Source organism: Mixophyes fleayi, chromosome 1, assembly GCF_038048845.1.
Source record: "Mixophyes fleayi isolate aMixFle1 chromosome 1, aMixFle1.hap1, whole genome shotgun sequence".
Classification (NCBI taxonomy): domain Eukaryota; kingdom Metazoa; phylum Chordata; class Amphibia; order Anura; family Limnodynastidae; genus Mixophyes; species Mixophyes fleayi.
The window spans coordinates 243,453,638-243,741,995 of NC_134402.1; the positions used below are offsets into that span (position 1 = coordinate 243,453,638).

The 288,358-nt window shown below is 41.3% G+C and overlaps 3 protein-coding genes across 9 annotated transcripts in view; 2 read left to right on the forward strand and 1 right to left on the reverse strand.

Moving 5' to 3' along the window:
• Positions 1-17,773: 17,773 nt before the first annotated feature.
• On the forward strand, positions 17,774-167,578 carry DOCK8 (dedicator of cytokinesis 8). Of its 6 annotated transcripts, none has more exons than XM_075208617.1 (48): positions 17,774-18,402; positions 39,108-39,210; positions 45,177-45,352; positions 50,707-50,778; positions 57,797-57,917; positions 61,812-62,024; positions 62,640-62,725; positions 70,772-70,838; positions 71,106-71,255; positions 71,501-71,581; positions 77,916-78,075; positions 78,757-78,893; positions 79,665-79,752; positions 81,358-81,520; positions 93,709-93,826; positions 94,992-95,062; positions 95,249-95,387; positions 95,473-95,574; positions 98,247-98,342; positions 99,200-99,434; positions 100,247-100,411; positions 102,841-103,001; positions 103,587-103,682; positions 104,400-104,495; positions 115,054-115,203; positions 116,196-116,309; positions 120,480-120,632; positions 122,470-122,609; positions 123,976-124,145; positions 127,344-127,483; positions 128,001-128,183; positions 129,215-129,344; positions 130,571-130,661; positions 131,139-131,235; positions 132,150-132,284; positions 133,051-133,203; positions 133,745-133,903; positions 140,806-140,906; positions 142,244-142,436; positions 143,252-143,395; positions 145,121-145,252; positions 146,851-146,985; positions 148,484-148,573; positions 150,152-150,388; positions 151,221-151,364; positions 152,156-152,262; positions 162,790-162,955; positions 165,095-167,578. In XM_075208617.1, exons 1-48 carry the CDS (start codon positions 18,350-18,352, stop codon positions 165,107-165,109), a joined length of 6,228 nt encoding a protein of 2,075 aa, XP_075064718.1. In that variant the 5' UTR covers positions 17,774-18,349; the 3' UTR covers positions 165,110-167,578. The 6 variants fall into 6 exon arrangements, with proteins under 6 accessions (XP_075064718.1, XP_075064697.1, XP_075064707.1 ...); XM_075208596.1 differs by having other exon boundaries at positions 17,776-18,402; positions 127,350-127,483; positions 162,790-162,960; XM_075208606.1 differs by having other exon boundaries at positions 17,776-18,402; positions 127,350-127,483; positions 130,574-130,661; positions 162,790-162,960.
• Positions 83,547-88,503, reverse strand: LOC142107683 (angiopoietin-related protein 3-like). The gene is made up of 4 exons (XM_075191258.1): positions 87,823-88,503; positions 87,084-87,194; positions 85,434-85,530; positions 83,547-84,921 (listed from the first exon to the last, which is right to left on the reverse strand). Exons 1-3 carry the CDS (start codon positions 88,267-88,269, stop codon positions 85,462-85,464), a joined length of 627 nt encoding a protein of 208 aa, XP_075047359.1. The 5' UTR covers positions 88,270-88,503; the 3' UTR covers positions 83,547-84,921; positions 85,434-85,461.
• Positions 167,579-212,327: 44,749 nt separating the features above from the next.
• The window catches only part of KANK1 (KN motif and ankyrin repeat domains 1), a 175,771-nt gene continuing 99,740 nt past the window's right edge, over positions 212,328-288,358 (forward strand). Inside the window, exon 1 of one of the 2 annotated variants that reach the window (XM_075208741.1) lies at positions 212,328-212,534. The gene's annotated coding sequence lies outside the window, so the exon portion shown is untranslated. Of the gene's footprint in view, positions 212,535-254,279; positions 254,379-288,358 lie in introns of those variants that run through there. The other variant, XM_075208767.1, reaches the window with a different exon arrangement.

The window sequence follows — 288,358 nt, forward strand, 5'->3', positions numbered from 1 at the left end:
GAGACCTCAAAAGTCGCCGGTGCACATCCCTACGACCGTTACAGGAAACTGAAAGACAAATATTGTTTATACATTAAATTGGTATATGCATGTAATGTTATACTCACTACTTTACATTTTGTTTTCATTAAACAGCCTGCTGTCCTATCTGAAGCAGTAACCTCTGATGTGGCAGAGCAAAATTATCCACCTATGCATGCCAGCCAGCTGACACTAGACAGCCAGGAACTCACTATGTACCTACACAGCCTACACAGCCACAGGTGGGGAAAAGGAGGCAAAAAAAAGGTACGCGATCTTAAACAAAGTGACTAACAGAAAAGACGGTAGAGTGTGCAAACCACTTGATGGCGCAAAAAACTTGACAAGACGATTTGATCTGCTCGGAGCAACGCTTGCAAGAAAGTGAGAGGTGCTAGCAGACCAATACACATATGGATGGAACGGTTGGGGTGTGACATCATTTGTAGGGCAGCCAGGGAAGATCTGGCACGAGACACTGTTTTAACAATATCCAACCACACACAGGAGCAAGGACATTTCAGACAGACACCATCATATACATTTCAGCCAGTCCACATGCAACATCCCATTATGGGAGGACAATCTGTCCACCCGCAACCCTACATTACTTCCACACCTCTGGGCATAAGTATGCCACAGTATACAGGGAGTCCATCCCCAGTGGAAAGTAGTGACATTTTGCACTATGAACAGCTTTGAACCCCTTAATTGATTTAATTGTATTGCACATTTTTTATATAATCTGTACACTTTCTATTTAAATAAAATAATATTTTTTTTTACAAATACAGAATTTCTTTCACCAACCTTCATATACTGTCCATGCAGAACTTGAACTAAATCATCACATGTCTCAGTAATGATCAAACCAAGAGCTTGAGGTGAAATTGCTGAGCTGTATTTGAGATCTGCCAGTGTCCTTCCACTAATCCCAGAGTAGCAATTAGTCTCTGCTCTGCAGATATGGGTCTCCTTAAACTGGTGTCCCCTTCTGGATGAGGAGGGTGGCAAGTTGGAGCAGTTCCTGGGATGTGGGTTCATTCATCCTCAGGAAATTCCTGAAGTCATCTGGATTGTTCTCATGTATCTCTTGCAGCAAGGGCATAGGAGAGAATGAGTCTCTCTTCTGGAACCACTCTTTGGTCCAACAAGACCGTTTCTTTCTCCTGCTATATTGAGTGGCAAAAGACCACGAGCCTGCTGTAGTTCAACAGTATCCTTCATATTAAAAAAAAATCATTTATGTGCAGTAGCAAGCGAACGAACGTACACTATGTGAGGGCGGCACTCCCAAGAAACGCCTCGGAGGGTCCCTTGAAACGAGAGGAAAGGTTCTCACCTGATCCCGAGGGTCGCTATGGACGGGGCCCGTCCAGGGGTGCAGACTTCGGCGACGTCACGGCCCCCTGTAAATTGAGAGGAACAGAGGCACGAATACCATGGGGGAAGGAAGGGGCTGTCCGGAATGTCGCCCCGGAACCGAGGGTTGCTCAGCCCCGCTTGGCGACTCCCCATTTTATTCTGGCCAAGCCACGCGGCTACAAGAGTTCGGGGTAGAGAACGTTCTCGCCCGAACTCCCTACTCCCCACTGGGGAGGGCCACCCGACCGTAGGAACAAGACTCACTCTGCCGGCAGTGCGTCGCAGGGTATCACAGTCCCAACCCGGAACCGTCAGTATCCGGCCGGCGTGCGGGCGGACTCCGTCTTACCCCCCGAGACACCGTCTACTCTGGGACCGCCAGGCAACCTTGCCGGAGCCCAGACCAGACACCCCAATGGAGCCGAGGACGACCGTGACAGACACCGTAACTCACAGGGGCAGGGCTGCACTGCCCCAGTGGAACCGCGGAACGCCCTGACTGCCCCCGACACTCAGAAGGGCTGTGTTGCATTACTCCAAAGGCGCTGAGGGAAATCCTGATCTCCCTCAGCCCACGAAGGAGGCGTGCCACATCGCCGCCCAAGGGCCCGTCCTACTTCGAGTCTACACGGAGGGGGAAAGGGAAGGGGGTTAACAGTACTTACCGGCTTGGGAGACCCTACGCAGTCCGTCTCCCTGGAGTGGTACGAGACTCGCCCCAATTGCCCCTTCCAGGCCATACGCACGGCCAGGAGACGAGTCAAGCGCCACCCCGCGATCAATCCCGACACACCGCCTTCCGTCCCCTACAGAAAGAACACAACACCCTCCTACAACCCACAGACAACCCACGGACGGAGGCACCACCTACTTCACCGTGCCCTCCCGAACCCAACAGTGTACAATTCCCCAACACAACAATACAATATCAATGCAGTGTACAATTCCCCCAACACAACAATACAATATCAAAGCACACTAACAGGTACCCCACGTGCAAGGTCCTACGTACACTATCGAAAGGAGTGTACTGAGCAAAGGGGGGGAGGGGGGGAGCAAGCTCCTACTTCCTAAGGCCTGAGGGGATCTAGGGCCTAGTGCCCTGATGGGGAGCCCAGCTCCTACCTTAGATGGCATAAGGCCTGCGGGGACCTAGTGTCTAGAAGGGGACACGCAGCTTAGCGATATTCCCCTACTGCGGGTTACCTAGTTGGAGGGCAGATCTAATGCCTGAAGGGAGAAAGCCTTGGGCCCGGGTGAAGAGAGAGTGATAGAATGTGGGCGTGGGCCCGAAAGAGGTGGTCCCCACTGGGATCTTACCTGGTCTTGATCCTCCACCCGCGACGTCCGCGTAGCTCGTCTTCGGTCCTCCTAGCGCTGGCCGCCCAGACTCACTGCTCGCCATATCCGCTGCTGCTGCTGCTGCTGATGGTCCTCCGGATGGCTCTCTACTTACCCCTGCTGCTGCTCCTTCTCGCTCTCCTCTCCTGGATCCTGTCCACTCTAGCTCCGTTGACCACCGCACTGCCCTCCCACCACGTGGGCGCTTCCTATCTGTCGCCCACCGATTACGTCATCCCGGCCGGGAGCCGTGATTGGCTCGCGGCCAGGAGCTGCGATTGGCTGCTGACCGTTCCAACCGGGCTCCGTGTCCACATTTCCCCCCATATTTCCCATTGCAGTCCCTGCAATGACGGCTTGGGACCAATCGAAGTGCGGATCGGCGAACCGTGGAGCCGGAACGCCTCGATTGCTCCTCTGGGACTGCAGATGTGCCTGGTAGTCATCCGGAGTCGGAGGAACGGGGCGCTCCCGGTCCGGCCACGTGGGCGAACCGAGGGTAGGGGTTTGTGGGGTTGCCGACCCCCACCTTCCGCTGCCGGTCGTCTTCGAGAAGCCGGGCAGTTTCTTTTCGCTGTTAAGAGAATGGGTGGCGCTATCCTGGTCTGGTTCCGTCTGAGGACCGCGGACGGGGGTTTGTGGGGTTGTCACCTACCACTCTCCGCTTCCGGTTGCTTCCGCGAAGCCGCCCGGACTTTTATCCCGGTGGGAAACTGGCGAGGCTGGTCGGGGTACCTCCACCCACCCCTCCTCGGTTTCGCCCCCTGGGGGTGGTGCGGGCCCCAGGACTTCCGGGACCTCTGCTGGGGCCTCGTTGAACAGGCAGGGCCTCAGCTTGTCTCGGTGTAGTATTTTCGTGTGTCCGGGTACCGAAGTGGACTCGACCTCGTAGGCGGGGCTTTCCGGGCTCAACCGCCGTCGGACTACATAGGGGGCGGTCTCCCATCTCTCTTGTAGCTTGTCTGCCGGTTTAGACACGTGGACAATGACGCGCTGCCCTTCTGCGAAGTCCGAGGGTGCCTTTCGCTGTGCGCCGTCATGGATCTTGGCTTCGATGTTTTGTTTGGCGAGGCTGCATGCGATCTTCAGCCGCCGTCGTTGCTCCATGACCCAGTCAGGGCATGTCCATTGCTGCTCTTCCATGGGCCCTAGAGCCAGCTCTAGCATGTCTTTCCCCGGCCGGCCAAACATTAAGAAATATGGGGTGTACCCTGTGGTGCTATGCACCCGGTTGTTGTAAGCCCACGTCAGGTCTTGCACCGCCGCTGGCCAGTGGGTCCGCTGCTCCTTCTTGAGTGTTCGCAGCATCTGGATTAGGGTCCGGTTGAAGCGTTCGCATCCCCCATTCCCTTGTGGGTGATAGGGGGTGGTCCGTGACTTGCGTATCCCGTATACTTCGCATAAGCCTTGCATGATGCGCCCTTGGAAGCAGGCACCCTGGTCGGAGTGGATTCGCTCTGGGCAGCCGTATTTCCTGATGAAGTCTTCTACGATGGCTCTGACGGCGGCTTCAGCCGTCTGGTCCCTGGTGGGCGTCACAATGGTAAACTTGGTAAAATGATCGGTCATGACCAATGCGTACTGATGCCCGCGGTTGGACTCTCCGATCGCCATGTAGTCTACCATGAGGAGCTCTAAGGGCCGTCCTGATACGATGGTGTGGACGGGCACCCGCTGCTGTGTGGGTTTGGTCACTCCGCACCTCCGGCACTCGCGGCAGACGCGTTCCACTAACGTTTGTAACCCTGGCCAGTAGAACTGTTGCTTTAGCCATTGGGTTGTTTTCAGGGCCCCCAGATGGGCGCCTTGGGCATGAGCCTCCTCGGCCAGGCGCTGAGCGGACTCTGCCGGCACCACAATCTGCCACACTGGCCGTAGCTCGTGTTCCAAGTAGGCGCGGCGTCGCAACACGCTTTCATGCACTGCCAGTTGGTCCCAATGCACCATGAGTTTCTGCTCGCTCGCGGGCAGGCGCTCTCTCTCTGCTTTCGCGGGCCAGTGTCCCTGCTGGCACCACTGTAGTACCTGGCGTATACCGGTGTCCCTCTGTTGTTCCGCGGCCCAGTCCGGCATCTGGTTTGCGAGAAGGGTGGTGCACACTCTGGCGTCTAGCGGCGTCTCTGGGATCACTTTGTGAAACCGGGTGAAGTTTGGGATTTCAACTTCTTCTTCTTCCTCGTCCTTGGAGTGGGTTGTCGTGGCAACAGGGAACCGAGAGAGTGCGTCGGCGTTGCTATTATTCCGGCCGGGGCGATAGCGGAAGCTATAAGAGACCTTGGCTAATCGGGCGCGCCACCGTTGTTCTAAGGCTCCTAATCTGGCCGAGTCCAGGTGCACCAGTGCACTGTTGTCGGTGACCACCTCCACTTCCGCGGCCGTTAAGTACTCTGCAAATTTTTCGATCATGGCCCACACGACTGCCAGAAACTCCAGTTTGAAAGAGCTGTAATTGGCAGGGTTCTGTTCCGAGTCGTGCAAGGTCCGGCTGGCATAGGCGATCACGCGCTCCTTACCCTCCTGTACCTGGGTGTCACGGGCACTAGGAGTCTTTGCCCAGGATATCACCAGATGATGTTCTTACCAGAGTAATATAGCTGGTACTATGGTCCTCTGGTAGCAGGGTGACAACGGAACAGGAGAATCAGCAGATGGTGAGAGAATGCTCAAGGAAAGTCTATGACTAGCAGCAACTGGTAATGACTTAGATGTATGAACACGAGGAACCAGATGGACAAGTAAACGTGAGGAGAGTCAGTGGTCTGCGTACAGCAAGTTGTACCACTGCTATAGTGAGGAGGAATGTCCAGGAGTAGAGAGGAGGTAGTGAAAGTCAGTGGTCTGCGTATAGCAAGTTGTACCACTGTCTATAGTGAAGGAATGGGTTCCAGGTGCAAGTAGGTAACGGGGAAGTCAGTGGTCTGCGTACAGCAAGTTGTACCACTGCTTATGTGAGAGGATACTTGAAACTGGTGCCAATGGGAAACAGGAGTCAGTGGTCTGCATTCAGCAAATTGTACCACTGCTATATATATGTGAGGAGGGGCACGAGGAGATGAATGGAATACAGAGGATACACGGGCGGCACACGGAACTTGATCCCACGATGATAACCACAATACAGTAATAACTGACAAGCGCTGCTTGAAGTATGCAAAGTCACTATAGAGATCCAGGTAATAGGAAACAAAGTCAATAGTAACAATAGCTTCAGTAGATGGAAGACTCCGGAGATGAACACAACACAGTCCAGACGGATATGCAACACAATAGCAAAGTCAATGGAAAGTATGCATATCGCGGTTCAGGAGAGCAGGCTGTCAAGGAGAAGTGCAGGGATACCTGAACGGCTGAACACCGGCAGGAGGAGAGACCACTGGAGGATGAAAGCAATAATCAGGTTGGTGCAGTGCACGAAAGGTAACCGGGAATCAAAGGAGCAATACTCAGGAAGCAGTAGTAAGTAAAACTGGAAACATGATAAACACGAGAGAGTTGAGGCTGTCTGGTATCCGGCAGTAGTAGCGGAGGCAGCGGAGGGGAGACACGCTGAACACAGGAGAGTAGAGGCGGTCTGGAATCCGGCAGCAGTAGCAGATAGGAATCAGTGGAGAGCTGACACAATGAACACAGGAGAGTTGAGACGGTCTGGAACCCGGCAGTAGTAACGGAGGCAGCGGAGAGCAGACATGCTGAACACAGGAGAGTTGAGGCGGTCTGGAATCCGGCAGCAGTAGCAGATAGGAATCAGCTGAGTGCAGACACGATGAACACAGGAGAGTTGAAGTGGTCTGGAAACCACAATCGTAGTAGACAGGAATCAGCTGGAGATGAATACACGAGGAAACACAGGAACACCTTCAGAGGCTCATGGGGAATGAGACTCCAAGATCAGGCAACTAGGTAATGATCACAGGTGGTTTAAATAGGGAGGGTTGCCTGATCATCCAATTAATTAAAAGCAACAGGTACTGAAGGTTTCATAAGGGCTGCACATGCGCAGACCCTCAGGATGGCGGACGGCCACGGTTCCTGAACACAGGAGAAATGGCACTCACAGTCCGGTGAGTGACACTGGGCTAGTACCGCTCCCAGCCCTTGGTGGCTGCCATCGGTGTACAGGATGGTTGAAGTCGGCGTATGCTAACACTGGGGCGCGGGTAAGTTCCTCTTTCAGCTGGGCGAAAGCAGCCTCGTGGGGGGCCTTCCACGCCTCCACCCGGGACTTGGGTCCCGCGGAGCTTCCTCGGAGCAAGTCAAACAATGGCCCGGCTATCTTGGAGAATCCCTTGATGAACCGGTGGTAATACCCGACTAGGCCCAGAAACGCCCGAAGCTTCGTGTTGGTCGTTGGGGTCGGCCAATTGGTCACGGCGGTTACCTTGTCCTGGGTGGGGCGCACTCCGTCCCGTGACACCACATGGCCCAGGTACTCCAGCTGATCCTTCAGCAGATGGCACTTCCTCGGCTTGAGTTTCAGCCCAAACCGTTCCAACTGTTGGAACACCAGGTCTAGGCGGGCTAAGTGTTCCTTCATGGTGGATGCGAATACGAAGATGTCGTCCAGGTAGATTAACAGGGCTTCAAAATTCAGATCCCCTAGGCAGCGCTCCATGAGTCGTTGGAAGGTGGTGGGTGCGTTGGTCAATCCAAACGGCATCCAGCGAAATTCGAATAGCCCCATGGGTGTAATAAACGCAGTCTTTGCCCGGTCCTTCTCGGCCACGGGTACCTGCCAATAGCCACTCGCCAGGTGTAGCGTAGAAAAGTATTTGGCCTGGCCCAGCGCCGCGAGCGATTCCTCAATGCGTGGTAATGGGTGTCACGGGCACTAGGAGTCTTTACCCAGGTATCACCAGATGATAGACTTACCAGAGCAGTATAGGTGGTAATATGGTACTCTGGTAGCGGGGTGATCACGGAACAGGAGACAGCAGATGATAAGAGAATGCTCGAGGAAAGTCTATGACTAGCAGCACTGGTAATTGGTAGATAACTGTACACGAGGAAGTGGATGGACAAGGAAACGTGAGGGTAGTCAGTGGTCTGCGTATAGCAAGTTGTACCACTGCTATAGTGAGGAGGAATGTCCAGGAGTAACGAGGAGGTGATGAGAGTCAGCGGTCTGCGTATAGCAAGTTGTACCGCTGTCTGGGTGAAGGAATGGAATCCAGGTGAAGGTATCCGGGGAGTCAGTGGTCTGCGTTAGCAAGTTGTACCACTGCTATGTGAAAGGATACTGGAAACTGGTGACTCAGAAAACAGGGAACAGTGGTCTGCCTCTAGCAAGTTGTACCACTGAAATATATAAGTGAGGAGGAGCACGGGGAGATAAATGCAATGCAGAGTATACACGGGCACACTGAACTTGATCCCACGATGATATGCACACAATAATAATAACTGAGCAGCACTGCACAAATATACAAAGTCACGAGAACTATCCAGGCTAAACGGTAACACAGTCAAATGATAGCAATAGTCTCAGTGGATAGGAAACTCCGGAGGAGAACAACTCAGTCCAGCTAGATATGCAATACACCAGCACAGTCAATGAGAAGTATGCATACCGAGGTTCAGGAGAGCAGGCTGTCAGAGAGAGGTGCAGGGATACCTGAACGGCTGGAGGCCGGCAGGATGCGAAGTCCCAGGAGGGTGGAAGCGGTAACCAAGTAGGTGCAGCGCACGCTAGGTAGACCAGCAAGGATGTACACAATACTCAGGAAGCAGTAGTATATAGAACTGAACACCTGGAGAACACGGGAGAGTTGAGGCGGTCTAGCTGAGATGAAAGCAGCGGAGTGTTGATCCGATGCAGACAGGCGAGTTGACACAAGCAGGAACGCTGTAGAAGCCCGGAGACAGCGGATCGGCTGGCTGCAGACACGATGAGTACTGGAGGGTTGCGATGAGCAGGACACTGCAGATACACGGAGGCAGCGGATAGGAATCAGCTGGTGCAGTCATGATGAAACACGGGAGAGTTGAGGTGAGCAGTATACTGTAGAAGCACGGAGGCAGCGGATAGGAATCAGCTGGTGCAGTCTCTCCTCATAGAAGGCCACCAGTAACTTCGAGAGAGGATCTCAAAGGTCTTGCGTTCACCAGAGTGTCCAGAAAAATGAGAAGAGTGAAACCACGAAAGGATTTTCTTCCTAAGAGCAGGAGGCACGAGAGTTTTCCCAAATGGTAGCACCTTAGTGGAAGAAGCAGCCAGAGAAACACATTTGGGATCTAATATAGGGTGGTTGGGACCATCTTCAACGTCTGAGGACGTCACAAAGGCTCGAGATAGAGCGTCTGCTTTTTTATTCTTTGCAGCTGGTTTGAAGGTTATGATTAACTCAAAACGAGAAAAGAAAAGAGACCATCTTGCTTGACGAGGATTCAAACATTGAGCAGACTGTAGATATGACAAATTCTTATGATCCGTGAAAATTGTCACAGGATGACGAGCTCCCTCCAACAAGTATCTCCACTCCTCTTATGCTACTTTAATAGCCAGCAACTCCTTGTCCCCGATGGTGTAATTCTTCTTCGCAGGCAGAAGACCCCGAGAGTAAAAGGCACAAGGATGGAATTTTTGCTGCTCCGATCTTTGGGAGAGAATGGCTCCTAAACCAACATTAGAGGCATCTACCTCTAGGAAGAAGGGAAGCGTCACATCAGGCTGTCGAAGCATGGGAGCAGAGGAGAAGGACTCTTTAAGAAACTGAAAGGCTTGAAGAGCCTCAGATGACCATTGCTTAGTATTGGCCCCTTTACGAGTCAGGGCCACAATAGGGGATGCAATCGAAGAGAAATCTTGAATGAAGCGTCTATAGTAATTGGCAAAACCTAAAAAACGCTGAATGACACGAAGAGTAGTTGGCTGAGGCCAATGTAACACAGCATTCACCTTTTCTGTATCCATTTGCATACCAACTACGGAGATGAAACACGGGAGTTGAAGTGGTTTGGAAACCACAAACGAACAACAGGAATCAGCAGGAGCTGAATACACGAGGAAACATAGGAACACCTTCAGAGGCTCATGGGGAATGAGACTCCAAGATCAGGCAACGAGGTATTGACCACAGGTGCTTTAAATAGGGAGTGTTGCCTGATCAGCCAATTAACTAAAAGGAACATGTACTGAAGGGTTGAAAGGGCTGCACATGCGCAGACCCTCAGGATGGTGGACGGCCACGGTTCCTAAACACACGAGAAGTAGCACTCACAGTTCGGTGAGTGACAATGGGTATGCATCCCGCACGGTGCAGTGATTAGGCTACCGATAGTCCACACAGAACCAAACGGTGCCATCTTTCTTCCGCACCAGAACGATTGGAGCCGCCCAGGGACTACGGCTCTCGGTTACCACCCCGTTGTCCAACATCTAACGCAGCATGGTCTTGACTTCCTGGTACAGCTTCGGGGGTATTTGGCGGTAACGTTCCCTCTCCGGCACGGCCGGGCCCGTATGGATCTCGTGTTCCATTTGATCCGTTAGCCCGAAATCATCCTCGTGTCGGGAGAAAACCCGCTGTCTCCTCCACAGCATCTCTTCCAGTTGTTGGATTTCGTTCACATCCATGCTCTCACGGATTATTCGTCCATTCCAGGTGGAGGTGGGTTGTTCCGGGGGGGCTACTTGGACTACCATGGTCCAAGGTTTCCGGGGGTCTGGGGACAAGGAAACGTCTTGAGTGGTTTCCACCTCTTCCCCGGCGGTTAGGTGGATCAGGGCCAGCAGGGTGTTGGGCAGAATTTTCTGCGGCTGGTCGCCCATATTGCAGAAGCGAACGGGGACTCGTCCCTCCCGTACCCTGGCCAGCGCGCGGCCAACCATGGGCGTCCTCTGGTTGCTCTCCTCCGCCTCGCTCGAGGCTACAGGTTCGAGAAGCACCTCCCAGCCTTCTAGCCTCTGCTTGGTCCCTACCCTCATCCCCAACAAGAGCTCCTGCCGAGGGGGAACGACCACCTCCTAGCGATAGTTAGTGCGGATGGATCCAAGGGGAGCGGGGCGGCCTTTGGGGGGTGCTGCGACTCGCAGGCGGGTCACCTGCTGTAGTGCCTGTTGGACAGGTCGTTGGACCCCCAGTTTCTTCCAGTAAGCAGGACCCTTCTCAGACCACAGCGCATGATCCAATCCTCGGAGGATGTTCATTCCCAGAATCACGGGACCATGTCGTAGTTCCGGGCTGTCTATGACCATGATGCCCTGTTTTCCCAACGGGTGCCCGTAGAGTTCCACCTCCATCCACACGACCCAGACCACAGGGATGGGTAGGTTATTGGCGGCCGTGAGATGAATCCAGTCCCCCGTCTGGGCCTGTTGCAGATGCTGATAGTGTTTTTGGAAACAGGCTGCCGTCATCGTGGTTACCTGGGATCCGGTGTCTAATAGACACCGCTGGTTGTGACCCTGAAAGCGAGCCACAACTACGGGACACTCTCCTACCAATTCTGCCGAATTGACAATCAGCCGCTCTGGGTCGGCTTCCCTTGCGGTGGGTCCCATTACCGCAAGGGTTTCTAATTTAAAGCCGGCCTGGGTGCGTCGTTGGGGCAATTACGGGCCAGATGTCCGACTCGCCCACATTGCCAACACCGGGGCCCGTCCGATGGACGTCGCTGTGGGGCGTCCCTGGGTCCATTTCGTGTGTACTCTCTGTCTCCGTGGCCGGACGGCCTTCCCTCGATCTGCTTCTGCATCCGTCCCATGTCTTCCTTCATCTGTAGAATTACGTCCGTCAGGTCTCGGATGCATCCTTCCCAGGGCGCGGCGGTCACTGGGATGGGCACGTGGGCCTGCTGCACCGCATCGGTGCTCGAGCCGCCGCGTGTATTGCCGTCCCGGGCGATGGCCATGGTTTGTGCTTGATGGAAGGACATGCTAGGCAATAATTCCAATCGGTCCTGCATATAGGTTCTAAGATGCTCACTACGTAGGCCGTTGATAAATTGGTCTCGTAGTACGGTATCTGTTTCTCCCAAAACTTTAGTGTTCTTTTTCTTCAAATTCGCCAGCAGGCCTTGGAGGGCTATAGCGAATTTGGGAACAGTCTCATCCTCTCGCTGAAATCGTGTGAAGAACCATTTGCGCAGGGTCGCGATTGTAGATTTGTCTCCGTACACGTCGCGTAAGACCCTCAAAACATCCGCCAAAGTCTTCTGCTGCTCCGGCTCGCATAGAAGCGCGGCTTGGCGGGCATCCCCCTCTAGGGTGAGCACCACCACCTCCGTCTGCATATCTGGGGGCACGCCATATAGTCGGACGGCCATTCGTAGTTGCCCCTCCCATTCGGCAAACGTTATATTTTCACCATCGAACTTCGGTACGTGGGAGAGAGCTGCCCCTATCACTACAACTCTGGAGCACTCCGCCGGCTCCCATACGTGTTCCAAGTCGTGTGTGGCGTCTCCCGAAAGAATCGGCGGGCTTCCTTCGCTCGCCACCCTTCCAGACGGGCGATCCTCTTGGGCGGTGTTGTCGCCCTCGTTTTCCATAGTTACCTGTCAGGATCCTGCCGACTACGCCAAAATGTGAGGGCGGCACTCCCGAGGAACACCTCGGAGGGTCCCTTGAAACGAGAGGAAAGGTTCTCACCTGATCCCGAGGGTCGCTATGGGCGGGGCCCGTCCAGGGGTGCAGACTTCGGCGATGTCACGGTCCCCTGTAAGGTGAGAGGAACAGAGGCACGAATACCACGGGGGAAGGAAGGGGCTGTCCGGAATGTCGCCCCGGAACCGAGGGTTGCTCAGCCCCGCTTGGCGACTCCCCTTTTTATTCTGGCCAAGCCACGCGGCTACAAGAGTTCGGGGTAGAGAACGTTCTCGCCCGAACTCCCTACTCCCCACTGGGGAGGGCCACCCGACCGTAGGAACAAGACTCACTCTGCCGGCAGTGTGCCGCGGGGTATGACAGTCCCCACCCGGAACCGTCAGTATACAGCCGGCGTGCGGGCGGACTCCGTCTTACCCCCCGAGACACCGTCTACTCTGGGACCGCCAGGCAACCTTGCCGGAGCCCAGACCAGACACCCCAATGGAGCCGTGGACGACCGTGACAGACACCGGAACTCACAGGGGCAGGGCTGCACTGCCCCAGTGGAACCGCGGAACGCCCTGACCGCCCCCGACACTCAGAAGGGCTGTGTTGCACTACTCCAAAGGCGCTGAGGGAAATCCTGATCTCCCTCAGCCCACGAAGGAGCCGTGCCACACCGCCGCCCAAGGGCCCGTCCTACTTCGAGTCTACACGGAGGGGGAAAGGGAAGGGGGTAAACAGTACTTACCGGCTTGGCAGACCCTACGCAGTCCGTCTCCCTGGAGTGGTACGAGACTCGCCCCAATTGCCCCTCAATCCCGACACACTGCCTTCCGTCCCCTACGGAAAGAACACAACACCCTCCTACAACCCACGGGCCGGTGCACGGACGGAGGCACCACCTACTTCACCGTGCCCTCCCGAACCTAACAGTGTACAATTCCCCCAACACAACAATACAATATCAATGCAGTGTACAATTCCCCCAACACAACAATACAATATCAAAGCACACTAACAGGTACCCCACGTGGAAGGTCCTACGTACACTACCGAAAGGAGTGTACTGAGCAAAGGGGGGGGGAGCAAGCTCCTACTTCCTAAGGCCTGAGGGGATCTAGGGCCTAGTGCCCTGAGGGGGAGCCCAGCTCCTACCTTTGAAGGCCTAAGGCCTGCGGGGACCTAGGGCCTAGAAGGGAACACGCAGCTTAGCGATATTCCCCTACTGCGGGTTACCTAGTTGGAGGGCAGACCTAATGCCCGAAGGGAGAAGGCCTTGGGCCCGGGTGAAGAGAGAGTGATAGAATGCGGGTGTGGGCCCGGAAGAGGTGGTCCCCACTGGGATCTTACCTGGTCTTGATCCTCCACCCGCGACGTCCGCGTAGCTTCTCTTCGGTCCTCCTAGCGCTGGCCACCCGGACTCACTGCTCGCGATATCCGCTGCTGCTGCTGCTGCTGATGGTCCTCCGGATGGCTCTCTACTTACCCCTGCTGCTGCGGCTGCTCCTTCTCGCTCTCCTCTCCTGGATCCTGTCCACTCTAGCTCCGCTGACCACCGCACTGCCCTCCCACCACGTGGGTGTTTCCTATCTGTCTCGGCGGGTCGCCCGCCGATGACGTCATCCCGGCCGGGAGCCGTGATTGGCTCGCGGCCGGGAGCTGCGATTGGCTGCTGGCCGTTCCATCCGGCCGCCGTGTTTACACTATACACAAAGATGTGTTACAGAATGAATGGCAATGACGAATTCCCTGTTCCTGAATATGAGTTTGTGGGAGTTTTTGCCGGTGATATTCAGCCTCTTATTTAAATTTATTTGGCATATCGCTGCAGGAAGGCTATACATCATTTCAGTGTGTACGGAATCACAATGATTTGAAATGACGTTATTCCTTACAAAAATAGCTGTCCAGTCTGTCGGGTCATGCAAAAATCTTCTAAAATGTGTATAGTGTGTATGCATGAAACGACTGACCGATCCGGCCTTCAGTCGTAGGTACAATCATTGTAGTGTGTACTCAGTGATAGACAACTTGTCAGACAAACAAAGCTGCACATTACCCTTAATCTCAGTGATAAGTTAAAACAATACATTTAATCAAATACAGAGACACCTATCCTTAATAACATATCAGCAGGCACTTTAAACAAGCGGTACAAGCTATAACAAACAAATCTGTCAATAAAGCAGGAAGGAGCTAGGGACCATCATTAGTCTACCTCACCCTATGTGAATGAAAGCTACCTACTGACTGGTTGCTGTGGGTTACTGTCCATTTGCAGTTTGTTAGTAAATGATCCCCACTTGTGATTACTAACATTACTATTAACAGTACAACTACATACAAAATCATTAAAGCACACTCAAATATAGCAACTTAGTTTATACACAGCTGTACAACTTATTCCACCTAGACGCATATAACTCTAATTTGTTAATATACATTAAATGCTGTTTAATGTCAAACACTATAACAGTTGTATCAATCTGCTAACACAGCTAGAGATCACACACGGGAGTGGACTGTCCCTCTGACTTGGATATCTGCAGTGGGAATAAGCCGGCGACCCTGATACCAACAAGGGGATTGTATTTCTACATGCACATATTTAAAGTGATTGGCTTAAGAGTCCACCCTCATCTATGTGGATATATTCTCCTCCTGGGGATCAATGTCAATTTTGTTCTTGGTTTTGTTTTTAATGTTTTAATAAATGTGTAAACGATAATGCACTATTAGTGGCATTTTTTCCCCTATGTATGGAGCCAGCAGATCCTAAAAGGGAGTTTGAAGCCCTACTTTTAAGAAGATGGAGTGTCTTTGATATACAGAGCTGTATCGCATCTTATACCTCGTGAGTGCATTCACAAACGGGAGTGGAAGATTTTCACGTGGTGGTAACTTATAAGTTTGATCATTCACTGTATTAAGTGAAGATTTTTTTTGGAACAGTTTAATGAGATTTACTATAGAGTACAGTGTTGCACTATGATGGTTTTTTGTTTGTTTCATTTTTATACCTATGAAAAGTGGAAGGAAGTTTGGAAAGAGTTATTTACTACGGATATCGTTTGGATTTTTTTGCCATTCACAAACTGAATTTTATATGGACTTTATGAGATTTGTATTCCACTGATTTTGATTTAGCTTTTTTGTTTATTGATTATTTTGTCATATTTTATTTTTCACATTGATTGATAAGGATTTGAGATCGGCAGCACCATCTTTGTTTTCAATTTTTTTTGTATACACCAAAACATTATGTTTGCATCCCAGTCCCACTGAGTTAAACTACTTCTAATGGGAAGGAGCCCTTTCTGTGTGGAGATTGTATGTTCTTCCCATCTTTGCGTGGATTTCCTCCTGGTGCTACATACATACTGGGAGGTTAATTGGCTATTGAAAAACTTGTCTAGTTTGTATGTGTTAGAGAATTTAGATTGTAAGCTCCAATGGGATGGGGACTGATGTGAATGACTTCATATATTCTGTACAGCGCTGTGTAATATGATTGATATAGATGATAATAAATAATAATAAATAAGGTAGAAATATTGAATTAATTCTGCATGGTCTTTATTATTTTTTCTTCCATTTAACTTTGGAACTGTGGATGTGGTCCATGCTTTGACCTGCATCAGTGCAAAGCAGTGGTGAGTGTACTTGATCATATGCAAGTGCATCAAGACCTTTTTTCCTGGTTATCTTATATGCATTTGTGCCATCTTTTCAGTTCCTCATATCTGTTAAAAAATACATTCCTTTTTTTTTTGCTGTATTTATTTGTATTAGTATTTGTTTCTAAGTAGTTTTTTACAATTTGGTATGTTAGGGTGCTCTTATTGGAGGATGATGACATCACCATTATATCTTGTGACACTTGTTCCAGGAAGATAGTTCATTTCCACCTATAGGATATTGCGTTGTTAATGCAATAAAACAACATGATAACACATTTTGGAGTGTTTTTGTCATTTACATCTTTCAAGATAGTACCTAGGACATAAATGTTACCAGTTTCATTTTTCAAATCATCCTGCAAAAAAAGCCATATTTTCAACACATGTTTTAAGTTTGTATTTTCCTAAATATGTAAAGCATGCACTAGGGTTTTTATTTGAACTATAGTGGCTTAGCACTATTACTCTTGCTTTTGCAATAGTATTGCTTGTTTACTGAAATGGTTTTGTTCTTTGAACACTGTGTTTTATCATTGCACAGAAGACAAATTTCTATATTACTTTTTGGCCTCCTGTTCAAGTTACTTAAAACAGATTTTTCCTGATTTCTTCATAAGAACTACACCTCTGTGCCACATTAGTGTTTCAGTTAACTGTGGAAAGCAAGGGGACATTTAGGGGTATATTTATCAAGTTGCAGCTGTGAAAAGTGGAGATGTTGCCTATAACAACCAATCAGATTCTAGTTATCATTTATTTAGTACATTCTACAAAATAACAGCTATAATCTGATTGGTTGCTATAGGCAACATCTCCACCTGCAGCTTGATAAATTTACCCCCTAATAGGTTTTATTTAAATTGCCATATTTGTCAAGTAAATATTTAATTCCATCAAATGTTATGGCTGTATAGCAGGTTAAGGGATGTTTTCTATGTAAAATGGGCATTTGGTTTGGTGGATCAGTGGTGTGGTTGGATATAATAAATTGGTCAGTATTGGTCAATTGTCCAATAACGTGTAAGAACTGCAACTGGTAGAGCCATAATTCCAGGCAGTATAAAACATGAAGAGGAGGATGTGGGTTTAGATAAAATATAATACTTTTTTCTTAAAGTATAAAACGTATTAAAATAATGCTAAATAAAACATCTATTGGCCAGCTTTGCACGTCTGTGCCATAATTGGTTAACTATACCATAACAAAATGTACTAGTTTACACCTGAATGTTAAAACAGCAGCAGAACTGCACTATTATAAATAAAGTAACATTTTTAGAGCAGCTTCCTGTATAATCTTTACTTATGCTGTATAAATGTAGCTAAACCTTCTTGAAATTGCAAAGGTCTGGTAAAAAAAACTTGTATCAACATACAAGTATTTGCTGCCAAGACACCAAAGGTATTTTTAGAGGTTTTTTTCTTGATGAATGCACACTACACACCCAGGAAGACAGGGAAGCAAAGATAAAACTAATCTGGTAACACAGCAGAGTACAGTCAGATATTTTCCAAACCACCTTGGTATTTAAGAAACTTGTGTGGCAACTAGTCGTGTACCAGTCCATCCTGGTCACTCATTATACAGTGAAAGTTCAAGAACTTAAAGTACAAATGATTTCTTTAATGATTACCTCCCTGTCTGACTCTGTATATATATACACACATATATATATGTTAACTATGAATAACATTTTGCAGAAGTTTATCCCTCTTTAGGTTATTGCAAAAAAAAAGCAGAAGTAACATTTAACACATGGTATGAGTGGTGTGGTGGGGTGATTTAACTCTTCTATTGCCAGGTGATTCATAAACATAAAAAGGGGATTAATTTAACAGTGCTTTAGCAAGCTACACCCACAAAATGAACTGTATAGTGTAAACTAATAAATTCACCCAGGAATGGGAAATGAGCATGTTCAAAGAGAACTTGGAGCTACTTAACCTTCTATCAGCTCTGGGGTCACATTTCAGCAAGATTATACTTAACAAGGCTGCGTGAAAACAGTCAATTCTGCGATTTGCAACGTGGGACAGTGAAGAAAAAGGACAACTTTCATTTTTTTATGAGGCACGCATTATGATGTTTACTAAGAGCTGCTGACATCTGCGGATATCTTTTATTCTACTGGTCGAAAAACTCGGAAATAAGTTTACATTAACATTTTAATGGAACTCGTTCTGTTTACTACCTGGTCAGAAAGTGGAGATTACAATCAAAGGACTGTACTTAGAAGACAAGTTGACAGGAGTTGAGCGTTTTCATTGCATTGGTCGCAAGCAGGCAGGGTGGCAGCGGTCAGGGAGGGGAAGTGCGGAAGTATAAAGTGACAGCTCTCTGACAGTGCTTGGGGCATGAAGGAGCTCGGTGTGCCAACTGCCCCGATCGTGCCACACTCACAGCAGACACACCATGGCATCACTGTCCAGCGCAGAAAGAAGGGCATTTGCTCTCAAACTAAACCGGTAAGTACAGAACGAGATATATGCTGTTCGTGCCGTTGCTTCCGCTTTAGCAGCATTTATTGATTACTTATAAGTGTATTTTCACTGCAAGGGACAAAGAACGAGTTCATGCCATGTTATCATCAGTATACTTGTGTACTGTAGTTTGGTAGTAACTGAGAGTTGTATGTATGGCTACATTTTGCTGTCACAGCTTGTATGGACACACATAGTTAATACATTACTGATCTGCAGTGCCTTGTACTCAAAATCTCAACAGTTTTTTTTAAGTAGCCTCAGGGCACAAGGCTGAGGAATGAAGACAAGTCACAGCTACACTGAGGGATACGCAGTAATGTTATTTTGATAAATTGTTTACTTAGAATATGAGTAGAATACTTTGGCATATCACTAGAATTGAAAAATGAAAATTTTTTTACAATTGCACATCACACTAAAAAAATGTGTTTTTCCGCTAGTTCATAACTAAGTCATAATACATATGGTTGCTAATTACATTCTGCATGATTCTGAGTGATACACTGAGTTAGAATTGATTACATGCTGTTGCATATGTGATGTGCAAAGAAGACAACAGCAGTTGTGAAAGCACTTGGTTCTTGTTGTAATACACTCTGTATATTTCCACACTTTCCATTTCCTGTCTATTTTTGTTTGTTTCAGACATTGGTAACATTATCAGTAGTTGTTCTTTAAACGCTATTTAATAGTAACATATTTATTATGACTATTTACTTTGACAGCAACACTTACCCGATTCTCATAACCATCCCTGGTAAATCATTCAAGAACAGAAGATATAATACTTCTCATATAGGGGCTGATGCACAGTAGGTCGCAAAATGGGCATAAATTTATTTTTTTTAAAAACGCACACACAAATAATGTATTTCAGCCCATATACAGAACCACACACATATCAAGATATATCCAGCTCTGTATTGGCAACATATTCGCCTGGGTTAGGTCAATCGTACGCATTTGGCTTTGTCATACTAACCACTGTTGCTGGCCATTTTTTTGTCATAAGTGGTGTTCAAGGGACATACAAGTCATCTCTCTGTGGTAGGGATTGAGAACAAATGTCAGACTGGCGTACTGTTTTACCATGCATATTTTGTGCCAGTGATGGGAGATAGTGTGGCTTTTTCCCAAACTGTTTGTGATTTCAAATATAGGGCCTGTTTAAAATTTGAATGTAAGTAAGTCTAGCTGCAGGCCGCTCAAATCTGCTTTGTTTCGGTGCACAGGCGCAGTAAAACAAAGCATATTTCTGAGGACCACGTAACTTCCACTTGTGGCCCTCTACACCTGGAGAGGCAAAAAAGAGGCGTTCAATAACAAGCTACATTTAGTAAGGGCATGACGTAAATGTAGTATGCCACCTGCAGACATGGCCTATTTAGGCCACTAGATACACCACTGCTAAACCTTGATGTAAAATAGGTTTAAATTAATTTAAAACATTTTTTAAATAAATGAAAAACACATTGTGGGCCACCTTCTCTTGTCATGAAAACAGGCAAAGCCTTGTCAGCACAGGGCTCATAAAAAAGTTACTGCCCCTCTTTCCCAAAAGCAAACCAGTCCTGGCTGAATAGCGCAGGAGATCATCCTGGCACCCCTGGGGGCGGTGGGTACCAGGGTAATAGTGAAATATCTGAAATTGTACTCTTTGTGAAACTAGGAGTCTCAGCACAGTTATTGGCTACATTTGCATGCTGGCGCTTGTAGACCTTTAAGCACCAGCATACCCATTGCTGCCAGAGCATGCTGGAGCTTATGGATAATGGAACTACAAGCATTATCATGCCCTTATATCCATGGCCTGCTGGAACATGTAGTTTCACAAAGTACCTAATAGTATTCAATATTAACAAACACACAGACACCAAACTTTATGTAATTTAAATTGAAATACCCAAATCTCTTGTTTATCACATTATTAGTCACCTAAATCCATAAGGAATCTTCTTTCTTCTCTCCTGTTTTTCGACCAATCAAGGTCAATTAAGTTCATTCATTCACAGACCTGTTTTTACTCTCAGGTTTTTAAGAAAATGTTTTTAGTTTTGTGAAACTTTATGTTCTAGTGGGCCATGTCTCCCAGAGTATGCTGGCGCTTGTAGTTTCACACTCCAGCATGCAATGGCTGCCAGGCATTGGTAGCACATGTAGTTCCACAAAAGTACTTATGCTTTTCTAATATTTTACTGTTACCCTGTCACCCCACCACTGTGGTACCAGGAGGAGTCTCAGCAAGGTGCTGATTTGCCTCGGGAAGATGCACCAAGTAATCAATTAACAGCCACTGTATCCAGGTTTAGGAACCTACACTTTCCCAAATTTGAGGATGGTATTGGGGACATTGATGATCATTTGCATGTGTTTGAGATGATCTGCAGACTTCATGATTTGCTAAAGAGGGTCTGTGAAATATCTCTTCACACTGGACTATGTACACTGGGCTTCACTATGATGTCATAATTGGGCTCTCCTAAAATGTTATCCTATAACCTAGGAAGGCATACAGAAAAAGTTCCAGTCACAGGCAACCACATCCCTCATGAAAAGCTTCCAATAAGGGTTTGAACAAGGTACTGGTGGGAAACATTCTTCAAAGGAAGCAAAGTACTAGAACACGAGGACATGCACTGAAACTGGAGAGAAGTAGGTTCAGAGGAAATTTGAAGAAAAATTACTTCACAGAAAGGGTAGTGGATAAGTGGAATAGACTCCCATCAGAGGTGGTAGATGCTAATACAGTAGAGCAGTTTAAACATGCTTGGGATAGACAAAAGAATATCCTTCTAAAGAATAAAGGATCAAATAAGGTTTGAGGTTACTATAGGTTAATAAAACAATGGGCAGACTGGCCAAGCGGTTCTTATCTGCCGTCACATTCTATGTTTCTATAATCAGCTGCAGCAATTCATGGTGAAATACATGGATGGAGACCTGGGAAGGGGAAATAGACCAATGGCCAATAGCTCCGGTCTGATAGCAGTCAGCATCAAAGGACAGTACAAGCCCTTCTATTACTTATAGCCCCCACTCCCCGCCCAAGCAAGTATTCACATACTCAGGTGCAAGCTACTGCTCCATTCAATGCCTGCTAGTTATCAGAGACCAACGGACTCCCAGGCAGATAGAGAGTGCTATGACTTTGCAAAAAATGGAATCCTGAGGATGTGTCCAACAGCCAAGCACACCAGATTCCTGCTAGCAAAATTTGTCTGGGATTGTGGATTGCTTGTATGATTATTGGAGGGGAAGAAACATAATGCCACTTCAGGTAATGCAATGGAGAGTAGCAATTAAGTCAGCAATCCAGTGCAGCGTGTCACTTTTGTGAATGTGATAGAGACAAAATATGTGGACTCGCTTGCAGCCAGTCCTGGTACACCTGTGAAGAGAAGGACTGAGAGACACTGGAGCCTAAATTACTAGGGTAAGCCTCCTTTTTATAGACCCTACTGCTGTATTGTAAGGTCACACCACCGGCAAGAAGTATCCATGGGTAGGTATTTCTCGATTGGGGAGTGAGCAAGAGGTCAGGAATATTGCAGTCATTGATGGCCTCCAAACAGATGTGGAAATGATCTTGGATGAGGGATGTGGAGTCAAGTGGTAGGGTCTTAAGGAGGAACCTTCACACTGACACAAGCTGTAACACCCGCCAGACCCTTACCTCTGAAGAGACAATGTTCTCAAGGCAGTACAGGGAGTGTCTTTTGCTCTTAGTCCAGTTTTGTTGGATGGCCAGGGTATGCTCCTGTCCCTAGTAGAGAGACAGCTTCTGCAATTAGTAGTGAAGAGCACAGACATAACTACAATATCAGTTACTAACCCCACATGACTGATCCTTGTAATGTCAGGGTGATAGAACCCCCAATATAATGCCCTGAGCTAGACGAGAATGAGGGCTACAGGAGAGAGTTCTGGGAAGCTCAGCTTCCTGATCCATCTTTGTAAGGCTGGTACACAGGTTAGTCAGCAAGGTAGAAAGGGATATACCTTTCTGGGAGCATATCCAACTATGCTATAAGGCTTTCAGGAGCAAATATCAGTTACCCACAAAATCCCTCTCACCAGACACCAAGGCAGACACCATACATTGAATCTTAGACACAGAACAGTTTGTGGGATGGAAATGGCTCCTCTGTAAGCTCTGTGATGCTGGCCAGCAGTTTGGAGCCCCAATGCTCTAGCTTCCCTTTAGTAACTTTTTTCAGTGCTATGGACCCAGTTAGTGCCCTGCCCATTCCCTGTAGATTGGGAAAAAAGATAAATCAAAACTGTGGTGGATTACGCCACCTGGTACCCTCTGTCTGCGATAACTACAGAAGAGGTTGCATCTTGTTGCGAGTGTTTAGTGGTATAGGGTTCCTCAATGAGATCCTAACTGATCAAGGAACACACAAGTGAACTGCTCCATTGTCTCCAGTCCATGAGTCCATTGTCTTTGTAATGAGACAGCTCAGTACTATCACTTACTGCCCACCTATTAATGTACTGTGCAAGCATGTCAGTGGGACTCTGAAACAGATGATATGGGCATTTGTGACATCAGAAGGGGAAGACTCTGCCTGCCACACTTCCCGTTTGCTTATTGGGAGGAACCACAGGAATCTCCTGGTTTCTTAACCCATGAGTTGCTAAATTGCAGTAGATTCTTGAACTCCTACACATATTCCTGTAGTTTTGGGAGGGAAAGCTGGCGACACAAAATACTTTCCTTTTGAAATATTTAATGTGGCCCAGAGACCAGTTAGCGTGGCTCAGAGACCAGTTAACGTGGCTCATGGGGCTAGTGAAGCCCAACCTACTTGAAAAACCAAGTAGAAGAATTGGTACAATCAGGATGTCTGAACCAGAATTTTTAGGAAAGCTGCCTTAGCCAGACCATACATGGTATCAAAACACCTGAGTGACACCAAATATGTAGTATTATGTAAAAGATATGGCAGGCAGCAATGCGCCTACCCTACAAACATGCTCATGGCATACCAGGATTGTGCAAAGCTGGTTGCAGCAGTTTTCTGCTTACCAATGTAGGAACCATGACCCACTCCCTGGCCACCTCACAAATGCCAAAGGTAAAGGTGGTATAGAAGTGGTTTGTGTATGCAAACTACTCAGAGGGGGCAGCTGGAGTCAAAGCCGCCATCTTCTGAGGAGTTGTTCAGTATGAAACGTCCTTGGTATTGTAGCATGTACAAACTGGTGAGCATAGGACAATTAGGTAACCAACTCACCTGGTCTCATAGAGGCTGGGAGGTGTATACACAGGGAGCTACAGGAGATGCTGGAGTTAGGTGTTACCCAGTTACCATCACTCTGTTGGTCCCCAAAAATGACAAATCAACCTAGTTTTGTGTAGACCACTGCTTGAATGATGTAACTGCATCTACCTTGTATTGATGCACTGTTGATGAGTTAGTAGTATCCCAGTATTTCCACCTTTGAGTAAAGGTTGTTGGCAGATGTCACTTTCCCTGGAGGCTCAAAATATAATCAGTATTTACCTAATTTAGCTTGCATGAGTTTGAAGTCACTCAGTTAGGGAGGAGAGCGTTTTGGCAGGGCCGTAACTAGGGCTGTGCGACAGGGGCGACCGCCCAGGGCACAATGCTGAAGGGGGGCGCAATTTAGGAATATTTTAGGTTAATTTGATTAAAATTGTGGGCAAGGGGGGTGGCATTTGTTTTTCTCTCCCAGGGCGCTAGAAATCTAAGTTACAGCTCTGCGTTTTGGCACCTATTAAACCCGCTTGAGGGGTTCACAGAGCTCCCCCAGATTAACAGCTCACACTTTAATACCTTTCTACATTGAGTCCAACATTTCTGAGTCATCACAATGCCATCTAGCTAGCAATCCTGAGCCACAGTAAGCAGTCAGGAAGGATTGAGCTACAGCATCCAGCAAAGAGGTACTGCAGCATCTACATATTGCCCAAGATGTGTGAATGATTCAAGGTGCCAGAGAAAGAGCCTATTGGTAGGAGAAATTTCCCTCATACAACTGTGGATGCCACATTGATATGCAGTTAATATATTTGGTCACTGGCTGGCTTGGCCAAGAGGTTCTAGTAGGAGTAGTCAGTGATGACTGAAAACAAGAGAAGCCAAAAAAAACATGGTGAAAACGAGTGCCATATAGAGGCCAAGACGTAACACTGATAAATTGTAAACAGACATTTTGTTGAAATATTACCAATTTAAAAACAAAGTACATCATTGTGGAATGTATTTACCTTTCATAATTAAAATATAGTAAAAAAATGAAATTATAATTTGTTGCCAAGATCCACCTGCTGAATAAAACGGGTTGTCTTTAAGACTATTTTGTTCATACACTATTGCTGGGAAATCAATTAAAAAGTATTACAACAAATAGGGCTAAACAGTAAATGTTGTCTTATTCAAAGTACTCTTCATATAAGGTCACACAGATAAACATAATTATAGTGTTAAATAATTTCAGTTATCAAATGTAGCTTTATCCTTATATCTCTGTTAACACAGATACTGCTTCCTGTGTGTGTTTGTCCACTTGTGCTTGTTACAAACAGAAGAGAGGAAATGTAGTGCATTATTTGTTGCAAATGCATCAGACTCAGAAAACATCAAAGAATAAATGCTCATAAAATTCCATCATGTGTCAGAGCACAGCAGTGTATGTATACCTACCACCCATTGATGCTGATATCACCTAAATGGTTGAGAAGTAACGTGCTCACAATGGCTTTCTGTGTCACTGGAGGTGTGTAGTTGATGTCACAATGGGCAGTGGTCAACATGTTTCAGACTGACTGGTCTGCAATAATTTAAAAATTTATATTTCCATGACCACCTTGTAGCATTAATTTTCTGAACACGTCTATCCTGACATATCAACAAGTAATACAGTTTAGTTAATTAATATAAATGAATACAACATACAGACTTAAAGATTTTTCTAGAACTTATACAAAATGTATGTTTTTGTATTTAGATAAAATTACATTTTCTGTATGTGAAACATTGGGCCTGATTCATTAAGGAACTTAGGTAAGAATTTGAGTAAGTTTTCTTACTTTGGTTTTCTGGACAAAACCATGTTGCAATGCAAGGGGTGTAAATTAGTTTATTATTTTGTGTGCTACATGAAAAAACAGCCAGTATTTAACTTATGTCCAAAATAGAAAACTAATTTTCACCCCTTGAATTTTAACATGCTTTTGTCCAGGAGACTTAAGTACAAAATTTCTTGCCTAAGTTCCTTAATGAATCAGGCCCTTTGAGTTTAAATGCAATGTTCCTTATTACCCTGCCTTTCCACTGTACATTTGTTCATAAGTTGAGTTTCCTTCCCCTTATCAGAAACAGCAAAAACAAACTACTGTATACTATATTGACTGAAGACAATTGTCATGGTGTATCAAGACAGGTCACCATCTCAATAGAATCCAGCCCATGGCAGTTATTGATAAAAATGCATACATGACCTGTACAGAGTATCGAGGTGGTACGTTCAGTCAGCTAACAGTGCAGTACAACAGTGGTGCAAAAGGAAGTATATCACAGCACACATCTGTCCATCATATCTTTGTCATACAAGGAGCATGGAAACTCACCCAAATCCCACATTCTGCATGTCTTCATAGTACCAGTTACACATCTGCCAATGAGCTTTTTTTTTTTAGCAAAGCTAGGAAAGTCCAGGAGTGGGTCCAGGAGCATGACATTGATTTAAGATTAATGTATTGCCCCTCCCGCCCCCAATTTAACGGATCTCAACCCAGTCAAGCATCTCTGGGATGAGATGGGACAAGCTATTTTGATCTACTGCTGACTAATTTGCAACAACTATGGGGCATATGCCAAGGATGAAACAAAATTTATAAAACATATTATATAATTAGTAAAGTCTTGCATATAAAACCCAAGTGTTACCTAAAAAAAAGTATATAGATACTAAAATGAAATTAATTACAAAGCAGAAAGTGACCTGCTTCACTGTTTGACTTTCAAGTTATATCATCATAATTATCATAGTTTAATTGTAAGGCACCGCAAAACAATCAGTTACAAATCATGCAAAATACAATGCACGTAAAAGCAGAACAAATACAGACAAGGTTGATGAAGGTGGGCACTTCTCATGAGAGCTTAGATTGCAATATTGTGACAGTAAGCGCTAGTGTGACTCAGAGTTGACATGGTACTGGAACCGGTAGAACATAAGTCTCACTCACATGCTATTTTTCACTGTTAACTTCCAAATGGAATATGTTGACAAATGGCTGCTGTTATAGGTATCACAGATAAAAAGAAAAGAAATACTGCATGGACTCCATTCAAGTACCACATGACAGCGGCTGTACAACCCAACATGTATCATCGTTTTTGGTTAAATTCACCAACAGCTTTATTCATTCTATCAGAATGTTTAGAATGTTTAAGAATCAAATGATAGAACAAACAGACAGATTTGTATTAATTGTGCTGTTACATTGAGCTCTTGTCTGCTGCAAGATATTTCTTATATTTCCTATTGACTTAGTTACTTAGTTGTCATGGTAACACAGGTACCGACATGAGTTTTGCTATTTCACACCCTCTACCACCTGAGATGTGTAATGTTCAAATGAGTGATTCAGTCAGAAATGCACTTGTGTGCTGCAAATAGTGACATGCAGAAAATGATAATACATATTTTGAAGGTTTGTTGTCCTGGATTTATCTCTCTTGTTCAGAGTAGGCTAATTAAAAACAATCACTTCCTGCACAATATATATATATATATATATATATATATATATATATATATATATATATAACATATTTATGGAATGGAGTGGACGCTGATGAAGATATCCGCATACAGAAGGAGATCCAGCACCTCTCCCATACTACAATTGCTAAACAGCAGCTTTTAATATTTTCACCCTACTGGTCCTTCCCTCCCTAAACTGCTTTCCCAAGCAGCAACATTCTATTGGGCCTTGGCAATTGCCTTCTCAACCTACATTACCAGGTTATTACCCAGCTTCTGTTGCAGTCAAACTACCTTTGCTTTTGGCCCAGGCCCGCCAACTATTTAATTTGGCATAAGCAATCCTCAAAAGGGAAAATATTCCTATCAGATGCAGAACTATTATGGCCAGTTTACTGCATCTACCTGCAGCCTGCAAACACTATGAAGATGTACTAGCTCCACACCCAGTTAATCTTTTATAATCATTTAAACAAGGAGATCCTCCTACAAGAGCAATGCAAACAGAACTTATTTTGCTGATCTTGTGGGTAGGTAAAGATGGCCTGATTGTGGGAGTTATATTCTCATTTTTAAATTACAATCTCAGGTTCTTTGCAAAAACTATCGCAAATCGCTTAGCCTCTTTAAAAATTCCATTTAGACAAAGTGATGTTTTTTTCTTGTAAACATTTCTCATAAAATACTTGTAAAGTTAGCAGTATATGCCTGTTCTCTCGAACCTCCCAAGAGCCAGGCATGTTGTTTTGAGTACATAAAATTGACTTTACATTTCAAGCTCTATGAGAATTTGAACTTCCTTCTTTATGAATGGAATCACTAAGATTTATTCTGACCAAATTACCCAAATCTCATTCATGGGGGCAGATTCAATTAGTCTAGGATTAACACAGTGTTAGTAGTATTAGCTTTAATACAGTAATTTTAACCCGGATTTTTACTTGCAGCCCTGAGAGATGCAAGCAAAAATCAACTTTAAAATTACCATACTACCGGTAATACTGTGCACTTTTACCGTACTAACAGTAAGTGCGCAGGCTAACGCGTCTGAATTGAATTGGCCCCATGTAGTCCACTTAGATACTTCCCAAACTAACAGTAGGCTTAATTACACATGACAAGCCCTTATTCTCCCTGTTCTTTGCCTTGTCCCTTAACCCATTGTGAACTTTATCAAGCATCATCCGTACATTAGATGAGTGATGGTGGGACGAACAATGTGATTATTTTCATGATTTCCTCTTAAATATAACTCCCGAAACTACAGATTTTCAGGTGATATCAGGATATAAGATCTATTGCTGAAATTATTGAAAGTGCTCATTCTCTTCCAAGAGGGTAGAGTTCCTTGAGCTAAAGTGTAAGTTTTGCTTGCTGACTGAGGCTTTCATCTACATGGTTCTCTAGTTGATACTGCACCATAACGTAACTAAATTATATCCTTTTGGTCTTTTGACATGAGAACATGGCAAAAGTACAGTCTCTTAGGGGCATATTCAGTTAGTCGGGATGTTACATCGCCGCGGTTTGTCTTCACGACTGTTCCGGAGGCACTCTGCGGCTAATTGAATATGGCACTTGATGTGATAGGATTGCTGCAGCCAAGATGACATTGTTGCCAACAATCCCACTGTCAGGATTCCCAATATGAATTCCACAGTAGTTATACTTGAAACAAAAGTGTCTTTACTATAAACAGAGATTACACAGGTAAAACTGAGTGCAGTCAATGGTTAAATAGCAAGCACAAATCCATAGGAGTAGCAGGTACAGGACAGCTGAATTACCAGGTTAGCTGGGAAGCATGAGACAAGTCACAAATAGGATGACTGCAGGCACAGGATATTAGGATAGCCATGTTTATGTTTAGCTACTGGAGCAGGAAATACTGATGTCCAGGTATAGTAGATGAGGTGCAGGTACAAGGAGACTGGATTACCAGATTTAGCCACTGGAGCAGGAAATACTGGTTGATCCACAATCTTGTCTTGACAAAGAATATTTTATATTCGAAATGCGTTGGGTAATTAGGAAGACTCGCTTCAGGACTACCCCAGGATTCACTGTTGCTGTTTGGGAGCAGACGGACATCGGGTAAACCCACTCCTATTCTCATTCGATATGCTATCTGAATCTTTTATTGGGGTACGCTCCTAGAAGCACATCAGAATTTGTGTATTGTTTTAATAATTTTAAATAAAATGGTATTATGCTATGATCTTTTTTCTGCATATATATCCTACATCGTTGGAGTTCTTTGTGGAAGATAATCTTGGATTCACCACCAGATGGGTTTTGATGTGCTGTGCCTAAAGAAAGTATCTTGTAAGCTCTCACCCTGCGGGGATCCCGTCACGTGGTTATTTACATCAGTTGGCCACATAGATCACAATTGGAAGAGGGACTAATCATCTAAAGGCACTTTAGACACCTATCCATCTGTTGGGACTATACTGCTCTATGTGTGTATTATTTTATGTGTTACAGCTATCCACGGATGCTGGCATTCCATTGTATGTGATCCCTCTAGCGCCGTGAGTTACACTTTTCTGTTATATATTGTCTATTTAGGGAGTTGGTGGCTCCTTTTGTGTAGCTCGGGCTGCTGTTTGGAGATACATTAGCGCTCATTCTTGACCTTTGTATTTACAAACAGGACCAGAACACAAGAGTTTCACAGAAACCAGCAGCAGTGATAAATGATGAACTGGCCCAGTTTGCTGGAACAGGCAGTCTTATAAAGGCCAGACACAGGTGAATAGGATCCAATTCCAATGAAGAGAGGTTAAACCCTTGCAGGTAGGATCTGGAATAAGCACAGCAGCATCCACAGGAAAGATGCTGTACTGCAGCTGGAAGCAGACCACAAAACCCTCTTTCATAGTCTTCCAGGTTGCTTTCCTGGAGATGTGGCAAAGAATTTAGAGAGAAACCTAATGTTATTAATTTGGAATCCAAGAGGACCCTCAATGAAACAAGATATTCTTACCAAACCTAGCTCTCAGAGGCACCTAGCTATACCAAATATCGATCAGATATGTGGCTAGCAAGTTAAATGAAGTACTCTCAATCCTTTATTTGCTATTGAGAATTATTTCCTTTAACCTTTTCACTTCAGAAACTTCTTTTCTATCCCAGGGTCACAGCAAGAGTTTTCCTCTTCTCATCTAACATCACGGCATCTCTTATCCTTCTAGAATACGCATGCACTGAAACACAAGATTATGAACCCAGGAACTTCTTATAGAGTGCTCTTTAGTTTTAGATTAGAACTGAACACCTTTCTGTTTAAATCATGGATTTTGTCTGACCTAATTTACACCCACCAATTCCTCTCTGGGAGAAATTCTTCTCTTGAGGCCCCACATCTTCTAGACCCTGTGTTCAGAAGTAGTAAGAATTTATGTTCCAGCTGGTAGTCTACATGGATAGCTGGGATAGGAATTTGGATTTTTATTTTTGTCAATTGAAACCTGAGAGAAAATCTCTGAGAAGATTGGAGAAATCTCCATATGTCTGACCACCCAATGAAGAAATATATAAAAAATATGAGATGATACCTGATACTGTCACACTAAACATGGCTCTTGCTCTTCCCATCCAGTCCTGGACTGTACTTAAGCCATGGGGTCCCACCCCACATGTAAGCCTTGACTACATGTCAAACACATTCTCTTCCTGTTCGCTTTCCATCTTTACCTCATGTTTCCTCCTAGTGCTCTAATTTATTTGGCTTCTCCTAAATTGTGTATGTTTGTATATGTATAGTAGGGAATTATATTCTAAGCTTCTCTGGGGCATAGACTTATGTGAGTTAGTAAACAATTATGTGTCTGATTGGAAAGCAATGCATAATATGTTGTCACATCAACTTTCCTGGGAGATCTTTAAATTCTGTTTTTCTTTCTACCTGACCCCATTTACTTCTTCATTCACTTTACCTAATGTAATCTGGTCTATTCAGATGGTTCAATGTCTAATGCTGGGTACACACTACAGTGCTTTCAGCGGATTATCAGGCCAATCAAACGATAAACAACCGTTCGGTTTGATATCACATTAGTGTGTACACTGCAACGATGAATGATTATCGTTCCAAAACACATCGTATCGTTTCAATTGATTTTTAAACAGGACTAAAAATGTTGTTCAAAGATGAAACAATGTAGTTCCAATTCTGCAGTGTGTATGCACTCACAACCGGCAGTGTCCATAGATCTCTATGGAGTGTGCGGAGTCTTTTCAGCCAATGTTTATGACAGATGAAGAGCACAGATCTGAAGGTAAATTGTGTAAAATGTGTTTAGTGTGTACACATGAATTGGCATGCTGATCTGGACTTTTTTTTTTTTTTTAAGTGTTGGTAAAACTGTTAAGGATATCACATCGGGAAAAATTTTGTATAGTGTGTACCCAGCCTAACTGAGCTACTCTTGTTTCCTTGTGACAGTTTGCTAACATCATAATGTTACTGTACAACATTCAAACCTATTTTACTTTTAAAACCCTAATCAAATGTAAAAATAATGTATAGGCACTGGTCAAAGTGGAAATTTAGAAGTGACGGTATGAAAAATCTAATGGGAATGTAAGTGAAGGGAATTTGATAGTTTTACAATGAAGGCAGTAGGAGAAGTGGCAGCATGGCTAACCACAGTATACACCCCTGCGTTGATCACTGTGTATAGGCTAATAAAATTATATGCTTATATAGGTTTAATTATACTATATACTGTAAGATTGCTAATTTGTATCTAATAATCTTTCGTAGCTATATATTATTTTTTTCATAGCAGTTTTTTTGCTTGGTAAAGAAAGATGAATCGAAAGCCTACAACATATGAACGAGCTACCAGCAGGTGGCACCAATACTTTATGGAACTAGCATACCAAACCAAAGTCAAACAGGGTTAATATATCTTGCTCTTTCAAATACAGTTTTGCTTTTAATACCAGCATGATACGTTGCATTTAAACTCCATGAGACATATCATTGTTTATTGTTTTGCTGTCTGCACAAGCTGTTTCAGTCTAACAGGCAAAAAATGTGGTGGGCAGACAAAAGCGATAGCACCTTTTTATTTGGCCCTGGGGCCTAGAGGAATACTCATTCTGTGTGAAATTCACTTATTACTGCATGAGATTAAGACATATATGTCATGCAGAATATTTGATTTTTTTTTAGGGGAAACACATTTGATTTAATCTTTGGTGTCAGGGGAACTAAATGGGGTTCAATGTTAGATCACTTGTAATAGTGAACTGTTTTTGAGGGGAATGGAGGCATTGATTACTCCCCTAGATTCTCCGGTAATCTATTACGGCACATCCCAGTGATACATTTCAGGTTGATGATTTGTAGTGATTGAGAGCCCGGTAGGAAAATCAAACACTCCCAGACACTTCACCAGGAATGGAAGCCAAGAGTAATAGTCCACCATTTTTAGGACACTTATCTTCATACTTTTACAATATAATGTATTCTTAGGACCTATATAGTCCTTTGGTGTTTCTGAATTCATTAATAAAATACTTTTTTTTATATTATTACAAAAACAATTGTTGCAGCATCAACATGTTTATATAGGGTACTATAGCCTTTGCATACTTTCACCAGGGGAGGGCAGGTGCAGAGAACATGTGGCGGTACAAACTGCATAATTTATTCCCCAAACACCCTGCGGCTAAAATTCCACGCTCGAGTCATCAAGCTGCAGGGCTTAGGGTCAAAATGTCATTGAGGCCCCTGCCCCTCCCACTTCACCAAGAAGTTGGTGGGATCCAGGAGATAGGCCTGCTTTGCTATGGATTCAAGAGAATGATCCAAAATTCAGGAGTTTTCATTCTGGGACATTCCGTGAGAGTAGGCAAGTATGAGCCTAAGCCATTATGACAAGAATAAAAATGTTTAAGAGCAGGGTGTCCCATTTTCTGAAATTAGAACAGGTGATTATGAGAAAAAAATGAAAGTAATTTAAAAGAGAAATAATTACAAGCACTCCTCATTTGTCAAATATTAAGTATTATCTTGGGCAAATCTCCCTGATCGCAGATTACACAAAATCCCTGCATCTGGCCTTGGTACCCTACACTTGTTACATCTCTGAATACCTTGCTACTGTCCTTCTCTTTTCCCAAGCTAATATTCCTTTCTCATGTGCCCTCTGCATTGCTTGGTCAGTGTCCTATAAATGTATTGTACATTGTTTTATGTCTGCTGCCTTATTTTATAGTAAGCTATATTTTCTCCATACACCTAGTCATGGTGGCTACAAAGAATGCTACTTGATCCTTTTGTCTCCACAGTGCAGATATAAAAATCTGTCACCTCCCCATCACTCATTTTCCTCCTTGGAACCTCCTTTATTCACTTTACTTTACCTGTGGCTCTTTGGGGGGGAGGGGGTATTTACAGCTCTATGCCACTCATCCTTGATGATTTCTTTGTATGGCTTACTTCCTTTCTTTTAATGAACCTCTGTCACAACTTGAGATTTTAGCATTCTTTTATTAAATATCTATTACTACCAACATCATTACATTATCTTCCTGTAGTCTGACTTACATTTTCTTGTCTCTGTACAGTTTTCAGTTTCTCAAACTTTCGATTTCAATCCTTCTAAGTAACCATAAGTTCTCCTATTCTACCTTCACTCCTCAAACAGATACTCACCTATAGATACCTGAAGAATATAGAGATATAGGGCCTGAGCCATTAAGGGATGCATACTGAGCGCATGTGCCCCTTCATCATCGCCATGCCTTATGATCACACTGCGCCCTCCATGCTGCTTTTGCCCCCTTCACCTGGCTCCCCTTCATCACACTATACTATGCTGCCCCCCCCTTTTTCAATCCCACTGTGCCATGCCTCCCCCCCTTTTGAACCCCACTGTGCCATGCTGCCCCTGTCTTTTAACCCCTCTGTGCCATGCTGACCCCTGTTTTTTAACCCCTATGTGTCATGCTGACCCCTGTTTTTTAACCCCTTTGTGCCATGCTGACCCCTGTTTTTTAACCCCACTGTGCCATGCTGAACCCTGTTTTTTAACCCCTCTGTGCCATGCTGACCCCTGTTTTTTAACCCCTCTGTGCCATGCTGACCCCTGTTTTTTAACCCCTCTGTGCCGTGCTGACCCATTTTTTAACCCCTCTGTGCCATGCTGACCCCTGTTTTTTAACCCCTCTGTGCCATCCTGAACCCTGTTTTTTAACCCCTATGTGTCATGCTGACCCCTGTTTTTTAACCTCTTTGTGCCATGCTGACCCCTGTTTTTTAACCCCACTGTGCCATGCTGAACCCTGTTTTTTAACCCCTCTGTGCCATGCTGACCCCTGTTTTTTAACCCCTCTGTGCCATGCTGACCCCTGTTTTTTAACCCCTCTGTGCCATGCTGACCCATTTTTTAACCCCTCTGTGCCATGCTGACCCCTGTTTTTTAACCCCTCTGTGCCATCCTGAACCCTGTTTTTTAACCCCTCTGTGCCATGCTGACCCATTTTTTAACCCTTCTGTGCCATGCTGACCCCTGTTTTTTAACCCCTCTGTGCCATCCTGAACCCTGTTTTTTAACCCCTATGTGTCATGCTGACCCCTGTTTTTTAACCTCTTTGTGCCATGCTGACCCCTGTTTTTTAACCCCACTGTGCCATGCTGAACCCTGTTTTTTAACCCCTCTGTGCCATGCTGACCCCTGTTTTTTGACCCCTCTGTGCCATGCTGACCCCTGTTTTTTAACCCCTCTGTGCCATGCTGACCCATTTTTTAACCCCTCTGTGCCATGCTGACCCCTGTTTTTTAACCCCTCTGTGCCATGCTGACCCCTGTTTTTTAACCCCTCTGTGCCATGCTGACCCCTGTTTTTTAACCTCACTGTGCCATGCTGACCCGTTTTTTAACCCCTCTGTGCCATGCTGACCCCTGTTTTTTAACCCCTCTGTGCCATGCTGACCCCTGTTTTTTAACCCCTCTGTGCCATGCTGACCCATTTTTAACCCCTCTGTGCCATGCTGACCACTGTTTATTAACCCCTATGTGCCATCCTGACCCCTGTTTTTTAACCCCACTGTGCCATGCTGACCCCTGTTTTTTAACCCCTTTGTGCCATGCTGACCCCTGTTTTTTAACCCCACTGTGCCATGCTGAACCCTGTTTTTTAACCCCTCTGTGCCATGCTGACCCCTGTTTTTTAACCCCTCTGTGCCATGCTGACCCCTGTTTTTTAACCCCTCTGTGCCGTGCTGACCCATTTTTTAACCCCTCTGTGCCATGCTGACCCCTGTTTTTTAACCCCTCTGTGCCATCCTGAACCCTGTTTTTTAACCCCTATGTGTCATGCTGACCCCTGTTTTTAAACCTCTTTGTGCCATGCTGACCCCTGTTTTTTAACCCCACTGTGCCATGCTGAACCCTGTTTTTTAACCCCTCTGTGCCATGCTGACCCCTGTTTTTTAACCCCTCTGTGCCATGCTGACCCATTTTTTAACCCCTCTGTGCCATGCTGACCCCTGTTTTTTAACCCCTCTGTGCCATCCTGAACCCTGTTTTTTAACCCCTCTGTGCCATGCTGACCCATTTTTTAACCCCTCTGTGCCATGCTGACCCCTGTTTTTTAACCCCTCTGTGCCATCCTGAACCCTGTTTTTTAACCCCTATGTGTCATGCTGACCCCTGTTTTTTAACCTCTTTGTGCCATGCTGACCCCTGCTTTTTAACCCCACTGTGCCATGCTGAACCCTGTTTTTTAACCCCTCTGTGCCATGCTGACCCCTGTTTTTTGACCCCTCTGTGCCATGCTGGCCCCTGTTTTTTAACCCCTCTGTGCCATGCTGACCCATTTTTTAACCCCTCTGTGCCATGCTGACCCCTGTTTTTTAACCCCTCTGTGCCGTCCTGAACCCTGTTTTTTAACCCCTCTGTGCCATGCTGACCCCTGTTTTTTAACCTCACTGTGCCATGCTGACCCGTTTTTTAACCCCTCTGTGCCATGCTGACCCCTGTTTTTTAACCCCTCTGTGCCATGCTGACCCCTGTTTTTTAACCCCTCTGTGCCATGCTGACCCATTTTTAACCCCTCTGTGCCATGCTGACCCCTGTTTATTAACCCCTATGTGCCATCCTGACCCCTGTTTTTTAACCCCACTGTGCCATGCTGACCCCTGTTTTTTAACCCCTCTGTGCCATGCTGACCCCTTTTTTAAGCCCTCTTTGCCATGCTGACCCGTTTTTTAACCCCACTGTGCCACGATGACCCCTGTTTTTTAACCCCTTTGTGCCATGCTGACCCCTGTTTTTTAACCCCACTGTGCCATGCTGACCCATTTTTTAACCCCTCTGTGCCATGCTGACCCCTGTTTTTTAACCCCTCTGGGCCATGCTGACCTGTTTTTTAACCCCTCTGTGCCATGCTGACCCGTTTTTTAACCCCTCTGTGCCATGCTGACCACTGTTTTTTAACCCCACTGGGCCATGCTGACCCCTGTTTTTTAACCCCTCTGTACCATGCTGACCCCTGTATTTTAACCCCTCTGTACCCCCTGTACCCCCCCCCCCGTTTTCCTCCCATCACTTACCTTTTCTTCTCTCTTCTCTCTTGGTCCTCTCTGCTGCTCTGTGCTCCATTGCTACAGACTGACTGAATGCTGGGCGTGACATGGAGCACAGAGCAGCAGAAAGGAGGGACGCCGGCGCCGCGATCAGGTGAGTATGGTTTTGTTTTTTTTAAACTAACCTGCTCCCCCCACCAATGACCGACCCCCCCCCCCACCCCCGCCGCAAAAAAATAATAATTTCGTTTTGAATAAAAATAAAAATAATTAAAAAAAAACATTGCGCAAGGGCCCAGGCCGGGCTCCCTGACATGCCCGGGCCCGGGTAATTAGTACCCACCCCCCCCCCCCCTCTCGGCGGCCCTGCATACAATACTGTCTCAGGACTTAGACTAGACCTGGTGCAAGAGATACGGCAGAAAAACAAGAAACTTTCACACATGCGGAACTTCATTCCGACGTGGCTGCATTTGCTTGAGTCTGGCACACCCACGTTGTGCATCGAGTACGGGCACACGCTCCTTCCCCGCCCCGTTCACTCCCCGAAATCGTAGGCCGTTGTAACTGTCATTTGCATTGCGTTGCTTTCATTGACGGCCGAGTGTCCTCGTTCTAGGCATGCGCATTGCGTACGATACGCACAAAAAACAGCGATACGTCCCTTAATGACTCAGGCCCATACAGTATATCTCTTCTATAATCTAGTATTTCCTCTTGATCATGCCCTGATGTGGCTAGTTCACTGTACAACACATCTCAATCTTTCCTTAACAATCTTGCTACATTCCACCACACAGGTCCCCAAAAAATCGGAGTGAACTTGGGGGAATATTCAATTGTTAGTGAGTCCCCCACCCCCGCCGTGTTAAAAAAAAAAGTTTGTGCCGGCAATAGCGACCGTTTTGAGTTAGCGCAGCAGGAACACTCGTGCAATTCAATTGAAAAAGAGGGAACGCTGCCCCAGCGCTTTAAAAATTGTGTTTTTGCGAGATTTTAGGGGAGTGAAGGGGAGTTTTAACGCTGTCATGTATAACACAATTAAAAGGTTTTGCATACATTTCCGTACATTAGATTGCATTACACATTGATACACATTGATAATATCTACATTACAGTACTTTCTTTTAGCATATTTTTTTTATTGAACTATTTTTTACCATACAATCATCTATACCATGTCAAAACACATTACTACATACTTCATATTTGTACAAAAAACATACATAAATCTAATTAATTAGTGATTTTATTTTTTCTTTTTTTTAATGTTTTTTTTATTTCAATATTTTTTCATAAGAAAATCAAGTTACACAAGTTAGGCATTAGTGATAAACATAAGTTTAACCTTTTTTTTCAACATTTTTGCATGATTTCACATACTTTTCAGAGGTTTTTTGTTTTTAACACACCTCAAGGAGGTGCGAGATAAAACACCATATTTGCCTGTTTTACCCGCCGTGTTAAAAAAACAATTGAATAGCTTATAACGTGACTGCCTCTCGCACACCCTATACTTTCAATTGACCTTCTACTGGAGCGCGTTTCATGAAAAAAAAACGTAGCGTTAAAAATGGAATTGAGTTGCAGGGAAAGTTAACCCGCTCGAAAAACAGAGTTAAAATGACTCAAGAAAACCAACTCGCTGACAATTGAATTCCCCCATCGGTGTCTCCACAGTGCTTTTGGGCATTGTTGCTAAGAATCACATTCTAACACAGAAGTTTCGGTTACAATCCCACAGCTCAATATATTTACAACTCTTTCAAGGCCAAGATTGATTCAATACGAAATTACATCTCTTCACCACTAATATGAACCTATTGATGTCTCCATCCATTCTCACCATATTACCTGCTTTCATTTTTCCACAATGTCAGCTACAGACCACAGGTTGCAGACAGTGCATCGTCAGCACTGACTGACAACTGCAAAATGTGATGATCTGCCACCATACAAGTGTTGTCTGTAGCTGGTAATTTAATGGGTACTTTTTTTTAAAGAATGTTCATTTAACTAGTAAGTAGTGGCTTACTAAACTTGTGTTGCTATGTTTAAATTAGTGTTTTGTAAAATGGTGTCAGGTTGGGTTGTCATTGTGTGCCAATGGTTCTTCACATCTAAGCCAAATGTACCCTTCACGGATTTGAAGGTAAGGGACAGGTACTGTACTTGCAAGGAATGCAAAGGGACGTAGCTTATGAGAGCTTTTGCATTAGATTAGGGAACATTAAGTAGACAAATTCTCAAGTGTGAACTGCTGTAACGTTTTCATGGCTGAGTTTTGTAGGGCCAGTTGAGAGCCTTTTTCAGCAATGTTAGGTTATCATGTTGCTAGATTCACACTTTATTGACTCAATACATTGTTTGATTGCAAACTTTCTTTGTGTATTTTTAAGGTATTCTTCAGCAGAAATACGGAAACATGTCACTCTTCACAGTACCTCTGGGTTTTTACATCAGCGTAGTCTGAGTACACCTACATCATCTACCCTCCAGCTAGTGAGTATTGCAATTTTAATGAACAAATTTGTAAATGATATGTACATGTAATAAAATGTAATGATATCCGTTATTACTATTTACAATTTATTCCTAAATATAGTCATCATTTTAAATAATTAATACTTAATAAATGAATGCTACAAGCAAAGCATTTTGCTAATACAGTGTGCTGTGTGTGTCCAGTATTTATACTGGTATTTGTGCACCGATAATACATTTTAATTTGAGTGCCGGCTTTTGTTCTCTTCTTATCCTTGGGGTTGTATCGAAGAAGCCACTTGGTTCAAAAATGTGAACAGGAACTCTTCCCCCTCTATACCCTTCCACCAATGGCCAGCCAGTAGACTGGAGTACAGTGCTTTTTCTCTGAGCTGATAAAGGCAGTAGTAAAAATTCTTTAATTTAATTTATTTTATAAGAAAGCATGCCATTTATCCTGGGGAATGGTCTCTCCACAAAGAGGTCTTCAACCAAATCATGTAGAATTATAGCCAGAGGACCATATGATGGCGTCTCAGCTAAATGACAAGGTGGATCACTAATGTGAGAGAGATAGTGATCCAAAGGTGTTTATAGTGGAAACCATGTGTCACTCACCGGACTGTGAGTGCTACTTCTCGTGTGTTTAGGAACCGTGGCCGTCCACCATCCTGAGGGTCTGCGCATGTGCAGCCCTTTCAAACCTTCAGTACATGTTCCTTTTAGTTAATTGGCTGATCAGGCAACACTCCCTATTTAAAGCACCTGAGGTCAATACCTCGTTGCCTGATCTTGGAGTCTCATTCCCCATGAGCCTCTGAAGGTGTTCCTGTGTTTCCTCGTGTATTCAGCTCCTGCTGATTCCTGTTGTTCGTTTGTGGTTTCCAAACCACTTCAACTCCCGTGTTTCATCGTGACTGCACCAGCTGATTCCTATCCGCTGCCTCCGTGCTTCTACAGTTTCCAGACCACTTCAACTCTCCTGTGTTTCATCGTTACTGCACCAGCTGATTCCTATCCGCTGCCTCCGTGCTTCTACAGTTTCCAGACCACTTCAACTCTCCCGTGTTTCATCGTTACTGCACCAGCTGATTCCTATCCGCTGCCTCCGTGTATCTACAGTATCCTGCTCACTTCAACTCTCCCGTGTTTCATCGTGACTGCTCCAGCTGATTCCTATCCGCTGCCTCCGTGTATCTACAGTATCCTGCTCACTTCAACTCTCCCGTGTTTCATCGTGACTGCTCCAGCTGATTCCTATCCGCTGCCTCCGTGTATCTACAGTATCCTGCTCACTTCAACTCTCCCGTGTTTCATCGTGACTGCTCCAGCTGATTCCTATCCGCTGCCTCCGTGTATCTGCAGTGTCCTGCTCATCGCAACCCTCCAGTACTCCTCGTGTCTGCAGCCAGCTGATCCGCTCTCCGTGCTTCTACAGTGTCTCCGCTTGTGTCAACTCGCCTGTCTGCATTGGATCAACGCTCCGCTGCTTTCATCTCGGCTAGACCATCTCTACTCTTCAGTGTTCTCCAGGTGTCCAGTTCTATATACTACTGCTTCCTGAGTATTGTTTCCATCCCTGCTGGTCTACCTACCTGTGCGCTGCACCTACTTGATTACCGCTTCCACCCTCCTGGGACTTCGTATCCTGCCGGCCTTCAGCCGTTCAGGTATCCCTGCACTTCTGTCTGACAGCCTGCTCTCCTGAACCACGGTATGCATACTTCTCATTGACTGTGCTGGTGTATTGCATATCTTGCTGGACTGAGTTGTTCTCCTCTGGAGTTTCCTATCCGCTGAGACTATTGCCATCATTTGACTGTGTTACCTTTAGCCTGGATAGTTCTTGTGACTTTGTATAATTGTGCAGTGCTGTTCAGTTATTACTATTTTGTGCATATCATCGTGGGATCAGTTCAGTGTGCCCGTGTATTCTCTGCATTGCATTTACCTCCCCGTGCTCCTCCTCACAGATATATTTCAGTGGTACAACTTGCTAGAGGCAGACCACTGTTCCCTGTTTCCTGAGTCACCAGTTTCCTGTATCCTTTCACATAGCAGTGGTACAACTTGCTAACGCAGACCACTGACTTCCCGGATACCTTCACCTAGACAGCGGTACCACTTGCTAGACGCAGACCGCTGACTCTCATCACCTCCTCGTTACTTCTGGACATTCCTCCTCACTATAGTAGTGGTACAACTTGCTATCCACAGACCACTGACTACCCTCACGTTTCCTTGTCCATCCAGTTCCTCGTGTACAATTAGCTATATATTACCAGTGCTGCTAGTCATAGACTTTCCACGAGCATTCTCTTACCATCTGCTGTCTCCTGTTCCGTTATCACCCCGCTACCAGAGTACCATATTACCACCTATACTGCTCTAGTAAGTCCATCATCTGGTGATACCTGGGTAAAGACTCCTAGTGCCCGTGACACCATGATTGTCCCATGGAAATATTGGTTAGTGAATCTCTTTCACCGATAGCTGCACTGCCTTGGGTACTCAAGCAGGTCAAGAAAGAGGGTGCACCAGTAATCCTTGTAGTACCTGACTGGCTGAGAAGATCATGGTATGTTGACATATTATGCATGGCAGCAGAACCATTGGGAAGGCTTCCTCAGAGAAAATACCTTCTAAATCATGGACCTTTCTGCCAACAAGACATAGGTCAGTGGGCTTAACAGTGAAGTTGTTGAGGCCATGATCCTTAGATCTAAGCGTCCATCTAAGAAGGTTAATTAGACTGTGATCAGGTCCAGATAACCAATTCCCGCAAAAAAGTTTCCATAGAGAGTGGAAAATTTACAAAACTCGGTGTGAGCGTAAAGGAGTACACACTTCTTCTTTTAACTTGGCACAACTTTTGTCCTTCTTACAAGATGGTCTGGACAGTAACCTGAGTTTGGCATCTCTTAAGGTCCAGGTTTCAGCCCTCTATGTCTTCTTCCATCGACCTAAATTTGGTCCTCTCTGTGCTATAGCGACTCTCATTTGAGCCTTTAGAATCAATTAGTTGCAAGTTCCTTAGCTGTAAAGAGTCGTTCTGAAGAGCTATTGCTTTGGCAAGATGGTTGTCTGAATTGGCTGTCCTATCTTGCAGGCCACCATTCATGTCTTTTTTCACAATGACAAAGCTGTCAGGTGGTGTCAGAATTTAATCTGAACCAAGATTTTGTCATCCATGTGTTACGAGCCGCGGCGGTGCTCAGCCACCGTGACTCTCTCACCTGCGTCCCGGCCGTCGCTATGACGACCAAGATGTCACTTACGGGTCTCGTCCCGGTCGTTGCCTAGGCAACAATCGGGACGCTGTAGTAGGTAGCGCCACGTCCTGGCATTAGGTGCAGCCGGGCGCATGCGCAATTGTTTCAGGTGCCATCTATAAGCAGCCCCTGTGGCTGATTTCATTGCCTGCTCCATTGGCCAGTATCTGTATATAAGGCAGGGAGGGCTTAGCCTCCTTGCAGGGTTTTAGTTCCTGTTCTCAGTGCTGTGTACTTGCCTGCTCCTGTGCCTTGTATCTATTTCTAGTTTGGATTTCCTGTGTATGACCCTTTGGTTTATGCAACGCACCTGCTGTCTTCCAGGATCTAATTAATGATGTCATACGAGAGTTCTTGGGACATTTTGTCGTGGTATACCTGAATGACATGCTAATCTATTCTTCATCCGTGGACCAACACTGCCTTCACATGAAATAAGTCCTTTCTATATAAATATATGGTACCAGCTGCATGGCAATAAGGCCATGCTCGTTATATCCCACATTATAGGTATATCCCACATTATATATGGTACCAGCTGCATGGCAATAAGCCTGCGCTCGGTGTGGCCCATATTGTATATGGTACCAGCTGCGTGGCAATATAATTGCCCATATATCTATACAAAACAAAAAGACAGTTGTTGTTAGTGCTTTTCCTTAACACTGCATATCTGTGGGTGTCTAGCAAAATGAAAACATGAGGTATTAGTTCATATTTTGATCAAAACATTTAAGCCTGCATCACAGTGTCAAAGACACCTCATTATATGCAGGTCCTACACTGACCTATATGCTTTAAACACCATTAAAATACAGTTAAAACAAAATGCACTCACCTTTGAACTTGGCTGGTCTGAGACAATGAGGTGTATATTATATATTAAATGTTTCTTGCCTATGTAGGGGCTAGAATTTTTGGGTGCAAACTTACAAATAAAACACAGATTGTTTAAAATAGATGCAGACACTTCAAAGAGGAGGGTGTAGTCAATCATACTGAATTTAAAACAAAGACAAGGTTTGGATTAAATATATACGTTTCTGCATAAAGATGCATATATCAAACCCAATGAGGGACAGTTTGGCAGGAAAGAGTAAAGGGTTTTCAGTCCAAAAAAAGGACTTTTGGAACATACATACATACATACTATCTTATCTGCATACAAATTTATATTAGATCTGTAATATTTAGGGAGGGGGGTGGGAGTTAGAGAGACTTGTGAGGCTGAAAACAATGAAAGTATTCCAATGTAACAGTATCGCCAAAAGACGCAGAGAGTAAGTAGAGCAACATCTTTTTTAGCATCTATGTTACCTCCTTATCCTGTCTCTTCCTTCTAGAAGTAAAAATGAGTGTCAGTCTTCTTTTTAAACCTCTTGTCATTTTAGTCACTTCCTCAAACAGATACTGTAGCCAGAGGTTTGTTTCCTTTCTCTGCTGGCTTGTGGTATTTTTCAAACCAGCATTTCGCATTACAATATTAAAATCTGTTTCCTGAAGCAGCCATTTTGAAAGATACCCGATGCAGATTCGTATCACTTTAAGCTGCTTCTCAGAGAGGTATGTCTGCATTTCAGGTGGATAGAATGGGTCACTTAACAAAGTTTACTTTGTGACATCATGATAGGAGCTATCATTCTTTTGCTATATATATATATATATATATTACAGTGTTCAATATAAGTTTGTGTATGCTGTTCCCTTAAAATAGACTAAATTTGCAGTATTTTGTGTATGGCTTTTATTTCATTCTTTTACTATTTATTTGCTTATTATTTTATTGTGTATGCTTTTTATTTCATTCTTTTATTGGGTTTGCTTTTTATTTCATACTAATCACATTGCTTATAGGTATACATTAAAGGAGATATTTGTTTTATTCAGGAAAATAAATGCAAGTGATTTGTCAATTCACATTGAAAAGTGGGTAAGATCAATAAAATATGGTACTATATATGTTGATATACACTGTATGTATCATTAACAAGAATAAGAATTATTTTTAGATTATGCATGTAAATAAGTGTTGGGAAACCTTACACTCTTCAGGGGTTGCTAGGGCTATCCATAAATCTTCAAAGGGACGCATATTTCTATTAATATCAGTTAAAACAATACATTTAAAAAAAAAAAAAAGAGACACCTGTCTGCAATAACATATTAATGTAAGATAAACATGTGTCACAGGCTATAAGAAACAAATGTGACCACAAATCAGGAAGGAGTGGGGGGCTGCAGGTGAAGGTTAGGGGGGCCCCATGCAGCCCAATTGAAACCTGTTGCCCTTCACTGATGTAGAACTTTTTAAATCACTCGCCCCTGGGAATTTGTGTCCTTGATATTGACCCTATTTTTAGAAACTGATCAAATGCCCAATACATTTTTTTCTTCTCTGTATGGTTATGTTTATCTTAGTATCTGTTTTCAACCTCTACGTTATATATTTTATGAAGAGGAGCATTTAAGAATACAGTAAACAAACACATACATAAAACTGAATTTTGAAAATGTTCATTATATATGGAATGTATGGAATATATTTGGAAATAGATGCCAACTTCAGGCATTTTTTTGCTTCTTAAGTTGAATTTCTGTGCGCTTTGTCTTTTGTGTACCATTAGAGTGTACCATTAGTGTCCGGATGTAATTTCATGAACACAGATATTATCATCCGATGGGCTAAAACATAACTGACTTTTATTTCTGCAGCCTCCATTTTATGACGTAGTAGATCCAGTAGATCTTGAAAACTTTCTAATGACACATCTCAATAGCCACAATCATGAACTTTTTCAAGAGCTTGGTGATTTCCCGGATGATGATCTGGATCTTGTGTACAAACCCATAGAATATAGAACATTGCAGCCATCAGTGCCTGAAGAAGGGTACGTACATTTATATTATTGCAAAAAAACTTTTTATTGTCTCTCTAATCTCTGGGTAAAAAAAATACAGTAGTCTAGAGGAATGATGGGCAACTTGACACACTTCAAGGGCTGCATATGTGCCACTGTAAACTTCAAAAGGCATGTATATTACCTTTAATCACAGTAGAAACCAATACACTTCAGCAAAGAAAGAGAGATCTTTTTCTACAATACGGCCCACATGCTTCAGATCCCACTCCATTCAGACTACTGCCATATGTCCCACACACCCCAACTTGCTCTATCCACCCCTCACTGGGAGTCACTGCTTACTACTAATTAGCAACTAATGATAACTAATAAATACCACCCTTGAGGTAGAAGGGGGATCTCATGGTGCTAACTGCACTTATTCTCCTCCTCTTTCCCCAATTTCATGTCCTGCAGTGTGCAGTCACATGATGTGAAAAACGGCTGCTCCCATCATGCTGTGCTGTAAGAGACTCTATGCATAGCCACTGCCCCAGCTCTTACTTATTCAATAGCAGTCAGAGCGAGGACATAAAGCTGGAAGGATTTGGTGGGCCGTTGGTGAAGTCTCATGTATGTGCAGACAAGGGCTGACTGACAAATTTTAGCCTGGGGTGCAAGAGTTGGCTCAGAAACCTATTAGGAACATTTTAAAGGAAGCCAGGTAGTCCAGTTATCCAGCAAAAGATAGCCCACCATGGAACCTGCCCCCCAGCACAGCCAGCCGCTGTCTGCAGATTATATTATTTTATATTATTTTCCATTATTTTGAATTGCGCCTGTTACTTTCTCAGCTGTTGCTAAGAGATAGCTGCCAGGATGATATTTCTCAAAGTACTTTAGTGTATTTTTTGTTAGCCAAAGAAATTGCAAAGGAGATAACAAAAAAATGATGCTGTAACATACATTACTGATGGGATGGTTTACGCAGGACTGCCAAGAGGAATTCAGGGCCCCGGTACAACAACTTCATGGGGCCCCCCTTATAGTTGAAAATGTAAAAAAAAGTCCTAGTGGGTGTGTTCATACAATTGGGGGTGTGGCTATGCATCATTGGGCGTGGCTACCAGATGAGAAGCGCTAGGCCACCCTCCTACAGAAAAAATCTGCATTGTTGTGTACACCATTGAACAGTCACCGAAAATTGGGATTGTCCCACTAGAATCACAACATTTCACAGCCTCTCCTGCTCTCCTACCTGTTCTTGTCACTTTCACCACCTGTGGCTGCTGGTTTCTTTAGATGCGGCTTGTCTGGATCCTGAAATGTTGGGGGCCTTATTTGGAAAATAAATGGGTACATTTAGAAAATTACAACCAGCCCCAGCATTAAATCAATAGCACCCACGATTAATAATTACTCCTTTCTCCAGCCCCAACATTAAAATAATAGTATTCACATTTAATAAATAAACCTATTTCCCTCCCTCCAAACAGCCCCATCAATAAATTAATAGTATTTACATTTCAGAAATATACCTATTTCCTGCCATTAAATAATTCATAGGCACATTTAATAAAGAGACCTCATTCTCCCCAAACTCACCCCCACATTCAATAGCCCTCAAACCACTCCATCTTAAATTAATAGTTCCCACTACTAAATTGCCCCACCATCACCTCACAAACAAAATTGCACCCATTAATTAGCCACCACCTACCTCACACTACATTGCCACAAGCCCCCTGTGCCATCACACACACATAACTGTGCCCTCCATGCTGCCTTTCCCCTCTTCACCTGGCCCCCATCATCACACTGTGCCATGCTGCTCTCACCTCTCCTTCATCACACCATGCCATGCTGCTCCCCCGACTTCATCACACTGTGCTATCCTGCCCCCCTCCTCTCCTTCATCACTGTGTCATACTGTTCCCCCCTTCATCACTGTGCCATGCTGCTCCCCCCCCCCTCTCCTTCATCACTGTTCCATCCTGCCCCCCTCTCTTTCATCACTGTGCCATGCTGCCCCCCTCTCCATCACTGTGCCATCCTTCCCCCCCTCTCCATCACTGTGCCATCCTGCCCCCCCTCTCCATCACTGTGCCATCCTGTCCCCCCCCCTCTCCATCACTGTGCCATGCTGCCCACCCGCCCCCTCTCCTTCGTCACTCGGTGCCTTTTTGCTGACCCCCTTTTTTCCTCATACTGTGCCTTTCTCTCCCCCCCTTTTTCATCATACTGTGCCTCTCGCCCCCCCTTTTTCATCATACTGTACCTCTCTTCCCCCCTTTTTCATCATACTGTGCCTCTCTCCTCCCTTTTTCATCATACTGTGCCTCTCTCCCCCCTTTTTCCTCATAATGTGCCTCTCTCCCACTTTTTCCTCATACTACTCCCTTTGCCTCCGTTCTTTTACCTCCCTTTGTATTAGCCTCTGTCATCTCTCTTCTTTTCTTGTCTTCTGTCTTCTCTCTTCTTGCTTCTTTCTTGGTCCTCTCTGCGCCGCTCCTCACTGAATGTCGGGCGTGACTTGATGATGTCACGCCCGAAATTCAGTGTGAACGGAGCAGAGAGGAAGGGGGAGGGACGCCGGCGCCGCAGTCACGTGAGTATATATATTTTTTACAATTTTCTTAACTACCCTGCTTCCCCCACCAACAAAGGCCCCCCTCCACTGCAAAAAAAACCCGAAAAGAAAAAGAAATTAGGTTTAAAAAATGCAAAAAACCTTGAAAAAACAAACATAGACAGTGAGGGCCCTGGCATGCCTGGGCCGTGGTAATTTGCACCCTTCCCCCTCCCTCTCGGCGGCCCTGGGTTTACACAGTGAACAGGGATGTGGGGTGGACTCTTTACTCTTTTCAGTAATCAGAACTATTCTGACATATATGATTTTGTGGTTCAGCCTTCACTACAACATGCTAAAATATTTTTGGGAGATTTTAAGAAGTTGTAGGACCAAAAATAAGCAGGTATTAAAGGTAGTTTACTTCCTGGAAAATGAGCAGAGCGACAGAGTGTGTGCTATTTGTCTGTGTTGTGCTATTTGTCTGCTTAATGCATACATGGTACGCAACTTCTTTTTCCTTTGAGATGTTCTCCAGTGAAAACACTGTGCTACCCTTTGTGGGTTGTGGGCCAAGATGCAAATGCCCATACCAGGATAAGTAACATACAGGACTTTGAACACCACTTTAGTATCAGCCCCTCATTTATTTTATAAATAAGTCATGAGAGTATGGGGTGTGGACAATCGGGGCAGGACTATGCCCTGGTACTCTGACCAAAACTTAAATTTTACCATAGTTCAGTCCCCAACTGCACACCACCTATGTAATGTCATTACACATAAATGATTTAGCCCTAACTGCACCCATAGTTTAAAGTTTATATCATGTAAATCATAAATTAATATATAAAATTAATTACAATAAAACACTGTTGTGCAAAGTCAATAGAGTGTCACCCTGCTCAATACTAGGAGAGGCTGGGTAGCTCTCACTATAACAGCTATGTCTGGAATGAAACTTCTGGGAGAGAGGGGGTTCAAACACAAGTCCTCCCTCCTAGAGCCAACCAGGCCATGCTGAAATGCACCGGGCCTCTTCTTGTAACCCATGGAGCCCCAATGGCACTATGGGCCTGATACAGAGTTGAATGTACGCTTGTTTGCGTAGTGCAAAAAAATGCTGCAAGCATCTGAAGAGGCGTGATTGGGGAGGGTAGAGATTTTCTAATGTAGGCCAAGTACAGTAAGGGCGTGTTCACGGAATTGCTAGCCAATGCAGACATAAATATGCCTTTTACAGCTGTATTATTTACACCAGCCTGGGGGCTGGTGCAAATACACGCTGCTGCGGCTGCTGATGACCATTGCCAGCAATAGCTTACCTCTTCTGATTGGCTGATTGTGATTTTACCTGGGCGCTTTCTTCATTGACCGTGCATATATTATAGGATTTTTTGTGCCCATTTAGAAACAAAAATGATTTTGTTACTATTATGCGTACGCAAGAAGGAAGATTATATCTGTTGTATTTATATTAATCAAATGCCCTTTTCCCTATGAAAACAAATATTTAGCTTACGGTCTGGTTCATATATGTGAGTGTAAGTACGTCTGCAGTAAAACCTGGCACATATGCTACAGATGCAGAGTTTCAAATGCGTCTCAAATGCGCTATTTTTGCGTGCACATTTATAGCCCGTACTTTATGCCCAAGCTACATTCAGCTCTGTATCAGGCCCTTTATGTTCCACTTAGCCCTGTTTGTGCATGCTGAAACTTGTGGAACTACAAGCACCAGCCTGCCAATGGCCACCGTGGATGCACTAGTTAAAAAAGAAGATATCCCAAAAACCCTCTTTACCAATTGCTGCTGCTTTCCGAGATCTCTGCTAAACAACATTGTTTGCATTTGACCGGAAAAGTCAGATCCTTCTCAATCATTCACAAGCGGTTTCCCATGTGAAAGGAGCAGCTACAATTGTCTAATAGGGTTTTTTATTATATTTCCAATTTGACTACGTAATAGATGAAGACTCCTATTGGACTATTTTCCAAAAAGATTTAGGAGTTTCATAAGTGGTGAAAGAGGGGTTCTGTCCTCTCTGTGATCCTGTGCTGTCCCTACAACTAACCTGCACAGCATCATAAAATGATCATTTATGTCATGTGGCAAAAGTCAATAGCAATGGGAGGGAGAGTACTGCAAAAAATATATTATTGTACATAACATTTATCATCAAACGTTTGTAGACACACAAATATACAGCAAGGAATTATACTGGCTTAAAGAAAACACATACAGGTTTTAATATTTGTAACAGGTATAATGCTTATGAATATCAAATATATACAATTTTAATGCCCATTTCAATATTTAGAGTACAGCTTATAACGCTAACTAGACTATTTCTACATTTCATACGGAGAAAGGATTTATGCATAATGCAAAATGTCATTATTATATCCTGTTTTGTCATTTGGAAAACATGTTCATATCAATTTTGAAAATCTCATTAATACTTAGCCTATTTGTATGTTTGTTTTAGTGTATATGTGTCACTATTAGAAAGGGTTGGGTTGGGAGTTGCTAAGCCCTCTTTATCCATACATCCATGTCTGTCCCTTTTGTACAGAAAAATGTTCTACTCTTGCAAAGACATTCCTCATTTCAACCAACTTAATCAAGATTCAACTTGTTAATGTTCTGTGTAGACACAGCAGATGTTTTATAAAAGAATGTACTTACAAGTCCATTGCCTGCTTAATGCAAGAAATAACCTGGAAATATAATGTGATATAAAAGCATATAAGTAGATATTAAAAAAAGTTTGCCTTGTTCTTGTTCTAGTCATCTAATGTCAAATTGAGTTTTCATGTTTTATTTTGTCAGGGCTGAGCTGGATCAACATGCCAGAGATTGTATTGAGACATATTTACGACCTTGGTTGATTGTCAACAGAAAGTAAGTATACATAGATGTAGGCAGGGCCGGACTGGGACTAAAAATCAGCCCTGGCATTTAAAGCACACGGGCCCACCTCTGTTGATGAGCAGGAAAAAAAACATGTGCCACAGCGCATTTGGTGCGCCGCCAATGGCGTGGCTACATTATGTTGAGGGCGTGGTCAAAATGGTGCATTGATACATACATTATAATAAAACATTACATTTATCAGGCCCTCCCCATCCACATTACGTCACCCCCCCAGACACATTTTGACACCCCTAGCCCACTGTATTTATCTATGCTTCTAATGCTGCTGACATTCCTGTTGAGTGAGCAGGGAAGCTCTTAGTCTCACGAGATTAATAAAGCTCATGCAACTTAGAGCTCCTCGGCTTGCTCTGCAGGCTGTGTCCTGCCCTGGACTGGGAGCACAGATTCCTCCTGCTGACCAGAACTGGATTAAGGCTCGGGGGGCCCGGGTACTTAAGTCAGGGGGGCTCCTATGATGTAATTTGGCTATCAGACACATTTTTGAAAAATACACAGGCAATACTGTGTGCACTACTGTTAGGTGCACGCAGTTCTGCCTTAACAAGCAGTACAGTGTGAAGCAGGACATATCTCCCAACTGTCCTTGTAGTCAGACCAAATCCTGACTAAGCGGGACAGTCACCCACCAAATTCAGAACAGTTGGCAGACTGTCCTGGTCTCTCCTACCTGTCTTGTCATTGTCACCACCTGTGGCTGCTGGTGTCTTTAGATCAGTTGCTGCTTGTCTGGATCCTGGAATGTTGGATGCCCTATTTAAAAAAAAAATTGAGTACATGAAATTTAGCCCCGGTGTTAAATCAATATAGCATCCATGTTTTAAAATTAGGCCTCACTCCTGCCCCAACATTAAAATACTAGTATTCACATTTGATAAATACATCAATTTCTCTCCAACTAGCCCTGACATTAAATAGTATTCCAATTTAATAAATAAAACTATTTACCTCTCTCCAAACAACTCCAGCAAGAAATTAAATAGCATTTACGTTTAATAAATATATCCATTTCCCACAACCCCCCCAGGCATTAACTCATAATCACATTTAATAAATAGACCTCATTTTTCCCAAACAGCCCCACATTCAATTAATAGCTCCCAAACCACCCCAGCATTAAATTAAAAATCCAATCACTCCATCTTAAATTGTTAGGCCCCATTATTAAATAGCCCCACCATCATCTCACAAAAAAAATAGCACCCAATAATTAGCCCCTACCTGCAATTCACCATTAGATTAATAGCCTACCTCCCACATTATATTAAGACCCTCCCCCCTCACACATTATAGTCATACACCGGCCCCCACACACATACAGTAGTCATACCCTGTCACACACATACACACTCTATAGTCATACCCTGTCACACACAAAACATACTATAGTTACACTGTAACACACACATTCTAGTCATACACTGGCCCACACACACACACACTTTAGTCATACACTGGCCCACACACACACACACTTTAGTCATACACTGGCCCAAACACACACATACTATAGATCCCCTGTTGCACACATACTATAGATCCCCTTTCGCACACAAAACCTACCATAGATCCCCTGTCACACACACAAAACCTGTCATAGATCCCCTGTCACACTCACAAAACCTGTCATAGATCCCCTGTCACACTCACAAAACCTGTCATAGATCCCCTGTCACACTCACAAAACCTGTCATAGATCCGCTGTCACACTCACAAAACCTGTCATAGATCCGCTGTCACACTCACAAAACCTGTCATAGATCCCCTGTCACACTCACAAAACCTGTCATAGATCCGCTGTCACACTCACAAAACCTGTCATAGATCCCCTGTCACACTCACAAAACCTGTCATAGATCCCCTGTCACACTCACAAAACCTGTCATAGATCCGCTGTCACACTCACAAAACCTGTCATAGATCCGCTGTCACACTCACAAAACCTGTCATAGATCCCCTGTCACACTCACAAAACCTGTCATAGATCCGCTGTCACACTCACAAAACCTGTCATAGATCCCCTGTCACACTCACAAAACCTGTCATAGATCCCCTGTCACACTCACAAAACCTGTCATAGATCCGCTGTCACACTCACAAAACCTGTCATAGATCCGCTGTCACACTCACAAAACCTGTCATAGATCCCCTGTCACACTCACAAAACCTGTCATAGATCCGCTGTCACACTCACAAAACCTGTCATAGATCCCCTGTCACACTCACAAAACCTGTCATAGATCCCCTGTCACACTCACAAAACCTGTCATAGATCCCCTGTCACACTCACAAAACCTGTCATAGATCCCCTGTCACACTCACAAAACCTGTCATAGATCCCCTGTCACACTCACAAAATCTGTCATAGATCCCCTGTCACACTCACAAAATCTGTCATAGATCCCCTGTCACACTCACAAAACCTTTCATAGATCCCCTGTACACAAACTACCCCCCCTTACCTTGTGCGCTCCGCGGCGCGCTCTGTAGTGTCTTCTATCACATGGGACGGCACTTATCACATGGTGCACGTCCCATGTGACAGTCTTCGGCAGATCCATTCATTTCATCGGAGGGGAGGAGGGGACGCGCGGCAATCAGTAAGTGTAGTGCTGGCCCCATTGCTCAGCGCACAGACTGTCATGCCGAATTCCGGCATGACAGTCTGTGCGCTGAGCAATGGGGCCGGCCAGCTAGCAAACGGCCCATCTGACCATCGGCCCTTCTGGCATTTGCCAGAAGTGCCAGATGGCCAGTCCGGCCCTGGATGTAGGTGTCCAAAGCATATATTTTGGCATGGTCTGCATGAATGGGATCAGTACAAGCGCTCTGGGCCATACATATTTACAAACAACAGGTGTAAGGGGGTAGGATGCTAGGTAAGGGCTAGGTAAGAAATACACTGGGTGTGCCACTAGGCTCCTTCTAACATGTTTCCATGTTTCAGGATATTTCAGACACACAGATGTTATGTGTATTCAAGCCATGTCCATGTACCAAACAGTACTATATATATGTAATAGCACATATGCATAGAAGCTATACTCTTCTTGCATAAAAGTGTTTTAGTAAATCGAATGTAATTGTGTTATTGTCTTGGTTTTGCTCATTTCCAGACATGTGTACTGTTTTCAATTCCATATTTCTCTTTCATCCAATTGGAGAACACTGGAGACCTTGGGGTATTGAGGCTCAGCCAGGGCACTTTAAATCTCTACATTGAAACTCTTTATTCTCTTACTTTAATGAATTCATTTATTAACCCTTTAAATGTGTGGCAGTTCAGCAGCACCTACACTGCACTAGCTGTAAGATGCATGAGGCTGGGTGAGGAGGTACCGTTGCAGTATCCTCCTTTTCCTATGAGGGATGGCCTCTGGGGGAGCTTGTCACTGCCACCACATGTAGTACCCGGTGTTCTCGTGCTGCCGCACCATCAGGGAGAGAGGAAAAGGGGTTCTGACGCCACTGTTGATATTTTGATATGGTATTTTTTTTACAGAGTTATAAATTGCAGTGCCTTCAGCAGCCTTCAATTGTCATGTTAATAGGCAACTACAGTTTGCAGTGTAAAACATAAGTAAATTATAGCTAGGTTAGTTATAGAGTTTCTCGTAGTTAAAAATCATTGACTTCCATTCTGAACTGTTACACGTTTGATATACTGATGTAAAACAATGATATGTAAGTAACTGTAAATGCAAGTTAAAGAAAGTAAAGAAATGAAATAAAGCACAATTACAATAGTAAAAGAAGAAGAAAAGAAAAGAAGAATAACTCACGGACACTTCCTCTATAAGAGGAAAGTATAAATTAGAACACAGGAAGTAGATAAAGATGAAGAGAATCAAAGTAGGTGCATGAGATAACGTTCTAGGTACAATACAGAGACTGTTTTAAGGTAACTAAGAATCTTGATGAACCCTTGACAAACTCTAGTTCTTTCCTGCTTACCCCTAGTGCACACCCACCAACCAATAGGCAATATAAAACTACTGTGATGTTATACCAGGCAAGCTGGGATGAAAAGAATAGTAGAGAAGTAAACTATGGACCTGATTTAGAGTCAGACGCAAGTCCATCTAATCAGTGCAAATAGCACTTTTAGCCAAGGATCAGCATCATTTTGCATTCAGTCTTAGATGGATCTACCTCTTGCACCTCTCTGCACTTAGAGAGGTGGAACAGGGAAGGTAGTGGGCAAGCCTAGCAATGTAAAGGCGTGTTCACGCACTTTACATGCTATGCTAAGTTGAAAGCAGCCACAAATAGGTCTTTAGGAGTTTTGCGGGCGCTTTCTGCTGGTGCAACAGACCTTGCAGTATTAAAAAAAAGATTTAAAAAAATGATTAAATAAAAAAAAAAATATCTACACCCCCTCCCGACCAGCTTAACCAAACATAGTGTTGTTTGGGGTGGGGCACAATTTTTTTTTTCTTTTTACAATAATTTTTTTATCCATTAATCTGCTTTACAGGACCGCTGTGACTGATCTTCTTCAGTGTATTATGCACACCAGCCCATAAGGCAGATGAAGAGGTGCGTTTGTGCAATTTGCATATTATTCTGAGTTGCACTGATCTAAAGATCTGTGTGACTTGGAATACTGTCTATGTGACTTGGAATACTGTCTAAATTACTGGATGCAATTTACACTTACGAGTTAAGTGTAATTCCCGTCCGACTCTAAATCAGGCCCTATATATTTATTATAGTTATAATATATTTATATTGCAACCAGCTTGGCTCTTGATGTACTTAAGCAGTCTATAAATTAATCTGACGCCTCTATTTATGCTGCTAATATGCACTTAATGTCCAACACAAGTTTTTTACAGGGTTAGTGTTGCAGGCTCCGTTTGTCTGTCAGTGAACTAGTGTAATATTATGCTCTTTAGTGTTATGAGCGGTGTCGTTTCTGCCCCTGTTGGTCCAGCGTCCTGGCAGCCTCCTGTGGCTGATTAGACTCCCTGGCTGTCTCTCCTGAATGGGAAACACTAGTATTTAAGGCAGTGAGGGCATAGCCTCCCTGTCGGTTAAAGCATCCTATGCCCTGCATCTGTTGTTCACCTGCTCTGAGATTATCCTTGTTATTTCTGTGAATACTCTGCTAAACTTCTGTTGGACCTCTGTTGTGGCTCTCTGCCTGTTTCCGGACCTTGCTTGTGTTTCTGATTGCCCTGACCTTTGGCTTGTACCTTGGACCTCCCAGCTCTCTGCCAACCCTGATCCTTCGGCCTGTTTCTGACCTCTCTGCCTGCTGGGGACCCCGGACTGCCACTGACTATCCGCTTCTATCTTGGCTACCACTTCCTATTCAGCACCTGCGGTATTGCATATAAGCTTCCACTATGCAAGAGCTTAAGACCTGGGGTTAGATTTACTAAATAAAAGGTTTGAAAAAGTGGATATGTTGCCTATAGCAACCCATCAGATTCTAGTTGTCATTTATTTAGTACATTCTACAAAATGACAACTAGAATATGATTAGTTACTATAGGCAACATCTCCACTTTCTGAAACTTGCAGTTTAGTAAATATACCCCGTGGGATTATCCAAGTACCTGTGATAACATAAAGCTCTACAGGAAAGGTTACTGCTATAGGCAAAGACCTCTGTCTCCTGGTCTGCAAACTTATATCAATAGCCCTAACATTTAGGAGATATTGCCATGCTCCTACTTATGGAGCACTTTGAGCCATGGATCTGTGTTATATTTGCTATATTTCTTGGAGTTATTTATCATTTGTGAACATAATTTCTTATTCATCCTGTTATTGATTCTGCTACTCCACCCGTGACCATGATTTTCAATTTCGATACCATAACTATGTTTGAAAGATTACTCCAAATTAGATGGTGTCCACTTGCTCCTGCCTATGTAACTATTCTTTGAGTTCCGCAATACTATTTTTAAACTAGAAAATGATATAACACATTTTATATAATGTTTGTCTAGGGTACCAAACCTCAGACTATAAGTCTCATTTGTGAACCCCATATAAATCCACACCTGCACTGCTTCTTTATTTGTACAAATGCACAAATTTGTCCACTGAGCACATTTCAAGGTACCACTAATTTCAATGTTTTCATTTTCATTTTTTTGTCTAAAATACTTCTCAGTTTAGTCTCATTCATAGCTTGAATTAATCATGAGAGTGAGGGGAAATTAGGACTGCCAGTATTTTCTTTCACTTGTTTTTGTGTTTCAACAGTTTTATGAATTTAGTCACCTACAAATATTCTTTACTGTAAAAGTAAACATGGAAGGTGCAAAATGGATCCTATTGAAAGCACATGGACCTATGTCTACTATCTGTGTCTATCAGGAGCAGAGCCAATTAAATCCCCATTGGACCCTAGGCAAACAACTGGTTTGGGCCACCTTCCCTCCTACGTTTAAAAAACCCCAAAACACTAAAATGGATTAGAGTAATCTAGGCCCCTCAGTTTCCACAGAGATCTAGGCTCTGCTTAGGAGACATGGAAGAATGAAGAACAAATGGGGAATGGGGGTTGTGGACTACTCAGAAAACAGGGAACCTGCCCCTAGATGTACAATTTCCATCACTGTACTTAATTTACATGATTTTGTGGCAAAAAAAACAAAATCTCATTTTAACATGTGGATCCACTCAGCAAGGGACGACCTCAAACTTTTCCTATCAGAAAATGCAAACGTTTGTATCCCTGCAGGGGCCATCACCTTGTCATGTAATCCTTGCACTTATCTGTAGCACCGCAAGACTACCGTAAGCACATAATGTCACATAACAGTATCTGCATTGTGCTTTTGCAATTTTCCACATTTGTAAATGAGCATCACTGTTTGCTTATTTCTTGGTTATAATGCATGTACCTTTCTACTTTTCTTTTATAAATGTATTTAGATTTTAATATTTTGGTTTATAAAGAGCAATATGTTAGAGCAATATATGTGTTTTTTAAACACCATTAAAAAATTTTTTTTGTCTCTTTTAGGAATCAAGAAAACTCTGGCACAAGCAATTTTAGCAGAAGTGGGTCTAGAAAGGACTTCCAGAAAACTCTTCAGAAACAGATATTTGAGTCTGATGAAACAGAGTCCAGACAAGATGAACAGGTATCTTTCCATGAACAGTATTTTATGCATGTTCTAGTGGCAAACCACTCAGAGTTCCAAACTGAGTGAACTCTGCATATCTTAAGCTATGTACACACTACACAGTTTTCATCCAATAATCAGCTAAATCAGCCGACATACGACCGCTCGTTCAAAAGTCGGGTCAGTGAGCGCAGTGACACGATGGTCGAAAGTCTGCCCAAATGGACGATTGTCGCCTCATTTGGTTGGTCGTACCGTTTAATATTTTCGTTCCAATCTCGTTTCCGTTGTGTAGTGTGTATAAACTTCCGACCGATCCACAACAGTGAGTACGAAATTACAGTCATTGCTCACGACAACATGGTTGTAAAAAGTCGCTAAAGGGACGTCCGCTCTTCCCTTTATCGTCCTAAACAAGGCTAGTGTGTATGCAGTCCATGGACCGAGCGATCGGACCATCGATCGCATGTAAAATTGCTTGGCATAAAAAGTTGGTTGAAATTTCTGTAGTGTGTACCTAGCTTTAGTTATACTCACCCTTGTTCTTCATTCAGCGTCCCCTTTTGTGGGGACATTGAATGAAAAACTGCTGTTCTGCTGTCCCTGCCGCTTCCATTACTTTGTATAGTGGAGTCTGTATAGTGGAGTCGGCGGGTAGATGAGTCATCTGATCACGGGATGATGATGTAACTCCCAGTCTCTGATAGTCAGGGATTGCGATGCTGCAGTGATGATACCAGCCTATCAGTGACATTTTCTCAAAATACTCCATGGTAGGTAAGTTTCCTTCTAGTTTAGGTAGAAATAGGATCAAAAATAAAATGACACCTCCAGACAGTATATAAGGCAGATCCTCCTCTTTGAATTTATTAATATTTATTTCCGGCACAATTTGCAAAGGTATTTTTTCTTTTTTTCTTTTTTAAGATCCACTCTTCCCCTGCTTCTTTGAGTAACCTTCCAAGCTCTCTCTGAAAACTATAAACATATCGAACATGGGTGGAAAAGTGATCTGCCATTGAGTATTTTGAGGAAAAGGAATTAATAATAACTATAACTCTTTGTTTTTTCCTCCATGGCAACCATCACAATGGGATGTACCCAATCAATATACTATGCTGGGCTGCAAAAGAACAGATCAGACATGTATTTTGCATAATGGAGAACTTATTTAGTAGCTGTTTGAACAACATATACAGTACATTGACGATAAGGCATCCAGATGATAATGACTAGCAATGGTATGGATAGATATCCATCTAGCTGCTTTGCAAAGTTCTGTTGCTGAAGCCTGAGCCTTTCTTTCCCAAGATGTTGCTGCCGCTTGTGTGTAGTGTCTCAGTATCTCTGGCACTTTACTTCCATTCCTCTTGCATGTCAGTGTAATTCCTTCTGTGGTCCATCTGAAAGTGGTATAATTAGAAGAAGCACACCCTTTCTATGGTCCTGTAGGAAGCACAGACATGTGTTCCATTCTTCTAAAGCCTTCTGTCCTGGATAAATTTATGGATATGGCTGTAACCAAGTCCAATGAGTGCAGTTTTCTTTTTATCAACATTTTGTGGACAAAAAGATGGCAGTACGACCCCCTGATTAATGTATAATGTAGATGCTACTTTTGGCAGAAACATTTTTTCGGCTCTTAAGCACTATCTGCGTATATATTCTGAAAGGGTTCCTTTCAACACAGTCTTACTAGTCCTCCATCTACGAGCAGAAGTAACCGACAATATGACCACCTCCATTAGTGTCATATATCTCAGAGAAACCTCTTGTAGTAGTTCAGAAGAATCAGACATCAGAGTGTTAAAAACAAAGCTGAGGTCCCACAGAGCCACAAAGGACCTGGCAGAGGGACGGATCCTCTTAACTGCTTGGAAAAAAATAATAATCATTTCCTCTGACGTATTTTGCCATCTAAATAGATACCTGGTGCTAAAACTTGTACTTTGAGCAAAGATTTGTCAAGACCCTTGCTGAATCCGTCCTGCAGGAAGTCAAGGATCTTTGGAAGAGTCACTGCAGTTGGATTGTATTTAGACCCACACCACATCATAAACCTTTTCCAAACTCTGTGATTGGTCAATGGCTCCGATACTTCCTGTCTGAGAAGCTCCTGCTCAATCTCCATGCCATCAAAGTTAGTTGTTCTGGATTTGGAACCTGCGATTAATGAAGGCCACTAGCGTCATGTTGTCTGTGGTATAGCACTTTTAATTGAAGATGAAAGTGCTGACTTGCATTCCACAATGCTCTCACTTCCAAGACATTTACGTGACTTTTTTCATGTTTAGTTACCACGTCCCTTGTGCAGTTTGTTCCAGAAGATGGACTCCCAAGCCTATGATGCTGGAAGCCTTCTTGAGTATTACCCACTCTTGCTCCAAAAGTGACACTCCTCTTGCCTTCAACTTTGCCACCAGCTGAGACTCCTTTGTGATTCTTCACAGTTTGATGGTATGATTCAGATAGAACTGATTGTGGTCCCACTGAGTCAGTAGTTCCAGGTGGATACTCCACATGTGCCACCTTGCCCACTAAATTGTAGAGAAAAAAACATTTCTAACAAGATAGTTGATGTGCAAGGGATAGGATCTTGATTCACCTTTCTTCTGATAGAGACACCTTGTTTTGTAAGGTATTTATCAGGACCCTCAGAAGCTTGTTGTGATGGGATAAGATGGCTTTTTGTCCTGCTCATCTTCTTGCATAAACAATATCACTTGAGCTGTCTTACACTTGACAATGTGCTCTGTGCCGTTGGCCATGAGGATAAAAATTCCATGAAAATGTGTTTTGCAAGGACAAACCGGTTGAGTCTATTTAAGTCCCTAACAGGCTCTTGACAAATTTCTGACAAGGAAGAGTCTGGTATAAATACCTGGGCCCTCTTGACCTGCGCCTTTCTTAAAGTTTTTAGACTGTTGTTAAGGCTTCCAACTCCACTGAGGCTGATGGATTTGTGGATCAGACAACAAATTTTTTTTTGGATCTCTTTCTTGTAACCATTCCTTACAATGTCCAAAAAGCATTCGTCTGTGACAGAGTGGGTCCATTTCCGCACATTGTGTGATTCTGCCCCGTGAAGTACATCTAGTTCATATGGAACTTGCTGGCTATCTAGCAGCCTATATAGTCATGCAGGGATGCAGACTGTTAGTGGTAGCTTAGGCCATTGGCTAATAACAATTAGCATGTAAAGCATGTTTATGAGCTCATAAATGCATGTTTTTGGTTCTAGTTAAGGAATGTGAAACAAATACTTGTGACAACTTTTTAAAGTGTGAACCTCAAAAGGAAAAATGTCCCAAAGGGGAATCTGTAGACTGCACGCTTGTTCTGTTGCACAGCCTGCATATGAATAATAACTGAGACTGTTTAACACTTCAGAAGGTTTTGCAGCTATCTATAACAGGTAACTTCCTTGTTCTATAGTCAGGCTACATTGTTTCCTACAAAGTCCCACATGTTGAAGGCAGTTACAATGATATCATGTTCAATAATTAAATGTGGAAAGTATGTGACATAAAAGTTCTGGACCGAGAGTCATCGTTATAACTGTTGAATCTAATTATAAAGATTTAATACAAATATTAGATATAGCGAATTGTTTTTAAGCTATGAAAAGTGATGCTTATTTCCAGGTATCAATATATTTCAGCAAAAACACTGACAAATTCTAGGAATGTTTTCTTATTATTCACTGTGCATCTAACATGTTAATGCTGCACTGTCAAACAACCCTTTCTCCATGTTCTTTTGCTGGATCAGTGAATGGGCAATTGGCATAGCTGAAAAAATGGTAAGCTTAAGAGAATTAAATATATATCTTTGCCACCCTGTAATCATCTTGATAATTCACCATACATTTCTGTCTCTATATTGCCAGTAATGTGCTTTGTACTTTTTTAGGCTGAAGCAGGTGTTATTGCGGGGTTATCTGGTGAATCTGGAAAAACTACTCTCACTTCCTGTGACTTTGACTTGCGAGGATTAAATCCAGAAAGTCGTTTGAAGAACCTTCTCCAGCTTACCAATGTGGAGGAACTGGAGAGGCAATGCGAGGAAGGTCGCAAAGTCAACAGACAAGCAGAGTTTTTTGCACTCAGCCCTCCAATGGATGAGGTATTGTTATATTTCTTACTTAGTAGTTTTGTGCAAAGTCTACCAAGCTGCAAAACCAACCTTTTTTCATATTTAAGAGCATTTGGTCATTTCTGAGCTAGAACTGATAAAACAGCTGGTCTAGAATACCTAAGATAGCACTTTCAAATGTAATTTAATTTAAAGTACAGTTATCAATTATTGGAGACAGCTAGTTTGTGGTATGCAACAATAGTCATGAGAATACAGTCTGTCAATGCACAAGGAGGCAATGACATCACTGAGAACAAATATTAATAAGGCATTGGCTCATAATGAATTCATAGGCTGCAATCGCAAGAGTATTGGCTCAACTCATTAAATGGTTACATCTTATTCTTATATCATACATTGTTATGTTATCATTGTTTTTATGGTGATGTTTGCTGGTATGAATAAAAATTTTATACAATTATTAAAATATGTAACAAAGTGTTACTTTTAGCTATTACTACTAGTAGATGGTAAACTCAAAATAGCACTTTTTTGTTACAGAGATACATAGCCATGTGAATGTTTGCAGATACAAGTGCTTTCTGTATTTTTTTATATTTCCAATGTGACTTGGATATAATCTGTCACTATATTCTCTTTCAGGAAGATACTGTTGAAATCCGTCCTTTACCAGATTGTCCAAAGGAACACATGGGATACAGGATTATGGTCAAGCTACATACTTTAAAGTACAGTATTGCAATATTATGCCCTTTAATATCATAGATCCCCTTTCCTGTGGGTGCAGTGCCAGTTGTACAGAGGTCTGCCCAGCTCTTCCCGGAAGATGCATAATTTTGCAACCCTTGCAGACATCACCTTCTTGAGATATATGCCTTTCCTGTACATGCATCCACCACTTTTGAATGAAGATGTAAAGTTGCAGTGCAGAAAGCTATGGGTGGTAGATATCTGGAACTACAGTGATGCCAGGAAAATAACATGACTGGAGATGGATCCCATATACATTTTCTGATTTACAGTAGTTAAACTGATTTCCTATGAAAATCATCTGTAAACAAATTATCTCACACATTCTCTTTATCGGCCCCCTGTATCTCTCCCTCACTCCCTCTCTTTTATTTTCTTTCTGCCCCCCAGCATCTCTCTTTTTCTATGTATGGGTCTGACGTAGAGTTGGACGCAATTTACACTTAGATCGTACCACAAGTACCAGCATGCCCTGGCACCCACCTGTAGTGCATCAGGGGAAAATGTAAATAAAACACAGACAAAGGTGTAAAAACTAGATTATTTCAATTAAAAACACCCCAAAACACCCCTCATTCAACCTCTTTATTTCTCACCTAGATCCAGGCTCTTCATCTGTAATAAATCCAGGGATCCTGGGCTTGGCAAGATAAAAACCCTCACAAGCGATGTAATACTAGCTCCCATCAACAATGAGCTCTTAGCATCAGTTCAATCATATATATAACATGGGGATTAACGACGACTTGAATTCAGGCCGTGGGGAAATTGACTTAGGGCAGGTTTGACATTGCAGCACGTGGAGCTGGGTTTCCCTACTAAAGTGCCACCAGCCCAGGCTGGCAAAGCCTAATGCTTGTAATAGTAAATTCTGGTGGACCCCACGCCTTTTGTCACGCATATTTTGCTTGTAGCAGCATAGGCTGACAGCACAAGTGGTTAGTGAAGCTGTTTGGGTGGGGGGCTCTCTGTTTTTTTGTTTCATTTATTATTTTTTTACTACAGCAATAGCCATCATCATCAACTCAGATGTTGCACCATGAGAAAGAACTAGAGATGGTCACTGACCCCCGTGTTTTGGTTTTGGATTCGGTTTTGGATCTGGATTACCGTCGTGTTTTGGTTTTGGTTTTGGTTTTGCAAAACCTCCATTGCGTGTTTTGGTTTTGGTTTTGGTTTTGTTTGGTTTTGTTTTGCTATTTTTTGGGAAAATCCATGTTTTTGGGCCTAAATTAACCCAATTTAGTGCTCCAACTGTTTTAGAGACAAGTAATCTAATTGTTGAGGTAATAAATCATCCCAAAAAACAGTTTAATTCTTCGTTGGTAGGCCTATTCTACACACAAAACAGATTGTCTTCCTCTCCATCTATGCATATTGGCAATGCAGCCATCGTCTTTGAATGTATATTACACCCTACACTTATAGTTAAATATGTAAAGAAATGGAAAAAGCCAGTTTGGTTTCTGTCTCTCAAGGCCCCCCTCCACTTGTATAAAATACCAAAAAATTCAGCCATTATAGACTGTACAATATTAATTGACATGGAGAAAGCCAGTTTGGTTTCTGTCTCTCAAGGCCCCCCTCCACTTGTATAAAATACCCAAAAATTCAGCCATTATAGACTGTACAATATTAATTGACATGGAGAAAGCCAGTTTGGTTTCTGTCTCTCTAGGCCCCCCTCCACTTGTATAAAATACTAAAAAATTCAGCCATTATAGACTGTACAATATTAATTGACATGGAGAAAGCCAGTTTGGTTTCTGTCTCTCTAGGCCCCCCTCCACTTGTATAAAATACTAAAAAATTCAGCCATTATAGACTGTACAATATTAATTGACATGGAGAAAGCCAGTTTGGTTTCTGTCTCTCTAGGCCCCCCTCCACTTGTATAAAATACTAAAAAATTCAGCCATTATAGACTGTACAATATTAATTGACATGGAGAAAGCCAGTTTGGTTTCTGTCTCTCTAGGCCCCCCTCCACTTGTATAAAATACTAAAAAATTCAGCCATTATAGACTGTACAATATTAATTGACATGGAGAAAGACAGTTTGGTTTCTGTCTCTCTAGGCCCCCCTCCACTTGTATAAAATACTAAAAAATTCAGCCATTATAGACTGTACAATATTAATTGACATGGAGAAAGCCAGTTTGGTTTCTGTCTCTCTAGGCCCCCCTCCACTTGTATAAAATACTAAAAAATTCAGCCATTATAGACTGTACAATATTATGAAAAATGGACAAAGCCAGTTTAGGGTCACTCTGTCTATGACACCCTACCCTTAAGGATAAATTGCCCTAACAGCAGCCTTTCAAGATGGTATGTGATATGGAAATGCCACAAGTCCCTTTCCTCTTTGGGGGTAGATTGCACCCTACACTTACATAGAAAGTTTTAAAAAGATGTTATCGGCATCATCTTCAGCTTCATCCTCACCCTCATCAGTGTTATCGTCATCATCACAGACTATCAATTCATCGCCGCTTGAATCCGCCATTAGAGAACAGTCAGTGCTTGCATGTCTTGGATGGTGAAGGCCTTCCTCGTGGAAGATGTAGTTCATTTTTATAAACATCATTTTCTCCACATTTTTGGGAAGTAACCTTCTACGGCGATCACTGACTAAGTTCCCTGCTGTGCTGAACACTCGTTCAGAGTACACACTGGAGGGTGGGCAGCTTAGGTATTGCAAAGCAAGTTTGTACATGGGTTTCCAAATAGCTTGCTTTTCTTCCCAGTAAGGAAAGGGACTGTCTGACATTTCCATATCAACTACCTCTTGAAAGTAATCCTCCACCATCCTTTGCATGTTTATACTCATATTGGATGGACTTATGGGCAAAGTGACACTTTTTTTTGAAAAATCCTTCAAACCAGCCCAGATGTTAAATTGTTCTCGTCTGCCCCCTGTGTCTTCCCTGCTTCTTTTTTGGAAATTTAATTTTTTACGAGCAACAGCTTGAGAAAGTGAAGGAGGACACGTCGTCAAGCCGAGGCCCAGTTCAGCGGCCAACTTGCTGAGCAATAGCTCCTTGCAAAAGTTCACATCTCGCTCATTTACAAGTAAAGACTCAATGTAGGTTTTAAACCTTGGATCAAGCACAGTGGCCAAAACGTACTGATCCGAGTTCAAGATCTTAATAACTCGAGGATCATTGTGAAGCGAATTAAGTACTTGATCGACAAGGCCAACATACTTTGCTGAATTGCTTGCTTTCAGCTCCTCCTTCATTTTCTCAAGCTGCTTTTCCAATAGTCTAATTAAAGGAATGACTTGGCTCAAACTAGCAGAGTCTGCACTGACCTCACATGTCACAACTTCAAATGGTTTCAGCACCTTGCACAGCACTGAAAGGATTCCCCACTGTGCAAGAGTGAAATACATCCCCCCTCCTTTCCCAATGTCATGACTTGTGCAATATGCTTGGATGGCTTTGCGCTGTTCCTCCATCCTCTGAAGCATGTACAGGGTGGAATTCCACCGAGTTACCACCTCTTGCTTAAGTTGGTGGCAGGGCAAGTTAAACTGCTCTTGGAGCTGCTGTAATCTCCTACATGCTGTGGCTGAATGCCTGAAATGGCCTGAAATTTTACGGGCCACCGAAAGCATCTCCTGCACCTCACGGTTGTTTCGTAGGAAGCTCTGCACCACCAAGTTGATGGTGTGAGCAAAACAGGGAATATGTTGGAAATCACCCAGCTGTAATGCTCGCACTATATTGTTGGCGTTATCTGAAATGACATACCCTGGGGAGAGTCCGAGTGGTATAAGCCATGCATCAATCACATCTCTCAGTTTGCGTAACAAATTGTCAGCCGTATGCCTGTTAGTGAAGCCGGTGATACAAAGAGTGGCCTGCCTGTGACAAATGTTACGTAGTGGTGTACATGCTGCTGCTGTTCCTGCTGGTGAAGGTGAATGACCAACCCAGTGGGCTGTCACAGTCATATAGTCTTTGGTTTGGCCACTTCCACTTGTCCACATATCTGTGGTTAAGTGAACAGTGGGCAGAATGGCATTTTTCAGCGCAATCTCTACATTTTTACACACTTTTTGGTATAGTTGTGGAATAGCTTTACGGGAGAAATGGTGTCGCGATGGAATTCTGTAACGCGGACACAAAACCTCAATTAACTGTGAAAAACCAGCTGCGTTTATGGTGGAGATTGGACGCAGATCTAACACTAACATTGCAGCCATGGCGTCTGTGATTCGCTTGGCGACTGGGTGACTGCTGTCATATTTGCTTCCCCTCGCAAAGGATTGTTTCACAGTTAATTGCTGAAATGTAGGACTGCTCATTTTATTCACCTGCCTCTGGGATGACGATTCACCCCCAGCAGCAGCAACAGCAGCAGCAGGACTAACGCTTTCTTCAGAGGAATCAATAATAGTGCCGGAGTCATCCAGCCTTAAGTGGGATGCCGGGCTAACTCCGAGCGCTACTGAGGATATTGATGAGGATGGTGTGGTGGGTGTATTTTGTGGCCGTCGGTATGTCGGTGAGCGGAGGGTCTTAGCTGATGAGGGAGTGCTTGTATTCTTTTGGGAAGAACTTTCAGCTTTTCCCAACACTTTGCCATGAACTCTCGTTAAATGGCGTAACATAGACGAGGTTCCAAGATGGTTAAGGTCCCTCCCTCGACTGACTGTGGCTTCACATACACTACAAATGGCTATACAATTGTTGTCTGGATTTGGGTAGAAATAATTCCACACATAAGAAGTGGATTTTTTTGTTTTATGCCCAGGCATGACAATGGCCTTTTTCTTGTCACGTGCCAGAACTGCTGCCACTGGTGCAGGACTTACACAAACAACCTCATCCTCATCAACATCCTCATTAGCGCCCTCGTCGCCTACACAAATCTCCCCCTCATCCTCTTCTAATTCCAAAGTGGCATCCTCAATTTGGGTATCACCGGCTACACTCGGGCTATTAAGGCACACATCAGCAGAATGCTCACGATTAGACATCCCACTGTTGGATGGACTCTCCACAGGGATTGTTGTCATTTGTGAATCAGAGCAAATATTCTCCTGTAATGCCTCACTGGTATCTTGCAGCTCAGCTTTGACGCGTAACAGTAGTTGTGCACCAATTGTAGGCTGGGTAACTTTTTGGGATCTGCCACTAATAGCCAAAGGTGAAGGCCTCATTCTCTCTTTGCCACTGCGTGTGTAGAATGGCATGCTTGCAATTTTTTTTTTATCGTCACTTAACTTTTGCTCAGTTACACTTCGTTTTCGCTTCAATACAGTAAATTTTTTTTTGGTTTTTGTTTTTTGCACTAATTTGAAAACACTCTGTTGTTTGACATCGCCTTGGCCAGATGACGTACTGGGAACACTAACATCAGGACTGGTGACAGAACCTGGTTGCTCATTTAGATCATATGTGGACTGCTTTGAATCCATTGCGTAGATACTGCTGACAGATATGACTTTTGACAGCCAGAAATATTAATGCACAATTAGGGAGGACACCCCAAAAACACAGAGGAGTGCTAAAATTTATTGAGTAGATACTGCTGACAGATATGACTTTTGACAGCCAGAAATATTAATGCACAATTAGAGAGGACACCCCAAAAACACTGAGGAGTGCTTAAAATTATTGAGTAGATACTGCTGACAGATATGACTTTTGACAGCCAGAAATATTAATGCACAATTAGAGAGGACACCCCAAAAACACTGAGGAGTGCTAACATTTATTGAGTAGATACTGCTGACAGATATGACTTTTGACAGCCAGAAATATTAATGCACAATTAGGGAGGACACCCCAAAAACACAGAGGAGTGCTAAAATTTATTGAGTAGATACTGCTGACAGATATGACTTTTGACAGCCAGAAATATTAATGCACAATTAGAGAGGACACCCCAAAAACACTGAGGAGTGCTTAAAATTATTGAGTAGATACTGCTGACAGATATGACTTTTGACAGCCAGAAATATTAATGCACAATTAGGGAGGACACCCCAAAAACACAGAGGAGTGCTAAAATTTATTGAGTAGATACTGCTGACAGATATGACTTTTGACAGCCAGAAATATTAATGCACAATTAGAGAGGACACCCCAAAAACACTGAGGAGTGCTTAAAATTATTGAGTAGATACTGCTGACAGATATGACTTTTGACAGCCAGAAATATTAATGCACAATTAGAGAGGACACCCCAAAAACACTGAGGAGTGCTTAAAATTATTGAGTAGATACTGCTGACAGATATGACTTTTGACAGCCAGAAATATTAATGCACAATTAGAGAGGACACCCCAAAAACACTGAGGAGTGCTAACATTTATTGAGTAGATACTGCTGACAGATATGACTTTTGACAGCCAGAAATATTAATGCACAATTATGGGGGACAACCCAAAAGCGCTGGGGAGTGCCAAATATGAAGAAAAAATAATAAACCTCTATCCTCCTCTCTGCACTAGCGATTTTGGTTAGAGCAATTGCAAGAACAATATTGTATTCTTTCTCTGTCCCTGCTCTAATTAGCCTATGACTACACCCTGCTCTCTCCCTCTGTCAAATGGCGATGGATTGCTGTGGAGGCGTGTATTTATAAAGTTGAAGTATCGCGAGAACCGAGTCCCGAGATCCGACGACGTCACAATGACGTTCGGCCTCGATTTGGATTCGGAATTGGCGGGAGAGTACCGAGCTGCTCAGCTCGGTACTCGGATACCCAAAGTTCGGGTGGGTTCGGTTCTCGGAGAACCGGACCCGCCCATCTCTAGAAAGAACCCACAATTGATATGTCTCCTAGAGACATATTTGTGTCTACCTCCCACTGAGCATAGCACGTAAAGAGCTAGGGTCACCCACACTACCTCCCCTGTTCCGACTCTACATGAGGCCCTATATACAGTATATAAACTCTCTTTATCACTCTCTTTATCTCGCCTTCTCTCTCTGAGAAATACTTCTGTTATGTTTCACACTTGTTAATAAAATGAATCATAAATTAGTCATATATTAATGTCTCATTCCAGAACAGAACAAATGATTTTCCCCAAAGCAAACTATGTATCTATAACTATATATAATTAATGAAATTTAATTGTACATTAGTTTCCTCAATGATTAATTTAAACTGGAAGTGTGCACTTTTCTACCGCAACCTAGTGCTCCAGGTGGACCGAAGCTTCTCAGTGACACCAGCGCGTCTGTGTGGGGAAGGATTTTGTTTTTTCACAGGACCACTGTATTTTCTATCAGCGCTTCAATTTACTTCTTTTTTCATTTTCTTTAATTTTACTACTGCTCTAAAAGTACCACCTAACTGCCATGCTTTTAAAATACAAAAAAGAGGGCTATTTACTACCATTGCTGAAATAAATATGCACTAGCCTAGAGGGATAAATCTGCAACTAGCTTTTTTTATGTCTAGTGCAGGTTATGTTGGATTTTCACAGGCCACTGCTGCCATTTAACATAAACGCTGTATGTCAGGATCAGTGTCTGAAATTAGCCATAAACGTAGGTGGCCAAATTGGACAAGAACCTACTTTTTGGCACAAAGAAAGGACAGTTTCGAAGAGGCCTGTTATTCAATTTGCGCACACGGGCCTATCATATTTGCCGACATGCCTGATAATGAACCAATAAATTTCAATTGGGTTATTTTCAGGCACAAGGATATTTTGGGTCTCACAACTTGTGTAATCGGGCCAGTTGCCTAATATTAGTGCCATTATAATAACCTTTGTGGCCAGCTTTAAACATTGAAAGCCAATGTGACATTTGTTGCTATGCATGTGCACCTTTAAGAATTATTAGTAAAAGCCCTTGCATACCTTTTATTGCTCTAACACTGTTTCATAAGACATGGCAAAACACTGCAATATGTTTTTATGCATTTATGCCAATGTAATACATATCTATGTTTACTACATATTTATTGCCCACTTTGTACTTTGGAAAGTGTTGTCTTTGTAATATAGAGTATACATTACTAAAAGGACTTTCCTCTTCCTCTTTTATGAACAGATTTGACATTGACATTGAGCCACTATTTGCGAGTATTGCACTATATGATTCTAAAGAAAGAAAAAAGGTAACAAAATGTCATTCTCTGGAATAGTGTACGTGCTAAAATGTTCTGCATAGCAATGTTGTTTACACACAATACAGGCATATCCTGAATTGCTTCATGGATTTACTATGGTTTACTTTACTAACAACATAGAATCAGTTTTTGCATTTCTGTTGTGTGACACAACGCCTTTCAGTGATTTAAATAGCTAAAAAGAGACATTTAAGATGTGTTATAGAGCACACTTTTTATGCAATTAGAATGCTGCTTCTTTTTTTTTTTTACTAGATCTCAGAGAATTTTCATTGCGATTTAAACTCAGATGTGTTCAAGCAATATCTGCGGGCTCATACACCCAGCGTGGCCCCTTCCAGCCAAGCAAGGACTGCATTGTTCTCCATTACCTATCCTTCTCAAGATATCTTCCTAGTTATTAAGGTAAGCATAGTGCACGTCTGTGTGTCTTCAATTCTACAGTGATTCAGCCTGGAGGATCCATAAGGTGTATTGAATTCAGTGAGATGTTGCCAGATGGCAAAAGATGTGGCTTAAGTTCTGGAGTAATCTTCAACTGAAAAGTGGCTCTAAAATAAAAATGACACATTTATGCAGTTAGAATAATATTGGCAGCATTTATTCTGGTGTTTTTTTACAGAATTTTAACAGATTGTTTTTTCTTACAGATTGAAAAAGTTCTACAGCAAGGAGAGATCTCGGAGTGTTCTGAACCATACATGGTGTTAAAAGAGAGCGATGGGGGAAAAGTATGTTACCCAAACTGTGTGTGTATATATATATATATATATATATATATATATATTCTTTCTTTCTTATGGCTCTGTTCTTTGATGGTTCACCTCCAACCGCTTCTTCTCTGTGCCCACTTCTGGCTTCTCCCCATCCCCCCCCATAGGACTCTGTTCTTGGCCCCCTTGACTACCTCACCCTCTCTCATTTGTGCTCCTCTTGCCCTCGATCCCCTCCACTGACACACCCTTGTGCCTGTTGTCTGTTTGCCCTTCCTCTGTGTTCTAAGTTCTCACGAGCAGGACGCTCAACCCTCCTGTCTCTATACCTATTACTTCTGTTCCAGCTACACTGATACTTGAAATGCTTGGAGCTCTTCTAGTCTTGGTAGTATTTGTTTACTGTTCTGTGCTGTATACCCTGTTTGGTCTACTGTTTGTAATCTGTATGGCGCTGCGGAAATCTTGTGGAGCCTTATAAATAAAGCATAATAATAATACAATACACACAACTGGTTGCACTCACATATTGTCTTCACACAGAGTTTAGTCCTCATTCCAGCTGGACCAATTAGAAGCCTATGACAGCTTTAATATTGACTGATGACGCTTCTGTCCTACAGCCACACACACTTTCCCCACCGTCAGCTATAAACATTATTCTGCTACCATATGTATCAGTGGTTTTTAACATTTAGATTGTAAGCTCACCTGGGCAACCGGAAGTGTACGCAGCCAAGCATTGAGGTGATGTTCATCAGCACTTTGCACAGAATTAAATCTGCCCCATAGATTTGGGAAAGCTACAGTTATAAAATTAATTGCAACTTTAACTATTGAAGTGCTTACTGGTTTAAAATGCCTGCAACTATTTATTTTCTTGGAACAAGCCAGTGATGAGTGTCCTGTATGATATTTGAGATAATATATCCTTTATTGTAAATTAGAAACTGTATTAGAAGTCACAGAGGAGTTCTTCGAACATGTTTTATAGTGTAGTTGAATAAAGAATCAGCACACTATCACAATGTCATTACTAAATGCAATCGGTGGTAAAGGATATCCCGATGCTTGGGATACCGATATCTATTATACCTACAAAAATAAACTGAACACTTCAATAACGACATAATTAAAATGTACACTTACCTTAACCCTGACGGCAGAGATTACCGAAACCACTGCTATGCAACTGCTGCTAAGTGCGTAGATGCTGGATGCCGGCGCTTCATTCTGACATCACCGAAGACAGCGACATCTTCATTTAAAGTGATAAGTTAATGTTAGGGTTAGGGTTAGGTATAGGGTTATGGTTAGGCATTGGGTTATGGTTAGGCATAGGGTTAGTGTTATGGTGCTGATCGTCGGTAACTTACGTGACGTCAGAATGAAGCGCTGGCATCCATCAGCTTTGCCTTTGCCAGCAGTCGCATAGCAGTGGTTTCGATAAGCTCCGCCATCGGGGTTAAGGTAAGTGTACATTTTAATTATGTCATTTTTGAAGCGGCAGGTTTTTTTTGGTAGGTATAGTGGGTGTCGGTATCTCAAGCATTGGGATATCGTACCCAACCCAATGCAATAAACACTGAAATCTGCTGATATTGTTATAATGTACTGGTTCTTTATTCAGCTAAGTTGTTTGGAATGTTTGGAGCCACCACGGACCATGCACTCCTATAAGTATATTTGAGGAGTGCCGGCTGAATTATACTATGACATAATTCTATGGTGACTTCACAGGTTACAGCAGTGAGTGAATTATTCCTTATAATATACAATTTTTCCTAAACTAATTGTGGTTTACAATCTACAGCTATTTAAAACAAACCCATAGCAACCAGCAGTCATGATTAGCTATTGGTCTAGTACTGAACTATTTTATTAAGAACAGGACTAGGGGGCTAAACGCTCAATTTTAACAATTGTATATATGCACAGAGCGGTTCATTAATACTCTTAGGCACCACAGCCTTTCTGGCAAATGCCAGAGTTACCAATTGCCACTCTAGGCCTGAAGATGGTATATTTGAAATGCATTATAAAGATTATTAGAAAACATATATAGATCATTGAACTATGTAACCTAAAATCATCATCATCATCATCATCATCATTTATTTATATAGCGCCAACATATTCCGTAGCGCTTTACAATTGGGGACAAACGTAATAAACTAATAAACAAACTGGGTAAAACAGACAAAGAGGTGAGAAGGCCCTGCTCGCAAGCTTACAATCTATGGGACAATGGATGCTGCATTATCATTATCATCATCATCTACATTTATTTATATAGCGCCAGCAAATTCCATAACGCTTTACAATTGGGAACAAACATTGATAAAATAATACTGGGTAATACATACAGACAGAGAGGTAAGAGAACCCTGCTCGCAAGCTTACAATCTATAGGACAATGGGAGTTAGAAACACAAGGGCATGTGCTACATCATATTGCACAATGGACCAGCTAGAACGCAAAGGTAAAAGTACTGAGTGGGCTGTGTGTGTTGCAATGTTGGTCAGAGGGTTGTTGTCTTGCGTTAGCTGTGTAGAGGATGGTAATAGGGTAATCTAGGGAAATTAAGATGGTGGTTGAGGAATATCATAACCTTGTCTGAAGAGATGGGTTTTCAGTGAACGCTTAAAGGTTTGAAGACTAGAGGAAAGTCTTATTGTGCGTGGGAGGGAATTCCACAAAGTGGGTGCGGCCCGGAAAAAATCCTGTAACCGAGAATGGGAGGATGTGATGAGAGTGGAGGAGAGACATAGATCTTGTGCAGAACGGAGGTGACGAGTGGGGAGATATTTTGAGATAAGTGAGGAGATGTATGTCGGTGCAATTTTGTTGATGGACTTGTATGTTAGTAGAAGAATTTTATATTGGATTCGTTGAAATACAGACAGCCAATGTAGAGACTGACAGAGTGGCTCAGCAGAGGAAAAACGGTTAGTAAGGAAAATCAATCTAGCCGCTGCATGCAAAATAGATTGTAGGGGTTCAAGTCTGACTTTGGGAAGACCAGTAAGGAGGGAATTGCAATAGTCGATGCAGGAGATGATGAGTGCATGAATTAATGTTTTTGCGGTGTCTTGTGTCAGATATGTGCGTATTCTGGAAATGTTCTTTAGGTGTATGTAACATGATTTAAATATAGAGTTGATGTGGGGAATAAATGACAGTTGTGAATCAAGGATTACACCTAGGCAACGAACCTTCGGGGTGGGATTTATGGTCATGTTATCAACAGAAATTGAAATGTCAGGCAGGAAGCTTCTATTTTTGGGTGGGAATATTATTAATTCAGTTTTTGAAAGATTGAGTTTGAGTTGGCGAGAAGACATCCAAGATGAAATGGCAGAAAGACAGTCAGTAACGCGAGACAACACAGATGGTGAAAGATCAGGAGAGGATAGATAGATTTGTGTATCATCCGCATAGAGATGATACTGAAATCCAAAGGAGCTTATTAGTTTTCCAAGAGAAGTGGTGTAGATAGAGAATAGCAGAGGACCTAGGACTGAGCCTTGTGGTGCTCCAACTGATAACGGAAGCGGAGCAGAGGTGGATCCAGAGAAATTAACACTGAAAGAGCGATTAGATAGGTAGGATGAGAACCAGGATAGGACAGTGCCTTCAAGACCTAGGGATTGTAGTGTTTGTATGAGGAGAGAGTGGTCAACAGTGTCAAATGCAGCAGAGAGATCCAGGAGAATTAGAAGAGTGTAATGGTTGTTATTTTTTGCTGTGATCAAATCATTGACAACCTTGGTCAGAGCAGTCTCTGTGGAGTGTTGAGAGCGAAAGCCTGACTGAAGAGGATCCAATAGGTTGTTTGCTGTAAGAAATTGTGTGAGGCGAGTGTAGGCAATTCTCTCGAGAAGCTTGGAGGGGCATGGGAGCTGGGAGATGGGGCGGTAATTTACGAGAGAGTTAGGGTCAGAATTCTGTTTCTTTAAAATGGGAGTAATCACTGCATGCTTGAATAGTGATGGAAAAATACCAGTAGAAAGAGAGAGATTACAGATTTTAGTTAGAGGGGGAATGAGAACAGGAGACAGGGACATACCAATTTGTGAGGGAATGGGATCAAGAGGACAGGAGGTAGAGTAGGAAGATGAGAAGAGAGTAGAAACTTCCTCTTCATTTGTGGGATCAAATGAAGAGAGAGTGTCAGAGGGTGCTACAAAGGAATTTAGCCGATTGCCTGTCAAGGGAGATGATACCATTTCAAGCCTGATCCTTGAAATAGGAAGCAAGATCCTGTGCACTGATGTTAGTTGGAGGATTTGGGGCAGGAGGATTCAGAAGAGAGTTAAATGTGTTAAAGAGGCGTTTGGGGTTAGAAGCCTGAGCATAGATGAGAGATCGGAAGTATGCTTGTTTAGCAGTGTCCAGAGCATTTCTATAGGAGTGGTAGATATCAGTATATGTTATGAAATCATTAGAGGCACAAGATTTACGGCAGTGACGTTCTGCTTTACGAGAAAGTTTTTGTGTTACTTTAGTGTGCCTTGGTTGGCAACGAATTCTACACGAAGTATGTAGTGTCACTGGAGCCACTTGATCCAGGGCAGTTGCTAGGGTTTGATGAAAATGGGGTACTGCCCGATCAGGGGAGGAGAATGTAGAAATTGGGGAGAAAAGGTGTTGGAGAGAGGTGAAAAACTGTTGAAAATCGATAGAGTTGAAATTCCTGTAGTTGTGAGGAGGCTTGGAAGAGTTTGAAACTAGGGAGAGTAAAGAACTGGGGGTGAGCGAGTAGCTAATAAGGTGATGATCCGAGAGGGGGAAAGGAGTGTTTAGGAAATGAGAAACTGAGCATAGTCTAGAGAAAACAAGATCAAGACAGTGGCCATCCTGATGAGTAGCGGATTCAATCCATTGGGAGAGGTCAAGTGAGGAGGTTAGAGAGAGTAGTTTGGAAGCAGCATAGGAACGTGGATTAGAAATAGGGATGTTGAAATCACCCATGATGATGGTGGGGATATCAGTAGATAAGAAGTGAGGGAGCCATGCAGAGAAGTGTTCAAGAAATTGTTGGTGTGGACCAGGGGAGCGATAGATGACAGCAACACGCATAGAGAATGGGTTAAAAATCCTAACAACATGTACTTCAAAAGATGTGAACGTGAGTGATGGGACACTTGGTAGAACTGTGAACGTGCACTGTGAGGAGAGAAGTAGTCCAACCCCCCCTCCTTGTCTGCCTTGAGGTTGTTTGAGAGGAAGAGATCATGAATGGAGGTAAGTTTGTTACAAACAGAACGTGCATTCCAAAGGGCACATTTAAAGGACTTTGGAAGAGAGGGGAGACAGGAGATGCGTTTAAGGTTTGCTGGATTTCTGTAGTGTTCAGATATAAGCGTATTGGAGAATTGAGGGGGACCTGGATTAGGTAATATATCACCAGCTAATAGAAGCAGGGATGAAGAAAGGTAGGTAAGATGATTGTAAGATGTGTGTTTTTTTTAGTTTCTTGTGGCATGGTGCGGCTGTTAAAGTTATTGAATTTAAATAAGAAAACAGTTCATAAGTGTTCACTAGAGGTGAGTGAAGTAATGAAGGGGCAATGTGGACAGAGGTGTGTGTTGCAGGATGGGTGAGAGATGATATAGTCCTAAAGATAATGCCATGAAAAGAGAGAAAGAAAAATATTTTGGCAAGCATTGGGATTTATGAGTCAAATAGCAAAAATGAGGGAATTAAGGAATTACCTAATTGCAATGTCCAGTGTAATCAGATAAGTAGTGCAGAGCTATGCTGCAGCAAATGTAGTTTATCCATGGATGTCTGGATAGTATAGAGTAATGATGTGGGAGTCATGTGGAGGAATGGGTGGAAGTGTTGAAAGGAGAGTAATAAAGAGCAGGTGATTGAATAGCTGAGTTTTTGCAGAGTCATGAGAGAGGAGAGTGGTTCAAAATCAGTATCAATTCTTCCTACTTGTGATGGCAGACAAAGCATTAAGTAGAACTGAGAGCACAGTGATAAGATAGGGGACTGAAATAACTATAGCATGGGTAGGGAGTGGTTGAGCAAGTAGTACAGCAGGCTGATTAAACATAGTGGATTTTGCAGTGAAAACAAACTGACAGATAAAACAAACTTTCATGAAATGCGAAGAAAATAAGATCAGAGTCCAAAACAGTCCTCATGCTGCATGGAGCTTGTAGCCAGGGTGAGTTGAAGACATCAGAGGTAGAATATGGAGTTTCAAAAGAATACTGACTGTAGTCCTTGTGTAGCCGAGTTAATAGGCAGAATGGTCTTCTCCTGTTTCCTCCTGTTTAACTCCGGTATAACTCCGAGTAAAGAATACATTTTGGTTGTTTTAAAACTTTATTGCAGACCAAAGAAAAAATAGAAAAGCTTAAAGGTCAGACGGAAAACTTTTGTCAGCGCTTGGGAAAATATCGGATGCCGTTTGCTTGGGTACCAATCAGTCTCCTAAATTGCATTAATGTTATGACACTGGAAAGAGAAACTCCTGAATCAGATAATGGGAACGGTATGTTTTATCACACTTCTACTCTATGTATGTGATAACGTGCAACATGCACACATTGATATATATATATATATATATATATATATATATATATATATATATTCCAACATATAACTGCATACACAGTCTTTAAAACATAATCTGGCACGTACAGTAGTCAATATATTACTGTCATAATTGTACACTTCTACCCTGTGTTCTATTTGCTTAGAAATAAACCCTTATGTCAGGGATGCACATAGATTTTATTTTCTTAACATTTTTTCAGCGTATCCCTTGTATTATTTGTAATAACAATTGTCAGATTATTAATTTACTTCCCTCTTTGGGGATCTGTAGAGCATTACCCATTCTATGTAACCCTTGTTAACAACATACTGGTGCATATGAACTTCTCATATACTGAAAACAGGATAAGCCCCAACCCTGGATTGTTTCCAACTACATCTACAGTTCTTGAGGGGAATTCCTGTGATTAGTTTTATTTGCATCTGCTGGAAAAAAAATGGTGAAATGTTTATGTACACTGCAAGATTTCCAGTTACTTCAGTATTTCACGCAACATCACAATTGGGGTATTACCAGTTCTGGTTCTAAAGTTTTGTTTGTTCAATATAGTTCATATACAGTGTACTTATCATAAAAACAACTTGCTTCAGATACGTATTTTTACTTTAAAAGGTAAGACCGCAGCTGGTGAGAGGAGATCCTCATTGGGCCCAGCAAGGAGATTTTCTGATCGAGTAAACTCAGTGGATGAAGGCTCAGCATCACCATTCAAGCCAACAACAATTACACAAAACATTTTCTTTAAGCAGGTGAATGACCTATCCCTCTATATTTACAGTGACATAAGGACTAGTTCATTATATGATTGTAAAGAGGTCCTATATAGCACTTTATTCTGAACTAAAGTACTGATCAGGGCTCCCATGTCAACTCCTGAAGGAAAGGACTATTAGATACTGTATTAGCTTGCATGAGTAACTTGCAAACCTAATATCTGACTAGTTGCTGCACAATACATCTGCTAGTAATTAAACTTGTATGATGGTGAGAAGTGTATCTGGAAGTGTTGCTATGGTATAACCACCAGGGGGTAAATTTATCAAGCTGCGAGTTTGAAAAAGTGGAGATGTTGTCTATAGCAACCATTCAGATTCTAGCTGTCATTTTGTAGAATGTACTAAATAAATGATAACTAGAATCTGGTTGCTATAGGCAACATCTCCACTTTTTCAAACCCCCCAGCTTAATAAATTTACCCCCTGGGGTTCAGGGTATGCTACCAGACCTATTAGAAACACCCTCCTCCCTATACTTTTATATATAGCTTTATGATAACATTTGAATTTGTTCTGCGTTACTGCAACCAAAATATATATAAAGCATATATAAAGCATAAAATGTTACAAATACAAGTTATTCTAGCAGACCATTTTCACTCCCTTACAATTAAAAGTTCATACAATGCTCAAAACTATAATTTCTGGATATATTTAGTATTTAGAGATATAAAAGTAAAGGATACATATAACTGTCAGTGTAGGTCTGTTTGTCAGCATGTAACGTCTGCTTGTTTTCCTCAGGAAGGGGACAAACTAAGTGATGAAGACTTATTCAAGCACTTAGCAGATTATAAGAGATCCTTGCAAAGACGGACAAAATGTATACCAGGTGAGGGCAGCAGTGCTGTACAGCTGTATACCAGAGTTGACGGTGAGCCTGGTGATTATGATCTCATTAAAAAAGCGTCCAGTATTTTCCATAGCTCTGCCCTGTTAGTGAGTAATATGTGAACTCAGGGAATGATTATGATGTGTTCCATTGAGATGCTGTAAAATCAGTGGAAGCATGAGATTGTTTTGTTGTTTGTTAGGGAGTTGTTTGTTAAATCACCTTTGCTGAATAGTATTAATGTGTCTGCTTGCTCCACCTACTGTTATGACATAATTTATTTTAAATGGGCTTTACAAAGACTAGCAACAAGAATTTAAAAAGAAGTTAATATGCTGTCTTCAAACCTAATTCTTTACCGGGTTTGCTTTAATTCATATGTATTTACATTAGCTGACAAATCACACAGGTATTGCGATAAGCCGCATGCAGTTTGCATCTTTTAAATCCGTCACACAACAGATGCAATTTTATACACACTGCAAATTAATAAATACTGCGGTTTATACTGCATCTGATTGATGGCGGTTTCAAGTATTGTACAATAAACTGCACTTTGATGTCCTGTCTGGTTTCTATAAAATGTGTGTTTGGTTTCTGGGTTGAAGCTACCAACTGTACCTATATCTCTAAATGAAATAACAATATAGCTTATTTGCCATTTTATTTTTTACCAATAATTTACTTATGCAATTGAAAATGTCTTAAATGGCCACCAAAAGGACAGTTTTTCAAACTGTGCTGCAAGATCTTCCAACTGGTAAGGTTTTTATTACCCTTTCATAGGGAAATAAATCAAATTGGTCCCACAATCGACATCATTATCATACAGAAATTCTTACTGCATTATCTGTAGGGGTCCTTAAGGAGTTTGGGGAGCTCATATCTATAAAACAAGGGGTTCAAGAAAAAATGAGAGGTTCACAAACCTAATCAGGCACAAATCAGGTGCAAGCACTATAGTTGTGCTGTCCAGCAGTGTCAGTATTTCATATTATTACTGATCACTATTATATGTTTTTTAGTGAATGTTAGTCAGTTTACTAAATGTTGGGAAGACACATTAAAAAAACTTTCAGAAAACCTTCAACCAAGTTATTTTTATTATAATAATTATTATTATTATTATTATTATTATTATTAATAATAATAATAATAATAATAATAATAATATAATTTATTTTAAAGGCATCACAGTGCTTCACGGAACCAGACAGTGAGCCAAAGCAGAACATACATATATCAGGGTTGTATAAGGTAGACAAAATAACAAATTACAATTAAAAAAAATTGCCATGAAATTCACGTAGATGTACATAGCATCAAGGTCACATTTATACAAGTGTTGTATCTGTTTTATCACAGTTTTTCTTCTAAAAGGAGCACACGCAACAATGGTCCCTAGGACTTCGACATTTTTGCTGGCCTTTTTTCTGTTCCATTCAAAACTCTATGGAGGAAAAATCTTAAACAAACCATTTATCTTTATTAGGCTGCAAAATAAAATATTTGTAAATGGCATTTGTTATACTTCCACATAAGTTAAAGTATGTGCTTTCTTGCTTGCAAACGTTGGCACTGATCTACTCTCTTCTTGAACATAAGGTTTGCTGAAACTTGAAATCTCCCCGGCATGTGATGGGCTAAGCGGGTGTCTTACTCCTGAGTTGCTTTCAGTAAAGCCTTTTCCTGAAGGTCGAACCCGTCCAATTAAGGAGGTCCTTGAATTTCCTGTTAAAGAAGTTTATGTTCCCCATACCATCTACAGGTAAGAGCCAGACCCATGAGCCACCAAAGTTTGCTTGTAGCAAATAAGTTTTGCATAGTGCTTTAATTAAAAATGTGGTTGTACTAATATACTAGTGTTGGGTAAAGCTGAATATGTTCACTTAGCCTTAGAGAAATGCTCTGCTTGTCCCGAGGAGCCGTGAAGATGAAAGGAGAACATATTATGAATGTTTGACTGAAAAATTAACTGTATGCCCAAGTGAAAAAAATATCACCAAGGCAGGAAACAACTATATGGCTTATCTGATAAATCTGTGTGTCCATATGTACCCAAAAAATGAGCCACACTCAGTAGTAGAGTGACAGCACTCCACTCAATTAACACCATACACAGGTCACCCAAAAAACTCAGATACAAGGAACACAGGCATGATCTCAGTTGTGAGATGAGGGTGTCTTAAAAATGATGGCTTAAGCAATTAAAATACAACACACAATGTTTTCACTGCTAGTTTTATGAAAAGAAACACAGCAGTGTTTTGAACATTTTTATTTAAAATTTAAATGTTTCACCCTCATGAAATGTAACTTTTCCTGATAATTTCCTAAGAACTGATCATTTGACTCTCTTCCCCTTAAGTCATAACACTTTATGGCTTATGTAAAGAGAAATCAGTGTTGTCTTTATTGTGATAGTCACAATCAAAGTATGAAGTATTGCATATTACCTCTATATTGTGCCCAAGGCATATGCTAAGAATGTGCAAATTCTAGCTGTCATTTTGTAGATGGTACTAAATAAATGAAAGCTAGAATCTGATTGGTTGCTATAGGCAACATCCCCACTTTTTCAAACCCGCAGCTTAGTAAATCTGGCCCTAAGACTCTAGTAGGGGTGCAGAATGAGTTGTGTGATATCACAATAGAGTAAAAATGCCTTTTGCATTACCCTGTGATATCTTATATGTGCTCAAGCATTACACAAATCCAAAAAACATAGCCAAACATTGTCCCTGTAAGCCATAGCCAAAGTGTTGAAATGAAAATTTCAGCATCCAAAATTAAATATTAAAATAGCAAATGTGACATATGTAATATAGATATAGGTTTGTGGTTTGGTGGAGAATGTCTGTATAGTAAGTTTACCATTATAATGTGGCTGTGATATTTCACTCTTTGAGGTACCATTACTGCTGAGCTCTCATCTCCCACCACTGGGAGTCATTCCTGAGCATCTGGCAAGTTACACAACTGGTTATCATATTTGTCATGCTACATTGCACAGCACACCTTTAGGGAAACTTCAGCCAGGTCACCTTATACATTACTACAGAGGAAGTTGATTGGTTCCTTGAAGCTGGAGTTTCAGGATTAGATGACTATAGTCTGCACTGTTTTGTTATGTCAGATAATCAGTAGGAAAGTTGTAGAGTTGTGCAGGATATATAGTATAATTTACCATCTACCTGGAAATTTAACGTATATGTCCTTTGTGTAAATTTTTTAACGTAGTTGAAAGAAAAAGACCCATAGGGCTAGATTTACTAAGCTGCGGGTTTGAAAAAGTGGGGATGTTGCCTATAACAACCAATCAGATTCTAGCTTTCATTTATTTAGTGCTTTCTACAAAATGACAGCTAGAATCTGATTGGTTGCTATAGACAACATCCCCACTTTTTCAAACCCGCAGCTTAGTAAATCTAGCCCATAGTGTCCTAATATTTTTGCTTAGATACGCTCTCTAAAAAAGGGCTTCTAAGATTACCCAACTATGGAGGAGTGGGGTGGGTGCTGCATGGGGACAAAAGTTGCTGCACCTACCTCCATCAACAGGTCATTGGTCTGATGTCAGCAGATTAGGATCGTACCACAAGACTTTGTACAATACTGCTGGTGTTAGCCTGATGGTGTGTGGGGGGGGGAACCATACAAGGGCAGTACAAAATGTGAACATTTATTCTAGCATTCTATTACCATATATATTATACTTATAGTCCTAGAAATTCTCTCTGTGGAATATATCACTTGTTAGGAGCAGAGGCGTAGATAGAATGTATTTTTCAGACCATTTCCGGACTGAAGAGAATTATTCACTGTAGACCAAAAGTATTTCTCTTCATAATTGTTTATTGTTACTTGGAGCTCTGCTTTGTCTGCATGATAGTGATCTGTTGAATGAGAACTAAATGTATTGAAGAGCAAGATAAAACGTGCACTCAGCGTTGTGAACTTCGCCCTACTTGGCAGCAAGTGTATTACTCCTAATCCACACACACTATTTGCTTGGTGCTTAAAAGGGCTATACGTGTGACTCAAATACAAATATTCCTATCAGAAATAAATGCATTTTACACTTCATTCTTAAAAATGTGAACATTAAATATACATATTTTATGGCCTTCTAATATCTTACATCTACTATCTATCTATTTTTATGTCTTGAGTTCCCCAGTGAAGGATTTCACAGTACAATTGTTGGATTAATCAGTGTTACTGAATGGGAAATCCACTTTGTTCAACCTTATCAACATTGAGGAAATTCTGCTATAAACTGTAATAGGTTTATAATGATTATATATCTGGGAAGCTCTGTAAAACAAGTCACATACATTATATTCCAAAACATTCAATCCAATTATTTTTATCAAATTGTCAACAAGTGTGTGGGTGACAATTGTGCTTGAAGCCAATGAAATGCGGATTGGCCCAAATTGACTGATAATCCAATTATTTTTGGGATAAATTTTTCATTCCAAATGGATCAGATTGATGCTGAATAAAGTGTGTGTATTGTAAGCCTGCAATTAAAGTTCAACAATACAAACTGTTCTTCTTTGTACTGGCACTGATAATCTAATTATAGCATTGTGCGTGTGGTCATCTTAAATGACATACTATTGTGTGTACCACTATTCTGGCTTGTTACATTTGTAGTACTTTAATAAGGTTGTTGTTTTTAAAAAAATCATTGTAAAGCCAGCTTCAGCAAGCATCAGCATCCACTATTGTCAATTCCCTGTCTTGTGAGCTGTCATATGCCTATAATTGGTAACTTCAATGGGGATTTTTACAACAAATTGAGGGTACATGTATTCTGCATAGTGCTCCTATTAATCCTGTGTCCCTGAGGTTACATATATCCACCGACATGGTTTTTCTCCCGTATACCTGCTTACACTGAGCCTACTTAACTTGAATTAGAGGAGAAGCACCATAGAATGATGGCCAGATGTTTAACTAAAACATGCAGAGAAAAGAGGACACTGATGTTTCATGTATTGAACTATTGCTGGACAGTTGTGTATCTTCAATGCAGTAAGTCAGAGGGAAATAAATTGCACCTCACGTCTTCAGGATTTACTAACAGTCTGTCCACTTAAATTAAGAAAAATAGTGATTCTTTTCATGTCACTGAAAGGATGTACTTTCTTCAGGTTTATGCTGATGAAAGAAAACAAAAACAGATATCAGATTATGTCTACAAACATCCAGAAATGTAATTCATGTAAGTGGTACATCACTTGATAGCTATGTGCTAGAAAGAAATAGCAAATAGGCCAATAATCTCTGCTGGATTTCACAAGTCTACAAACTTCCTTTCTTGAAAGCTGTATATGAATGTTGTATTGGAATGTGGAAGTGGAAAAAAATCACAATAAGCAAATCCATCAGTTGTATTAATTGTTACCATTTAAAGGCATTGGGTTGCCACTTATAGCCAATGCAGCACAAGTTCCCCAGAAACATCTAAAGAGGGACTTGGCATCTCCGATTATCCCCAGTTTATACCTGATTACCCTTAGTCCCTGTCACACACACTAAATGCCATTGACATAGGAGATAGCTTCCAGATATGAGAACTAGCTATTGCCAATAAATTTAATTCAATGTATATAACACTGCTTAAACCAAATAACTCCACTACTCAAGGGTATATATTAAGGACTACTTACTGTGGCAGGTATATCCACCTGATTCCATTCAAGCCTTACTTTTCTCCCGAGCACCTAGAATGTGTCTCTTTTTGTCCTTCATATTTCTTGAGTTGGCCTGTATTATAATTTAAAAGGTAGTGAGTATATACAGCATGTGCAGTCAGCATGTATAGCTGTCATTTCTATTTTCCAAATCACAATTTATATGAGCACCTTAACAAAAAATCCAAGCATGCTTTTCCAGCCAGTAACCTAAAACACTCCGCTTATAGATACACCAGTATATTTCTTTGTCACGATGTGTCATCATTCTGAAACTATAGCTATGTCGTTCTGTGTTTATTTTGACACACTGGCATTTAGGTATGGAAAAGATAGCAAAACACAGAGGAAAGTAATTGTTACACTCTAGTAAAAGGATATTTTGTTGATTTAAAAATGTATATGAAAACTTTACTTTGTTTAGCATTGACTATGTACCAATTGAACAATAAGGGGCTCATGTAGAGTTGGACACATTTGCTCCTTGAACGTAAGCAGGAAAAGTAGCACAACATCATTGGGCATTTTCCGGGTGTTCGGCGATGCTATGCGTCATCCCGTGGCCCCCATGCTGATTTTCTGACCAGGCGCTGGGGCTTGCACATGCACGTTGAAGCTCTGCTTGGGCTTCTCTGCACAGGCTCTTAGATGACTACTTAGTTCAGGTAGTGGTGGAACTACAGCCATTGACGGGTGTGCAGCAATTACGGGCCACTCCTCACCTTCAAGCCCCATTGTTGCTGCACCCCTCTGCAATGCTGGAAGCTCCATCAATGGACACAAACATGGAGAATCGCATTTATGTGCATATGCTCAGCTCTGCAGCTCTAGCATACGTGCCAGTTTACCCATAGGAATAGCATATAGCGTAGAGATGTGGCTTGGCAGTGTTAGTAGTAAATGCTAAATTCATATTACCCTATCTGAGCAAAATTAATTGTCACATACACAAGAGAGAATAATGTATTGACAGTATTATTAATAAATGCAAAAGTTGCATTTACCTTATAAAATATTATTAAATACCAAATACAAATTAAATAAAATACAAACGTGTTGTTTTCCCTTTAAAAATCAAATGGGAATGGACGTTCCTGCCTTAGTCCAAATTTAAATATCAATTTGAATAGATAATTACGACTTCATATAATATAGTAGCCTCACTAATGTATTACGTACTATTGAAGGAGGAGGGTGGGGGGTCTTTTATTAAATGAAAAAGTCCAAAGAGGTTAGCTAGTGCTACCGATTATTGTCATCATCATGCGTTTCGTTGCACCAGCCTTCCAACACCCAAAAGTGAAAAGCCTCTTGACAAAGGTATATGCGTCTGTTTACAGGTCTACCTCAGTAGCAATTATGTGAAAGCGTCCTTACTGATTTTGTCCTGTGCTTGCCCGCCCTTTCACCTCTCCAGGCTTAAGGTATCGTACGTCTATCATGTGACCAAAACTGTATGCTGACATAATTGTGGTATACATGTGCAATATGGAAATGCGTAGGCCAGGTCTACATGAGACCCTAACACCTTACCAGACATTTAAAGTCATATGTTAGAATAGCTCCCCTTTCATGATAGATTGCAAACACATTATTCATTGGTACATTTCAACATTATTTAATTACCTTCCTCAGTAATCTTTTAATTTTTTCTTCTTGAGCATTGATCTGGTCTTCATGACTGTCCACTATTTCTTGAAGAGCATCAATTTTTATGTTTTGCCTTTCAATAGATGACTGTGAAATGAAAGACTAATTATAAAAGTGACATTTGAAATGATAAACGTATGTTACTAAAAAGAAATACAATCACTCTATGAATCTCAGGAGTTGATGGAAAATGTAACCCATTTATATGTAGCTTATCATTTAGTTTCTTGCCTATGACTATCACTTTAAAAAAAATACAACAAAAGACAAATATGATGTGTAGTACCCTAGTGATACACATAGGTGGCAGTATTTTTTATCATTGGCTATACATCTAAACATCTAAATGGCAACTAGCTGCACATATAAGTATTTATCTACCGTCTACAGTGTCTGCAGACTACAACAATTTAATACAGTATTTATATAAAGAAAAAAAATATATACATTTCAATTAAATTTTCTGGTGCATCCTTTTTAAGTGATGCAAGGTATATTATAGAACAATGTGGAATTAAATAAATTTTGCAAATAACCGAGAGGACAACACATATTGTTATCAAAGGTTATTGTAAATATTAAAAACGTCCCAATGAATCAAGCCACAGTGTATCAATATAGGAGGAATGTTACCTTGTGATATAAAAGGGTCTTTTGGTGAAAGTGGTGATTAGATTGCTACCAGAATATCAGATATGTTGAGACTCTATCTCACCTCATCTCTTGTGTCCAAAGCTGTCTGGATTCTTCTTTCCAAGGGTTTGATCTTGTTATCCAGGGATGCTCCTTCTGCCTGCAGCTTAAAAAGTTCTTCATAAATCTCTGCAAGAGCCTCATACATCTTATCATTATCTTCAAAGCTTCTCGTGTGTGTGTCAAGTTCTTCTCCAAGTTTACCAGCTTGGCTTATTTGCCCAGACAGTATTGCCAGAGATGTGTTAAAATGATCCAGTTGCTGGAAAATGCTGTTGATTTGTTGTTTTGTATGGCTAGCTTCTCTTTTTAATCCTGTCCCAATCTGGAGAAGACTCTGTGAGAGTAGATTGACTTCTTCTCTAGGGTATGCCTGCAAGCCTTTATTCTGTGATACACGAGAGCCTTGGACTGATGGACCTAGAAAGCACAATGAATAAAGCACGGAAAGTGAGCAAGTGCGTCTCATTGTGACTTTGATCAATTGTTGATCACAAAAAGAAAACGTGTTATTGGTGTGGACCTTCTACTTCTGAGGCAGGAGATCTTACTGTATGAGCCAGGGACAGCAAGACAGGCAGAATCAGTGTGAGTCTCTAAATTCCACAGATTAACTATTTGCTAACTGAGGACAGCTGTCCTTTCTGAAGCTGAAAATCCTCTGTCACTCTGACAGTTTAATAAGACTGAAAATGTCATGTTGCATCTGATGCTACTGTGTAGGAGAATATAATTATTTTAATGTTATATTTTATTAGTTATCTTAAGTGTTTGTTACCACCCAAGGAAACAAAATTCTTATAGAATTTGATGAAATCTGGGTACTTTCTAAAGGGGAGGGGTGACTCTATAACACTTCTAGATATTTGTTTTTGACTGTGTACCAATATTCTGAATATGTTATTTAAATAATAGAAAATGGTAATTGTTTCTGAGCTTTACATTTGTATGTGTAGGCTTGGTATCTGGTCAGTTGTGAACCATTGAATATCAATGACATATCATGAGTAAAGCAGAAATTGAGGTGAATCTGATACCCGGACATAATCTGCTGGTTCTCACATCTCTACTTCCTTCTACAGTTTACTGTGCAGAAATGCTTTACCTCTGACTCGAACAATCAAGACACTGTCCTCCACTCTCATATGCAGATCTATTTATCCTCATAAGTCACTGCAGAATTTTTCCAAAGCATACTGAGAAATCACTGCCAATTTCACACTGTAGCACTGTGGGAGATAGTGAGTTAACATGATGCACAAATTCAGTACCCCCTCATTAAATTCAATATCTCTCTCCATAATGGACATGATGAATTTGGAATTCTCCGGAAGGGCTTCTCCCCCCTCCCTTCCCCCTACTTAAACAGCGTGCCTGCCTCGTATAGTCTGCATACAAGCCTGCACATACATGTAATTCAATGTACATTTTGTACAAATTACATTTCCACTATATTTGTGCTTTTTTGTAAACAGTGGTGTTCTTTGGCTTTTCTAGCTTTATGTTAGTATGTAGAAACCTACTTATCTGCATATACAAGTCTATGATCTTAAGCAAAGTGCCTTTTCCATTAAATATTGTATGCATCACCAATGTTCAGCCGTCTGAAATATTGGAAGCTGTGCATTGCACAAATCTATGTATAATGCTTTAAAATTGTTCAGCCCCGAAAAGCCAATCACTTGATGCTTAGTTTTTGGTACCAAATACAGGAGTTTGTTAGTGCTAGTTTAAGGCATTTTAATAAGCAAAAATTGTAGTGGTGAATAAGAGCACTGTACACAGAACATCAGGACTCATGGGAGCTGCCAACCAGGCATTCAATAGCTCTGTGCTGTACTTGTCTTAATCTGTTTCATGGCATACTTGTTATTACTAGTATGAGCTCAATTAGTATATAAAGATCCACATACCATATATAGCTGTTCCCACAGTTTTTACGGGGCACCTATGCGACCTGAAGTTTGGTAAGGCTAGAAAATCGCCTTATAATTACTTTTGAGTGACACATGAAATGAGGTAAAATAGGTATAGCATTCTGTCTTTGTGTATCCTGCTAATTTGTGTACATCAGGAGTCTGAATTCTGATTGGAAAGATGTAGAGAGGGCAGTCACCATTTTAAACAAATGGATTATTCTTTATTTTCTATCCAGTTTCTTTACATTGTAGGCGAGGTTTCAGTCTCACATCCGGACCTTCTTCGGACAGCTTTACATAGAACAACAGACAAGCCAAGCATAGACTTTGTCTACTGTTCTATGTAAGTCTGTCTTGAAAAACGTCTCGATGTGCGACCAGGGCCGGATCAAGGGAAGGGAGGCCCCTGGGCTAAGGGTACTGTGAGGGCCCCCCCCCCCATGAGGAACCCCCGTGAGTTTACCTCCTTCTGATGTTCCACTCCCTGTAGCAATTACATGGCGCGCAGTAATCTCCTTACTGTGGAGATCTTGTGAGAGTGAGACTATAACTCATAGTCTCACTGTCACTAGATCTCCTCGGTAAGGAGATTACTGTGCGCTGCGTATCTCCTACAGTGACATCAGGCAGCTAACAGCATAACATTTGCTGTTAGCTGCCTGCCATTCTCCTTGAACAGTGACAGCCGGGGGCAGGGACACCCCCGACCTGGTAAATGCCGGTGGGCCCCCCAGCTGCCCGAGGCCCCTGGGCTGTAGCCCCTTTAGCCCTATTGTTAATCCAACTCTGTGTGCGACAGTAACATCGACAATAGTCTACAAGTGAAAGTAACATATTTTAAATTCAAGCAATAAAAAAACAACTGCAGAATAAAAAAAAGTAGCTACATAAAATAAAAATGCTAGGTGTTTATAAATTGGATGCAATATTATACATCCTACAATATATCCTAATGCATGTTACTGTGATATGTGTCTGCTATCCTAGAGGTGTATTCAGAAGGAAAGTGATGTAATATGGTGAATGCACAGCATGTTTTATTTTCGTAGACTTTATCAGGGTTGAAAGTGCAGCTTTTTTCTGGATAGCATTTTTAGACATGGAGTGAAGATTTACTTTCTTGCCAAGCAAGGCAAAGTTCAAGGCTTGCTAGAACTCTGGTAATCCCCTGTAATCAGTGCATGAGCATCTAAGCAGCCAAACTCCCACACAAAAGATGTCCGTGTCAGCAGCATAAATGCCATAATTCAGTCATCCATGTGGTCCTTACTGCTGCTTTTATTCATCCATTTTATTATATTTTAACTGGCATTTTCTGCTGAAAATTGCTGTATAATTCAGCAGCTTTCATGTTACTATATTTGGAAATCAGCATAATGGTAACATTACTTGAATAATATTAATAATTGCTAGACAGTTTTAGATAATGTCAAAGAAAGTATACTTGCAGGGTGTCAGAAGATGTGTGGCTAGAATGAGAACTGGACACAACTGGGAACTGCTATATTTAGTCATACTTGTCAACTCTCCCGGATTGTCCAGGAGACTCCCTAAATCCGGGTCGTTCTCCCGGGAGAGCAGGCAAGTGTCCCACATCCCGCAATTCGCTGGGCAAAATAACACGATTTGCGGTGAGTTACGTCATTTTGGCCCCGCCCCTTAGCGGAAAACCATCATTTCCGTCATGGGGCGGGGACAAAATGACGTGATTGACCGCGCTCCTCCCCCTATCGTCCTCTAGTCACACCCCCTGTCCAGGATCTACCGGACTTCAGTGCCTGAAAGTAGGCAAGTATGTATTTAGTCCTTTGTGTTTTTATAGAATCAAAGATATAAAATCCCAGTAAATATAATGGTGGTTCAACATTTTTACACCATGCAGAATACATTTAATATAGCAGTAGAATTGTTATGATGTAAAGACCAATATATACCGTGACTGGATCACTTATAAATAACTTATGGTATAAATTTGTTTAAAGGAAATGGCGCAGGGCGCTTATTTATATGATTGCCAGTGCACTTATTTTTGATATTGTGTATATTTTGATATAGGAAATCTTTATTTATGAGACAAGGGGAGAAAATTAGGTTTTTTTTCGTTTTAACCTTGCCAAAGGAAATGCCTTATTTCTGATGTATGTATCTGATACAATGAGCCTTTATTTAGAAAGTCTTTTGTGTATTGTGATGTGCGGAAATGACTTGTTTGGGGTTTGTACCTTTCTTTGGGGATGTGTATTCTACGACTGTCTAAAGAAAGGATTCATGTCAATTAGACCTTTTGACTTGCTAGTACATCTCCTGCCTCTGAAATAAGACGCAGGAAATCACAGCAAGGTTATTAAGATATCACAGATAAGTGTAAATATTGTTAGCTTTGCAATACAATGTAAATCTATGTTTTGGTAAACAGGTTACATCCTGATTCTAAAAATAGCCTGTGTACAAATCTGTATAAAAAGCATTGTCCTGTACACTGAAATGTATCATTCTGATGTTCCATCTGACCTGACCACTGATACCTTTAATCAGTGGAACTGTCCTTGTCAGGGCACCTAAGCGAAATAAAACACCACTCTTTGCTTCAAGACCCTGCTTGACAACTTCTTCAAAATTACTGTAATACTGTGACCTGCAGATTAGACCCTAAATATAATCCGTTCTTCGGCTGTTTCTGAGGTTGGACCCAGCTCTCCAGTACCACCACTCTGCCGCTACCCAGCAGCTTTGGCCTTGTCAGCACCCTGCTCCATAGTAAGCGGTCAGGGGTACCAGCCCAAGTGTACCAGCACGGGAATACTCTAGCTGTGACAGTTACTCAGAAGGAACGTGGTTCTGGGCACCATAAAGAGCCCAGTGGTAGCAGCAGGCTCTTCCTACTGCAGCAGGAGGAGCGTATTTGGAATAACGAAAGGGGACGGTGGCAAAGTAAGCCCAGCCGGTCCCCAGCAACAACAGACAGGGTGGCATAGACGGTCCATCCTGTCACATATACACTGATCAACCCCAACACTAAAACCACCGACAAGTGAAGTGAATAGTATTGATTATCTTGTTACAATGACACCTGTCAAGGGCAAACATAAGGATCTGAGAGACCTTGACAAGAATCAGATTGTGATGGCTAGACGACAGGGTCACAGCATCTCCAAAATGGCTGGTCTTTTGGTGTGTTCCCAGTATGGGGTGGGCTGACCCTGTCACAGGTTTAGGGCACCCAAGGCTCATTGATGCACGTGCTGAAAAAGTTAATGCAGGCTATGATAGAAAGGTTTAAAAACACACAGTGCATTGCAGTTTTCTACGTATAGGGTGTGTAGCAGCAGACTGGTCAGAGTGCCCATGGTGACCCCTGCCTACCAATGATGGTTTTTATAGAACATTTTGACTTTTACTACAATCATTACTGTGTAAACCAGTGATGTTCATCAGGCGGCCCTCTGAGCCTTTATCTGCCTAACCCCAGCTCCTTCCTGCTTTGTTGTCAGATTTGTTTGTTATAGCTTGTAACATTTATGTATAATACCTGCTGATATGTTATTACAGAGAGATGTCTCTTTCTTTGATTAAATATATTACTGAGATTATGGTAATGTGAGGCACTTTTGAGGATTAGAGGGCCGTAACCTGCTTCTCCCAGAGTGTTACATTTTGCCCGTCTAAACAGTATACAAGTATAAAAAGTATTATCTGCTGTAGCATACATTGTTATCAGCAGACCAGTTTACTCAATCAAGTTGCTTTATTTGGATGTTGAATGAGCTATCAAAAAAATATGGTAGCATGCGATATTAATATCAACAGCAACAATTGATTCAGAGTGAACAAAGCTAAGTAAACATCTCTGTTCTCACATTCACGGGAAAGCAAGAAATTATTATTTTGTTGTTTATTTACACTTTGTCTTGTGGTTCTCTGTTTACTGAGAGACATTTGTACAATGGATAACTTCATCACTTAGGTATATCTTACATTTTGTCTTTCAGGAACATTCTCTATGTCTATCCACAGAGACTGAACTTTGCAAATCGTCTTTCATCTGCAAGAAACATTACCATCAAAATACAGTTTATGTGCGGGGAAGATGCTAAGAGCTCTTTGCCGGTAACAAAGCAATTGTGATATCTTAATACTTGCTTACTATGCCTTCCTTGATTAGAACTACAAAAACAGGATGCTAACGGAATTAAGATGATCAAACACGGTTATAGTTACATGGAATTTCGTTCTTGAGACAGGGTGTCCAAGCTGTCTCTTGTGTAACTGCGGTCCAAGGTGAAAGGTTGCGACTTCAAAACAGTATAAGCAGTAATTTAATAGAGCTTACAGCAGGCCTGGCCAACCTGTGGCGCTTCAGCTGTTGTGAAACTATACGTTCCAGCATGCCTTGCCGGCTGGCTACCTTCTGGCAAAGCATGCTGGGGCTTGTAGTGTCACAACGCCTGGAGAGCCATAGGTTGGCCAAGCCTGGTTTACAGAGTTTAGATTTACTCATAGTATGTGAAAATTCTGGCATCCGCTGGACACTATTATATTTCACAAATAAGCATGCTGCTACAACGCCTTTATAAAGTTATTCTGGTTGTAACAAGATAAAGGGATTTTATTTGTCTTTTACATATAATGTGGTAATCAAGTTCTGGTATTCTTTGGTATTTTTCATATTCATTATAATAATATGTTATGCCCAATCTTTTTAAAGTAACTTCTGGTGCCTGAGGCACTTAGACATGAACTCACTTGTCACACACAAGAAATCAACACTATTATTAAACTAGGCTTTCCTGTGTGTGTTATAATAGAATGGGGATGGTAAAAGTATATCCAATTTATAAAACATTATAAAATATTGCTAATTTCTTTTTATTAAATACTTACTAAAATCCAGTTAGCCTCATCACAGCATTTGAAGGAGTTCATATTAATGGCTCATGTTGTAGTTGATTTTACACATGTTGTCAACATAAATGGAAGTCACACCCTATATAGGTACACATAATCATTTTACCAGATTGAAATGTCACCGTACCGTCTCACAGTCTAAAGGTTGGAGCAGTAAGTAGCTCTCAAACGTTCGTAGGAAGTAATTGTGTTTTTCAATAACATCTTCCCAGCTTATAGTAGAATGTTAGAATATTCCTCTCTACCAGTTTACATTTACGTATACATTCCATGGCGATTAATTGCCTGTTTCTGTAACATTGATGATAACTGTAAAAAGCAGATTGCTGCCGTGACTAATCTTTTGTTTTCACCTTTGTAAATATAGGTGATTTTTGGGAAGTCCAATGGTCCAGAGTTCCTTGAAGAGCTGTACACGGCTGTCACATATCACAACAAGTAGGTGTGAGTTCCGTTGTAGCTATGAATGTATGCCACGTCAGAACTGTTTATGGGACATATCTGCACTGGTTTCCAGAGTTGCTTCTCTAAAGTGTATGAACATTAACTTGTATCTTGTAATTGCTTTGTATATTACTTTGTTTACATTTCAATGTATACATTTTATGTTTTTATTATATTTAGAGCTCCAGATTTCTATGAAGAAGTTAAAATCAAACTACCTGCTAAACTTACAGAAAAACATCACCTATTATTCACTTTTTACCATATCAGCTGTCAACAGAAAGTTGGCACTTCCGTGGAAACTGTCCTAGGATATTCCGTGAGTGAAAATGGCATAAATCAGCTAGATCTAGCTACATTGTACATGCTTGTCAGTGTGTTCATTTGTGCTTCTTCTTTTATAGTGGCTGCCAATCTTATTAAATGATCGGCTTCAAACTGGGCATTACTGCCTCCCTGTGGCAATTGAAAAGCTGCCTGTAAACTACTCCATGCATTCTCCTGAGGTAATTCAACAATGGGAAAGTATTTTATGACTTACTCAAGTTAGGGTTTTACATGGTTTCCTAAATATGATAGATGTTCCCCATTTTTACAAGAGATTCTCAGATGATGTGAAATCACAGGCAGAACCAGGACTGTCCTGTAGCGCAGTGGCCAGTTGTAGGATGTGACCCTGCTAACTGTGGTTTTACGTCTGTTGGGAAATAACTCTGCCAGTGTATTAGTTGCAGACACTGTGTCCTATCACACTGTAGCGGAGCATGGAGATTGTGTCACAAGGATGGAAAGGATGTGTTGACCTGGATGTTGTGCTAGATTGGAGAAACTGCTGCTTCAGAATGAGAAAGCACTTAGCACTTTAGTCATGTGGAGACGGTGCACAGCCTGTACCTGAAGCAGAGCCGGATTAACAATAGGGCTAAAGGGGCTACAGCCCAGGGGCCTCGGGCAGCTGGGGGGCCCGCCGGCATTTACTGGGCCGGGGGCGTCCCTGCCCCCGCCTCCGACTGTCACCTGTTCAAGGAGAATGGCAGGCAGCTAACAGCAAATGTTATGCTGTTAGTTGCCTGCTGTCACTGTAGGACTTACGTGGCGCGCAGTAATCTCCTTACTGAGGAGATCTCGTGAGAGTGAGACTATGAGTTATAGTCTCACTCTCACGAGATCTCCTCAGTAAGAAGATTACTGTGCGTCATGTAATTGCTACAGGAAGTGAAACAACAGAAGGAGGTAAACTCAGGGGGGGTCCTCATGGCTGGGGGGGCCTCATGTAGGGGCCCTCACAGTACCCTTAGCCCAGGGGCCTCCCTTCCCTTGATCCGGCCCTGACCTGAAGTAACACTTACCTGGCACAAAGGCATCTGCACCACTGCGTTTGTCACCCCTCCTGCTTCGTTAAATGATTTAACAGCACCATTAGCTAAACCAAAAGAGGGCAATTTACAGGCAAACTACAGGCAGGCTCAGCCTGCTTCATTCAGCCCTGCGCTATCCGACGCCCCCATTCTATCTTCACAGCCACATGCCAGCTGTAGACAAGGGGAAGATATACAAAGAACAAGGAGATCTACAGCCTGCCAGCAAGCAACTGTGAGCATTCCACCGTGGTCTGCCATTGGTGGCTGTGTCATGCCTTGTTGTGTTCAGGTGACTACAATATTGTAAGCTAGCATTGCAAACTCTTCCAGGAAACTTCATTTTGAAATACAATACATACTACAGGAGTGTAACCTAAACAAACACCACCACTAAAACAAAAGTCTGAGAAAAAGATTTTAAAACACACGCTTTAACTATAAATTTTCATACAAACACATTTGAAACCCGCACTATTATTATTAAACCAGCAGAAGAATATTGGAAGTAACAGAGGAATTCTGTAACTGTATAATGGCACAAAACTCATGCATAACTTTTATCATTTCCAACAGTCAGTAAATGGACTGGAAGTCAGTAAAAATTTGAAATATTTGTTCCTCTTAGGAAGATATAAAGCAGTGCTACATTTCACATAGCATGTACCATACCAGTTGTTCTGTGTCTGAATACAGTTATGCCCCCCATTTTTTCAGTCCATGTACCCCTATTTCCTTTAGATGCTACTATCTTTATTGCGATACATGAGACATTTTAGAATTGCGGAAATAATGTGTTGTAACCTTTTTTTGTCTAAGTAAAGTTTTATAAAATTGCTAGTAAAGAATATTTTCGAGGTTTAGTAACCATGGTGATTTCTGATTTCTTAGAAATACACGGTCCAAAAGAATACTGATTGGCTGTCTTAAATAAGCACCAGTAATACGGGATGACATTAATACACTCTGTGTACACACCAATGTGTTTTACAGGGGCAGGCTGGCCCGGGGAGCCCCCTGAGCCGGTCCCATAATGGGCTACCTTGGGCTGGGTCATTGTGCCACCTGCATTTTTTTTCCTAATAGGCTGCTGAGTTGAGTCTTGCCCCCCGGGCTGAAATTTACCAGCCCTCCCCTCGTGTTTTACATGATTATATATAATGATATCAACTTGCGTATTATATGCTGCATAAAAACGTGGTTTTTGCCGTGTTATACACATTGTTCGGTATGATTCCTATTTGGTGCTACTTTGTTGTCTACCCCATCAACATTCACATAAACGTTACTACTTGTGGTAGCTGTAAAAGTCACACAATATTATCTTTTCCTATAAAGAAAATAATTGAATGACTGCAGCTGGTTTTATATTGTCAGTGACCCTTCCCTGCAATATAATCACACCATGGAAATGTCTCCATTATTTGTATGAATCCTTAATTTCACATTTTGCTTATATCCATGGTCCTGTTTCTATTTATGAAGGATGTTCATGCATTCTATAACTGTCAAAGCTTCTAATATAGTAGTTTGCTTTAAAACCTGCAAACATGTATGTGTGGACTACTCTTACCCCAGATTACTGAGAAGATTCATTTCCGTATTATGGATGTGCCTCCTACGCTTTCTCTAAGCACAGTGTCCGGTTGGCAGCTTGCTGCATTTCATCCATTATGTAGTCTATCTACTGGAATCACAATTCTAAACAAAAGTATTAATAGTTGCACATTTATGTTGATAGAATTAAAATGACTTTCTGAAAAATAAGAATTAAAAAAACCACAATCTCTCAAAAGCAATTGTATTTTTACTGTTTACAGAAATTACCGGCACAACCAACACCTATCAAATGGGTGGAAGGATACAAAGGGGTGTTTAACTTGGAAGTACAGGCCACTTCTTCTGTGCATACCCAGGTAATAGGCAGTATTGTTAATTAATAATATGACCATTTGTGAAAATGACTTTATTACCATAAAGCTTGTTGTATTCCTTTCTGCTATTGTACTATTTGGTGTGGATTGCGGCACTTGGTATCTGTATTGTTATACACTAGCTTTGTGATTGTAAAATATTGTTTATAGAGGATAGTAGCTTATTCTACAGTAGATGAATCTCAAGTGGATGTTCATTAAACAAATTTTACCACTATAATAATTTTGTTCACCAAATGTAACAAGAATCCACCACGACAAAGGGAAAAGTCCCTATAGTGGCAGTAAAGTTTACTTTACAGAACAAGTTAGTTCGTTTTGCTACAAAAGCGACCCTGTCTGTCGGTGACTGGTTGATAACCCCTGTCCAACAGACTTCCATTTGATCAGTATGGTAACTCAGAAAATTAATTTGGATCTACGTAATAAATACTATTCCAAAAGGGGTGTAAGACCCTGGCCATTGTGCATGCCATGAAAGCACTCCAGTGATCCAGAAAGACAGGAATGTCATAATATATTTACAATCTTTACCAATATCTGATCATTTAAATATCCCCCCTCCCCCACAAAACTAAGTCTTGCTTTGACAGAACACGTGCACAGTTAGACACAACATTGTACCTAAACCACACCAGGAAAGAATACCCATTGTCTGCCAATGTCTATCTGACATGTGCAAAATGTAGTCACTCTTTATCTCGGCATGCTCATCCATGGTATTTCCATACAAGTCGGTGCATTGATCACACGTACACATTCATGATTTCACAGTGGCACTGGTGGGACACTTCAGGTTTGTAAATGACTGTTAAGGTCTGTTCCATTTATATTTTCAGGACAATCATCTGGAGAAGTTTCTTACTCTCTGCCATGCTCTAGAAGGCCCAGTTACTTTTCCAATCCGAGTCCTAGACCAAAAGATTACAGAAAACTCACTGGAACATGAACTAAAGCTTAGCATCATTCAGCTAAGTTCTTCCAGACTGGAACCATTGGTGCTCTTCCTCCATCTTGTCCTGGACAAACTTTTTCATCTTACTATACAACCCATGGTGATTGGAGGCCAAACTGGTATGAACATTTGATCTGCACATTATTTTCTAATACTACATCAGTGGACATAAGTTAGGTGTTTGTAGTTCTTCCTTGCTTAGTATAGTTGGCTGGGAATTATTGCCATGTATCGTCTTTTCTACATTATTATTATTATTATTATTATTTTCTACTACTCCATGCTGGCTATGTTTGAAAAATATTTAGTAATCCAATATTTTAGCTATTTCTAATGGCCAGTCTAGCATAGTGTGACCTATGGGAGCATTAGTCAGGGTGATCAGATAAGGTGTCTTCCCTATGATATATCTTTACAGTCATTTTATACCTAATATGTTTTGCTGTCCTTATTGTAATCATGGGAAATTCAAAGAAAGCAATTAACACCAGTCAGAAAATTATCTTTCAACAATGTCATTACAAGGTCATTACCATGTACTAATTATATGACACTAACAATTAAAAAAGGTGAAAGAAAGTAAGTCCTGGTGGAAATGACTAAATATTCTGATCTCTGTAAATGAAAATCTCTGGAATATAATAAAGGGTTGCTAAGCCATAGCTCAAATGTCTGATATATTCATGGGTTTTGAAAAAATATCTCCCTGATATATGTAGGAACCCTGCATCATTCATTGGTGCAGTACTTTTAATTGAATGTTTTACTACAAATATAATTACTTTATTAATGTATTGATGCTGTAATACAAGTATAAATGTTTCCCTTATTTCTATTATATGAAAGTCAAGCAGCAGTCACCCCACAGTCCAGCAGATGGCAGCACTTCTCTGTGTGTTTTGAAATAAATATATCATCATTTTCTTTGCAGCCACCTTTTCCCAATTTACCTTTGAATCAGTGGTTTCCATAGTGAGTAGCCTTCACAACAGTAAAGACCTCAGCAAGGATCAGCATGGAAGAAATTGCTTGCTGGCATCCTACGTGTATTACGTATTTCGTCTTCCCGATGTCCAGAAGGATATGTACATAGCAGGTATTGTTGCACCACCACATTCTCTGTAACAATGGCAGTTCTGCATATTGTTCTCAGTGCAAGATAATCATTTCTACCTCTGCTAAAGACTCCAGTATTTCTGGAAACCTCTGTGTAACCAGATGACCATGTTTTACTTGAGAATACAGGTTAAAGGTAATGGGGATTGTGGTATCAACCTAGGATTTCAGAGTAGAGTCATGCAAATAGCTAATTTTTTCCTTTTAACACTATGCTGTCAGCATTTGTACACACTCTAGAAGCAAGCAAGCAAGAAGCAAGACCAGAATTCATACTTATAGAGAGTCAATTCACATTGAATTATAAAACCACCATTATGGCCTTTTTTGGGTTAGCTGTTTTGCTAAATTGTGATTAATCTAAGTAAATGGTCTATTTTGTAAATATAACCTTCACGCTAGTGATTCCAAGCTCCCTGAGTTCAGGCATATGATGCGATAGTGGGGGCTGGGCATATTCAGAACCATAATGCATAATTCCAGCCTCTTGTAGATTTAGACACTGCAATAGCAGATACTTGACAGACACACTCTGTTAGAGAGGGTATCTAACCATTTATTAAAAAATGTATGGATTATATTTACAAAATGGACCTATTGTAAGTTTACTATGCACATTTTATGACAAATTATTTATTAAAAAATAAATAAATAAAAGTCCACTAAGAAGGATTGCTCCTTTAACACTTTAGCTGCTAAGCATACCAATAACAACATGCACATCTTATGGGAGTGTGTTAATATTGTGCATGTTTATTATGGTTGTGGTGTGGTGATAAGATTTTAAAGAAGTAATGTCATACCAATAGGACTTCATAATAGTTGGAATTATGTCCCTGCATATTTGCATGTATCTGCCCTTCTAGGATGAAGTAAACATGCATAAGGAGAAATAAAAATGATAATCAAGGTGCACTTTTTTAAGTTGTGCAATATAATTAGAATTGAATGTTACAATGTATTTCACTGAAAAAATTAAATTTTTTCTTTTGTGCATTGTTTTCATATGGTTCACCCATTTATGTTGCTGGCATTGATATTTTAATATCGGCATTGTGATTGTCAACATTGTGAATGTCAACAGGTTAACTGCCAACGGTTCCAGTGTCGGAAATGTGACCGCATCCCACATATATACCACAGTCCCCATAACACTATCACTATATGTATAACACAACATGTCATCCTTTGTAGCCTTAACTCATTTGCAGACATTTAATCCATTGTAGCATTAACCCCTATAAACCGCATGATCTTATAAGTCCAATATCAATGCACAGAACTGGTTCTCCTAGGGAATTCCCCAACTATGCTGAACAGGCTAGTGCTGGTTGACCTTATGACAGGCATTCCCACTTTGCTGCTTTTCCTGTCATAGTGTCACCAACCTAGCCTGTCATATCCTAGTGCAGGTAGCAGCTTTGCAGGAGGACCCAGCGCTTTTCATCCCCCCACCACTACCTTTACCAGTCTGAGCTATGACCGCTGGTGCATGGGGGGGAGGGGGGGGCATATGCTGTTTTTACAACTTAAGCGTCCTTCATCATCAACAAGTTGATGATGATGAATGGTGTCTCCTCCTGTATGCCACTACAAGAAGATACACTTACAGTATATCTTCATGTACCATAAATAATATCTTCATGCCGGTGAATTTAGGGTTTATTTTGTATTGAATCTATCATAAGATATGTGCATCTCAAACTAAACAAGTACACTCGCATCTAATTCTCATAGACCTCTCTGTTGCATTTAACACCAGTTGACCACTCAATCATCATAGTAATGCTGAATTCCCTAATTATTCAGGACACTGTTCTACTGGTATCTATCCTCTCCAGATCTCTCACCATCCTTACTGACCTGCAAGTTTTTCTGCCGTTGATCTTGGATGTTCTCTTGCCACTTCAATCTCAATCTAGCTGTCATCCTTAATCAGCATTATCCTTTGATTCCCCATTACGGGGAGGAGAATCAAATGAAAGGGATACACAAATTGCTCAACAATATTCACCCTCAAACAGTTTTTCCAGAGGTATATACATAGCACAAGGTGTGAACAATTCCATCAGACAAGTGTCAATAAAACGAAAAGCACAGGCTTGTTTTTCTGGTTAAGATTCAGGGGTATATTTACTAAACGGCAAGTTTGAAAAAGTGGTGATGTTGCCGATAGCAACCAATTTGATTCTAGTTATCATTTATTTAATACATTCTACAAAATGACACATGGAATCTGGTTGCTATAGGCAACATCTCCACTTTATCAAACCTGCAGTTTAGTAAATGCACCTCATAGTCTCAATTAGAAGCCATATCCCTGTCTTTTTTATTTCTTCACTGTTTATATAAGTAAGCTGTAGGGGATCTTTCTGACCATCAAAACATTTGTTAATATATTTGATCTAGGTGGAAATATGTCAGATGTGCGCTACAACACAGTTGGCCGCACCTCTGCTGCTGTTGTTGGCTCTCAACTGATAAAGTCAAGGGCCATGAGCTCCAGTAATCCAGACCTCGCTGGGACACAGAGTGCAGATGAAGAGGTCAAAAATATAATGTCCTCTAAGGTGAGCATGTGGTCTTGAAATGAGATGAAATAATATGCCCGCATGATGATTATCAAAATGTGAAAGTCAAATAAGAAAGTATGTACTAAAACTGGTCTTCTGCTTCTGCCAGAGAATATAGTTCTATTACAATGTAAGCAAGCAATGTTGTTTCATGCACAATAATGTATGGCCATAATGTGAGAATAAATCGTATATACTGAATCTGTTTTCCCTATTAATCTATATGGGAGTCTATAAATCATTACAATAGATTCTAAAAATTACCCCTTGCTCAGAGACAATGATACAGACCTAGCATGAAACATGCTGCAAGGTCAATGCAGGATATCTAGATTTATTGTTTTCTACCATTTGTAACTATCAATGGCGCTCAACATAATATTTCAGGGGCCTCAAAACTCACAGACAATTCTATTTTACTTTAGACTCTACAGGGAAATTATGAAAACAGCATAATAAATCTCACATAAGGTACGCAGTTTACATAACTAAACACATAGCACATTGATTCATTATAGGATGTGTACTATGTGTAAAAGCTGCAGTGTTTGAGTTTGCTGATCTTGTGGTCATTTGCTGCAGGTCGCTGGTCGCAGCTGCAATCGTATGTCCTATTTTATTGAATCCAGTAATGACCTGCAGCCTGGCATTGCCAGCACAAGACCGTCCAGTAAAAAGGTATGTTAAACACTACATACATCATAATAACATCGGACAATGAATATAATTACTTCCTTCATGGTAGATAAAGTCTGCATATTCTGTGTTATTGACCTAAAATAATCACAGTATGCTAGCAAATAACATAACTTAGAGCCATATGTTAATCCACTGATGTGTACGCACTGCACTCTAGATAATCACCTATCTAGCAGAGTCATTTTAAATCTTTATATAAATGTTATCCTAATAACCAACTGCACACTCTGTTTTTCGGAAATAATAATAACTACTTTTTCTAAATTTAGTTCACTCATTCCTTGTGTTTTTGTATAGTTTTTATTCATTCTATAGCTCAAGGTCATTAGTCCTTTGGAGTCTTTAATTCAGTCCCATGTGTCTGTTGGCAAGTGTTTAATTATTACTGTCAGGGCAACATAGTGCAGGGGAACTGTGTGGACACAACATATAATATTAAGATTTGCTACCTAGAATATGCTTCCTCATATTGTAAAACAGATTCCAATATTTTCACCCAGGCTTTTCACATTCATGTATTCCCTATGATCCACGTTGTTCTATTTGGCAGTCCTAATTATTTAATTCCAATTGTGTGTCTTAGAATAATGGAATAAACATATTGTATTGCTATTGCCACTGCATTTCTACTTCTGAGATATGTTTTTTAATATGTGGTTCTCAGTATAGGAACATGTTTGTATTTTGTTGCTTTAGCATTTTCATGAGGAACTGGCTCTGCAGATGGTGGTCAGCACTAATATGGTGAGAGAAAATGTGTTCAAGTACGCCTGGTTCTTCTTTGAGTTACTGGTAAGTCCGGAGAACTTCTTTTACATTACTTGTTCATATGATCTGTATTTATTACTGCTGTGTTGACTGTCTATTATGAGGTTTTGTCATTTAAACAAGACTAATAAATCAATAAATGTAATAACTCTTATTACTAAAATTCTCAGGGTGGGGGACCCATCCAGGGATGCCAGAACTCTTGCTCTTTATGGACCTCCCTCTCCTGGTGAGAGACACGGAGAGGAGCATGGTTTGTCTTTTGCTTCCATCCCGTTAAGAAATAAGGATCTCTTCTGTTTTTGTCTGATCTGTCATCTGTGCAATTACTACGGCTATCATATGTAGGATCATTCTTGCAGTTTACTGATCCAGCTAGTTGCTAGGCAAATAGTTACAAGCTTCCTTCAGCTCTCAGTCTGGCAGCCTCAGCTGTGCAATCACCTACCACACTCCTGCAACTAATCATCCCGGTGTTCTGATTGGTGCTGCTGCCTTTATAAACCTGTTTCTGGCAGCATATAATGCTGGTGATAGTTCCTGCTTGACCTAGTGTGCTTTGTATCCTGACCTGTTGTGGCTTGTTAAACGGATCTGCATATATATTTCTACCTACCCTGACCCCTTAGTTTGTTTATAGGAACTGCTGTCTTCTCCAATCCTGACTCTTGGCTTGTTAAATGGATCTACATATATATCTCTACCTGCCCTGACCCCTGGCTTGTTTCTTGGAACTGCTGTCTTCTCTTCTCCTGACTGTTACTCACATTAAGCCCTGCGTGTATGATTGCCAGTTTGCAACACTACACCATCTGGTTGCTCACTACCTGCGACCGTTTGTTGTCCACTCCACTGGGCAAATGGCAGTCTGATTCTCAGTTTACTTTAACATTAAGCTTGCTCACTTCCTCCTACCGTGTTCTGTCCACTCCTCCGGGCAATTGTAAATCAACAACTATTACTACCCGAGCCCCTGGGGGCAAATGAGTACTGTGGAACTAGTTCCATGAAAAGGGGACTGTTAACGGCGAACATCTCGAGAAGCAGTTCTAGCAGTTGAGGATTACATAAACCTTGCCCGTAACACATCCTTACCTGGGAAAGTGGTTTTAAATTTGTACATGTCAGACCTTAGAAGTAAAGTAGGTAGAGGACTGCCAGGCCTCCATTCGACAAAACACAAGCACCCACCTTTTCTCCCCTCCCGATAGGCTCCTATGAAGAGCTTAAGATTAGCCAGTTGTGGACCCTTGCTCAGAAAAGAAGGAAGGAGAATCCAGGGACATGGATGAGACACTGGCAAACTTGGCCTCCCAGTCCCAGTGACTGAGGCAGTCAACTGGCTTATCAGAGCTTTACACTACAGTCTGAACAGCTAGTATCCCAAAGACCAGACCCAGCAGCCATCTTAGGAAATGTACTGACCTGCCAGTCTTTTTTTCACTCGAATCAGCTCTTTAACAATGTCACGGGCACTAGGAGTCTTTACCCAGGGATCACCAGGTGATAGGCTTACCAGAGCAGTATAGGTGGTATTATGGTACTCTGGTAGCAGGGTGATCACGGAACAGGAAATAGCAGATGATGAGATGCTCAGGAAAGTCTATGACTAGCAGCACTGGCAATATGGAGGTAGTAATACACGAGGAACTGTATGGACAAAGGACACGTGAAGGTAGTCAGTGGTCTGCGGTAGCAAGTTGTACCACTGCTATAGTGAGGAGGAATGTCCAACAGAAACGAGGAGGTGATGAGAGTCAGCGGTCTGCGGATAGCAAGTTGTACCACTGCTATGTGAGAGGATACTGGAACGGGTGAAACTGTAAACAGGAGTCAGTGGTCTGCCACTAGCAAGTTGTACCACTGAATATATATGTGAGGAGGTGCACGGGGAGAGACTGCAACACAATATATACACGGGCACCTTGACTTTGATCCACAGTAATATGCACAATATAAATGTATAAATGACTGAACAACACTGCCAATATAGAAAGTCTCTTGAAGTAATCCAGCATGAGATAACACAGTCAATGATGGCAATAGACTCAGCGGATAGTACACTCCAGAGGAGAACCAACACAGTCCAGCAAGGTATGCAATACACAGCACAGTCAATGGGAAGTATGCATACCGTGGTTCAGGAGAAGGCAGTCAGACAGAAGTGCAGAGATACCTGAACGGCAGGAGGCCGGCAGGATGCAAAGTCCCTGGATGGGTGAAGCGGTGGTCTAGCAGGTGCAGCGCACAGGTAGGTAGACCAGCAGGGAACCCAGGAAGGCGTGGAGAGCGGATCAGCAGTAGATGGATGCGTAGCGCTGAGAAGTAACAGCAGCGGGTCTCTGCGGGAACACGGAGGTAGCCAATAGCAACCAGCAGGTGCAGTAACGATGGGACACCAGAGCAGAGTTGAACTGGAACAGTTGATCACGGAGAGTAGCGGGTAGCAATAGTGGCAGCAGACTCAAGGAAACACGGGAGAGTTGACAAGGGCTGAAGACTGAAGCGCACAGAGGCGGCGGATAGGAATCAGCTAAACAGTCACGATGAAACACAGACGGGTTGCAGGTTGAAGACTGTAGTGCACGGAGGCAGCGGATAGGAATCAGCTAGCAGTCACGATGATGAAACACAGACGGGTTGCAGGTTGAAGACTGTAGTGCACGGAGGCAGCGGATAGGAATCAGCTGGCAGTCACAATCATGAACAGGTGAGTGGATGTGAATGAAAGACTGTAGTGCACGGAGGCAGCGGATAGGCATCAGCTAACAGTCCTAATGATGCATGGTAGAGTTGAAGTGATTAGAAGACTGTAGTGCACGGAGGCAGCGGATAGGAATCAGCTCACAGTCACGATGAAACAGTAGATGGTAGAAGTGGTATGGGAACCACAGTAGTAGAAGTGGTTTGGAAACCACAGCGGTAGAAGTGGTTTGGAAACCACAGGAATCAGCTGGGCTGAATAAACGAGGAAACACAGGAACACCTTCAGAGACTCATGGGGAATGAGACTCCAAGATCAGGCAACGTGGTGTTGACCACAGGTGCTTAATATAGGGAGGTTGCCTGATCTGCCAATTAAGTTAAAGGAACATACACTGAAGGTTTGGAAAGGGCTGCGCATGCGCAGTCCCTCAGGATAGAGGACGTCCACGGTTCCTAATAGTCCGGGAAGAAGCACTCACAGTCCGGTGAGTGACAGTACCCCCCCTTTTAAAGGTGGGCACAGAACGCCTGGAACCGGGCTTGTCCGGATTTTTGGAATAAAACTTCTTCAGAAGGGCAGGAGCATTAAGATCTTCAGCTTTGATCCATGAACGCTCTTCAGGACCAAAGCCCTTCCAATGAACGAGGAAACGGAGGACTCCTCGCGAAATTTTTGCATCCAATACCTCAGTAATCTCGAAATCCTCCTCCTGATGAACTTGAACTGGCTGCGGTGCTGAGGGAGGAGTCGAGAAACGATTGATAATAAGAGGTTTGAGTAAGGACACATGGAAGGCATTGGAAATCCGAAGATTCTTAGGAAGAAGAAGTTTAACACATACTGGATTGATAACTTGAATGATCCTATATGGACCAATAAAACGAGGGGCGAATTTCATAGATGGAACCTTCAAACGAATATTTTTGGTAGATAACCAAACCCGATATCCAATTTTTAGTGGTGGAATAGCCCGCCTCTTCTTATCTGCGAAAGACTTATATTTGTTAGATGTCTTCTTTAAACAGGTTTTGACCTGAGACCAGATATTTTTGAAGGTCTGACAAGCAGTCTCCACAGCAGGAACTTGGGTGGGTGGGAGGGCAGGAAATTCCGGAAAAGACGGATGGTGACCGTAAACCACAAAGAATGGAGTTTTGGATGATGACTCATGGTACATGTTGTTATGGGCGAATTCAGCCCAAGGGAGCAATTCTACCCAGTTGTCTTGGTTGGCTGAAGAGAACATCCTAATAAAAGTCTCAAGATCTTGATTGACTCGTTCCGTTTGTCCGTTAGATTGCGGATGGTAAGACGATGAGAGTGCTAATCGTATGCCCAAGGTTTTACAAAGGGCCCGCCAGAATCTGGAAACGAATTGTACTCCTCTATCCGACACAATCTCAGACGGACATCCATGGATGCGGAAGATTTCTTTAATGAAATGTTCAGCCAGAGTAGACGAGGAAGGTAAACCGGACAGAGGGACGAAATGGGCCATCTTCGAAAATCTGTCTACCACTACCCAAATAGTATTGTGATTCTTACTTGGTGGCAAATCAGTAACGAAATCCATACTAATATGGGTCCAAGGCTTGGACGGAATGGGTAGTGGTCGCAGCAACCCTGCTGGAGTTCTGCGGGAGGATTTGAACTGAGAACATAAATCACAGGAAGCAATAAACTCTTTGACGTCTCTCCTCATTGAAGGCCACCAGTAACTACGAGAGAGAATCTCAAAGGTCTTGTGTTCACCGGCGTGTCCAGAAAAACGAGAGGCATGGAACCACGAAAGGATTTTCCTCCTCAGAGTAGGAGGCACAAGGGTCTTCCCAAATGGTAGCATTTTGGTGGATGAAGCAGCCAGAGAAATACATTTGGGGTCTAGAATAGCATGGTTGGGAACCTCTTCTACATCAGAGGACGTCACAAAAGCTCGAGATAGAGCGTCAGCTTTCTTGTTCTTAGCGGCTGGTTTGAAGGTTATAATTAATTCAAAACGGGAAAAGAAAAGAGACCATCTTGCTTGACGAGGGTTCAAGCATTGAGCAGATTGCAAATATGACAAGTTCTTATGATCCGTGAAGATCGTCACCGGATGGCGAGCTCCTTCCAACAAGTATCTCCATTCCTCTAATGCAGCTTTGATGGCCAGCAACTCCTTGTCCCCGATAGTATAATTTTTCTCTGCGGGCAGAAGACCCCGAGAGTAGAAGGCACAAGGATGTAATTTTTGTTGCTCCGAGCGTTGGGAGAGAATAGCTCCTAAGCCCACATTAGAGGCATCTACTTCTAGGAAGAAGGGGAGTGTCACATCAGGCTGTCGCAGAATGGGAGCAGATGAGAAGGCCTCTTTGAGGATTTGAAAGGCTTGGAGAGCCTCAGATGACCATTGCTTAGTATTAGCCCCTTTCCGAGTTAGGGCCACAATGGGAGATGCAATGGATGAAAAGTCTTGAATGAAGCGTCTATAGTAATTGGCAAAACCTAAAAAACGCTGGATGGCACGAAGAGTAGTTGGCTGAGGCCAATGTAGTACAGCATTTACTTTGTCTGGATCCATCTTCAGGCCAACTCCGGAAACTATATACCCCAAGAATGGAATCTGGGGTAACTCGAATGAACATTTTTCCAATTTACAGAACAACGAGTTTTTCCGTAGTCTGGAGAGGACCTCTGCCACATGTTGGTGATGAGAAGGCAGGTCCTGTGAGAAGATCAATATGTCGTCTAGGTAGACAACGACACATACATATAATAAGTCCCGAAAGATCTCATTGATGAAACCCTGGAAAACAGCGGGGGCATTACACAGCCCGAAGGGCATTACTAAATATTCGTAATGCCCATCTCTGGTGTTAAACGCGGTCTTCCATTCGTCACCGGAACGGATTCTAATTAAATTGTAAGCACCACGAAGATCCAACTTAGTAAATATCCGAGCTCCCTTGATGCGATCAAATAGCTCAGTGATCAGCGGAATGGGATACCGATTCTTGATAGTAATGGCGTTGAGTCCACGAAAATCTATACAAGGGCGTAATGATCCATCCTTCTTTTTGACGAAGAAGAACCCCGCTCCAGCGGGAGAGGTGGAAGGTCGAATGAACCCACGCTGGAGATTCTCCTGTATGTACTCAGATGTGGCTTGAGTTTCAGGTAACGAGAGAGGATAGACCCGACCCCTGGGAGGAGTCTTGCCAGGTAGAAGGTCGATCGGACAATCCCAAGAACGATGAGGAGGAAGACGTTCAGACTGAGCTTTATCAAACACATCGGCAAATGAAGCATACTGAGGAGGGAGTCCCGGGGAGGAAGATGAGATGGAAGATCGCTGTACTTTAAGAGGAATAACTTGAGAGAGACAACGATGGTGACATTCAGACCCCCAAGACGTAACTTGAGGGGTGCGCCAGTCAATCTGGGGAGAGTGACACTGAAGCCATGGAAGGCCTAAGACAATCGGACTTGTCGTAACTGGAAGAATTAAAAACGAAATTTCTTCATGGTGTAGTACACCAATCTGAAGGGTTACTGGAGACGTACTCTGGGTGATGAGACCATTGATGAGGCGTGATCCATCTATAGCCGTCACAGTAATGGGTGTTTTTAAAGTGATCACTGGTAGGGACCATTGATTCACTAGTGATTTAGAAATGAAATTTCCTGCTGCTCCGGAATCAATCAATGCCTGTGACTCAAAGGATTTGGTAGCAAAGGAAATCGTAACATCAAAAGCGCAGACTTTAGATTTCATAGACAATGGAGAGGACTCCAGGGACCCTAACTTCACCTCTCCAGAACTAGTTAGGGCCTGGCATTTCCCGATCTCTTAGGGCAAGAGCTGAGCATATGCGTGGAATCAGCACAATAGATACAGAGTCTATTCTTTACTCTTCGTTTCCTTTCCTCTGAAGATAATTTGGAACGTCCTATCTCCATGGGAATCACAGAGGATGGAGCTGGACGAAATTGAGGGTTTAAACGAAGAGGTGCTTTGACAGCTGTTGTTTTCTCAGACTCTCTTTCACGAAATCTCATATCTACACGATGGCAAAGAGAGATCAAATCTTCTAGTGACGAAGGAAGCTCTTGGGTAGTCAGTGCATCTTTAATTTTATCGGAGAGCCCCTGCCAGAAGGCGGCAACTAATGCTTCAGTGTTCCACTGAAGTTCAGAGGCTAAGATCCTAAATTGAATGACATACTGTCCTACTGTATGGGAGCCTTGTCGCAAACGAAGAATGCTGGAAGCAGCGGAGGTCACACGACCTGGTTCATCGAACACACTTCGGAACGTGGAAATGAATTTGGCACTATCTTGTAGAATTGGATCGTTTCTTTCCCACAGGGGGGAGGCCCAAGCCAGGGCTTGTCCCGAAAACAATGAGATAAGATAGGCCACTCTGGAACGATGGGTAGAAAAATTTTGAGGTTGGAGTTCAAAATGGACTGAACATTGGTTAAGGAAACCTCTACAAGTTTTGGGGTCCCCGTCATATTTTGACGGAGTAGGCAGGTGAAGCGTAGGAGCTGTAGACACCTGGGATGGCACTGGGGAAACGGAGGAAAGCACAGGAGCTTCAATATTAGCTGTAACAGTCTGTCCAGATGTTCCTTGGGAGGTTAATGATTGGTAACATTGAAGTAACAGCTGTTGGCGAGCATCCTGTTGCTCCACACGGCTGACCAGATGCTGCAGCATCTCTTTAGCGGTAGGTTCCGTATCTGGGTCTGTCATGGCCTGATCTTACTGTCACGGGCACTAGGAGTCTTTACCCAGGGATCACCAGGTGATAGGCTTACCAGAGCAGTATAGGTGGTATTATGGTACTCTGGTAGCAGGGTGATCACGGAACAGGAAATAGCAGATGATGAGATGCTCAGGAAAGTCTATGACTAGCAGCACTGGCAATATGGAGGTAGTAATACACGAGGAACTGTATGGACAAAGGACACGTGAAGGTAGTCAGTGGTCTGCGGTAGCAAGTTGTACCACTGCTATAGTGAGGAGGAATGTCCAACAGAAACGAGGAGGTGATGAGAGTCAGCGGTCTGCGGATAGCAAGTTGTACCACTGCTATGTGAGAGGATACTGGAACGGGTGAAACTGTAAACAGGAGTCAGTGGTCTGCCACTAGCAAGTTGTACCACTGAATATATATGTGAGGAGGTGCACGGGGAGAGACTGCAACACAATATATACACGGGCACCTTGACTTTGATCCACAGTAATATGCACAATATAAATGTATAAATGACTGAACAACACTGCCAATATAGAAAGTCTCTTGAAGTAATCCAGCATGAGATAACACAGTCAATGATGGCAATAGACTCAGCGGATAGTACACTCCAGAGGAGAACCAACACAGTCCAGCAAGGTATGCAATACACAGCACAGTCAATGGGAAGTATGCATACCGTGGTTCAGGAGAAGGCAGTCAGACAGAAGTGCAGAGATACCTGAACGGCAGGAGGCCGGCAGGATGCAAAGTCCCTGGATGGGTGAAGCGGTGGTCTAGCAGGTGCAGCGCACAGGTAGGTAGACCAGCAGGGAACCCAGGAAGGCGTGGAGAGCGGATCAGCAGTAGATGGATGCGTAGCGCTGAGAAGTAACAGCAGCGGGTCTCTGCGGGAACACGGAGGTAGCCAATAGCAACCAGCAGGTGCAGTAACGATGGGACACCAGAGCAGAGTTGAACTGGAACAGTTGATCACGGAGAGTAGCGGGTAGCAATAGTGGCAGCAGACTCAAGGAAACACGGGAGAGTTGACAAGGGCTGAAGACTGAAGCGCACAGAGGCGGCGGATAGGAATCAGCTAAACAGTCACGATGAAACACAGACGGGTTGCAGGTTGAAGACTGTAGTGCACGGAGGCAGCGGATAGGAATCAGCTAGCAGTCACGATGATGAAACACAGACGGGTTGCAGGTTGAAGACTGTAGTGCACGGAGGCAGCGGATAGGAATCAGCTGGCAGTCACAATCATGAACAGGTGAGTGGATGTGAATGAAAGACTGTAGTGCACGGAGGCAGCGGATAGGCATCAGCTAACAGTCCTAATGATGCATGGTAGAGTTGAAGTGATTAGAAGACTGTAGTGCACGGAGGCAGCGGATAGGAATCAGCTCACAGTCACGATGAAACAGTAGATGGTAGAAGTGGTATGGGAACCACAGTAGTAGAAGTGGTTTGGAAACCACAGCGGTAGAAGTGGTTTGGAAACCACAGGAATCAGCTGGGCTGAATAAACGAGGAAACACAGGAACACCTTCAGAGACTCATGGGGAATGAGACTCCAAGATCAGGCAACGTGGTGTTGACCACAGGTGCTTAATATAGGGAGGTTGCCTGATCTGCCAATTAAGTTAAAGGAACATACACTGAAGGTTTGGAAAGGGCTGCGCATGCGCAGTCCCTCAGGATAGAGGACGTCCACGGTTCCTAATAGTCCGGGAAGAAGCACTCACAGTCCGGTGAGTGACAAACAAGTTGGTAAGAAGCAAATCTGAATAAGCATTTTGGAGCTTTACGTGCTGGGAAACTCTGTTTGCAGTGGACCCTTTGGTCTCTTGGCTCTCTAAGAGGGTGAAAATATTTCTTATAGTAACACTGTCCTTCAAGAGAATGGAAGGGAATTTGATAAGTATTTTTTACACATCAGGGCCCACTCTTAGACCTGCCTTTGTGACTACTAACAGCATCCCAAATCAGAGCTGATGTGGTTGATCTCCTACATCCTGAATGCATTGTCTTATATAGGATGCAGTCTTGGATTCTGTAAGGCTAGCAATGATGGCTTTGGCCTATGTGGTGTTAGCGCAAAGAGTTTTCTGGTTTAAGTCCTGGTCAGCAGACAATACATCCAAACTGTCTTTGTTTGCCCTCTCCTTTTAAAGAAAGGCCCCGTTTGGAGCAAAATTAGAAAAGGCCATTAAGGATGCTGCGGGAGTTCCATCCTTCTGCAAAATACACCGAAACAAGTCAGCTTTTCATCCACCAGTTACACAGTCCTGGTACCAGCCTTCAAAGTGCCAAATAACCTATAAACCTCTTTCTCATTCCTCTTCCTCACATGCAGAAACGAGGTTTCTTATTGCAGACCAAAGAAGAAGGTGCATTTATAGGGGCTTTCCCTGGTTTGCAGGCAGCTATATGCTTTTTTTCCACAGCAAAGAAACTTTTTCCACAGCCTTGTTCTTGGCGGCAGCCTATACTTTCAGTAGGACACTTTTTACACTTTCCCCATGCACCTGTTTGTGCATTTTGACCAATGTAATAAAAACATTCCAATGCACAATAGTGACACATGTAATAAATAATAAATTATGTCCTCTTTCTCTCGTGATTCTTTTCATGAGAATAAGTGGAAATTAACAAAGAGGTGGTCCTAACGTACTTTCAAGGGATATTTTTACTTTTTATACCATGCATATATGTAGCGGGATCTATAATCCCACAAAACCTTATACTGAATGTTTAATGAGGTCAGTTCCAAAATACAGAATGAGGGTCTGATATGGGCATGCTCAAAGCAGAAAATTAGGCTATTTTGCATGAATAGAAATGTATTGTACATTTGCATATTGTGTGATTTGTGAATGAGCTTTAGTATATATTCTTATGGATAGTTTGGCTTCCATAATATGGCATACCATCGGGTGACATCGGAGCTAAATCATTTTCCCTGACAACTTCCAGCTATATACACAAATAGTATGCATTTAGATCACAAATAGCTGTTAAACCATCCAACTCTGAAAGGACCTTAACACATTGGTTTAGTGATGAGCAGCACTGGATAAATAATGTATTCATGAATATTGCTGTTTGCGGATTTGTGATATCTTCCACCTTTATTTCCTTGGTCCTAGGTGAAAAGTATGGCTCAGTACAATCACAATGTGAACAAACAGGAGGTTCCCAGAAGGAGCCGTTTCTCAAACCGTTTTAAAGATGATATAAGTACCATAGTTAATGTGGTATCATCTGAGATAGGAGCACTTCTTAGCAAAGCACAGAAGGTAAGTCCAGACCTAGGAGAAGAAGACATATTCCCGTGGATTAATGCAGTAACAATCATACCTTTCCATTGCAATATAACACTGAATGGGGCAATCCAACTTAAAGTAATATGTTTAATAATATGTTGGAAAATGACTAGATACATCTGTGTTAGAATACTGTTATGGATGAGGTTATACTACTAAAAGCTGGGAAATCTTTTCAAGGACCATTTTGGAAACTCGTAATACCCTGTTTTGCTGTTTGATGATAACTATTATTGTTTATATATCGCCACTGTATTATGCAGCACTTTACAGAGAATATTCAATCATTCACATCAGTCCCTGCCCCATAAGATAACTGTTGATATTGCCCTCTTAATTATTATTTAGTATTCAAAACATGTCAAGTGTTCTTAAACATATAGAGAATTTGTTAGTTGAGTGTGTTTTAAATAAATTAAAGCAGCAATCGCACTCATGAACAAATTACAACATAACTAATTACATAAAATAAGATCCAAAGTCCAATGAGCAAGTTTATTAATAACTGGAAAAAAATTGTATGTTATAATTGAAAACTTAATTTCATCTATTGTGGTAACATAATATATTCCCCCGTTAACACACTTATTTTATATTGTATATTCAATATATGATGGAATGAGGCAGATTGTATAATCATATATATTGTGGTATGGTAGTTATAACACTAGTTACTGATTTCTCATGCTGTGATAACATTTTAAATGGTGACAAGTGATCCATTAATTATATGTCAATATACTCCAGTAAATTATCAGAATAATACACTTGTATTGTATATACACTAGATTGTTTCAGTGTAGAAAATACAGCAAAACAATTTGACGTATGTAATTTTCCCATTGTTATACGTCCATCGAATCAAGATGATCTAATGTGTCTGCACCAGTTAAAGCATTTTTTCAAAGTTAGAAATCATAGACATACATGTACTCTTAAATATTTTTTTTTTGTATTTATTGTAGGAAACTGAACAAGCGGAGAAAATGAATATAAGTTTGGCATTTTTCTTATATGATTTAATTTCCCTGATGGATCGTGGCTTTGTTTTTAATCTCATCAAACATTACTGCAATCAGGTACAGCAAACTATGGTTTATTTTGGGAGGTAGCAATATAAAAGTGCATATTAAACAAAATGCAAACCAAAATGTTAATTGTGAATACAGACCAGGGGCAAAATGTATCAAGCTGCGATTTGCATTTTTCAGGGATTTTTCTCGGGCGAGTTTGAACCCGCCGATGTATGAAAGTGCGAGTTGATAGTAAATCGTCAGTAAAGTGATGTAACCAAAATTGACACACCATTAGAAATGACTGTCCCTACTTTTAGCAATTCTATGAATAAAAGTTGCCATATGTGTGAAGCTGCGATTTTGCAAACTCGCCGGAGAATTTGTGTGAAAATCGGACAGAATCAACACGTTGCTTTGGATAGGCGAGATTAGCAAGCACATCAGCTTTCCACTGCTGGCCAATGTTAACATAACAGGAGCACAATACAAGTTTTAATTATGAGGGTAATCATAATTTCTTGTTTAGAGGGGCAAAAATTATTATTATTTGTCTTTCGGCGGCCAAATTATTTTATGAATAAACTAGTGGACCAAATTTCATTAATGATTATATGTAAGGGAAAAAAGTATTTTATTATATTATAGTGGCATACTATTTCATTACCAGTGGGGCAATAATATTTTACTGATGTGGCAACACTTAATATATACTGATGGGGACACCATTTAAAGTACATACTTGTGGCACTACAAGTGTACAATATTGCTAGCTTAACAGTTATAGGCTTTCTTCACCTTACATTACATTAAGTGTGTTCTACGAAGAATCAAGAATCTTAAATGATTGCAATGGGTGCAAGATACAAACATTGAAATCTTAATCTGTTTAGGACAGTAGAGTTGTAATAATTAAATAGTATGTATTATGCGTTTATTATATTGCTTTGTGTACGTTTTATTTGTGGCCCATGTCAAGTTGCATTTTACCCTTCATGACATCATTTGTTGTGTTTCGGTGACTACAATAATCAACAACAGCTTTTTTGGAACACATAAACACTTATGTAACTATAGAATGCAAGATGTTGTTATATCACTATTCAGTGTCGGACTGGGACATAAAGGGCCCACCGGGGGAATGCAGTGATAGGGCCCATTACATTGGGGTGTGGCCAACTGCAAGTGGGGGTGTGGCCAGTCATTAAAGGGGTGTGGTCTGCCCACTGAGGACAACGTATAGCACCAATATTATAAAGAAAGAGCGGACCTTGCAAATAAGGTCAATTTCACATGTATCATGTAAAGAAAATAGAGATGAAATGTGTATCAATCAATAAATAACCTATATTTATACTGATAAACAAATGTATGATTAAATACAAAACTATACATTAGAAATAGAAAATGAAACAGCAGCTTTTAAATGAAAGCATATAAATTAACCATCAATGGTTGTAACATACAGTTATGGACATTTTTTTATTTAGTTTAACAGCCTCCCCATTAACAGTATAATTTTATGTTTACAAGTAGTGCTTTTATATTGTCAGAAACTAACCCCCCTACCCTCTCCTCTCCCTGTTACAATGAGAGTCTGAGCGCTGCCGCTGCTGTTCTAACCTGTGACCATTAACAATGGCTCAATCTTCAATCAACTCTTCTGCCATCAGCCAAATTGTGGGGCCCAGTATAAATGAAACCCCCCCAGTGCAAATGAGACCCCCACAGTAAAAATGACCCCCCCCCCGAACGAGTTCTGTTTAATTAAAAACAAGTCTACCAAAGCACCGTTAATATCACGTAAAGGAGTCTAAGCTGCATCAGAACAAAGGACAAAATGAGTAGTTGCTCACACATACCTGAAAGCATTTACTATATTATTTTATGTGTTATCTCTTGCAAAACTATCTTCTTGCTGACAATGCAGTAAAATCTTCAAATGCAAACGTAGCTTACATAAATGGGGGCACAACTATGAGACATAACATGAACTGAGTTCACAACTAAGAGGTGTAACATGAACTGGGGGCACAACTATGAGGGATAATATGAAATGGGGGCACAACTATGAGGGTCAATGAGAGTTGGGGGAACAACTATGATGGATAAAACTGGGGGGCACAGTTTTGAGATATAATATGATCTGGGACACAACTGTGTGGCATAATATGAACTGGGGGCACTATTGTGTGAAATAACATGAACATTTATTTGTTGGTCCCATTATTTTTAATAGTAACATAATATTAGCATTGTAAAATAAGAAATAATTCAATTTAAATTATATATAATTTAAGTGTTCTGGTATAATGTGGTATATAGATAGCTAGCTATATCAGTGGATTCCAAACTTTTTCAGTTCAAGGCACCCTTAGGGCCTCCATAATTTTTTCAAGGCACCCCTAAGCCAAAATAATTACCAAGTAGTCCCCCGCCTTGCTTACCACTGGCCACGAGGCACCCCTGCGAGATTGCCGAGGCACCCCAGGGAGCCACGGCACACGCCTTGGGAACCACTGAGCTATACTATATATATATATATATATATATATAAACACACACACCTAGCTATCTATGTACCACTGTATACCAGAAAACTTTGAGATTATATATATCTGTGTGTGTGTGTGTGTATATATATATATATATATATATATATATATATATATATATATATATATATATATATATCATACTTGCCAACTCTCCCGGAATGTCCGGGAGACTCCCGCATTTTGTGAGAGTCTCCCGGACTCCCGGGCGAGTGTGGCAATCTCCCGAATTCTGCCCACTTCACTAGGAAGTGCCCCACTTCCTAGTGAAGTGGGCAGAATTAGATCCCAAACGCCGCGATTCCCGGTGAATCGCGGCGTTTGGCCCCGCCCCCGCTGTCAAATGACGCAATTTGCGTCATGCCGTCACAGGGGGCGGGGCCGAAATGACGCGATTTCGGCCACCCCGCCCCTTCACGCCCCCCTCCACTGGCTGGCTCCCGGAAGGGAGCTGAAGAAAGTAGGTAAGTATGATATATATATAAATGTCTACATCTATACAAATACACAATACCAGATGCTTTATCAGGGCAGTTTGCTTGGATACTTGTGAGAAACAACAATATGGTGTGACTGCTCTATACACCTCAATTATTCTGTCAGCAATACAACAAAACAACCTGTCCTTGGTGACATGTTAGTATTAGATTAGTTCTTAAAGAATCACTTGTTAACATATACTCATATATATCCGATAGTGTTTTATCCATTTTCCCCTACTGGAATAACTGGCATTCTCTAAAACAAGTATGTCATCAATATGTAGGTGAGCACTGCAGTGCACACACACTGAATAATATTCAGGTGCCAGTATTTTCATGATATATCCTCTACTTCCACTTCCATAAAGTAGGACAAATAATTATGAAAAAGAGAAATACGGACAGGCACAAAAAGGGAGATGGAAAAAGGATAACAAGCGGGTAACAAGTGCCTGTGCTAAATGGTATCACAAGATGTAAATAAAAAGTAATAGCAGCATGAATATGAGGTATGCATGTAAACAGGACAAATAATTGGAAGATGAGAGAAATAGAAATACTTACACAGCCTCTAACAGTAGAGCCTGATTCTTACAACAGCAGCAGCAGGAAGTTGATGAACTAGGAAGCAGAGTCACGATCACATGATCACGAGTCATTCCCCTGCAGTTCACTTGATCTCATCTCACAGCTGCTGCCTGTCACTGAGAGGCTCACAGGAGCATCTGGGAGGCTGGGGGAGCAGACAGCAGCGGTGGACAGCTATTATAGTAGTTAGTCTGAGCTCTCTGTTTTAATGAAAATCGATCAGGACCATCTTTACTTTGCTCCGCCCCACCAAGGAAGTGGGCGGGGCTATCAGGTGTCTGGGCCTACCGGTGGATAGTCCTGCTGCCCTGCAGGCCAGTCCGAGGCTGTCACTATTGTTCTATGCATGGTATTAGGTACTAGTTTTGCTGCTATAATTATCACTATTTCATTACCATGTAAACACTGGTCACCCTAAACTTAAGATTCACACTTTTCTTATCAGTAACTGGAAGGTATGGATCTTCATATTGCTTTTTTCTTAGACAATTTATTAGTAATACATACTGTATGTTAGTGAGAATAGGGCTTGCTTTTGTGTGAAAGGCATTAAGATGTCACACCAGTCAATGTTAATCTTGCTATAATAACATAAGTTTCTTCTTTTCCAGTTGTCATCTAAGTTGAATTCTTTTCCAACACTGATCTCTATGAGACTGGAATTCCTAAGGATTCTGTGCAGTCATGAGCATTATCTTAACTTAAATCTCTTCTTTGTGGCATCATCGACACCAGCATCTCCGTGTCCTTCTATTTCTTCTGAGGTACTTGTGATCATGGGGATTTTATACATGAAGATAGCTACACCATACTTGCCTACTCGCCCGGAATTCCCGGGAGGCTCCTGAATTTCGGGGAGTCCTTCCGGACTCCTGGAATAGTAGGCAAACCTCCCAGATTCACCAAAATTCGCGGCATTGAATGGCAGGGGCAGGGCTTAATCGCATCATTAAGCCCCGCCCCCACTATAATGCCACGAATGCCATAAATTTTGGCATTTCAAAGTGGGGGCGGCATTCCCCCTGTCACATGACTTCTCCCCCGGGATCTCCCGGATGAGAAGTTTTGAAAGTTAGCATGTATGAGCTACACAGAAATATACATTGTTTTTACATATAAGGGAGAAGTATAGTTCTTTGCACATACAAGTATATGTTTTTGTTTGTTTGCTTTTTTGCATATTTAACTTTTGCATTTACATCATAGCGTAGATAATCTTTATGTAGCTATTATATAATATTATGTATTTATTTGTTCATTTATGTATGTATATTAATACATTTATAAAGATCCAGGTATAACCGATAAATAATAATAAAACTAGCACTCTGTGAGAGGCACATGCAAGACGTTATTGCCAATTCTCCAAGGAATACATATACTTGTCTTTCACAGAGAATCTGCAATAAAGTTAAATGCATGAGTACTGGTCTCTTTGCAATTTCTGGATGTACTGGGACCTAGGCAATATGTTGAAATCGTTGCTCCCACTTTATCATTCCTGGCATATTACCTAGTGCTGTACAAATGAGACATTAACAGGCAGGAACATATACTATTTATAATAATTTGACTTTAGTTCTAACAACTGATATTTAGAGCTGGATCAGTAATTAATAGGAATTGAGAAGTGCACAGCCCAATCTACAGTATGGACAAGGCCCACTAAACACTTATGTTGTCATGAGCCTTAAATGAACTGTTATATTACAATTAGAGATGCTCACTGACCCCCGTGAACTGGGGTTTTTTTTGTTTTGGATCTGGATTAGCTTCGTGTTTTGGTTTTGGCAAAACCGCCCTCGTATGTTTTGGTTTTGGATTTTTAGAAAAAATCCTAAAATATTCTAAAATCACATAATTTTGCTCTTTTTTTGTTCCTACATTATTATTAACCTCAATAACACTAATGTCAAGTCATTTGCAGTTAATTTTGACCACCTCACAGATCACAATATTATTTTCATACACTTTCGGACAAATACTGTAGTGACCTGGCTGGATGCTAAGCGACAGAGCAATGACTCAAACACACAGCAGTTCCTAGCACATCTAGGACACATTGGCAGACAGCAGTGGCAGAAAAGAAAAGTGGTGCAAGATGGAATTGTCCTTGGACCCACCCTCCCACCCACCGTTATGTTGGTTCTTAAAAAGGAATCCAAAAATCCTGAGATCCGACGACGTATAAATGACTTTTTTCTTCGTTTTCAAATCCGGAAAAAGCACAAAAGTACCGGTACTCGGATCTGCTAAGTTTGGGTATGTTCAGTTCTCTGGGAACCGAGCATGACCATCTCTAATTACAATAGCAGATGTTCATGTTGAACAGACCTGCAGTTATAAGCATGCACTTTGACATCTACACCATATATGCCATCAAAAACAGATCTCAAATATTGTAGATGATATATAAATTGCAATGAAAGCTTCATCCTCAGATATTTATCAATATAGGCTTTTAAACTACATTTTAGTACCACAAGTTGGAAGGCAGAGAAAGGATATAAACTGGTGGAACATCATTTTAAAACAAAATAATTTACAAATGAGAAATGAGGGCAATATTGGTGCTTAACTAGACCTATATTTCCTGAACAGAACTCCAGTTCCTGCTCCAGCTTCCAGGATCACAGAATTGCAGGCATGTTTGACCTCTCACCTGAATACAGGCAAAAGCATTTCTTAACTGGACTGCTCTTTACGGAGCTGGATGCTGCAGTGGACTGTGAGACAGAAGGGTATGTACAATATTGTGTACTGTATGTATATATCACTGTAAATATTGCGTAGTCATAACTGCATAATTTCCCTTTAAATAGCAGAAATATAAAGGATGCTTTGTACAGGGGTTCCCAAACTTTTTGGCTGGGGCACAAAGCAAGACCAATCAGCCTCACTAAATAGCATAATCAAGAGGTACTACAATGTGTTAAAATAAAATAGAATAGCACATATATTATTATGTAACCATTAGTAAATTGTTTATACAATTGCATAAATCCTATTTTCCATTTTTCCCATATTTTAGAATAGGTATGTACATTGCCTAAAAATGCTGTTTGTTTTGATGTTAGTTTATGTAATTCACACAAATGTTGAATATTGTTGAGATCTATTGACCATGCTACAATGCATGGATCAGTTCTGTGTAGAAATTAAGTATGCTATTATTAAATGTTGTAGAAGAAAATTGGTAGTCTGTAAAAATAGTTACAAAGCACAATTAATAATTCATTTATTAGCTGGTTATACACTTTTGGTTTGGAAAGAGACCTTTCCTCATTTGTATGGTAACCTATATTTTGTCTCTTAACCATGAGTTAAAAAACTTTACAAAACAGCCAAAGTTGCAGGGTATTCCCATTATTGTTATTTATTAACTGTGATGTGGTGCATCAGCAACTTCCTCTATCATTAAGACCCTGAATAGTTACTTTAATATATCATTGAAATAAACACAAAGGACAAAACAAACTTACCAGTGATTCCAAGAGATGTCATGATTAGGCTGCCCCCTTCTCAAATGGCTGGCTGAAGCCTATGTCTGTCTGTTTTCAATTATTAAGTGCATGGGCATCTCATGCATCATTGAAAGTCCAATGGATACTATCAACAAACCAGTAAATGTAATTATATACTGTAATTATATATATATATATATATATATATATATATATATATATATATATATATATATATATATGTAGTAGTATTGCTGATAGTATATAGCTTAAGCACATTGCTGGAAATACATGATGTGTGTGTCTTTCAAACATCAGGGCTCGTTTGCTAACATTGCATGTAGGAGCAAAGCTTACACTGAGTCCGCCTGCAACTACTCAAGAATCGGCTTTTATGTGACTAGCGCAAGACAGACAATAAAATCAATATTAGTTTCTATGGTTTAATACAAATGCTACACTTTAATATTATTTAAATAAATGTGCACTGCTGTTTTCATTGTACAAATCAAATCCAGTATTTAGGTGTACTACATTTACTTACCACATTAGAATGTTTCAGATAAAGATGAAGTAGGAATAATATACAGCGCATTCATCAAAAGTTATGCATTTCACTGTGTTATTTATATGTTTCCCCCAGAATCAGTAAGGTGCAAAGAAAAGCCATCAATGCTGTACACAATCTTCTGAGTTCACATGATTTGGACCCCCGCTGTCAGAAAGTAGAGATAAGAAACAAAATTGCTGCTCTTTACCTGCCATTGGTCAGCACTATTTTGGATGCCATTCCTCAGCTACATGATTTTTCAGGTAAAGCTGCATGATATTTAAAATCCCAAATTCAGTGTTGAGCTATTGGTCGCAGACATAGGAAATAATATGTATTTAAGGAACAGTGAAGTAATTTTCAACATACAACATTATGAAGCTACAGCAGATTGTTTTACCATGTACACATATTTTTTTTTCCTTTTTGTTTACTAACATGGAAGCTCATTGTCCACCTGTGCACAGTAGATTTTAACAGCATTTTCAATGTGTCTTTTTCTTTGAGGGATAATGCTACTTTCATACTTTAATAAATGTTGTCAGCTTGTATGTAGCAAGAGTGTTTTACATTCATTCAAATGCATCTGGCTATGAGCAGTTTTATTTTAATCTGCTAGGCGACTTGATTATATGCAGTGTATTTTTGCCTACATCTGAGTCTAGTAACTATCTACTGCTGCGTGAGCCATCTTTGGGTATAAGTGAACCGTACTGATATTCCAGACACACATACAGGTTGAATTAGCATATGGATATCCTCCATGTGAGCAATAACGCCACGTCAAGGCTTCAACCATTGTTACTGACCGAATACACACCTTTCATGTCTCCACTCACTAACAGTCATGTACTACACTTACTATACTTCCACACAGACCACCGCATATCCCCCTCACACCTCTCCCACCACATCTCAGCACAACATTCACCGTAGGGTCTCCCCCATGCTCACCTCGGCACAGTCTGCCCCCATGCTTACCTCTGTACGGTCTCCCCCCACACTCACCTCTGTACGGTCTGCTCCCACGCTCACCTCTGTACCTCTGTACAGTCTCCCCCCACACTCACATTTGTACGGTCTGCCCCCATGCTCACCTCTGTACGGTCTCTCCCACACTCACCTCTGTACAGTCTCTCCCACGCTCACCTCTGTACGGTCTCACCCATGCTCACCTATGTACGGTCTCTCCCACACCCACCTCTGTACGGTCTCTCCCACACCCACCTCTGTACGGTCTCTCCCACGCTCACCTCTGTACGGTCTCTCCCACGCTCACCTCTGTACGGTGTTCGGGTACCTGTGAACCATACTGATGTAATGATGTTCCTGCCACATATTTACAGGTAACAGTAACGCAACGCCAAGCATTGTTACTGACCATTCGCACACCTTTCATATCTCCATTCACTGAAAGTCATATTTCTCCATGCACCACCTACGCAAGGTATATCATTAAGGGGTTCATACATTATCGTGACCTGTTTTTTTTTTTTTTATTTATTTTGTAAATTAAAAGCCTATGTGACCCTGTTGTGGTATAAGACCAGAGGGGGATTGGCCAGTTTTTGGAGGGGGTGTAAATTATGGAAATAGATTACAGAAGCTATTTTTTGTAAATGAAAAGTAGTACAACACGTGTCATAGCTGCAACTACAAATATATACAACATGCCTAATCAGAACATTTGCTGTCTCCTACCAAATATTACTGCTTCCTGCAGACATCTCCTTCCCAATCTCTTGCCATTGTCATGGAAGCATGACTTATAGATCCTTTTAATTGGGTAAGGGAGCATGGAGGGATGTCGCAATATGCAGTTACCGCACCTGGAATACTGTGTACAATTCTAGGCCATATCATCAAAAAGACAAACAAAATTACAAACTATTCAGTGAAGGGCTTCTAAAATGGTGGATTTACTATATAACAAAAATTATCAGGAGAGACTACATGCTAAATATTGTACATGCTCTGGTTTCCTCCCACACTCCAAAAACATACTAGTAGGTTAATTAACTGCTATCAAATTGACCCTAGTCTGTGTATTTTGTCTCTGTGTGTGTTAGTTAATTTAGACTGTAAGCTCCAATGGGGCAGGGACTGATGTGAATGAGTCCTCTGTACAGTGCTGCAGAATTAGTGTCACTATATAAATAGTTGCTGCTGCTGATGATGTTATGTGTTATGGATCACTGCTTTCTGTATATGTCATGTACGGCCCTGCAGACCCTTTGTGGCGCATTATAAATTAAAGATAATAATAATAGTTGAACAGGTTTCATATAGCGCTCAAGAGTGTTAGAAAATTTTGGAAACAGCTTGTGTGCCAGTTTGCAACATATCTCATAGACTTTAGTGATTTGAATTAACAACAGATATCTGCTGCTTTTTACCTAATTGTAAAATGTGCTTCCAAAATGCACGTGTGACACCAACATGGAAAATTTAATTTTGAATCCTCTTCCCTGGCAGATCAACAAGCTGCTCAAACTGAGCTCCATTGAAATGAATGTCAAACACAATCTGTAAAACACTATTGAAGTATAAAAGCAGCATTTTCCTTAGCTGATAAATACATAACAACTTTGCTATTATTATTAATGTCAATATTAACTGTTTCATTTTAGAAGACTTATCCCAGAAGCAGATACATTCTTGGAGGCATATTTTAGATACATAGGGCTAAATTTACTAAGCTGCGGGTTTGAAAAAGTGGGGATGTTGCCTATAACAACCAATCAGATTCTAGCTTTCATTTATTTAGTACCCTCTACAAAATGACAGCTAGAATCTGATTGGTTGCTATAGGCAACATCCCCACTTTTTCAAACCCACAGCTTAGTAAATCTAGCCCAGGGTGTTGTCCAGGGACAGGTTGGGCTGGGGGGTGCAGGGGAGTATCTGTCCCCCCGTCGTGGGTCCCATAGTGGGCTACCTTTGGCTGGGGCACTGGGCCACCTGCATTTTTTTTCCTTTAAAATGATCCTAATGGACTGCTGAGTCGAGTCTTGCCCCACGGGGAATTTGCCAGCCCTCCCCTGGTGTGGTGTATGTGGAGTATTTATGTTGTCCCATTATTCACATGGGACCCTCTGATTTAGATGTTTCTGAATACATTTCCTATTTCTGTGCCAGTGTTAGGGACATTAGATTGTAGGCTCCACTGGAGCAAGGAGTGATTTTTCTAAATTTTTCTGTGGTTTCATCATGCTGTGAAAAATAGTAGAATGATAAACATTTACAAAAAGAGGATGATAAAAATATTAATCATAATAGAAAGTACATGGATCTCCAATCCCAATCACTTATAAATAATGTTAAAATGTAATAAATGTATGTTATGATGTGTATATTACTTTTTTATATACAATGATAATGATCAACTGAACTGTGTCACTTCCTACATATATTTGTCTCCCAAGTTTCTGGATCCCTTGTGAATTATTTTTCCTCCATAGTTTTAGATTCACGAAGTGGAAAAGGGCGCAGTACAGAAGAGGAGCCCGAGACTCCAAGTGTAATCAGCCCAAATGTTGCAATGGCTGTTGCGGGAAATCAGTTTGGTCTAAAACCTTCTCCAATTACTCTGTCTTCAGTTGTAAGTCTAAAGTGCTCATATTATCAATAACCAGTCATCTCAGTAATACTTTCTGTACTTTTCTGCCACTTTGCAAAATCCTTTTATACAAAATGATACCAAATACTTTTACTAGTATTTATACATAGTGTATGTTCATATTATTTATACACAGTATTTTTTATTGCCCTATCCTGTCCATAGACACCAACACAGAGCTCCATTTTTACTAATGTTGTGAATGCATGACTGCAGTTTGTGTTTTGTGTTTAGGTTTATTTCATTTATTTGTAACCAGTCATTATTAATTTTAAGCGTATATGACAAATGTCATGGGTCAGCCTTTTGTTTAGTCTAATAATCGTTAAAATGCAGCATTCTAATGGGTCACAGCTAGAAACATGTAGCAAATGCAGGCTGGAATGATTAAATTGAAAGGTCACATTTAATATTGTGCTTTGCAGCAAATAGTACAATATTTGATTTCCCCAGTTCTTTGAAATTCCACTAAAGAGTTACATGTTGGACTTCTCTCCAGCCACTTAAAATGTACACCACACTGAGTCCTGAATCTACACGGAATCTACTCACCTGCTTCCTGTGGATCATGAAAAACGCAGAATCGAGTGTTGTCCAGAAGTGGCTCGCCTACTTACCCACTTTGCAGCTAAACCGAATACTCGATCTGCTGTACATGTGTGTTTCCTGCTTTGAGTACAAGGTAAGTGGCCGCATTCTGTGCCAACTCTTATTCAATGGAACTAAACAACTAACTCTGTTTCCCTTGTTTCCAGTAGTAAAAACAAATGTCCATTATTATTTTGGCAGACAGACCAGTCTGTTTTGAGAATTTGTAATTCCAAGAAAAATTTGTAAAGTCCCAATATTTATCATCATCATCATCATCATCATCATTTATTTATATATTTACATAGCACTGTACAATTAAAGTGAAAGATAAACAGACATGACATTCAATATTCATTTTATATATTAATTCCAGTTTCACCGCTACTGTTGTGTATACACGTTTTAGTCTAAGTTTGTTTTTATTCTAAGCAACTAATAATGTTGCCTGACCCATGTTGTTCCACATCCAGCTGGTTTTATCATAGAAAATATGTACATTTCTAAACAGTAAATATGCCTGTCTCAATCAGATCATACCCTTCCTTTCCTCTATATTGGGGCTATTTACTAAAATTCCTCAGATGTGCAAATGTGTACTGAGAGCAAAGCAGCCACACAGGTATTCACTTTCATTGGATAACTTGCACTAGAATATGAAAACTAATTATTCATTGGTTGCAGACTTGCATTTTTAAACAATTTAGTGAAAAAAATATATAAAACACTGCCTATTATCTGTAAGGATGCACGGAATCCAAAGCGCTACAACATTTCCTGGTGCTATATAAATAAATGTTGATGATGACGATATTGTAAGAGTCATCCAAATTCGATAATCATTTAAAATCATTCTACCAAATACTAAGCTGATTATGAAACATAATTTGCATATTAAATGAAGTAGAAGGGTCTAAATTAAATACTCTGTTTAAATTATAAAATCTGCTTCTACCTCCTATCAAGCGCAAACACTGTGTCCTACAAATAGCAAATAAGTATTGAGAATAAGCTGGCCAGATCCTAAAGAAAAACCATTAGTATTTCCATATTGAATCTTGGATTTGGTGTATCCCTAATTCTCTGTAATGCTTACTGACATGAGCAACCATGTTGTTCTCTCAGGGGAAGCAGTCACCAGACAGAGTGAGCACCTTGGTGCTTCAGAAGTCCAGAGACGTCAAGGCTCGTTTGGAAGAAGCTTTGTTACGTGGGGAAGGAGCCAGAGGGGAAATGATGAGACGCTGGAAAACTGGTACATTTTCATAGTACTCAATAAAAGGAATACACTACATGCACATGTTACAAGGGCTGTAAGTATGGTGTCAGCATAATGGTGACAGAGCCACAGAGTTTAGCATAGACCTGTACACTATGCTGGAACCAACAATTGCTGACAGCATCTCCTTGTTCCATTGCATCAGCCAGAAAGCAGTTACATAGTTCTAAATAGAACACTAATTTCTTACTGCAGTTACTTTACTTAGTATAACATATAAGAAAGTTGGATGAATATATATATATATATATATATATATATATATATATATATAAAGATGATGGAGAAAAGTAGGCTGTATTGTACCAGTAGGCTCTGCCATAACATGGCAAGTTGGTTTTGTCATCCTTCAGTCTGTTTGATTGAATGGAGGGGAGCTGGTTGCAGTGTGCAGACATGTATAGTATCCAGCAGCTCCTGGAGCAGTGTGTGAGAATACATGAAGGTGCAAGTATCATATGTGTGCATTGCGGGAGACTACAGTGGTCCCTTCTTTTGAACTGGTCCTGAAGGAGACGACAGATAAAATGACTTATTGTTTGTTTTTTTCAGTGACTGGCAACATTTACCTATTTATACAGACCTGTCAATGTCTGCATAATGTTGGGAACATTGACACACATATATGTAAAAGCTTCAGGATCTAGATATAAAGATATAAAGATCTGTTTGATAGGCTAAGTATTCTTTGCACAGCAGACTTGCTGCCCGTACGCCTATAGACGTACAGTGCATGAAAACATTCCAAATAGCAAAATCACTTGTAACAGGACCATATCTCCTACTCAGCTAGGTAACTGGTAAATACAGCATAGGAGCCAGCTCTGGGGGTGCTGTGAGTCCTTGAGCATATCCAGTAATTGTCCACAAACCATGTCTATTCATGGCATTTTACAGTTATATGGAGTGGAAGGTAATGTGAGCATTCCCAATCATTTAAAAAAATTGCTCCTATGAAATATAGCATCCTAGTTCTGTCCTGTATGTGTTTGCCTATTTGAATTATGTTATATCAAATGAAATATTCTTTTTGTATAAATGGTTAGTTATTAGTCTCCAAACATCCATCTTTAAACCGGTTTCTCCTTCTTTTTATGACTCTATAATTGCAGCATGTCTTTCAATAAATCATGTATTTTATCCAAGGCCATGGGTTGTCATTAGCACATAGAAATTGCAGGTAACATTGTCTTCTGCCGTAGCAGGAAATGACAGATTTGCTGGACTTAATGAAAACCTGAGGTGGAGGAAGGAGCAGACTCACTGGCGCCAAGCTAACGAGCGACTAAATATGTGAGCACCTTTACTCTTTAAATGATAATGTTACCTGTGACATATGTTGTAATTGCTTAGTATGCTGTACTGCGCAAATCACTGAGTGTACTAACAAAAGTTACTTAAACATTCTAAGCACAATGAACAGGGTGAATGAAAATGTGCAGGTATACAGATAATTGAAGGTTTACTGGTCTCCTGTATTTCAAGATTTCTATACTGAAAATTATAATATGTTTGCTTAAGTATACATGTTATTGAGGCTATAAGTATAGAGATCAATGACAAGTCAATGCTTTATGTATTTGATTATTGTATTATAAGACAAAAACTATGCCTTTATGCTTACATGAGCAAATATGTGGTTTTCCATAACAGTTATAATAACCCTACAAGACTACAGGAGTCCTCTGCTTTGTCTGCAGCAGAATATATATATATATTTTTTTAAAAAAGACATTACTTTAAATTTTTATGTAAAATTCTTATTGACAGGTCCAAGGCTGAAATGGATCAGGAAGCTATTATGTGTGGTAACCTGGCCACTGAAGCCAACTTGATCATTTTGGATGTGGTAGAAACTATAATACAGGTAAAGATATTGTACTCATGGAATTTAATAGTTGCTCTTCAGTGCACAAATGTTTATTTAGAAGTGTAAATAATCCCAAGTAAACTATTATTTTGGGATGTATGCGGGTGTTCAGAAAGTCCTAAGCTACTAGCAGCAGGGTTTTTGTCAATTTTCAGTAAAAAAAATATTGGACAACTTTACCTTTTATCTTGAATTATTTATATGAGCTAACATTGCAGCATAGTGAGCATGGACACTGCTAACTCTTCTACTGTAAGAAATACCGCAATGTAAAGGTCTCCTATCTGTAACATAACTGCCAGCCAGGGGCTGGGGGGCAGGGGCTCATTAGCCCCCCGGGCATGTCCCATAGTGGGCTACCTTGGGCTGGATCCTAATAGGCTGCTGAGTCGAGTCTTGCCCCCCGGGCTAAAATTTGCCAGCCCTCCCCTGCTGCCAGCATGCCTGTGTATTAATAGGAGTATTATGAAAGATGTGAAAGTTGTTGTGTGCAATAGTGTCAATAACATAATTATTTGTATTATCTTTTTGGGGAAATTTACATTTTACAAAAATGACCTTAAAAATTAAACTGTATTTATATATGTTAACAACTGAAGCTATAAAATGTTTCAGACCAACATTATGCATTATGGGTACATAACCAACTCCACTCTCTGTAAATATAATTTTGGGGAAGGGTTTTCTGTGATAGTAATGCAATAATGCATGTCCTATGTTAGTTAGAGGGTGCCTTGAGGTACAGACTGCATTGTAACTGTGCCCCTAGTGGTCACACACTAGAAATTGTAGACTGTTCAATTTACATGTACTGCAATTTAAAATGTCTAGTATGCAAACATATCACTGTTACCATGAAAATTTGATGTGCTATGTATAAATTGTTTATATTTATCAATAAACCATTATAGGTGAATTTATCTGTGGACTGCAAGGATAATCTACTTGGAGGAGTCCTTAAAGTACTCGTGCATTCTCTAAGTGCCAATCAGAGCAACACATACCTGTCTCATTGCTTTTCCTCCATCCGGCTGCTCATTATTAAGGTAAGGAGTTACTTTCATTAGATAAAAAATAAATTACTAACCCTCGTGAAGCACTTTTCATGGTCCATTCAAATCGCTGTAATTGTAACTTCATTGGTAAATTTCCAATCAGCCAATCAGAAGCAGCTAACTAGTGCTGGTGACCGCCATCATCATCAATGTGTATTTGCACCTATTTGTATTTAGTTTAAACAGATTTTTAGTGGGGACTTGATAAACATGAATTGTCACATGGGAGGACATTTAAAAAAAAAAAAAAACAAAGGTGAAAAATTCTGCTCTATATGTTTCAAGTGCTGATTGACCCTTCCTTGGGAGGAGGACAAGCTTTTTGGGCACCAAAGTACATGCAAGGAATATAGTTACATTCCTTGATTAAATATCTAATGCCTAGCAAACTAATGTCCCCTTATTTCCTTAAATTGTTTAATATGGATATTAAGTTAGAAAAGTATTAAGGCTTATTCTGTGATAAGGTTGAAGTAGACAAAGCCATTTTGTTTGCTAACCCAATACCCATGAAAATGCAAGTGATCAATTCAGTGGGAACTAGTAAATCACTGATGCACAAGACACAAACTTTGGGTTAGCCCACAAAATGGCAGCTTCCAATAGTAGGCTAGCTACTTGAATGACTGCTTGGTTAGATGCACATATTTGCATTGCATCTGGCTGTCATAAATTACCCTATTGTTATATGGAAAGGTGAGCATGTGATACTTTGTAATATGAAGAATTATTTTAAATTTGTGGTTCCCTCTCTTAGTTTGGGGACTTCCTGTTTGAAGAGGAAGTGGAGCAATGCTCTGATATATGCCAAAAGGTCTTGCATCACTGTAGCAGTACCCTGGAAAGCACAAGGAGCCAAGCCTGTGCCACCTTGTACCTGATCATGAGATACAGCTTCAGCAGCACCAGTGTAAGTTGCTACTTTCTTTCTGGAGCATTGAAGGATACGAGCAGAGGCGGGCTGGGCCAGGGGGGCAGGGGGGTATCAGGCCCTCGGGCCGCTCTGTCTGACAGCTATTTGGCCCACTCCCCCCCCGCCCGAATGCAATATTTCCTAAATATTTCCAGCGGCCGCATCACAAGACATCCGATGCGGCCGCGTCATCACTGACACAGCCGCATCATGTGTCATGTGATGCGGCCGCCTGTGCGCCCCCCAGGCTGAACTTTGCCAGCCCGCACCTGGATACGAGTAGTTTTTTTCTATCTCTCTAGGTTTGTTTTGGCGTTTACTATTGATTTAATATCTATCTTGAACACTCTAGTTTTAGCATTAAAATTTACCAAATGACTCATGAATCTGTGTTACAAGTAGTTGTTAGACATGATTCAAAGGGAAAATCTCATTGTTTGAACATATCTGAAGCACAGTATACAGAAATAATTGTGTACGTTTAGGTTTTCAGGATTATTATTTCTTTGCTAAAAATTTGCGTGTTTGATCAATGCAGAATTTTGCCAGAGTGAAAATGCAGGTAACAATGTCATTGGCTTCACTGGTTGGGAAATCCCAAGATTTCAATGAAGAGTACCTGCGGAGATCACTGAGAAGCATTCTGGCATATGCCGAGGAAGATGAGGACATGCAGTCTACCCTTTTCCCAGCACAGGTAAAATACACGCAAACGTTAGATGCACACATGGTGCAAAAACACAAATTATGTAACCTATAGCAACCAATCAGATATATGCTTTCATAGGTATGTCATGCAATAGAATGCTCAAAACTAATATGTGGTTTAATTGCTTGATATATTATTATTGTTAATCTTTATTTATATGGTACCACAAGGTATCCGCAGCGTCGTACATAATACAAACAGTTGACCATACAGGGTAAAACAGAACAGTAAACAAGTAAAACCAAGACTCCAGTGGCTCCAAGCGTATCAAGTACAGTGAAGATGGAGGAGGAGAGCTGGAGTAGAGATAGGAGGGAAAGGGCCCTGTTCATAAGAGCTTACATACTAAAGGGAGGGTAAATAGACCGCAGACACAAGAGGGACTCAGATGAGAGGAACAGGCGCAGAGGAGCGCATACAGGGAAGAGGGAGGTAAGGAGAACAAGCGTGGAGAAGGTTAGGTGGACGACTGATAGGCTTTCAGGAACAAATTTAAGTGCCCGTTTGAAGATTGACAAATTAGGGGACAGTCGGATAGAGCAAGGAAGGTCATTACATTTGTGTGAATAACCCCTTCCCCCAGCTGCATTACAATAATTATCACATTTACCAGGACTCTCAGGAGCAGCGAGGCATACTTGGAAAAGAGGGCATTCCTTGACTGGATCTAAGCATCATGTTTTTGGAACACATCCAACCCTGTGAAATCCTCTTCAGCCAAGTACAACCTCCTGCTGTCAACCCTCCTGGCCACTCAAAATATAGAGCTGAAAGGATATATCTCATCCAAGCAGGAAGCTTCCAATCTAGAATTAGAGCAGAAAAAGTTAATTTGCTGTTGTCTCACAGAATAGTTCACTGAGATTTGCAGTATTGCTTTCCTACATTACATAGATTTTTACAGAAACAAGCATGTCAACACCAGAACCAGCTTCATTCACTTGTATAAAATGTCGTCATTTAAATAATGTTAATATGTAGTTTTCTCTTTTATCCAATCTGGGGGACACTGCTTACCATGGGTTGTGGAGGGGAGCACGGGAGTTGGCACCTAGCTAGTTAATCTTTAGCACTGCTGGCAGACCCCTCCCCTCTACAATCCCACGCCTCTTCCTCCTCAGTTTTTTATAGGTGCCCAAAGGAGTTGGGCTTATTAGAAATAGCTAGTCATTTATTTCATTTAATTTTTATATAACTTAAATTTTTTCTTTAATTTTTACAGTATAGTTAGTTTAGGGCAGAGCTGGGAGTGTGTTCTACATATGGAGAACACACTCACAGAAGCTGGGCAGCGGTGACCGGACTCTGTCAGAGAGAGCAGACTGCTCTCAATGGCAGAGCCATAGCGGTCACAGTACAGAGTGATAAGCGGTCTCCCGGACCGCTGTCACTCTTGGAGGCTCCAACGAAAACCGGCGCTGCCATTAGGCATAAAGCGCCGCTTATCGTATTACCTTGCCGGCGGTCATGATCTCATCAGCGGACCGCGGAGGTACAAGGAAAGAAGGAGGAGAGTCAAGGGGCCATACCAAGATCCCCCCTCAGGTGAATAGGAGGGGGCATCTGGGTATTAACGCTGCAGGAGACCTCTTCAAAAGGCCTCCATAACTCTGCCAGAGAAAATGATAAGTTCTTTTAAAAAAAAAAAAAGGAGAGACAGAAAGCTGCAGAGGGGGAACTATCACAAGAGCTCCCCTGCTCTCAGCAAAGATGGTACAGTCCGGCCTCTGGCGCCAAACAGAAGCCCGGGAAGGAACTTATCTCCAAGGGAGCAGACACCAGGACACTGCTGTTGGACTTCTCCCCTGAGTGGCCCTTTTGGCTAAGTACAAAAACCTTTCTTTAACCAATTACAGACTGTTTAGATGGTTACAGGAGGGAGGCTAGTAGGATTGTTAAAATCTTCTTACTTGCACATATATTTTTTAATCTGTTACACACACACAAGTACAGCTTTTATTACACATTAGTCTGTTACTTGTTGTCTACTCTGTCTCTCTCAAAATATCTCTTATCTAAGTGTGTTTGGTGTGCTTTTCCTTTTTAAAATGTCAGAAAAGTGAAAAGGCCCTATGGCAAAATATTTTACATGTTCCAGATGTAAAGTTAAATTACCTAATGGGCAGAAAGACCCGTTGGCGCTCTTCTCAGTCTGTGAAGGAGAGGTCCCCTCTGCGCAAACCCAGCTCCTTCCAGCCCCACTGACGGAGGAACCGGCCTGAGTAGCTTCCCTGACACAGTCGGTTTCCTCTTTAGCACAGATGATCTCCCAATCTACTCAATTGTGGTCTAGTGTGGCAGCCGCTGTGACAAATCATGCTATTACTCCTGTGGGGCTCCCTGCTGCCACGGTTTTTACTGAAACGGCTATAGCAGGACCTTCCTCTTTGCTTACGGACCATCCGCCTGTACCCACAGAACCAGAATGGTCCTCAGCATTTATAAAGGTTTTGGACAAACTTAACCAGTTACTTGAATCCCCAAACCTGCCCCCAGCTAAAAGAAAGCGGCTTAGATACGCTAATCCTCTCATGGTCCTTTCTGATTTAGAAGGATTTTCAGAAGAGGAAAGAGAATCAAATTTGGATTCTGACCAGGTTCCATCCTTGGAACAGGAAGAAATCACTAAATATCAGTTTATTGATGATTTGGTTTTAGCGGTGAGGCAAGCGTTGGACCTCCCAGAAATGGAGGATCCTAGTCCTAGAGACAGAAGTCTCTTTAAGAAGGCCAAAAGGAAGGTTATTCATTTTCCCCTTTCTGTAGAACTCAGAGATATTGCTGAGGGAGCCTGGAAACAGCCTGATAAAAAGTTCTCTGTTCCAAAGAGGTTCTCTTCCCTGTATCCGTTACAGGAGGAGGACGTGGCTCGCTGGGAGGAAATTCAGAAAGTAGATACTCCTGTAGCCCGTTTGGCCCGTCACACTCTCCTTCCAGCCCCGGGCTCAGCAACTCTGCAAGATATCAATGACCGCAGAGTAGAATCCCAGTTAAAATCTATATTTGTAGCAGCGGGTTCTTCCTTTAGACCCACGTTTGCTTCAGCACTGGGTTGCCAAGGCCATGGAAGCATGGGCAGAGCAAATGGCACAGACCTTATAGGACCCAGAATTGATTACCCTAGCATTACATTTAAAGGAGGTGTCAGGGTATATTTATGAGGCGGCTCAGAGCACAGCTTCTGTGTCCTCCTCTATACAGGCTGCGTCTGTTTCAGCAAGAAGAACGTTATGGCTGAAATCCCGGGAAGGGGATTCAAAGAAATCTATGGAATCCATTCCTTTTTCTGCAGCAGGTCTGTTTGGCCCGGAATTAGATAACATGATTTCCCAGGCAACGGGGGTCAAGAGCGCCTCTTTGCCGGTTTTCTCCGGTAGAAGCCGGACCCCTTGGTTTAGCTCCTTTCGTCAGTCCTTTCGGGGTACATCCTTGCCCAGGGGCCAGTCATTTAAGGGTAGACAACCGAATTCTCGAGGCTCGTCTGTCAGAGGCAGGTCCTCGTTTGCAGCTAGGCGCCAGGCCTCCGAGACTCAGGAGAAGCCTGCGTCCCGACTGACACTCTATTCTCCAAGAGGGGGCGCTGGTGGGTGGACGTCTGTCTCTTTTTCAGGAACAGTGGGCAGCGTCATCCCAAGACCCTTGAATTCGGGGCATTATTTCAAGAGGGTACATACCACAGCGCTTCTTTGTAACCTCGCTAACCCGAGATCCCCAAAGAAGACATGCAATACAGGCCTGTGTCGCCTCTCTTCTTTCGCAAAAAGTTATTTGCAGGGTCCCAGACAACCAGAAAAGAAAAGGGTTTTATTCAAAACTTTTTCTGGTCAAGAAGCCGGACGGGTCATTTCGACCCATTTTAAACCTAAAAAACCTCAATGTGCACTTACGAGTGGACAAATTTCGAATGGAGTCCCTAAGGTCGGTGATAAACGGCCTAGAGAAGGATCAGTTTATGGCATCCATAGACATAAAAGATGCATACCTCCACATTTCTATTTGGAGCAATCATCAGTGTCTCCTGAGGTTCACAGTAGGGAACTCCCACTATCAGTTCCGTGCTCTTCCTTTCGGCCTCTCCACAGCTCCAAGAGTCTTCACGAAGATCATGTCGGTGATGGCAGCGTGTCTTCACCTAGAGGGAGTTCAGGTCGTCCGATTTAGACGATCTACTCATCAAATCCTCCTCAGAGATTTGCTTACGTCAGCACTTATCACTCACCATAGTGATCCTCAAGAGCCATGGGTGGCTGATAAACTTAAAGAAATCCCAGATGGTTCAATGTCAACGTATGGTCTTCCTGGGGCTCATCATGGATACCAGTCGGCAGAAGGTGTTCTTGCCTACGGAGAAGATCAGTTCGATCCGGGCTATAACAACTCAGGTCTTGTCCTCTCCCAATCCCTCAATTCATTTGTGCATGCGGCTGCTTGGGAAGATGGTGGTCTCCTTTGAAACGATCCCCTTCGGTCGGGCTCATTCTCGATGCTTCCAGTGGGATCTGTTACAGAAATGGTCAGGATCCCACCTACGCTTGGATCTCTAGAGAATCTCGCTGTCTCCTGGGGCGAGAGAATCGCTCCAGTGGTGGCTGAATCAGGATCACATGTCGGTGGGCAGGTCTTTCGCTCCATGGTCATGGATCATAGCCACAACAGACGCCAGCCTGAGAGGTTGGGGGCGGCAATCCTGCACCTCCGGCTCCAGGGACTTTGGTCTGTTCAGGAATCAGCCTTATCAATAAACGTGTTGGAGTTGAAGGCAATTCTTTTAGCTCTTCGGGGGGCACAGACCCTCCTTCGGGGCCACCCTGTCAGAGTTCAGTCCGACAATGCCACGGCTGTGGCATATGTCAACAGGCAGGGAGGAACCAGGAGTGCAGCCGCAATGAAAATTGCAGCTCAGATTTTTGCTTGTGCAGAACAGTATGTTCCAGCAATCTCGGCAGTATTCATTCCGGGAATAAAGAATTGGGAGGCCGCCTACCAAAGTCGAAATCAAATGATGGCCACTCCATCCGGAAGTTTTTCAGTTTCTAGTTCAGAGATGGGGTCTTCCGGATATAGATCTCATGGCCTCCAGACACAACAAAAAAGTTCACAGGTTTTGCGCAAGGGCAAGAGACCCCTTAGCGGTGGCAGTGGACGTAATGACGATGTCATGGGAATTCAGGTTGGGATACCTGTGTCCTCCGATTCCCATGCTTCCTCGCGTGCTCAGACGAGTAAGGCAAGGTGGTCTGCCGGTAATTCTAGTAGCTCCCTCATGGCCACGCCGAGTGTGGTACGTGGACATAATCTCAATGGCGGTAGGACAAGGATTTCGTCTTCCGTCACAAGATGACCTTCTTCTTCAAGGTCCCTTCCGTCACCAGAATTGACCTCAGCTCAGTTTAATGGCATGTTTCAGCTCGCATCTATCATCGGATTTGGCGAGCCTATATCAGATGGTGTGAAAATAGGACATGTCACACGTCTTCCTTTCGTGTCCCTCGCTTGTTGGCTTTTCTTCAGGATGGGCTGGAAGCAGGGCTTCGTTTAGGTTCCCTAAAGGTTCAGGTATCAGCACTTTCAGTCTTCTTTCAACTGAAATTAGCGGATTTGCCAGATATCAAGACTTTTCTTCAAGGAGTTTTACATATTCAACCTCCCTATGTTCCGCCTACAGCACCATGGGATCTTAACCTGGTACTGGACATGCTCAAAGAGCCTCCTTTTGAGCCCTTACTTGAGGCAGATTTTTGGTGTTTGACCTGGAAGGTTGTTTTTCTTTTGGCTATTGCATCGGCACATAGAGTGTCGGAATTGGGAGCTCTGTCTTGCCGGGAACCATATCTGTTTTTTCACAAGGACAGAGCGGTTTTGAGAACACTCCCCTCTTTTGTTCCAAAAGTAGTGTCCTCTTTCCATTCAAACCAGGAAATTGTAGTTCTGTTTTTTTCATCTACTTCTCATTCTGATCTGCAGTCTATGGAAAAGTTAGATGTGGTTAGGGCTCTCCGTATTTATGTCAAAAGAACATCTCAAATTAGACGAACCGATTCCCTGTTTGTTCTCTATGATTCTAACAAAAGAGGCTGGCCAGCCTCTAAACAGTCCATTGCAAGATGGATTACGGCAACTATTAAGCAAGCTTGCATAAGAGCTAACCTTCCTGTGCCAGAAAGACTTACAGCCCATTCCACCAGATCTGTAGGGGCGTCGTGGGCAGCAAGAAATGGGGCTTCTGCTGACCAGCTTTGCAGGGCAGCCACCTGGTCTTCTGTCCACACAGTTACCAAATTCTATCAATTTAATGTATTCGCATCCGCGTATGCAAATTTCGCTCGTAGTGCTCTACGAGCGGGGCTTTCAGAGCGGTCCCACCCTTAGGGGGCTGCTTTAGAACGTCCCCATGGTAAGCAGTGTCCCCAGACTGGATGAAAGAGAAAAGAGGATTTATATACTTACGTTAAATCCGTTTCTCTGATTCCGTCTGGGGGACACTGCGATCCCTCCCTTCTGCCTTTCCTCTGTATGCTCTTGGTTGATTGACCTTTCTCCTTGGGGCTTTTTGAATTAACTGAGGAGGAAGAGGCAGGGGGATTGTAGAGGGGAGGGGTCTGCCAGCAGTGCTAAAGATTAACTAGCTAGGTGCCAACTCCCGTGCTCCCCTCCACAACCCATGGTAAGCAGTGTACCCCAGACGGAATCTGAGAAACGGATTTAACGTAAGTATATAAATCCTCTTTTCTTTTTAGAACTAATTTTCTTTCACTAAATTATTATATTTAAAAACAATTTCCAGTCTACAAATTGGTCAGTTTATTGATCTGGAACTTTTTTCTGTTGTATTTGCTTTTATTACTACTAGTCCTTCCATTTGTAATTAAGTAAGTGCTTTTCTTTTCAAGGTAAATGAACTTTTGAACAATCTAAACAGCATACTGTCAGACACGGTAAAAATGAGAGCATTCCAGAAGGATCCAGAGATGTTAATGGATCTGATGTACAGGTAAGTGTCAGGCCACACCTTCAGGTCACTTTTTTAACATTTAGAGATTAGGCAGAGACACATTTATAATTAGGTACGTGGTCACAGTTACCTGCATGAAAAGGCACCTTAGCCACAATTCACCACCCAATTAACCCAATTAATTACTAGCCCCACCCACTTAATCACTAGCCCCACCTGCTTAATCACTAGCCCCACGCCCACTTTTCATCAGCACCTACAAGGATGGATTTAGCATCAGGTTCAGTAGACCTTTGCCATGGGGACCCAAGGAGATAGTAGTATTTGACACTTGCACATCAAGGTGGTACTACAATAAATTGCATTAAAAAAAATCAACATTTTTAAACAATAGCTCTATTCTATGTTTGTTTGTTTTAAAGCACCGCTAACTGTGTTTTCCTTTAAATATGACCTTTATCCTTCCACTCCCCAGTATAGAACCTCCAATATTATCTGAAGCCAGGGGCCAGATATCACTGCAAAGTGACTGACTTAACAGTGCTGCAGCTCACACCTGAGTATTACAATACTGTGTATCATTTTCTATATAGCTCTATAAACCTTCAGTGGACTGGGAATTAAGCATTGAGTTCTCCAATAATGTGAGCTGTGGCACAATAGAGCTTCAGTTATGGGGAAGGTCCTGGGGTGGGAGGATCCTTCTATGTACTAGCCAGTTGGTGGGGGTGGCAGCAAGTTATATTAAAAACTGGACAAAACTTTTATATGCGGCAATTTCCACGGTTATGTAAAGTCATGCAACTAGTCATATTACTTGCAACGGTAAACTAGTAAATAAGATCAGCAAAAAAAATGTTAAATAAACTGTCATTATGAAAGCAATGTTTAAAAATGGTATGGTCACTCGCAAGCAGTAGTAATCAGGGCCGTCTTTCCCATATGGCACAATGGGCAGGTGCCCGGGAGCCCTGCAGCCCAGGGGGGCCCGTCGGAGGAAGCAAAAAAAAAAAAACCTGCAAATACTTACCGTGCTGTCAGCTGGCGATCCAGCTACCTCCTCCTCCGTCACGCTTGCAGTGCATGTCGAGCGTGACGTCATCCCGCCCGTCCTACATCCATTGCGGAGCGCGACGGAGGAGGAGACCAGGGAGGGAGCCGGATCACCAGCTGACAGCACGGTAAGAATTTTCTTCTTTTTTCAGGTTTTTGTTTTTTTTCTGCCTACGACGGGCCCCCCTGGGCTACAGGGCCCATATATAATCATTTTTTATTTTTTTTGTATATATAGGGCCCTCGGTGCACTGCTGTGCCCGGGGGCCCAAGATGTTCTTTAGAGGGCCCTGGTAGTAATTAGTGTTGTATTTTTCAATTAGAATTGCGAAGGGTTACCAGACATCACCGGATCTAAGGCTGACCTGGTTGCAGAACATGGCAGAGAAACATGTGAAAGTGAAGTGTTACACGGAGGCAGCCATGTGTCTGGTACATGGAGCAGCTCTGGTGGCAGAATACTTGAGCATGCTGGAGGACTGCAGTTACCTGCCTGTTGGCAGTGTCAGCTTTCAAGTAAGAATATTGTATAGAATCTATTTGCACACATCAAGCCTCATTTACAAACATTACATTTTGGTGCAACATTTGCACTAAAGCATAGTAAGCAATCAGACACTTGCCTTCAATGCATAACATGCACTAGACAGATAAAAGTAATTGCTGATTTGGTTGCTGTGGTTCAGTGCAAATTTTACACCTAACTGCAAAGTTAGTAAATAAGCTCAATACATGCTTCCAAACATTTAGACATGCAAAATCTTAACAAAATAAGATCCACCCAAACCCCATCCCAGATCCACCTAATCCCCGCCCCCAATTTATCCAAACCACGTCCCTGGTGTCCCTGGTCTAGCCAAGCACTAGCACTGATCCACCCAAACACTTTCCCGATCTGCCTTGAAACATCCACATTGGTGCAAAACACCACCTACTTTCCTTTAAGCCCCACCCTTTTGAAGTGTGCAAATAGACATTATGCTACTAAATCTAGGTTCTGGTCATAGGATTTTTAAGATATGCCTGACAGGAACATTTTGATAAGTGACAGAGTAGACAGGGATACATTGAACCTTCTAAACACTAGCCTTTGTAATATATATGGCAAATTTTATGAAAAACGCTCTCCAAGTGTAAAAAGATGGTCTATTTATAAAATACTATGTATGGATGATAGGTTCATCTTAAAAGGATAATCATTTTTACATAGTTCTATAGAAACTATTTTAGGAAGTAAAACTGGAGAACTTAAGGCTATTTGCATTCCATTGCTATGTCTGTATCTGTCTGCGGAGAAAAATAAATAGAATGTGCCCAATGGATCTTTCCAGAACATTTCCTCTAATGTGATAGAAGAATCAGCAGTGTCTGATGACATCCTGACCCCAGATGAAGATGGAGTGTGTTCTGGAAGATATTTCTCTGAGAACGGGCTTGTTGGACTATTAGAACAGGCTGCAGAGCTCTTCAGCCAAGTAAGTCTTCTACAGTTGGCATATAAAACACTTGCAGCTATTTATAAGTGATTGGGATTGGAGATCCATGTACTTTCTATTATGATTAATATTTTTATCATCCTCTTTTTGTAAATGTTTATCATTCTACTATTTTTCACAGCATGATGAAACCACAGAAAAATTTAGAAAAATCACTCCTTGCTCCAGTGGAGCCTACAATCTAATGTCCCTAACACTGGCACAGAAATAGGAAATGTATTCAGAAACATCTAAATCAGAGGGTCCCATGCGAATAATGGGACAACATAAATACTCCACATACACCACACCAGGGGAGGGCTGGCAAATTCCCCGTGGGGCAAGACTCGACTCAGCAGTCCATTAGGATCATTTTAAAGGAAAAAAAATGCAGGTGGCCCAGTGCCCCAGCCAAAGGTAGCCTACTATGGGACCCACGACGGGGGGACAGATACTCCCCTGCACCCCCCAACCCAACCTGTCCCTGGACAACACCCTGGGCTAGATTTACTAAACTGCGGGTTTCAAAAAGTGGAGACGTTGCCAATCAGATGCTAGCTGTCATTTTGTAGAATGCACTAAATAAATGATAGCTAGAATCTGATTGGTTGCTATAGGCAACATCTCCACTTTTTCAAACCCGCAGTTTAGTAAATCTAGCCCCCTGTCAAAATGAGACTTTAAGCTCTGAGAGAAAGCTGTTTTATCCGTTATACTACTGTGTTCTCTCACAGTTTTCCATGCCATGGCAATCCTATTTTTAAAACTGTTTGGAGCTCTCTAAAAAGGCAAACCTGGCACCAGATCAGATTGATATTTGTGGGTGCCCTCAGGGCAAGTAATTTGTGGGGCCTCTGCTATTAAAATTATCCAAAATGTTCGGCTGCTCTACACATGTGCGGTGTTCGTGCCCTATTCCAAGACCACAGCTAGGTAGGTCTGTTACACACTACTCTGACTGCCTGCAGTTTATGCTCTCTAGCATTGTTACAGTGCCAGACAGTGGTCACGCACGGCTCTCTGTGATGAGCGCACAGCCAATTAGTTTCTGGAGCCTCCGATTTTTCCACCTTTAATTCAGCTTTGTCTGAGACTTGGCTAAAGCCATTTTAGAGATGTTCTGGATATGAGTGGTTAGTAGATTAAAAGTAGTGGTGTATTTGTCAATGTTCCCGGACAGACGAGGTTAAAGAATTAGCACATGTATGTCACTAGCCTTAGTATCAAAGATAAATTGCTTGTTACAACATAAGTCTAATATACTTCTACTTGTGAAAGTAAGGGGGAAACGTTGATGATTTCTATCCAAGCGTCTGTCAGATATCCATATATTAGATTCTTATCTTAATGCTTTTCTGTGCACCTCTATGCATAACATTCACTGGGATGCATTGAGCCTAGCTGCCCATCTGTCCTATGTGCAAGCACTGCAAATGTGTAGTCTTCCATATTAGATTCTCCTATTTACACAAGACCGAGAATGGAGCAAGCTCTAAGCTAGTCATATCTAGTAAGCAAACCCATTTACCCATCGTACAGTATGTTTCTGTGCGCAACCACAAGCGGAATCACAAGCACAGTATACAACATTTTCCGTGCAGGTAGACATGTAAACATTCCAGTACCATCAAACATCCACGCTTAATTTAATAGAGAAGGTAATAATTGGTAGTAGACATTGTGACTTAGTAGTGTTGCTTTAAATGTACTAATTATCTGTTACAGGCAGGATTCTATGAAACTGTAAATGAAGTCTACAAAATTGTCATCCCTGTTCTGGAAGCTCACAGAGACTTCCGTAAACTGGCATCCACCCATGAGAAACTGCAGAAGGCATATGGCTGCATAATAAGCAAGGTACCTGATCCTGAGTCCCCATAATAGTGGCCTGTATATTCTGTGTGTGTCAGGGCAGGGGAGGAAAGATGTGCACAAATGTTTATGGTAAGAAAAAAAAAAGGTATTAGTGTTTATACTAGGGCTGTCCTCTTTGGCCTATAAATGTTTTGGTAATAGCAATGCACTATATAATTAGTGACCAATGCACAAAAATTCTTAGTTACATCTTACCTGGAAGACTTATACATTTCCAGGTAAACTACTATTGTGGTGTAAAAGCCTGTGAGTAAATCTGTCAAAGTGAATGAATGTGTAATATTACATAAACAATAGTAGGCATTTGTTCCAGAAATGACTCATTTTATCTTTACTCCCTCTTTACTGATAACTGCTAGCTAATACGATTGGCAAGTGAGAGGGATGAATAATGAGAATGAGGTTATGAGATTCTTTCCCTTTTCAGCACACGCACACTTACCAGAACCTTATTTGATTGGTGTTATGTGGATAAACTTTTTAAGGTGACCAACATAAAAGATAGATCATTTAATAAATAGCTCATTATCATCCAAAAGGAAGATTTAAACAAACTAGGCTGCATAGTTACATAGCTGGTATAGTTGTAAAGAGACATACGTGTCCATCAACGTCCTGCCATTCATAAATTCTAATTGAGTTGATCCACCAGATTGTTTATGTTATTACTCCTCCTATAAGAAGAAGAAGTCCTACACAAACATAATGTTAATATAGTACTTACATTATTGGATGACTGGATGCTAGGGTCGGGGGTCACAGTGTTCGGTGGGGGTGGGAGGGCAAACTATACCTGTTTGGGCCAAATGTAATATGGGACATTTATGTGAACTGTATGTTGCTTATATGTTCAATGTTTTATATGCATTTCCGTAAAGGACTATATTACTCAATTGATCAGGAACTGCGCGCTAAGTTTTTTGTTATGTTGTATCTGTACTGTCTGAAAACTTGAATATTTTTTTTAAAAAGATAGTGCTTACATAAACTTCATTTCTCCCCTGAAAGACTTACCAATACAGAGCTTGATGAAATATAAATATCATCCATTTCAGCTGCTACTCCAGAATAACATTACTTCGATCTAGCCCACCAGTGCCACTCCAGTGTATCTATGAAATTCAGTAATATATAGCGGGCGCTGGAATAGAAAGAGGGGGCCACCAATAGATCAAGTGCAAGACTTTATACCAACTAAATCTTTATAATATGAATTTACAATTCTGTAGAAAATAATCATTGTCCATAAGTAACTGTAGTTAGTCAGCTCAGCTCTTATTGTTCCTTTAACACCTTTCAGGGGTCAGAAATTCGCCCATAATCAGACAATTGGAACACTGTGACTGAATTCCAAGTCCATGGATCAATTGATGTGTGCACATCACTATAATTGTAACATCAGTTATCAAACTGGTCAGAATGCCATTCGGGCACTAAATACCTTTAGTGCCAGAATGGCTGGGAGAGATTGAGGATACAGGAAAGATGTACATTTTTCTTGTTTATGGTATATTATAGTTTTTCTTGCTAGAAAGCCTTGATTAAAGTAATTAAACTGATATATCAATTGTATGCATCAGGGTCAAAAGAGAATGTTCGGCACATACTTCCGGGTAGGATTTTATGGAGCAACATTTGGAGATCTAGATGAACAGGAGTTTATTTATAAGGAACCGACGATCACTAAACTCGCTGAGATTTCTCACAGACTAGAGGTAACAAATTTTAACTATATACTTTTCCTATTTTCACAATTAACTTTTTTATACAAATACCATGATGTAAAAAGTCCTCTTTTGCAATATTTTGAAATATAGATACAATTTTAATTAAGTAAGTTAAGGTAATGTCAAGTCATTCACTTCAAAGGCAATTACATATCTTTTTGTGTAGTCCTTGCTTACTACTGTGTGTACACATAGAATAACAAACCTCAGAATTAACTATCCTGCTTACTAATCTACCAGGGAAAGCAGTAGGTCAGATCTGGGTTAATCTCGGCATCAGGGAGTTTGCAACCTTTTCATGACTGTAATTTATATGCTATTCATGCCCTTTATCTTTATAGTTTCCTTTCTGTACTGTTTAGCTATGTATCTCCAGAGTTGTTTGTTGCCATTGTCCAGCTCACTGACACAGCTCTACCCTCTATTGGAAACAATTGTATCCAGAGTGGAGCTTTGTGTTCTATTGCAGGGCAAAGACAAGAATCAGATCTGAAGATCAATTACAAAGGGGCCAATGCCATTTTTCTTTTTTGTTGACGTCATATGTAGCAAAGGAAAGACCACACAGTTATGGGGCATTATTAGTGGTGGATTTCTCACCGCTTATGGGTCAGTGTGCAGGGATCAAGAAGTAGAGGAGGAGCCCACCAGAGATCTGGGGTCTGCATTTTATAGCCACTAATGATCTTTGAGTCTGCATTGCAGAGAAAGCAGAAATCGACGGTCTGCATTGCATTGTCACCATTGATGTGGGGTGGCACTGTATAGCCACCAAAGACGTAGTCTGTATTGTATGATAACCAGATATCTGGAATCTGCAAAGTACAGCCATCAGAGTTCTAGGGTCCAGATTGTATCACCAATAGAGATCTGAAGGTTTGTATTGTATAACAGCAAGTGACCTGTGGTATCCAATGTATAGCCGCCAGAAATCTGGGGTTTGCATTGTAATGCCATCAGGCATGTGAAATATGAAGTGACTACTATTGACATGAAGCGAATACTACTGTCAGATCACATGATAAGGTGTTCTGACATGCACCTGTGTACGTATAAGGTATTCAAATAAATGCATGTGCGTTAAATTAAATGTGTTGTGTATTCAGCATAATATGTAGTAAGTAAATCACCCTCCCTGGTGATATAAATACATGGGTAAAAACACAGAAGAAATCTAGAAAGGTAAAGCCATGCATTGGGTAAAGGTTGCAGGAGGGCATGTGCATGTGTAACCTGAAACCACGTCATACTGGAAAGCCCCTGAAGCAGTTCTTGCATATATAAGTTATTCAGAGTGTGCTAGGGACAAAGGGCACTTACACAGTATACATGGATGGGGTCACTGTTTTACTTATTGGTAAATCACAATTAGATATAAAGAATTGTGCAAAAAAAAATCACACATATGCAATACACACAGGAAGGGAATGAAAGGATGAGACAGGATGTGTGGCATTATTACTGTATGTGTTCATTTCTACTCCAGGCATTTTATGGTAATTGTTTTGGAGTACATGTTTTGGAGGTGATTAAAGACTCCGCTCCTGTGGACAAGTCAAAACTGGATCCCAACAAGGTACAATACATATACACTAAGATTCATTTGTCATTTTGTCAGCTTTGTTATTGTTATTTGTTGTTATTTTGAAGAATTAAAGACAAAGGCATAGAACTCATTCTCTAACAAGCTCGTTTACAGATTTTTTTTTTGTGGGAAGATTTTTTATAAACACAATAAAACAATTATAATAATAACCCACTTATAATAATTAGTCGCTTAATCATTTAAACCAGTGACATCACAGTAAGTATGCCTCAAGTGCTGCACATAATTACATAATTCTTGAGAAGGAACAAATATGTGAATAAATATGTATAATCAACTCTTGCTACTTCAAAAATTGACATATTTGGGTTGAGAATGTAAATAAAATTTGATGAAACATCAAATGGAGTACCAGAGACTAAGATTTGAGTAGTAACGATGGTAGCTATATTGAAACTGTTCCACTCCCACAGACATGCTGATTGGGAGTCATGCCCACTATCTACATATATACAATAAAACGATTTATATTCTCATGTTACCACCTAATTTGAACATGTAATTCACTAAGGGACACATACTGAGAGCAGTGTGCATTTTGAAACGCACATAAATCGGGTAACAGTACGTCAGAATTCAACAAGGAGCAGATGTGAAGATACGTATGTGTTGAATACGTATATAGGTATACTATGCTCTACTAGACAGGACACTGCGGGATACGTCCAATACATAGGAGGAATATAAATTCTCAAAAAAACACGCAGAAAAGTAAAAACAACTATTCAATTAATGTATCCTGTTTGTCATTGAAGACAAAACATTAAATTAAAAAAATAAGTTTGTTTTTCAATGAAATACATTTATTAAGATATTATGAATGTCTACTGTACATAAAATATTTGTTTATTTTCACAATTGCTCCTGTTTGCAAACACAAGTATTCACATGGATACTCAGCTGTCCTCACTAGTGATCGCCACTTAGACTAGTGGATAAATGTATCAAGCTGAGAGTTTTCTGGCGGGTTTGAAAAACCAATCAGATTCTCGCTATCATTTATTTAGTACATTCTACAAAATGACAGCTAGGATCTGATTGGTTGCTATAGGCAACATCTCCACTTTTCAAACCTGCCGGAAAACTCTCAGCTTGATACATTTACCCCTAGATATGTAGCTGGAGCAAGAGATACGGCTAAAAAACAAGCACCTGAGAGATGCCCAGAGCTTTGATCAAAAGCTGCTCATGTGCTCACGATTAGCACGCCCTTACTGTACTTTAATTATGGGCAAACACCCCTTCCCTGTCTGTTCCCTCCCTGAACTAGGATGTTATATAAGTTTCATTTGCGTTTGAAGATGAATTGAGCATTGCTGCGTTCTGTGGAGTGTGGTCCGGTTCTGGGCATACACAGAGTGATCTTGTGGATGATACATCCCTTGATGAAACAGGCCCATGATGTTAAATATGATGCCAGCATGCTGTGAAGTATAGACGTTAACTGTATAGGCTTGTTATATTTTACTACAAATTTTGTTTTTCTATTCCAAAATCAATATAAAGATAACATTAAAAAAACTAATTACCTCCAATGATGCTCCTCAGGCCTACATCCAGATTACTTTTGTGGAACCATATTTTGAGGTGTATGAAATGAAATACAGAATGACACATTTTGAAAAGAACTACAACCTCCGCCGATTCATGTACACCACCCCATTTACTCAAGACGGGCGTCCCCGGGGAGACCTTAGTGAGCAGTACAAGAGGAAGACTATCCTGACAACAATGCATGCCTTTCCTTACATCAAGACTCGCATCAACGTTATCCAGAAAGAGGAGGTACAGTAGTAGACAATGATCATATCAACAAGTCTGTATGAAGGTGGCTAAAGGGATAGTGCATATTTAGAAACCATAGTTAATAACACATTAAATATCAATATCTATCATATATACATGCTAATGTAAAAGAGATTCTCTGTTACAGTGAAAGGTATCACAAACCTTTTTTCTGAACTAGTGAAATAAAACAGTGCAGAGCCTGACAATGTCAGCGTGATCCACTCTGTTTACACTGGCAACCTGACTAAGCCAGCACACAATGGCCTTATGTTGACTTACAGACTTGGTGAAATGCTGAATCTTTTTTAAACAAAGGTGTTCTACAATAATGGTAACAGATGTATTACTTGCTCACAACTGACAGCTTCTATTGTTACCTAGCGTGAGGCATCTGCACTATTGAATAGGAAAATCTTAATAAAAGCTACATATTTTGAATATATATGAGACATGTCTAACAGTTGGCAGTCTTTTTACATGTTTATTATCAGGACTAGTTAGTGTACTAACTATTAATATGGTACATGAAAACAAATATATTGACCTTTAATATGAAGATGGAACAATGCAATTTATCCTTTGAAGTTGTTTTCTTTTTTTAAATCAAAATGCAATGGATTAGTAATACCTATGTGTGTACCTTACCCTGCTTATTTTATGGTGACTAGCAAAACTTGCAAGGCCGTGTAATTGTCTGCTTATTTGTGGTTTGATACTCAGCATTAGCCTCTCCTCTCCAAACTGACACACTAGCATAGAAGAAACATAAGTTTATTAACTTACTTTATGTTGTATTTTTTTAAACAATAAAGGTTTTGTGTTTTTTTAGTTTATCCTGACTCCTATTGAAGTTGCCATAGAAGACATGCAGAAGAAAACACTGGAATTAGCTGTTGCTACCAGCCAGGAGCCACCAGATGCAAAAATGCTTCAGATGGTGCTGCAAGGTTCAGTGGGAGCCACAGTAAATCAGGTATTAAAATTTTTTTTTTACCTATTGTTAAGTTTACTGTAAATGCACCTGCTAAATGATTTTGAGTTAGTTGATTTTGGTCGAATGTTGAATCCTACTGGTATCTATGAACAAAAACACTTTTTCATGCCACAATTCCTCTGCAGTTGTTGGCTCTCCTCTAGGGAGGTGCATGCTGTTTGATTGTAATAAATTGCTTACTGCTACGGAAACATACAGTGAGAGTAAAGCAAGTTGACCATCCAGTGTGCAGCCTCATCCTGAAGAACAAAAAATGTGATTGGATTATATTAGATTTTATTGGACTGCATTTGGGAGAATAGAGAATGAAGAGGTCTTTTTACTAAGATAGTGTGGTGAGAATCAATATGCCTTGCTGCAAATCACAGCGATACCTAATGAAACGCTGCTGTAAATTATCATGCCAGGACCACTATAGTTTATAGGACCTGTTCTTTCCTGGCTCACCAGCTGTTCCAAAAAGCTTGTAACACTTGTGGACACTTCATATAGCATTTTCACCTATCAGACAAAGCTGCTGAAATCCAAGTCCATTGTAATGACTGTAAATAAAAATTCTAGCCTGACACACACAAGCTGTAAAAAGCAATTGACAAAGCAGGGTTTCCGTAGCTGATAGTAGATACAAAATGCTTAAGAAAAAGCTTCTTTAAATTTTCTGAGCACTTGTTAGCAGAATAAATACAGCTTCTTAAACGCAGCCTTATGATAAAGGGGTCATTTTTGTCTTAACTATTTTTTATCATTGTCATGCATGTTTTTTACACCAGGGACCACTAGAGGTAGCTCAAGTGTTTCTGGCTGAAATTCCTGCGGACCCTAGACTGTATCGACATCATAATAAGCTGAGACTGTGCTTCAAAGAATTCATTATGCGGTAAGCATAATCAAATTAGAATATAAATTGTTTTATTACAATTGAGCACCACTCTGTTCCTGAACTAACTTCTTATTTATGCTGCCCATTGTTTACTAAGATTTATACAGTATGAGTAGTGGGTTTGCTATGATTTCTTTGTTTTTTCTCTACTATATTTCTTACATACCATAAAAGGGCCTTTCAGGGGAGCACGGAGGATTGTCGGGGGGGGGTTTCCCCCCCTACCCGACCCAAAAACACCAAAAACAACCCGAGAGAGAGCTCGCCCAGCAGCTCCCTTTCGTCAGCTCTGTCCTATACAGCAGCCGCGGCGCTGTCTAAGAAACGTCCGCTGCGGTGCTGTATACACTACAGCACTGCCGCAGACGCTTCTTTGACAGCGCCGCGGTTGCTGTATAGAACAGTGGCCACTTAGTTAGCGCAGGGGGGGTTTCTAGAGACTCAGAAACCCCCCCTGCGTGCGCCACTGCCTTTCACAGTGGATTCCCTAACTGTGATAGAAAGGTGCTGTCAAAGACAAGGAGTAGAGGATAATTAGCAGGACAATTCAGGATGATACAGCTAACTAAAAGGAGAAAGGGAACAGAATCACAGCAGAAAGCATGACCACACAGAGAAGGGTTAACTATAGCAAAGGTTCAGACAAAACCAAAGTCAGAGAGTTGATCTTCAAATGATAGTAAAGGGTCAGATTGAGAACAGATGGTTAGATGTATTAGGAGATCCCTGATGGAGAAAGCAGAATCAGGACAAACAACTGAAGGGACTGGTACCTAAGGGATTAACAGACATGCAAAAACAATGTACACCAGAAATAGGACAGTAAGATATGTTTAAGCATGTTATTGTGTCTAAAGCAGGCCCCTTTTCCTCAGAGTTCTCCAATATTCATATTTCCCCAAGTCCTATTCCCAGACCAAGGAAGTGTACAAGAACAGGGACAAGGAAACTAACATAGGTAGAACGCTACTAGCAGACACTGGCATATACAGAAAGAAACCAAGGAACTAGACAACAGATATAAAGCTGGAATATACGACAACAAGAGTATCACAAACAGGAAAAGAACAGATGACCTGCCAGACAGGGGCAGGTAGAGAAGCCCTGGGGTCACTGAATATGAACTAGAATACAAACACATAGCAAAGAACTGGCTGAGCAAGCCCACAACCTACCACCTATACTTACTGGAGCAACTGTTCTATCTTTTCCCATGTTCAACCTCAGTTGCATTACACCTATATTGGGTTCTGGAACTTCCAGTTCCAGAGTGGCAGTGGAGCCAGTGGCAGTACACAGAGACATTCTTTCCCCTTTACTTGCAGCACTGTTACCTCAGGAATCCTTCCTCCTGTTTCTCCATCAGTCACTGCACTCACTGTTAACTGTCTAAACCTGATTCCTCTGTCCCGCCTCTGCTCACACTGTGTGCTAGGAGACAAGTTGAGAATTTCATCTATGCCGCCACTAGAAAGGAGACACCTGAAACAAGATTCTCAGCTTGCAATTAATGTTTCACGAGTAGACGATCGTTGGACACACACAAGGAGAAATAGGGCAGGATGAGGGCTGGCAGCATGGTGAGAACCTCATCTCTGCCACTCCTAGAAAGGTGCTCACTGAAACCAGTTTCTCACCTTGTTTAATGGAAGTAATGGTCCAGACAGTGTAGCCTGCTTTTCCTCAATAAACTCTAGCAGACAGCTAAAGTTCTCTAAACTTGACAAAACTCTAATTAGTTGCTGGAATTCACTAAATAAACATAACCGTGATTAGCGCTTACTTATTATCATCTATTTGATAGGCAGAGAGAAAGCATGGAGTGTAGAACTGCTGGTGGTGGGGCAGGGATGAATAATCTGTTTGAATGGGGGCTTTTCATTGTGTAACAGACATCTCAAAAGAGTTCTGTAATGTGACATCAGAGGTAAACTTTGTACTGTATACTAACCATCAAGGTGGTGGTGTTTATGGTCCCCTCAATGAACTTTGAATTGTATAGTGGTCTTCATCTGGATCTCTGCTTTGTAAAGTGGTTATTAGATGGGGTTCTGCGTTGTATGCCAATCAGATGGGTCTGTTTTTTAATTAGTTATAGCTCTTTGAAATTTACTTTTTTTCTATAAATGTAACAACTATTTTATATTGGGGTCATACTAGACAAACCACATTCAAAACATTTTGGCCACACCAGCTAGTCTTTGCTTAATAATAATTTCAAATAATGTTTATGCTGCCAAAACGTATATAGTGCAAAATTAAAATAACTGCCATGATATTCAGTGATGTTTTTTAAGTACCGGTTTTAGATTATTAATACGTAGATAGCAGTACATTCCCAGCCAAACATAACCAAAAGAAGATTAGTTCCGAAAGAATGTAGTGGGAACAGTGGAAAGGAAGACATGAGCAAAAACACAGCATAGAGAGCACAACTGTAACATTTCACCTGCACAAAGAGGTCTAGGAAGATCTTATACCATAAACAGGATGGCAATACATACAAAGGATCATATCCTTTGTGCAAAAGGGAGAGGTGCAGCCAGGAATCCTCCTTGGGGACGCTGCGAACACAAATTGACGCAGATTTCTTTCAAAGCACAAGGGACAATGGGGAGCAGAAGTTTGCATTGGCCAATAGGGCATTCCTTTAAAGCACAGAGTTGGTTTTGCAGAGCACTGCAAACCAAGTTTTCATGTTAAAGAGCAAGATTATTAAATGAGATAATGGATAGACAGGGCACGTTTTAGAGCATCCCTTGCGGTGCATAATAACATTTAGTCTTTTCCACTTGGTGACTTGAATTTTGTACCAAGTATGAAGGTGTTACCCACTTTTCCATTTTAGAAACTTTAGTAAATCTAGCTCTAGCTTTCCTTCTATACTGCATTTTACACTTTCCAGCTGCGCTTCTACGGAGAAGTCTTTAGGCGCAATTTGTTGAATGTAAAAACAACTTAAAAAACCCCAAAAGTGCTACATATAATAAAAGCAACTCTGATGACACCTCATACTCATGCTTAATTGAAACTACAAATGGTACTAAACCAAGTATTATTTTAATAGAAAAGTTTTGTTTAATGAAAGGGTAGTTTTAAAGTAGCATGTGGTTGGACATGTTTACACTGCTGCACTGTGCGCCTCTTGAGACTGTACCCCTAGGTATGTTTCTAGAAAGTGAAGGCGTTTCCTGAGAACAAAGAGTAGGTAGCATCCAGAAATGCATTGGATGGACCATACAGTGTGCTTCATAGAGGAGGTCCACAGTGTTTTTAGTACTATGAGTGCCACTGGTTCAAAATCTGCAGGACTAGCAGTTTGCTCAGAGACAATACATGGCCCCCAAAACTTTTCAAATTTGCCCAGATAACTCTTAATAAATATTTAAGATTGTGTAGTAGTAAGTTTTCATTCAGTAGTTTTTCCAATACTGTAAGCTGGCTAGTTCTTCAGTTTTACTCTAAAGGAGAGGTGCCTTTCTGGCATAAAACTAAAGAAGAGATTGCAGTAAATTCAGGTGACCTGAGCTACACATCCAATCTGGAGGCTGTAATGATCAGCAGGATCACTGAGTAGTAACTGAGAGAGAACTAACCTAATGGGTAGGTTGAGAGATTATGCATATAGGGCTTTAATGTATGGATATGACAAGACTGATGTAGTAATCAAAGGAAGGAATTACACCCAGAAAATAGTCAAAGAGGCTAGGATCAGGAGTCTGGGATAGGTAGTCATAGATAGCTAAGGGTCAAAACCAAGATGGATAGTCAGACAGGCAGGGGTCAATGCCAGGAGTCAAAGAAAACATAAACAGGACACAGACACATCAAAGGATATCAGCAGAGAAGAAAAGGCAAGTTCAGATCCAAGGATGCAAAGAAGGGCTGGTCACAGGGACAGATCACAAACATTCACTTGCAATCTCTAGTGTTTAAGTAGGCCCTATATACTCATTGAGGTTGCTGGGAACTCATGACAGCTGGGCTTGCAAAGGTGAAGAAAGACACACTCTGGAGAAATATTTACCAGAGCACCTGTTCCAACAGCCTAGAGACTAAGGTCTAAAGACAACCAGTAGTTGGCAGTTGTAATTGGCAAATTGGGATCAAATGGCATGTCATAAGTGACAGTAATGGAACCTCATGGGGAATAAGATATAGTGAAGCAGACACAGATACTCAAATGGACCCAAAAAATTCTGAACATAGATACTTGACTCCTCTAAATGCGTAAATTAAATATGTGGGAATGAGATGATTAGAAAAATTCTAATGTACAATAGGGGTGTTACATGAAGCCAGAGGACATGTCAAACACAGAACTCTAGATATAAATTATGGGCTTTATTCATTAAGGAACAATACAAAATAAGTACCGTATATTGCTCTGTGCATGCCCAGAAATGGACTATATACCAGTGACCACAAGTGTATGCAATTCATCTTTGAGCGCAAAGGACACTTATGACAGCCTATGATTACATGGATGAAAAGGGGGAGGGTGTACAGTAAGGGCGTACCAAGCTCGAGCACATGAGGCAGTGTCCAATTCAAGCTTTGGGCATCTCAAGGTACATGTTTTTCAGTCATATCACTTGCACCAGCTACAGATCAGGTATAAGTGCCAAGTGATAGTGATGACGGTCGTGTATTTATGCTAGAACATGTGCTTGCAATCAAGAGCAACTGTAAAAATGCATTTTATGCACAGTAGAGATTAATAACATTAACGTTCCTTCACTGGAAGAATGATTTAATTAATTATCCACTGGGACTTCCACTTATAGAACATAATACTGGAGACTATTTTGAAGAAAAAACATTGGACATTTTTTCATAAAATGGGGCAAGTAGAACATCTGCTATAATTCATAGCAATTAATTAAATGCTTTTATTTAATTAGTCTGGTTATACTAGATTGTTTACAGCTGTTACTTGATTGGTTGCTATGGATTATAGGACATTATTAATCTTTGCATCATGAATATTATGCAGGGCTTTTCATTGTAAGTAAAAGTGGTACTCACTTCGTGAATAGACCAACTGTATTTCAGAAACACTCCATTTCCATTTGCTGTATATGTATTATTGTTTTTGTATGGTCTTTCCATTGGTTTGTATGTATTTGAAAAACCAAATAAAAAAGTATCTGATTTATAAAAAAAAAAAAAAGTGGTATTCACATCCAAGGTCGGAACTTGGCATCGCTGGCCACATATAAAAGTAGTGGTAGCTCCGGACTCAGTAGCACCCATGGTAGTTCCGCCACTGTCCACATCTGTAAAACTGTAGTAGTGTACTGTTCATCGTTTTATTTATTGCTATCTACAGTAAGGATGAGCGGGTTCGGATTCCGCTAATCCGAGCCCACCCGAACAGTGCGGATCCGACGGGATCCGAGCACTGTTCGGGTATTTCCAGCGCCAAAAAAAATGAAACTGAGGCTCTGACGTCCAAGTCTCGCGTCGGATCTCGCGAGACTCGGATTGCATAAATTCCCCGCTAGCGGCCGCCATTTTCATTTGGGCTATGATCAGGGTAGAGGGAGGCTGTAGGGTAGTGGTACTCCTGCGTGATCAGTCCAGTTTATGCTTTATGCTTGTGTCCAGTGCTCTGTCCTTGCTGAGTCCAGTGGTGCTTTATGCTTGTGTCCAGTGCTCTGTCCTGCTGAGTCCAGTGGTGCTTTGGCCAGTGTCTGTCCTGCTGAGTCCAGTGGTGCTTTAGTCCTGTGCATTTTTGTGCTAAGTCCATAGTAATTGTCTAATTATTAAAAACTCAAAAAAAAAAAAAAATTTTTATACAAAACAAAGTAAAAAAAATATTAAAAAATAATTTAAAAAGTATAAAAAAATTCTAGAGCAATATATTATAGCAGTCCTCAAATATTAGTACTGCAATACCTACATTCACTGTTTCTGCAGTCCAAAAAATAGGAACTGCAATCTATATTTCTACGTTCACTGTTTAAGCAGTTCAAAAAATAGAAACTGCAATCTATATTACTACGTTCACTGTTTCAGCAGTCCAAAAAATAGGAACTGCAATCTATATTACATTTAATACGTTCAATTTTTAAGCAGTGCAAGAGAATAGGTACTGCAATCTATATTACATTTACTACATTCATTCTTTAAGCAGTTCCAGAGAATAGGTACTGCAATCTATATTACATTTAATACGTTCAATTTTTAAGCAGTGCAAGAGAATAGGTACTGCAATCTTTATTACATTTAATATGTTCAATTTTTAAGCAGTGCAAGAGAATAGGTACTGCAATCTATATTACATTTAATACGTTCAATTTTTAAGCAGTGCAAGAGAATAGGTACTGCAATCTATATTACATTTAATACGTTCCATTTTTAAGCAGTGCAAGAGAATAGGTACTGCAATCTATATTACATTTAATACGTTCAATTTTTAAGCAGTGCAAGAGAATAGGTACTGCAATCTATATTACATTTAATACGTTCAATTTTTAAGCAGTGCAAGAGAATAGGTACTGCAATCTATATTACAAGAGAAAGTGAGGGAGGAGCTGGTAAACCATTGCGATTCCACCAAGCATGTAGCTCTTGTGGATGAAGCCCTTCGTACGCTTTGCCAGGATCCGAGGGTGGTCACTCTTTTACAATCAGAGGAATACATTCTGGCCACCGTGCTCGATCCTCGGTTTAAAGCGTATGTTGTGTCTCTGTTTCCGGCGGACACAAGTCTACAGCAGTGCAAAGACCTGCTGGTCAGGAGATTGTCCTCTGAAGAGGACCGTTACATGCCAACAGCTCCACCTTCATTTTCTTCCACACCTAAGGCTGCGAGGAAAAAGCTCAGTTTTCCTAAAAGACCTACTAGCGGGGATGCAGACAACATCTGGTCCAGACTGAAGGACCTGCCAACCATTGCAGACATGTCTACTGTCGCTGCATTGGATGCTGTCACAATAGAAAAAATGGTGGAGGATTATTTTTCTGACACCATCCAAATAGACATGTCAGACAGTCCATATTGTTACTGGCAGGAAAAAAAGGCAGTTTGGAAGCCCCTGTACAAACTGGCTCTATTTTACCTGAGTTGTCCCCCCTCCAGTGTGTACTCGGAAAGAGTTTTTAGTGCAGCGGGGAACCTGGTCAGTGAGCAGCGAAGGAGGTTGCTTCCTCACAACGTTGAAAAAATTATGTTCATAAAAATGAATTATCAATTCCTCAATCAAGTACAGCACTGCCCTCCAGATAGTACAGAGGGACCTGTGGTTGTGGAGTCCAGCGGGGACGAATTGATAATGTGTGAGGATGATGAAGGGGGCCAGAAATCAGAGGATGAGGATGAGGATGACATCTTGCCTCAGTAGAGCCAGTTTAGTTTGTACAGGGAGAGATGAATAGCTTTTTTTGTGTGGGGGCCCAAACAAACCAATCATTTCAGCCACAGTAGTTTGGTAGGCCCTGTCGCTGAAATGATTGGTTTGTTAAAGTGTGCATGTCCTATTTCAGCAACATCAGGGTGGGTGGGAGGGCCCAAGGACAATTCCATCTTGCAACTCTTTTTTTGTAATTATGTGCTCTTTGGGGCCTAGTTCTATCTCCATCAGAGAAATTCCTGCAGTCCATGTCACCGGCACAGCTATGTTGGTGTTAGACGTGCGCTGCATACTCTGTCTGATTTAGCAGAAGCTAGGCATTGCCCTTGATAAGCAAATAGGCTTTCCGTGATATTACATTGTCAGGGATTAGGCTAAACAGAGTGTCATGGTATTTGAGATCCCTACCTTACCTACACACAGCGTATACAGCGCTGCAATTTGTTCTATCATATTAATGTTTAGATAGGGTCTCTCCATATTAACACACTCCGCTTGCTCACATCACCCAGTGAAGCAAGCGTTATATAAGTGCCAACTTTTAGACACGTTAGGCAGCGTCTTTAATGAGAATACAGTCTCTATATAATTGTGAGTGCTTTAAGATCTTACATCACCTTTAATCAGGCCACTTTAATCGCTGCTCTATTACAGATCTCTGTCCAGTGATCATCATGCATATTTTTGCAGAACCAAGTTAAATATATAAACAAGGTCTCCTAGAATACGTACTATTTTATTTAAAGGAGTTTTAAGGGGCATTGCACTCTAATAGAGAGACTCATCATTTCTGAATAAACAAAATTATATAATTCTTGTTAAGTTCCAAAAAAGAGGAACTGCCATTTCTATTACTACGTTCTTTGTTTTTGTAGTTCCAAAAAGGAGTAACTGCCATTTTTATTACTACGTTCTTTCTTTATGTAGTTCAAAAAAGGAGTAACTGCCGATTCTATTAATACTTTCTTTCTTTCAGTAGTTCCAAAAAATAGTAACTTCCATTTATATTACTACGTTCTTTGTTTTTGTAGTTACAAAAAAGAGGAACTGCCATTTTTATTACTACGTTCTTTCTTTCTGTAGTTCCAAAAAAGAGTAACTGCCATTTTTATTACTACGTTCTTTCTTTCTGTAGTTCAAAAAAGAAGTAACTGCCGATTCTATTAATACTTTCTTTCTTTCAGTAGTTCCAAATAATAGTAACTTCCATTTATATTACTACGTTCTTTGTTTTTGTAGTTACAAAAAAGAGGAACTGCCATTTTTATTACTACGTTCTTTCTTTCTGTAGTTACAAAAAAGAGGAACTGCCATTTTTATTACTACGTTCTTTCTTTCTGTAGTTCAAAAAAGAAGTAACTGCCGATTCTATTAATACTTTCTTTCTTTCAGTAGTTCCAAAAAATAGTAACTTCCATTTATATTACTACGTTCTTTGTTTTTGTAGTTACAAAAAAGAGGAACTGCCATTTTTATTACTACGTTCTTTCTTTCTGTAGTTCCAAAAAAGAGTAACTGCCATTTTTATTACTACGTTCTTTCTTTCTGTAGTTCAAAAAAGAAGTAACTGCCGATTCTATTAATACTTTCTTTCTTTCAGTAGTTCCAAATAATAGTAACTTCCATTTATATTACTACGTTCTTTGTTTTTGTAGTTACAAAAAAGAGGAACTGCCATTTTTATTACTACGTTCTTTCTTTCTGTAGTTACAAAAAAGAGGAACTGCCATTTTTATTACTACGTTCTTTCTTTCTGTAGTTCAAAAAAGAAGTAACTGCCGATTCTATTAATACTTTCTTTCTTTCAGTAGTTCCAAATAATAGTAACTTCCATTTATATTACTACGTTCTTTCTTTCTGTAGTTCCAAAAAAGAGTAACTGCCATTTTTATTACTACGTTCTTTCTTTCTGTAGTTCAAAAAAATAGTAACTTCCATTTATATTACTACGTTAATTGTTTGTGCAGTCCCAAGAAAGAGGAACTGTGGTCTTAACATCTATGTTGGTTTTAGACGTCCATCCGGTGTCCCCCATCTGTGCAATGGAATTCAGACCTGTTGAGGGTGATATATTGTGGCCCAGGTACCAAATTGGGTACCGGGGCCACTCCACTACGCAGTCCAGATAGATGCGTATCAGATATTAAACTACATTCAGTGTTGGGGGCAAATCCAAAAATAATTAAAATGCACTGTCATGATCGAAAACAAGAGGTATTGACATGCTAGAACTCCACCCTCTATATGCTGCAGGGGATGGAGGAGCAGCCATATGTGCAGTGGAATTGAGACCAGTTGGAGGAGGTATTGTGGCCCCGGTACCAAATTGGGTACCGGGGCCACTCCACTACGCAGTCCAGAAAGCTACCGCGGTGCAACGTTTTGGACTAAAAAGAATATTGTGAGGTGTGAGGTGTTCAGAATAGACTGGAAATTAGTGGAAATGATTGTTATTGAATGTTATTAAGGTTAATAATAGCGTAGGAGTGTAAAAAAACCAAAATAATGTATTTTAGCGCTATTTATGCTTTTTTAAAAATAAATCAGAACCCAAAACCCTAAATCAGAACCAAAACCTTTCGTCAGGTGTTTTGGCAAAACAAATCAGAAACCAAAACCTCAAGCTAATCAGAACCCAAAACCCAAAACACTAAAAGTGCCTGGTGCACACCCCTAATCTACAGGCACTGTTCTGTTGTTGTCTTCATTGTTCACTTCTTTAAGTTCAGTAAATATGTTATGTTGGGCATTTTAGTGCATCCAGGTCTACCTCCTCCACCTCTGCTCTGCAGCAGAGCATCCTTGGATATTACTTTTCAAGTGTTCTGAGGTACAGTATGTAACATATTTTAATTTTGCATTACCTAAACCAGATATATAGTTACATTATATATAAACTTGTATTTACCTTACAGCAAATATTGTCATCTGTTTTAAGTCATATAAAGGTCACAGTTTGTTCATTCAATACTGAGGACTCTGGAAATTCTTATGTAGTTTTACATTTTGAAAATAGCTAGAGATTTAGCGGTCCTTTAAATATGATAATAGTCCCATTAGATGGATCTCTACCAATTTTCTTCCTAATTCCCAGTACCCAGACTACCCTTACCCTATTGTGATCAATTCATACGTACATCACTTTTAAATCATTTTTCCTTTGCAGATGTGGGGAAGCTGTAGAGAAAAACAAAAGACTCATTACTTCTGATCAGAAGGAATACCAGCAAGAACTGAAGAAAAATTACAATAGATTGAAAGAAAACCTCAGGCCCATGCTTGAGCGCAAGATTCCTGAGCTGTACAAAACAGTGGTAAAGACTCGCAATGATGTAAGGTGAATGTTACAGGGATGTTGGTCATCCATGTTGTATTAGCGATGCAGTAAGAAATGTTTTATTTGACTTTTGATGCAGTGCAGTCAGTTAGTGTTCCCTCTAAGCTCTGCACGCTGGAAACAATAACTGTGTTAATAACTAAACTAGTTAGGAGAAATGCAGGATTACAATGAACAGCAGATTCTGAATGTTGCTGTTTAGGGTGAATACGTGCTTTCATTTCTGGAGCACAGTTTAGAGGGAGTAGTCAATAATAGATTTTTTTCTTCTAATTAAAATAAATAGAAAACTTTATATTTGTACAGGATGTAAATGAAGATGTCTAAACTGCAGACCTGTTTCCCTATGTGTAGAAATAAGAATTAGCTGCTCTATTTTGTTCACATATTAAGATCTGGGATGAGGATGACAGTTACATATTTAAACACAGTCTTCTAAACATGTAGGGCCTGATTCATTAGGGATCTTAACCTAAGGAACTTCTTATTTCAGTCTCCTGGACAAAACCATGTTACAATGCAAGGGGTGCAAATTAGTATTCTGTTGTGCACACAAGTTAAATACTGACTGTTTTTTCATGTAGTACACAAATACTTGATAGCTTATTTGTACACTGAAATTTAAACTTGATATTTGTGTGCTACATGAAAAAACAGTCAGTATTTAATTTATGTGCAAAACAGAATACTAATTTGCACCCCTTGCATTGTAACATGGTTTTGTCCAGGAGACTGAAATAAGAAGTTTCTTAAGTTAAGATCCTTAATGAATCAGGCCCGTAGTTATCATTTGTTTTATCATTGCAAGTGACAGTAATTTAGTAAGTGATGTCCATGAATTCTCGGGCATCTCGGGAGATTTTTCTTAATGCTTGAGCGTATCTGACAGACACTCCTGGTCAATATGATCAATGTTCTCATTCCAACTCATTACCTAGAGTAGGGCTGGGAGCAAAGAGATGTAGCCATAAAGACCTACATAGGTAATATTAAGAGGTAAAAATAGGGGAGGTGCAAAGTACAGGATGGTTTGAGTTATGGATGCAAGTTTCGTGCTTTGAAGGGATTTCATTTATTGTTTTTGCAATGCTGACGTGACCACCATTAGCGTGAGTAATTTAATCTGATAGCCTGCTCTCATTTATAATGCTGTATCTAAGTTATGGGCATGATCATTCATTTTAGATACAGAGTATGTTTCTAAATTCCGAATGAAATTACATTTCATGATAAGAGGTATGTGCTTGGCACCTGGATTATACAACAAGCTGCACATTCTTATCTCCCCACTGAAAATACTTGAAATTTCTTGCTGTTAAGGGCTTTACTTCTTGATAAAAGGGGAATATAAATCACATCCTTGTGTCTAAGAAGTATTTCTTGATGAGGCTGTGTGTGTGTCCTGTAACACTTGTGTAACTGCAGGTTCTTCCTTCCGCCCATTACCAATGTCACTGTCAGTATGTCACAGCCTGTTTGTTCAGAGGAATGCTTGTGGATGCTTTCAGTTTGTTTATGACTAACAACTGGTTTAGTGACAATAGAGCTATTATTTCTGTAGGATTGTAAACAGAATGAGGATTCTCAGAGTTGTGGGTTGGACCCTTCCTTCACTTTACAGATGGCTGGAGCTAGGTGAAAGCATTTCAGGCATGCAGGGAATTGCAAGCAAGTTTGTTCTGTGTTTTGTTCCTGCCATGGAGAGGGATGTCTTATTAACAAAGAATTCATTTGTTGACCACAATATTTTCATCCAAGTCAAAATAACATCCACCCTGATGAATGGTCAGTGATATCCACCTTTGGCCGGGTCATCTGCTGCTTATGTTGCACATGAAGCTGCAATTCTATACTACTGTATGTATAATAACAAGGCATGAATAGGTAATAATTTTTGTAGTCCTAACATACATAGTAACCAGATATTCAGGTATTGGCTTTACTCAATGTACTGCAAGTTATGAAAGCAAATGTTTTATTAGATGTTATAGGTCACAGCACATTTGGGAAATTGTTATGTGACTAACAGTTTACAGGCAGATATATAGATACGTAGTGAATATTGCAGCCTGTTTAAATATATGTATGAATTGTCTATCTCTTCTAATTATTACACATTTTGTTTACTCTGCAGGGGACTCTCTCATAGATCCAGCTTCAGAAAATATGACTCACAGATTTCTCAGAGCAGTTGATGAATCCATCTAACCACAGAAGCAAAATTATTAATGCCAATCGGTGTACTTGGAACATAAAAATGCTCTAGGCATGTCAGTCATATAAGAAGACACGTGAAACAAAGCAGCACAAATAAATAATGTTTGCAAAGTAGTTTTAACAAGTTTATGCTTAAGGCAGCACTACTACCTTGGAAAATATTTCCCTAGTGTGGCTCGGGGTTCCTGTGGCTGCTCCATTTCCCAGGGTACCTTAGTTCCTCTCAAAGCCCTGACTAAAAGAACAGAGGGAGGTGTGGTGAACAAGAGTGCCAATCACAAACCGCAATTGGACCTCCAGCTCACACCCCCTCTCCACCACAGTGTTACAGAACTGATACAAAAACAAACACTGCATGTAGTAACACCCCTGAGGTCTGGCTAAGGGGAGGGGCCACTTAGGAATATATTCACCTCGATATTAGAGCAGCTTTAATACAGTTCAATCTTTTGGGTTATTTTATACTGAAATAGACTAAGACAATCAATTAACAAGTGTCTTATTTAAGTACTTAATTTTTTCTTGTCTATTGCAGATATTAACAGACTTAAACCTATACACATATAAGGCAAACAAATGTGTCCAACTATAGCTAAACATACAAATGAAGAATTTGATTTATGTTAAAGGTACCCACATACACAACAATCACTTCATGTGATGAGCTCATATTCGGTTAGATCCTACAATGATCACCCAATACTTGAAAAAAAAAAAATCTTTTCTGTACATGCTCAGATGTATCATATTATGATCGTTAGGTGTGCATACAAATTGTTCTCTGAAGAGATAATATGTGAAATCATGCTTTGATTAAAATTCTTAAAAAGTGAGTATGGGTACATTTAGTCGTTAGAGCAGCATGGGTTCTTCATGGATAAATCAGCAATTCGACATAGAAGGTTTTTTTTTCTTTAAATAGCAAGTTAAGTACATTTTAAGCATGCATCTGATAGTATTTTTATTAGCAGTCCTTCTACAAATCATATCTTTTTCAAAATCTCTCTGGAGGTTCCAAAATACGGGTGGCGATTACACAGACACAGGCTCATGGCTCTCAGCATATCATGTGAAGGCAATTGGGAGGGAGCAGATTTTACATTACATAGTGCAGATGGAGCTCAGAGGAGCTTTCCAGAGCCGCTCTTCTCACTGGATCACATGTCATGTGACTGTAGTTACCAAGGTAGTTCATGACCCTGTGCAGAATTATAAATTATTAATAGAAGCCTGAAGAAACAAACCAAGGTAAAATAGTAAATAACAACACTCTTCTTACAGCCACAGTGATTTTTCATGGGATTGCTGCTTTAATTGACCAGGTTGAGTTGCATGAATACATGCATAGTTGAATATTATATTACAATATTACATTTTCCTTGAACACTTAATTCCACCTTCATTTACAGTATTTGTACAGCTTAGTATACCAAGGTAAAAGTAAACATTTCAAGACTGCCAATGGGGGTAGAAATTGTACTTTATGTCTGCAAGGTAGACAGTAGAGGTGTAAATATAATTGTATAAACTTATATGCCTTGAAATTGTGCATTTTGTTTAAAAGTGCTGATGGAAAAGCAAACATTTTCTGTGCTGGGGAAGCAGTAGTTAGGGCTACTGTACATTTTATTTAAGTGAATTTTCTTTTCATGTCACATGGATGTATAGATTGAAATAAATAAACGGTACTAAGCATTGCATTGCTGTTATATTTAAAAAGTTGAAAATTGTTAATCTTTCAATAGTACAGTATTTCTTATTTGTATATATTATAATGCAGTGGAGGAACAACCATGGGTTCAGCGAGTGCGGCCGCTACAGGGGAGCCAGGCATTGCCCTTCTCACTCTGAGGCCCCATGGGAGACCCCAGCATCCCCTAGGACCCCACATCACATCCAAAGGCTACCACTCTGCTCTCCACTTCTCAGAGGCACATGCACTGGTTGTACATGCTGCTTATCAGAGCAGAGCGGAGGCCTAGGGTGCCTACAACTGCCACCCAACCTTTGCTATGATTCCCAGCAATGTTATTTGTTGTATTTTCACATTGTTAATCATGAAGCAATTATTGTACCTATGAATACATACATTTATTTTCTATTTAGAGACTGTTATGTAAACAGGGAATTTTACCTTAACAAAATAAATGCAAACATTTTATGTGGAGAATTATGATAAAAAGATATACATTTTCAGTTCATTGTTTAATCATAGTTTTCTTGTCTAGAGTGGATCTCATAACTAAGTATCTGGGTCTGTACACAAACTTTCATTGAAAAAAAGAAAGCAAAGTCCTTTGTTCTGTGCACACCGGACATCATTTTGAAACTGTTTTTGTTGCCTAATAACAGTTTGTATATTTTTGTAGATCTTCAAATAAATAACTGAACTGCAGTTGAAGTTCTTGTATTAATATTTTTGCTGCTTGCTAAAATGCTGTGATTTACTTTCAGAAAACCTCAATCAACACATGGTATGCCACATGTTGTTTTTATATAAAGTACCGGCTGAGGACTACGATGCACTTATTAATCGGCAAAACAAAATATTTGGTCTGTTTTAATACATTGTGACATTTAATAAATTACAGAAAAGGTAGTTTTGACACAAAGGGCAGATTCACTTTGGTGCAAGGTGTCGCTGACCATCGCTTCGATGATCAGATGCGCCTATTGTTGGCTATTGCGGTAAGAAATTTCCACTCAGGCCCCTCTATGGGAATTTCTATAAAATCTCCAATGTCATGTGTCTCTTCAAGCTGTTCCGGAGACACATTGGGTCACCTCACCCCGAATTGAATCTGCCCCAAAGTACGCCTTGCAGGGTTATCAGAAGAAGCTAATAGGATATATATTGGATACATATTTTACGCAATAAAAAAAGACACATGTGCCCAATTAAGCATCCGGTCCACAGTATCATGAGGTATCTCTCTCCTTTACAGCTACACTACCACCTAGTGAAATACATTACTAATGTGCCCTCTCCCTCTTTGGTTCCTCTCACAGCCGTGGCTGAAATTTAGGGAGAGGGATAAGTAGACAGACCGATCAGATTCCCAATCACTGTTCTGTTGGAAAGAAACATAGCCGTTCTGGGTTGTCCATAAATAAATGCAGGGCAGGCAAACTTTTTTTTAACTTCATTTTACACCCAGAAGCAAAAACTATAAATATTTAAATTAGATTCAAGGGGGCAGATTTACATTAGAGCAGTGGTTCCCAAACTTTTGCAGTTCGCGGCACCCTTAGAGTCTCCAAATTTTTTCAAGGCACCCCTCCAAAATAATTACTGAACAGTCCTGTTTTAGAGGTAGTTGGGTCAAAAAGTTGTAATAAGTATTTAGGTCACGACAGAAATACTTATTTAGTTGTATGCAAAAATGGCCCTCTGCATCCAGGCACACTGCCCCCTCTGCATACAGGCACACTGCCCCCTCTGCAACTAGGCACACTGCCCTCTCTCACGTTGCCCCCTCTGTCACGCTGGCCCCCTCCTCTGCCCTCTGTCACACTGGCCCCCTCCTCTGCCCTCTGTCACGCTGGCCCCTCCTCTGCCATCTCTCACGCTGTCCCCCTTCTCTGCCCTCTCCCCCCCTCCTCTGTCCTCCTCCTCTGCCATCTGTCCTCATCCTCTGCCATATGTCCCCCTCCTCTGCTCTCTGCCCCCCTCCTCTGACCTCTGTCCCCCTCCTCTGCCCTCTGTCCCCCTCCTCCTCTGCCATCTGTCCTCCTCCTCTGCTCTCTGTCCCCCTCCTCTGCCCTCTGTCCTCCTGGTCTGCCCTCTGTTCCCCTTCTCTGCTCTCTGTCCTCCTGGTCTGTAATCTGTCCTCCTCCTCTACTCTCTGTCCTCCTGGTCTGCCATCTGTCCTCCTCCTCTGCTCTCTGTCCTCCTGGTCTGCCATCTGTCCTCCTCCTCTGCTCTCTGTCCTCCTGGTCTGCCATCTGTCCTCCTCCTCTGCTCTCTGTTATCCTCGTCTACCCTCTGTCCCCCTCCTCCTCTGCCCTCTGTCCCCCTCCTTTGCCTCTGTCCTCCAACTCCTCTGCCCTCGGTCTGCTCTCTGTCCCCCTCCTCCTCTGCCATCTGTCCTCCTGGTCTGCCCTCTGTCCCCCTCTGCCATCTGTCCTCCTGGTCTGCCCTCTGTCCCCCTCCTCTGCCCTCTGTCCTCCTTCTTTTCCATCTGTCCTCCTCCTCCTCTGCCCTCGGTCTGCCCTCTGTCCCCCTCCTCCTCTGCCATCTGTCCTCCTGGTCTGCCCTCTGTCCCCCTCCTCCTCTGCCATCTGTCCTCCTGGTCTACCCTCTGTCCCCCTCCTCCTCTGCCATCTGTCCTCCTGGTCTGCCCTCTGTCCCCCTTCTCCTCTGCCCTCCTTCTTTGCCATCTGTCCTCCTCATCCTCTGCCCTCGGTCTGCCCTCTGTCCCCCTCCTCCTCTGCCCTCTGTCCTCCCTCTTTGCCATCTGTCCTCCTCCTCCTCTGCCCCGCGCCAGGCAAAAAAAAAAGAAACAAAACAGAAACTTACCAATCCGCGCGGCGCCGGGACCCAGCAGCCTCCTCTCTCCCGCAGCTGTCACTGAATGTGACAGCTGTGGAAGAGAGGAGGCTGCTGGGTCCCGGCGCCGTGCGGATTGGTAAGTTTCTGTTTTCTTTCTTTTTTTTTTTGGTTGGCCCGCGGCACCCCAGTGACAGCGCCGCGGCACCCCTGGGAGCCGCGGCGCACACTTTGGGAACCGCCGCATTAGAGTGTTCACTTGATTATGGGGCAGCCACAGAGCTTTTTAACCTGCACAAACGAACTTGGCACTTAGCAACTTACAGAAAAGTTGAAATTAAAGTGATATTTTACAGAAACTAAAGTAGTATTGGGCTAAATTTTGATAAGACATTTTTACTCTTTCGGTGTGCATATTTACAGCTGGACCTGCAAACGCTTGCACAGAGCTTTTTTAAAGGGGCAGTTGCAAAAGTCTGAGGGCCTGATTTTGAGTTAGGAGCAAAGCAAAGAAAAGGAGCATATTTGCACCTTGGCAAAACCATGTTGCATTAGAGGGGGAGGTAAATTTAAAATGTTGGGACAGATTAATAGTTGGAGTAGGGCATGTCATAGATCAACTTTAATTTTCGATGTAAAAATAAAGCTATCAAGTATTTGTGTGTTGCATGAAAAAACAGCCAATATTTAACTTATGTGCAAAAAAATAAGTCAATTTGTACCCCTTGCATTGTAACATGGTTTGTCCAAGTGCAAAGTTGCTCCTTTTGTTGTTTTGCCCCTAACTCAAAATCAGGCCCTGAATATCCTTATGTCTGAGGCGAACAGTGGCACTTGTGGAAATTAAATGTATATATTTTGTGTTTCCTCAATAACACTTAATTCTTATTTGTAAAAAAAAATCTGTAAAATTGGCATAACATTCAATCGTCATGCATTTATACACTGCATCAGGTTTTTATTTCATAACATAGCACAACAGGCTCCATATGAATCTCTTTTAAGGTTGTGATGTAATTGGAAATGCCTCAGAGTATGTGGCCAGTGGCAACACGTAGGATGACTACTAGCTAAGAATATCCAGATAGTGATGCACATTACACCATCCTACGTGGTTTTAAATCATCCTGTCCCACACCCTGAAAAGATTCTAATATGCAGTTATTAGTTGAGAATGCTGAAATATCTGTCTTCTCAGTGGTGCATGGATGTAATGTGTAGGAATTGTGATCAGAGTTAATAGTTTTAGAGAAAACAGACGCTTTTGAAAGATTTAACAAAGTGTAGGGATTTCAATTTATTTTAGGCATCTGCTGCAGTTTAAATGACGTCTATTTTCATTTATAGCTTCCATTAAACCTGTTAGCCCAACAATACGTACAATATTTACCAATACAACATGGTACCCATGGGCCTGAGTCATTAAGGAGAGCAAAGCAAAAGTGAATTTGCACCTGGGCTAAACCATGTTGCATTGTAGGAGGAGGTAAACTTAAAATGTGAGGACAGATTTATAGTTGGGGTAGGGTACGTCCCAGATCAAATTTAAATTTCAGTGTAAAAATAAAGCTATCAAGTATTTGTGTGTTACATGTAAAAGCAGCCAGGATTTCCTTATGTGCAAAATAATAAACTGGTTTGCACCCCTTGCATTATAACATGGTTTGTACGGGATCAAATTTACTCCTTTTTTGCTTTGCTCTCCTTAATGACTTAGGACCTAGGAGTTTAGTTTAGAAGATACCGCACTGCCTGGCACCCTGTGGAGTTTGATTTGGTTACAATGGGTAACAAGACACTACCATATAGCCTTATTGCCTGGCACATGATCTCCCCACTTCAAATATCTTTCTGTCACAATACATCACGGATATGAACCACTATGTCACTAACAACTGATGCTGGCTAACGCAGTCCACAGAATCTAGTGACAACCCCGGTCACAGTCTTACTAGGTAGAGCTGACAGACTGGAGAATGGCAGATATTGGCTGAGGTCACTGCTGGAAGCTAATGTACAAGATCATAATACTAGTCCAATATCAGGGGCAAGCAGTATATATTCATACATATAATACCAGAACATTTTCATGCGATTGCGAACAGAATGAGAACAAACTTGATGTAATTAATATGTTGGAAACATTAATTAGCTTCACCACATTATTTTTTATCAATTGAAATAAATAGATTAAACTTATTTTCAAGTTGTTATTTGCTAAGATTATTGTTCAATTGCAAAACCATATTAGTGTACAGAAATTATTGATTACCATCTTCATCCAATTGTTTAACTTCAATACAAGTTTGTAACTGTAAGCAGGCATGATTTAAACACAAACTTGTCCAACCAGGTTTCAGGCAGTTTGTTAATGAGACTGTTTTGTACTGCTGTAATGCATACAATGCATGATGGGAGATGTAGTTTTCTTCCACAGTCATTGTACACAGTGCTATGATGTCACTGCAGCTGCACTTCCCCTTACCAAAACAGCAGGGGTTGGCTGGGCTAGGGGGCAGTACGGTATCTTCCCCCCAAGCCAGTCCACTATCATCATCATCATCATCATTTATTTATGTAGCGCCACTATTTCCGCAGCGCTGTACAGAGAACTCACTCACATCAGTCCCTGCCCCATTGGAGCTTAAAGTCTAAATTCGCTAACACACACAGACTAGGGTCAATTTTGTTAGCAGCCATTTAACCTACCAGTATATTTTTGGATTGTGGGAGGAAACCGGAGCACCCAGAGGAAACCCATGCAAACACGGGGAGAACATACAAACTCCTCACAGACAAGGCCATGGTCGGAAATTGAACTCATGACCCCAGTTCTGTAAGGCAGAAGTGCTAACCACCGTGCTGCCCCACTAGTGGGCTACCTTAGGCTTGGTCACTGGGCTACCTGCATTTTTACAATTTTTCAAATACCCTGTTGATCCGTGTCTCGCACCCACATGAGCTAAAATTTCCCAGCGAGCCCTTGCAAGACAATATTTTAAAAAGATACATAGCCAGAAAGCTGTTACTTTGATTCACAGAGGCTCCTACAAAAGGTATGTCTGTAGGGTTACAATATTAAAGAAAATACATTTGTTGGGCAAATATTGGACTTTCTTCTAAATATTGTTTTAAGATAAAATAACCTATTAAGCAGATGTAGAAAATCCTGGCACAAATGATATTGGTGCAGAGCTACACACATCTTATGATTTGTCCAACTTTGCATATTCACACAATTGCCTTTTTTGTGAACGCATATTACTTCTGCCTTTTTTTTTACACAAATGCACTCAAACTCAGTATCAGCCCTTAATGTTCTCGACATTAACTTCTCGGTGAACCCACTTTATTTGCTACTTCTAGTATTTGTTCACTATTAACTTATTGGGTCTTCCCTGTGGACTTATAATATTGTGTGTTGTTGGCCTCAACACAGTGTAAACACTGACAATGTACACAGTGCCTCAGAATGGTGACCTCTGTCTACTCTGCACAATGGCAGATTGTTCCTTCCCCTCCCCCTGTCAGGGTTCCCATTGAGCTGAATGGTAGAATGGTCTCCTGAAGTCAAGATATTTTAATCCAGCTTCAGAAAAGGTCAGATTTATCCTTGAGATCTGTAGTCACCCATTATTAAAATGGATTTCATTACAAAAGACCTAAGCAAATACTCCACTCCATAAAGGTTAGGAAACCTTTAGGTGATGCAGATATATCTTTCAGCATTACATGTGTAAAGTACCCATTCATTACCTACTTCAAATAATTACACATAAAGTGATTTCACATTATTAAATCTGCAATATAGGTCAACCTCATCTATCATGACCTATAAATAAGGAGTGTACATGATGAAAGCTGCTCCTGTCACACTGCTTATGTTATACTACTAGATTTACTGCACGTGTGTTTTCTATAGATACATACATCATATTAATTAAACTTTGTTTAACTTCCATTGTATTTAGATCCCCACGTCCATTCAAGTATAATTACTCAAGAGTATGATGATCTCCCTGCCTGTATATGGTTACGTAGGGATTGACTGTAAACTCTCAGGAGCAGCCTCCTCTCTTCCCATTTATACAACAAAATATCTCTGGCACTGAATAGACTACAAATATGTATAATAGATAATACACACTAATTTACTAAAGGATTAGTAATTCAATTCCTGCAGTTTGTGAGGACCTGTGCATCCTGGCTCAGTGGTTAGCACTTCTGCCTCACAGCACTGGGGTCATGAGTTCAATTCCCGACCATGGCCTTATCTGTGTGGAGTTTGTATGTTCTCCCTGTGTTTGTGTGGGTTTCCTCCGGGTGCTCCAGTTTCCTCCCACACTCCAAAAACATACTAGTAGGTTAATTGGCTGCTATCAAAAATTGACCCTAGTCTCTACCTCTCTGTCTGTCTGTGTGTCTGTGTGTATTTTAGGGAATTTAGACTAAGCTCCAATGGGGCAGGGACTGATGTGAATGAGTTCTCTGTACAGCGCTGCGGAATCAGTGGCGCTATATAAATAAATGATGATGATGATGATGATCCTAAAATAAGTAAAACAAAAGCAAAATCACATCGCTGGAAACTGAATTATCACTGTTCCGATATCATTGCAATAAAGAGCTTGTGAATAGCATGTGCATATCACAATTTTATTAACGAATCTTTGTAAAAACGACTAATAAAACTTTGTGTAAAAAATATATATATATTCTGATCAGTGCACTGATCTAAAAACAACATATAAAACAAAACAATTGACTAAGATCGGATAATAATGGAAAGTATCTTATTAATGTCCTCCAGACCCCATAGAAAAATATATATATTGTGAGAAAGTACAGCATTCACAGGAATCCGACACAAGTATGCTGAACCACTTAACTGTTTATATAACAGTTGTCAGGATGGTAAACAGTTCCAAGGCTGGTTCAGCAGTCATATCTAGAAACAGTACACAAAATTCCGCAACACCTACATCTAGCTAGACATAACTTCCCTGTCTGCAAGCCGGCCACTTGCTGGCATTGGTGGTCCCATACAGACAGTGTCTTTATCCTCCACCCCAAGCACTACAACAAATCACAGCAAACCAATCACAACCATGTAGAACACCTGTGTGTGTGTGTGTGTGTGTGCTAAAAGAGTATCCCAGGGAACCTTTAATCCTGTCAGCAGCCTGCCGTTGCAGACTGGCTGTGTTTTTATCAGATCCCTTATAGGGGAACTGTGGCAAAGAGGCATATTTTCCACAATATATGATGTGAGTTCGTTCTGAAACATACATATGATTATTATATCAGGAAATTTCATTCACATAATCACCAAATATCAATGATTGTTGTAGCCTCAAATTTTATAGATCCTCATATGTGGTAATTCTCTGGAACAGATCTAACGAATGAATTCTAATATCAAAGGAGCCTTGTAATCAGTGTAAACATGCAGATTCGGCACAGAGAAACGTTATCACTGAATACTGTCCAGTTTTTAGCAAATGAGTCACAAATGCACATGGAAATAAGATGGATAATAGCCGTAAGAAATAGAAGTTAGCTTTTTGGCATGTGTTTGAAATAAAATAAATACTGTATAGTAATCTCCAGCATATAACCGCAGTATGCCTCTACATCTCGGCTTCTTTCTCTGCCTGTCCGCTAGTTCGGTTAGGTTCCTCTGTCCTGCTAAACACTGACCGCGCTGACCACTGTCACTCCCAACAGTTGAATTTCAATAGCGCTCTAATGACTCCTCTCGGTTTGAGTATGAGGATATACAATTGTCAAACAAGAGGTTGTTGGTAATCCTGATCACTCTCCTACTGACGCCTTTCATCACAAGCATGAGATTTCTTCAGAGAACCGGTCCGTAATGGTCTTACTACCCATTGTCTCATATCTATACCTGCATCTGCACTTCTTCTGTTTTTTATGTTCAATTGAATGATTTATAACTATGAATGTCCGAAGCTGCAGAATTTGTGTGTGTACAAATAAACGATGATATGAAGATGGCAAAAGAAGTATCTATTATCCACACAAGCAAGTATAGCGGAGGAGTATTGCAAGTGCCCTGGAATCCGCTCTCTAGAACAGATGTAGGGTTTAAAACATAAAGAAAGGATGCTGAATTGCAACTCCTACCATGGCACAAGTACTTGTACAACCTTCACTATGGGGAGCAGACTTATAGCAGAACAAAGATATACAGAGGAAACATAGAGTATAAATATATATATATATATATATATATATATATATATATTACTAGAACAAAGCACAGGCAGGGCGCATCATAGTGTAATACCAGGACAACAAAGGACAGAATATATATATATATGCGTACCGTCAGGTAAAGATGTATGATCTAGACTCGAGTGGATCCTCTTTGAGAACTGTAACACTGGATCTCAACTCGGGAGCAATTGAGAAATGTGGAAAAAGGCAAACATAGCATAATATTGTAATGCAAAGGATAATGCAGGAGAAGTGACAGTTGGGAGTGGTTGGTGGTTGCCGGGGGTGACAGTGGGGAGTTTTTAACAACTTAAGTAGCTTGATGAAGGATGTGGCGATGAAGATGAAGGATGAGGTGATGGAGAAAAATGATGAGGTGGTGACATGTGGACAAAACCACGTTAAAAAAGGGCGCTTGCGTCGGGAAGTAACACTCTTCCCCTGAGGAGGCCTGGGCTATGGCCCAAATGCATGATAAGAACCTTTTTAACACCTTAAGTAGCTTGATTTAACTAGAATGCATGAGTATCATGCACGGGTTAACTTGTATATATATATATATATATATATATATATATATATATATGTATATAGAGTGACAAAGTCACCAGGATTGGTGTTTGAATACAGCCATATTTCACCTAGGTTCCCAACCTATTGCTTTTAGAAACCCCAGTAGAATGTTTTTCTGTGGTATCTGTGAGCTGCTGAAGGGCTATAGGTTTGTTTAAAAGGGTCCTGGGGTTTATGGATGGAGAGAGTGTGCTCCATCCATTAGGCCCGTTAACCGGGTCTTCCAAGTTACCAGTCATTCTGCTGGAAATTAAGAGTTGCATATGAGTGGTGGTAGTTAAAGGCTGTACAGCAGCTCAGTCAGTCTCTCACTACCTGGGGACAAAAGCTGGAGAATCTCTGTGAGATAAAGCCTGATATCTGCCTGTAAATTACTGTGCTGAAACCTCTTTTTTTTGTCTTACTTTTTAGCTTGCATTAACTTTTTCAGCAATTTGCGCTATAGTAACTCTTCTGTGCGATTGGTCCAGATGGGCTATCCTTCGCTCCCCACGTGCATAAATGAGCCATGGGTGCTCATGACCCTGTTGCCAGTTCACCAGTTGTCCTTTCTTGGACCACCAGGAACATCCCACAAGACCTGGCGTTTTGGAAATCCTCTGACCGAGTCGTATAGCCATCACAATTTGGTTAATATCCTGCACTTGCCCCATATCCACTTGCAGATTAAGAGAAACAAACAAGAAATTATAAATGATCTCAGAGAATGTACACTATTTTGCATCTTAGAATATTAACAAAAAGTATGTGAATCAATCTTAAGTAGATTCATTAAATACATGTCTATGTATGTATATGAAAGAGTCATAATAGTGACAGATTTTTAAAAATCGCATGGGGTATATTTATCAAGACAATTGGGATGGAAATATTAGCGATGTTTCTCCATATTTGCCTCCGATTGGGCACTTTGAACGTCGGTCAGTCAAAGGTATAGAGGGGAGGAATGAATTAATTAAATTAATTAAAATAAATTAATTTTTATTTCTGTCATGTCATGTTATATTAAATTTCAAGTCTATCCAAACTGAAAACAAAGCAAATGCTGCACACTATTCCTGCAGAGAACACTAAAAAAGAAAATAAAACTCCTCCAAATTCCCGAATTTCTGCAACTCATCACAATCCTGGTTTACTCCTCTGCTGAGTCTTGTGTATATTCTGTATCTTCTTACTACTATCAGTTTACAAAGAACAATAATGTGCTGTACTGGATGCCTCATCACTTAAACCAATACCGACACTGACAAAACTCTATAATTGTCATAAAAATAGAAGTCTCTACATATGTAATATTTTACAGCTGTCTTATTTATATGTAATATTTCTCTGAATACTATTAGTCCGTACATACTTTTTGTTTGAAGTCCTTAGCAGTGCAATGTGTTAACTTACTACAAGTAATGCTGTAAAGCAAAGGTTCTGGAATGTATGTTGAACTAATGACTAACTAACTATTTACAAAATATAATGTTCTATACAGAGGTAAAATAAATGAATGTGATGGTGACCATTACCTCATATTCATAACATGGGCAGCAAGATGGCAAAGTGGATAGCAGTGCTGCCTCTGTCTGTAGTTTGTACATTCTCCTGATGTTTGCACATACTTGCAAACTCTCCCGGAATGTCCGGGTAGGTCTCCCGGGAGAGTATGGCAGCCTCCCGCATCTGCCCAGAATTAGATCCAAAATGCTGCGATTCTCAGGGAATTGTGACATTTGACCCCGAAAATGACACCATTTGCCGAGGCAAAGGGTTCCAGATGATACGGATGATGATATGATATGTTCACAATGGTATATTTGTGATTTGTTCAAAATGGTAGGTCTGCCACATTCTGTTTATTACTTCGGGAAGGGCAGAAGGTTCAAGTTGTTTCCAAATCGCTGCTATTGCACATTTGGCGGCATTGAGTCAGGGCCATCTTTTCCCGGGCACGATGGGCAGGTGCCCGGGGGCCCCACGGGCAACGGGTGCCCATAGGCAGGGCTCTTAATTATAATAAATAATCCTGCAAAAGAAAAAACCTGCAAAATAATCCTTTAAGGGTCACCGAGCAAGTACATCTATCTATCTCTATCTCTATATATCTATATCTATATCTATATCTATATCTGTATCTCTATACATCTATCTCTCTCTCTCTCTCTCTCTCTCTCGCTCTCTCTCTCTCTCTCTCTCTCTCTCTCTATATATATATATATATATATATATATATATATATATATATATATATACATATATATATATATATGTAGGGGCCCCAGTGCACTGCTTTGCCCGGGGGCCCATAATGTTGTTAAGATGGTCCTGCATTGAGTATGTGGCCTGCTAGTGCCATTGTGTACTTGTCAGTGTCAGGCAGATCCAATGAGGATCCAATATCAAATATTATTTTTTTAACAGTGGCAATATAAGTGTATTATTTATTTAATACTTGATTTATAATGGGGGTAATATGATTATTTTTCTGACGGGACAACACTTTATATTATTTTATGTTGTGGGCACCAATTATAGTGCACACTTGTGGCACTAAAAGTGCAGGTATGCACTGGCGACCTTGCTGTCTACTACGTAATCTGTCTTTACTACAACATAGGCCTATTCATATACCAGTACACAGCAAGGAAGCGGGGAATATTGCCAGCAGCTGATGTAGATAATATACAGGGTCGAAGCAGGACAGATAAATAGTAATTCAACAATACTCCATGTGTAAGTTGTGTTCAAATCATGTTTTATTTATTAATAGTGCAGAAAATAAACAAAAACAATATTTTGTTTGATCACACACCAAACTATTTATGTTCAATTTTGTAAAGGATGGTTGGAATCTTGCGGGAAGGTCCTTTTTACTTTTCTGTCTGTATGACCCATGATGATGATGACGGTTCACTTTCATTTTGCTTCTTTGGCCTCTATCCCTGACGCCTCCTGGTGCGGACACAACGTGTAAGGAAGGGAGTAGATAAGGCCAAGGTTATTGGTGTGCTGGCAGCAATACTCTCATTTTGAAGGTGAGCCAAAAAGCAGCCTTGCCAACAAATCACGTCTTAATTGTGAAATACCAGCAATGCAATTTGAATTCAGCTCCCTGATTGAGCCTGTTAATCCCTGTATCGCCCCAGCCATTTCAACTAAATGGGTATACATTCTTTCAAGGGCAGTAACTATGCGATTTGGAGAATAACTCTGAATTTTGCAGTATCTTAATCTCTTTTCTAATTGGAGAGGCAAATGCAGGATTTGTAAAGGGGGGTTTCCAAATGTTTGAATGCAGAGGGGGCAAGACCAGACCACTCAAGGGGCATAACTAGCACTTACCAAGCGATAGTCCTCCTCCAGTCCACTCCAATCTCCCTTGTAATGTCTTGTGCAACCCCAGGTTACTGTGTGCATCTCGCCCTTCATGCTTTTCACAACAGAGGACATACGTCCCAACTGTCCTTGTTGTTGGAGCAAAGTCTTGGCTGCTTTGCTGAACAACGGGACTAAGTAAAAATACTGCCCCTCCCCTCTAATTCTTTTCCCAACTTCCCTCTCCTATGTAATTAATAGTAGTTAATTTCCCTTATTTAATAATTTTTTTTGTTTAATTCATTTATTTGTACTCTCCATTTGTATAGCAAAAAAAGTGCAAAAATGAATAGTATGTATTGGGAAAGGTGACAAACAATATATAATGTGTACTCAAAAATAGATGAAATTGCTAATATATAAAGTAATTTGTTGCTAGACAAGTGGAAAGTGCAAAAGGGTCCTGCAAAAAAATAAATGTAAGAGCATGGTTTGACATAGTGAATGTTAAAAACCTGATCTCAGGAGTTAAAGATGGTGATATAAATGAAGAGGGATAGAGGGAAAGTAAAGTAAAGTAACTAGGTCCAATTTGAATAGAAAAGTCTTACTCTATTTGATGACCCTAAGTCTGCTAGTGGTGGTAAAAGCATAGGGGTCTGTGTTCATAGGTTTGTGAATTTTATGGACAACAAGCTGCAGTAAGAAAACATGCAAAGTCTCTGGAGTGTAGTGCAACGCATGGTTTGAGCATTAATTTGACTATTTTAGGCATTCACGATGTCCATTTGGAAACCAGCCATAGCAGCTATCAAATATATCACAGGGTTCGGTGGTGGTGTAGGGGAGACACTATGCTCAGTCCGTTCAGTTGTTTCCCTTTTAGCAGCAGCGGCAGCTGGTGGTTCTGAATCTATGTTAATGACATGAACGTGATGATGCTGTATGGCTATAAGATCTTCAAAATTTTGCAGCTGGACTGCTTTATGTTGCCATGATGGTCCTGTCAATGAAAACATGTGTAATGGAATCTCTTTTTGGTCACGTTTTAAATTATGTAGGTGGACTCACCCGCTGCCTCCTCATTAACCATGATATAATAATACTATCATTTTCTGGTGATTGTTACCAATGTACACGTAACACCCTCTCTGGCATTGTTATTCATACCTCTTGGCAACTCTATATGTGTCCCCACCATTTGGACCCACCAGGACTAGTGGGTCAACATAAGGCTGGTATGAGCTGAGGAGAAGTGTGTGGTGAGAGAAAATAAGTAAAATGGGACATATTTGAGGGGGAAAAATGACCTTAGAGCATGACTGCATATGAATTCAGAGAGCCACAAGAAGGGGAAGGAGTCCACATAATAATAAAGAGGCCCCTGAGACAAAAAAAAAAGGTGTCCCAGATAAAGGGGGGAGGGTGGTTCATTGCCGAAGAAGTGTGGTTGCATTGAAATAAGGGAGAGCCTCATTTATAGAGAACCCCAAGAAGGAGGGGGCATCACTGCATGTAGCAGTGTGCCTGCATTAAAGAAGCCTGTCCTGAGTGAGGATATATATGAGAGACCCTATGAAGAGGGAAGCAGTGCTGCAGTGAAACAGTGTAGCAGCATCCAATGTGACCCAGAGGGGCAGAGAGGGCACCAGAGAGGGTGTTATAGCCCAAGGGGTGAGGGAAGAGGAGGCAAGAGGACAATAGTGAGTGTGGCAATCCCAGGGGGCAGAGAGAGCACAACAAGCATGTTTTATAGCCCCAGGGATACTGACCCTGCAGATGACGGGTGATTAACTGTACCGGAGTGAAAAAGGAGATGTACATACTTATTTTAGTGTTATTTGCAAATTAAGTATTTGTTGAGACAGGTGAGCAGTAACGCCGGAACTGCAGTGACATCCGGCTCCGTCATATGCCTACTGTGCAGAGGCTGTTCCTTGTTGTGTCTGTGATATAGTGGTACCGCACAGACGTGCAGTACTTAAACTTCTTGTGACAGATATCCTGATTGCAAAAGACTGTTTATTATAACTATATACCTGTATCCTGTGTTGAACTAGTGGATTAACATCCTTACTCACATCTGCTGACACTTATTACAGTCCAATAGGCATCTATTGTGGAGTGAAGAGGAGTGTAAATAAAGAGTTAATTTTTACAGAGATGGTCTAGCGCTCAAATCATTGGGAACTCTGTTTGCACATCACCTGTGTCCCAACACCTTCAAAGAGACTTTGTTGAAAAATCTGCATGTACCCTTTATTTTATTTATACCCACACCAAAGAGCTAGCCAGGGCATAGGTAAGGAGGTGCACTACCTAACACATGCACGCCAGGTAGGGCCGGATTGACATAGGGGCTGTTGATGCTGCCGCTTCAGGCCCCATTCTGAAATAGGCCCATGAGCAAAATAGTGCACCAGGAGTGATTCCAGAGAAGCAGGGCCTGATCACCCATTAGGTGGTCTGGATCTCTGGAGGCACCGTCTGCTGCATGGTTTACCTGCCATCCGTCTTAGCGGGTTTCCAAACTATAGGAGGGTGGAATGTGGGGCCTCCAGAGTGCTAAAGGGATCCGCCTCATGATTGAACACACTGGGTCCTACGGAAACCCATCTCTTTGAAACTAGTGTGGAAAGCCAATGTGCACCTTGCCTGCCCAGTAAGATATAGAGATGGTGGACTGGTTGTATTTTGGATTTCCCCACTAGCTTGACACAACCTGGCCTCCATAGGTAGGAAGCACCTGTGCATTCCAGAATGGAGAGCATCACTTTAGCACAGGACAGGTATGCAGCACTTATGTGGCAAAGTGAGAGCCAGACAGATCTGAATCAAATTAGTGGACCCAGAATGTCCTTCCATATTAGGGACAGGAAAGGACTAAAGTAGGGGATCAAGCAGTGTTTTTAAGTAAATCAATATCCAACAGGCTGATAGACCATTGCCTGGCACTATTTCAGCCATAGAGTTCAACATCAATCTCTTCACTTCCAAGTTCTATTTCTGACTCACTCAGTCTGACCGAGCATGTAAGTTGTTGTCTGTGTCTGGGTAGAAAATTGGGTTATCCCTATGCAATACAATATTGGCAATGTTTTTTTTCTGTGTGCAATATATGACTGGTGATAGAAATATTTATATGCAATATTCACGATAGACCACATCCTTTTCAGGTTTCACTAGGCCCTTAATATACATATAGACCAGGCCTGTATAGCCTGTGGCTCACTAGGTGTTGTAAAACTACAAGTCCTAACATATTCTGCCAGCTATCGCCTGGCAAACCATGTTAGAGCTTGTAGTTCTGCCTCTTCGCCTTTCCTCCTCACTCATTGCTTCCTGTCACTTTCGCCTCCAAGACTTCTCCTATGCTGCACCCCTCTATTGAAACTCTCACTTCCTCTCAATCAAGCTTTCCACCTCTTTCTAAGACTTCAAGCATTGTCCCAAAACCCACTTTTTCGCCAGAGTCTACCAGCTCTCCTCCAAACCCACCTCTACTCCCTCTTCACACTGTCCTATTCCTTCTGTGTCACCCTGTTTGTCTCCCCCCAGACCCTCTTCCCCATGTCCTAATCCTCTCATTACTTAAACCACCAGCTAACCTTGTCTTCTCTCTATCCTCAACCAGTGGCTCTGATCCTGCGTGCTGCACCCGCACTCTGGGGTGCAGGCTCAGATTGCGCTAATTTGCTTCCCCATCTCTAGTCACTGTAAGGGAGTTTTCCCCACCCAGAACTTAAATCCATTTTGGTTTGGCTATTTGATTGCTGTGTTTTATACAGTTTAGCCTATTTTATAGTGTACTGTTTTACTGTACCCTCTATGTACGGTGCTACAGACCCTTTGTGGTGCTTTATAAATAAACAATAATAAAAATTATAATAATAGTTTCACAACACCTGCAGAGCCACAGGTTGTGATGATGAGCCACACATTTGAGATAATTTAGGGAGAATGCTAGGGAAACAAAGATGGAAAAACTAGTAGATGTGGGTAATTTCTGGTCCATATAAAACCAAGTGGACAAAATAGAGAAGTAAACAGAGGGCAACATGGGAAAACTGACCAGGAATAGGGCATGTAAACACCCTAGTTTTATAATTATTATTATTATTATTGTTATTATTATTTATTTATTTATAGGGCGCCACTAGGTATCCGTAGCGCCGTACAGGGACAGACAGAAATACAGTACAGGGTGAGACATCACGGAACAGTTAACAAAAAGCACAGTAACTCGGAAGCTCAAAGTAAAGCTAGATGACAGGCGAGAGCCCCAGTGGGGTAGCTAGAGGGGTAGAAGGGCCTCACGGAAGAGACAAGGAGCTGGAGAGCAGAGTTAAGGTGGTGGAGAACAGGAGGAGAGGAGGCCCTGCTCGAAGGAGCGTACAATCTAAGGGGAGGGTAGGACGGACAGAGATGCAAGGGTAGGAGGAGGAAAGGGGGAGAGTGGAGGCAAAGACGGAGGGTAGGGGGGGAGAGGAGAGCGACGAGGAGGGAGGTAGGTGGGAGACAGGAAGGAGGGCAGTTAAGTGGGGGACTGGAAGGCTATAAGGAAGAGGGGGGTTTTTAAGGCCCGTTTGAAGCTGGACAAGTTGGATGAAGTTCTGATGGAGCGGGGGAGCTGGTTCCAGTGGAGGGGGGCAGCACGGGAGAAGTCTTGAATGCGAGCGTGGGAGGAGGTGACCAGGGGGGAAGAGAGGCGACGGTCATTGGCCGAACGCAGAGGGCGGGATGGAGCATGGATGGAGATGAGGCTGGAGATGTAGGGAGCGGTGGAGTTGGAGAGGGCCTTGAAGGTAAGTGTAAGGAGCTTGAACACGATTCTGTAGGGGAAGGGGAGCCAGTGAAGGGATTGGTAGAGGGGGGAGACAGAGGAGGAGCGGCGAGAAAGGAAAATAAGCCGAGCGGCAGCATTGAGAATGGAGCAAAGGGGGGCGAGATGAGAGCGGGGGATGCCAGTAAGGAGGAGGTTGCAGTAGTCTAAGCGGAAGATGATAAGAGAGTGGACAAGAGCTATAGTGGCATCTTGGGAAAGGAAGGGCCGAATGCACGCGATGTTGCGCAGCTGGAAGCGGCAAGATTTTGCAAGTGAGAGAATGTGAGGGGCAAAGGAGAGAGAGGAGTCGAGGATGACACCGAGGCAGCGAATTTGAGGAACAGGGAGAGGAGTTGAGTACAGTGATAGAGAGGTCGGAAGGGCAGGGGGAATGAGCGGGAGGAAAGACAATTAGTTCGGTTTTCGCAAGATTAAGTTTGAGAAATTTAGAGGACATCCAGGAGGAGATGGCAGAGAGGCAGTCGGGCACCCTGGAGAGGAGGGAGGGAGAGAGATCAGGAGAGGAAAGGTAGAGTTGGGTGTCATCCGCATAAAGGTGGTACTTGAGACCAAAGGAGCTGATGAGTTATAATTAATGTGCAGTGATTGAACACTTGTGGTTATATAAATAATGGGCTGCTAAGTAAACCATCCATACATATAAACAGAATATTGATAAGTAACATAAGGACTTGGGTAGTTGCTGTCTGTATGTAAGTCCATGCATGGTGCTGGTCACACTAATGAGGAGGGGGGGGGGAAATTAGTGTTATCTCTGTGCAATATATATATGATTGACAATGGGGATTTTATAACTAACAATTGGTGTTATCACTGTATAATATATGATTGCTAATGAGAGTTATATCAATACGGCCCCTTGTCATTTTCAGCTCCAGGCTCAGTAAAACTCTTAATCTGGCACTTCATCCAGTCATAGGAGCCAGCCTTGGGGGGGGATATTGGTGCACCCCCAATATTTGTGCTGCCTCAGCCACTAACAGGGGCAGGCTGGACTGGGGGGAAGGGGGGCATCTGCCCCCCAGGCTGGTCCCATAGTGTGCTCCTTACCTCTCCTCCGTTCCAGTGCAACTCTGATATCGGATGCTGCACTTCCAGGTTCGGCGATCACATGACCGCAACTTGGGGCGGGGGATTTGAATCTTACCTGGTATTTAATCTTCACTCTGACACTCGGTGAGTGTCAAAGTAACTTGTCTGTATCCTGGCTCCTGTTCTCTCGTGGATCTCTTTCTGCTTGCAGCCCCTGTGTGAACTCCTGTGTACCATTATTTGCCTGTCTGACTATTCTGCCTCTCCTGCCCCTGTATACCAACCCAGCTTGCTGACTCTTCTTTCGATTTCTGGTGACCATGACCCGGCTTGTTTGACGTTGCTTCACCTCTGTCCTGTACCTCTGCCGCCAGCCGGTGTACCGAACCTGGATATTCTTTACGCTGAGCCTGCTCGCTGATTCTGTATTAGATTGCTCCCTTGTGTACCAGTCCTGGCTGTCTGACTACGCTCTCTCTACTTGTTCCTCCTCCCACTACACTACATCTTGAGGTGATCCTGAGGACTGCAACCTGCAACTCCCGGCAGCTAAGCCCAATTGACTTAATGTTGACTGCAGCAATCTATTTTTCTAGATATTCCGGTTTTTTTGAAGCATGATTAGCTTAATGAATTCTGATTCTCAAATCTCCAAAGAAGTACTCCCTCAAAGCTGTATTTGTGTTTGATATGCCTTTTAGTGTGATGAAGGGGGCCCAGTGTGATTAAAATGGTGCAGTGTGAAGGTGGGAACAGTGTGATGAAAGTGGAAACAGTGTGATGAAAGGGGCAGCAGTGTGATGATGGGGCATACATATCTGTTATTTGTTGCTCTTAATGTTGTGATGTTATAGCTATATTGGGCCTTATTCATTAAGGAACGTAAATGCTGACACTTGCTGAATTTTGCATTAAATTGCACTGTGCATGTTCAGAAACAGACAAAACACCAGAGAATGCAAGTACATCCAATACATCTTCAAACACAAAGGACACTTACGACAGCCTACAATGTCATGGACGGAACAGGTAGGGGAAGGGGCATATGTGCATAGTCAATGTAGAGTAAGGGCTTGCTGAGGCCGAGCATATGTAGCAGGGTCCGATTCAAGCTTTGGATATCACTTAGGTACATGTTTCTCTGTTGCATCACATGCACCAGCTACAGGACAGGTGTAAGTGCCGATTACTAGTGATGATAGTTGTGTATGCACGCTAGAACATGTGTTTGCAATCAAGAGCAACTGTAAAAAATGCATTTTATGTAAAACATTTTTTAATTTGTTTTTCATTAATGACTATAATATTAACAGGTGACGATAATGTAATACTTTTTATTCCTGTGCTTTCTGCTGGGACTTTATATTGCACATGTCTTGTACATATCCATAAGTGTGTTATGTCTGTCAAAGCAGAGTGTACCTAGACCCATATTCAACAAGAGACAATTCTTTGAATACGGACGTGCGTACTGTCGGATTACGTGCTATTTAAAAAAAACACACAATACATTAGTGTGCACCTTAATGAATTAGGGATGAGCGGGCTCGGATATCTGAAATCCAAGCCCACCCGAACCTTGCCGATCCGAGCCGGATCCGAGACAGATCCGGGTATTCCCGCCAATTGCAAAACTGAAAGCGAGGCTCCGAGTCATAATCCCGCTGTCGGATCTCGCGATACTCGGATTCTATAAATTCTCCGCTGGCCGCCGCCATCTTCACTCGGGCATTGATCAGGGTAGAGGGAGGTTGTGTTAGGTGGTCCTCTGTCCTGCTATATCCTGTGCTGTGCTGTGCTGTGCTGTGCTCAGTCCAGTGGTGCTGTGTCCTGTGCTCTGTTCTTCTGAGTTCAGTGGTGCTGCTGGGTCCTGTGCTGTGTCCTGTTCAGTCCAGTGGTGCTGTGTCCTGTGCTCTGTCCTTCTGAGTTCAGTGGTGCTGCTGGGTCCTGTGCTGTGTCCTGTTCAGTCCAGTGGTGCTGTGTCCTGTGCTCTGTCCTTCTGAGTTCAGTGGTGCTGCTGGGTCCTGTGCTGTGTCCTGTTCAGTCCAGTGGTGCTGTGTCCTGTGCTCTGTCCTTCTGAGTTCAGTGGTGCTGCTGGGTCCTGTGCTGTGGCCTGTTCAGTCCAGTGGTGCTGTGTCCTGTGCTCTGTCCTTCTAAGGGCATTGTTATTTCCCCATTATTCCCAAGTTATAAAAAAAATTAAAAAAAGTTATAAAAAAAATAAAAAAATAAAAATTATAAAAAAAAGAAATTAAAAAAAAATATCCAAAAACAATCCTGCAGTATAAGTCCACCAGTGGTACTGCAATATTACAAAGTTCACTGATTCTGCAGTATAAGTCCACTGGTACTGCAATATTACAAACTTCACTGATTCTGCAGTATAAGTCTATTGGTACTCTCCTGTGCCGCATATAATTTTTAAAGGCTTTGCCGAGTGTGTGTGGCTTAGGGGTACGCTCTCTTGTGCTACATATAATGGAAAACAAAAATTTGGAGGATAAAGCTGCGAGGAAAAAGCTCAGTTTTCCTAAAAGACCCGCTGGCGGGGATGCTGATAACATCTGGTCCGAACTGAAGGACCTGCCAACCATTGCAGACATGTCTACTGTTGCTGCATTGGATGCTGTCACAATAGAAAAAATGGTGGAGGATTATTTTGCTGACACCATCCAAATAGACATGTCAGACAGTCCATATTGTTACTGGCAGGAAAAAAAGGCAGTTTGAAAGCCCCTGTACAAACTGGCTCTATTTTACCTGAGTTGTCCCCCCTCCAGTGTGTACTCGGAAAGAGTCTTTAGTGCAGTGGAGAACCTGGTCAGTGAGCAGCAAAGGAGGTTGCTTCCTCAGAACGTTGAAAAAATGATGTTCATAAAAATGAATTATCAATTCCTCAATCAAGTACAGCACTGCCCTCCAGATAGTACAGAGGGACCTGTGGTTGTGGAGTCCAGCGGGGACGAATTGATAATGTGTGAGGAGGAGGAAGTACACACTGTAGGGGGAGAGGAATCAGAGGTTGAGGATGAGGATGACATCTTGCCTCAGTAGAGCCTGTTTTGGACTAAAAACAATATTGTGAGGTGTGAGGTGTTCAGAATAGACTGGGAATTAGTGGAAATGATTGTTATTGAATGTTATTGAGGTTAATAATAGCGTAAGAGTGAAAATAAACCCAAAAACTTGATTTTAACACTTTTTATGTTTTTTTCAAAATAAATCCGAATCCAAAACCTTTAAATCCGAACCAAAACCTTTCGTCAGGTGTTTTGCGAAACAAATCCAAACCCAAAACCTCAAGGAAATCCAAATCCAAAACACAAAACACGATACACCAAAAGTGGCCGGTGCACATCCCTATAATGAATCATAGTGTCTGGTTCACTACAAATAAGCGTCATATTATACCTGCAACATGCAAACCCCACATAGACATTTACACCAGTAGTATGGAATCACATCAAACTATTTTTAGGCAGAAAAATAGTTTGTTAGGGGACTATGAAGAATATGCATATTATTGTAAGGGATAAAAAATTATGTTTATTTTATATATAATATAAAGTGAGTTTACCTGTCTAAATTTGTGTCAAAGTGAGTAAAGTGGTGTAAATATTTAATCATTTGTTATAATGGTACCTTATTGTAATAATTATGTTGGTGAAGAACAATTTATTATACATATTGCACTGGATAATATTAATTTTTGCATAACATTGTGTAGGTGAAATCTAAAGTGGTGACATGTGTATTAATAAAATAATTAAAAGAACTTTTTATTTTTATAAATTTAAAAAAAAAAAGTGAATATACATGTGAATAAAACTAGATTGAGGATATTGACTCATCATTTCTGTTTGTAATGATATATTAAATACCTTAATGTTAATCTCATCATTAAAAACCTGAAGGATTCTTTTTTTTTTATTTTAAAGATATCAGAAGAAGCACCTCTCCCAGACATCACCTCGTCATAGTTGTTGTTATCATCTGCAAATCAATTTATGTGTTAAATAGTTCAACGGAATGGAAATTCAAAGTATCAAAGAGTAATTCATGGTTCTTATATATACATACTGTATTGTGCCTGCATTTATTTATTAATACATTACTATGATTACCTTTCCACCCAGCGAGAAACCTCCCCATGGAGGGGCAGCACAGTGGCCTAGTTCATGAGTTCAATTCGCGACCATGGCTTTATCTGTGTGGAGTTTGTATGTTCTCCCTGTGTTTGCATGGGTTATCTCCGGGTGCTCCAGTTTCCTCCCACACTCCAAAAACATACTGGTAGGTTAATTGGCTGCTATTAAATTGTCCTTAATGTGTGTGTGTGTGTGCATCTGTTTGTGTGTGTAAATTAGGGGATTTAGATTGTAAGCTCCAATGGGACAGGGACTGATGTGAATGAGTTCTCTGTACAGCGCTGTGAAATTAGTGGCGCTATATAAGTAATTGATGATGATGATGATGATGGAGAAACACATTCCAAATACTACGTCCAGAGGTAAGTACAGTATTCTTTATTTGATCATAATCTATAATGGCTTTATAATGTCATATTGTTTTATATATAATTGATATGAAGTCAAACATTTAATTTTGAAAACGATATAAGAGTCTATATAGATATCTGAATAGTATTTGAAAAAAGAGAAATAGCTGAAAGTTCATAGGGGTTGTATATAACTAGTAGTTAACTTAAAAAAACTGGCATAACTGATGTTCTCATTTTGACCTTGTGGGTAGAGGGAATTAGAAAGGAAAATCCATGTACTCTCTTTCTGCAAGAGCTCCTGGATTAGATCACCTCCTGTTATAGCCAAAATGTTTTTTTTCAAACTTTTAGTCCTCTCCCATTACCATCATGTTATTCAACAAAGTGTCTCGCAACTGACGTGAGCTGTTTCATTTTTTTCTTGTCCGAGACAGCATTTCTAATTGTCCCAATGTGTTTCATCAGTTGATGTTTAAAAGGCCTTGTTGTCATCCCTACATAAGTCCTTTCACATGGACATTTTAGGCCATAGATTATTCCATGTTTGTCTCAGTGAAATCTGATGTTTTGTCAATTTTATTGTATTTGTCTTTTATCTCCACGGTTTTGCTTATATAGGGACATACTTTGCATTTGCCACAGATATGTGAACCTAAAATTCTATTGAGAATTGAGTTTTTGGGGGGGATAAAGTGACTTTTGACTATTATATCCTTTAGATTTGTTGCTCTTCTCAAACTTAAGGAGATTTTTGGTTCAAGGATCTCAGCTAAATCACTGTCAGATAACATGATCTTGAATGTGTTTGTAGAATGCGTTGAATGTCATTCTAATTACAAAAATCTCCAATTAATCTTATCTTGTAGGTTGTTGTCATTTTTGGTTTGGGGAATAGCAGTAGATTTCGGTCCATCATCTTTACTCCCTTCAGTGATTTCTTTATTAAGTGTTGGCTATAACCTTGCTTTATTAATCTTCCATGGAGCTCCTCAGATCTTTTATCAAAATCATTGGTATTTGAACAGTTTATTTTTAGTTGAGAAATTTCCCTTTTGGGATGTTTTCAATTATCACGGGGAAATGGAATCTATTGTTATACAAGACACTGTTTGTAGCCATGTGTTTACTATATAAGCCTGTTTCCACTGTTCTGTCATCTCTTTTATGGGTGGTAAGATCAAGGATGTTGACTTTTATGCATCTTGTAGGTTAATTTGAGATTAATACAGATAGATCCAAGTTGTGGTGGATGCACATGGGCACTACTGGATAGATAATGTACATGCTGCTGATATCCATTTACATTCTTTTACTCATTTCTCTACATGTACTGGAGTGCATCTTTTCAATTTGAGATTAATGTCATTTATATTCAAATCATTTATGAATTCTTCAAAGTGTGTTGGTCTCCCTTCCAGAAAATCAATATGTCGTCAATATACCTAGCCCATGTAACTAGGCAGTCAGAGTATTTTTGATTTTCATTTTTAAACACTACTTTCCTCTCCCACTGACTAAGATAGAGGCTTGCATACCTGGGCACACACGCTGCTCCCATCGCAGTCCCTCTTATCTGAAGATAGAATCTATCCTCAAAAACAAAATAATTGCTATTGATTATGAAATCCATCAGTTTGATGAATAAGTTATTAAAGTCCACAAAATGCCTCGCAATTGTATAAATCATCCAAACAATTTTAGTTACGTGTGTGGTGAATAAACTTTCAAGTTACAAAGAAGAAACATTACTGCTTTGGTAAGCAAATCGTATGAGCTCTACTTTGGGTGTAAAATTGGAGATCAAGACAAATCTTGGGCCATTCATATTTGTTGTGCTTCGTGTGTAACTTTGTTTACTATTTGGCTTGATGGTGAATCTCGTCACATGCCATTTGCAGTTCCCATGGTATGGAGAGAACAAAGGGACCATTCCACATTCTGTTATTTTTGTATCACAACAATCAATGGAATCACAATCAAGTTTAAGAATTCAGTTAAACATCTTAATATTCCTTCAGCCATCAGGCCTGTTCCTCACAGGGCAGAGCTACCAATTCCAGTGCCACCATAAGCATGGAGCTTAGATTCAGAAGATGCTGGTGATGCAGAGTTTCCTAGAATAAGTGAAACAAAAATCAAAGAGGGTGTCACAACTATAAAGCGTACCTGCTATTGTTGGCGCAACTCAGAGGAAGGTGCAGAATCTAACGTTCCCCTGGTATTCACCAGGAACCCCCGCAAGGAAGTATGGACACGCAGGTTGCGGTCCTTCCAAGAGTCAACAACGAGATACAAGGAGGTGTCAGACAGGCCGGGTTGGTAACGTTCTGGTAGCAGAGGTACAAAGGGATATCCAGAAGAATGGTGAGGCAAGCCGGGTCGGTAACTTTAAGGTAGCGTAGTACAAAGGCAGAATCCAAATAGAGGTGGTCAAACGGTCCGGGGCAAAAGGTCACAGGCAGCACAAGGATATTCAGGAACAAATACAGCAACTGGTACACACAACGCTGGAGGCAGGAAGACCTGATACTCTGGCACTGGTAGGAGGGCCAGAGGAAGTTTAAATACCACAGTGAACCAATCAGCATCGCGCTGCAGCGCTGTTATCCGTAGCGCCGGAATCCACTATAGCATCCCATTGCCTAGCAACGGGGCGCGCTGTCTTGCAGAGGCCGGGCAGCGGGGAATCCGGAAGTGATACGTCTGGTTGCTAGGCAACCAGACGCGCTAGTCTGAGGAACAGGCGGTCGAGCGGGACGGCGCCTGACAGAGGTGACATTTGTTGGACCACAAATACGAGAGCTCATGAAGGACAAAGATTTTGAGAGAAGCTTGAACGAGTCTGAGGCAGATGCATGGGGACAATTCCAAAAAGTTGTGAAAAACTTTCTGGGAAACAGGAAGACTGAGAACTACAAAGAACTGGTTAGTGAACTTCTTAAAGACTACAGAGCCCTTGGATGCAATATGCTTTCAAAATACATTTTATTGAATTTGCATTTGGACTTTTTCCCAGAAAATCTTGGAGAAGTGACAAACACAGTGGATATGACAATGATGGATACTCGCTACCAAGGAAAATGGAATACAAATATGCTTGTAGATTAATGCTGTACACTATAAAGAGATGTTCATCATGCTAAATATAGCAGCAGAAACACTAAAAGTTATTTTTATTTGAGTTAATTCCATATGTATTATATTGTGAATATTAAAGGAAAATTCTAATTCAAATGTAAATTATTTTTAAAAGCATGTTACTCAAAAACCCAGCTCTTCACGTAAATTTGTCAAACAGATTTGAAATCAGCGCAAAAAATAGTATAAGAAACACCCTATCAGATCAATTTATACATTATACATTCGAAAAGAAAGATTTTATAGACCAGTGTAATGTGCCTCAACATTAGAGAAAAATTGAGCCTTGGCCTCAGTGGCAATTCTCCTCATGCTGAGCACGCCATAGATTAGAGTATTCCTTTCTTAGTTATCTTTTTATCTCCATGAAGATGGCTCTTTTCTTTTGCCTAAAAAATCGGAAAGAACGGCTATCACTCAATTTTCAAATCTTATTTCACCCTTTTGTCAAGCCAATATTCTGTCTCTATCTTTACAACATAGAAGACAAAACAAAGGTCGATATGGCTCGTTCTTCAGCAGAGGTCTAGCTGATACTTGGCGGAAATTCTCCATGTGAAAGGATACTGAGAACTCCATTTTGCCGAAGTTGTATTTAAGCTACTTCTCAGCAAACATACTGTCTCTTGGTTGGCATCAACTTCTAGATTTTTCCTGTTAGTTTGGATTTACACCCGGTGCTTGCGACCAAGACTTGGTTGGAGCCCTGCTTTAGGGTCATTGTTGAGACCTGTAAAAGTCTTAAACATTATGTTTGGCTCAAGATCACCAATTCATTTTATTGATAAATGCACATTGTAGCATAAACTCACTATCAGTAAAAAAATCTAATAGTTAATTGGATTCACAATTATGTTAATGCTACTTATACAGACAGCAAATTAATAGGACAGTGGACATGTGTGTACATCTATTGTACCGGTAACAGGTATTGTTATTATATCATGTTTACAAAATGGGCTACTTTTTGCAAGTACTATAATATCGACATCTGTATGTTATAGCTAACATTTAAATTCTGTACGAAGAGGTACTTAGACTTTCAATAATAAAATCAATTTTACAGTGAAGTAAAAGGTAATTGAATTTCTCTATTGTTGCCGGGAGAACTGTACGTTTATAAATTGCTCTGTGAGCAGACCAGGAAAAACAAGCTGATGACCAAATGACTTGGTAAATTATTAATGGCTAATAAAAATGCAAGCACTGCTCTAGCAGATGAATAATACAGTGCCACCTCGCTAGCGGTATCATTTTCTTGATGTGTCTAGTAAGCTTGCGGAAGTTTCATAGTTTATTTATATCAGGCATTATTGTGTGCTTTCATTCACCGCAGGTTTGCAGTTTGCTTTATAGAAATGCATTAAGCTATAATACCTGATATATGCAAAGCCAGCTTTCTAGGACAGTGATGGATGACAAAAATACATTTTTTAATAACATTACTCGATGACGCAGGTAGTTAACATGAGCTAAGCAATAACACACCTGAAAAATGGAAATATGCATTCTATCATCATCATTTATGTATATAGCGCCACTAATTCCGCAGCGCTGTACAGAGAACTCACTCACATCAGTCCCTGCCCCATTGGGGCTTACAGTCTAAATTCCCTAACAAATACATACATTCTATGTAGAAGGTTTTTTTTTTAAAGTTTTATTTTTGAGAAGGTCAAAAATGAGCATCAGTCCAAGACAAAAACTGTTACATTCAAGTTATGCATGTTCAGGGACTAATACAATCATTGTATATCATAATAAAAAGAGTCTTGATATTGACCAAGTTTTAACTATAAGAATAGAAGAAAGAAGAGACAGAAAAGAGAGACCAGTCAGAGAAAAGTGGGAAAGATAGATTTGGAGGCGGTGTGGCAAGCCGCCAAAAGAAGAAAAGAAAAAGAAAGCAAAGCAAGAGATAGAAGAGAAGTGGGGGATGGGGGGGAGTCAGGGGGGGGGGGATGGTAGCAGGTTGAGGGGGGATATCAAGTGGAATGTTTTAGAGGAGTCATAGGGCAAAAGGAATTTGGATTTGAAAAAATGACATCCATGGCTCCCAGACTTTATTGAATGATTTATAGGTATTGCGCAGTATGCATGTCATAAACTCCATTAATAATTGTCTGCATAGTAGGCGCGGTGGGTTGTTTCCAATTAGTGGCAATTTGACACAGTGCTGCAGAAACTATGTGGCGGAACATTTTTGTTTGATGTTTAGTTGCGGATGGAATCCCAAGTGGGAGAAGGAAAAACCTGGGAGAAATTGGGATGTCAATCTGTAGAATCTGAGACGCAAAGTTCCGTAGTTCCAACCAGAATGGGGCAAGCTTGGGGCATTGCCACCAAATATGGAGGAAGGACTCTTCCGACGAGCATCCTCTCCAACATGAGCTAGATGAGTCCGGAAAGATTTTTTGTAATCTGGTCGGGACCAAGTACCATCGATAAAGAAGCTTATAGGCATTTTCTTTCAGCTTCACACAGATTGAGCTAGAGGCCGTGTTGGCTTTTATTTCATTCCAATCTTCCCCATCCAAGGGACCTCCCAGATCCTCCTCCCAGACTCGCTCATGGGAATCTTGGGTGTCTGAATCAGGGACTCTCAGCTCTCCATATAGCCGAGATATGAGGCCATTGGTAGAAGATCGCCGGAGGAAAAGTGACTCGAATGAGGTCAACGGCCTGATTCTTAAAGATAATTTAGTGGTGGAATTAAAATTTCTTAGTTGCAGGAATTGAAAAAAAAAAGTGTTGGGAATATTGAATTTGGTTTTTATGTCTTCGAATGAGGGAAATTGTCACGGGCACTAGGAGTCTTTACCCAGGGATCACCAGGTGATAGGCTTACCAGAGCAGTATAGGTGGTAATATGGTACTCTGGTAGCAGGGTGATCACGGAACAGGAAATGGCAGATGATGAGATGCACAGAAAAGTCTATGACTAGCAGCACTGGTAATATGGAGGTAATAATACACGAGGAACTGTATGGACAAGGACACGTGAAGGTAGTCAGTGGTCTGCGATAGCAAGTTGTACCACTGCTATAGTGAGGAGGAATGTCCAACAGAAACGAGGAGGTGATGAGAGTCAGCGGACTGCGGATAGCAAGTTGTACCGCTGTCTGAGTGAAGGAATGGAATCCAAGTGGAGGTATCCGGGGAGTCAGTGGTCTGCGTTAGCAAGTTGTACCACTGCTATGTGAGAGGATACTGGAACAGGTGAAACTGTAAACAGGAGTCAGTGGTCTGCCACTAGCAAGTTGTACCACTGAATATATATGTGAGGAGGTGCACGGGGAGAGACTGCAACACAATATATACACGGGCACCTTGACTTTGATCCACAGTAATATGCACAATATAAATGTATAAATGACTGAACAACACTGCCAATATAGAAAGTCTCTTGAAGTAATCCAGCATGAGATAACACAGTCAATGATGGCAGTAGAGTCAGCAGATAGTACACTCCAGAGGAGAACCAACACAGTCCAGCAAGGTATGCAATACACAGCACAGTCAATGGGAAGTATGCATACCGTGGTTCAGGAGAAGGCAGTCAGACAGGAGTGCAGAGATACCTGAAGGGCAGGAGGCCAGCAGGATACAAGTCCCTGGATGGGTGAAGCGGGGGTCTAGCAGGTGCAGCGCACAGGTAGGTAGACCAGCAGGGAGCACAGGAAGGCGTGGAGAGCGGATCAGCAGTAGATGGATGAGTAGCGCTGAGAAGTAACAGCAGCGGGTCTCTGCGGGAACACGGAGGTAGCCAATAGCAACCAGCAGGTGCAGTAACGATGGGACACGGGAGAGCAGAGTTGAACAGGCACTGTTGATCACGGAGAATAGCGGGTAGCAATAGTGGAGGCAGACTCAAGGAAACACGGGAGCGTTGACAAGGACTGAAGACTGAAGCGCACAGAGGCAGCGGATAGGAATCAGCCAAACAGTCACGATGAAACACAGACGGGTTGCAGGTTGAAGACTGTAGTGCACGGAGGCAGCGGATAGGAATCAGCTAGCAGTCACGATGATGAAACACAGACGAGTTGCAGGTTGAAGACTGTAGTGCACGGAGGCAGCGGATAGGAATCAGCTAGCAGTCACGATGATCAAACACAGACGAGTTGCAGGTTGAAGACTGTAGTGCACGGAGGCAGCGGATAGGCATCAGCTAACAGTCCCAATAATAAATGGTAGAGTAGAAGTGGTTAGAAGACTGTAGTGCACGGAGGCAGCGGATAGGAATCAGCTCACAGTCACGATGATACAGTAGATGGTAGAAGTGGTATGGGAACCACAGTAGGAGAAGTGGTTTGAAGACTGTAGTGCACGGAGGCAGCGGATAGGAATCAGCTCACAGTCACGATGATACAGTAGATGGTAGAAGTGGTATGGGAACCACAGTAGTAGAAGTGGTTTGGAAACCACAGAGGTAGAAGTGGTTTGGAAACCACAGGAATCAGCTGGGCTGAATAAACGAGGAAACACAGGAACACCTTCAGAGACTCATGGGGAATGAGACTCCAAGATCAGGCAACGTGGTGTTGACCACAGGTGCTTAATATAGGGAGGTTGCCTGATCTGCCAATTAAGTTAAAGGAACATACACTGAAGGTTTGGAAAGGGCTGCGCATGCGCAGTCCCTCAGGATAGAGGACGTCCACGGTTCCTAATAGTCCGGGAAGAAGCACTCACAGTCCGGTGAGTGACAGTACCCCCCCTTTTAAAGGTGGGCACAGAACGCCTGGAACCGGGCTTGTCCGGATTTTTGGAATAAAACTTCTTCAGAAGGGCAGGAGCATTAAGATCTTCAGCTTTGATCCATGAACGCTCTTCAGGACCAAAGCCCTTCCAATGAACGAGGAAACGGAGGACTCCTCGCGAAATTTTTGCATCCAATACCTCAGTAATCTCGAAATCCTCCTCCTGATGAACTTGAACTGGCTGCGGTGCTGAGGGAGGAGTCGAGAAACGATTGATAATAAGAGGTTTGAGTAAGGACACATGGAAGGCATTGGAAATCCGAAGATTCTTAGGAAGAAGAAGTTTAACACATACTGGATTGATAACTTGAATGATCCTATATGGACCAATAAAACGAGGGGCGAATTTCATAGATGGAACCTTCAAACGAATATTTTTGGTAGATAACCAGACACGATCTCCAATTTTTAGTGGTGGAATAGCCCGCCTCTTCTTATCTGCGAAAGACTTATATTTATTAGATGTCTTCTTTAAACAGGTTTTGACCTGAGACCAGATATTTTTGAAGGTTTGACAAGCAGTCTCCACAGCAGGAACTTGGGTGGGCGGGAGGGCAGGAAATTCCGGAAAAGACGGATGGTGACCGTAGACCACAAAGAATGGAGTTTTGGATGATGACTCATGGTACATGTTGTTATGGGCGAATTCAGCCCAAGGGAGCAATTCTACCCAGTTGTCTTGGTTGGCTGAAGAGAACATCCTTATAAAAGTCTCAAGATCTTGATTGACTCGTTCCGTTTGTCCGTTAGATTGCGGATGGTAAGACGATGAGAGTGCTAATCGTATGCCCAAGGTTTTACAAAGGGCCCGCCAGAATCTGGAGACGAATTGTACTCCTCTATCCGACACAATCTCAGACGGACATCCATGGATGCGGAAGATTTCTTTAATGAAATGTTCAGCCAGAGTAGACGAGGAAGGTAAACCGGACAGAGGGACGAAATGGGCCATCTTCGAAAATCTGTCTACCACTACCCAAATAGTATTGTGATTCTTACTTGGTGGCAAATCAGTAACGAAATCCATACTAATATGGGTCCAAGGCTTGGACGGAATGGGTAGTGGTCGCAGCAACCCTGCTGGAGTTCTGCGGGAGGATTTGAACTGAGAACATAAATCACAGGAAGCAATAAATTCTTTGACGTCTCTCCTCATTGAAGGCCACCAGTAACTACGAGAGAGAATCTCAAAGGTCTTGTGTTCACCGGCGTGTCCAGAAAAACGAGAGGCATGGAACCACGAAAGGATTTTCCTCCTCAGAGTAGGAGGCACAAGGGTCTTCCCAAATGGTAGCATTTTGGTGGATGAAGCAGCCAGAGAAATACATTTGGGGTCTAGAATAGCATGGTTGGGAACCTCTTCTACATCAGAGGACGTCACAAAAGCTCGAGATAGAGCGTCAGCTTTCTTGTTCTTAGCGGCTGGTTTGAAGGTTATAATTAATTCAAAACGGGAAAAGAAAAGAGACCATCTTGCTTGACGAGGGTTCAAGCATTGAGCAGATTGCAAATATGACAAGTTCTTATGATCCGTGAAGATCGTCACCGGATGGCGAGCTCCTTCCAACAAGTATCTCCATTCCTCTAATGCAGCTTTGATGGCCAGCAACTCCTTGTCCCCGATAGTATAATTTTTCTCTGCGGGCAGAAGACCCCGAGAGTAGAAGGCACAAGGATGTAATTTTTGTTGCTCCGAGCGTTGGGAGAGAATAGCTCCTAAGCCCACATTAGAGGCATCTACTTCTAGGAAGAAGGGGAGTGTCACATCAGGCTGTCGCAGAATGGGAGCAGACGAGAAGGCCTCTTTGAGGATTTGAAAGGCTTGGAGAGCCTCAGATGACCATTGCTTAGTATTAGCCCCTTTCCGAGTTAGGGCCACAATGGGAGATGCAATGGATGAAAAGTCTTGAATGAAGCGTCTATAGTAATTGGCAAAACCTAAGAAACGCTGGATGGCACGAAGAGTAGTTGGCTGAGGCCAATGTAGTACAGCATTTACTTTGTCTGGATCCATCTTCAGGCCAACTCCGGAAACTATATACCCCAAGAATGGAATCTGGGGTAACTCGAATGAACATTTTTCCAATTTACAGAACAACGAGTTTTTCCGTAGTCTGGAGAGGACCTCTGCCACATGTTGGTGATGAGAAGGCAGGTCCTGTGAGAAGATCAATATGTCGTCTAGGTAGACAACGACACATACATATAATAAGTCCCGAAAGATCTCATTGATGAAACCCTGGAAAACCGCGGGGGCATTACACAGCCCGAAGGGCATTACTAAATATTCGTAATGCCCATCTCTGGTGTTAAACGCGGTCTTCCATTCGTCACCGGAACGGATTCTAATTAAATTGTAGGCACCACGAAGATCCAACTTAGTAAATATCCGAGCTCCCTTGATGCGATCAAATAACTCAGTGATCAGCGGAATGGGATACCGATTCTTGATAGTAATGGCGTTGAGTCCACGAAAATCTATACAAGGGCGTAATGATCCATCCTTCTTTTTGACGAAGAAGAACCCAGCTCCAGCGGGAGAGGTGGAAGGTCGAATGAACCCACGCTGGAGATTCTCCTGTATGTACTCAGATGTGGCTTGAGTTTCAGGTAACGAGAGAGGATAGACCCGACCCCTGGGAGGAGTCTTGCCAGGTAGAAGGTCGATCGGACAATCCCAAGAACGATGAGGAGGAAGACGTTCAGACTGAGCTTTATCAAACACATCGGCAAATGAAGCATACTGAGGAGGGAGTCCCGGGGAGGAAGATGAGATGGAAGATTGCTGTACTTTAAGAGGAATAACTTGAGAGAGACAACGATGGTGACATTCAGACCCCCAAGACGTAACTTGAGGGGTGCGCCAGTCAATCTGGGGAGAGTGACATTGAAGCCATGGAAGGCCTAAGACAATCGGACTTGTCGTAACTGGAAGAATTAAAAACGAAATTTCTTCATGGTGTAGTACACCAATCTGAAGGGTTACTGGAGACGTACTCTGGGTGATGAGACCATTGATGAGACGTGATCCATCTATAGCCGTCACAGTAATGGGTGTTTTTAAAGTGATCACTGGTAGGGACCATTGATTCACTAGTGATTTAGAAATGAAATTTCCTGCTGCTCCGGAATCAATCAATGCCTGTGACCCAAAGGATTTGGTAGCAAAGGAAATCGTAACATCGAAAGCGCAGACTTTAGATTTCATAGACAATGGAGAGGACTCCAGGGACCCTAACTTCACCTCTCCAGAACTAGTTAGGGCCTGGCATTTCCCGATTTCTTAGGGCAAGAACTGAGCATATGTGTGGAATCAGCACAATAGATACAGAGTCTATTCTTTACTCTTCGTTTCCTCTCTTCTAAAGATAATTTGGAACGTCCTATCTCCATGGGAATCACAGAAGGTGAAACTGGACGAAATTGAGGGTTTAAACGAAGAGGTGCTTTAGCAGAAGTTGTTTTCTCAGATTCTCTTTCACGAAATCTCATGTCTACACGATGGCAAAGAGAGATCAAATCTTCTAGTGACGAAGGAAGCTCTTGGGTAGTCAGTGCATCTTTAATTTTATCGGAGAGCCCCTGCCAGAAGGCGGCAACTAATGCTTCAGTATTCCACTGAAGTTCAGAGGCTAAGATCCTAAATTGAATGACATACTGTCCTACTGTATGGGAGCCTTGTCGCAAACGAAGAATGCTGGAAGCAGCGGAGGTCACACGACCTGGTTCATCGAACACACTTCGGAACGTGGAAATGAATTTGGCACTATCTTGTAGAATTGGATCGTTTCTTTCCCACAGAGGGGAGGCCCAAGCCAGGGCTTGTCCAGAAAACAATGAGATAAGATAGGCCACTCTGGAACGATGGGTAGAAAAATTTTGAGGTTGGAGTTCAAAATGGACTGAACATTGGTTAAGGAAACCTCTACAAGTTTTGGGGTCCCCGTCATATTTTGACGGAGTAGGCAGGTGAAGCGTAGGAGCTGTAGACACCTGGGATGGCACTGGGGAAACGGAGGAAAGCACAGGAGCTTCAATACTAGCTGTAACAGTCTGTCCAGATGTTCCTTGGGAGGTTAACGATTGGTAACATTGAAGTAACAGCTGTTGGCGAGCATCCTGTTGCTCCACACGGCTGACCAGATGCTGCAGCATCTCCTTAGCGGTAGGTTCCGTATCTGGGTCTGTCATGGCCTGATCTTACTGTCACGGGCACTAGGAGTCTTTACCCAGGGATCACCAGGTGATAGGCTTACCAGAGCAGTATAGGTGGTAATATGGTACTCTGGTAGCAGGGTGATCACGGAACAGGAAATGGCAGATGATGAGATGCACAGAAAAGTCTATGACTAGCAGCACTGGTAATATGGAGGTAATAATACACGAGGAACTGTATGGACAAGGACACGTGAAGGTAGTCAGTGGTCTGCGATAGCAAGTTGTACCACTGCTATAGTGAGGAGGAATGTCCAACAGAAACGAGGAGGTGATGAGAGTCAGCGGACTGCGGATAGCAAGTTGTACCGCTGTCTGAGTGAAGGAATGGAATCCAAGTGGAGGTATCCGGGGAGTCAGTGGTCTGCGTTAGCAAGTTGTACCACTGCTATGTGAGAGGATACTGGAACAGGTGAAACTGTAAACAGGAGTCAGTGGTCTGCCACTAGCAAGTTGTACCACTGAATATATATGTGAGGAGGTGCACGGGGAGAGACTGCAACACAATATATACACGGGCACCTTGACTTTGATCCACAGTAATATGCACAATATAAATGTATAAATGACTGAACAACACTGCCAATATAGAAAGTCTCTTGAAGTAATCCAGCATGAGATAACACAGTCAATGATGGCAGTAGAGTCAGCAGATAGTACACTCCAGAGGAGAACCAACACAGTCCAGCAAGGTATGCAATACACAGCACAGTCAATGGGAAGTATGCATACCGTGGTTCAGGAGAAGGCAGTCAGACAGGAGTGCAGAGATACCTGAAGGGCAGGAGGCCAGCAGGATACAAGTCCCTGGATGGGTGAAGCGGGGGTCTAGCAGGTGCAGCGCACAGGTAGGTAGACCAGCAGGGAGCACAGGAAGGCGTGGAGAGCGGATCAGCAGTAGATGGATGAGTAGCGCTGAGAAGTAACAGCAGCGGGTCTCTGCGGGAACACGGAGGTAGCCAATAGCAACCAGCAGGTGCAGTAACGATGGGACACGGGAGAGCAGAGTTGAACAGGCACTGTTGATCACGGAGAATAGCGGGTAGCAATAGTGGAGGCAGACTCAAGGAAACACGGGAGCGTTGACAAGGACTGAAGACTGAAGCGCACAGAGGCAGCGGATAGGAATCAGCCAAACAGTCACGATGAAACACAGACGGGTTGCAGGTTGAAGACTGTAGTGCACGGAGGCAGCGGATAGGAATCAGCTAGCAGTCACGATGATGAAACACAGACGAGTTGCAGGTTGAAGACTGTAGTGCACGGAGGCAGCGGATAGGAATCAGCTAGCAGTCACGATGATCAAACACAGACGAGTTGCAGGTTGAAGACTGTAGTGCACGGAGGCAGCGGATAGGCATCAGCTAACAGTCCCAATAATAAATGGTAGAGTAGAAGTGGTTAGAAGACTGTAGTGCACGGAGGCAGCGGATAGGAATCAGCTCACAGTCACGATGATACAGTAGATGGTAGAAGTGGTATGGGAACCACAGTAGGAGAAGTGGTTTGAAGACTGTAGTGCACGGAGGCAGCGGATAGGAATCAGCTCACAGTCACGATGATACAGTAGATGGTAGAAGTGGTATGGGAACCACAGTAGTAGAAGTGGTTTGGAAACCACAGAGGTAGAAGTGGTTTGGAAACCACAGGAATCAGCTGGGCTGAATAAACGAGGAAACACAGGAACACCTTCAGAGACTCATGGGGAATGAGACTCCAAGATCAGGCAACGTGGTGTTGACCACAGGTGCTTAATATAGGGAGGTTGCCTGATCTGCCAATTAAGTTAAAGGAACATACACTGAAGGTTTGGAAAGGGCTGCGCATGCGCAGTCCCTCAGGATAGAGGACGTCCACGGTTCCTAATAGTCCGGGAAGAAGCACTCACAGTCCGGTGAGTGACAGAAATGAAGCGTCTGTAGTGATATTATTAAGATAATAAACATTGTTCCTTTTCCAAAATTCAAAGGACGAAACTATACGACCCGGTGAAAAATCTGGGTTATCAAAAAGAGGACCAATTGGACTAGGAGCCGGGGCGAGATTAAACCTTGTGTTTGCTTGGTCCCATATAGAGAGCGAATGCGATACAATTGGGTGATAAAGAGCGGACCGAGGACGTTTAGTGCGAGAGAGCCACAGGAGAGAGGAGGCGGAGGAAATACCCAAGCTTTCTGTTTTGATCGAGACCCAAACTCTGGAGGAGCCCGGGGAGTTCCATAAAATACACTGGGCAAGTTGCGCTGCCAAGAAATAGTTTTTAAAATTGGGGACCCCCAAACCGCCCTCCCGTGTCGACCTTTGTAGGACAAGGAGCCAAACTCTTGGACGTTTTCTACCCCATATGAATTGTGAAGTATAATGTTGCAAAAATTTGAATACATAAGGGGGGATGCGTATGGGAAGGGCTTGAAAAAGATATAATAACCTGGGCAAAATGTTCATTTTGACTGAGTTGATTCGCCCTATCCAAGATATGAGGTTTTTACTCCAGGTTTCTAAATCAGATTTGATTTGGGATAGTAGTTTAGGATAGTAAGCTTGGAAAAGCTGACTATATTGTTTAGTTATGTAGACGCCTAAATATTTTATCTTTTTTTTGGTGCCATTTGAAGGGGAATTGTTGAGTGAGAGAAGATTTCATACTATCTGTGAGATAGAAATCAAGAGTTTCTGTTTTTTGAGGATTGATTTTGTATCCAGAGATGTAACTGTAGGTTTTGATGTCTGCGAGAAGGGGGGGAAGAAAAACAACGGGATCCGAGAGAGTCAAAAGAACATCGTCAGCATATAATGATATTTTATGTTCGGATTTCCCTGTTTTAACTCCGTGTATCGCCCCGTTAGATCGGATTTTTGCCGCTAATGGTTCAATTAACAGGGCAAAAATTAAAGGGAAAAGTGGGCATCCCTGCCGCGTCCCATTAGAAATTGAAAATGGGGAAGAGGCGACTCCGTTGGCCACTACCGTTGCTCTGGGAGACTGATATAAAGCTAATAGGCCGTCTAAAAACTTACCAGAGAAACCCATTGACCCCAAAACCCTAGACATAAAGGTCCAAGAGATGCGATCAAACGCTTTTTCGGCATCAAGTGCCATGATTAGTGATGGTGATTTACCAGAATGAATAGAATTTATGAGGTCAATAGCCCGTCTGGTGTTGTCTATAGCTTGGCGGCCTGGTATGAACCCGACCTCATCTGGGTGGATCAGGGAGGGGAGAAGGGTATTCAAGCGGTTAGCTAAAATTTTGGCATAGATCTTGAGGTCCACGTTTAATAAGGATATAGGCCTATAACTGGGACAGGAGGTAGGATCTTTATCTGGTTTTGGTATAACAACGATAGTGGCCAAGGTCATCGCCTCATTAAAAGGTGAACCCATTAAGATATTGTTAAAGAAATCTGTCATATGTGGGGCAAGGTCTATGGCAAATTTCTTATAATATTGTGCCGTGAATCCATCGGGGCCTGGTGTCGATGATGATTTCATCATTTTTATCGCTGAAATTGTTTCTATCTGGGTAATATCCGCGTTCAAAAAAGCGATATCAGTGTCTGAGAGATGTGGTAGTGAGAGAGATGACAAAAAAGATGTAATTTCTGTATCAAGAGATTCGACAGATGATAAGGTCTTGGGGAGAATGTATAATGTATAATGTTTTGTAATAATCGTGGAATTCTTGGGCGATATGCACCGGGTCATACATAGGTTGCGAGTTAGATTTTTTGAGTTTTGTAATCTGTCCTCGAGATTTTTTCTGTCGCAGTTTGTTAGTGAGCATAGAGTCGGCTTTGTCAGCCTTTTCGTAATATTGCTGATTTATTTTTTTGAGGGTATTCGCTGCTCTACGAGAAAGAATTGAATTTAACTGACCTCTTAGTGCAGAAATTTGTGTGAGTAATGTCGTGGATGGGTGAAGTTTATGTTGATCAAGAAGGGAGGTTAGTTTGGTCTCAAGGGAGAGAATTTCTTGAGATGCTAATCTTCTAGCTGCCGAAGTTTTACTTATCAATCTACCTCGAATGGTAGCCTTATGGGCTTCCCATATAATGCCTGGGGCAATTTCCTCTGTATTTAATTCAATATATTCTTTGATTGCGTCCTTAATTTCTTGATGAGTCGATTGGGCCAATAAAATGGAGTCGTCAAGACGCCAACGACGAGAACGTGAAGCTAATTTTATTAAATCAAGAGTGATATGTACTCCGGCGTGGTCTGTCCAGGTAAGCGGGGAGATTCCTGCATCTAATATTGTTTGGGTGAGTGGATGAGAGACAAATATCATGTCTATGCGGGAGTAACTACCGTGTGGGGCAGAGTAATGTGTAAAGTCTTTCGCATCAGCGTTTTTCAGGCGCCAGGTGTCATGTAGCGCTAAATTGCGTATACATGTTAATAAGGGCCGGGAGTCTTTTGAGGGAGTGGGACGAGATTTTTGGCTGGAAGAACCAGAGGACCTGTCCAGTGTTGGGTGTAAGATGGTGTTAAAATCTCCAGCGAGGATTATATGACCCTGTGCAAGGCGCCCAATGCGATTAAACACATCTGTGAAAAAGAAGCTTTGGCCCTGATTTTGTGCATAAAGCGAGATAAGTGTGACTTGTTTAGAACGGAGTGTTCCTATCAGAATCAAGTAACGGCCCTCTGGGTCAAGAAGGGTTTGTTTATTAAGGGGGCAATCTAACAGAGCACTGCTACGAGTCAGGGGCATAGCTAGAAATGTCTGAGCTCCATAGTAAAATTTGTGATGGACCCCTCTATGCACCATGATAAAGTTACACCCAGCACACCGTCATACCCCCCTTGCATTGTAATATGGTTTATGCAGGAGCAAATGTGCTCCTTTTTTTTTGCTTTGCTCTCCTTAATGACTCAGGCCGATTGTTCTCAAGCATCAGGTTCAAAACTAGTTATGTCATATGACTCATTTTGAAGGTGTTCTGTGATGGAAGTCATAGTAAACAGTGGGGCATATAAAAAAAAACGAAACAAGAAAAAGAACTCTCTAGCACTAGAAATTATTTAGAGATTAGTAGAAACTAAAATTTACTGGAACATAAAAAAACAGCAGCTGCATATAGTAATTAAAAATGATCAATATTATTGGTTTCAAATCATAGAATCTTATAAGATACCAGTTTACCGCCTTATGCTGCTTCATCTTTCTCTCTAACCAGACTGATAATTATCTTAGTGCCATTCTTGTCCGTGAGATCCTCACTATGGCTGGAGTCCGATTTGTATCTCCGTCCACTACACTTTTATCACCTTAGTTCCCCTCAGATGTAGATCAAGATTGGACATCTTTTGTCTCTAATTTTCATGGACAAATGCATGTTTTAAAGATTTCTCCCTGGGAATTTTTATCCCTATATGTCCCTATTTTTCAATACAGGCCAACTGCACAATAAAATTAATATTTTTTTCCACATGTTGAACACAATTGTTATCATCTATATATATTTACTGAGGAGAAATATTTAAAACACAAAAAAGCACTGTATAATATAATTCCGTAAACTTGTCATGATGGGTATTATTATTATTATTATTATTAATTTTTATTTATAGGGCGCCACAAAGTATCCGTAGCGCCGTACAAGGACAAACAATGGCACAGTACAAGGTGAAACAGCACAGTACAAGTAACAGTAAGCACTATAACTCTGGGGGCTCAGGCACAGCATGAAAGAGAGGGAGGGAGGGGAAAAGTGAGTACAGGCAGGTAACTATGGCCCAAGAGGGTGGGCACGGATGACAGGTTGAGAGTCACCGAGGGGAGCGGAGAGAAGCGAGAGGAGACAGAGGGCAGAGGGACTGAGAGGAGGTGAGCTGAGTAGCTGGAGAGCGCAGATAAAAGTGATGGAAACAGAAGGTAGGAGAGCCCTGCTCAAAGGAGCGAACAATCTAAAGGGAGGGGAAGACAGACAGACAGACACATGGATGAGACGGAGAGACGGGAGGAAGGGGGAGAAGGGAAGAAGGGATGAGAAAGAAAGGTAGCCGACCGGTGGGAGTTTAGGCATGAGACTGGAAGGCTTTAAGGAAAAGGTGGGTTTTTAATGTTCGTTTGAAAGAGGACAGATTAGGGGAAGTTCTGATGGAGCGGGGGAGCTTGTTCCAATGGAGGGGAGCGGCGCGGGAGAAGTCTTGGATACGTGCTTGAGAGGAGGTAATCAGAGGGGAAGAGAGGCGACGATCGTTGGACGATCGCAGTGAGCGGGAGGGAGTGTGAATAGAGATAAGGTTAGAGATGTAGGGAGCAGTGGAGTTGGCGAGGGCCTTGTAAGTCAGAGTGAGGAGCTTGAAAAGGATTCTGTAGGGGAAGGGGAGCCAGTGAAGGGCTTGGTAGAGTGCGGATACAGAGGTGGAACGGCGAGAGAGGAAAATAAGCCTAGCAGCGGCGTTAAGTACAGATCTAAGGGGAGCGAGATGAGAGAGGGGGAGGCCGATAAGTAGAAGGTTGCAGTAGTCCAAGCGGGAGATAATCAGAGAGTGGAGGAGAGATTTGGTGGCATCCTGGGAGAGGAAGGGCCGAATGCGGGCAATGTTGCGAGCTGGAAACGGCAGGATTTGGCGAGAGAGTGAATGTGAGGGGCAAAGGAGAGAGAGGAGTCGAGGATGACACCTAGGCAGCGGAGTTGGGGAACAGGGGAGATAGATGAGTTGTCAACAGTGATGGAGAGGTCAGAGGGGAAGGAGGTACGAGAGGGAGGAAAGACAATGAGTTCAGTTTTAGCAAGATTGAGTTTAAGAAATCTAGAGGACATCCAGGAGGAGATGGCAGAGAGGCATGTGGATACCCTGGAAAGAAGGGAGGGAGAGAGATCAGGAGAGGAAAGGTAGAGTTGAGTGTCATCAGCATAAAGGTGGTACTTGAGGCCAAAGGAGCTGATGAGTGCACCCAGAGAAGAGGTGTATAGTGAGAATAGTAAGGGTCCAAGGACAGAGCCCTGAGGGACCCCGACTGGAAGGGAGGAAGAAGGGGAGAGAGAATCAGAGGTGGAAACAGAGAAGGAACGGTCGGCAAGGTAAGAGGTGAACCAGGAGAGGACGGTATTGTAGTGTTTTAAAGGCAGATGAGACAGTATTGCATGTGATGTGTTTACGTGCAGCAATTTGTCCATTAAAATGTTGGCAACTATGTCATACAAACTGCGATTTGTTGCCAATCAGGTCTAAAATGGCTTATTTGAGCCTCCAAATTGCTGTGTGTATGGGCAACTAAAGAAATGCCTCTGTGAGCCTTTACAGACTGATCTCAACTTTTTTTCCAGAACTTTAAAGGATTTTTTTAATTATAGTGGCATGTGTCTCTCGAATATGTGTGCTGACAACTTTATTCAGATGCTAAATACCAAAAATAGGCAATTTTACAGTATTTGAGGAAGGGCGGACGTACGTGAGGCCTGATTCTTAACCAAAATTTGCAAACTGCTGATTTTAATTATTGCTCTAATTTGGTTGAGTTAACTAGGGTGATAATATCTTTTCCATACCTGTAGTTTACATGTTTTATTATCTTGCACACCAGCAAAATGCAATGTATATATGCAATAATGCAGAATATCAGACAACAGTGAAACAGAAGTTACTCATGGGGTGGTCAGTTTATTTCTTTGAGATTCACTATAAATTGGAAATACAAGCTGTTATGTTGTGAATACACAATAATGCTGCCATGCAGTATAAGTGCCAACATTTGATACAGTTTCACTCTTCACTCCTTACACGACTCATTTTGTGGATAGGCTCTAGAAGTTACAGACATCTAATAGAATGCAACTTCTGTTTTCTCAGCAATCTTTGGAGTGTTGTATTTTCAGGTGATCCCGTGTCTTCCAATACTTGAATTACTTCAATAATGTAATTTATTTATGAAGAACCACCATATGTATTATTTATGTCAGGAGAGATGGTCAGAAAGTAAAATGTGTGGTTTGTACAAAAATAATCAGTGAGATATAGTTAGTAAGCAAATAAATTACAGGTGACTATACTATGGAACTTATACACAGACAAACCAATCCTACCCCACATGCAATGCGTCTGGCTTGTGGGGCATTAGTCTGACTGACCTGAATTGAGCTACATAGGTTAAACTAGTACAGTAAAGTGACAAACTACAAACCTCTATGGAGATGGTATTTTTGATTGTTTTTTCCCAGTTTTGCAAACATTGCGCTGGAGTGTTCACCCTGATTGAAAAATTGGTGGGACCTAAAATGCCATAAAATGCACTTTTTTATAATGTAACTTTGGTGTTTTCACAGGGATTTTAATGCAGAAAATGCAGGTAATATTAACAGCTGCTCCACAAGTAGTGTAGAAGCTACATCATTTTCTATAAGTGTTTGCAAAAGTTAGCATTTGGTTTTTATTTTCTGTGTTTGCATAAAATCAATGTATCTCGCTAATTTGCACATATTTTTCACTATGCTGAGTGACATATATGAACAGGAAAATGGGTGGATACAAAAAAATCAATCAGAATCTTGATTTTATTTTGTAAACAGCTCTAGAAAAATGACAGAAACAAATTGGTGATTTGGGTAACAGCATATTTATTTCTCCAGTGCTCCAAATTTCATAAATGTCCCCCATTGGGTACCTATTGGCAGCACTTGTTTGTGAGTATGTATACATTTTATCCAAAATAATTGAAAAACATTCATAATCTCCTTAGTTTATCTGGGAATACATTAAAACATAAATGTTTTGTTCTCTTATTAGAACCAATAAAATTGTGATTACTTGATAAATGGAGAATGGCAAGCAAACAAAATATCAGTAGAGGTATCAGTTTTGTGGATTTATGTAAAAACAGTGTCTCACTCAATGGGGTATATTTACTAAACTGCAGGTTTGAAAAAGTGGTGATGTTGCCTATAGCAACCAATCAGATTCTGGCTGTCATTTATTTAGTACATGCTACAGAATGACAGCTAGAATCTGATTGGTTGCTATAGGCAACATCTCCACTTTTTAAAACCGCAGTTTAGTAAATATACACCCTTGCCTCTGCCCCTCCTTTCTAGATTGTAAGCTCTCAGGAGCAGTTGCCTCTTTCCCTGTGTTATCCTGCCTACACTATCCACCTCAACACCCATGACAAGCACTTTCATCCCAGTCTGTAAGTCTCTGCCATCAGAAAACCGTGCCCCGTTTGTTGTGCCCATGCTCCTGGTTATAGGCTTGTTTCAGGCTGGTATGTCCCTATCGTTCCTATGTACTCACCTCCCTATATTCATCATCATCATCAACATTTATTTATATAGCGCCAGCAAATTTCCGTAGCACTTTACAATTGGGAACAAACATTAATAAAACAATACTGGGTAATACATACAGAAAGGTAAGAGAACTCTGCTCACAAGCTTACAATCTATGGGATACAATCTATATTATGCAACTTATTATTTTGCCCATCACATATTTTGTAGTTGTGTTGACCTGCTATATAACTCATCGCTTCTTGTTAATTGTTTTAATTTGAAGTTGGCTGTTCTACCCCCTGTAGTACGGTGCTGCGGCTCCTCTCTGCCGCCTTATAAATACATAATATTTGCACCTTTGTAAATTATAGTCTCATTAAAAATAAAACCACAGAAACGCTCCATTTGTACAGTAATAGCATCTCCCATAGTATTAGGGAATAGTTTGTTAACTCAGTGTACTTTCATGTATTGCTTGAAACACAACTTCACAAGTATAATTGCTATATAATAGTGTTATACTAATTAGTATTTTCCTTTAATATTTTATTAATACGACTGGAATGTATTGTAAGCGAGATTAGTATTTTCTGTCCATAGACCTTTCCTGAAAGCTGTCATTTGAAACTACTGATGCACGTACTAAGTATTGCACAGACCAAGTGTTTGTCTTTGCACTATGCCCACCTTGGTGCAGAGGCTCCCACAGCCCTTGTTGCACTGACCATTGTGAACCTCCCCTTGACTCCCCCACACACAGCATGTGAAGCCCGGTCAGGAGGGAGGCTTGTTGACTCTGAGCTGCGCATGTGCAGTCCGTGTGTCTCCTGTTACAAAGACAGATAACAGGGGAGAGGTGCACGCTTTATTGGGAGGAGGATGTCTCACTTTTTTCAGCAGTTCACTTAACTTTTTACCTTGACTATCTACACCGTGGACTGGATTTCCTTTCACATTAACGTGATTTCTATACTGTACTGGCATAGGAGTTTCCCAGTGCCTACTGTGGGATATTTGGAGGTGGGTGGAATCAGTGAGGTGAGTAGATAATCGCACAATTGTCTATGGCTTGGTGTTGCATTCAATAGCAGTGTAATGCTTAGTGGTGTCATTGAGACTATTGATAGCCTGCATGGTTTGCTGAAGATTTTTTTTATATATATATATATATATATATATGTTTGGCACTTTACAAACTGATGTGCTCCATGTTGGGGGAGTTTGCTCTACTACAGTCACTTTTTTAGGCTGTATTATTGCCCCTACAGAATGTGCAGCCAGCTGGAGATGAATCACTCTCTAATTACACCCGCCCCCCCTTCGAGTCCTCACTTGGAGATGCTTTGTATGCTGTAACCACCTGGATCTCAAGCTATGGATGTATAGTGACAGCAGGTGACACACACATGAAAAGTGTAGGGGGGGGGGAGTGGTTTTAAGTTTACTGATGCATTTGTTTCTAAGATCTGTCTGTTTGAACAACTGGAAAACTATTCACCCCACTATTTGCTAAACTTGGGTCACATACAGCTGTCTAACTAGACTGGAGAAAAAATATTTTACATTATTTAGGCTCAGTGAGCAAATATTTGCTTGTTATATACTGAGAAAATCTATACCTGTGGTATGGCATATGAAGGTGGGTTTTAGGGTCTCCATATTCATTCTTTCGTTTTGATTAATGAGTAAGACTTTTATTTATGAAATATTTAATCAACTGCTGACATGTCGGTGACCTGTCTAACCCCTGAACTTCAGGTTTCTGCTTGTCCCATCATTCCTACATAATTGTATACAAACTGGAAAGAAGTGTATGTATTTTGCCTCCAGTTTGCTTTTGTTTAGTAGTATTCTTCTCTAGGGTGCATTTATTGATTTATAAAATGTGAATCGTCCATGATTCACCTTTAGCTGAACTTCCTCTAGCTATGGCTAGTTGTACATTATTGTTTTACTAATCTCTATTGAGATCTTGAACACATTTACCTGGTAAACTTGCCTTTGATAGATACCTATTTCTATATATCTTACAGAGAAATTTTTGACTTACTGTATACACTTATTGCTCAAGAATCCTCATTTATTAAAAGCTGATGATAACTAGGTTTGCACATATAAGCATCTTGCAACAATACTGCTTGAACAGGGTAGACAAAATCTTAACATTGTTATCATCTTCACATTGATATGAAGTACATTAATATTGGGCTGATCAATTGGTCTCAAAACTTCCATGTTGCATTCAGTGTGGTCTAATGCACGTCCAATGCATCTGATAAGTGACACCATTATAGTTTTAAATGCTTCTAGATGTTGCAGGCAACATTGCAATTGCTGTTAAAACTAATGCTTGTCAGAAAATGCGCATGTGTCGGTGCAGTTCAGCGTTCATTATTTTTTTTTAGTCAATTGGTGTCAGTGAGTTTCGTATGCTTTGAGAATGTTCGTGAAATCTTGCAAATGTGAATAATCTTACTTTTTATACTTGAATTGCTGGGAATATCTAAACCAATGTTTATATCCGGACCTGGACACTTAACTCTGTCCACTATCTTTTAGAGAAATGAGTTAGGAGGCAGCGATTATGTAACTATACTTGTGCCAAGCCAAACATTTTTAAATGAGGGACTCTGTATGGAATAATGAACAAATGATGCTAGTATACGGAAAAATAAACACCTCTGTAAATTAAGATTTGTATAAACAGTGAATATCCTTATAATTTACAGTAGTTTATAAATTGGCCGGTAATACAGAATCATACTGAACAATGACCACCATATACTTGTATATTTTACAGCCCAAATGAACAATATATTGTAATGAGCCTATGTCATGCGCATAATACCCCACACTGCAGCAATCTGTTGCTTCTCTCCCAATCCTTTCCAAGGAATCTCCCAGGAACCATTATATTGACTTTCTGACACTTATTGTTCTATATCTATGTGCACTTATTGCAGCTGTTATAGGTGCATTTTCTTCCCATCGGAAAGCAAATTGAGTTCCCTGTCAGAGCATAGAGCACAGTGGCTTCATACCAACTGGTATTTTTAAATGGGTGCCACATGAGTTTGTAATGTTTCTTGAATGCTTGTACGTGGGTCTGACACTAGAAATGATTACTTCTGATGCTACTATACCTTTGTTTACGTCCGGTGATGTATTGCGTTTTTCTGCTTTCAAGGTAAAGATGCCAAACTTATTTAGTATTGAAAAAGTAACCTAGACCACATAGCGACAGAGCTTCAAATATTGAAAACTTCATTTTTTTTTGTCTGTAAACAATTGTTTGATTGCTGGAAGGAGACCTCGCCGCAACCCAACATAATGACAACACGACAAAGCAACATATCTTATTTTCTTAATACCATTGTTGGTCTATTTACAAAATAAATTGCTAATATATAAAAACTGCTAACATTACAAATCAGATATGAGCAACGCCGGATGGCCATGCTAGTTTTTATTAAAAGGCATCTGGCATATAATATTTCATGGTCGGGCTTACCAAAAGCTTTACTCTGGATCTGGTATTTAAGTGGAGCATATTGTGCTTTTGTATAGATTGTCTGGTAGAAATAAACAAGGACTAACTGGGTATGAAGTCAATTCAGGGCACAAATACTGTACAAAATATAAACGTAAGAGGACCTTTCTCCCAAACGGCTTAGTCTATGGATGACCTTTCATTTCCATTCAGATGAGCAAATCTGGTGTATGCCAGACAGGGGCGGATCTAGAATTATTTTTTAGGGGGGAAGGGGGCGATTTAGTCCCCACCCCCTTTTTGATAACTTTGGCTGCCTGCGGCTGCACACTAGTAGCAGAGACAGGCAGGGAGAGTGTGCTGTCCGGCTGCTCTGATTGTGTTTAAAACAGAAACATGTAGATGAAATCTAATGTAAATAAATTTAGAGTTATGCACCTAGACTAGAGATGGTCACTGACCCCTGTTTTTTTGGGATTCGGTTTTGGATCTGGATTACCGTCGTGTTTTGGTTTTGCAAAACCGCCCTTGCGTGTTTTGGTTTTGTTTTGTTTTGTTTTGCTATTTTTTACAATACAATATTTTTTGTCTAAAATAACCTAATTTAGTGCTCCACCAGTTTCTTAGATAAGTGAGGTAATTCTAAAGCTAATAAATTATGAAAAAAACAGTTTAATCACTGGTAGGCCATCCTTAATGCAAACACTTGTCTGCAAATTATACAGTCAAACCTGGTTGTCTACATCCTCCATCTTTGATTATTGGCAATGTAGCCATCGTCTTTGGGTGTATATTACACCCTACACTTGTAGTTGAATATTAAAAAAGCAGCCTGCACAGACTGTGGAGCTAGAAAGTAAAATTAAATGGACCACGGTACTTTAGTGGCTATCTATGATGCCCCCGCCCTCCTCTTGTAGTTGAATATATCAAAAGCAGCCTGCATAGACTGCAGAACTAGAAATTCGAATATACAAAGAAATGGACAAAGGCAGTTTGGTATCTGTCTGCATCAGTCTGTATCACCGGCTACACTCGGGCTGTTCAGGTACACATCAGCAGAACTGCTGAAAGGGCCCTTCTTTATGGGTACACTAACAGAATGCTCACGATTAGACATACCACTGTTGGATGGACTCTCCACAAGGATTGGTGTCATTTGTGAATCAGAGCAAACATTATCCTCTAATGCCTTACTGTTATCTTGCAGCTCGGTTTTGACGCGTAACAGTAGTTGTGCACCAATTGTAGGCTCGGTAACTTTTTGGGATCTGCCACTAATAGCCAAAGGTGAAGGCCTCATTCTCTTTTTGCCACTGTGTGTGTAGAATGGCATGTTGGCAATTTTTTTTTTATCGGCACTTAACTTTTGCTCAGTAACACTTCTTTTTCGCTTCAATACAGTAAAAAAAAAATAGTTTTTTGCACTGATTTGGAAACACTCTGTTGTTTGACATCGCCTTGGCCAGATGACGTACTGGGAACACTAACATCAGGACTGGTGACAGAACCTGGTTGCTCATTCTGATCATATGTGGACTGCTTTGAATCCATTCTGAGCGCAAAGCACTTGTAGTGCTAAAAATTAGTTGGTAGATACTGCTGACAGATATGACTTTTGACAGCCAAAAATATTTATGCACAATTATGGGGGACACCCCAAAAGCACTGGGGAGTGCCAAATATTAACAAAAAATAATAAACCTCTGTCCTCCTCTCTTTTCTAGCGATTTTTGTTAGAGCAATTGGAATAAGAATATTGTATTCTCTGTCCCTGCTCTAATCAGCCTGTGACTACACCCTGCTCTCTCCCTCTGTCAAATGGCGATGGATTGCTGTGGAGGCGTGTATTTATAATCTTCAAGTGTCGCGAGAACCGAGTCCCGACGATGTCACGATGACGTTCGGCCTCGATTTGGATTCAGAACGGGCGGGAGAGTACCGAGCTACTCAGCTCGGTACTCGGATACCCAAAGTTCGGGTGGGTTCGGTTCTCGGGGAACCGGACCCGCCCATCTCTAACCTAGACCATGATAACAATTAAATCATTTTCAGAAATCTGCTTAGTTCTAATCTGCCATCAGTTTTAATTCTTAGAACATGGCGCCCTAAGTTACAGATTTCCACTGGCAAATAAAGAGTGACTCCTCAGCTAGCCTAGCCAGACTAAGGAAGTGAATGGTGGAATTTCCTTGAATGCTATATAGAAGTTTCCTTTACTCTTCCCTGTCAAGCTCTGTCCAAATGCTGACATGTTTCTTTTCGTGCACATCTTTCAAAATGTTCAAATCGGTCAAACCTGAAACGTTCTTCAATTCTGGCAATATAAAGCTACATTTAAAGGACATGTACAAATTTACATATTTATAGGTCCTTTAAATGTTCCTGCTGACACATACATTTCATGGTCCTGGATTTTACATTATTTTGTCTAATCCTGATTATATTTATATACGATTTTGATGAATGGAGCACAATTCTCTGGGACTAATGGCTCATTTCTGCACTTGCCTAAATAATAGTTGTTTGAGGTGCATGCTAATAGATACATTTTATAATTAAATGTTCCCTTTTGTCTAATGCACCAAATTAGCCTTATTGAGGGCCAAAAGGGGCAAGACTGAGGGCTAGATTTACTAAGCTGCGGGTTTGAAAAAGCGGGTATGTTGCCTATAGCAACCAACCAGATTCTAGCTTTCATTTATTTAGCACCTTCTACAAAATGACAGCTAGAATCTGATTGGTTGCTATAGGCAACATCCCCACTTTTTCAAAACCGCAGCTTAGTAAATCTAGCCCTTAATCTTGAGAATTCATTGTAAAACAGAAAACATGCATGCCTAATGGAGTTCCTGAATGATAGTAAAGGAGATTCTTGTATCTGGAACAATTGATCTAGTTTCTAGAAAATATTACCCTTATTCCTGTAAATAGAAATGACTTCTGTGGTTGGTCAATTTACAATATTCGTAAAATGGGTCAGAGATGCTTGGTCCTGAGGAGTGTGACTGGATTAGTGATAGGCTTAGAGATTCTCTATGGCACCTGAAACAGAGAGTAAAAATATAATTGGTTTGTGAATGTTTAGCTTGGTCTTTGGGGCAGGAAGGTATAAAGTAAGCAATATTAAAACATGCAGCTGTATGAAAGAACATTGAATGGACCTTTTTAAGAGATTTCACTGAATATGGCATTGTCTGTATTTTTTATTATTAATTTGTAAGGCGTCGGAGAGTGGGGAAAATGTGGCATTATAAAACGGATGCATACAATGTAGACAAAATAAATGTAGATGTGAAAACAAAGGTTAGAAAGGGCCCTGCTCATGAGAGAGCTTACAATCTAGTTGGAGAGGGCACAGCTGATATGAGAGGTGCTCAGAATGGAGGTTGTAACAGTTGCAAGGGTGTTCTAGTGTGAGTAATATAGCTGGGAGTCAAGCAGCCTCTACTCAAAGGGTCTGATTGAGAATGGTTGGGATTTCAATAAGGAGAAATCTTGTAGGTGGGAATGAGAGATGGCTTTCAGAGACACAGGTGAAAGAGCGTAAGAGGGTGCAAGGAGGATAGAATGTCTGGAAGTCAAGAGTGCATGATGCCATTTCCTCTGCAAAGTGTGACTTAATGGTTTGTGGAGAAGTAGAGACGATTTTCTCTAAATGTAATAAGGCCAAAAGTCTCCGGTTGTCTGGAGAATTTGACTGAAAGGTTTCAAAATTTGGAAGGATCTTTGTTGTCTGAAAGGTTTCAAAATTTGGAAGGATCTTTGTTGTAGCAACTTCAAAATAATGCTTTATAAATTGTTTATCTAGAAGGTAGCTAAGGACTAGATAGTTTTCACTTATCTGCTAATGAGGGTTCCTAAAATGTAGGTCTAGGAAGACTCCTAAAATGCAAGGATAATTAGATTTTGTGTTTTGGGGTCAATTTTATCAAGCTGCGGGTTTGAAAAAGTGGAGATGATGCCTATAGCAACCAATCGGATTCTAGCTGTCATTTTGTAGAATGTACTAAAATAAATGACCAAAGCAACATGAATTTGAAAAGGTATGGTAAGGAAAGCAGGGGAAATGGAAAATCGCTTGGAGCCTGAGGAGTAAGAGCAAGGTGAAACATACTACACGTTATGTACTGTATGTAATTGAACAACAGCTGTATGTGTTGAAGTCTGAACCCATTCCTACTGATGTCATGTATGGTGGCAGAGTGAGAATTCTCACATATAACGCTGCTTTCACCATTTGTATATTGAAGTGATCCCAAACTTTGTTGCAGGAAGTTAAACAATAATGAATCAACATAAGATTGTTTAGTTGAATGGAACTGAGAACAGAAAGAGACAAAGTGGGAAGACACCACCCTGCAGGGAGAAGAGAGAAATGGTTGCTGCATTGCTAAGCAGGACAGTGTATGTTAATGAGTGTGGTTAGGAAAGCTGGGGAAATGCACACAAGAAACAGTTAACAAAGGGTGTCACAGGGAATGAATTGGTGAATACAACTTGATGATCAGGATGACTTGGAAACTAAACCTTTCTGCCATGGTGAGTATGAGGCATGAGAGGGAGTTGGATAAGGTATATGTATATAAGGCTCTGGCCACAATTGCAGATTGTATAATAGTATGCAGATATGGCAAGATCCATATGGTGGGGTTGGCAAGATGCACCTGACCATGCTGAATATCCCACACATTTGTGCTCCTCTGTATGTATCTATGGTACTAGACAGAATATGCAGGTAGTATGGGAGTAGTGAAAATATAGAAAGTTCATTGGTTGTGCCTAGAAATTTTGAATTAAAGATTCACTTTAAAGTGACAGTTCCGTTTAACCTGTTACCTTTAATTATTTTAGGCTCCTATCCCTTAGATATGTACAACTAAATACATTTTTTGTGCAGTGTTCGAAGCTCTGGCATACTTCTGGTCAGGGCCGGACTGGGACTAAAAATCAGCCCTGGCATTTAAAGCACACAGGCCCACCTCTGTTGAAAAAAATGTGTGCGACAGTGCAGTGGCGGTGCCGCAAAGGGCGTAGCTACATTATGTTGGGGGCGTGGTCAAAATGGTGCGTTGATACATACATTATAATAAAACATTACATTTATCAGACCCTCCCCATCCACATTACGCCACCCCCCCAGATACATTATGACACCCCCAGCCCACTGTACTTATCTATGCTTCTGATGCTGCTGACATTCCTGTAGAGTGAGCAGGGAAGCTCTTAGTTTCACGAGATTAATAAATCTCATGAGACTTAGAGCTCCTCGGCTTGCTCTGCAGGCTGTGTCCTGGACGGAACTGGGAGCACAAATTCCTCCTGCTGACCAGAACTGGATTAAGGCTCGGGGGCCCGGCACTTAAGTCATAGGGGCTCCTATAATGTAATTTGGCTATTAGACAAATTTTTGACAAATACACAGGCAATACTGTGTGCACTACTGTTAGGTGCACGCAGTTCTGCCTTAACAAGCAGTACAGTGTGAAGTAGGACATATCTCCCAACTGTTCTTGTAGTCAGACCAAATCCTGACTAAGCGGGACAGTCACCCACCAAATTCAGAACAGTTGGCAGACTGTCCTGGTCTCTCCTACCTGTCTTGTCATGGTCACCACTTGTGGCTGCTGGTGTCTTTAGATCAGTTGCTGCTTGTCTGGATCCTGGAATGTTGGATGCCCTATTAGGAGAAAAAGTACATGAGTAAATGAAATTTAGCCCTGGTGTTAAATCAATATAGCATCCTCGTTTTAAAATTAGGCCTCACTGCAGTCACTCATTAAAATACTAGTATTCACATTTGATAAATAAATCTATTTCCTTCCAACTAGCCCTGACATTAAATAGCATTCCCATTTAATAAATAAAAATATTTTCCTCTCTCCAAACAACCCCAGCAAGAAATTAAATAGCATTTAAGTTTAATAAATATATCCATTTCCTACAACCACCCCAGGCATTAAATAACTCATAATCACATTTAATAAATAGACCTCATTTTCCACACACAGCCCCACATTCAATTAATAGCTCCCAAACTACCCCAGCATTAAATTAAAAATCCAATCACCCCATCTTAAATTGATAGGCCCCACTATTAAATTGCCCCTCCATCCCCCCACAAATTGAATAGCACCCAATAATTAGCCCCTACCTGCAATTCACCATTAGATTAACCAGCCTACCTCCCACATTATATTAAGACCCCCCCATCCACACATTATAGTCATACACCGATCCCCCCCCCCCACACACACACATTATAGTCGTACGCCGGCCCCCACACACACACACACACACACACACACACACACACACACACACACACACACACATTATGGTCATACACTGACCCCCCCACACACACATTATGGTCATACACTGACCCCCCCCACACACACATTATGGTCATACACTGACCCCCCCCACACACACATTATGGTCATACACTGACCCCCCCCACACACACATTATGGTCATACACCGGCCCCCACACACACACACATTATGGTCATACACCGGCCCCCACACACACACACACACACATTATGGTCATACCCTGTCACACACAAAACATACTATATTTTCACTGTCACACACGTACACACTATAATCATACCCTGTCACACACACATACTTTACATACCCTGGCACCCACATACTTTACATACCCTGGCACCCACATACTTTACATACCCTGGCACCCACATACTTTACATACCCTGGCACCCACATACTTTACATACCCTGGCACCCACATACTTTAAAATACCCTGGCACCCACATACTTTACATAATCTGGCACATAAACTACCCCCCCTCCCTCCTTACCTTGTGCGCTCCGCGGCGCGCTGTGCAGTCTTTCCTATCACATGGGACGGCACCTATCACGTGGTGCGCGTCCCATGTGACATCGCCAGATCCATTCATAGGAGAGGAGGGGAGAAGAGGACGCGCGGCCACCAGGAAGTAAGTATACAGCCGGCCCCATTTCTCAGCGCACAGACTGTCATGCAAGAATTCTGGCATGACAGTCTGTGCGCTGAGCGATGGGGCCGGCCAGCTAGCAACCGGCCCATCTGACCATCGGCCCTTCTGGCATTTGCCAGAAGTGCCAGATGGCCAGTCCGGCCCTGCTTCTGGTTTGTGGTGGGAAGACCTGGGGGTAAATGTATCAAGCTGAGAGTTTTCCTGGCGGGTTTGAAAAACCAATCAGATTCTAGCTATCATTTGTTTAGTACATTCTACGAAATGATAGCTAGAATCTGATTGGTTGCTATAGGCAACAACTCCACTTTTCAATCTCGCTGGAAAACTCTCAGCTTGATACATTTACCCCCTGATATCATCACTATGTGGAAAGTCCTCTTTACAGGCATGATTTTACCCTTGCATGTCTTTATATAACCATCTTGACATGGATATAAAAGTAACTACTGCACATACATACATACATACATACATACATACATGCATACACCCTGTAACAGCCCCTATTAACTTCCTTGGTCCTTAATTAACATATAGAATATTCGTGAGCAATGATCAAATAAATATCTGGGTCATAATCTGTAACTTCTCAAACATAAAATTACTTATGGGGAAAATTATGTCAAATTGTCTGTTTTTCTAACACTCTAAAGCAGGTATGAAAAATGTAATGGGAATGTAACTTAATGGAATTTCTTAGTTTTATAATCAAGACAGTAAGCGATGCCACCATATATACACCCCCATTTCGACCACTGCTCTAAACTAAAAAAAATATATATTTAAATATGCTACCAAATGAAACCCTTATGTTGATTTAAAAAAAAATATGAAAATAATATAAAGCTGACTTGGGTAGATTAAAATATTAAAAAGTGACCGTGGAAATGGGTCTGATCATGTAGTCCCTGAAATGGTTAAAGAATATGTTCTCCAAATACATATTCATGGATATTTTAAAGATATAATTTAAAGCGGAAATCCCACATAGAAAGGATTTTTACTTTGATTAGTAAGCTAATGACCTTTTTAATCATGCATCTGATAGTAATTTTTCTTAGCCGTCTTTCTGCAAATCATGTCCTTTTTAAAGTCTCTCTACAAACAGGTAGGGCTGCTGTTACACTCGCAGGGCCCGAAGCTGAATTGGTCATAAATTGGGCATAAATTACACTTAAAAAAAGCTACCAACTCTGTACCTGTATCGTATACACCAGGTTTACGTCGGACATACATACAACCACATATGCATCACTGTCATTTACAAATGAAAGTAGCAAAAACATTTTTAACATATGCCCCCAAAATCCTATAATATATGCATGATCGGTGAAGAAAGCACCTAGTAATTTATTTTAAAGAAAAAAAATCCCTCCTGTGTTCATAGCATTGCTGCTTTAATTCACAAATTAATTTTTGTTTTTTCTTTCTGCTTGGACATGGCATAATTTTCCAGTTCTACTCTTGCTTTGGGAAATATTATGGGGCTTAAGCACAACACCATGTTTTTTAGAGCAGCGGTGTGTGGGAGGACTCCCATTATTCCCCACACTAGGGTCTAATGCCTAAATCAGGACAGTTAGGAAGTATGACCGTTTCAAATTTGTTTTCTTGATTTTACGATCAGGTCCTTCTTTCCACTTCTCAATTCGTCTCATCAAGGTCACACTATTTTGTTGCAGCATAAAGCCATGATCTCTTTATTACATGATGCCATTCCCACACAATTGTTTAATTTGACACATAATTGAGCATAGCGGAGCCGCAGATGCAAACATCTGCTGCTGACTAGACATACAATTGTACTTTTCATCTGAATGCTTTGCATTGGGAGCTATTAAATCCGTTATTTGTGTGTAAATAATAAACATTTATTTGAAGCTATTTACCACAGCCATGTCCAGAGGAGAAATGCATATCTCTTGACATAGACTTTATTGTTTGTAGCTGAAAGATGCACAATTTGCCTGTAATTGCATCTCTTGTGCTCCAAGAGCATTGTTGGGTTTCCATAAGAGCGTACCCAACCTTTAACCCTTTAACATATTTGTACAAAAACTGCAAGGAGCATTGCATATGGTACTATAATATACACACAAACTTTGGAGGCATCTTATGGTATCACTGATCATGTGAGAGCGCTAAATGAAATCAAATGTTATTGCAGGGCAAATATAGAATGTTAGTAAGTTTGATAGTTATGGTTACAAACAAAATTGGTCACACTTTAAACTTTGAGACTATTGCATCCTACATATATCGGTCTTACTGTCAGAGACCGGAATACACACGTGTGGATAAAAATATGCCTAACTCCTTGTATGGCTGTTCCTTGCAAATTCTTTTTCGGGTACTGTAGAGCAGCAAAACGAAACGCCTCTCCTAGGAGGGCTACACACATTTGAGTGCTTTGTGCTATATGTAGGTATTTTAATAAGATTTATTTAATATGTTGTATCCAATATTTTTCCAGTGTGTGTCTATGAACACAGGAAAAGAAGGCCCCTTTTTACTAAAAGTGTTATACCCCTTAGAACTCGTTTACTGGAGCCCTTTTCCCTCACTTGTGTTCCGAATAGAACACTGGTGAAGGGAAAGAACAGGAATATTTAACAGCCCTAGAGAGTTCATGGATGTGGTGACACGCATCTTCTCTTCACACCACCAAACTATGAGAATTCACCAACTAAAGTATATTATAGTTCATCTATTCTTATTGTTCCATCTTTTAACAGGGAATTACTCTGAAAATTGTTTTAAAGGAAATCAGAAATATCAAGGTGTTTTTAATTTGTCCTTTATTGCTTGATAACGTCCAGTATTAACATTTCTTAAAATATAATTTTAATGAATACAAAGATATAAGTTATTAAGGTTATTTACATAGTATAACTTATGCCTGATCTAGACTTTTTTTGAGGGATGTTTAGTAGATCCCCCTCCTCTAACCTTTGTTTAATGCAACATTAGAACCCATATCTCTAGTGCCATAGTCCCTTCCCTGAGCTGTGTTTATTAGTTTTTACTTAACTATGGTCAAGAGTCAGAGTGCAGCTGAAATATAAATGGAATAGAGCTCGGCTCGGCTTCTATAGCTGCTCCTCTGTCTGCTAATTAAGTTGGCTAAATCTCAGGCTATAATAATAATAATAATAATAATCTGATTGGTTGCACAGAGAATGGTAATCTGCAAAATCAGAACTCAGTGTGTTACGTTTACTATGCAAATGTTTACATTAAGGAGCTAAAAGGCTGTTTTTACCGGCCACCACCAAAGTTTCTGTTTCATGGTAAAATAAAAACAGACTTGTACTTTTTTTGTAGTGAAATGTATATTGTAAAAATAAGACTATAAATCCAATTGAAATTGGCTAGACAATTCCATCAAATATATTAGATAAGTGGACACTAAATATAAAAATAAAATTCAGTTTATGAATTGCTCTGGAGCTTGAATTTGTGCAAAGAACCTGGAGCAGCAGTGTGGAGCTGTCTGGAGCAGCAGTGTGGAGCTGTCTGGAGCAGCAGTGTGGAGCTGTCTGGAGCAGCAGTGTGGAGCTGTCTGGAGCAGCAGTGTGGAGCTGTCTGGAGCAGCAGTGTGGAGCTGTCTGGAGCAGCAGTGTGGAGCTGTCTGGAGCAGCAGTGTGGAGCTGTCTGGAGCAGCAGTGTGGAGCTGTCTGGAGCACCCACCCAGCCTGATACTGAGAGCTATGATAATAAAGCCAGTCTGATGCCAGTGCTGGCAAACGCGGAGCACTGCTGGATTCCTTGTGCAGTAAGAGATTTCTGGTTTCCACCTGTTCAGCTGAGCCGTGAGAACGAAGGTTGTGGTTGGCTCTGCTGCGATTTCTTCATTTAATAGCAAAGTCTAAGGGATAATGAATTTTAACGCTGCTAACTACACAACAGCTGTTTGGAAAACAAAACATGCGGCAAACACTGATACAAAGTCAAAAGAATATGTTGCATAGCAATGATTTCCTCTGTAATAGAGGCAGATATTGGTTGTGATCTAATCAAATGTTGAAGACCATATTTAAGAGGAGACAATTCTGTGGCTTGACAAGGAAGGTCTCACTAAGTTTTTCCAACATGAATATTGTATGCAGCTATGAAACCAAGTTATGCAAATAACTGAGCTGGTCCTTAACTTAGGTGTACTTAAGTAGGACTGTACCTCTTTATATGCTCTGACAGTCTACATATATAAAGTTGACCACACAAACAGCAGTCCTACCGATAAGCCCAATAGCCAATCGGTGATCATTGTGGGTGGCCAATTGAGATGAGAGCCAGTCATTTGACTTTTGGCTTCACTGAATGTATCTTTTTAGTTCTTCCATACTGTTTAATTAGGATGCTCAAAAATCGGAAAACCTCTTCCAATCTGTAGTAAAGCATCAGGCTCTCGCATGATTTGTAAACATGTGATCCCCAAATAAAATGGTTTGTTTTGTATCTTTAAAATATAATATATTAAATGTATCTACATGACTGTGTGTCCAAAACAAACAGGATCTTTTATAACTATGTTGTGTTTCTCTTCCCAGGCTTACAACAGGTCAACTTTCTGTTTAAGCTAGTAGTATGACGTGGAATGTGTCTTTATCTTTTTCCATATAGATACCACTGACAGGCAGGAAATGCCAGCACAAATGGAGGCGGGAGATTAAAAAAAGTAAATATTAAATCAAGAACTTCTGAGATCGTTTTTTTCCCCCCCTTTAATCTACATTAAAATACATAATAATAATAATCATGTTAACGTTAGGTATAATATGCACCCTTTTTCCACACTCAATAGCTTTGCTCATGACTGATGTATTTAAGCGCATGTATTTGTCTGTACCATAGTCCCCCACCTAAATGACTCCTTTTACACTGTCTATCTTGCTTAAAGATTTAAGGAGCAGTATTTTATTTTGGTGTAGTGTTTGTGTGTTCTAGATGGATTAAATTGGTTTGCTAAATAAACAGGCTAACTATAATTTATTTGTTTGCACATGGCTTCTCGCAAAACACTTACTAGATGCATTGGTTAATTCTGTGTGTTTGTATCTGACAGAACAGTTTTGTCCAAATAATAGAACTGCCTATAATATAAAGGTAAAACAGTGTATTGAGTAAAAGGTGCTAACGGGTGTACTACCTCTTTAATTTTCAATTTGATACAATATTCATTTATTGTACAGCCATTTTTTACTGAGCTGTACGCTGTTGTACTCATACAAGTTTAGCCATTGTATTTATTGGTAGATTTTACCCTTTATTACATCAGCCTTCTTGTATCAAATAAAGTATTAATTTTAAACCCTTTGACTATTTTGCTGTTGAGTACAGCGAAATAAAGGCTCATGCTTAAAATAGGTTCAAGATAAATTAGAGAAAATGCTTCAAAAGCTCATAAGCAGTAAGTAATGTTGCTTAAAAAAATACAAACGTGATTAGCATTTTACTGTTCCATTGGACTGTTTTACTCTTTAAAGCTGGGTACACACTACAGAATTTTCCACCAACTTTTTATGCCGATCGATTTTACATCCGATCGATGGTCCGATCGCTCGGTCCATGGACTGCATACACACTAGCCTTGTTTTAGACGATAAAGGGAAGAGCGGACGTCCCTTCAGCGACTTTTTACAGCCATGTTGTGATGAGCAATTATTGTAATTTCGTACTGACTGTCGTGGATCGGTCAGAAACTTATACACACTACACAATAGAAAGGAGATTGGAACGAAAATATTGAACGGTACGACCAACCAAATGAGGCAACAATCGTCCATTTAGGCAGACTTTCTACCAACGTGTCAAATACACACTGACCCGACTTTCAAACGAGCGGTCGTATGTCGGCTGGTTGAGCCGATTATTGGACAAAAGCCCTGTAGTGTGTACCCAGCTTAATACTTTCATTCCTCCTCCCTAAATGTATTTAAGATTATTATCATTCTCAGCTTGTATTGCGGTTTCTCATCTTTGAAAAATAAGAGTATTTTTATATCCCTGGAGGTAACTATTGATATTTTAATGGGCCCAGGATGAGCCGTTTTCTTTCTTTATTTCTCTCTTTCATTATTTGATTAACCTGGTGATAGTGCAGGATGTGGAGCACAATTAATAGATTCACTATCTGAGCTTCAATTAAATTGTCAGCTATGTATGTTATATACATGTATGATATTGGGGTTATACATAATACCACTGAAGAGTGTAGCTTCCTGAACTAGGGTTTAAAGAGAAATTAGTAATATAATAACCCTAAAGTATTTACATTTTGTTTTTTCATCAATACTTTATATTAATACTTGTGTGCTCTCATAGTGTAACAGGGAGCAGATGTAAATAACTACTTTTTGCATGAAGCACTCATGGGATATTAATAATAAGAGGTATAGGGATCCATTTATGACCCATTGCATATTGCACATGTTAATTATTATTTCTTACTGCAATGATAAAAAATTAATTACCATGGCGATTTATTAAAATCGATTAGTCTGGACAGCGGCTGCGATAGGAGCCTGTCCCGGCTCTTAAGGCCCTGCACAATTTGTGATGGGACGGAGAACGAAGTCTGCTGGGGATTGATCCGACGTACCCTCTCTACAGATTTTCTCCCCATAGGATGAAACCCATTAGCTGTCGGTGCTGGATAAATAGGGTATAACCGCAGTCCCCATGGACACTTATTTCCGATTGAAGATGATGTGTCCCCTAATAATAATTAACTTTGTTACTTGATAATGTGGTAATCCCCCGAAAACTGCATTTTTTTTTTTTTTTTATTTATATTTTTTTGGGGGATTTAAACCTTTTCAGAGGTTTATAAACAGGCTCCTTCTTACTGCTAGGGGTCTATTCATTACGCCATTCATTTTGACCAACCAGGAGAAAAATTATAGAAATTAAAAATGTACTTTTATTTTGCACCTCCAAAATCTTACCTATATTAGAAAGCAAAATGTTAAAAATATAACAACAGTTGGGCTGATGGAGGGTGATCAGTTTTATAATGATAAGTTCAATATTGATTGTATGGTAGGGAAACTTTGTTGGGGCCAGACCAAAAGTATATTCTGTCACTTTGAAATTATTTATTAATTCAAACTGTTAAATTCTTCATAGGGATATGTTCAATATAGAATTGATATACAGTTATATTATCATGATGACTCTATGCAGTGTTTCATTCCTTTAGTCATGGAATATAATTATTATTAACCTGGGATTACATTCTTGGAGTTCACATATAGGTTATCCAGTCACCCAGCTTAATGAGTAGGGACAGAATTTCAGTGAATTGCATCAATAAGTGCATAGTATTAAGGACTTTCTCAATAGGGTTCACATGTATATAACCAGGGCTTATAAACTGCATTAGGAGTGCTAATGGGCTGGCTCATGTAATCGCCCTGTTCTTCTCACCAGTCTCTGCATACATAAGATTGGAGGCCACTTTAGTAGGCTTACATCACACTCGAGTTCTGTTGTGGTATTGTGAGTTTGTGAAAGTCTTTTATTCACAATGTAGTTGACACTTCACATGAATATTATATTAGACAGACTTCTGATGTCTGCATGTATTCAGTGGTATTAGGAGCTGACTAAGGAGTTGCCTGAAATATATTGTTGAAAACCTATTTTGTAGTATGTGTGTGATTTTATATAATATATCACACACACACTATGGGAAAAACATATTGTATGTAGGCAGTGCAAATTTGGATGCAACTTAAAAAGACAGTTACTAGTATTATTCAGAATCTTTATCTTGTGACACAGGCACACTTCTTGCTTTTTTCACTTTGCTTTTATTGTCAGGATGGCAAAGTAAATTGACAGTGTAGAGTTCCACACTTTTTCTTGTGACCCGAACACTAGATGAGACCTACTCCCTAGCCACCGGCCACTATCTGCCATCGGTAATGAAGCTGACATGTTTAAATAGTTTACACTCCTCCCACAGCCCTAACTTTATGAACAGATGACACTCCCACCTTGCCTTTAAAAGGGAGTTTATTGCAGGTGATCTGTTTGATTGCAGACACACCCTGTGAGGCTGCTTGCTGTGGAAAAGATGTTTTTTTTTTTTTTTTTTTTTTAATTTAAACTACTTCAAAACGCAATTTAAACCAGACTCTTTACTATTATTTTGTCACACATATGTCCTCCACCTGTATGTCTTTAACTTGGGTGAACTACTGTACAAATGTGTAACTCTGTTTGCAGCCTTTCTCTGCAGATTGCCAGCTAAATAACGGACACCTCCCCTTTGTCACAATATGTAAAAATAAATATAAATGCAGAAGTGTTACTGCAGATTCTTCCACCGGACTTCTGTGCATCATTATACCAATGTCATTACTACTGCAGGATTGGAATTGTTTTGTTCATGACTGTCAAACTTCATCTAGTCTACTTTTTTATTGTTCTAAGCATAGGTTTGCATGGACAAGTCTTCAAAACTAATTGTGCTCCATCTCTAAAACATGGCTGCTCTGCAGGTAGCTACTGAAGATTACATGTGCACGTTGGAATGATAGTGTAGTACAATTTTATCATTTACTCAATTAGAACGTCTACGTTAAGAATGTCAATCTCTGAACTTTTATTTAGTATTTTCTCTTTATGGGTATCCTACATATATTTAATAGTTGGGTAAAAAGTTCTGGTAATGTTTTGTGTACACACATTTTGTATGTTAGAACTTATACATCGATAACATAGCCTTTGTTGGAAGTAAGAGAGTGGAACAGAGAATTTTTTTTATTCCTTAAAGATATCCACCTGTTTACCGTAAAAATGTGAGACCCTAACCATTACCCCAATATGTCTTCCCATATGACCTCTTTTCGCTTGAGCACAATAGTCTTCTATATTTCCCACTTTGCAAAATTCTTCACTATGACAAAAAATAATAATAATAAATACTGCAAATAGATCACATTGACTTACCAGATCTGTGTGTTTGGCCAAACGTAGGAATCATCCTCAAACTGGCTTCTTAAAACATCAACTTTCATTCATAAATAATGATCTGCCTTTTTATACGTTTAGATACATATTTGCCTTTAAAGGAGTGTAAATCACATCTAGGGAAAGGCTTTGAAAATCCTGAATGGAAGCCAAAGGTTACAGAGTGCCTAACATGTTAGCAGAGCTAATAAACAAAGGAGACCCAGTATTTACCTAAAAGCCTGGCCTGGGTGCTGGCCAAATATCCATTCACCCCAGCATCGCTTTGATCTCCTGACTAATCATTTCCTCATACAAATTAGGACACTACAGAAAGACTTTGACCACTAGCCAGCTGTCACATGCCAAGGTAGATTCTTCCTAGCACTAATCATTTTCTAGGCTTTGTCTTTTTATTTTAACTTTCTTGTAACAGTAATCCCTGAAGAATGAAAATCCGTCTTTAGTCAAGACGTACAATTGCTAAAATAGGAAAGAACTGGATTAATAAATAATAATCAATTTGTTGCCGGAATGAAATGTGTACAGAATCCACTTGGAGCCAGCATAGGCATGTTAGCTGAAACATGGTGTTTTACCCTCAAGTGCAGACCGTACGTTTTTTTTAAGATTGCATTATGGTAAAAAGATAATATCTGTAATAGAAAGGCAGCAAGGGCATCCTTGTGCCCAATTGTGGCTTTAATTCCTTTACAAAAAAAACCTCTGCCAATGTAAAATATATTTATTAACATTGTTGATAGGGCCTTTCTTCTCATGAGATGTTATAAGAACCTGATCTCCAGTGGCTCCATCTTAAGTGTGGATTAGTCAAGGTTCTCACTTCACCTTCTACCTCCCAGCAAACCTGTCCCAGTGTTGGCACTATCCCTAGGGACAATCTAGGTGTCAAACCCCCCACTCGGAAGTGGCTACCTGCTGTAACCCCAGCTCTGAAGCTGTGATCTTACTTATTTTGGCAGGCGGTATGTGGAGGCTGTATCCTCGGCTCCTCACACTGGGAGTGTCCTCTAGGCTCTGACATTATAGCTAACCACCATATTCCTAGTGTAGCACTGACATAGAGGAACATCAGCCAGCAGCTTCACGTGTAAGAAGCTGCTGGCTGCTTATCCTTCATGTCAGTGGCCACAACTCTGTGTGGGGATTCGATGTGGGAGCAAAAAAATAAAAAAATCACTGAAGGAGTAACATTATGTCACTCATTCAGTGTCTTAGGTTCCCCTAACCATTGGCACCCTAGGTTTGCCTAATGGTAGCTCGGCTGATCTGTCCGCATATCCACAAAACTCTGTTCAACTGACAGCGTGAGAGAGGTGTAGAGACCAAGTAGTAGCTTACAAATGCCGCCTATGGTGGTGGAAGGAGACAGAATGCCCGTGGATGTTCATAGAGTTTTATAAGCTATGGTAGGTGTTGAATGAAGATTAATGTCTCAGCCGGGAATTTACAAGGATGGACATTCTGTTTCCATCTCATCTGACCACTGTGCCAGTATATGTATATTCTGCCATATGTGCTTCACAAGTTTTTTTTTTCGTGTTTATGTGGTTTTCCTCTGGCTGCTTCGGTTTCCACACATGCTCCAAAAGACATACTGGTAAGTTAATTAGCTTCTTACTAAATAAATTTGGTGGATGGGAGTGGGGGGGGTGGGGGGATTGTCATGTAATACCCCATTCATACTGCACCAAAAACCAGGGTTTTTGCAGAGGCACGCTGAAAAACCCGGGTCTTGGTGCAGTATGAATAGTCCAACCACAAAATCCCGGGTCTAAAATCCCGGGACTTAGACCCGGGATTTTGCGAGGGGTAATTCCCGGGTTGGACCCCGCTTGCCTGCAGTATGAATGGTGCAACCCGTGTAATTCCCGGGTCTCACCATTCATACTGTAAAAAAAAAAAAAAGATTTTAATTAAAAAAAAATACATAACAAATGTTTACTTAACTTATTTTCAGCCAGCGGTGTCTCCGGTGCGTTGCCGGCTGTCAGGGGGACCTCTGGGTACTAAAATTACGTCATTTCTAATGGACTAGGCAAATATTCTCTATAATGCACAGTATAAGATGTAGGTGCTATATAAACAACTGGTACCAGAGTTACCATAAGTGGTAAAATCAGAACTCTCTGCAGGAATTGATACACTAGTACACACACAGAGCTGACTGACGTATGATGCTGTATGCCATGATCATGGCTTTGAGAAATTATCCGTTGTATAGCTGATCATGTATAGCTGATCATTGGCTATGCCTTGTGTATTTGAGTCTTACTACTGGTTGCAGCTTTATGTCTCATTCTGACACTGCATTTTAATTAGTGATTTTATTTTGTAATTAGGCCCTGACAATAATAGTCATCCCAGCACCTGCTTCTGTGGCTGCTGGCATTTATTGGCCGGTATGCTGTGGTGGTGCTCCCTCCGAGCTGTATTGCACAAGAATGTGGATTATCTGTTGAGACTTTAATCCTTGCAACAAATCCCTTCCTGTTAAAAATCCCAAAACCAGTCCCAATCGGTGCCTGTACTTGGCACATTTTTTGAATTCTTTACTGGAAAAAGTACAACAGGACAGGCAAGACAAGTAGTGCACTGACAATGTCATCTGAAATTGGGCTATAGTGGTTTGCAGGCAGGAGCAGTTGCTTTCTATGTAAAACCTTCAATTATTGGCATTCGTTCTACTTCAGATAATTGTCTGTTTGTTAACAGTTGCATTGATTTGTTGAACCCGAAAACAACTACTGAAATTTAGACGTTGTTTCTTTTAAAAAAAACGCCATGTTATTGAAATAGGTTACTAGCAAAATATGCTTAAAAGCTTCTATTTAATATTTTTTTTTAAATGGCTTCTTAATAAAATATATAGACACATTATTCTCCATAAATATTAATATTTTAATCACAAAACTGGACAAATGGGAGGGGTTGGGCATACTTTGCCTGCACAGAGACTATAAGAAAAAAGTAGTGTGTGATTTAAAGAGAATTCCATCTACCACATGGCTTTTCTAGGACTCCCTGTGGGGAGGGGGCTTATCATACTCTAAGGTCTTATGATTATTCATTCATGACTGCAACTGATTTATTTGCAGCCACAGACAGAAACCCTTAGTTTTATTGAGATCCTTTTTCCACCCTCCTATTAACCATCTGGGTAAAAAAAAAACATTAATGTCACACGAATACTCAACTGTGGCCTTACAAATCTTTTTCGTTAAATGAACGTCCCTTTTTAAAGCACCACCCCCAAAAATTTTAATCGATAGCCCTGCGAAGCTTTAATAGGGTTTGTCAAAAACATTCTGTCCCTGAGGAGGGTAGTAGAACATATGTAAAGGAAATGTATTTTTATGTCTTTGGGTTTCATTTACAAATAAATGGTTATTTAATGTTTATTTTTCCGCTTGCAAATACACAGTCCTTGATACACATTAACTTTTCCATTAAAACTTCAGAAAGCCAACCTCAATTAACCCTGTTTTCGCTTATTTGAATCCCTGACTTCACTCTGCTTTTGGTGTCCATATTTTACATTGAGCCCCCACAATAAAGGGCCAGATATGTAGTTATTGTTGTTTTAATTATATAGCACCAATCATATTACACAGCACTGTATATGTAATCATTCTGCATCAATCCCTGCCCCCATTTGAACTTAAATTCTAAATTCTCACACACGCAGTGTGGTGGGCAGCAATGCTAACCAGTGTGCCACTGTAGTGTAGTACACGATCTGAATGCTATGCTGGCCGCACCTTTCCGTCCTAGAAGTTCCAATAATACCTACTGGTCCTGGAACCTCGACCGTCATCTGACTAAAGAGATGTGATGCGGGATAGAGTCGGGGCCCACAAAGGACTCTTTCTGGCCCTGACAAGGCGGTTAGTCTGAAACTCATGTTATCTTGTTTTACCCCAGTATAAAAACTGATATGCTTACGGAGTTACAGTTGATGTTAAAATTCAGGAGGGTAATGCATTGATTGTTATATTATGGGTCAAGTCATGCAGAATCTAGTATGTGGCAGCAGCACAAGTGTATTAAAATCTGTTTTGTGTATCCTGACAGTATGCTGGCAGGGCTTAGCTGATCGCATCAAGGATGACCTTGCATCCCGCGACCTTCTTGCCAGCTTGGATGATCTCATCTCTCTCAGTATTAAAGTAGACATCCAACATCAGGAATGCTCCTTAGAAAGAGATAAGACTCATCGGGTCCTTCCGTGTCTGGCTCCTCCTTTCCAAAATCCTGCTGCTCCCACAGAAGAACCCATGCAGATTGGGCACTCCCGGCTGTCTCGTGAGGAACGGGAACGCTGCATTAAGAATCATTTGTGCCTTTACTGTGGAGAATCTGGTCATTTACTCGCTTCCTGCTCCAAGAAACCAGGAAACGCGCTCTCCTATGTGATTAAAGGGGGTCGTCCTAGGATCCAGTTTTCATACTCCATGTTCCCTCAAGAATGCAGATTTTCTTATGCCCATCACCCTCATTACTTCGGATGACTCCTTTTTCTGCTCTGCTTTTGTGGATCCTGGATCTGCAGGGAATTTCATTTCCGCTACCTTGGTATCTAAACTCCATCTACCTTACCATTCTTTGCCGCAACCTCTGGTCCTCACTGCAGTGGATGGTAACCGTGTCAACAACGGTTCCATCTCCTGTATTACGAGTCCGCTCCTTATTCTCCTGCAATCCATCAATCCTATCATCCTGGGGTTACCATGGCTAAGAACACATACTCTGCAGTTTGACTGGACGGGCCCAAGTAACCTCTTGGACCCTTCTTCAGGGAACATTGCCTGTCCAAAGTCCTTCAGTTCATTGCTCAAGTTACTTGTTTATCTGTATCTGCCCATTTGGCTCTTTCTGAACCTTATATGGAATTTCTGGATGTGTTCAGCAAAGCTGCATCTGAAAGGTTACCGCCACACCGTCCTTGGGACTGTCCTATCGATCCGATTCCCAGTAAAGCCACCCCCAAGGGACGAGTGTTTCCTTTTATCTTTACCCGAGACCAAAGCCATGTCCGGGTATATATCCGAGAATCTTCAACGTGGCTTCATCCTCTTCCCCGGCAGCAGCTGGTTTCTTCTTCGTAAAAACGAAGGATGGTTCCTTGAGACCGTGTATCGATTATCATCGTCTCAATGCAATTGCGGTTAAGAACCGGTTTCCTCTCCCTTTTTGATTCCGGAATTATTTGATCGTATTCGTGGTGCCCGGATATTCTCCAAACTAGACCTGACAGGAGCATATAATCTGATACGGATCCGTAAAGGCGTTGAATGGAAAACTGACTTCAATACCCGGGATGGGCACTACGAGTTCCTGGTGATGCCTTTTGGGCTTTGTAATGCCCCTACAGTTTTCCAAGAATTTGTAAATGAGATATTTCGTTACCTAATTTACCACTCTGTAGCAGTCTACTTAGATGATTATTCTAATTTATTTTTTTTTCTCCCGACCTAATCACCCATTGCAAGCAAGTCAAGGAGGTCCTTTCTCGGCTACGGTCCAATCACCTCTACTGCAAGCTTGAAAAATGCCTGTTTGGACTCTCGCAGGTACCTTTCGCAGGTACCTTTTTTGGACTATCTAGATCAGGTCTCCAAATGGATCCGGCTAAAGTGGAGTCGTTTCTTAACTGGCCTCAACCCAGTGGCCTCAAGGCTACTCAACGTTTCATTAGGTTTGCTAATTACTATTGCCCGTTTATTAATGGATTCTCTACATTAATTGCCCCCATCACCACTCTTACTAGCAAAGGGGTTTCTTGTAAGGTTTAGCCTTCTGATGCAGTAACAGCATTTAAGGCTCTCAAAGAAGCCTTTATCGCCGCTCCAGTTCTCAAACAGCCTGCCCAGGATAAGCCCTTCTTTGTTGAGGTTGATGCCTCCTCTGTTGGCATTGGGGCAGTCCTCTTTCAATGGTCTCCCTTGGGACTTTTCAAACCCTGTGGCTTCCTTTCTAAAAAAAAAAATATTCTTAATGTAAGAACTACGGCCATTGGGACAAGGAAATCCTGGCCATCAAGGCTGCAATGGAAGAATGGCGCAATCTTCTGGAGAGTGCGCAACACCTAGTTACAGTGATGACTTATGACAAAAATCTGACGTACCTTCAGGATGCACAGTGTCTTAATCCTCGCCAGGCCCGCTGGTCCTTATTCTTCTCTCGTTTTGATCTAATTTTGACCTATTGTCCAGGCACTAAGAATTTGCGAGCTGATGCTATGTCCGGATCTTTTTTTTTTTTTTTTTTTTTTAAGTACGTTTTATTAATAAGATCTTATCTTGAGCAGTATTACAAAATATAAAACTCTTGAAGGGTACATTAGTGAGATGATAAATGCGCATACAAGTTTGACAGTATGAATGACACTTTCTCATAGCTTTTGCGAAACAAATTCAGCTTCATGTGCACATGGTACCATGGAGATGTTGTTTTGTTTTAAATTATACAAGTAAGGGAGAGAAGAGAAAGAAAAGGGGGTAAGGAGGTAGTGTGGGGCAAAATGGGGGGGGGGAGAAGAACAAGTTGGGAGGGTTAGGATAAGGGGGGAGGAATTCACGCTTTTATGTCTTTAGCAGAGGGTAATAGTTAAATCTGATATGTCCAATAACGGATCGGGTTTGACTAAAATTGGAGCAGAGGTTGGTTGCAATATGAAGCCCAGGGAGACCAGACTTTGTTGAAGGACACGGAGGAGCCCCTGAGCACGCTGGTGATGTGTTTCATCTGATAAGTGTGCCAGATCCGACCACAGACCATCTGAAGCGTTGGAGGAATGGGGTTCTTCCAGTGGGCAGCTATTTGACAGGTAGCTGCGCTGATTATATGCCAAAGAAGCTTATGGGTATGTGTTGGAAGGTCTGGAAGAGGTAGGGGCAGTAATACGTACTTAGGATCGGAAGGCACAGGGGTATCGAGAACAGCTGTTGCTAATGCGAGAACTTCCGTCCAGAAGGAGCGCAGTTTGGGACAGTCCCACCATGTGTGCATGAAGGTGCGAGTGTGGCCACAGTCTCTCCATCATGCTGGACTTTTTTGAGGGTATATAATATGAAGCCTAGAAGGGACATAGTACCATTTATGCAGCAATTTATTGGCGTTTTCTTTGGTACGGACATTTATGGAGCAACGTGCTGTCCACTCATAGATGTCCGACCATTCTTCTGGATCTAGGGATGTTCCCAAATCTGCCTCCCACTGTATCTGAAAACGGTCCTTGGTCTCCGTGGAGGTGGGGAGTAGGGCATTGTATAGTGTTGAGATTAGACCCTTAGAGGATGGCCCTGATAGGCATAAGTTCTCAAACACAGTGGGTGGTCTACCAGATAATTGAGCCTTAACCTGTTGGTGATAATGTCTAATTTCTAAGTATTGGTGGAACCCGCACTGCTCAGTCAATTCTGAGAACTGGGGGAACGCTAGAGTCCTTGTTATGTGGTTTAGCAGTAATAATTTGCCTTCCCCCGCCCATTTTGTGTACATAGGACGTGAAAGGCCTGGTGTAAAGGCTGGATTCAGCCAGAGAGGTATAAGTATCTGGGGGGCAGGAGATAGAGATGCCATTCTACTACATCGGGACCAGATTGAAAGGGAGAGAGCTATTACTGGGTGAGTTCGAGAGGGGGCTGGTCGCCGTGTGGCTGAAAGCCAGAGGATAGAGCAAATCGGCGAGCCTCCTAATAGATCTGATTCTATATCAACCCAGACCCTGGTCCCAGGCGGGGAGTGCGATTGGACACATTGAGCTAAGCGTGCCGCATAGTAATAATTGCGAAGATTGGGTATGCCGAGGCCACCTGCCATGGGAGAGCGTTGTAGAATACGAGCAGAGATCCTGGACCTCTTATTTGACCAAATGAAGCGCATGATAGAAGTTTGCAGCATTTTAAAAGTAGAGGGAGGAACTTTGATGGGGAGGGTATGGAAAAGGTAAAGCAGCCTGGGGAGCAAATTCATCTTCACTGATGTAATCCGGCCCACCCAGGATAGAATCAGCTTGTCCCAAGAAATCATATCTTTTTTAAGGCATGCTATCAGTTGTGGGTAGTTTGCTTGATAGAGGTCTTCTACCTTTCTAGTAATTGATATACCGAGATACTTGATACTATCGGAATTCCAGTGAAATGGAAAATTTAGCTCCAGAAGCTGCTTCAACTTCAGTGGGATATGGAGATCCAGAATATCCGTCTTGGCCGTGTTGACCTTGAAGTTCGAGACTAAAGAGAAATTATTGAGCTCCTGAAATAGGTTTGGTAACGATGTTAAGGGATTAGTAATGGTAAGAAGGATATCATCTGCGTAGTGGGCAATCTTATAGATGCTGGAGGATAGTTGTATGCCTGAAATGTTGGGATTTTGACGTATTTTCAGGGCCAGGGGTTCTATGGTAAGTGCAAACAGAAGTGGGGAGAGGGGGCAACCTTGTCGTGTTCCATTTTGAATTTGAAAAGATGGGGAGGAACACCCATTCACCTGAACAGAAGAGGTTGGGTTAACATACAGGGCGGAGACCCCTTTGAGAAAGCGGTCTTTGAAGCCATGGGCCGAGAGGGTCTTCATCATGAAGGGCCAGACAATGCTGTCAAACGCCTTTTCGGCGTCGAGAGATAAAAGTAGGGAGGGTAGCTTACGCTCATTAATATGCTGGATGAGATCTATAGTCCATCTGGTGTTGTCTGCTGCCTGCCGGCCTGGGACAAATCCAAACTGATCGGGGTGTACTAGCTTCGGAAGAATACAATTAACTCTATTTGCAAGAACTTTAGCATATGTTTTCAAATCTACGTTAAGTAGGGATATGGGGCGGTAGCTACTACAGAGAGAAAGGTCTCTACCCTCCTTCGGTATAACAGTAATCTGAGCTCGGGTCGTGGCCAGGTCAAAGGGAGCCCCATCTAATATAGAGTTAAACCAGGTAGTCAGCTTTGGACTGAGGATCCCTGCAAATTTCTTATAATATTTAGCAGGGAAGCCATCCGGCCCCGGGGCAGAGGCTACCTTCATACTACGTAAAGCTATAATAGTTTCCTCGTTTGTTATATCAGAACTAAGAAATTCAATTTCCGATTCAGATAGTTGCGGGAGTTTACACGAACGCAGGTAGGCATTTATTTTCTTATCTAAGTCAGGAGGGGCTGGGTTTGAAGCATTCAAGTTGTATAGTGAAGAGTAGTATGTCTGAAATTCCTTCAGTATAGAGTTTGGGTTATATGTTGACTGCCCTTGAGAGTTCTTGATTGACGAGATTGCGTTACGTGTGCGCCTCTGGCGGAGTTTCCGGATTAGCAGGGAGTCCGCCTTGTCACCTTTCTCATAAAAGAGCTGCTGAGTCCATTTGATGGTACGGGCTGTTTTTTTTTTTAGATAGTACCGCATTGAGCTGGCCCCTCACTATCGTCAACTCCCTCAGATGTGACTGGTCTAGTGAGCCTTGATGCTGGGTGAGTAGGGAGCATGGATATCTGTTCTCGCTCTTCCTTATGTCTAGGTGAAGGTATACTAATAAGGCGTCCACAAATTGTGGCTTTATGCGCCTCCCAGATCGTGGACAAAGATACTTCAGGGGTTTCATTAAAATTAAAGAATTCAGTGAGGGCCTCCGCAATCTCTAGGCATGTCTAAGGATTCAGCAAGAGATAATCATCCAACCGCCAATTTGGACTACGCTTGGGGAGATTTCCTGTGTCTAACTGTAAAGAGATACCCATGTGGTCTGTCCAGGCGAACGGGTGAACCTCAGCTCCGCGAAGCTTGGTAGCTAGCTTAGTGTCAACTAGGAAGTAATCTATTCGAGTGTATACATTATGGGGGTGAGAGTAAAAGGTATAACCTCTATCAGTGCCATTAACCACCCGCCAAGCATCTAGAAGAGAATTCTCTTTTAAAAATGAAGCAAATCTAGCAGCCTGACGCACAGAGTGCCTGGGATTGAGATGAAGGTGTGGGCAATAGTGATCTATCTAGAGAGGGATCTAGAATCATGTTAAAGTCGCCTCCCATGAGCAAATGGCCTTCGGCATGTTTGTGTATACGGCTGAAAAGTCTCTGGAGAAAGGAGGTTTGGGCATGTCCGCATCTTTTGATCCTTTTGACATTGCTTCTCCTGCAGGTTCTCAGACCATTCTTAATCCAATCAAGGTTGTGGCCTAAACAGGTTCTTCGGTGGATACTCCTCCTGCTGAGCGCTCATTTGTAAGTCCCCACCTCCGCCCCAAAGTTATGAAGTTGGCCCACGACTCTAGATTTGCTGGCCATACCAGGGCCAAGAAGGCAATTGGCCTTTTTTTTAGGCATTACTGGTGGTCTTCTCTTGGCTCCGATGTCCGTGAGTATATACAAACCTGTCATACTTGCGCTCGTCATAAAGTCCCCAGGCAACCACCCTCCGGACTGCTTCAACCTCTTCCTACTCCAGATTCTCCTTGGTCCCGTATTTCTATGCATTTTATAACAGATTTACATCGGAGTCAGGGCTACAATACCATATGGGTGGTGGTGGACTATTTCTCTAAAATGGCTCACTTCATTCCATATAAAGGTCTACCTTCTGCTTCTGAACTTGCACATCTAGGGCCTGATTCATTAAGAAACTTAAATTAAGAAGTTTCTTATTTAAGTCTCCTGGACAAAACCATGTTTAGTTTTCTGTTCCGCACATAAGTTAAATACTGACTGTGTTTTCATGTAGCACACAAATACTTGATAGCTTATTTGTACACTGAAATATAAAGTTGATATTTGTGTGCTACATGAAAAAACAGTCAGTATTTAACTTATGTGCAAAACAGAAAACTAATTTGCACCCCTTGCATTGTAACATGGTTTTGTCCAGGAGACTTAAATAAGAAACTTCTTAATTTAAGATCCTTAATGAATTAGGCCCCTCTATTCATTAACAACATATTTCGCTTCCACGGTTGTCCACAAGATATCATCTCAGAACACTGTGTACAATTAATTTCAAGATTTTGGAGAGCATTTTGTAAGAGTTTGGGAATTGATCTTAAATTCTCCTCTGGTTACCATCCACAGACAAACAGTCAAACCGAACGGGTTAACCAAGACCTGGAGGCATTTCTACGGTATTATTCTTCTGAACACCAGTCATCCTGGAGTGATCTCATTTGTTGGGCCGAGTTTGCTCACAACAATCACGTTCATGCCTCTACCGGATTTTCTCCCTTTGCCGTGTTTGGCAGACATACGGTCCTTCCCAGTCTGGCAGAGGTTTAGTGTCTCCTCTGTCCCTACAGTCGATACTGTAATCCGTGAGTTTTCTCAGATCTGGAGTAAAACTCAGACGAGACTCACGGAAACTTCTCGATGCTACAAATGATCTGCCGATCACCATCGCAAAAAGGTTTTGCAAGTAGGGGATAGTGTTTGGTTATTTACTCGCAAACTCAGACTTCGAGTTCCTTTCATGAAGTTAGCTCCCCGATTTCATTGGTCCTTACCTCAATCCAGTCTCCTATAAGCTTTGCTTATCTGCTTCTCTCAGAATCCACAATACTTTCCGTTGCTCAAACCATTGGTCATTATAAATTCTTTAAAGAACCTTCTTCTCCCCCTCCTGTCAAGACCTCGAGTGGCGATGAATATGAGGTGGAAAATATCCTTGACTCTAGTCTCATTCGGGGTAAGACTCAATTCTTGGTCCACTGGAGGGGCTACGGACCAGAAGAAATATCATGGGTCGACAAGGAAGATTTACATGCTCCTCGTTTACTATCTAGATTCCTGAAAAAGAGAGAGGGGGAGACTATTGTCAGGCCTTGTCTATGCATTGCGATCAGGAAGCGGGGATTGCCGCCTTTCATTTCCGGACGAGGGAGCTCAGTTGCTAGGCAACAGAGAAACGGTCTCCCCCGGCCGTCGGAAGCGCCGCCTGAGCAGACGCGATGGCGCGCTCCATTACTAGGCAATGGGACACTGTTTTACTGCCTCAACAGTCTAGGGTCCCTCTATTTAAACCTGACTCTGGCACCATTCGGGTGCCAGAGTATCAGGTCTATTTCCTGCCTCCAGCGTTTTATTGTATTTGTGCTTAAAGTTCTTCTGTATTGACCCGGCTTGTCTGACAACCCTCTTGGATCCTGTTTCGGCTACTGTACTCTCCTGGTTTGACTTCGGCTTTTCCTGACCATTCTCGTGAATCCCCTTCAGTACCGAATTTTCCTCTGTTTGACCCGGTTTGTTCTGACTGACTACCCTTTACACTGGTGTCTTGGAGAACTGCGACCTGCGCACCTCTATCAGCCATATCTTTCTTTATCTTTTGATATGTTTGCATTTTACCATCTCCAGTCCTGCTAAATCACAGAATATGTACATTCCAATCTAAGAAAAGCAAGCCCTATTTGTCCCCCTAAAATATATTAAGTAATTGAAAAACAGGTTTGCTATGATGGCCCATTAATGTGAAATCTGTTCTGGCTTTTGGTGAAAAACTTGCAAAAAGATTATAGGAAAATAATAGCCAAAATATTTTGGCTTTAGCTGCCTACACATTGTCATTTTCCTACTGTGAGCCTAAAATCACTGTTTTGTCTGATCATGCTGGAAAACTTTTGACCAATAATCACATTAGCACTTATGGGGTCTGCATCTGACAGTGATCAGTGATCTGACACAATCTGGTCACAGATCCAATCATTTTCCATTGGATTGAACAACCATATCTAACTGTTTGTTATAAGGGTTATCCTTTGAGAAACTGATCTGAACCATTCGCTGATATACGTACATGATTTTTGTATTTGAGCAGACTTGATGTTTGGGAGTCTCTCTCAAAAGCAGTTTATATAGTTTCCTAACATGCTGATCTGATTAACAATCTCCTATGGTGTCATTCAGTAGCCTTGTAAGCATAAGTATTTGTAGGACCCAGCAGGTGGTAAATCAGAGATCACAGGGGCTTAGATGTGCAAAGGAACATTTATGTAATTCCATAAGGTTCAATACAAACCTTTGAAATGTATATTAAACAATTTAATTACATTTTTTTTTTACTTCTTTTAAGCCACAGTATTTAAAGTTGTTCTATGTGCCATTACTAGTTTATGGAAAACCTTTGCTAGTGCTACAAATATCGGAATTAATGGTTTGCTTGTTGACTAACCAATCTTTTCAACTTTGGCAGACCATTTTTCCTGCAGGATTGGACTGCAAACTTGGTTACAATAATAATTTTAAGATAGGATTACATAGCTATAAGAGGCTTTAAATAGTTGGGCTTGTTTAGATGTGTTGTAACTTCACTTTTTGGTGTATCATTTACATTGTTAAGCTGCTGTGTGGACATGAAATGCCCCTTTACATTCAAATTCCGTACACTCGGTAGTATTCAGAGCACTTCAACTGAACCTTGTTCATTAGCTTCTAAAGCTTGTCTGCTTCCGAGTTCTTCTGCCAACTTCTCGTTCTCAGCAGCCCATTGCATGATCTGTATTGTTTAAAGAGCTGGTGAATAGGATTCACTGAGATCTGTCACACACAAGTCTTCAATGAGCCCATTCACTCCGAGCAGTCAGTGGGGGTGGGGAACATATTGTATTTCATCACCTCTGATGTAACATTTCATTAGCAGAACCCCTGCTTCTCCGCTCTAAGCTCTCAAAGATCTTTTTCTCACCAACAGAATGGTCAGTGGGAAAAGTATCATGAACTGTGATTTTGTGCGTATTAAGTATTATTAGTAGTAGTAGTAGTAATAGAGTATTCTATATATTTGACTGCATTTATATTTTTGCAATTTGTTATCTTTTCTATCATTTTTTTTATTTTATAAATAAAGGACCTAAATTAAATGTACACTATGAGAAAAGTTGCAAATTGTGGGATTATTGTTTGACTTACTGTACCTGCTTTGACCATGCATGAAAATAAAACACCTTGAGTCCTACAGTGTCATTATCACCTTTGCATTTATATGGGAACAAGTTTCGGAACATTTTTGGAGAATTCACTAGAAGTAACTTGCTAAGATGTAAATAAAGGATGCTGTCACTTGGGCGCCTTTTACTCCACGTTAGAAGAGCAGCATCTAACTGCTGCAAATTGAAATAATTTCTAGGAGTAAAACTAAGAGAATGTTGTACTTCAGTAGTGTGAACTTTTTTTAAACCTCTGACAGCAGCATATTGGACATGTGGCTAAAGTGAGCAATAAAAACGCTCTCTAATTGAAATACATTATATTATTGAGCAGGCTAAATCAAGCACAGCTTTTTAAAAACTTTTTATTTTGGACTAACACAAGTGACAAGTACAGACAGTGCCAAATGAGTAAGAAGTGGATACACAAGGTTCACATTTTTGCAGAAAACAATAAACATACAGCATTTAAACCAACAGTAAGAAAATGAAAAAGAATGTAGGGAAGGGGGTAGGCAAGGGGCAGGTAAGTATTTGCATAGTGGCTGTTGGCTGGGAAAAGAGGGCCATTGCTCTAATTAAGAAGACTATAAAGGGGAAGAGGAGAGTTCTTTGCAGTGGGAAAGTGGTAATTGTGGGAAGGGCGGTTTTGATATTCACTGAAGAGTAATGGTGCACAGACTTTGGTCAAAGAGGTCCAGTTTGTCATGGAGGTAATATGCCATTTTCTTGCATGCGACGTGCCACATGCGTTTTTAACCTCTGAAAGGGGTGGTGTGTTTTCAGTGGGATGCAATAGCCGATTTGTTTGCTGTTAGGATATGCAAAGCCAGTTTTATGGAATGTTTAGATAAGTCTTAGGGAGGGTGACAGGAGAAAACAGATGAATGAATCTTTTAGGGATCAAGGGCTTTATCATAAAGTTATGGAGTCTCTGGACATTTTGGGACAGGTCCACCATTTATGATTAAAGGCTCTATATGGCCACAAGGGAACATTCTAAGTGCTCAATATAAGATGTGACATTTGAAAGGCCAGCACGTTTCCGGCCGCAATAAAAATGAAAAATGCTGTAACTATTAGGCAAGGCTGCTTCTGAAGCTGGAGAGCCTCCTACATAAAAGTGCCGGTGTGACACCACCCAAACTCCAATGTTGTTGTCACAAACACATTTTACCATGCCGTACTTTTTCAACCAACATTCTGAAACTCCGTTACAGACTGCACAGCAGTAAAGGGTATATTATTTCCCTGTCACACCAGACACATCTGTGAGCACTCTGAGAATGCTGTATATAGGAAGACAAGCGTTTCCTCTTCATAGCTGTTGGTCACTATGGGAACTTTAGAATGCTTCACTTTTCTGAATGAACAAGTTCGGCATCCTTAAGCATCCCTGTGACACTAGCCTAAGGTATACATTATTGAACAATTGAAAGAAGATGTACGTGTTAAAGAAATAAAAGATGATCACAATAATTCCAGCAATATTTTTAAGACACTATAAGTTCAGTAGCCTGTAAAAAGACACTTTCTTCAACATCAATATATTTCACATGATGACTATATATAAGAGGTAAGATGAGAGAGAAAATTTAGCTAAACAAGTGGGAGACTCTTAGGTAGTTTTCTTCTTTCTCTGCTTTTACTTTGTACTGCACTTGAACTTGTATATTAGATTTTCTTTTGACTGCAAAACAAGCATTGTCATGGGTACAGTTGTTGGTAACTCCGTATTGCATCTCTGTATGTTGTATTGAGTTACTGCAAGTTTAAAAAGCATTGGAAATGAATGAATGTGCTTGGTGAAGATCAGCCACAACATTACAATTAATGACATGTGAAGTGAATAACATTGATTTTGTTGTTGTAACAATGGCAACTGTCAAGGGGTATGATATAAGTGAGTTCTTGAAGTTAATGTGTTGGCAGCAGGATAAATGGGCAAGCGTAAGGGGCTCAGAAACTTTGAAAAGGGCCAAATTGACTGGGTCAGAGCATCTCCAAATCAGCAGGTCATGTGGGGTGTTCCCAGTATGCAGTGGTTAGTACCTATTACAAGGGGTCCAAGGAATAACAACTGGTAACAGGGTCATAAGCGCCCAAGGCTCATTAATGTGTATGTAAAGCAAAGGCTATCCCGTCTGGTCCAATCTCCCAGAGTAGCTTCTATACCACAAATTGCTGAAAATGTTAATGCTGGCTATGATAGAAAGGTGTCGGAATGCACAGTACAGCAGATGGGGCTACATTGCCCCAGACCAGTCAGAGTGCCCATGCTGACCCTTGTCCACTGCCGAAAGTACCTAGCGCCAGAACTTTACTATGGAACAATGGAAGAAGATGGCCTGGTCTGATGAATCACACTTTCTTCTACAACGTGTGCGTCGTTTACCTGGGGAAGAAATGGCACCAAGGTGCTCTATGGGAACAAGGCAAGCCGGTACAGGCTGTGTCATGCTGTGGGCAATGTTCTGCTGGGAAACCTTGGGTCCTGGAATTCATGTGAATGTTACTTTGATACCTGCCACTTAACTAAACATTGTTGCAGACGAAGTACAGCCCTTCATGGCAATGGTCTTCCCTGAAGGCAGTGGTCACTTTCAGCAGAATAATGCTCTACAAAAATTGTTCAGGAATGGTTTGAGGAACATGACAAAGAGTTCAAGGTGTTGACTGGACCTCCAAATTCCCCTGATCTCAACCCGAACGAGCATTTGTGGGATGTGCTGAAAAATCAAGTCGGAGCCACGGAGGCCCCACCTCTCAACTTCCATGTCTCGATGGGTCAGAGCTGTTTTGGCAGCACGAGGGGAACCTACACAATATTATGCAGGTGGTATTAATGTGGATCGGTGTATATCTGTCTATGCAATTTTATATAAAAAAAAAAGCAATCTTCTTCAAGTGCAGATTTTATTATGAAAACCTATGTGTAGAATACTGCGTTTTGCTGTTTTGAAAGGGAGGTTTTTTGCCAAAGTGAGAACCATACAGTATTCTTTTTATAAAAACAAAACACACATTTTATTTTAGATCCCTTTCTTTCAATTTCAATTAAAAAAAATTTGGCCCACTTTGGGTAGTTTTTCCTGGGACAGGAGGTATAGCCAATGGTATTTTATGAAAACACAGTGTTCTGAAAAGAAAAGCAAGGTATAATTTGTGAGTACCACGCAAACAAATTACTGATAAACATGTTGGAATGTGACCAGCACAAAAAGTACCATGAAAGAAAAAAAAAGGCTCAGCGGTGAAGGGGTTAAAACATACTGGCAGCCAGCCAAGTTCTGTACTACAACAAGATGCCAGTGTCCTCCTCTTGGCAATCAATGAATCCAAATGAAGCGTCTTTGTTTGGTCATCTCCATAGTAAGTAGGGGAACAGAAAAGACAACATAAATCTGGAAGGAAAGAAAGAAATATGTAGTCTAAATTTCCTGCGCCCTGAAAGCTTAATCCCTTACATTGTGAGAAAGACATTGTTCTTTAATCCCTAATGATAAAACTTCGATCCAAAGCATAGGCGGAATTTAGCAACAGTGTATGGGTCAGATTTATCAATGGCCGAAAAGCTCTGTTGCCTGCGAAAACAGGATTTTTTTATTTTTTTTCTTTCTTTTTTGCTTTGCCTTACTCATTGAAAGCTTACCATTGACAGTATGGCGTTTTTTTCCTGGCAAAATATCTATTTATCACTATCTTAGGGTGGTGACAACAGTTTAAATATAATTAACTAATGCAATTATTCGGCTTTCTCCTCCCCTTTTTGCTTTAGAGGTTGTCAAGCACCTGGCTCTTTCCTCCACACATGGCGGTCCTTAAGAGATTCTGGTCTAATGTCCAGAACATCTTTCACACCCTTAACGGCTATGTTACCCCCTTCCTTCCTAAATACTTTACTCTACTGTTTCCGTATCTTGCAAAAGATCAGAATAGGCTTCAAAGACATGTCCTGAGCGCTGCTACCTGCCTCATAATCAGCTCCTGGAAAAGCGCTATCCTTCCATCCATGGCGGAGCTCTGGAGAAAGATTTTGCACACCTAGGAGATGAAACTAATGACAAGCATTGTAAGGAATCTCATCTGTCTCTTTCTATAAAGCCTGGTGTTCTTGGATGCAGTTTAATAATGCTCCTCCTCCTTCACTCTAATTACTCTACCCCCTGCCACAAAAAAAGCCTACAATACACTTTAGGCTGGGCACACACTTCAGTGTTTTCAGCCGAGTGCAAATTATAAACAATCATTTGGCCCGTTAGTGTGCGCGCTTCAGTGATGAATGAGGATCATTCCAAAGCACAGATGATTGATTGTTTGATTTGATTGTTCAGCAGAACTGTAAATCTCAGTCAGCTATGGAACAACGTCCTTCCAATTCTGCAGTGTGTATGCCCTCACAATCAGGATCTCCATAAAGTTTACAGTGATGATCTTTTCAGCCGACGGTTATGACCGTTGAAGAGCACAGATCTGAAGATAAATCTTATAAAACGTGTATAGTGTGTACACATGAATCGGCATGCTCATTGTGACTTGTTTTTTCAGTTGTTGGTACAATCGTTGTAGAAAACACATTGGTTGGAAAATTCTGTAGTGTGTATATTCTCTGAAAATATGTTTAATTCTTTTTAATCTATTTTTTTTTTTTTTTAATAAAACCAATTATACCGCTTTCATACTGCCGCCACGGGGCGGCAGAGGTTCTCTGTCAAATTTCCTGGTAGACCCTGTTCATACTGAACACTGGTCTACCTGGATCTCCATGGCAACATCACAAGAGGAGCTCTGATTGGCTCCTCTTGTGATGTTTGCTTGTTTTTTTCTCAAACTTTAACATTATGTCTGGTGGGACAGGGGTTGAAAAATCCGGGTCTCACCATTCATAGTGCGGGTTTCCCGGGTCAGACCCGTGAATTACCCCACCAAAAGTCCGACCTGGGAATTAGACCTGGGGGTAAATGTATCAAAGTGCGAGTTTGTCAGCGTATTTAAATCGCGGAAAACCAGCATACCCACGGCAGCCAGGGCATGTTGGCACTTGGAGAACCACAAGTGCCAACATGCCCTGGCTGCCATGGGTATGCTGGTGCTTGTAGTTGTACAAGCACCAGCATGGCCACACTGTTTTTGGCAACCTGGCTGGCTGGGACTTGTAGTTCCACAAACAAAATTGGTGCCAGTTTTTTGTTTTTTTTTTAACCATTTAGCGCCGTATTACCCTACTACCCACAGCCCAGGGGTAGTAGGAAGAGCCCTAGTGCTATCAGCACTGGGCTGGTTCTTTCTAGGGGGGGAGCCCGCTCGTTTTTTTCAGCGGACCCCACTCCCTAGGGAATCCAGCCCAGCGCTGAACAGTCTAGGGTTGGTTAGTCATTATGGCAGGGGGACTCCTGCCGCGCGTCCCCCTGCTATAGTGCCGCCAACCCTGGCTGGCTTGCCTAGTGCTGGTAAAGTGAAAATCGGGGGAACACCACGCAAAATTTTTCCCCGATTTTCACGGGACCAGCACTAGTCAGGCAGCACTAGGGTTAAGCATAAATAGCGGGGGGACCCCACGCTTTTTTTTTTTTTTTTTTAAACTTTTATCTGTTCTTTAACATTTTAACACTGCCAGGGCAGTGTAACAGTGATGTGTTGATACAACACGCTGCTATCAAGCAGCGTGTTGTATCTGGCGTGTTTAGAAGCAAACTCTCCTGAGTTTGCTAACTCGCAGCTTCATACATTGTAGACTTGTATAGCTGCAGTGGCAAACAGTGGTGAGTTTGATCTCTGGCGATTTTGCAAGTAGCGATTTTGACAGAAGCAGAACTCTGGCGATTTTGTATGAAAACTCAGCTTCATACATCGGCGAGTTTCAACTCTCCTGAGAAAATCGCTGGAGTTGCAAACTCGCAGCTTGATACATTTACCCCCTGGAGTCATTCATACTGCAGCCTCGACCTGGGCTTGGGTCAGGGCTTTCCCCTGCAAAAACCCTGGTCGAGGCTGCAGTATGAAAGAGGTATGAAGCATTGTTTGTTTTGAATGCCACAATCTTTGCATCTTCTAACAGCATAACATGACATGTCAAAAAACACACATCGTTTTGAGCTGGTTCAACAAACATGACAATGAGTTCAGTGTACTCCTATGGCCCCCACAGTCACAGGACCTCAACCCAATAGAGTACCTTTGAACAGTGGTGGAATGTATGTTTTACAGCATGAGTATGCAGCTGCCAAATCTGCAGCAAGTGCGGGATTGTATCATGTCAACATGGACTAGAATCTCTAAGGAATGTTTCCAGCACCTTGTTGAATCTATGCTACAAAGATTTCAGGCTGTTATGGGGGGTGCTACCCAGCACTAGAAAGGTATACATAATAAATTGGCCGCTGAGTGTAAATGCAACGAATACATTAAAGCAATTTAGCCATTTTTACTTGTGTTTTAACTTTCTATGAATGCATTGCAAACACCAGAGTGCATGTAACTTCAGTCTGACTTTTTGCTTGCCTCCATTCCCGTTCTCCAGGTGTACAGAGATATAACATGAATTGCATCATCCACCTTAGTAGACATAGGGGCATATTCAATTCCGATTTGCGGGGTCGTGCGGGAACGGCCGCGAACGTAATCCGCGGTACCGCAATAACGTGGATTTTCGTTCGCAGCCCATAGGGCTGCGTACGAAAATCTGCGTTATTGCGATACCGTATTACCAGCAGTACTGCACATTTTCCGCGGTAACGCGCGTTACCGCGGATCGGATCGGAATTGAATATGCCCCATAGAGTTACGGGGGTGTAATGACATGAATTGCCACCATTGTCCCATCGACCTCTCCTCTTCTTCTTTTTTTTTTTTTTTTTTTTTTCCATTTTTTTTTTTTTTTCCTACTCACCATATAAACATATTTTCAGACCTTAACTTCTCTGCAAATAAAATATTGGCTTATGCTTTGCAATTTTAGAATGTGTAATTATTTCTTTGGTATGGCATCCTTTTTACAAACTGACCGGATGGGTTTACTTCGCAACCCGTTCTGTCGGGAAAGAAGGATGAAGGGGATGTTTTTCTTCTTACATAGTTTATCAGGGTTTCTTTCTCACTGTCAGTTACTGACCACTCCTCCGGTTGTCACCTGCCACCAGACATTCGCCGACTGCGAATGCCAACTGCCCAATAGTTGTAGAAGAATCTCTCTGCCACCACTAGACTCCTTCAAGGCACCTAGAAAAATTTACTCCTGGGTAGTTGGTATAGGTGCTACAGCACCTCTTTGCTGTGGGTTTACCGGTACCTCCTGACCTATGGATCAGGACCGCTGGGTAGCGTGCAGAGTGTTGAAAGATAGATGCTAGGTTCAACACCGGACAGCCGGGGAACGAATTAGAGTGTAAGCTTTTATTTGTTCAGAAGTGAATACATCCAATACAAAAATCAGTACATTTGTAAAATGATATACATTGCTACACTGTGCCAATAATTGAAATACATTTATGCAATACCTTACAGCCACACATACCTATCCCTATCAAAGATATCTTTTAATTGTTGATGAACTTCTAGATAAGACTTTGTGGCCTGTAAAGAAGCATGATAAGTAAAAAATTTCGGCAAGATTAATGACCTTTCCAGTGGCAACATGCATATAACTCCTTTTACAATACTGCAATCTTATTGTTATTACATTGAGTATCTAATCGTCTGTCTCTGGGTAAAAAAATATTGGGAGACTTTTGTGTGGTACATAAAAAATAAATATATCTTGCATCTGCTGACCAGTATACAATGCAGAGGCCCCTTCCGCGGACTGGTATAAAATGCAGGGGCCGCTCCACAAACCAGTTTATAATGCAGATGCCCCAACAGATATCCCATATGTAGTTTCAACATAATTGCCACTATGCAAAGCAGAAACCTCATTAGATGACTCTACAGTTTCTTCTCTCTACTGAGCGCCCGCTCATCCTAGCAGTGGGCGGTAAGGAAGAAGAGCAACACCTAACCCTGCCACTCAGAGGTGGAACTAACAAGCTGTGGGCCACTGTGTAGGGAAGCGAGGAGGGAGCCGGGGCCACAGCTAGATAGTTCTCCTTGCAGCGGACCTCATTATCTCTATGGACCTTTGTGAGCTGCCCTTAACTGGTTTATTTATCTGACCTACATAGTCAACGCTCTCTCTGCCGTCAGTAGGATCCAGTAATTGTGCACAGCATGCACACTTCCTCAGCAGTTGCACACTTCCCCAACTGCAACCTGTTCTACGTGCTGGTGGAGGCAGTGGAACCAATTTGGTGTGCACTTAACAATTACATTGAGTAAATGTCTGATGGCCAAGGAGCACCAGAAGAGTGGTCTGTAACTGCAGGTTGTGTATTGTAAGGGAAACGTCATCAATCTGTATCCCCCTGACATGGTGGCAAAGTAAGCCCATCCTGTTACACTTGAAAATTCTGCATATACTGTATGAACTGTGTGTGGGTGGACAGTTCTCACAGCTTTGTAGATACTCTTTACACTCTCATAATATCTCCTCTTGGAAACTATTCTAAACTGCACATTCATGCATTATTGATAAGCTATGTCCTACTATATTTTCTTTTGATATTTACTTGGCACAGCAGCTGGTTGCTGCACCATGACGTTTCTCTTGTCCTTTGTTGTTTTCAATTAGTGGGGATTTGCGTTTTATATATTAATAAATAAATACTTCATAAAAATTATACTCTTCTATGGAGATATGTCAACAGTAAAACCTTCCACTTAGCTATCCAGTACTGTAAGTACTATTTTTTTTATTTTTTTTAAATGAAATGCATAGCAGAGTTCAATAATTTATAACTTGTGTACATTTATATTTGCAATGCTATTCCACGTAATTCATATATATGTTAGTATTGTTGTCGCACAAAATACTATGGCATGCTTAAAATAAATCAAATATAGTGACAAAAGTGTGATTTACTTTTTGGGACTTAGGAAATCAGGGACATTTTAAGTCCCCATTTAGACTTTCAGTGGAATAGGCTTATATTGATTTATAGTATCGATTAGGAAAGGTGAATATTGTCAACAAGTTTCAACAGAATCTCATGCTGCTAGGTTTAGGATGACTGTAGAGACCATGGTATGTTTTTGGAATTGTGTATGTGGAAGGAAAGCAGAACACTAGGAGGAAACCCACACAAGCATGAAGCGTACATTCAGACTCCGCACAGATGGTGCCCTGGTTGGGATAGATCCTGTGCCTATGAGGCAGCAATCCCAAACATTGTGCATATGATGGAGTGAGCAGAGAGACTTTGGAACTCCCCTATTCTCAGCAGTCCTGCCTCTCCATCACATGACCACCGAGGAGCTATGTGAGTGGCTCTGGCTACTTGGGTTACTTGGAAACCAAAAGTGAGCTGCTGAGAGACAACTTTTTAACCCAGTGTCCATCATATTAATGTTCCCCTACAGAATGACTTTGCAAAAGGAATTCTGATTTACAGTAGGGCCTCCTGGAAAAATGAACATCGGCTTCATACTAAAGAGGTACAAAATCTGCGGTTTAAAAAGTCTGTGTGGGATTTCTGCTGAAGTATGGTACATTGGTTCAAATTTTTATGAAAATTTTTAAGCTCGCAACCCAATGTCAAGGGTCTTTGTCAGGGGTTTCTGTGAATTCTTACACTTATATCTATGCTGCAGACCTCACTGCAATGTATTTAAAATTCTCTGTGATCACCTCACTTCTTAGGCTAAAATGCGAACAGGACTTGATCTGTGTGTATGTCCTCTTCCAGGTGCTTCGGTTTCCTCCCACAGTCCAAAACCACACTCGTAGTTTAATTTGCTTCTGACAAAATAAGCCCTACTCTGTGTGTGTGTGTGTGTGTGTGTGTGTGTGTGTGTGTGTGTGTGTGTGCGCGTGTGCCTGCGTGCGTGTGAATTGAGAATATAAGATCAAATGTGGATGGGCTGATGTGAATGACTACACTTCCTCTGTACTGCGCTGCATAATATACTGGCACTTTATAAATAAACAGTTTGTTGAGAGTAGTGATGTTGCTTATATCGCACAACTCATTTGAGTGTTCCTGAATCTCGGACCCAGAAAGTTGTAGGATTGATTTTGGGTGGGTCAGAAGTGTGGGTTAAGTGGGCTGTGGACAGTGCTTTTTTTTTTTTTATTTTTTTTTTTAAGATGTTGTAATGTATGATAATGTACACCTCTTCCAACAAACTGTGAACCTTGGAGTTCCATGACCTGTATATAATCACTTGGCTTGCTAAATTGTGGTTTTATATGGTTCTGAAATCCCTTAGTACAGTGTTGGCTAACCTGTGACACTCCAGGTGTTGTGAAACTACAAGGGCCAGCATGCTTTGCCAATATATAGCAGCTTATTACTGGAAGGGTATGCTGGGACTTGTAGTTTCACCACACCTGGAGTGTCACAGGTTAGCCAACACTGCCTTAGTACATAATTTCCTTTAACGATATAATGTATTCTGTACTGTAATATATACAGATTTTATTTTTTTGGAAAACCATTGTAATAAAATTATTTTTCGTTATGTTTTTCTTATGTGTTTTTTTTTTTTTTGCTATTGATGTGATTGTGTTCGATTAATAGCTGTTAGTTTTCATTAGGCGTAGTGAGGCAAACGAAAGATCTTAAACAATGAAACTGATAAGAAATTAAATAGAAAAAACCTGTGACACTCAATGTGTTGTGAAACTTTAACTCAGCATGCTGTGGCAGCCGATAGTTGGCAGGGTATGCTGAGACTTGTGGTTTTTTTCAATCTTGATTGCAGCTTTTTGCTCCGATTTATCTGAACTATGTATTATTCTTTAGCCTGGACAGCACTTCAGAAAACAGCTGTCCCTGCAAAGTACCACCCCCCCCTGCACATATTGAAACTATGGAGAGACTACAGTCTCTGGCGGCCATTGAAGATGGCAGTAGCAATTTGCAGAAAGCTACGGTATTTGAGGCTTGGTAGATAGCTGTCCCCATAGAGAACTATTAGGACAGCGGTATTAAGCACCAAGATAATGAACTTGTTGCCAAAATCATGTGGAAACAGCTATTTCTGCATGGTTTTAGGTAAAAATATGCTTCATAAATAGGCCGCATAGGATTTTTTTTTAAATGATTTTTCAGTTAAAATTCATGTTGTGTTTTAATCGTTTTTAGACTTTAAGCTTTCCTGCCCCCTGCTTGGAGACCTCCATATTCTCGGCCATCTTTGGATGAAAGGGAGTGCTGTAACAGATGGTTTTTTTTTCTTAGGGGTTTAAATTACAGACCTTTTACCAGTGCTTGTATGTTGCAGTAGTACATAACCGACATTACTAGTATTTTTTTTTTTATTTTGCTTTAATGCTCAAGAGTTGTAATTTCTATAGGGCTCCTTCCTTGACTTCCTTGCAATATCCAATGTTCAAGGATTTGTCATAAAATTTCAGCCTCCGCCTATGTTTACAGCTGCCTCTTCCTCCCAGGTTCAGTGATTGACAGAAAATCTTACCCTCCCGATTGCTTGTTTCTACTCACCAGATCCAGCAGTGTGTCGAGCTTAATAACTATAATGCCCTTCACCACCGCCAATTTTATACATAGCTATTATTGCGTTAACTCCTTCATCTTCATACACCAACAAAAGTCACACATACATATGGCACACTTCCATTCAAAACCTCTTAGACCATTCTTTCTGACACTTTTACCAGCTTTTCCAAGGCTTGACAGAACTACATGACACCAAGCAGAAATAACTAGCAGTGACAGGCATAGGAGATAGTGATAGCTTAAGGACATATTTGGGTAAAATGCATGCAAAGTCAGTTGCCCTGGTGCAATTGTAAACTCAGTAATATTGGATGGGAAGGAGCTGCTGCTTTTCAGCACATCAAGGACAGGCAATCAAGCTGCTGGGACAGAAGGTCTATCCTAAATTTAGTGTCTGCCCAGATGGGTACAGGATCTTTCCAGTTGTGCCCCGTTCACATACACCTTCTGTCCAATATATAGGAAATTTCACACTCGGTCACTAGTGCTGAAAGGTCACTACTCCTCCTCCCCTTCAACACTGAGTGAGGGTCCCAGGAAAGGGGTTGGCATTGAATTTATGCAAATATATGCCTAGATTATGCAAATATATTCAAGATGACACACCCTCCCATCTGTAGCACGTAGAACAGGATTATAAAAGCATTTACATTAGCTTGTTTTTTAAAAAAAATTAATAATGAAATTGAGCAATTGACCAGTAATTAGATGTACTAGTGGACAACATTAAGTGCAGCTTCATGATTCTCAAATTAAACGCTATAAAATTGGGGGGTAAAGAATATGAACATATTTTATTTAAATATTTCCTTAATTTTGATGAAGTCCAGAAAAAAGAATGTTTATATACATTGATGTGTAGCATACCAAGTATGTGTAGTTGCTGCATATATTGGAATGTGTTTACGCTTGGGGCAACATTCCAGTTTTATGACTTGTGATCATGTTTTAGTGAATGGCCTTATGTACACTTTTGTTATGCCAATTGCTGTATTCACACATATAAAGGACAAACTATGAGAGTAGTTAATACATACTTATTACATCAATTTTCACAACATCATTGGGACTCCCATGTGTCCTGCTTTTCCCAGGATAGCCCCCTGATTTCCCACTCAAAAGCTTTAACAATTTCCCATATTAAAGACTCGCAATCAACTTAACATGAGCAATAGTAATATGTTTGTAAATGGTTTTACTTTAGTATGTGGTGGCTTTTATAGCCTGTACAAACTTCAGGTCACTGTTACGAGCCGCGGCAATGCCCAGCCGCCGCGACTCTCTCACCTGCGTCCCGGCCATCGCTATGGCAACCGGGACGTCACTTCCGGGGCCGTAGCAACGGTCGGACGCTAATTAGTTCAGCGCTGCGTCCCGGCACTATGGGGCAGCCGGGCGCGTGCGCAGTATGCCAGCAAGCCTGAGGGCTAATTAATCAGTAGCCAGTCTGAGTGCAATTAAAGAGCTAGGCTCTCATTGGTTCATTCCTGTATTTAAGGCAGGGAGGGCTTAGCCCCCCTGCCGGTTATAGCTTCCAGACTTCTGTTTGCTGCCTGCTGTTGTGCTGTTGGTGTGAAAACCTTTGGACTTCCATTTGCCGTGTATGACCCCTGCCTGTACCTTGTTTTTGCCTGTGCCCTTGACCTTCTGACTTGAACCTTGGATACTGCTGATTTGCTTGTGACCCTGACCCTTGGTGTGTTTTCTGACTATTCTACCAAGCAAATGACCCCTGACCTCGGCTTGTTCTCTGGATACGTTTCTGGGTTCTCCACAGTCGGTACACATCACACGGCCCTCCGTTTGTCTGCGGCCAAGACTGTCCCCACCACTAGGGGCAACAGTGAACACCAGACTTTCGGAGCAGACTCCGGGTGTTGTTGTACTGGCTGGAAGGGTTCCTAACAGTCACATGGAAGTCTCTGTTTTTCATTTCATAATTATGACCTAGAGCCCAAGACATTGTGTATTGTAAAGACACATACACATAGGGGGAGGACTAGTCCTATCCTCAGTGACAACATATGTTCCAGAGTGACATCTTACTGTTGTGAGAGCTAAAGTAAAGGTGACTGCCAGTTTGACTATTGGATTTAAAAGCGTACACTTGTAATAGTTTAATCTCGCTGAAACTTTTACATCTGATAATGTCCTGGGGTGTTCCTCCACTGTACAAGTACCCATAGAGAGTGGTGATCTTCCTCTCTGCGGAGATATCCTAAGGTGGAAATTCATTTAAATTCTATACAATACATTACCTTCCTCTGTATAATGCACTTACAGATTTGGTAGCGGAGTGTCCTACTCATTATTTTGCTCTTTCTTTGCTTTATCTTATCCTTTTTTCACACCACATGCGTGTGGCAATTCTCTAGGGCGAAAATAAAGCCCAGATGGATGAAAGTGCTCTGCAGTATATGACTTGTTCGCTTTTATATTCTCAAATGTTACTCTAAACGAGAAGTGCTTAAAAGAGAGACTACGTTTTTTTTATTCTTTAATTTCAGCAATTTAAATTGCTGCATGTAGAGATTGTTGGCCGATTGTCCAATAGTCTGTGTCAGAATGCAAGGTGATGCAGATGTAGAGTTATAAATATAGTCTGGTATCTGAAACATCACGGGACCACAGGAGATTGAGGTGAGACCTTCACCTCTTCTAGTTGTTTTTTTTTAGATAAAATATTTAACTTTTTAAGCTTTTCAGACTTTGCTCTAAAGTGTAAAATAATATAAAGTATTATTAGTTATGAATTTATCAGCTGGTAGTTATTAAAGGTAGTGATCACGAGGAACCACCCTTACTAGCCTAAAGTCCCATTTTTTTTCGGGTCTGACATTAAGGTTTATAAAAGTTCCTTTTCACATAGGTAACCAACAGGGGGGAATTAGTTATTAATTTTAACAATGTGTTATTTGTGTGGCAGAAACTGGTCCGCAGAATTGCCAGCCATGGAATATTGTTGCTCTTCATCCAAGTCGGCACTTAGTGAAAATAAATATGTTCTTTATTTTGTGCATGTTGTCACAAGATAAAAGTAGATAGAGAAGCAGTTTAAAACAATATGCACTATAAAGGTGAACGTCAACCGGGAATACACAAATACACCACCCCCTACTAGTAGAACCACAAGGGTTCAAGTAGGGGGTGGTGTGGCGCAGGGAACTGTGCTGTTACAGGGACTGGCGGTGTTCAAGGTTTTAGAAATGTAGGCATCTACTAATGTTGTTTTGCAAAATATAGCTCCTAAGTGGAGTTTTTTATTAAATGCAGATTGGTAAAATTCTTTCTGCCCATAAATTTTGCTGAACATTTATATTTATAGAAAATAAGTCAATTTAAAATGGTTTATATTTTCCAATTAGTGCACTATAACATCTTTGTAGTAATTTCATAAACGAGGTTCCTCAAGCTCTCTAGGAAGTTCACTTTATAAGAAGGTGTGTTGAGTGTTATTTCAAAGCCGCTATACTACATAAACCAATGTAACGCAAGACCATTGTACTAGTTAACTCGTGTGTTTACAGTGTGGTTATGATGATTTTTGCTGCTGTCGAGTGGTTAAAATGTCACAAAGAAAACTTCCACGCTAACAATCGCAGGGCAAGTGCTCTAGGGCAGCACTTAGTGACTCCATCCATCAAGCTCCAGGATCTTTTCTTAGCAAACACAATCTTATTTTGCAGTGATTAATTTCCATCATGCTCTAAAGTGACTAAAGAAAAATACCGTACTTTGTTCAAAGGTCTGTTGTGTTTTGTCGTAAAGGCTGCTTTCAGTATAGCTGTACTACAGCTTGTACGTGACAAGCAGCCCTGATGCACTATTGTGTTCTTAGGAGCAATTGATGAAGTGTTAAAGGGATGATGCAGTCTGGTAAAGAAATGGCGAGTACAGGGCTGTGGACACACACAATCCATACTGCAGGCTCCATTTTCTATTTTTACTCCGTGCATTGTATCCAATGCTGTGTAATTGAGAACTGTATTAAAAGATCATTCAAGTTAATGTCCTCTGCACTGTATAATTAGAACACGGTATATGTCATTCATATCTAGCTCTGTGCAGTAGCATGAGCCATTGTTTGGCCTGTATCAAGGAACGTCATGTGTACAGCAGAAAATGTATTTCTCTAATCCTTTTATAGTTACAAATCTAATCACATTCTGCTCAATTTAGGCACATAAAATATCCCAGACTAGCGAAATCTCCTGTGACTTGTGGAAAGTGAAGGCAGATGTACAATGTAAATCAATAATAACACAGGTCTGCGAAATTTAAGGTATTGAAAGCTTTTTTAATAATACTTTTATATTCTTAATTATACTCCTGTGTACATCAAGAAATAGTATATAAAAAAAAATTACCACATCACATTTACCTATAAGGGTGTTACATACATTTTTAAGAAAAAACAAGAAGTTTACTTGTTCTTGACATATTTATTGTGAAATACGACGAAGTCTAAATCAGGCCTGTCCAATCTGCGGCCCTCCAGGTGTTGTGAAACTACAAGCCCCAGCATGCTTTGCCAGTAGACAACCAGTTGATAGCTGGAAGGGCATGCTGGGACTTGTAGTTTCACAACATCTGGGGGGCCGCAGGTTGGACAGGCCTGGCCTAAATTCCCTAACACATAGACAGACAGACAGACACAGACTAGGGTCAATTTGATAGCAGCCAATTAACCTACCGGTATGTTTTTGTAGTGTGGGAGGAACAGGAGCACCCGGAGGATACCCACGCAAACATGGGGAGAACATGCAAACTCCTCACAGATAAACTCATGACCCCATTGCTGAGAGGCAGAAGTGCTAAGCACCGTGCTGCCCTGATAAAATCAATCAATAATAGAAACAAAACCATAATTTTTGAAAAAAATCGTTAATATCTTGGTTTTTTTTTTCTCTTCAAACTTCGGTTTTTCGTTTTTCGCTTACAAGTTTTTTTTCTGTGTCGTGTCTGTGTATCATTCAGCAGTAGTCAGCCATTATACTGACGTCTCAACGACCCTGGTATCTTCTTTCTACATCTTTAACGTCTTGGTGGAACCATTCACCCTGTTCTTCACTGTAGTCTCCGAGATTATTTGAGAAATGCTCAATATGGGAATTCAAAAAATGTACCTTTAAACTCATATTGCAGCCAAGGTTTCTGTAACTATTAAGCATTTCCCTGACCATTTCTTTGTAGTTTAGATCCTTGACATTGCCTAAAAATTTTGAAATCACTTGTTTGAACGAAGTCCACACAGAAAGTTCCACAATATTCATTACACGCCCGAAATGTTCATCTTCTATTATTTTTCTAATGTCAGTGCCTGCAAAAATGCCTTCCTTCAGTTTAGCATTGGATATGTTAGGGAATTTGGTGCCAAGATATTTGCAAGTTTCTCCATCTTTAGGCAGTGCTTTTAAAATTGTTTCATCAGTCCTAATTTTATATGTAGAGGTGGAAGTAAAACTTTATTTGGATCTACTAAACTGGATTTGATGACATTATTTTTTTCAATTTCTAAATGTTTAGCTCTGCTATCCCATTCACAGAGAAAACATGGGAATTTGGTGTAACCTTGTTGCTGGTCAAGTACCATGCATACAACTTTAAGACATACTTACCAACTTTCTGTTGGTGAAATCCGGGAGCCTGCAGAGGAGGTGGGCGTAACGGGGGGGCGGGGCTCCAAGTGGCGTCATTTTGGACCTGCCCCCATGACGTGATGACGCAAAATGCGTCATTTGACAGCGGGGGGCGGGGCCAAACGCCGCGATTCACCGGGAATCGCGGCGTTTGGGACTTAATTCTGCCCACTTCAATAGGAAGTGGGCAGAATTATCCAGATGCGGGGGATTGCCACACTCGCCCGGGAGCCCGGGAGACTCTCGCAAAATGCGGGAGTCTCCCGGATATTTCGGGAGAGTTGGCAAGTCTGCTTTAAGATCTCCACATATTAACCAGTTGTGTCTTGCATATCCAATCAGTTCCAAAAGAGTTTTCAAATTTTCATGTTTCTTTAAGATAGACTGAATGTGCTAAAGGTATTGACGCATATGTGTTGCCATTGTGCAATAAAACAGCTTTTAAACGTCTTCTTTTTGAAGAATCTATGAATGTATATGTACTGTGTGTGTGTGTGTGTGTGTGTGTGTGTGTGTAGTGTGTATGTGGTGGTAGGCAGGAGTTAAAATGAGCCGGCACAGGACAGTATGGGGTTTAGGCCCTTTTGTAAATTTCAGCTCCAGGCCCATTTGGATCTTAATCTGGCACTGGGCCGGGGGAAGTTTTATAACTAGAACTGAATTGCAATGTTCTATACTACCGACAGAATTCATTTAAGACAATGTTTTATAATAAATATAGGCAGAATTCATTTATTATTATAAAAAGAATATGAAAAAAGGACTTGCTCCTAAATACACGTTTTGCAGAAAAACGTGATGTGATATGCAAAATCGGGAGTCATTTTCGTGTTCAGAAGCCAAAAATCTATAAGTATCACATAAATTTGTTTAAAAATCTTTTTCATCGCAGACCTGTATAATATGCAAATTTATATCAAGTGGTTAACAAAAGTTTTGTGTTATGGTTATATCAGCCATTATTACTACATAGCATACTGTGATCTTTCATATTATACTATAAAAGGTTAAGTGGTAATTAAGCAGATTCCTTATTTACCTCTAAGAACTGTTTCAGATTCTCACCAATCACCTTGATTTATCTGCTGGTTGTATTCTGCATGTCATCTGAAGAATGTTGACTGTGAAACGCATGAAGGCAGACGGTTGATGGAAGCCGATTGAACAACTGCCATTGACACCATGCCTTCACATTCAGAATTCTCCAGGTCATTTTGCCTGGAGAATACCATCAGACAAGGCACTAGGGAAAGTTATGGGGATGTGTGTACACACCGTGGGCTCCTGGGGAATAAGTTCCCAGGTGCTTCTGCTAGTGTGAGGGGGGGGGGGGCTTTTCTGTCTGAACACTCTGGTGTTCTACTTTAATGGCAATGTTATATGCATGTCCTATTGGGCAAGAAAATACTTAACGACTCATTTTTCTGGAGAAATTCTTATGTTCATGATTATGGCACCAAGTGCCTTTCACGGGTTATAAAATCTCCTAACATCCTAACATAACAATATAAGAAACAAAAGGCGCAGAGCAAATCCTTGTCATTACCACATATTGCATAGTGCGCTTGTTGCATATTTATTCAGTTGATGAATGTGATTCGTGCTATGAAAACAGTAATATCTGTTACTCAATCTAGACAAATGCTTTGAACTCAGTGACAGAGGGAAACTAAATGTGTACCTTGAGCCTCAGTCTTAGAATGCTGTTTTAGTCTTTGAGTTGTCACTTAGGTAATCCTTACAGGTCTTCTACCAACTTGCACTTCACAGACCTGGAAATGCTTTCTAGCTGTCACTAGAAAGATCTCCATCAGACAGCAAACCTCAATCCTACACCACTGTACCTCTGACATAATTGTTTACTTTTATGGTTATAGCTTAATTTAATCTTCCATTATCCTAACTAGACCCTACCCAACTCCCATAATTTTTGTAAACTGGACACAAGCACAGAAAAGATTGAACAAACTTTTGTTACCTGACTTAAACCTGTTTGATAATTTTACGTTCATTGCACTTAAGAATTCTTCTCATTGAAATAGAATCCTAGCAGCAGATACAAAGTGTCTTGATAGTAATACCAGTTCCTCCGTTTTGTCTCAACCGTCTTCTGTTCCTGGTAGAATAATGTTAGTTATAAAAAAAAAAAAAATGACAATAAAAAACTGAAATCTCATGTAGAAACATATAGATATGGAAACTGTTCAGACTGGGACACGTGTACTGGAAAAGGCTGGCCTTTTGTATTATTGTTCTTCTGAAAAAAAAAAAAAAACACCTAGGTAACTGAAGTGACCTTGAGTGCAGTATGCCCTGATGTTCCTTCAGGCTGTGCTGGTCAGTCATTTACTAAATTAACTTTGCATAGAATGCACTGATGCAGTGTGTAACTTCAGGACAGCAAACGATTCAGATGTCCTCTATCATGTTTGTAAAGTCTTGAAGGTAAGACTTTTTTTTTTTTTTATATATATATTTTTTTTCATTTTGTATAGCTGTGCACAAAATTAAAAGCACACTTTTATATTTTACCATTTTGTGTTAGAATTATAGAAAACAATGTCAGTGACAGAATGCACACCTGTATTTTTATAGTTATAAATTGTAGGTATGTTCTTGGCTGTAACTTGGCAACTCCATTGCGGTTCCTCTGTTCAGTACAATGTTTTGATATTGTGTGCACCGAGAGCTCTGTGAGTACAGTTTTTTCTGGCATATTGAACACACATAGGAAAAAGACATTTTGTAGGCTGCCCCATCCCTCTGTTGGTATATGTGTGTGTGTGTGTGTGTATATGTATATGTATATATATATATATATATATATATATATATATATATATATATATATATATATATATATTAGAGATGAGCGCACTCGGATTTTGTGAATCCGAGCCCACCCGAACCTTACTGATCCGAGACAGATCCGGGTATTGGCGCCAAATGAAAACTTGAAACCGAGGCTGTGAGTCATAATCCCGCTGTCGGATCTCGCGATACTCGGATCCTATAAATTCCCCGCTAGTCGTCGCCATCTTCACTCGGGCATTGATCAGGGTAGAGGGAGGGTGTATTAGGTGGTCCTCTGTCCTGGTAGATCTCGTGCTGTGCTGTGCTGTGTTCTGCAGTATCAGTCCAGTGGTGCTGTGTGCTGTGCTCTGTCAATTTTGAGTTCAGTGGTGCTGCTGGGTCCTGTGCTGTGTCCTGTTCAGTCCAGTGGTCCTGTGTCCTGTTTCCTGTGCTTCTAAGGGCATAGTTATTTCCCCATTATTCCCAAGTGTTTAAAAAATTAAAAAAAAGTTAGAAAAAAAAATACAAAAAAATAATTAATTTTTTTTTTATTACAACAAAATTTGAAAAACCAATCCTGCAGTATAAGTCCATTGGTACTGTCTGCAATATTACCAGGTTCACACATTCTGCAGTATCTTGTGCTACATATAATGGAGACCAAAAATTTGGAGGATAAAGTAGGGAAAGATCCAGACCCACTTCCTCCTAATGCTGAAGCTGCTGCCACTAGTCATGACATAGACGATGAAATGCCATCAACGTCGTCTTTCAAGCCCGATGCCCAATCTCCTAGTACAGGGCATGTAAAATCCAAAAAGCCCAAGTTCTTAAAAAAAAGCAAAAAGAGAAACTTGAAATTTATCTGAGGAGAAACGTAAAGTTGCCAATATGCCATTTACGACACGTAGTGGCAAGGAACGGCTTAGGCCCTGGCCCGTGTTCATGATTAGTGGTCCATCTTCACCCAAGGATCTTAGCCCTCCTCCTCCTCCCCCCCCCCCCCCTACAAAAAAATTGAAGAGAGTTATGCTGTCAGCAACAAAACAGCAAACAACTCTGCCTTCTAAAGAGAAATTATCACAAATCCCCAAGGCGAGTCCAAGGGTGTTGGTGGTTGTCAAGCCTGACCTTCCCATCACTGTACGGGAAGAGGTGGCTCAGGAGGAGGCTATTAATGATGTAGCTGGCACTGTGGAGGAACTTGATGATGAGGATGGTGATGTGGTTATTGTAAATGAGGCACCAGAGGGGGAAACAGCTAATGTCCATGGGATGAAAAAGCCCATCGTCATGCCTGGTCAGAAGACCAAAAAATGCACCTCTTCGGTCTGGAGTTATTTTTATCCAAATCCGGACAACCAATGTATGGCCATATGTAGCTTATGTAAAGCTCAAATAAGCAGGGGTAAGGATCTTGCCCACCTAGGGACATCCTCCCTTATACGTCACCTGAATAACCTTCATAGTTCAGTGGTTAGTTCAGGAACTGGGGCTAGGACCGTCATCGGTACAGGGACACCTAAATCCCGTGGTCCAGTTGGATACACACCAGCAATACCCTCCTCGTCAACTTCCTCCACGATCTCCATCAGATTGAGTCCTGCAGCCCAAGTCAGCAGCCAGACTGAGTCCTCTTCAATACGGGATTCATCCGAGGAATCCTGCAGCGGTACGCCTACTACTGCCACTGCTGCTGTTGCTGCTGTTAGTCTGTCATCTTCCCAGAGGGGAAGTCGTAAGACCGCTAAGTCTTTCACAAAACAATTGACCGTCCAACAGTCGTTTGCCATGACCACAAAATACGATAGTAGTCACTCTATTGCAAAGTGTATAACTACGGCTGTAACTGCAATGTTGGTGTTAGACGTGCGCCCGGTGTCCGCCATCAGTGGAGTGGGATTTAGAGGGTTGATGGAGGTATTGTGTCCCCGGTACCAAATCCCGTCGAGATTTCACTTCACTAGGCAGGCGATACCAAAAATGTACAGAGAAGTACGATCAAGTGTCCTCAGTGCTCTGAAAAATGCGGTTGTACCCACTGTCCACTTAACCACGGACATGTGGACAAGTGGTTCTGGGCAAACAAAGGACTATATGACTGTAACAGCCCACTGGGTAGATGCATCGCCTTCCGCAGCAACAGCTGCATCAGTAGCAGCATCTACAAAATGGCTGCTCGTGCAAAGGCAGGCAACAATTCCATCTTGCAACTATTTTTTGGGCATTATGTGACCATTAAACAGTCGTTTGCCATGTTCAAAAAGAAAAAGTCAACAAATTACAAAAATGTAATCAAAAGTTAAATGCCCTGTCATTATTTAAAACAAGAGGGTTTGACGTGCTAGAATTAGTTAATATGTTATAAACACTACACTTGGAACTTGGAGGAGGTATTGTGGGCCAGGTATCAAATTTAGTACCGGGGCCACCCCACTACACAGTCCAGATTTTTTTTGGGGGAAATTCAGACCCGTGGAGGGTTTTTTATTAATTATATTGTGGTGACCACTCCTCTACGCAGTCCAGGTACATTATTGGTGCGAATCATACAAGTTCAGGGTTTTTAATTTATATTGTGGTGACCCACTCCTCTACGCAGTCCAGGTACATTATTCGGTGTGATTCATACCAGTTGATGGTTTTCTTATTATATTGTGGGGACCACTCCACTACGCAGTCCAGAAAGATACCTCGTTGCAACGTTTTGGACTAATAACTATATTGTGAGATGTTCAGAATACACGGTAAATTAGTGGAAATGCTTGTTATTGAATGTTATTGAGGTTAATAATAGCGTAGGAGTGAAAATAAGCCCAAAAACTTGATTTTTGAACTTTGTATGCTTTTTTCAAAAAAAAAATCCAAAACCTTAAATCCGAACCAAAACCTTTCGGCAGGTGTTTTGCGAAACAAATCCGAACCCAAAACATCGCGGAAATCCGAATCCAAAACACGAGACACCAAAAGTCGCCGGTGCACATCTCTAATATATAGTGTTTGATTTTTATGGTAAGGATTTGTTTTAGCGTATTTTGTTTCTGTTGATTTTCTTTTTTTAACTGTTATGTCCACATCTTCTATCATTGTTGTTGCATATATGGTTTGCTTTGAATTTAATTTTAAAGAACTTACTATTCTCATTGAGTTCCTTTTATCGTATATTTTTAAAAAATTGTGCTGAACAGTTCTTTTGTATGTTCTATATATGATGTGTTGTGATAGTGAATATATGTATGTGCTTGACATAGACAGAGATATATCTATTTACTGTATATATTATATGTATACGGAGATGTCAATATTCTTAAATGATAATGAAGACACATGGAGAACATAACATGCCCCACCAAAATATGGGCATAGCATGCAATGCAGAGCTCCATCATCTGAAGGCCTGCATTCACCAGCAGTATCTGCTATCCATCCTCTACAGTTGACATAACAATTAAAAGTAACAACCAATGATACATTTGTTTTCGCTGGATAATATATAGCAGGGGAAGAGAGGAGAGAACTGGGAAATATTTACAAACCTTCCACTATAACATTTTTATTTCATGAATCCAATGGGTCAGTTGTGGTTATTTGATGCTGTTAAATAAAAAGGAGGAGTCTCACTGTGTATACGACAGCCCTTGTGCATGCCCAGCTATGCCATGATTTGCACTTTGTTGTAGTTTTATCTCTTGAATCAGTGGACCTAACACATTATAGTATTTATAGTGTGTGAACATGTATAGTAGCACTCAAAATTTTCCCTTTTGTACTTCAACACAAACATGGCTTTGTTCATCATACAGTAGTTGAACTAGAACCAAGCAAGTCCTGCGTTATTTTAAGGTGTTTTGAAACTCCTAATATTAGAGACTTTTGCAGAGCGGTCTCCCATGAAATGTTGTGCACAGGAGCGGTCCCTGAACCTGACACCACTTTTAGTCTCCAACAGCCACTATTGTAAGGTATCAAGTTCTGTGCGTCACTATAGTCACTTCCTTTCAATTATATCTACAGCCTGAAACACAGCAGTGTTTTATTTCATTGAAATGTCAAGTAAATGTATTCTCGGTTTCCATGTTTTTTTTTTTTCTTCTGGTAGATAATGGCAATTTTTTTAATGAAATTATGTGTAAATATAAGAAGTATAGTTATATATTATTATATGTGTTAGAAAATGTGTCCAAAATAATCTCATGGTAATGCAAGTGAGCTCTCTACAGCTTTTTAGAACTGAAATACAAAGTAACACTTTCATTGATGTCTATCTACCTTAGCAGTGAGAATCATATCATTGTTTTAGTGTAGGGCTCCACAGTGAGCATCAGTGAGAGAAACAACATACATAAAGAACAGAACGGGACATACAAGGTTGACGAAAAGGTGCTGATGTGGGAGCAAAAGGGTAGAGAGAGCAGCAGTAAGGCTGACTTCTTACCGCCGTTTATGGTGGCGATAGACTTTAGCAACATTTGATTTTCTATCAATAGCATATTGGCGGGGCAACTGAGCAGTAAGAGTTAACTCCAATTGTTTGTTACTGTAGAATGAATCCGCTTAAAGTGTGCCTGTCAGACTTGTAATTCCATAAAGCGCAACGTACACTGCCAAATAATATTATACTTACAGAAGTCATTAATTGAAACGGTATAAATAAACTGTATTTCCAAGCATGTTCACTTCATTACAGGTTTTGTTCCAACTTTCCTCTGAAACATATCTCTACTGTTTTGATGACTGAATTTCTCTTTTTTTTTTTATATCAAATTGCATGAAATTAATATTGCAAATGTTTGTCTCTTACCTTACGTGAACCATACATGCTAGTGGCAGTAATTTCGTGACCTGAGATAGCAGGAGCTGCCTTACATTCCTTAGCTAGGAAAACATTTGGATCATTGGGGTCACATACAATAATGTGATCCCTGTTGGATGACTGTGTGTTTTCTTTACAAAGACTGTCACTTGTGAAAAAATATTTTCAGGTTGTCTTAATCTCAGCATATTGTGATTTTGTAAAGTATTCTATACCAGAGAGATTGTTATATATCTGCTCCCCCCCCCGTCTGCCTGTCATAGCTAACTGCTATGTTTTTAGATTTGTTTAGTTAGCCCTCCCACCTAATGTTCATTTTGTTTTTCTAAGTCTTTTTAATCTGCCCCAATAACTTCTGTGTATTATACATGCCACAATAACAAACATGTAGTGAGTTGGGCCAGCCGAACACCTTTAGTGCGGAAGTAGGGCCCCAAAATTCAGAGGTCCCCATCTGCCTGCCTGCCTGCAGTGGGTTGACAGGCTGTCAGTCCACCCTATTGAGGACAGAGAGCAGAGTGGGGAGCTGGCACATACACAGTGAAGTCCAAAATGGGGGTTTTTGGACTTTACGGCGCATGTGCAGGGACAGCGCATGGGACGTCCCAACACCTCAACAATGGCCCTGGTAGGGAGTATGGAATTTGTTTTAATTCCTCCATTGCCTGTCCTTGAAAAGACAATAATCAAGCGCTACAATCACTGTAGAGGTGTATGTATGTGTGTGTGTGTATATGTGTGTATATATATATATATATATATATGTGTGTGTGTTAACCCGTGCATGATACTCATGCATTCTAGTCAAATCAAGATACTTAAGGTCTTAAAAAGGTTCTTGTCATGCATTTGGGCCTAGCCCAGGCCTCCTCAGGGGAAGATCGTTACTTCCCGACGCAAGCGCCCTTTTTAATGTGTGTTCATGAGGTAAAATTACCTCACGAAAATGAGTTTGACCCCTCAACTCGTAAATTTAGCCTTTACTACCCCTCCCACGGGGGGAAGGGGTGATGATGATGGAAGTTAACTGACTTGACTATTCTAATTTTTTTGTCAAATAATGTCAGTATACCAAATTTCAGGTCAATTGGATGAGCCCTTTCTGAGAAAATAGTTTTTTACACACACACACACACACACACACACTAACGCACGCCTCTACACATGTGTGTTTATGAGGTAAAATTACCTCACGAAAATGAGTTTGAGCCCTACCAAATTTCAACCCTTTTTGAAATTTTTTTCCCACACACACTAAGAATTTAGTAGGTCAGTGTATAACTCTGCCCAGCAGGTGGCGCTGCAACTTGGTTTTTTTTTTTCACACAGACGCCACTAAGCATTTATATATTAGATATATATATATATCTCTTCAGTGATCGTATCACTTGATATCTTTTAGTTAACAGAGGAAGTGTGACGATTTGGGTTAAATTGTACAGATGCCATTAACTGAGCATTGGCTAACCTGAAGCACATTATATAACCGTGGAGTGGATGGATTGCCTTTCAGAGCGGTTATGTTCTGCCAGTCGTAGAGGCATGCAACTCATGACAGGCCCATTATAAAAAAATATGCAATGTTCGAGAAAAATATTGCGCATTTTTAGGAAAGGCCCAGAATGCATTGTGATTTTTAAAGTTTTCTGTATAGTTTAACTTTGTTGTGTCCTTGATTAATAGTTTTAGTCTGTTCATCAATAGATTGTAACGAACATAGATGATCCCCATAAACGTCATATTAAAATGTGTAGTAGGAAAGAAAAGTCAATTATCACAGTGTTGGCGATCGATGAACATTTTTTATAGGCACTGATATATGCAAGGATGGTTGGGAGACACTGTGGCACAGTGATCAGGATTGCTGCCTTGCAGCGGGGCTCTGTGTATAGTTTGTATATTCTTCCCTAGTTCACTTGTGTTTTCTCTGGCTTCTTCCTATAGTCCAAAAACATACTGGTAGGTTAATTGGTTTCTGTCAAAACTGATCATAGTGTGTGTTTGTGTGCTAGAGAATTTAGACTCTTAAGTTAGAGTGGAGCAAGGACTGATGTGAATGCTTAAGACATTTGCTGTAAAGCGTTGCATAATGTTTTGGCACTATATAAATAAAGTATATTTAATAGTGGATGACAATACTTATTAATTTCTAGGATTAGTGCTTATAGTCCAGCATACTGCTCTAAAACTAACATAAAAACAGTCCAATCATTCTGTTTGGTCACAGAATTTGTATGTGCACCACTGGCTTTGGTATATTTAACCAAGTCGGGCAAGAATTTTAAAGTCACAGTTGGCTCCAAATTATATGTTTCACTGGACTTTTAAGTGAAAAGATGTTAACAGAACTTCTGTTGGGTTCAAACTTAAACATGACTCTCTCCTGCACATTTTAATGCATAAATACTATTGATTTGCTGAGTTTAACAGAATAAATAAAGTAAAACCGTGGCATGTGTAAAAGTTTGGGCACCCACATAAGCCTGCAAATGACCTACATAAGGATTAGCAGTCATCCACAGGCCCACAGTACAGTGTTGCCTACACATAAATGATCTGTTTGGAAGATTTATCAGAAGGAAAACTCCTATCACCTCATCACAAACGTCAATGTCTGAATTTTTGCGAAACAATACTTTGATAAGCCAGGTGCTTTTTGGAACAAAGTGCTGCGGACTGATGAAACTAAAATGTAACTTTTCGGTCACAGCGACTAAAGAAGCATTTGGAGTAAAGACTACCTTGCCAACTTTTATGCTTTGACGGAACTATTATAATTTAGGATTGTGTGGCAGAGGAAATATTCTTCAGCTAAAAAGAAGAATTCAACTATACCTCTGCAAATCATAGTCCGTGAAGAGATTGAAGCTGAGAAGAGGCTGGATATTCAAAACATATCTCAAAATCATCCATGTAGTTCTTACAGGAATGACTGATTGAGGTTTTGTTTTGGCTATCCCAGGCTCCTGGCTTGAATATTATTGAAAATTTTAAATGTGAAATGCATGCAAAATGACCTAAGAATATTTCTGAGCTAGAACAGTTTTTATAGGAGAGTGGGAGAAAATGAATAAAGAAAGAACAGAAAGACTCTTAGCCTGGATACAAGTAGTGATTTTTGCCAAGGAAGTTTTACCAAGTACTGACTGACATGATGCCCAAACTTTAGCATATGCCACATTCACTTTTTTTTTATTTATTTTTTACCCAATCTGTTAAATTCAGCAAAAAGTAAATGTGCAGAATTATGTCATTTTTAATCTAATGTTGTAGACCTTCTGCACTGCTGAGTGCTGAAATTTTATTGATTTAATCCCCAATTGTTTAATGTGAGTCAAATCAATTATATTCTCGTGTTTTCAGATGCTCCCTTAAGTTACATATTGCTAAATCATACAGGGAAAAGTCTACAATCTTGTTTTCCCTTTTAATTAAAATAAAATTAAAAAAATTAATTGATAAAGATTTAAAATATTTTAACACTTTTCATTTGGACATTCTCTTTTGAATGTCCTTCTGTTTTCATAATAGACTCTATAAGTATCTAAAATACATATTGGACTGTGCACCTAATTGAGGAGTAACCATTTTTCCTTTTCCCCGTCTGATTAAGTTTCTACCCTGAAGAGGTTGTGCTAACTTCTTTTGGTTTAGAGATGTAGTAAAGCATGTAATTTGGTCTTGTGTGCCCAACCTTTTGCTTGAAGTGGTATGGATTAGAGATGTTCACTGAGCCCCGTGTTTTGGTTTTGGATCTGTATTTTAGTAGCTAAAATATACTAAAATCACATAATTTTGCTCTTTTTTTGTTCTTAGATTATTATTAACTTCATTAACACTAATTTCCAGTCAGTTTTGACCACCTCACAGGTCACAATATTATTTTCATCTACTTTCGGACAAAGACTGCAGCGACCTGGCCGGATGCTAAGCGACAGAGCAGCGACACAAACACACAGCAGCTCATAGCACATCTAGGAAACATTGCCACACAGCAGTGGCAGAAAAGAAAAGTGGTGCAAGATAGAATTGTCCTTGGGCCCTCCCACCCACCTTTATGTAAGATTTTGAAAAGGACATGTACATTTTAACAAAGCAAGCACTCCAGCGACAAGGTGTGCCACTTTTGTGGCTGAAGTGCTTGGTTTGTTTGGGCCCCCACAAAACAAGCTACCAATAGCTTAGCTGCCTTAAGCCCAACAGTGCTGTCAGTGAACTTTACATTATTAAACCATGTTCGCTCGTGCCACATCTTTAATCTCCTTCCCCTCTCTGGATACCTCCCTCTCATCCCTGAAGAACTGCCAAACTTGTATAGACACAGGAATGGATATTACAACTGGAGTGGCATTACATCTGCTTCAGACAGATTGTGACATGGAACATGTGGGCAGCATGGAATCCGTCATCTTGGAATACGCTGCATTGAACAGAGGTTTAAACCAATATATAGATGCATTTGAGGCAGTTGACCTTATTACTGGCAAGAACTGTTTCCACTCGTGCAGGACACGAACAATATCATCACCATCATTCTCAGTAGCGCTGTCGTCGGCTACACGAATATTCCCTTCATCCTGTTGCAAATACAAAGTAGTATCCTACATTTGTGTATCACTGGATATGCTAAGAGCCATACCGCTGACAACCTGTTTGAAAAATTAAGGGATGTAATTTCAACATGGCTTATCCCGCTTGAACTCTCCTGAGGATATGTAATTTGTTATAACGCCACCAATATTGTGAGAGTATTACAGTGGGGAGAATTCCATCACATTCCCTATTTTGCTCACACAATCAACTTGGTGGTACCGAGCTTTTTAAAAAATGACAGTGACATGCAGGAGATGCTGTCTGTGTCCAGAAATAATTTGAGTCATTTTCGGCATTCTGCAACAGCATGTTGGAGATTGTAGCTGCTGCAAGAAGAATCGAATTTGAGGGGAATGTACTTTAGTCCAGCGCAGTGGAGAATACTTTCCGTTTTGTGCAAGGTGCTGAAACCACTCTAAGTAGTCACCTGTGAAGTGAGTTCAGACACTGTTAGCTTGAGTCAAGTGATTCTCCTAATTAGAATTTTGGAAAAGCAGCTAGCGGAATTGCTTAATTTCATCTCCTCCTTCAATTTCTCTAACTATGTAGGACTTGTAGATCAAGTACTTTATTCGCTTCGACAGGATCCGAGAGTTATCAACATCTTGAAATCGGATCACTACATTTTGGCAACTGTGCATGATCCTAGGTATAAGAGCTATGTCTTCTCTTTCTTTCCAGCTGACCCAGATCTCAAGAGATGCAATGAGCTTCTAGTCAGCAAGCTGACAGCTCAAGTCAGGGGCGGATCTAGAGAATACATCTACCCGGGGCGATTTAGGGGGGGTGGATTTAGGCCCCGCCCCCTTTTTGACATCTGAGGCTGCCGGCGGCTGCATACTATGTGCAGTTCCGTTCAGCAGTGACAGGTAGGGACAGTGTGCTGCCCGGATGCTCTGATTGTGTTTAAAAACACAATCCGAGCAGCCGGGCAGCACACTGTCCCTGTCTGTCACTGCCCAACGGACCTGCACATAGTGTGCAGCCGCCGGCAGCAAGCCCCTGCTAGGGGCCTCGATCGCCCCCCCCCTGGATCCGCCACTGGCTCAAGTGGTACATGACATGACAACTCATCCTCCCTCAGTTTCTTTGGTAACTGCAGCTAGGAAAAAAAGCGAAGCTTTCCCAAGACACCCAGTGGTGATGCAGATGAGTCAGCACAACATTTTGGTCCGGTGTAAAAGAATTGGCCGAAAATTGTGACCGCTCTGTCGTAAAATGAACAGCAAATTCCAAGGGAAAGGCCATTACCAGCAATTACATCAAAGTACAGAGACTTCTGTAATGGTGGATTCTGGCGGGGATGAATTAGTATTGTGTGAGGATGATGTTCACACCAAGGAGGGTGAGGATGATGACTGTGTAGATTGCAGGTGCTGGGATGTAGCTGAGAGGAGGGAGGTAGCTGATGTTGGTATGCTTGTTAATATTTCGGGTAGAATGGCATGTTGGCAATTTTTATGTGTTTCTACAGTAAATTTTCACTTTTATTAGAGAGGTGTTTTTTTCCTAAAGGTACAAGCTTTTTTTTTTTTTTTACACTTTTGTTTTACACTTTTGTTTCCCTGACTTAAAACCACTATGCCGTTGAACATAGGATTTAGTACACGAAGTAGAGGGATTAGTATCATTATGATATGACTGAGACTGGAGAGTGACGAGAACAATGTGACTGGAGAGTGACAAGAACACTGCTTCCCCTGTTTCTGTGTGACCAGCGGCAGTAAGACTGGAGTGACAAGAACAATGTTACTGAAGACTGGAGAGTGACAAGGACACTGCCACCCCGCTTGTTTCTGTATGAGCTATGGCACAGTAGATTGTCACTGGAGACTTTTAAAAACACTGACAGCCCTATTATTTCTATTTCAGCAATGACAATTGGCAATGGAGCAATAGCACGTAGACTGTAGACTGGCAAGAACACTGGTACCTCTCCTGTTTCTGTGTGCGCTATAATAACACAGTACAATGTGACTGCAGATTTTTAAGACCAATGACAGCCCTATTATTTCTATTTCGGCAATTATAATTGGCAATGACACGTAGACTGGCAACAACACTGGAACTTCTCCTGTTTCTTTGTAAGCTATAACTCCGTAGAATGTCACTGGAGACTTTTAAGAAAACTGCCACCCCTCCTCTTTCTGTTTTTAGCTATGACGCTGCCAAACTGTTCTAGAGACTGCCAAGAACCGTGCTACCCGTGCTGTGTCTCTCTGTGAAATGGTGCCGGATCTCCGTGGAGGGCGGTACTTATAGAATCCAAAACTCGCGAGATCTGACGACACAGCAATGACGTTTTCCCTCATTTTCACTTCTGAGGGCGCGCAAAAGTACCGAGCCAGCTTGGTACTCGGATCTGCGAAGTTCGGGTGGGCTTGGTTCTCATGGATCTGAGCTGAGCATCTCTAGTATGTATGCACATCCAATGTGCAGCTGTTGCATGTTTGGGCTCATGTTGTACTCTGTCCCCCTCTAATGTTCTTTATCTCATTCTGTATTTCCTGTCTCTTCTAGTGAATTCCATTTGTATTTAATATTTGTCATTCCGATATGTGACAGCATTTCCTCGCTGTTATCAAGCAATTTAAAAAAGTCTCTTTAATAAATGCGAGCACTGATTAGCTGATGGTGGTTTGTGCTGCATAAGTAGAAGTATTTTAAATGTGTTTGTTAACTTATCTCTGAATTGTTTGCAACAGTTCCAAGTGCCCCCCTTATCTGCAGTGATTAATTCCGGCATTGCGTCCTTACCCCCTTCAAACAAGTGGCAGCTAATGGAGGCTGGCTCCAGCCAGATGATTTTGGAGAGGGAAAATGCAGATAACAACAAGGTTACAAGCTACATGTGAAACACAGGTGGTTTCTGTGGCATACTGAGCATTTGTCATTTACTGAAACATCCACTTAACATCATTACATTATTATACAACTTGTTTTAGGTTTTATTACTGATACAGTAAGTTCTGGATCTATAAAATATAGATGTTATTTATAAGGAGGGAATATTTTGCCTAGGAAGCTTTTTGCATTCAAGTTCCCAAGAGAGAAAATCTCAAAAACAAATGGTAAATGTCCAATATAGGAATGTTAAAAATAGAATGTCCTATTCATGGCTATGGACTTATTCAGCTGTAACTGTTTTATACATAGTCCCTGGTCTCGGATAGGTTCTAGTATGACCAGTTGCATACACGTCTGATAAGGTAGTTTTACTCATGATCGATGCAAAGTATTAATTAGCCACGAACAACTTTCCCAATTGTAAATTAAAGCAGATGCAATGTCACAATTCTCTGTAAAAAAGAAAAAAGTTAACCCATAGTGATCCTATAGGGAGAGCAATAGATCACTGGTGATAATGATTAAAATGCTGAAAAGCATACATCTGCTCTCACCTGTGTCTATCTGAACCCCAGGTACGAAATAGGATAACAAAAAAAAAAAATTTAATAAAAGAATTTAAACAAAAAAAAAAGTCATCTTCCCCAATAAACATTTGTTTCTGGGTCCTATAACTGCATCGGGCATTAAATCAAATCAACATATCTGATATCCCTATACTCAGAATAACCACCAGATTAAGATTTGGAGATCCATTTCTGGGGCTTCATCAACCGCTTTCATGACATTTCCCATTTTTAATTTAATGCATTTTGCTAGTTGTGTCCGTTTGCAATGCTTGTAAAAAATATATATATGTATATATATTTGTTTTTATACCACCATTTGGAAGCCCCATATGTCCCCAAAAAACAAATAACATGGTTTCAGTGACAACTCCACTAGTGATCGGTCTCTGATGTGGAAATTGCACCAACATTGGACACAATGTCTGTGGGAAGTTTTGAAACCGGATCTGCTGCAACTTCCTAACAAGGCTTTACAGTGTTTTTTTTATCACTATATACGGACACAGATCTTGACCTTTCATTTTTCACTTAGACTTCTATATAAATCTTGACTCGGGAAACAGTGGATGACGTGATTTTCCTTCAACACCGTGAATTTGCCAAAATCCTTTATTTGCAGTGCTAAATGATTATTAGATAATCATACACAATGGGGAGTTATGATAAATTCCTAGAATATCAAGTCATTGTTGGCTTCATTTTCCTGTGAACAGTGTCTAACAATGAGCCAGTTGTAACGTTCTTTTAGCTGTGTGTATTTTGTTCTTTTGAAACCAGACATTTGATTTTATTGCATGTAACCATTTCTGTATTTATACAAGCTAGATTATTGCTACTTATTAGAATTTTAGTAATATTTAACTACTTTTTATAACAAACTGTATGTTGTCATGAAGAAACACAGGACCTGAAAAAAAGTAAAGAAAGTTATAATTATAAAGTACACTGTTTACTAGTAGTTTGGACGGCTCTTCCACATTGTCTAGATGGAAGAGTGATTCTTGGGTTTAAACAGATCATAACCAGCGATTTATTTAATCACATCAAATAGGTGGCAAACTAATTGTTAAAGCTTGCGGGAGACAGGTAAATAATAGCGATAGTTGCACTATTCCGCTACATGAAAAGATTTTATAAAGGTGATACCCAGTGCTTTTTATTGTCATAGAACTACCCGGAACTGAGCACCTTTTTTCGACGGATTTTCCAAGTTTTAAAAGTAACTTTTAAACATTTAATGTTTGGTCCACGTGGACTTGAATTGCCCTGTCGAGTGTAGCAGGTCGGCGGTAAAATAAATAAATTGGTGCATGTGAGCTGCTTGTGTGTCGAGTCCGATGCATGCGTACCTTATACACCCTGGTTGTGACGCTGCTCAGCTTGTGATTGGTCATGTGGTCGCGCGCTGAGTGCTTACTGCGGGCGGCGACTTCCTATGTTTCGTTATACAACTGACGTGTTTGTGTGTGTGTGTGTGTACAGTGATTGACTATGTGATGTGAGTTCCGGCACTGGTGATACCCTCCTCTTAGCCAGAGACCAGAGGCTTCTCCATTCCTCTCACAGTCCCAGCCAAAAAAAGACTGGCTTGTAATAACAGATCCTCGGCGTGCATACGTACACACACCCCACCACCATTTAAGTCTGGTGAACTGAATTGATTTGCCAGTGCTGCATTACAGAATACATCTCACAACTGAACAGAAAATAAGTGTCAAAATTTGCCCTCGCCTGTTTTTTTTTGTTTTTTTTAGGGATTAGCTGCATTGCAATATGAATGTACTATATGAATACAATAAAAGAACAACTGTAGGTGCTTATACTTATACCTGTAGAAAACTGAATACTGTATTTCCCCATGTATAAGACGCACCTTTTTCCCCAAAATCTTGGGTCTAAAAACTGGGTGCGTCTTATACAGGGGTAGTAGCGCTTACCCTGTCCGATGCTTCCTCTGTTCAGTAAAGTCTTCTTTCTGCTGTCCGTTCTGATCCTGATGCTGGAAAGTCGCTTATTGTCCTATTCGTGATGACTTTCCAGCATCAGGATCAGAATGGACAGAAGAAAGAAGACTTTACATACAGAAGAAGCATCTGACATGGTAAGGCAGAATTAGCAATAGTGTTAGAACTCCGTCTCTCCTCTCTGTACCCGCTGCACAATTACTCTGTGAAAAAATTGAGGATAAGGTTATTTGCAGTCACCAATTACTCTGCAAAAGACTATAAACATTATCCTCAATTTTTTCACATGATTCATACAGGTGCGTCTTATACAGTTGAGCGTCATATACATGGGGAAATACGGTATATCTAGCATATTATACACACACATTTCCATTCAGATATAATTAGAATTGTACTGACAAGGATTTCTCACTGCTGTTAAAGTACACATACATGCTACAACTTTGGCCGCTAGTTAGGCTGTTTCTCAGTAAATCACAGTATGTTTTGCCAATCTCAAACAATATTTAATCAGAAGTAGGGATGGATAGTAAGTCGTCTCATGACCCTGTCATCATCAGACCATAAGAAAAGCATCAAAGCTTAGTCATCCTTAGAGTACATAACCCCTTCCTAATGCTGATGGTGAAACCCTCCTTTTTTTTTTTTTTTCTTTTTTTTTTCCCTTTCTGTGAAAAGTTTATTAGACAAAGCGTTGTTTTGATTGCAGATATATCTTACGGATTTTAATTTGATGACCTGTTTTTTGTTTTTTTTTTCTCCCCCACAATCAATAGAGTTTTCCTAACCTCTCTTTATTAATCCTTCCATTCCTGTTTGTTAATGAGATTGTTCACTTCTGAACCCTCTCAAGTTCTCCTATACCCCATGTTCATGGTCTAAGTAGTGACTTGCAAACATAGTACTTTTACATTGTGTATCGCATGCTTTTATGCTTCCCAGGACTTTATTCAGGTTTGCAGCCGCTGCCTGGCACTGTGTGATGCTTCTCCGCTTTCTGTCATGTAGTATTCCTAAGGTTTTTTACATCTATTTCCCCAATTGTGTGCCATTGAATATGTAAGTAACAGTTATTTCCATGGCCAAGGTGCATAACCTTACATTTATCTGCATTAAACTTTAATCTGATATTTCACAGCCGAGTTGTGATTTTGTGTCTCTGTTAATAATCCTATATAGTGTCTTCAGCAAATAGACAGTTTTCTTTCTAATTCATAAAATGATTGATAAGGACAAGTGCCAACTGCAGACCTCACCCTTAGTCTGTGCACCTTGTATATGATGAGACCCAACCTCCGCCAGTTCAGAACTGGTTCAAAATTAAAGTGTTTGTGTGCCCTTCCTCACAACAAGCCTAATAATACGCGTTACTTCATGTTAGTTAAATAATCTCACTCCGAGAAATGAAATTTCTTTTTAGTCTACTCCATACTAAAGTAGGAAAGCATCTGCTCTGGCTATCTCATCCGGTCGGCCAATGCATACTTCTGCTCCAGTGTTGTTCACATTGGAGGATATGTAGATGCATCTGTGCAGTTTGAAGTGTCTAAGCTATTTTTTTATTTTTTTATCATAGTTTTTATTGAAATTTTTTAAGTAAATGGGTGGTACAGAAAGAAAAGAAGGGGGGGGTGGAGTTCGAACACAACAATATAGCATTTGCAAGTTATAGACAGTATACAATATATAATATTCAGTTTACTGTGGAACTTTAAACTAACTCACCAGACCTGGCCTAGGTCTAGGAAAACCCAACATAAACAGTCAATCAGGGCGCAACTATTGACAAAGAACCACCAATAGCAGGGGGAGGAGAAGAAGGGTAATTTACTGGAGCCCCACCCCCGTCAGTCACGTAGACATGCCATTCAAACCATTTCATCAATGGGGAAGATGGTTTCATTGAATAAGGGACATCTAGTGTTTCTATTTCAAATGCATACTGGACTTTGGTAATTACCTTTGACAGAGAGGGGGGGAGCGGTGCTCTCCATGCCTGGGCTATGGCGGCAATAAATATATGATTAAAGACATAACAGGCCTGTCTCGGGACATGAGGCGGAGATACCTGGAGAAGGGCAATCTCAGGGGTCTGAGGAAGATCTAATTTGGTCACTTTCTTAGCTAGGTCAAATACCTGAGCCCAGAAAGAGCGCAAAACCGGGCATGTCCAAAAGATATGAAGCAAATCCCCAACCAACGAGCATTGTCTCCAGCACAGCTTAGACTGGGAGGGCCACATTTTATGGATTCTAGAGGGGGTCAGGTAAAGTCTATTAACTAGCTTGATGAACATTTCGTGTCAAAGCTATTTTGCTTATTGTAAATAGCCTAAAATATGGGTTGTTCTGGCTTATCAACAGTTTCTACAGTGTATAGTGTACAGACTTAAAGGTGAAATCTTCCATTCCAGTCTTAGTGGCGCCAGGGCAGAGGGGAGTGCTAAATCTCGTTCAGCTCTGGCTGTATGTTGTCCTTGAAGTAAATGTAAAATTGAGTTGTGTGTAACCTCACTACTTTCAAGTGTTGTGTGCAACTAAACAGTTCTTATAAGAACAATACAACTTCATCTATACCAACATCCTGCTTGCTGCTAGATTAAAGTGCACACTTCTGTCTCGCAACTGTCCTGCATTGAGGCCCGCGTCCGGCCTCCACTGTCTGCCAGCTGCCCCGCAGTCCTGATCCAAGATAAACAGTCAGGTGAGTTTAGCCAGAGCAACAAGAAAAGAGGTGATACGCCAGCTCCAAGCTGCTGACAATCCAGCGAGTCCCACAAAGGGTAGCAAATGATCAGGGTGGCAGAGTAAGCCCAAAAGGCCATGTGAGAAAATACTACTTTGTGTAAGGCTAGGTACAAATTACTGTGTTTTCAGACGATTATCGGGCCAATCAGATGATAAACAACTGGTTGACCCGATATCACAGAAGTTTGTGCCCTGGAAAGATGAACGATTATTGTTCCAGAGCACATAAAATCATTGATCGAAATTTTAAAACTGAGTTGAAAATGTTGTTTAATGATGGCACAATGTCGTTCCAATTCTGCTGTGTGTATGCACTTTACAGAATTGGAACCACAGATGAGGGGGGGGGGGGGTGCAGGTGCACATGCCTTAAATAACTGGAGTGGAAACCTCTCAAGCATCCAGCTGAGAGCATGAGGGTGGATCCCTGCCGAGTGACAATCTAACAGCAAGCCTGGACAGGTACAGAGGGAGGGGCAGAGCTGTGGTTCAGGTAGCTTTGCAGCATGACGGGGAACAAGTGAGTAGCCTCCTCAGTGAGGCACTGGGGCATGAGAGGGGGACACCTGAGAGGGAGGGGGTCAGAGTGTATTTAGAGGTGAGCTTCACATTCTTCAATTCAATCAATAAATAAAATGCTGTTGGTAGCCTCAAAGCTGCAATTTTTAAAACAGTTTGGGTACCGGTAACCAGTAGATTTAAGTTTTGATGGACCGATAAAATTCTGACCAATGTACTTCACAAAAGCTATGGTTTTTATAATGATGGCAGAGTGTAATGATCATTCCTGGGTGTGTGACATATAGGGATAAGGTAATACACTTTACTATAACATTAACATTCTCTTGCCAAAACCAGTGTTATGGGTGCAGAAGGAGCTGCTTTGTCTGTATTAGTTAGTAATTTACGTGTTTCCCTAATGTCTCTGGTTTCTGACATCTCTCCACCTCACTGGGACACGGGTTAACTGCATAACATTGACAGCTCCTCACCCAGGAAGAGAGAAAAAAAATCCCTCTGATTTTCACAGTGAAGAGAACAGATCTGAAGGTATGCCGGGTATAATATGTACACAACAATTGGCAGACTGATCATCATCATCATCACCATTTATTTATATAGGGCCATTGATTCCGCAGCGCTGTATCAAAATTTCAGTCGTCTGTAAAATCGTTAGAGATAACATTGATTGAAAATTTTTTTGAAGTGTGTACCTAGCCTAAGGCCGATGATTGGGTGAATTTTCAAACTGATGCGAAAATCTTGTTCAGCAATAGAACAACATTGTTTCAATTCTGCAGTGTATATGCACTCTGCAGACTTGGAACGACAAATGAGAGGGGGGGGGGGGGGGGGAGAGGACAGGCACACATACCTCGGAATACAGACTGAGAGCATGGGGCAGATCCATGCTGAGCGACGGTCTGACAGCCAACCGATGGTTATGACCGATGAAGAGCACCGATCTGAAGTTAATCGCGTACAAGTGTGTACACATGAATTGGCTGATCGGGATTTATTTTTTCCTGGTGTTTGTAAATCGCTAGTGTCTTTGCTCTCTGATAGGTGAGAGTGTGGTAGCTGTGTTCATCATTTTATGCAGTATTGATGATAATAATACAACTTCCTAATCATACACGCTTTTTTAAGATAAACTGTGCTTAGCAAACTATATATCAAATGACATTTGACATTTTTTTATTTTTCTCAGTGTTGCAAGAAATAGGAGACCGTGAGCAGTGTATCACAAAAACATAGTTTTCTAAAAAAAACAAAATCCACCAAACCCATAATTTCACGAAGTCAAAAAGATGCTTCTGATTTATACATTGTTTAGTCTCTTTATTTTTGAGAGCATTTGACAAACCTCCCATAACTAATGAATACAAAAGCGTTATATTTAACAGAATGGAAACCTGGGGAAGGGGGGCGGCAGCCCTTGTCTCTCTAAAGCAGTTGAATTACATTTCTTAATATACATTCTTGTAAATTATTTATTCGTCAGTGACCTGACCAGCAATTTGTAGCAGAGCCCTTCTAGCCTGAATTTACAAAGCCTTTAATTATATTTCTGACATAATTATTGCATCAGAGGTAGCACATCTGAAATATGTAGAAACATGTATCTGTATAAGAGCCATTTACCACAGCACTATTGAAATAAAGAGAACATGTTTGGAAGTAAAAGAGGATAGAACATTGTTCTCTGCACAATTAATTAAAAATTCTGTTAGTTTGAGCATATATTAAATAAACATTTGTAAACTGTGGAAGGCTGTATAACCCGTTTTGGGAAAGGCAGCAGTTACTCAATGCTCTTACTGAAGGTTGTAAATCCAGATAGTGGATGTACAAGTTGTTAATCATTGTGAGCAGAATATTCCATATGATGGCTTTGTACATTTAAAATCTGAATGGATGGGTATTAGCACATTGGGTGTATCTATATTTGAGTTTAGATATGTAGGTGTGTCTGAGAAAGTGTCAGAATATAAAGTCTCCTGGGTGTGAGTGGGGTAAGAGAATGTAAAGAAAACCAGTTTTATTTACATTTTATTTGGTCAATCTAGATATCTGCCAAATGCTCTGCTTGCTGACGTGGTAATGGCAGATGTCCTATTTTAGAGTTTAAATCACTGTCAGGCTCTTTTTAGGATAGTAATGAAAATATTAAAACGTGTTTAAATGAAATTTGGATAAACTATTATGGTTTCTGTCACTATTTTGTATAGTTTCCTTTTTTTGCAGGATTTCTCTCATCAATGCTGCAAGATTAAAGTGAGATTTATTTTTCTTCAATATAATACTAAATTTAAGAAAAAACAAGAACATTGCAACAACGAATTATAAACTACATCAAATAAATATACCGTTGTGGCCAAAAATATTGGCACCATTGTAGTTTTTTTTGCTAAATAATCTTGAATGTAGAAAAGGACTCAATCCTGTTTTGTGTCACTGTGTATGCTGCAATTAGCATGGAGCAAAGATAGAAAGCCAGAGAATTGTCTGAGGAGGTCAGATGATTGTAGCCATGCATAGGCAATATCATGGCTACATATCAATTTCCAGAGAGCTTTTATGTTTCCACTATATGTAATGTAATTAGGGAGTTTAAGGCTCATGACACTATAGTAAACCTCCATGGAAAGCGACAACTTGATCAAAGATTGCAGCACAGGATTGTTCAATTGGTGGGATAGAGACATAAAAAACCAGACTGGAGTTTGCAAAAACATACTTGAACAAGCCATATTCCTTCTGGGTGAATGTCATGTGGACTAATGAGATCATGTTAGAGCTTTTTGGTATAGCACAGCATCCCTATATTAACAGAAAGCTAAATGGAAAGAATACCTTCCTACAGTATGGAGGAGCTTCAGTGTTTTGGGGTGGCTGTGCTGCTTCTGGCAATGGATGAATTGAACATGCGCATAGCATTATGTAATCCTGGGATTGCTAAACCATTTAGGAGTGCAATGTTGAACCCAGTGTCCAAAAATCTGGATGTCCTAGCAGGACAATGACCCCAAACACAATTCAAAAAGTAACCAGGAATGGTTCAAGACAAAGATGCTTGACTGTTCAATGGCCAGCAATGAATCCAGCTCTAAATCCCACAGAACACCTGTGGAGAGATGTGACAACAGCACCTGGGAGAAGATTCTTCAAATCCAGGAGAACAGCTTGCATAAGGAGAGTTTACCAAACTGTCAGCAGAGAGGTGCAGGTAGATCATGGCTATAGGAAGCATTTAACCAAAGGCTGTGCTACTAAATATTAAGCCTAGGGTGTCAATAATTTTGTCAATGACATTTCTTTTCATTTTCTGTCTTTAAAAGGATATACAGTATGAAATTAACGATCTAAAACAAATGTTCTCTATACTATCAGCAAAAGCATTGTGAAGACCAAATACCTTAAGTTCACCTGTTTAGAGGAAATTGTGATTTATTTTAAAAAAGGGCAGGGGTGCCAATATTTCTGGCCACGACAGTATAATAAATTTTAGTATAATGCAAGCAAATAGCATGCACACATGAACCCTGAGCAAACATATCACATATAGAATCTCCTATGACCTGAGACTAAAAAATTCTATTTCTTTGGACTAAATTTGGTTGTCAAAGAGCATTCTTTCTGTCACACACCGGACTTACTTGGCGAATCCCTGGATTCCGGAGAACTGTCTCTTCTATTTTTGTCGAAGCTGGATTTCCTTCTTCCCGGTGTTGACCGGTCTCAGGCACCATCTTGGTCATGCACGCCGGACCTTTGTAAATGTCTAGGCCTCCTCCCCACCTTCTGTGTCATTGACTGTCTATTTAAACCTCTCAGTGCACTCTCGGGTGCCAGAGCTTGTATCTATCTATGTATGTTTGTATTGGAGCCAAGAACACTATGGTGTACAACATTTATTTATGGACTCCTGAAAATACCTTCCTTCCAGTGCTTTTCCTATTTATTCCTTTTAGTTCTGCTACTCTGAGTCCTAGCCTTTCTGTGTTGTTCCTCCTGGTTGGGTATCATCTTGAGGGTATTCGGTTACAGTTACAGTTTAATTTAGTTAGACCTTCATCCTGCTTTTGTAGACAATCAATCTTAAATACAAATTCAAGGGCTGTGACCTGCATGGCACATGCAGCAAAGTCCACACCTCTTTGCTGAGGTCCCTGGTGAGCATCTGTGTCACTTCAGACTCCTCGCCTTGGGTGGAGGTACTCTATCAACTGTGCTGGTTTAGTATCTGTACCTTTAGGTGCCTCTGATACCCTCCAGTTATGCATCTTTGAGCTATCTTCGCAGCTGTAAGTAAAGAGGAAGGAGATGTGGAAAAAGATTTGTGTCACAACTGGGTTTGCGCCCCAGAATAAAAACCCTTTTTTTTTATTGTTTTGCACATTTGAAGAGACACAGGCAGCATTGTTAAAAAAAAAAAAAATGATCCATCATTCCCATGGATAGCCCATGTGTACAATAAGATTCCCAATCAAGGCATGTCGGTAATGGGAAAGATTCTTTATCCGTTTTACAAATTTAACATTTAACATATTTGGATAAGTACCCCTCCTAAAGTCTTGTGTGAAAATGTTTAAAGTCTGTTGGAACCTGTAAGATGTCCCAGCCCTTCAAAATGATAACCTGTGTATACTACTGCAATTTTTTTTATTTTTCCCCCCTCCAGACCCCTCACTGCAACCATTGAGTATTGGAATGATTGTTTGCGCTGGCATTACAAAGCAGACTATTGTTATACAGTCTATTACCAAACAAACAATAAAATCAATCAACCAAATCTTTTGTGGCATGGCATAATAGGTTTCATGTGCATGACTAATCACATATATTTTACTGCAAAACTACTGTTTATGTCAACCCACTATGCTTAGCAATGGCATTTATACCTGCAAAATACATTTTGTTGTCTGTTTTTTCATTATGAACAATACTTAAAGATTTTGAGGTGTTGGATAAGAATCAGATATTACATTGTTTTGCCTACACACCACAATGGTTAGACTACCACAGTGACAATTATTAGGCAAAGCAGGATATGTCTAGAGGACAGGTGGACCATACTGGCCAATCACGATTCTTCTAATACTACTGGCAATGCACTCTACCCTCCCCAACTGTTTATTCTCATGTCATCAAGTATCCTATAGATAGAGGGTCCCATATTATTGAGTGGTGTTACGTTCTGTTACATATCATGGACAATTTGCTGACCTCAATATAATCATGAATATCTTATTTTTAGTTTTGCAAACTGAATGACTAATGGACTCATTCACACAAGTGTTTTTAAAAATGTCTACACGGAATACACATGTAAGGGAAGAGGAAGAAATCTGTTGCAAGCATATAGGGTTCATTGGTCCCTATACTGATGATGCAGCATTCATCCACATACACTGCAATAAAAATATGAGTGGTAAAAACATCTGTAGGTTCTATTAAGAACTCTTTCTAAATAAATGTTAA

Bases quoted from the DNA above. Each gene is read 5' to 3' on its own strand.
- DOCK8 (XM_075208578.1), top strand. From the start codon at position 18,350: ATGGCATCACTGTCCAGCGCAGAAAGAAGGGCATTTGCTCTCAAACTA. The intron at 18,403-39,107 runs GTAAGTACAGAA...TGTATTTTTAAG, and splicing joins TTTGCTCTCAAACTAAACCG to GTATTCTTCAGCAGAAATAC. The intron at 115,204-116,195 runs GTAAGTCCAGAC...TATTTATTGTAG, and splicing joins TTCTTAGCAAAGCACAGAAG to GAAACTGAACAAGCGGAGAA.
- LOC142107683 (XM_075191258.1), bottom strand. From the start codon at position 88,269: ATGAGACGCACTTGCTCACTTTCCGTGCTTTATTCATTGTGCTTTCTA. The intron at 87,195-87,822 runs GTGAGATAGAGT...TTCATTTCACAG, and splicing joins CTTTGGACACAAGAGATGAG to TCATCTATTGAAAGGCAAAA. The intron at 85,531-87,083 runs GTAATTAAATAA...ATTATAATACAG, and splicing joins TTAAAAGATTACTGAGGAAG to GCCAACTCAAGAAATATGAA.